At 45.9% G+C, this 288,358-nt stretch overlaps 1 protein-coding gene across 5 annotated transcripts; it reads right to left on the minus strand.

Moving 5' to 3' along the window:
• Nucleotides 1-30,883: 30,883 nt before the first annotated feature.
• CNTD1 (cyclin N-terminal domain containing 1) lies at nt 30,884-228,417 on the minus strand. 5 transcript variants are annotated; one of them, XM_078645354.1, is made up of 9 exons: nt 228,248-228,417; nt 173,148-173,203; nt 166,242-166,438; nt 154,876-154,951; nt 153,812-153,986; nt 138,992-139,154; nt 60,554-60,698; nt 31,610-31,706; nt 30,888-31,228 (listed from the first exon to the last, which is right to left on the minus strand). In XM_078645354.1, coding segments are annotated over exons 2-9 (966 nt in total). In that variant the 5' UTR covers nt 173,150-173,203; nt 228,248-228,417; the 3' UTR covers nt 30,888-31,117. The 5 variants fall into 5 exon arrangements, with proteins under 5 accessions (XP_078501484.1, XP_078501480.1, XP_078501479.1 ...); XM_078645353.1 differs by lacking the exons at nt 173,148-173,203; nt 228,248-228,417 and adding exons at nt 168,782-168,837; nt 168,937-169,477; XM_078645357.1 differs by lacking the exon at nt 173,148-173,203 and adding an exon at nt 226,114-226,383 and having other exon boundaries at nt 30,889-31,228.
• Between the last annotated feature and the right edge of the window lie 59,941 nt (nt 228,418-288,358).

Genomic DNA, 288,358 nt, shown 5'->3' on the forward strand with positions numbered 1-288,358 from the left:
AAGGGATGGATACTTGCTGGATGCTGAGATGGAAGAGATATGGCAAGTATCTCAAGCTACACTTTATACAGTAGTTAAATCTGCTACATTAAGGAAGAACCATTTTTTTACCCTTCATAGAATTTATTGGACCCCGAAAAGGTTGGGGAAAATAAGGGGAGACAGTGATTCCAAATGTAAGCAGTGTAGAAGAAATGGCGCATATGTTTGCTACTTGTCCAAAGCTAAAAGAATTTTGGCTTGCTGTGGGTACGAATATTTCCGATGCATTGGACATCGATGTGGGGGTAAGCACCGTCTTAATTATGTTCTGGATAAAGGTAGCAAGACTTGAAGGGCTCGTGGTTACACCTAAAACAAAGAAACTTAATGTTTTACTTAATCCTGATTGCGAGGTGGGACATTTGTGAATTATGGACTCAATCTTCGGCCCGTCCTGGCAGGCTTGGAGAAGTTCAGTGGCCTTTTTTGAAAAGATGATTAGGTGGGAAACCAAGGGAATTGTTGGTGGTGGTATTTGGGATTTGATTAACACCTTGGCAAACTTACCTGTCCAATGATTACATCTTCTCATAGTAGTGGGCATAGGAAGCAAGTATTACTAGAGGTAGCCCAGCAATCTATTGTTGCTTGAAGAAGAGAGCCCAATCCGCTAGACACATGGGTAGCTACAATCCGGAAAGTGCCCAATATTGTGATTGGAGATGGTAAGAGGACAAAAAAAAAGGAAATACCCCCAAAAATATAAAAAAATAAAAAACGTTTTGGGCCATCCCCTGTCAGGCACGTGGTCCACCCACACAAGGGAGGTACCCTTTTTATATGGTGACCTGGGGGAATGCTAAATGGTAGAAAATCTGTCAGCCCAGTGATCCCACAACTTTCCCATACAGAAATGTGAGGAAAATTTAATGTTTTTAGGAAAATGTGATGTTTTCAGGGGACTCAACAAATGAAAGAAATGTCTGGGGGTCAAAAAATGCTGCAATCCCACTGTGTAAGCATCAAGTTGGGTGTTCTGAGATGGACAGGAGTAAGACTACTATGTGAAAATATGTGTCATACTGCACTTAAATTCCTCGGTCTTGGAAAAAGTGCCCATCAGCTCCCGCCCGGTACCGCCCTACATCATTTGGGCTCTCCTTACCCAGGAGAAAGTACAGTCTGTCTATAAACGTAGTATTTGACAGACAAACAACTACAAGTAAATCAAGAGTTGTCTCTTGGGTTGGACCGGAAAGTGTTGTGTATCCGGGTAGCTGAATTACAGTGCCAAAAATAAATTTTGTGATAATAAAGTGCAAGTATTAAAATTAGGTAGTAATGATGAAGTATTCTCATCATATGGCTAAATTATAGATTTATGCCCATGTGCTAATTTCACTGTGTTTGTGTTTACTGTGGTGTATTGTTTCTCCTTTCTTTTTCTTTTTTCTTTTACTTATTAGTCACGGAGAGGACTGAGCAACACCGAAAAATATACAGGTGATATTTTTTCATTTCTGTGCAGTAGCCATTAACAACTAGGTCCTGAAGAAAGCAGTGACATATTTAGAGTCACATTTGCTGAAACATGTTGACCCTACTGACTTGCGGATATTATGTTAAATCTGCTTGTTTTCTTGAATTTTAATATTGGGAGTATTGAGGGAACCTAATAAAATAATTCTTCACATCCACTCAATTACTACCTAATTTTAATACTTGCACTTTATTATCACAAAATTTATTTTTGGCACTGTAATTCAGCTACCCGGATACACAACACTTTCCGGTCCAACCCAAGAGACAACTCTTGATTTACTTGTAGTTGTTTGTCTGTCAAATACAACGTTTATAGACAGACTGTACTTTCTCCTGGGTAAGGAGAGAACAAATGATGTAGGGCGGTACCGGGCGGGAGCTGATGGGCACTTTTTCCAAGACCGAGGAATTTAAGTGCAGTATGACACATATTTTCACATAGTAGTCTTACTCCTATCCATCTGAGAACACCCAACTTGATGCTTACACAGTGGGATTGCAGCATTTTTTGACCCCCAGACATTTCTTTCATTTGTTGAGTGTGAATAGGGCATGTGTCTGTTGGGTCGTTAATCTAGCTCTTGGACCCTCTCTCTAACTTTGTATTTTATATATGTTTTCAGGGGATTCTGGGAAAGAAAAGATTGAAGGATCTACACATGCCACACCTCCCAGGATTTCCCACCCCCGGTGTCTAGTTTTCAGAAATGTCCGGGTTTGGTAGGTTTCCTTACCAAACCCAGAGACTGGGACTAAAACGCAGTAGCCTCCTTTGCAAGATAGGGGGAACCTTGGTATTTGTTCCTTGGTGGGGGGGGGATAGATTGGGTGTAATAATCGCCATGTGTCCTCCGGGGGGGCGGGGGGAGGACAGAAAGATTGTGGCCATTTTTGCGGGGGGAGGGGGATATGCCCATTCTCACTCTCCTACACAAAGTAAACTAGTCCCTTCTGTCTAGTGGGCCCTGGGAGGGCAGAAAGACTGTGCCCATTTTGAGGGGGGATTGGTATGCCCCTTCAGAGCAATCCACAACCCTGCACAAGAAAAAAATGATTGCCCAGTGGGCTTTCTGCCTTCCTGGGGGGTGGGCCAGATCTGGGGATATTGCCGCGATATGCCCCCTGGGGGGCAGAAAGACTGTCCATTTTTATGGAAGGGTTGGGGCATTGACATGCCCCTTCAGGACAGTCACCACCCCTGCACAAGGAGAAAATTAGTGTCTGGTTGGTTTTCTGCCCTCCCCCCTGGAGGGCAGATCGAGGGTAATTACCCCCATCTGCCTGCCAGGGGGCAGATAGACTGTCCATTTTCAGGGGGGCAGCCCCCTCCCCTCTTTTATAAAAATAATAATCCCTGGTCTAGTTCTCTTTCAACCCACCCCCCCCCCCCCCAGAGGGCAGAGAGGCCGAATATGGCCATAGAATTCAGGGAGGAACAAAAGCCCTTGCCCAAGGGGCCGCTTCCCCCCTCCCTGGTGGGTGGATCTCTGCTTGGGGATCGCACTCCTCCAACGATCCCCATGCAGGGATCCACTAGGGAAGGGTTCCATTGGAAAGAGGGGATTCTCTGCACGTAGGAAGTGAAAGTGAAATGAGCCGATCGGCTCATTTCACACTTAATGTATTAACGTCATGGCGCCTGATCGTCATTACACTGAAGAAAATGCCTTAAAAGGTTGGGGAAGCTCTTCCCCAGCTCCCGAGGCTGAAAAAAATAAAAGGAAATCCCTCTGCTGTTTGCAGCAGAGGGATTAGGTTCTCATGGGCCGAGGGCGGAATAGGTTCGTTTTCGGCACAAGCGCACTGTGGCGCATAACGGAATCATTCCGTCATGCGCTTGGGAGGGGTTAATATCAAGTTCGATTTTTGATCATGCCACTACAGCAATTTGTACATTATCTGACATGTAACACTGTAGTCCAGGAGTCTCCAACCAGTCAAGTAGCTCTGAGACACCTTCAGAGTAGCACACAGCCTTGAATTATTTTTTAAAATAGTACAAGGTCATATTTGCCTTTAAAAGTTAAGGGAAGGCTTTGTTCACTTTAGATTATCATCATTAGGCTGCAGTTAGCAGGGGCTTATAATAAGCAGAGCAGACAAGCACCAGGAGCCCATCTGCCAGTCGGAGACCGGCTTGTAATCCAAATGGAAGGCTATTCTGCCTTCTGGATTACGATACACTGTTTCCGGCAGGGTTTCCATGCCGCCAGCCTTTCCAACAAGGAAACGCTGTCAAAGTGTGTTTGGGGGCCCCTAGCAGGACCCCTTCTGTTTATGGCCTCCGGTTGGGTGCAGAGGGTGCCCCATAGGTTCCCCCTTGTTGATCCCTGCACCTTGTGGCAGGCACCTTGAGGTGCCTGTCACTGGTGCAGGGATGAACACAGACTCCCATTCCTCTATAAGAGCTTGTGTTACAGCCGGTTTACGGCTGAAACACGAGCTACCATGGAGGAATGGGAATGCATCGTGATTAGGCGGTCGGCCCTGTTTCCGCGACGGTGGCCAGCCTGACATCAAAATAAGCCCCTTTGAGTTTACTCTGTGAAAACGTTCATCCACAGCTATGTGACTTTAATTAATTACCTCATGCCTCCATTGGGGGATGGAGAAGATTAAGTTGAGATACTTTTCTTTAGCTTTCTGGCAATCCTCAGCAATGACCCTAAGATTTGCAAAGCCGCCTGGGTGGCAGAAGTTTTGTGCATGCCACAGCTTTCTTGTGGAACCAAATGATGCCACTGCATTTAAGGTCCTAGTCAAACCTCATGAATTTGTAAAACATTTTAACACCTGGCTGACACTGTATGTATTTCCTCAGTCTTTCTCTCACTTCAGTGACAGAAATTTCGCTGGGGTATCAGACTGTTAGTTTGCCTCCACATGCCACCTTTGACTTGGCACTGGAAGTCTCTAGCAAGCATAAAACATCTGACAATCGCAGGCTTGTGCTGCTTCTGTGCACACTGCTCGGATGGATTTGAAACATTTTAAGAGCTGTTAGTTTTTTTAAATCTCAAAATCTTTTTTTTTTGTTTTTATGCATGGGAGATTAAGTGATGTACCCAGAATCACAGGATGTTGAGCCGATGCCAAGACTCAAACCTACCCAGAGTTGGCAGCTCTGCTCATAATCACATCTCCCAATGAGCCAAAGCCCTTTGGACAGTTTTACAGCTACCAACATAAGTGGTTTTATGTCTCATTTGAAGCCAATACAAATACCTGGTAAAGTCAATTAACCTCTTTTTAAGTCTTGCTTAGGCAGCGCTTGTGCTGTCTCTTAGAGACATATTGTATTCCAGATATTGGCATGAAGCTCCGCCCACTTTCTGCCCGTCTTTTTAATTTGCTCCTCTCCCTGTCCTTTGTAAATGGTGGCTTTTCATTGGTCAATAGGCTTAGTAGTCCCTCCTTAGTACCACCTTTTCTCTTCTTGTAACCTCCCATGAGGACAACCCCCTGTTATATGTGTTATTACTCACTACATTTAAACTACAGCCACTGCGCAGTATTTTCTTAAACAGCTGGAATAACGGCAGCTGCACCTTTCTTTTATTAGTTGCGATCGCGTGCCTTTTTTCTGTTTATTTACTTTGGTTACAATCGCGGCACCTGCGCTTTGCCGCTGACCGCGCGACACGCAGGGGAGCATGGGCGGGACAGCGCTCTAGTCCCACCCGACGGGCGAGCAGAGCCCTTAGCGCAGCACCCCTTCTTGAGACGTCCTCCTGACGCCAGCAGCCAATGGGGAGGGCTCACCTGGGAGATGGGGGCGTGCCTTAGGGTATAAAGCGGCGCAGCAACTATGCTCGGCCTCTCTTTCCCGCGCCGGGATTCCCTTAGGCTCTGCGCTGATGCTCAAGCGCTGTTATCGTCATCGGGCTGCGTTCGTCCAAAACCCCCCCCCTCCTCGAGTGTTGCATGTCCGGACCCGGTTACGGTCGACTGCGCCTGCCTGCCTCGCTGCACTGGGCTTGCGTCGGGTTTCTTCGACAGGTATGGTGAGTGCTGGCTTGTTTTGTGAGCCCGTCTGCGGGCTTTTTTCGTGTCGATGCAGCCTTGGTTGGGCACGTACCTCTAGCGAGGATCGGGAGGGGGTGGGGGGGGGGGGGAAACAAGAGTTTTTTCGACCTGAGCGGCGGGTGATGATGGGTCTAGGGACAGGATTATCGCAAAGGCAGTCATGAGCCGAGCTCCCGGTTCAAGGTATAATTGAGCTAAGCTATTGCACAGTGGGTTCTTTGTCCGTGCGACGCCCGGGTGTACGCCTTTCAGGCCGCGCGCCATGCTAAGGTCGCGTTTGTTTTTCTGGAGGGGTTGACTCGGCTTCCATGTTCTCACCTCTGGCTGGGGGTTATGAGACAAACAGCCGGTGCTGGGCGCATGGGTGGCTCTAATTGTCCAACTTGGTGTTAGTACTTATCCAAGTGGAGTAAGGTTGCCAGATTGTGGGGTCGGATTCCGGGGACACAGAGACGTTTACATGCATGCGGGGAAGACACGATGTAATCGATTTACCGCAGAGCGGCGAGGTAAAAGTTGTGAATTTTTAATGGTCATGTTTTGTGTTGCAGGCGGAGTCACAGGGCGATCTGGAAGCAGATGGACAGTAAGGGTACCTCTGCGGCAGAAGGATACAGTCTAGATACCTCTGCCTGGCACAGTAAGGGTGCCTGAGCCAAGAACCTGGAGCCGAAGGAGGTTCCAGGAAACAGCGTCGGCGCCACGTTAGTCCTTCGGGCGGTCGGGGGGCCTGAACCGACCGGGGGTGTGCCTCATCGCTCCGCCCTGACAGGGGGGGCGGGAGTATAACGAAATGGTAATTTACTGCACCGTCAGAACTGTCTCGCAGTGCAAGATGGCTCCTTAGGCATGCGGGTCAGCGAGGGGCTGCCGCATTGGATCGCCTGTAAGATGACCCACCTTAACAAGCTACCTGTGTTGTACGAAATAAACCTGCAGCACTGCTTTCCCACAAATATGTCTCATGAGTTTCCTTTGGTATATAAGTGTATAATGTGCAATGCGGAGCGAGCGCTGGCGGTGTGGGCACTATAGCTTTAAACATCTAAAGCTAAATCATGGTTGCCGATTACTTCAAAAGGAAAGAAATTAATGAAAAAAGATTAAGGTGAAAGATGGCTACGGGACACCCTCCACGCGCAGTAGTGAGGAAGTTAATTCTATCCCGCAGCCTCCCTGTGAGTCTCAAAGAGACCCTCGTCTTGGCCTGCCGTTCCCTCGTCCTCTCAGTCCATTTTTTTATATGGCCACTCCTTGCCCTGCTTGCAGGAGCACTCGGGACTCTTGCCTGGCTGTACCTGGCACAAAGGGATGGGCTGTGGAAATTGCATCAAGAGCTGCTGTCGTTGCGGAACAGTCTCCCCTGGGAGCTGGAGGTACTGAAGGAGCAGATGCTGTGAGAGCAATAGGACAAGGTATGATTTATCTGTCCCGTCAATGCATTTGATAATTATTGCCATGTTTGCCTTGCTTTTTTAACCCCTCTTTACTCAAGTATTACCTTGCTGTTCTGCACATGTTCCATCTATCCACAAACGTTCCTCCTCACGCCTTCATTTCCCTAAAAGGCATATGCACGTTGTTCCTTTTTCATGTCCTCCCTCTTCTAGACGTGTATGTATTATTAGCTGGTTCTTTTTTTTTTGTTTGCCAGCAACATTAAACAGGATGGAACTTGTAGGTCTGTGTTTTCAATTGTGACACCAAAAATGATAAGGCTAAGCTTGCACGCTGCTCGTGGCTAAGTTATTAGAACTGGCAGAAAGTCACTTTCATGGCAAGGGTCCAGTTGATAGTCCGGACTGTTTGAATTCAAGCACTAGCATATAGTCATATATGAGATACTAATTATACATGGCTATTGTGTGCTCTGTAAAGGAATATCTTCAGCTCTTTAACGAAATGGAGGAGCGATGGAGAATGCTGGAGGTGCAAAAGACTTCTGTTCAGATTTTGTGCTAAGGCCTAATTTGAGAAGAACGTCTTACTGTGATGTTCTAAAGGGACCTTTAATAGCCACATAAGGTACTGAACCCTTAATAAGATTATAAAAAAGATTGCAGCTTTGAATACTTTTCCATTTGTTTTTATGGGAAGTAAGATGCTAAATAAACAACAACGGTGCATTTTTACACACAAGCTAACATAAATTTCACTTCAAATAAAAACAAATGGAAATGTATGCTCAGCTGCAATATTTCTCTTTATAATTTCATTAACGTTGCAGTACCTTAAGTGGCTCATAAAGGTCCCTTTACAACTCCACATGGACACCTAGTAAGAGCCTGTAATATTTTATCCTATCCTTTCCTTTCTTTCTGGATTTTCTTTTGTTACTTATGCTACTGCTGGGATATTTTTTGACAAAAATAAATAAATAAAAAACAATTTCATTTGCAATGCCTATAGCTCAAACTTTCTCTAATGTGAGACCTATTCCATTGCAATTGCTTGTTATTACAGTCATTGTGTGCTACAAACAATACCACTTGGATTGATTTCAATATCATTGATAACAGTACAAAACTCAGCACTGCTACCTATGTTAACACTAAAGAATTGTAGCAGAAGGATGTTGTCTTTGTTTAAAACCAAATTGACACAGCTAATAGCTCTTGTATAGGCAAGACCTATTGGCTTTACCAGTGCCTGTTAATTTCCTGCAAACATATTAACGTCCACATATATACATCTACATCTATCCATGACAGCATTTTTACTTTTTATTATTTTAAAACTTTTCAATTTTAATGATTATTGTGAATGTTTGCAAAATAAAGGTCTGACCAGACCTATTGGCTTTCCCAGTGCTTGTTTAGATTGGTAGCGTATAGCTTGCATGACAGACTACAGACCACAGCATTAAGAATTAAAAATAACACTAACATGTAATACATCAGTAACGTACGTTTGTAGTTGTCCAACCTGCCAATACTTCCTTTAAAGATCTAAAAATGATTACAAGGTTGTGGCGAGCCAAGGGGGTTGATATTCTTTTGATTGTACCGGGGCCTTTTCTGCAGATCATTGGAAAATTCCTAAAAATGTTGACCTTCTGTCCTATATGTGCTTACCACACTGCATATCTTCAGCACAATCCTTCTCAATCCCTTTTTAGAAGCTCTCACTCTTCCATGCTGTGCTTTTTAATATTGCTCAAGTCGTACTTCTGGTACGTTTATATCGCTGTCACTGTCACCTATTTGTTTTTTTTTCACAACAAAATTTTTATTGATTGATCAGGTAAAAGCATATATGTGGCTCTCCACAATCAGGAGATTACCACCGAGTAGCATGACACGTTTCAGTATTATTGCAAAGCCCAATCAATGAAAAGAGTAAAACAAGAGCCCCCCTCCTCCACCCCCTGTCCTCAACCACCCAACTTCCCGTCTACCCACCCCTTATCCCTCCCTAGCCCTTTGCACGTGATCATATTAAGCCTTCAGTACTTGATCTTAGTGTGCCCGGTACGGCGCACCTCCCTAGGCCTGCGGGTCACTCTCCACCTGTAGTTCATCTTCCTGTTCTGCTGGAGGGTCCAGGAGCAACCCCCTATACTCCGCCCACCTTTTCCAGATTTTATAATGCTTACGGGGGCATCCTCTGGCCTCAAACACCGGGCGCTCCAGCCCCATAAAGTAGTCCAGTCCAGCCTTCCATGCACACAGTGGGGGGGCTCGCACTCCCTTCCATGCTCGTGCCAGGTCCCTTTTGGCAACAACCAGTCCCAGCAACAAGAGATGGTGCTTGTATATATTTCCCCCTACACCCTCCAATACATGGAGAATCCCTAAACGAGGGGTGTGGGGAAGATCCCACCCTAATACCTCTGACAAACAACTCCAGACACCACTCCAGAATCTGGTTAGGCCAGCACAAGACCACACAGTGTGCAACAGCGTACCCCTCTCAACTCCACAGCGCAGGCACTCCGGGGACGCAATCAGACCCGCCTTCCACAACCGCTCCCGGGTGTAATAGGCCCTGTGTAGATATTTGAATTGGATTAGCCTGAGTCGTATCGCAATGGCAGTCCCTCTTGGGGACTCCAGAGCCTCCCTCCAATCATCGTCGTCTAAGGGTCCAATGTCTTTCTCCCAGGCATCTTTGAGGGGAAGTAGGGAGGAGGAGCAGTGAGTGACTAGCGTTTGATAGATTCGGGACACCTTCTTATCACCGAGGTCTCTCATGAAGACTTTCGCCTCCACTGGGCTGAATTCCGGTAACGACTCCAAGTCAGCAATCCTAGGTGCTAGCGCATGTCGAAACTGTAAGTACCGAAAGAATTCGGTATTGGGCATATGGAACTCGGTCCTGAGCTCCTGGAATGATTTGAGGGTGACCCCGGACAGTACATGTCCTAGTGACGAGATCCCGATGGCATCCCACCCACCAAACCCCGTCAACGAGGCCAGCCCGGGGAGCCGTCCATTCTTCCACAACGGAGTCTCTGCTGTTAATCTGCCCCACCAGCCCATGCGACGCAGCGCCTGTCGCCAAATAACAAAGACCACTCGCGTGGCACATGGCAACTTTCTCCGTAGCTTGGCTGAGTATAGGATTGTGTGTAGCGTGTTGTCACCCATCAGTGAGCGCTCCAGGGCATAAGCTGGGTCTCCTCTGTCCCCATACCACCATTCGTTAAGTACAAGCAAGTGGGAGGCCTGATAATAAGACAATAGGTCCGACGTGGCCAGGCCACCACAATACGTGGACAGGAAGCAGGTCCGCAGCGCCACCCTGGCAGCACCTCCAGCCCACAGGAAACGGCCCAGGACAGAGTTAACCTGCCGGAACCACTGGGGAGCGATAAGGTGTGGGTGGTTCTACAGCTGGTATAAGAGGCGCGGAAGTGCGACCATTTTAAAGATCGCAGATCTACCGAAGATAGTAAGAGAAGTCCGGGACCACATTTTAACATCTGTCTGGACCCTCTCCCACACTGGTACCACGTTACGTTCCTACGCAATATCTGCGGATTCGGAGAGGAACACTCCCAGGTACTTTAATCCCCCGGCCGCTACCTGCAACTCTGATGCCCAGGAGTCCGCCACTACCCCGCCCCCCAACACCCATAAGGTGGACTTACGCGGGTTTAGACAAAGGCCCGATACCTCCCCGAAGGTACGCATAATCTCCAAGACTCGGGGGCCCGATCTGTTTAAATCTGTAAGGAAGAAGAGGACATCGTCTGCATATAGTGCAATTCTATCGGTGAGTTTACCGCCCCATTCAAATCCCCGCATCTGTGCGTCAATGCGCACCCAGGAGGCCAGGGGCTCCATAGCTAGTGCAAATAAATACGGGGAGAGCTGGCACCCCTGTCGGGTCCCCCGGCCGATTGAGAACCTCTCGGAGACCGCCCCGGAGACACGCACAGATGCCGTGACATCGGTATAGAGCAGTTTGATGTAGGAGATAAACACCAGCCCCAGGTTGAGGCGAGGCAGGAGCGCGAACAGGTATGTCCAGCTGACCGAATCAAAGGCTCTATCTATATCTGCTAGTAGTAGAGCCGCCCGCTCCCCCGTGGCCCCCACCGCATCAACCGCCGCCTGCGCCCGCCTGATGTTGTGCCGCGTCGCCCTATTTGGCATGAAACCGGCCTGGTCCGGATGGACCAGGCCAGTCACATACGGAAGAAGGCGGTTCGCCAAGGCCTTAGCCAGCAGCTTAGCCTCGATATTGAGCAAGGATATCGGGCGATAGGAGTCCTGTCTGTCTGGGGGTCTGCCAGGTTTTTGGAAGACCACAACTTCGGCGTGTCGCCAGTCAGCTGGTAGTCTGCCCTGTGATCGCGCCGCCTCCAGTGCACTCCGGTAATGGGACCCCAATTGGAGTTGGAATTTCTTATAAAATTCACTCGGGAAGCCGCTTGGCCCATGCGCCTTCCCTGTGTTGAGCTGTCCCGACGCTTCTCCCTGTTCTTCCGCTGTTAGGGGAAGGTCTAGCGCCATTCTGGTCTCATCTGGGACCGCCTTCGGAGGCAAGTCTCCAATAAATTTATCAATCGCATCCGCCGATAGACAATCCCGCGGAGCATATAGCTCCATATAATAGTGGGCGAAGCTCGCCGCCAGTTCAGCTGGGTCCATGATCGCCACGCCATCCCCATCGGTAAGACCCGGCAGCGTATGCGGTTGGATGGTATGTTGACATAACCTATGGAGCATGGTACAAGACTTATCCCCCCACTAATAGACTCTACTCCGCGTGGCCAGCCACGCTTGTCTTGCCTCATCAAGTAACACAGACGCATACGATTGCTGTGCCTGCAGGAGCAACCTCACCGCCACCTCATCTCCCCCTCCCCGGCACCGCTGTTCTAAAGTTTCCACCCGCGTGGCCGCCTCAGCGATGGCCTCTCTACGTTGTCGACGGGCCGCCGCACACCATGCGATGTCTATCCCTCTAATGGTGGGCTTCATGGCTTCCCAGACCACGACTGCATCTATATCTTCCACTAGATTCTCCTGCCAGTAATGTGCAATCGCACCCCGCAGGTGCTGGACGTAGTCGGCCCGCTGAAGGTGCCATGAGGACATCCTCCACCGGAACGGCTGACGTTTCTTATGCAGCTCAACCCTGACGGCCACCGGGGAGTGGTCAGACAACCCTCTAGGCAAGATCCCCGCCTCCCGCACTCTATTCAGGAACGCACTGGGCACAAAAACATAGTCCAGTCGCGAGAAGGAACCATGCACCGCTGAAACATATGTGTATTCTCGTACCTTGGGATGCATATGTCGCCACACATCCACCCAGCCCATTCCCTCCACCATCGCATCCAACCGTGTAGGGGCAGCAGCTGTCAACATCCCCTGCAATCTCAGGCGATCCATACACACATCCATCACCTCATTCCAATCGCCTCCCAGCACTGCCAAGGACTCCGGGATATCCGCCCACACCACAAACAGTTTCTCGGACAAGGACCACTGCAATGGAGGAGGGGCATAGCTACTCCCAAAAACCACTGGTTCAGTACCCACCATCCCCTTGATAAAAATGTATCGACCCTGTGGGTCCGTCCACTGTCTCTCATGGATATAGGCCAACCTGCGATGTACCAAAACAGCAACTCCTCTGGACCCCCTAGAAAACCCGGCATGATAGACTTGTTGGTAGCCAAATCTCTGCAGGCTAAGCACTTTCGTTCCCAACATGTGTGTTTCCTGCAACAATAATACATCCGCTGCCTCCCTCTTTCCCCATCGCAAAATCGCCCCCGTTTGATCTTGTCAAGCATCCCCCTGACATTCCAAGTTATCACACGCATGGACTCTCTGGGGAGCCCTTGGAGCGGCGCGTCAGCCAAAGTCAAATGGAACGATCCTGGCAGACCCCTGGCGCCACACCCAAGCACACAGCACCGTCATTGGCAAAGCATTAGAAATCACGTGCAATCCCCCCCGTCCACCCCCAAGCCCCCCAACAACAACAACCCCTCTACCCACCTTGTCCCAAACCAGACCCCTCCATTCCCACCCCCCCTTTGCCCCTTGCCCTCCACCCCTATACCTCACCGAACTCTGAAGTATCTGTCGCGGCATGGGCAACCCCGGGCCCAAAACAGAGCGCCCAAGGCCAACCATACTAATGGATCCCAACTACCCCTGCAAACAATAGAACCCCCCCCCCTCCCTAGACAACTCCCACTCACGTAGGAGGCAGGTAGCCCCTATATAGGAGCACCCCGAACCCCTCCCCACAACCCCACACAATGGTATAAAACAAACTAACCGTGGCAGTATACGCAGCAGTCAATCCTCAGTACAGTAGAACACAGCGGTACAGCTCCTCTCAGCCGGAGCTCATGGCATCCGTAGAAGGGCATATGTCCCCACAGTCTCTCAGCGGCCCTTTCCAGAATGATCAGAGTCAGTAGGCGCAGCAGGAGGAGACCCACTGCGAGAAGCAGATCGTTTACGAGATCTAGACCTCCTATTCCTTTTGGTTCGGGCAGTCTGGTCCCCCCGGTCTTGCGATGGGTCTATCGAGTGACCCGGGTTCAAACCAGGTTGAGCATGTGGACTGACTCTCACCGTCTCATCAGTCCATTTGAAAACGTCCTCCGGTGTATCAAAAAAGTGAGTTAGTGATTGAAAGACCACCCGTAGGCGGGCTGGGTAGAGCAAGGAGTATTGAATCTTCAGACCACGAAGTTTCGCCTTGGCGGCAATAAAGGAGTGCCGCTGTTGTTGTACAAGTCTGGTGTAGTCAGGGAAGATCATGATTTTCTGGTTTTCAAAGAGAAGGGAGTCTTTGGCCCTCGCTTCCCGCAATATAGTGTCTCTGTCGTGAAAGTTCAGGATTCTAGCAATCACCGGTCTGGGCCTCTCTCTCGCCGGCGGCTTCTGCGTCAGGGCCCTATGGGCGCGCTCGATCACGAAACAGCGGGACAGGACATCCGGGGGGAGCCAACTCTCCAACCACTGGGATAAGAACTGTTCCATATTGCCCTTCTCACACCCCTCCGGAAAACCCACAAAGCGAAGGTTGTTTCTGCGTGCCCGCCCTTCGGCATCCTCCACACGAAGCGCCAGGCCCCTTTGAATGTTTTCCATCGCCGCCATTTTCCGCTTCAGGGTCCCAACATTGTCCTCCACCAACGAGATCCTAGATTCGGCCTCTGTGATGCGTGCTACAGCGTTGCGCAGGTCTTGGCGCAATAGGGTCACGTCCGCCCCAACTGCCCCAATCTTGGCATCTAGCATGTCCCTGGACTGGGTTATTGCCGCCATGAGCGCCGCGTTGTCTGGTCCCGACCCCTGGCCACCGGACGCTCCGGGTCCCCCACTCGGTCCCGTAAACTTGTCGATGGGTCCCTGCTTGGCAGGCCCCCCCCCTCTGGTCATGGCTAGGCTCTCTCCGGGGCCCCTGCTCTCGGAACGGTCGCCGGTCTTCTCGGCAGGGTATCCCGCGTCTCCAGTAACGGCCAAGGGAATTTCAAAGGAAGGTCTTCCCAGCCTCCGACCCACACCTCTTGCAGACCGCCTCAGTCCGCCACCGGGGGGGGCACATGCAGGGTTCCTCAGGGCAAGCCTCTGCGCAATCAGGGTCGCTGCTCCCTATGGGCTGGGTGCTCACCTCGCCACTGCCGCCAGTGTCCACGTGCACTCCAGATTTCAGGCACCACCTCCGGGGAGATCTGGAGCAGGGGGGCCCCCACCGGCCAGGAGACCAGGCAAATTCGACAGCTCCCGGGCCGGAGAGCGAGCAGGATCACACCCCGGGGGGCCGCAGCACCGTCAGTCCCGCTGCTGCTCGGCCTAGGTCTCCCTCGCGCCTCACCTCTGGCAGCCGGGGATCGCCGAAATCGAGGCCCCCGCCTCTGGGTCTCAGCGCAGGCCGCAGTCCTCCTCCAGGGCCCCCGCAGTGCCTGCACTCACGCTGCTCTTGTGGGGCACGGCCACACCTTCTCTCTCCGCTCCGCAGCCGGTCCAGACCCCAGGGCGCGGGCCCCACCGCTGCCACTGCCAGCCGACTCCGAGAGCTCCCGGCCGGGGACCGCCAAAATTGAGGCCCCGGCTGTCCACGTTGTGAGTAGGCCCCGGAGTGCTGCCGCCGCTATGTCCGCCACCGAAGATCCGGGAGCCCTGATTCCCACACCGGAGGGCACCCCTCACCAGCCACTACCTCCGCCACAAGTGTGGGTTGGGATGCGAGTTCGGAGGCCAGGATAATAAGACGGATTTGTAGCGGGCTGGTGGGAGCTCTAGCAAGCCACGTCCACCATCTTCGCCCTCGAAGCCACGCCCCCACTGTCACCTATTTTGATATGTTTAGTGGTTCTATGTTTGGATGCTGGGAGTAACCTGTTACTGCTGTAACTCACGATAACAAGCAAGATGAAAAGCAAAAATAAAAGTGGGAAAGAGCAGAGAATTACTAGCGTGAGCAGTGTTAAGTTTCGCCAGCTCACCTCAACCAAGCCTTGAATATTATTGTCTGAAAGTTAGGTCCCAAGGTCTAGCTTTCTTTAATTCTGGGGCATTCCAAAGCCTTACCTAAATTTTAGATGTGTTTCATGGTTACTCAAAAATGAAATACTTCAAAAACAAACAAAAAAGCAGTTGCCTTTTAAAAAAAATGTTTTTATTATCATTATTAAGGGTCTTGCTTGGTGTTTGTCTGATGCAGGCGTCTGGGGAGGAAGCAGCTGATGTCCTGTATCCTGCAAACTCTTAATAAGGCCCTAAATCTTTCATTTTAAAGGCTTTTTTTTATTTGAACAAAAACACAAATTAATGAACGAGAGATTAACTTTGCCATAGGTACACTTTAATCAGGACTGACATTATGCACCAGTACTAGAAACGCATACTCCTAATTTTGGACAACAACGGAGAGAACTGCATGTTAGTGTCTTGTTTGCCTTACGCAGCGTATTCATTTTGAGTGTTACTGTGTTGATATAGATTTTGTAGGCAATTACTAACAATGACTTCTAGAGACTAACTTCAAACTTCCATTTGCATGCTGTTTCAGGATCGTACTGAATTCAACCATGATTTTCATTTCGTTATCTACATGAGACCTTGTTAAAAATGGAAGACCACATTTATTTTTGCATTTATCTATCTAGACAAAGTTTTGCTATTTTATACCGCTCTGTGGTACACGTTTCGAAGTCTCAGAAATTTTGATTGTTTTTGCCTTTGAAAGTTCATAATGGAATTTTTGGCTATGTTTTTTTAGAGTGCATTTGTAGTATTTTCACTCCTGCATATTACAACTTGCTGTGTCTGGCATTTTAGTTCCATGTTATCTATGCTTACATTAGGATTTTTTCAATCACAAATTACACCCTGTTTTCGGTTAGTTAGCAGTTATAGTACTTACCCGGTGTATTTCTCATACTCATTCAACAAACTGCCCAGTAAACTTCATAGGACCCCGAATGTAACAGCTTGGCCAAATTGAGGAGTTGGTGCTAAGGTGCTCATCACTATTATTTATGCCTTTTTATTTAATCTTTAAGCCTTTAAAATTTAATAATTAAAATTAAATATTACATTAACGTTTAATATTTAAGCCTTTGTTGGCTTCATGTCGAAGTTTAATGTTTAGAGTGCTCATATATATTGTGTTGTGTTATTCCCGACATAAATTCTAGAATGAGTTAAAAAAAAAATGCCCCCTTTATCAAACAAATCTTTTGAATCTGAAAATAGTCTAATTCTAGGTATTTACTTACATAATGAACCTGTAAAGAGATGTGGCTTTTCAGTCCAAGGCTCAGGTTTGTTGAACACTATTCCCTTCACTGTGCAATTTCAACCTGACTAGAGCACCTTTCGAGAATTAAATATGGTACAATCTGCCCTACTGTTCTTTTAGTGCTTGGTTTTCAACGTGGTATTCATGTTGAAATGAACTATACATTTCAGAATTATTTTCTGCCAAAGCCTATCCATCTGCTCCTACCTGTACTGTATTTCATCCGGTTCCCAGAATAATATGATGCCGTTAACAGTACATTTTGCACCACTGTGCTGACATTTTAAATTGTCCTTGACATTCAGGATGGAACTTCGACTTACAAAGGCCCCCGTAATGCATTAAAACCTTGTACATATACGGTAGGAGCTGGTAGGAGCTGGGTTATCTGAACAAATGTTCTATAAATGTATGAATCCCTAGTGTAGGTTTTATCATATTTGTATGTTTGGGGGCATGGTCTGAACCTTTTGGAGGATGTGTAACAATTGTGCTGAAAAGCCATAGTGTTGCCAAACTTCTGGAAAGGGGGTGAACAGTAGGAGAGAAAGAGAGAAAGAGTGAAGAATTTTATAATTCTGATAGACTTCTTCACCACAGATTCCTCACCTTTTGACTATTTTCCAGACATCCGACTGGATCCAGAAACTTTTCCATAATACCTCTGTGCACCGGAAGGTTGCACCATGTGGCTCTGCAAAGATGCTGTTCTGCTCCAGAAGTGACTTGCAGAGTCTATATAGGCGCCACTCCTGCGTGCTAAGCTCTATTACTTTCTTTCCACCCCCCCGATGCTGGTCTGGAGCTTTTCTCATCTCTCCGACTTTCTTCACAATTTTGCTTAGGGAAGTTATCTAGTGTGCAAGGGATGGCACCCCCTAAGACGACAGGTTTTAAACCTGGTAAGGACTGTCACAAGAAGATGTCTGTGTCAGATCGCCACCAGATTTACCTGTGATGTCTGGGGTAAAGCCACGACAGAAAGACCTGGGAAGACTCTGCAAAGTCCATCGGGGAACACAAGGCAAAACTCGGACGCCAAGCACAAAAAAACGCAGCGTCGGGCTGACTTCAACCAACATTGCGCCAGGATCCGATCTCTGCGCCCATTTCTGCACTCACATTACCACAAGGCAAACTTCTTTTTCATTCCCTTTTTGACTTTCATTCTCTTTTGGACTTCGATAATGACAATGACAAGGGAGATGCTTTCGCTCAGCCCTTTAACGAGGAAAATTAGTTTGAGGGCTTGAAGGGTGACTAGTGATCTAGATACCTCCCCACAGACAGTCCTTTTCTCCCCTCTCACACCAACCACTGAAGAATCTGCATCCTGCGCTATGGTTATACACCGAGCGGCGGAAGTCCTTGACCTCCAGCTCCCCACATGGAAGTTAAAAACGGAGGTCCTCCAACTGGTCCAGACTGCTTCTGACCCCCTCCTCTCTTTCAGTGAGGCCCTGATGGATACCCTCCTAAGGGCTTGGGGCCCAATCCTTGCACTGGCCCCCCAGACAATAGACAAATTACCAAGTGCCATCGCCCTGCTACAGGCAACCCAGCCATTTTGTCACAACACCCTTCTCCAGAAGGCCTCGTGCTGCAGGCCTCTACCATTCGGACCAACCACGAACAATTTTCCTACCACTCGCTGGGGAAGGCAGAGGTGGTCACAGCCCCCATGGCCAAGGTCAGCATGCCATTCAGTCCTCTGTCCCCAAATCCCCCCACAACCCTACTCCTCCCCTGACATGGAATTAAAGCAAGTGGAAACATTTGAGAAGCACTTCTCCTCAGCTAGTTTGATCTTTGCGATTAACCAACACCTGTTTGTTGCGATGCTACACTCATGCCCTCTTTGACTCGGTGGCACAAGTCCTCCCTGACCAGGTCTGCCCTTTCACAGGCGATTCAAGATAGTCGTGATGCAGGCAAATTTACAATTTGCTGTGGCTTCGACACCATCAACACCATAGAGTGAGCTATAGGCACCTGGTTTGCCATTTGTCACCATTTGTTGCTATGATCAACTGTGTTCTCAGGCGATCTCCATTCCTCTCTGATGTACATGCCTTTGATTAGACCCGCCTATTTGGGGGACAAGGCTGACTTTGCTCTTGAATGTTTCAAGGAGAGTAGGGCTATTTCTTCTCTCTAGGTCTGTCTGTCCAGCCTCGCCAGCTGCACCAATTCCATCGTTCCTTTCATGGCTTTGGCCGAGGCATTCCTTCCCCCCAGCTTGCCCCGCCACAGCAACGAACCCAGTTGTTTTGCGGGCGAGGCAAAGTGCCCACCGCCCTGTGGCCAAGGTCAGCGTGCCGTTCCGTCCTCTGCCCAAACCCCACCCCTGAAGCCCCAGTGAACAAAACCTTTTACTGTACTGTTGCAGGGCCACAGCCACCTGGAAAGGAGGCAGAATCCACTGATTCTATCTGAGTGGCTAGCAATCACACCAGACTGGTGGGTCCTGCAGATTGTCTGCAAAGGTTATGCCTTACCCTTCCTTTCACATCCCCTACATTGTTGCCCCCAGCGACTGACAGAGGGCCATCTCTCCATTTTGCGGCTGGAAGTGCAAGCACTTTTGGCCAAAGTGGCTGTCATAAGAGTGCCAGCGCCAGAAGTAGGACGTGTTTGTCTCTCTTGCTACGTACTGCTGCCCAAGAGGGATGGAGGTCTTTGGCCTATGCTAGATCTGCGCCCCTCAACGCCTTCCTCTGGAAGGAGAAATTGCTCGCCCAGGCCCATGTCTTGTCTGCTCTCGACCCTGGAGACTGGATGGTGGCTTAAGACTTGCAGGATGCCTATTTCCATCTTCCTGTCCTGCGGGTCTATCGGCGCTACCTGCGGTTCTTGGTAGGAGAAGAGCATTTTCATTTCTCTGCACTCCCCTTTGCTCTCACCAACACCCCTCGGGTGTTCATAAAAGTGGTGGTGGTGGCAGCACAACTTCAGAGATTAGGGGTGCTGGTCTTCCCCTACCTCCACGACTGGCTGTTGAAGATGAGCTTGCCTCAGGCAGTCATCAACCACCGCCAGTCTGGCAAACCTCCTATCATCTTTGGGGTTCACTGTAAAAGTGCCAAACTCACAGCTGACTCCTTCGTCGATGTTCCCCTTCATCTGAGCCATTCTAGACATGTTTCGGTTTTGTGCTTTTCCCCAGGAAAGAGAGCCCGGACATATAATCCTGATCTTTCAGCCTGGATCCCAGATTGCAGTGGGGGCGACTCTAATGTTGCCAAGCCTGATGGCCTCCTCCATCATGCTGGACCAGCATACCAGGTGGCAAATGCGGGCCCTGAATTGCGTTTTGAAGTCCCAGCGGACCCAATATCAAGGGGACCTCTCCAATCACGTTCAGATTTCAGAGGAGACTGCAAAAGATCTGCATTGGTGGCTACTGGACTGCGATTGGGTCATCCTTTCCTTAACCAGAGCTGGCTGGTGACCGTTGCATCACTTTTATGCTGGTGTGTTCACTTTAAAAGGAGTAGATCAGAGGCCTTTGGTCCCCGGCGGAATCCCGGCTACATATCAACCTTCTGGCGCTGAGGCTGATCTGCTTGGTGCTTAAAACCTTCAAGCCGTCCATAAGGGGGAGGCTGTTACATGTGCTCATGGACAACAATACCGCCATGTGGTACTGAAGCAAACAGGGTGGGGTGAGGTCATGGAACCTTTGCCAGGAGGTCTTGTTCCTATGGAGGTGGCTGGAACACCAAGGAGTCTTCCTGGTGGTAAACTACGTGGCAGGCTCTTTGAACTCTAGAGCGGAAAAACTCAGCCATCGGCACCTAGTGGATCACAAGTGGCAGTTGCTCCCGGAGGTGACGCAAGGTATCTTCCTTGAATGGGGAGATGTAGGAAGCTGGCTCTGTGTATATTATACCAAAGAAAGGTATAGTGTGCACAGAGTCCAGTGGATCTCCAAAGGTAGGCAGAGGCTAAAGTAGATAATACCTTACTCTCTATTTGTGGTAATGTGGGCTAGCAGTAAGGCTTTATCAGAGGTTAGTGTTAGATATTTATTGTACACACTCCGGCAAGAAATGATGTTACACACTAAAAGACTGAACTCAGACCAATTTGTTTGTATACAAATGTTAGATAGTTGCATTTTATTTTCTAGAACCAAGCCAGGCCTGGTACAAGTAAGTATAATAATACTTTACAAGAATAATACAGTTAAATACAATTTGAATGCAGTTGAACGCAATTGGATTTGTTACAGGTAAGTCTCTTGTTTATAAAACACTTGGAATTACTTTTCAGTTACTATTGAGATTACTTTGTACGTTACTTTTGAGATTACCTTTTAAGTTACTTTTTCTAGTCATTGTAATATGCCTAGATATCACACTGGGACATTTCTTAGATAAAAGGTAAGTAAATCAGTTTGTGTACATATGCAGTTTCTTAAGATTTCATACGAACCAATTCAACACTTAGAACAATTTTCACAAGAAAGCAGTCAGTGCAGTCCTATGGGAGAAAATCAAGTTATCGGTTTAACAGTAAGTACTTACGTTTGGGAGTTGGTTTTCTGGGGTTAGAACCAGGGTTCCCCAAGGGTCAAGGATGTACTCTCAAAGAACTCAGCGGCACTAGGGCGGCTGAGTGCAAAGTGCTGAGGTCCAATGTTATCCAATGGGAGATAGAGGGCCTCCAGTTGGTGGCTGCAAGGTTGTGAGAGAAAAGCACCTAGACTTAAGCTCAGGGCAAAGGGGGGTTCTAGTTAGCCCACAAAGTACACCCACAGCAGCACAGGGGCAGCCAGATGCAGGGTGCTGTTTTGGCGTTGGGTGCCCTGTAGTTTTCAATGGGAGTTGCTGGTTTTGGATTTTGGCTGCAGGCTTGGTCCAGGAAGTCTTCGGGGAGGAACCAACAGCTGGACAGGTAAGTTGGAGGGCTCGGGACGCAGGTGCACCTCAGGTAATCTCTCCAGGGCGCGGGACAGCTGGATTTCACCATACTGTGCCATTCACGGAGGGGGGGGGGTTCTCTGCAGAGGCTGCAGGCTACGTTGAAGAGACCTGGAGGGGTCAACCCACGGTGGACTCGGACTCTGGAGCACTGGGGACCTCGCTGGGACCGTTGGGCCACTCAGACTCCGGCCGTAGGTGTCTGGTGCAGTGGTGGTTCCAGGCATCGAGGTTCTTTGTCCTCAGCGGGCTCAGAGTCTTTCTTTGGTGATTCTGTTGATCAGAGCTGCTGTTCACAAGAGTGCCGGTGTTTGTTGAAGGCAGTCAATCCTGTCAGGATTTCTGGAGGTCGTTGGCTGCAGGACAAGGTAATGTTTGGTGCAAGATCTCTGGAAACTGCAGACGGGCTGGTAGGGCTGGTGCCAAGTCAGTTCTTCTCTGCATTCTCCTCTGCTGGGCGTCTTCTTTCGTTCTTCTTCCTAGGTTGCGGTAATCAGCCTTCTTGGTTCAGGGCTTCCCCCTAAATACTGTATTTAGGGGGCGTTTTAGGGCTCTTGAGGTCAGTAGCCAATGGGTTACTGACCTTAGGGTGACTACACCCTTGATGTACTCACCCCAGGTGGGGGAGTGGGCAAAATCCCTAATCCTGATTGGAGCGTGCCTGCCATCTGCAAAATGTCGGGCACTGAAGAGTGGCCGTCACCTTTTTCACCTCACCTGAGAGGTGGGGCTGGCAGAGGTGGGCACACTTTCTGGGCTGTTCTAATTTTTCCCACCTGCCTTCCCTCCGAAAAGGAGGGGAGACTGCTCCTGAAAGCAGGAGGCTGGGGGTCCCATTACAAAAGCAACAATGCCTTTGAAGCTCCCCTGCCATCGATGGCTCTCCCTGACCTGGGAGCTCTGAACACCTGCGCCCAGGAAAGGCTTTGTTTCTAGGCTCAGGGATCAAAGGCTCCCATCCGAGAGGTCCAGAAACATGTATTGTGGTGGTTGGCTGGTGTCTATCAGTCAGGGAACCTACCAGAGGCTGGTCTTTTTTCATGGGGAATCTCTAAGATGCCCTCTGAGTGCATGGTATATTAAATATCACACTGGCATCATTGTGGGTTTAATATGCTGAGAAGTTTGCTACCAAACTTCCCAGAATTCAGTAAGGCCATTATAGTGCTGTAGAGTTCGTAATGACAAATTCTCACCATATGCTCGTTATGGCTTTACCGCACTTATAATGTCTCATGCAACTGTACCCTCACCAGTGGTATAGTGCATCCAGCTAGAGGGCTGTCTTACGTATACCATAGGCAGTTGTTTGCAGGCATGGCACACAGGAATGTGTGCCATGTTGACTCTTCTCTTTTCTCTGCACCAAAACACCCAGCCTGCAATGGCAGTGTGTGTGTTAAGGTACAGGACCTCTAAGGTTGGCACAATATGTGCTGCAGCCCTTGGAGGCCTTCCCTGGTCACAGTGTCCTTGGTATCCATGGTACCTTTTAAAGGGGACTTACATGTGGCCAGAGAGTTGCCAATTGGGGGTACAAAGGTACAGTCTTGGGAAAGAACACAGGCCCTGGAACCTGATTGGCAGAGACCAAGGGCACATCAAATCAAACCGCAACAGAAATCTGGCAAAAAGTTTGTGTGTGGGTGGTTACTACAACAGAAACCCAGCTTCCTACAGGAGAACCTTGATTCCATTTGTTTGCCATGCCAAGAACACGCAATGTCAGCACTTCTGCATGTTAGGGTTTTAAAGGCATCTCTTGCGCAGAAATGTGTTCTGCCTCGAGTGGAACTCAGGACTCCTGTATGCCTTTCCAACGAACAACTCCTACCCTGAGTTCTCAGGAAGATCAGAACCAATAGGGACCAAGTAATTCTAGTGGCTCCGAACTGGACACGGAGAGTATAGTATCCAGAACCCGTGGTCTTGAGCATCTGCCGATTGATCAGGCTGCCCCTCCGGGAGGATCTGTTGTTGGAGCAGAACATCCGGATTCTCCACCCCAACCATCACATTCTCCACCTTCATTCATGAAGATTGAGTGGTACTAGCTGAATGCATTCGATCTCCCTCTTAAGGTAGTTGATGTCATATTGGCAGCCAGGCATCCCTCGACAGATGGTATGTGACTGTCCTTGGGACAAGTTGGTGCTTTGGTGTGGTGCATGCTAAATTGACAACCTTCAGGCCCAGTTGTCTGATGCGCTGTTTGTTCTATCTGTCGCTTGGCAAGGCCTTGCTCTGGGCATGGTTAAAGGTTATCTTACAGCCTTCCAGCGATTGTTTGATTAACCTTCTTTGTTTAAATCACTGGTTACAATGAGGTTTTTGAAAGGGTTGCAGAATCTGTTCCCCCTTCACCTTTTGTGTTGCCCCAATGGGATCTCAATCTTGTCCTCACATATTTGATATGGACTCCATTTGAGCTGCTCCACAGCTGTTACCTATGGCTACTCACTATCAAAACAGTATTCTTAGTTGCCATCACCTTCCTGTGGCTTGTGAGTGCACTTCAGGCTCTGTGTTGATCCACCGTCCACCACTTTCTTACCAGATAAGCTGGTACTGAGAACTAGGGCATCTTTTCTACTAAAAGTTGTGTCATTGTTCCATGACAATCAAACCATTACCCTGACAGCATTCTATGTTCAATCTCACGCCTCTAAAGAGCAGAAGAGACTCCATCGCTTGGATCCCAAAGGAGCCCTCAGTTTCTACATTGATCATAACAAACACCAACAGGTTGACTATCAGCTCTTTGTAGGTCTGGGCAGAGTGCAAAAAAGGCAATCGTACCATCTCACCCTGGATCATACTCTGCAATAAAATCTGCTCAGTATTTGGTAAATGCCATCCTCCAGAAGGACTGTATGTTCATTTTACCAGGGCCAAAGCTGCTACTACTGCGCTAGACATTTACCAGGCTGCTACGTGGGCGTCTCCATACATTCACAGCCAAGTAGGGAACATCCTTCTTTTTAAAACATTTTTTAGTTCATCTTTAGTAGTAAACTGATCACATTACATGACAAAATCCCATCTGATTGACATGGTATGAACAAGACAGTTATACTATGCTGCAACTTTTTGTAGCACAATTGTAACAGGTGACAGTTGTCACACAGACCGCATAGGTTTACAGCATTCCATGATCCCACTACACCCATGACACGCCGCAAGCACCGTGAGTGGTGTCGCAGACTAGAACATTGGTATCTGTAACTATTTTCTTTAGTTTGCTCGTCACCCTCTAGGCGATGCAATTGGGTGGGTGTCTTACACTGTCTCGTTACTGTAGTGAGGTAGCCTGTTTGGTGTTTTGTGCAGTGAACTGTGGTCATCTTAGTCCTGTCCCTTCCCCTCCTTTGTCCGCCGAATCATATATAGTTTGGGAGAGCTTGTATATAATTTCCGCCTCTTGGTCTGTCATTCGGAGATTTGTCTGTCCTGTCTTCTCTAAGGTGTCTTTCTTCCCCTAATGCCCATTCCATCTTATTTTCAGCCATGCCTTGTATGTGGGTGCTGTTGGTGGGATCCAGTGGACGGCTATACATCTCTTCCCCAGTACTAGTCCCTGGGCTGCAAATTAAAGGGGCATTTTGGGTCTACATGCCAGCAGTGGTCCCAGTGCATATTGCTTTGCTGTGGCAGTGATTGATATAAGGGTGATCCATCGTAACATAGCGACAATCACCTCCCAATATCTCTGCACCTGCTCTCGTTCCCAGAACATATGATTTGAAGGTTGCTGTCTGCGCTGCACTTTGGACAACTCAGAAGGGTGTTGAGGGTTGATTTTATGTAGCCTCTCTGGGGTTAGGTAAGTACGGAGTAAAACCTAAAAGTGGTTCAATTTAAATCTTGGGTTGCTAGTTATTGTTTGAACTAGTTTGCAGGCCAACCCCTATTCCTTATCTAGCAGGGAGCTCCCCTAGTCCTCCACCCACCATTGGTTCCTTCACCCTGTCCCCTTTAAGGGCTTTGTACAATCCAGATTACTTTTGACGTCTGTGTTTATCATTGATAAGAATCTGGATGAGCCAAGGCCATCGTATCTTGGTCCGGTTTTGATATCATTAAGACCAGGGCCTCCCTTATGGAGTCCAGTAGTTTACCCCTATGGGTTGATTCCTCAAAGGCCTCCTGGAGTTTGTCTTCGAGGTAAGCCTGAAAGCGTTGGTAAAACTCAAGGTTGAAACCATTCAATCATTCTGGTAAAGACTCTATCTAGTTGCAACAATCAGTGCGTTGGAGTGGCCTGTATATAGTTCTCGCATGTCCCTTCCAGAGCGCAACAGCGTCAGTGCAGAGCCACATGGCACCACCCTCAGGCACGCAGAGGTACTATGGAAAGTTTCCGGATCCAGTCTGACTCTTAAGCAATATTCAGAAGGTTAGGAATTGTCAGCTAGACAGAGTCTCTACCCGAAAGAGCGTTACTGAAGGTAAGTAATGTTGCCATGCCCCCTAAAATAATCTTTTTAACCACCAAATATATTTAGAACATCCTAACGGTGGTAACATGGTTAATTGTCCATCATTTTTTCAAAGCCTCAAAATGCATCTAACATCACTTGTCCTCCTGTTTTGTGGCGTTTTAAGCTCCGGGTGAATTTTCCCGATTCATGCCCTTATATAGGTACAATTCACATTGCCCTTATATAGGCATAGAAATCAAACCCTTATTTAGGCATAGCCCATGCTACCCAAATACAGGCATGGCTACTTCCACCCGTACCAAATGTCACAACTACTTCTTGGAAAACCAGCTTAAGCAGTCAGGGACTTCCCCTTGCTTGAATATTTATTTGTCCACGAACTCAGTTACTTTACCAATAACAACTATTCCCTAGGGGTTCTTTCCTGACGTTCATATGCCCGACTTTACATCAAACTATGCCATTCCTAAACACCTTCAAGGTATAAATATCGCTAGCAAGATACAGTGGTTCGGAGCAGTTCGAAGACCTACTTGCCCGACGCAGCTTGCTACAGCAAGTGCAGAAGGAAGCAGACTCTCCAGCTGACGCACTGATCAGAAAGCTGCCCTTCTCCTGCCGAGAATCCAGCTTCAGTGTTTTCGGCTCCCCTTGCCGGGTTTTGGGAAATCGAGTCCCGAGACAGAGATACCAGACCTCCTTCATTCTAACAAGGTATGGAGCTGATTAGAACCTAGAGAAACCTTTGGTAGATTCTTAGCAAAAACTAAACCTATGCTACTCAATACTTACTTCTTCCCTCGTACTAGACTTAGGATAGGTACATTGGGGTAGGCGTATTTTAGAAGCACCAGTTGAGTATTTTAGTCAATGTTATTTATGTATGTATTTTTATATGGCTTCGAAACCTTACAATGCTTTTACAATATTACTTTATATTACTGTTTACGCTGTACACATTCTACTTTGCAGTCTGCATAACGATTGTAGCAAGTCACCTCTCTTGCATGAGAAAGAAGACTGTTCAATAAACCCTTTTTATTGAAAACGCCTATCTCACTATGTCTCTGCAACTCTGTAGAAACGACGCATGCACGATTGACTGAGTGAAATACTTATCTATTGATTCCGCGACTCTGAGAGATATATTTTTATTCTTGGGAAACAAAGTTATCATGTTTATGCGGTTGTCAGAAACGAATCCCTTCTTGTGTATTCGCGAAAGTTTCTAGTGACCTCTGAGTTAGCTGGCACACACACAATTAAGTTTAGTATATTCGATAGAGACCTAGTTTACCTCAGTCCTACGTCAAATCTATATGATATATTATTCCCATGCGCAGAGCCTATTGGGAATATAGGAACTACACTCCACTCCCTAAGTGAGTAATGCATCATTGTAGAAAACAGACATCAGACAAGTGTACAGGAAGGAACAATTACTCATATCTCTATTGATCTGTCATACTGTCATTAAAGACATATACATAAGAATATCAAAACATACATACTTGATACCCAAATACTTCTAATTAGTTTCATCTTTTGAAATGCCTATATTTAAAAAAAATGTTAAACTATAATAATTGTTCTGATGGATAACCGCAGATTTCTCACCTTTTTGAATATCCCAGGTGCCAGACAGGATCCTGAAGACTTTCCAGCATAGCCCCACCGCACCAGTAGTCGGAGGTGTGTGGCTCTGTGTCAACGCCACTCTGCCCCATAAGTGACGACTGTAGCTTCAGATAGGTGCTATCCAAGCATGCTGACGTCAGTTACTGTCTTTCCATGCCTTCGTACATGGATTTGAATATAGCTTCTAACTTTTTCCTGTCAGTGAACAAACATTTTCTCAAAAAGTTTCTTTCCAGTGTGCCTCCTCCTAAACCTACAGGGATTAAGGCTTTTAGGGACTGTTGCAAACAAATAAATGTCTGCGACAAATTCCCATGATATGTGCCTCCTACAGCTGTTTTTCTTTTTGTCTACCTTAATGTAATGGTTTGGAAAAGGCACATATCCATTTTGACAAAAGAGTGATGCTATTCTAAATGTTGCAACATTGCCCTGAACCTGTTATGCGTTGTTAACATATAGAGTAGATCAAAATATCAACTAAGACAATGCAGAAAGCATCCAAAACCCCTTCTAGCTCATCAATAAAATACTGAACTTCTGCAGCATTCCAGAGTCCAAAAGACATGACCTGATATTCGAACAGTACAAACTTAGTACAAAAAACTATTTTCACTGATTTATTTTCTAGACGCTTAACTAGATGTTAAGTTCCTTTTAAATGCAACTTATTAAATATTTTAGCATTCCTGATCTAATATAATATGACCGATATCAAGAGGTAATAATCCTTCACAGTAATTCTGTTGAAAACTCTGTAATATTTACATGTTCTCAACTCTCCTTTCTTGGACATAAAGAATAATGGGGAGAAGGCTAGAAAATGTGAGGGTGTAATCAATCAGCCACATTTTCATCTAGCTATTGCGTGAGATATTCAGTTTTTGATTTTGTGAGGACATGTACGACTCGAAATTTGTGCACCTGCCTTTTAATCTATCTTGCAATCATAACTTCTGTGCAGCTGTAATACATTTGACCTTTTTGTCAAAAACATTGCTAAATTCCTGGTAACACGGGCTAAAGAAATAGCACATCCAACAGCTGGCAAAACACCCTTTTGCACAAGTACCTTTTTTGTGGAGGTTTATATAGTGCAAACTCAACCCGACGTTATTAGAGCGCCAGTTGCGTTACAGACTGACACATTCATTTTGTTAGGCATGGGGTGATTAAGTGATTTGCTCAGAATCACAGGATGTTGAGCATCCCTGCCGAGAATTGAACCTGGTTTCCTAGCTTCGAGGTTGACCGCTCTAGCGGTTTGGCCACACCCACGGATAATTTTCTCTTGTTGGAAATTAAATCATTCATCAATTCTGGCACTAGTCGGAATAAATTGATGTGTACTGGCAGCCCAATCAGTAGTACAATTATGTACGGTTAACTAGGGCAAAAATGGAATCACCTCAAGCAGTGTAACATCTATTAGATAAAAACTATTTTTCTGAGATGATTTCTAAAATAAGCCATAGCAATCATATGTGCATGAAACCTTACTAAGCCTTTTAGATTTGATAACTGGGTATCAAAAGAAACAGTATTTCACTTTGTATCAAACAATTTTTGCCTGTGGTCACTAAAAGCAGAAAAGTTGTAAAGCAAAGGGACATTTCTTTCTGCCAATGGAATACTCCAATTTGCCACATTCCCACTGGTTAGGAAAGAATACAAATGTCTTTCGTTCTTCCAACAATCCCGCTAGAGGAGCGAAGCGTGTAAGCGTGTAAGTGGAACAACCACTGGAATTCACCAGTTATAGCTAGCTCAAGTTACTTTAACTAATGCCAAAAGGCAACTATAACTTACTCCATTGCCATGCAGTGCTAATTAACCCACATATGACATAACTCATGACATAGTCTATGACATAATTGATAATATCAATGCAACCTTTGCAATCAAATTATTTATGAGAAGCGAGTCATAGTTACCTTAGTACATGAGTAATGGCACCTTGAGGTAACTATAACTAGTGATTTTTCTTTTTTTACACTGAAATCTTCACCCAACTATAACGTTACTTTAACCTTTGTTTTTTGAAGTATAGTGTGTGTGTATATATATATATATATATATATATATATATATATTTTTTTTTTTTTATATCTATATAATGATTTGGAGTTTTTGGAGAAGGGTAGCAGAGTGACCACAGATTTGAATGAATAAAGACCCTCTGTCTTAAGTTGGAAGTATAATAAAAGCCGTCTTGGAGTTACATAGCCCTAGAAAAGACTTTCCCATTGGCCCACATATCTTTCTGTGTCACTGAACTATTTGGTAGCTTGGTAGCTTTTGATATCCTTATAATTAACTAATGAACAGCACATTGTACTTTATCTCATATAATAAAATGTTTACAGAATTTTACGCATAGATGAAGATGCAAATAAATGTACATACAGGGAATCAAAATGGACCGCAAATACACTGCTGGCAGTTATTCCTGGATTCTGCCATGGTTCCAGTCCTCCTGGACCTGAGTTGTACATGACTGTTTTAGATTTTGGCCCCATTTAAAAAAATGCAAACATATATATTGTAAATCATTTGTTCGCGCTTTCCAAGGAGCACATCAGTCCTATACTTCGAGAAACAATTCCCGTAACTATGAATTGTGTATTATGGTAATGAAATGTAGGAACTATTTGACTTGGCTACGCCCTTATGGTGGCTTTGAGAGGGAATGCGTTTAGATGAACCTGCACTAAAGCCATTTTGCTGCCCAATCTCCATTTGTGCTGCGGTCAGTGTTTAGGATGTTTCCAAATGTGTGTCATGCCCAAATGGAACCTTATTTTGGTATGACTGCAGGTCAAACGTAGTAGAACATTTGTTTTTATTTATTTGTGTTTTATAGAGCGCGAACTTGCCCCGAAGGGTATCCGAGCACTTTACAGAATTCACAAATTGTAAACAAGAGAATTAGTGGCGGGGGTTGTTTATTCTGTTGCAGATATACTGGAACCAACCCTGCTGCCCCTGTGAACTGTTTTCAATGTTTTTCTATGTCCTTTTTAAAGCCCGCAAAATGCCCTTAAAAGTAATCCCAACATCCAGGTAGAAAGGTGAGCATCCACAATAATGTACATAATCGAGTACCCTCATCCTAAACAGAAAAATAAAATAGCATTGTCAAAGCAAAAACCTTTTAATAACAAATTGTGGGAAAAAACAGAAACCCTCCACAATCTGTGTTGGAGACATATTGAACCAACATATGAAAAATTACATAAAACTGCTTTGGAAAATCACTTTAGTAACTGGGGGGGGGGGGAGAACGTTTCAATTCAGAGTTCCGTCTTTGGTGTTCAGTTATGCTGCTGTATCCAGTCAGTGCTTCACTGGAGTAGTGGCTCCAATACTGTGCCTCAGTATTACAGCAGACAGTTCTCCAATGCTTTCATCGGCAATGCCTGTGATGCAGCTTAGCTGCTCCAAAACCTTTCAAAAGACGTGCAAAAAAACAGGAAAATGTCTGAGTTCTGTGGGCAAGTGTTTGATTGTTTTCCTATTCATTACCAGACTTACTGTATATATCTATATCTGTGCCTGTGTGTATATATATATATATATATATTTATATATATTATTCATTTAAGGGATTCTGTGAAAAAATATACTTTTAACATAGAAAATGTGCCATTTTGTGGTAACTGTGAGGAGGCTTCTGTTGCTTTTAGGAACCTGAGTTGTGTTAGAGGGTTTTCCTTGGAAGCTATTTTGGTATAATAGAAACAAAGAAGGGTGTAGATTTTGTGTTAGTTTGTTTCTAAACTAAGGCCAATTATCCTCTCTGATTTATGTGCTCAAAAAGTCTATTACCTGATTCCAACATTCATGGTTCAGTATGAAGGCACTAGCAGCAATGATTCCAACTGCCAAAAGCATGAAGTCTTCCTTAACAGATAAAAACTTTTCCCTATCAAACGAAAACACAAATTATGGTAAATGAGTCTACGATAAGGTATTATGTTCCTATTTGTTATTCCTTGGTTCTTTGGACTAAGCTAGTGTTTCTTCACCTTTTTACTTTTCTGGACTCCCCCCCCCCCTCCACCCCCCTCCCTGCCCCTCCTACTTAATCATTACTGGAATCCAGGGACCCCCATGAATTTATTGGAATCCGTTTACCTCCCTCCCACTGAGTCTTTAGTGGAAGCCTGGAACTGTGGCTTTACCAATTAGGATTATTTGAACCTCAAAACAATACTACCAATACAGAAACAAGCTTTCATTAAACAAATAAACAAATTATAGAATATTTAATTTAGTTCACAAACAAATAGAAAAAATGTAACTGTTAATTTTAATGGGTGGTTGGGCCTTTTCTAAATTCAACCGAGACCACCCATCATCCATTCTGTTTGATGCATTTGCACTGCTCCCACAAATTAATCTGAGGATGCCAACTTAATTTTCAGCCCCCACTTTCAAACCCCTTCATTTACATTTTTTAAATGTTATATTTTGCTTCTTTATATAAGTACACTTTACAAATCTGTTAATATAATGACATTTTCTAGGTAGTTATATACCCCTGAATAGGCATTGCGGACCACCAGGGGTCCTTAGACCGCAGTTAAGAACTGCTGAACTATACAACATGGTAGTTTAAAATGTAAAGAAATACCAATTACAAAGAAAACAGTTTAAAATTAGGGAATACTTTTTCTGAAGGTTTCTCGAATACCTTTTTTAAGTCAAGAATATCTACCACTAATTTTTGTATTATCGGACAATCACATTTTCTTCCTGAAAGGTCCATCCTAACCTGAAGTAACTTGAAACTGAGCAGTAGACAACCCTAGGCTCAGTCGACCATCCCCAGCTCCTGTTCTCCCTGTCTACCAAGATGGCATGCAACTCAACCTTGAAAATAAGTGATGTTGGGTATGTAGTCTGAAGTAAGGGGTACTATTGAAATAAGATTATTATTATTAAAAAATTATTATTATTATTAAAAAAGATTTGGTACCGCGCACATACACCAATTGGTTTCTTGGCGCTCGAGACCAGGTGGGAGGAGAACATTCAGGGACAGGGCCGCTAGCCGTGCGCCAGACGGAACAAGTAGGTTTTCAAGGAACTATGAGACTAAGAGACTATAACAATTATTTTGTCGAAACCACCCTTTAATACACAGTTATATTTCTTAGCATAATGACATTAATGGAGAAGGAGGAGAGGGCGATCAGATGCTACTTGTGGATCAGCAAGACTGAGCATCCACTCTTGAGATGATGAAAGGTCAAGATTCTACATGATTCAGAGGGAAGAAAAACTTCTGGTAAAAACACAGTGTTACTCTTGAGGAAGGTTCTTCAAAGAGGAGTCAGGAGCCACTCAGGAAGAGGAGAGTATCTGTATATACAGTTTAGGGCCTCACTTAGAGCATCAAGCACATAGCTGTAGTCAAGACTTCCTTGTTCCACCAACTATAACTATCTACAGGCTTCCACTCTACGCACACATCAACATTCTGTTACACCTTTGTTCACACTCCGCATTCCAGACACCAGCTCGGACATACATGGAATGAGGACACACAGGATACTACACCCCTTCATTTTTTACAGGCAACAAATTAAAGAGGACATAGAGTACTGGGACAGTCATTCACAATCATCAATTCCCCAATATGCCTAAGTGATAGATTTACTCAACTAAGAAACTGTTAAACTCTCCAACACCCAAACAGATACAGCAAATATTTCAATTTATTTTATTTATGATTACGGAACTCCGAAGAGGTCCACATAAAATAAAGATCACAAATATTCAAAATGTCTCAAGAATACAAAAGAAAAAAGCATACATAAAAATGAATTATCAGATATACAGAAATAATCAAAATCACTGGTATTGCAACCTAACACAAAGTCAAAAAGCAATTAAAGAAATTGTATAATTTAAAACAAAACATTTCATTCGGAGGATTATTCATGGCAAAGATAAAATCAGAAGCAGACAAGATGTTCAATTGCAGACAGATAGGCCTTAACCATTTACGCCTAAATGAAAGTAAAGCTGGGCAAACAAAAATTACATGCAGCAAGTCTTGATCTTTCATGTGACACAAGTCACATATAGCAGGTGAGCCATACCATCTGGATAAGAGCAGTTTTAAAGGAAGTAAATCCTGTCTTACTAGGAACATAAAACGCCTGACACCATGAGGAATGTTCCAAAGAACAAAAGGTTGTGCTTTCCTCACCAAACAGGAGTCAATGGCTAGCTTTATGCCCTTTTTCCTAGTACGAAGCTCTCTATCCAGTCTAAACCCTAGTTCCCAAGAAGTACATTTCAAACGGGTTTTTATCTGATATGGAGATAAAGAGAATAACTCAGCTTTATCTAGTTGTAATTGACTCACCGCATATCTAAAGTTTTTTATAAGCAGGGAATAGTCATTGAAATGTCCCAGCAACTCGTTTTTTATTAGATGTCGTAACGTGCCTGGGTCACTCGTTGCTAGGCTAAAGACCCAGCGCACAATCCCCGCTAGACCTTGTACCCAGCCACTACGTAAGCCGAATTCCTGTCTAAGAGCAGCAGTAGAACTAGCTGTATTGACAGATAAAAGGCTACGTAGAATTTTTCCTTCGGTAGAGTTTAAGAAACTCCAACGTTTTATGTCAATTAACTCTATACCATAGAGTAAAGAGGCTGGGATTTTAGTTCGATATACATCCAACAATATAGAAAAGTGCCTTCTGCCTGTGGCCTTGTATAAAGATATCAAACTTTTACCCTGAACAATAGCTTTCTGGATGTTATTAGCTATATGAGCTTTGTCACTTAGATTGTTCGTGATAATTTTGCCAAGAAAGGTATAGGTGTTCACTGTTTCCAATTTTTGGCCCCCCACTGTCCAACCAAAATTCACAAATTTAGGTCTCTTCCTACCGGACATGCACATCACTTTGCTTTTAGCAATATTTATAAGTAAATTATGTTTTTCTGCAAACTTATGTAAGGAATGCAAACGGTTATTCAGCCCATTAGGTGTTAGGTCGAGGATCAAAATGTCATCCGCGTACATCAAACACACAATAGGGGAACCCCCCAGGGTTGGGGCAATACCTGTACTTGCGGAGAGAACCTGGGGTAAGTCAACTATGTAGAGGGAAAATAGCAGAGGAGCCAGTAGGCAACCCTGCTTTAACCCATTCGCTGTGTGAATAATTTTGGAGAGACCCCTTTCCCCGCCCAGCAATATTCTGCACCAAGTGTCAGAATGCAGGGCGTGAATTAATCTAATGAGAAAGGGAGGCATCCCCAGATCAAATAACTTTCCCCACAGTAGTACTCTGTCGACTTTATCAAAAGCTGTGGAGAAGTCAATGAAGGCTCCATAAACATACCCTCCACGAACCTTAACATATTTCTCCACAATAACCTGGAGTGCAGTTAAATTATCTAAAGTGCCATGCTTTTGTCTAAAGCCAGTTTGTTCAAAAGGCAAGATTTTGGTCCTAGTTACCCAGTCGTTGATTAACTTAAGGAGACATTTTGCTAAAACCTTGCCGGTGGCATCTAGTAAGGCAATTTGGCGATAATTTTGAGGTAAAGCTCTGTCCCCTTTTTTAAATAACGGAACCAAAATGCTCCCTTTCCAAGATGGGGGAACAGAACCACTGAGGAAGCAGGACCTAAACACCGGGTGCAGAATTTTGCTCCATAATTTACTCTGCTGTTTTAGGACAGAAATGGGGACCTCATCTGGCCCCATTGCACCGGAAGAGCGCATACACTTAATGGCTAATTCGATGTCATTTTCGGACGGAATGTCAGAAGGAGCGAAAGACACAGAATTAAAAACGCTATTCCGTTGAGGGGCATTACAACTATATAAGTGCTCGATATAATGGACCCAGATCTGCTCATCTATAGCGATTGGCGTGGGACAAGATCTAGTGCCACAACCTTTGCCTATCAGTGACCAAAATAATTTGGCTTGACCCTTGTAAGAGGACTCCCGGAGTTTAATCCACAAGGTGTCCTCCTTATCTCTTTTCAATCTGTCCTTTAACCTTGATCTCCTTCTTTTTAACAAAGTTAATGAGTGGTGCCTCTCCTGATTGAAAGATAAATATTGACCCCTTATCAATTTATTTATTTCAATATTTAGTTTCCGAAGTGATTTGGGGAATATTATTGTTTTTTTGATCGAGAAGACTTTCCTTGATATTGAAGTTGCTAAATTTAAAAATTCTTCAAAATTTTGAAATTCCCTCCCATCCCATTGGGATAGGTTCTTAATGGTGGAAGTTAAAATATTCAACAAGCCATCACAAGCCCGGGAGTTCCAATAACATCTCCCAGAACTTGTACCAAAGTTCACTAAATCCGTGTCTAAGTGCCAGGGGTCAGACGGGGAAGGCCTAAGATCAGCTGTAATAATCAATACCTTATGGTCACTTTGATCAGTGTCAATGACCAAAACATCCTTTATCAGTGGAAAAAAGAAAAATCTACCACTGCATAATCAATAATTGAGTCTCTATTTTTCGATTTATGTGTAAAGGCAGCAGGGGTATCAGAGGGGAGTCTACCGTTAATTATTAGACAATCCACCTTAGAAATACCTTCCAAGAATATTTTACCTCTTTTATCGGTTTTAATATGCTTTGGGAACAAGGCTTGAGGAATTCCCAGGGATTCTTCCCTGAGTTTATTTCTAAACATATCAAGCCCACAATTAGAGATCTTACAATTGAAGTCCCCTAGTAACAATATATATGGGACGGGGGAGACATCCATGAATTTGGATAAGAAGGTGAAGAGCAACTTTAAACCCGTATTAAATCGAGCGCCAGGGGGAATGTAGATATTTGTTAAAATAAACAATTTATTAGGATTGTCTTTAAACAGATTTTTAATAGTTAGCACCTGAAACAGTTTATTAGGCTCTGAGTAATAAGAAAGAGTCCAATTAATTTTATTTGAAAGTAAGCAAGCTATTCCACCCTTCGCCTGCCCTCTCCTAGAGGGGGCAGCGCTGCAATCAAAAACCAAATAATCTTTTTCCAATAATAATTTACCATCCACCCAAGTTTCCTGCAGACAGATTATATCGGCTTCTAAGGAATACAAGGATGACACCTGGCTGTTCTTAAGACCAGCAATATTCCAAGAGATTATTTTCAAATCTATGTTAAAAACCTGGATGTGATTTAAGAGAAAGGGAAGATTTACTAGAAAGAATGCCAGGTAACCAACTCCATTTAAAATTGTCATCTGTCAGGACTTGTTTGGGAGGAGGAGGATTTTTGAATAGAACTTGACGTTCATTTTTTGATACCCATATTTTTAACTCCTCAGTTTTGGCTGAGGACCAGTCAGAAGAATTTGAATTAACACCATGAGTTATTTGGTGATTAGAAAATAATTTGTCACTCCGTTCTTTCATAAAGTGGGGAGAAACATCTATCCCTCTAATTTGCAATTCCTCTGCCCATTGCAAAATATGGTTCAGAACTAATTTAGAATGGAATTTGACCCTTGCAATTTTCCCTAAGGAGGAATTCAATAGAAGTACAGAATCCAAATCCGCAGTTTGAATTAATTTTAGGTTTTCAATCTCACGGAAACATTTGAGAAGGGCCGATCTGTTTAAGACGAGATCAGTATCAAAAAGAGGAATAAAATCAAGAAAGATAGTATCTACATTTTCTTTCTCCCGCGTAGGCACACAAGCAGGAGGTATAATTGAAGGTAAATCATGAAAAGAACTAGCTAAAGGGTTAAGAATACTCGATTGGACTTTTTCCAACAAAAGCGGTTCTGTGGGTTGAGGTTGGTTCAATGATCCCACAGTAGTAGTAGAGATAATCGGAAGGACCTCCGTAGGACAATCCATTATTACTGCAAGTTGATTAAACTGCCGATCATTCGGGCTAGAATTTTCTAACGAGGCCTCCAAGTTATTTTCAAAAACGAGCTTCCTCTGCCTTTTTTTAGAGAACCTTCGAATAGGTTTCCTTTTTAATAATCTATTCTTTTTATCTGTTTTAAGCTTTTTTTATTTGATATGCAAGATATCTTATAAGCACATTTACAATACAATCATTACAGTGTACAAAAAACATTGCTTTAAGAAGTCAGTATGAAAACTCATTTAAAAAAGATAAAAGGACATAAAAATGCCCATTAATAAATTAGCTAAAAAGAGAATTAAACCGCTACTGACAATCTCTTACAACGAATAAGCCAAAACTGTTTTAAAAATTTTGCTGTTCCACACACAATAGGGGGGGAAGTATCCGTAGTTAAAATACGCAAGGCTACTAGGTGGCTACGTGTGCCCATATTTTGGAAGAGAGGTTTCAACCAAAAGCTTCTAGGCCTTGCATAGTCCGGGCATTCAAATAGGACATGCGCAATAGACTCAACCCTATTTGGGCAACGTGCACAGTTAGGGGAAGAACGGGCCGCTGATGTCCAATTCGATACCACAGCACCTAGCGGGAGAGATCCAACTCTAAACTTAAAATAAAGAGCTCGGTCAAAGGGGAGGGTGATCAGGTCCAGGTAGGGTTCAAAGGCCACAATGTCTTTGATTTGTAGGAAAGAGACAGTGGACTTACAGTGGTTCGAGTTCGTAATTAGGCGCTCCGCCGTCCATTTCCAGAAAAGCGCCTTAACAACTTCTTTTGGAGGGGCTGAACGTGATGACCAACAGTCCCCAAGTCCAATCTTCTCCAGGAGCTTTTTAGTTTCTCTTAACCATCTGATCTTAGCCCATCCCCCCAGACTCATTATTTCCCCTATTCTTTTTATGCTTAATAATCACTGCTTTAACACCATTAATTGAAGAGTCGAGACAAACCTCTACATCATCATCATTTCTTTTATTTTTATGTGTATTAAATATTGGAAATGCAATAGGAGCTTCTAAGTTTTGCATATTCTTGGGGGCAGCCAAAGATACTATCTCTTCATCGAGGATAGCAATACAATTACCACCTGCTGGAGCTACATTATCATTATTAAGCACTACTGGGTTAGATACAAGCGTGTCTACCAATGAATCTTCGGAAATAGAAGATTGATACTTTTGAACTGGATCTAAAATCTCTATTTCATTAGTTGGCCTTTTCGCTTCACTCAGGTGGTTTAAACATTTTTCAGGATCAAGAGGGCACCCAGGAATGAGCTCACCTTGGTTACGTAGAAGCACTCTCAAAATATTATTTACAGTATCCAAAACACAATCAGACCCACCCACAAATTTTTCCAGTAGACATAAAATTGATGATAACAAAGACTCCAAAGAGAACAAGGATCTAGAAATTAAATTATCAACAGCAATCGGGGGGCTCACGGCAGAATGGTTTAAATTAGTGCCGGAGCTCGGAGTGAGGTTCAACTGGGCTAAAGAGAAATCTGATTTATTAGAGGGAGTACTGTTATGTGGATGAAGATTAAAAGTTAATGGGACTTCGTTAGGATTTGTTTTGGTCATAACATCGGAAAAAGTGGATTCCGCAGACTTTTTTGGGAGACTAAATCTATATCAGGTAAAGTGAAGTCCTCCATCGGAACAACCGGAATAGAAGAAGAGTCAAGAATGATCAATGATTGCTCTGATGTTAGTTGGGAGGGTTTAAGCAGTCTAAAATCGGCCGCTTTCAAGGTAACATTTGAAGTATTTAAAATAAAACAATCAGAGACTGCAGAAGAGACTTCCCTTTGCAACCCCCGGTCCAGAAGGGCCGGAGGCAAACCCTCCACTGCCTGGGAGAGGCGGTTTTCAGAGTGAACCAAGGCTGGAACCTCAGTGACATTAGTATTATCTTTAACAAGGGAAGGAACCGCCTCGGACACTTTAACCTTAGTGTCTAAGATGTCCAGCCCGACTATCTTTTCCTCTTTCCCATAAGCTGAATAGTTGACACTGCCCTTTCAGTTGCATGGAAGAATTGATTTTATTCCTCAGGGGATTAGATTTTGTTTTAGAACCTGACCTACCTACTATCACTCGACCAGAGCGGAGTTTTTTTGCCGTCATATTTGTTCTAGTTAATAAAAAGACGCACAATATATAATACAAAACAGAGCGAAACGCTCTATAGTAATATCAAACAATTTATAACATTAAAAAAATAGCAATAAATACAATACAACAGCAATAAACAAGAAATAAAATCAAAGGGACTGGGCCCAGCCCAGCCTCCTTCGGCCTTTGACGGCCGCAGACGGTCCCGCCCTTGTCCCGGGCTTCTCCCGGGACGCTCCCGCGCGCTCCCGCACTGCGGAGAGGTGTGCTAAGTTTGTAGAGGAGTGATGGAAGGGGGGCGTGGCGGACAGGGAGAGCGGACCAGGTGACTCGGGTCAGCTGCAAGGACTCCTGGGAGCTGGAGTCCTAGCACCGCCTCACTCGCAGCCCTGCTCCAGCCGACGCCCGCTGCAACAGATTTCCAAGTGATTACACTCAACACCCAAAGCGCCGCGTAGTGGGACCCGCGAAGCGGGTCCGGCAAGAGGTAGCGCTTTGCTGATGGAGGAGCGCTCAAGGTTCAAATAAGGCCAGATAGCAGCACCAGCGCCAAAGGTCCAAGTCCGGCAAGAAGCACACGGAAGCAGAGAATCCACCAAAGGGATAGAAGCTGGTGATTTTAAATGTCTCGAGGGGGGGCGTGGCGGACAGGGAGAGCGGACCAGGTGACTCGGGTCAGCTGCAAGGACTCCTGGGAGCTGGAGTCCTAGCACCGCCTCACTCGCAGCCCTGCTCCAGCCGACGCCCGCTGCAACAGATTTCCAAGTGATTACACTCAACACACAAAGCGCCGCGAAGCGGGTCCGGCAAGAGGTAGCGCTTTGCTGAGGGAGGAGCGCTCAAGGTTCAAATAAGGCCAGATAGCAGCACCAGCGCCAAAGGTCCAAGTCCGGCAAGAAGCACATGGAAGCAGATATAAATCTCTATAAATACGTGAAATGGACTGCTTAAAAAAAAAACATTGTGCAACAGTCCTAACCCACAAATCTTGCAACTTCTTCAGTTAGAAGGCTCGGCAACTCCAGGATTGCATAAACCGAATTATGCCAAACAGTGGTTATTCATTCATTGAGCTCCCTAAGTCAGCTGCACTCACTGACCCTAGCAGGTGATGCATTTGAGGGTGTGCGTCCCAAAACTACATCCACCTGGTCTTGTGAACTTCCTCCATTTCACAGCAGACCTCCTTGTCTCTCAGGAGTAATTTTAAAACTCCTCCAGTGCTTTCCTGCATTGCCTCTCAGGATCTTTAAACACCTTGCCAGTTTAAGTCTTGAGGAAGGTTCTTCAAAAATTAGTTGGGAATCATTCAGATGAGTTTATATTTTATTTATGCATATCAGGGACCCTTAGGTATAGTGTGCGATGCATACCTCTAGTCAGGGCCTCGTCCTCCCATCAACTGTAACTACAGTCTTTCTCTTACTCTTTTCCCTGTGCTCGGGCATACAGGGAATGGGGATAAACCGGATACTAAGCTTTTGCACAGAACCAGTGCCTTCTGTATGTCATACCTAGATCTGAAATCCATCCAAGCAAACGTCCTTATGAAATCTAAAATATCACATCTTTGTTTTTGGCCTGGATCACACAGATCAGACCTGTTGCACCCATTATCATCATTTAGTGTTTTTTTTATGTATTTGTTTGTTTGTGGGGAGTCCTGGTTTTCTGCCTCTATTCTCATCCTTATCACCCTTGACACCGCCATGCCACTTTCCTCTTACCCCTACTTTGTGTATCTGTTTGGGCAGAGATTTTCCAACCCTTTTGAACTGATACTTAGAACCTCTTGGCATCCTCCTTAAGAAGGCAGGGATCTACTATCATCAATACACAGTCAACACATGACACACAGCTGTATCTAAAGGTCTCCTCACAAAACGATATCACACATCTCATCACCACCCTAAACTCACCAACGGTTCCAGCTTTCTTCGTGGCCGGGCTTTGCTCCGCCGCAGCGCCGCAGCACCAGCAGCTAAGGGCCGGGCCTTGCTCCGCCTGCTCCTCGGCCGGGCCGGGCTTGGCTCCGCCGGGTCCCTCCCACCACCAGTGACGCCCTCAGCAGCGCCAGGAGGTGCATAAAGGCAGCGCCAGTGCAGAGTCCTGTGGGGTTGACTCACCAACGGTTCCAGCTTTCTTCGTGGCCGGGCTTTGCTCCGCCGCAGCACCAGCAGCTAAGGGCCAGGCCTTGCTCCGCCTGCTGCCGGGCCGGGCATGGCTCCGCCGGGTCCCTCCCACCACCAGTGACACCCTCAGCAGCGCCAGGAGGCGCATAAAGGCAGCGCCAGTCCCTCGTCCCGCGGGACGGGCACGCGCCGGGAGAAGCCCGGGACAAGGGCGGGGCCGTCTGTGGCCATCAGGGGCCAGAAGAGGCCGGGCCGGGCTACGGACTTTGGTTTTTCTTCCCTTGGACCCTGCCAAAACTGTGAGATTTATGACTTAAATAATGATCTTTAAGTTCTATGGACCCTGTGTGATGTGCATGAAATAGAAGTTACTGCTGGGTGACCCCACTTTGCTGTAACAGCATCTCTAATGTAATGTAATGTAAAATCACACTTATATAGCGCTGCTATCGCTCCAAGGAGCATCTTGGCGCTCAGCACCCAACCCTGCTGGAAAAGGTTGGTGGCCAGAAGGCGACTTCAACAGTTTGCTGCTTTACACTAATGCCCTGCAGGCCACATCTGAGAGTGAGAAGACCCAAGTCTTCAGAAGTTTCCTAAATTCACTCTCCTTGGTTATACACCGAAGTTGAGCTGGCAATTTGTTCCAGGCTCTTGCTCCTAGTACAAAAAGAGATTTCCCCCCTTTGGTAGCTAATCTAAATCTAGGAATTACCAGAAGGTTGTGATTGGCAGACCTTAAACAGCGTGTTGGTAAGTAGCGTTTAAAGCCATTAGACAGATATCGTGGTCCTTGAGACTGGAAGGCTCTGAAGGTGATAACAAGTACCTTAAATAGGACCCGCTTATAGATGGATAACCAATGTAAGATCTTGAGCGCAGTCGATGCAGATGATCTTCTCGGCCAGCGGAGTACCAGGCGAGCAGCGGCATGCTGGACTATATGCAGCCTATTAAGAACTGCTTTGTTGGTACCTGCATATAGGCTATTGCAGTAGTCCAGTCTAGATGTGATCAAAGCTACTGCCACTGTTTTCCTGGCTGCAAGAGGGAGAAGATCAAAGAACTTCTTCAGAGATTTAATAATCTGAAAACAGGAGCCAGCCACACCTACCGCTTGTTGCTTAAACGATAATTGGTCGTCAAATTTAATGCCCACATTTCGTGCAGAGGAGATGGTGCTAGGAGGAGCTTCGGCCCCTTCAGGCCACCACTGTTTAGGGGAGAAAAGATTTTGGGAACCAAAGGGTAGTATTTCTGTCTTCCCTGAGTTACACTTGAGGTGACCGTTCTTCATCCACTCAAATGTAGCCGTAAGACAGCTTTTCAGATTTTCCTCAGCGCCAGATAGCTCCCTATCCATCACCAGGATCAGCTGAGTATCGTCAGCATACGAGATGGTGTTAATCTGGTAAGAGGCGATTAGCTCAATCAGGGGTACCATATAAAGATTAAAAAGTACAGGGCTCAAACTTGAGCCCTGCGGGACTCCCGAGCTGATAACTTTTTCTTCAGATTTGAAGTCGCCTAATACTGTAATCTGACGTCTCTGGGTGAGGACATTTTTTAGCCATGCCATTACCACTCCTCCTATACCTGCTTTACCCAGACGGTCCACCAGAATAGAATGTGAGACCGTATCGAAGGCCGCCGATAGGTCGAGTAAAATCAAGACGGCCTTCTTCCCTTGGTCCAAAGCCATTCGTAGTGTCTCTGCCGTGAACAAAAGGGCAGCTTCAGTCGAGTGCTTGGGACGAAACCCCAATTGGTTGGAGTGCAGGATGTTATTCTCCTCCCAAAAACTCGTAAGTTGTTGATTAACAAATTTCTCCGTCAGCTTGAACACCGCGGGGAGTAGGGAAATGGGACGCAGGTTGGACAGAGTGGTTGGATCTGGTAAGGCTTTTTTCCGTAGTGGCCTGACAGCTGCACACTTCCAGTCAGCTGGAAGTTCCGCCGTGGCCAATGAGGAATTAATAATACTATTAATGGTCGGGTTTAACTACTCAACCAAGGTCCGCAAGACCATAGGTGGGCACGGGTCAAATGGGGAGCCAGATTTTATTGATAAGATGGCCTGATATGAGTCCTCCAAAGAGATGGGCATAAATGAATCCAGGTGTAAGGGGTTAGTGGCCTCAGAGCAAGTCCTCATGAATTCTAAATTTGTCGAAATAGGTGGACTAGAAGGGAAGTCCTTAACAATATCGGAAATTTTCTTATCAAAATAGGAAGCTAAGGCATTACAGAGCGGGAGAGGGGGGGATATTCTGAGAGAGTGCTGTAGGATTAGTGAAGCTGTTTACTATCTTAAAGATCTCTTTCTGTCCCTTGTCAGAGGAAGAAATGACCTCTAGATAGTATGTCTTTTTTGCCAGCTTAATTGCGGCATGATAGTTCCTTCGTGCAGATTTATAAATGTCACGAGCAGCCACCTCATAATTTCTACGCCACCTCCGCTCAAGTGCCCTCACTTCGCCTAACTCAATTTTTAAAGCTAGTGAAAACCATGGAGCACTCTTTCTGGTTTTAGTACAGCTTGAGTTGTTGTGTTTCTTCATTTTATCCAAGGACAAACCAAATGTTACCAGCCACTCACAGTATTGCTGATTGTCAAGTATGACCTGTTAGTGCAGGTTTACTAACTCTTAACTTCTCCAATAGATCAGGCCTTTTCAAGGCGTTTATCCAATCAGGTTTACTGCTGACAAAGCCAGCTTTCACACCTTTCGACGGGGCCTTCTGTATTACAAGGAGATCGAATGGAATCAGTTTATGGTCTGACCACGTTACGGTAAAGGGGGGTTTAATCACTAAGCAGTCAGAGTTGGAATAGATACAGTCCAGCACATGGCCTGCTATGTGGGTGGATTCCAATGTTAACAAGGTCAGGCCAAGTATATTGATAATATCCATAAAACTCATAGTACCTGGTTCGCTAGGGGAATCTAAATGTAGGCTAAGATCTCCCAGCACCGTGCAATGGGCAAACCTGAGTGCAAGCTCGCTCAGCACGTCTCCAAGGCTGTCCAGGAAGTCAGTGAATGGGCCAGGTGGGCGATAAATCAAGGCCCCCGAGAAAGAGAAGGCATCATGAATAGTAAGGCAAAATGCCATAGCCTCAGCTCCCTTAATATCTGGCAACTCATACGTAGTGCACTCCGATAAATGATTGCCAGACCGCCTCCCCGTTGTAGGGGTCTATCTAATCTCTGGATAGAGAAGGAATGTGGAAGAGCCACTGCTATATCCGGGTTGCTCCATGGGCGGAGCCAGCTTTCCGTGACAAGCAACCAATCTAGGTTCATTTCGATAATCAGGTCATGAATGTGCTGTGCATTTTTGCACATTGACCTTGCGTTAATAAGTCCGCCTCGTAATACAGTAGGATGGGTATCATCCTGAGAGCTCCTCAGGCGTAAACCTCATTTTGCAATGACGACAACAAACTGAGCCTTCCCACGTGCCTGGGAGTAGGGTATCATGGCAGGAAGGAGAGCACTTCTCGAAAGAGCCTAGCCAATCCCTGGATTTAACAGAACTAATTACCCGAGAGCCAGCGTACCTTGCCTCCACCGCAGCCTCGACGCTGACGAGCGCAGACGGGCAGGACTCTGGCTGGACTCTGGCGTGGCACCGGCGTGCCCGCTGCGCGTTACCGCTGCGCGTCATCGTGGCACGTTTAAATAGGAAATGGACAGCCTAACCAGGAGACTAGAAAGCTCACCAAAATGGCGTCGCTAATCTGTCCCTGCCTACCCTCAAGATGGCTGGAAGGAGTGAGGAGCAGCAACTAACCCGCTAAAGCAGCGGTGAGGATATCAATTATAGTGCAAGTCTGCGCTATATATAGTGGGGAAAAAGCGAAGGTGAACAACATTTATTAAAATACAATCCAACAATTATTTTAAAAAACGCGCGTGCTACCGCGATTTTAATGGCTGATAGCGCGTAGTGCAGAGATAGCGCGCCGTTACTAACTTAGTACCTTTGTCCTAAGCATCTGTGTTATTAACTTTTGAGGAGCCTGTATTATTGACCTAACCCCCTGACAATGTCTAAACTCAGATCGGCAAAAATACCGACTGAAACCAGGACAATGGACAACTATCTAGTAAAGGTGGTTAGCAAAATAAACAAAGAAAGGCGCCTCTCATTAAACCGTGATAGCCCATTGGTCTCACCAACAAGAATGCAATCCTCTTTAGCCTCCCCGGTAGCCTCTCCTGTCCCAGTGGGTGGATCTAATGTAGACGTGAATGGTAGTCCTAGTATTAATGATAGGACTTTGGAACAAAGGCAGGATGAGCGGGAAGAACTCCCTGAAATCATTTCATGTCTATCGCCGACACCCTCTTCAAGGCCTTCCCCCGCTCCCTCACCGTCTCCATCACCGGTGCGAAGAGTAGTGAGGGCATGCAGAAAGGCCCTGGTGAAAAGGGGGGGGGGAGGAAATCAAAAAAGATTGGGTCAACACCCTCCAGTTCTGGCAGTGTAAGCGAGACTACAATTGGCGTTGACTCAATTAACCTGCCTCCTGCCCATATTGAGTTCTTGGCAAATACTTTTGAAGCAAAACTTGAACTCATGATTAAACCTTTGGTTGCAAAATTAGACCAGGTCACACAAGAGGTATCTAGACTAGGGGCCATCTTGAACCTTCACCTAAACCTGACTAAAACAGACACGCGCCTTAAGGCTGGTAACAATGCTATAGGGGTTGCAGGTACTTCCAGTAATGGGGAGAATAGTGCTACTCATACTTCACAATTAGCCCAACCCCCTAAACCACCTTTGGCGCTATCCTCCAAGCCTCCCCAACCGGTAGTCTCAGCATTTCAACCTGCTCTAACGAACTCTGGTAACCAGAATAACACAGCTGGGGGAATAATGGGGGAGAAACATGCCCAAGAGAAGAGTTCCAGCCAATCTCCCACCAGAATGTGTTCCATATACTGTTGTACTAACTAACGTCCCTGAGGTGGATTCCCACCTTACTGACCCCAGGCTAGAAACACACGAGGCCTTAAGAAATAAAGCATTGGCATGGTTAAGTAGGAATTGCGGTTTTCCTCTCGCATTTTCCAACAATATAATTTCTACACGTAGAGTCAGTTGGATTGGAAATTCCAGGAAGATCAAATAGATTGCATTGAGGGACTGCCTTTCAGCATTAAAATATCCCCGTCCAGTTCGTGTTCTGGAGTATTGATCTACCGCCCCCCCGCACTCTAGCACTACACATCTGCCGGCTTTGGCGGATTACATCGTCCAGATCAGCAGACGGTATGCTAATTTTACTGCTTTAGGGGACTTCAATCTCCATGTAAAAGATGAATCTTGCCCCCACAGCAAACATTTTGTCTCTACGTTGGCGGCCTGCTGTTTAGTCCAAAAAGTGGAACTACCTAAGCATAAAGCTGGACATATATTGGACCTGATTTGCTCCAATTTGACAAATATCCAGATAGCACACCCTATACCAGTCATCTGGTCAGATCACTTCCTCATTCCCTTTGAGATTGACATTCTTTTTCCCGATAGGCCCACACTCATTCCCAAGGCCTCAGGGAGAAACTGGAGTCGTATCACCGTAGGGTCACTCCAGGATCATTTAAAAAACTCGCAACCTGTCCCGGCGTCTGACCTCGACAAGCGCGTTGACAACCTGGACGTTTGGATCAGTCAGGCCTTGGAAGCATTGGCCCCTCTGAAGCCTATTAAAACTTACAGGGCAGTACCATCAGCTCCCTGGTTTTCCGATGAGTTTCGTCAGAAAAAAGCCTCGTGTAAAATCCATGAACGTTCTTGGAGGCAGAAGTATTCTTTGGAAAGCAAAGCTACTTACAAGACGGCCCTCAAGGAATACCGCAGACTGATTGTGGAGCATAAAAGGGACTATTTGGCCTCCAGAATTAACAAAGCAAGCCATAACCCCAGGGAGATTTTTAGCATTGTTAGATCATTTACGGACCCTAACGCGCTGATCCGGAACCAGCCTGCTACTCAGTCTCTCTGTGACAAATTATCGGAATTCTTCGAGGAAAAAATTGAGAATATCTATACCTCCTTTCCCGTTTCTAGCTGGGTAGAACTGGAGGAGGAACCTATTACTCAGAAGTCACAGACCCCTGTCCTTTTAGAATTCGCAGATATATCTGAAGCTGACTCCATTGTAGAACTACTTAAATGCAAATCCGGATCACCAAACGACCCTTGGCCAGCAAAGCAATATAAGAAATTGGCAGCTCTTCTTAACCCCTACCTCAACCATATCTGGAATGACTCGTTGAGAACGGGCAGTTTTCCTGCCAAATGGAAGCATGCCTCCTTGGTTCCCATCCTAAAAAAGCCCAACTTGGACCCTGACAATCCAAGTAATTATAGGCCAATTTCTCTTCTGCCTGCTCCAGCTAAGATCCTTGAAAAATTGGCGCACTTCCAGCTCGCCAATTACATAGATTCCCATGGGCTTCTGCATGACTCTCAGCATGGCTTCCGGTCCGGCCACAGCACGGAGTCAGCCCTGATTGAAATAGCTGACTCGGTGAGATGGACTCTGGACCGGGGGTCGAGGGCGGTGTTAGTGCTGCTGGATCTTTCAGCAGCATTTGACACCGTCTCTCATAAGACTCCGCTGAGAAGGCTGGGGGATCTGGGCATAGGCGGCACCGTGCTGAAATGGCTCACTTCTTATTTATCTGATCGTACACAGCAGGTATCCACCCCTCCCTATACTTCCCCCGCTAGACCACTTAAATGGGGAGTTCCTCAGGGCTCATCCTTGAGCCCGCTCCTGTTTAATGTCTACTTCACCCCCTTGGCTGAAATGATTGCGCGGACTGGGATTAAGACTACTTCCTACGCTGATGACATTCAGCTACTCTTTACCTTTGATGAGCCTTCTGCCTCGGCATTTGACCCTTTGAAATCCTGTCTGAGGGATATCTCAAAATGGATGGATTCTAATTCCCTAAGACTTAATGCAGGAAAGACGGAGATCCTGTTTTTTAATTCACCGTCTCCTTTGAAATCCAGCCTGTGGTGGCCTGGAGATTTGAGCCAAGCCCCCACACCCAAAGACTCTGTCAGGAACTTGGGGGTTCGTTGCGATAACCACCTTACTTTTAATGCCCAGGTACAAGCAGTAGCTGCATCCTGCTTTGTTAAGATCAAAACAATAAACAGGCTCATTAATTATCTGCCTGCTGACTGTCGTAAGACTGTTGTCCAAGCATTGATAACCCCTCATCTTGACTATGCCAATGCATTATATCTGGGCATCATGGCAGGTTTATGTAATAAACTCCAGACTGTCCAAAATGCTGCTGCTCGTCTGGTGGAGAGAATCCCTCCCAGACAACATATTTCCCCACATCTCCGCAAACTACACTGGTTACCCATAGCTAAGAGATGTCTATTTAAGGCTGCTATGACAATGGCCTATAGAGCTCTGAAGGGCAAAGGACCAGCCCATTTGAAAAGCAGCCTACGGCCGTATCACAATGCCAGGACATTGCGCTCTAATTGCCAACTTCTTCTTGTCACCCCCAAATTTAAAAGAACCCGTTCAGGAGGGAAAACTTTTGAAGTCTGTGCTACTCAGTTCTGGAATAAGCTCCCGATTACCCTCCGTGCCTGTCAGACAGAATCTGCATTTCGTAAGTCTCTCAAGACCCATCTTTTCTGCTTATAACCCACCTTCCCTTCTTGCTGTGCCCCCTGTTTCCAGTTCTATTAGCGCCGGGACGCCCCGTCGGGGCAGCTGCGCGCTTTATAAAATACACAAATAAATAAATAAATAAGAACACTAGGGGGGACTGTATCATTGTAAACTTTAAGCATCCACAACACGTTGCTACAGTTTAACTGAGAGCAGCCTCCCTACCTATATCGGATAATATTGTTTGTGCACGGCCTCTTGGTTTTTTCTATAACCATCTTAGTAATTCCCAGCCCTCACAATCTGTTCAGTCTAATTTTACTGCCTCATCACACCGACGGGGCTTTGCCACTTGTTCACAAAACGTATATCAACCCCAAATTAGATCTGATCCATATAGCAACCGGATGACAAGACAGTACAATCATTTTGATCAAGTTTTACCTCTATCTAATCGTTATACGCCCCTATCTTCATTGGAGGAAAATGATTGACTGTCAAATGAACCTAGGAATAAAGTTCTGTCTGAATCACAAAGTTTTAAAATTGTAACCTGGAATATTGCGGGGATTAAGGCTAAGGCAGGAAATGACCTATGGATTAAGTTGTTAAAACTTTTTGACATTATAGCTCTACAAGAGACATGGGATCAGGGAAACAGTTTCTCTCTGGATGGCTTTAGCCACTTTTGCATCCCAGCCACTCGTAGTGTGGCAGGTAGAGCAAAGGGTGGTTTACTGTGTCTATTTAAACTTGACATAAAGGGCACACTGTCGCAGTGTATTTCAGGTAGTGAGAACTGTTTAATTATTGAATTGTCTACCCCGGATAAAACTAAGATTTTATTTATAAATTTTTATAATTCCAACGCAAATGAGTGCACCGGCTATAACTTGGATGTACTGGATACATTTTTGTCAGCATACAGTGTAAATGTAAATACTTTCGAAATAATTCTCCTTGGGGATTTTAACATCCACCCGTGCAACCTACCGTGTGCCAGTATGGAGGGAGATGGCCCTCCCTACTCTGCAGCTATTCACCTGGAACACACTAGACGGGGGGAGTATCTAGAAAATTTCCTGGCGAGATGGAACTTATATGAATCGGGTTGCGGGGATGGTGGGTGTAGGCTCCCTACATTCAAGGGAATAGATGATGGTACTATTATCGATTATATTTTTATGTCTTGTTTTTTGTTGTCTAAGGTTTTAATGTATAAAACGGAGGTTTCAGTCTTTAGCGACAATAACCCAGTGTTCATGGAAATAATAGCAAAAGATCTATTCTCCATGAAAACGGTGTCACATAGAGATGGAGTAAACCTGATAGTTAAAGATCAAGGACGTAGGATAAAATGGACAAATATAGTCCCTGAAACTTTTCTGCCTGAGGTTTTGGAAAATGTTGAGGAGGAGGTGGCCACATGCCTAGCAAACGGGGAGCAAGATAAAACAGTAGTGGTCCTTGCCTTTGATACCATCTGTAGAGAAATTAAGCAAAGTCTACTAGCTGGCCCTACTAAGAGGACATACTATGGTAAGAGATGGTTTAATAAAACATGCTCCAAGGCACATGGAGATCTACTTAGTGTCCTGAAGGCCACTCCAAAAGATCAAGCCCTAATAGTTAGTTTAAGATCTGCGTACAAAAAGGCTATTTTTGCAAGAAAAAAAAGAGCTGAAAGATGATGCTTGGGCCCAATTACTAGACCCAGATACCCTAAAAAAAAGTGGTTTATTCTGGAAAATTGTAAATCAACCATTATTCTCAAGTGAGGAGAATTCCCCACTTGAGGCCAATATTCCAGATGAGGGCTGGATAAATCATTTTAGCAAAATATATTCTGACCCTAGTAAAGATTCTCAAATGGAGGACCCCACTTTTTTCACCGAAGGCCAGATTGTAACCTTCGAGTTCGCAGAAGTGGAAAGAGCAATAGATCCGACCCAAAAAAATAAGGCTCCGGGACCCGATGGGGTTCCTGCAGATGTCTTTAAATGTGCCCCAAAATTTTGGTCAAAGGTCCTGTGTAATGTTTTCAATGTTTTAACCCATGATAACATACCACCCTCATGGAAAAAATCAATCATCATCCCGGTCTATAAGAAGGGAAACAGGCAGGACCCCTCCTGCTATAGACCCATTTCTCTAATTGACTCCTCAGTCAAAATACTGGGACGAGTCATTTTATCTAAATTGAATGAATGGGTGAATGATAGAGGGGTTTTATCAAATGTACAATACGGGTTTAGACCAAAGAGGAGCACATTAGATCAATGTCTCAACTTGCACCTACTTGTGGAAAAATATACCAAAGCCAAGAGGGTTCCATGTACCTAGGGTTCATGGACCTCTCGTCAGCTTTTGACCTTGTAAATCGGTCAAAGCTGTGGAAAATTTTACTTAATATGGGTCTTGATAGGGCTTTAGTTAACCTTTTGGCGGACCTACGTTCTGGGCTATCAGCTTCCGTCAGGGTTACTTCGCTGGGTCGTTGTTCTAGTCATTTTAATTCAGAAAGAGGGGTCCGGCAAGGGTGCATCCTGGCTCCGCTTCTATTTACGATCTATATAAACGCTTTGGAACCCGCATTAATGGAGGCCACTCCTGATATCCCGCGTGTAGGAGACCTTGGTATTCCAGTCCTCCTATACGCGGATGATGCTGTCCTCCTCTCGCGGACTGGGGTAGGATTACAACGTCTTTTGGACGCTTTTGAGAACTTTATGGGTTCCTTGGACCTAAAAATAAACGCAAAGAAGTCCCAGATTATGATATTGGGAAGGTGCTCAAGGAAGAAGTACGTTAAAACCTTCACCTGTGGAAAAGAGGAACTCTGTAGAGTCCCTATATTCCCCTACTTGGGGCTTACCTTCGACGACCGAGGAAACTGGGGACCGGAGTTAAAAAATAGAAATATTTCCATGGCAAGATCTTCTTCTGCTCTTCAGGGTTTTTCAAAGAAATTGGGGGCCAGGCCAATAGCAGTACTAACGAAAATTTACAAAGCAAATTGTCTTGCAGTGGCCACTTACGGTTGTTCAATTTGGGGTTATAGTCCCCCTGATTGTTTACAGATCACTGAAAACAAATTCTTGAGATCTGCCCTCTCTGTGCCACAGTCTACCCCCTCATATACAATCCATACTGAACTGGGGATAGGCTTTATTGCAGACATGATAAAAATGGCCCCGATTCTAGCATGGATGAAGACCTGGCTAAATCAGGAGATTCCCCTAAATCACTCCATCTTGAAGGATTGTTTAAATCTAGAAAAAACAAATAAAATTAAGTGGCTGACAAATATTAAAAATAGTTTTGTCAAGCTAGGTAGAGTAGAGTTATTTACCTCACCAGAGTCAATAACACCAAAGGACATTGCACAAATAAAGGGTGCAATGGGAGAAATGCTAAGCCTGGAGAGAGAGAACAATCGGAATTAAATAAACCTACTGTGAGGACTAACCTCATTATATCTTCCCATGAAGGACCTGAAAAGTATTTAAATATTGTGAATCAGCCTTTTCACAGGTTCCTCCTAACTAGATTTCGCTTTAACATGATCCATCTGAACCTAGGATATTTCCCCAACTGGAGTACCCCTGAAAATGCAATACCGTGTACCTGTGATAATTTTTCTACCCAGAACACAATGCACTTCTTGATGTTCTGTGGTCATTACACGGTATTAAGGTAGAAATTCCTGGTACCTATTTTAAGGGAGGCTGGATTTATTCAGGTTAAGCCAGCCCTTTTGTACTTGCAATTATTGCAAACACCTAGGATCATGTTTCATGTTGCCAGTTTTCTAGTAGGGGCTGTTAGGACTAGGAACAAGAATAGGGATGATAACTCCTAAATGCTAAAATGAAAAAGGATGAATTGGAGTTTAATGTTTGCATTATGAAATTATAATCAGGTTGTCTATATTGTATGATGTCTGCCTCCTTTTTATTATGACCCTATTATATGAACTTGTTTTTTAAAAGGATAATGTTTTTAAGATTTTGATATATAACAATGTTTTACTGTGTATAATTAACTCTGATTTTAACATGTATTTTTAATGTGTTGTAGTATATTTATATTTTGTATAGTACCATTGTCTTTTTGTGATATTGAATTATCGAAATAAAGTATTTTGACTGACTGACTGACACCCTAAACTCTGTTCACAACTGGATCACCTCTCATCACCTAAGCTAAACCCTTCTAAAAATGAAATTTTTCCTTATCTCCCTTTTGAAACCAACCCTTCCGTTGTAATCCTGGATGGACCCACACAGCATTCTTAACAGTAAACCCACCATTGTTGACAGTGCCAAATATCAAAAAGTCATCCTAGACAAATGGCTCAACCTACATTCTCAAATCAGCACCTAGGCCAAATATGCACGCTATTAACTGTGTTTTCTGTGGGGAATCCGCTGTTACATACCAGAGCAAGATCTAACATCTCGTGTTCATACACTGGGGCTCTCCTGAACAGACTATTTGGGAGAACCGGCCTCGACAACGCAGGCTGAGTTATGCATGCGGTTCTCTGCAAGCAGTACCACGCTTACCTTAACCACGCATATGTCTGAACTACCCATATGTGTGGTTAAGGCAGGGCGTGGTCTAAATGCTGGGATGGGCGGGCACAGGAAGAAGAAAGATCGGGAGAGGACGTGATCAGGTAAGTGAGGCTGAGGCTGGGTTTTGGAGGAGGTGGTCATTTTTAAGGGTTGGGGCTAGTTCGTAGGGCTCAGTGAGGGGTCCGGTAGTTTTCAGGGCTCGAGGGTTGGGGTTGTTTTTAGGAATCAGGGGGTGATCTGTAGTATTTACCAATCATTGTGATCTTTGCCACACATAACCCTTTACCAGTCATGCCTTTACCACTAATTTGCATGGTAAAGGCATCCTTGATAAAGGAATGCATCGTTCAGATTCATTAGTTGTGTGGACAGCATTGTAGAGGCATGCGTGACTTTTTCATACAACAGACTATTGTAACTCTCTCAACTGCGTCCCCCCCAACCTATCTCACTCCCCTAAAATTGACCCTACACTCAGCAGCAGGGTTCATCTACGGGCCCAAAAGAAATGACCATCTCACACCTATGCTGATCACTATCCAGTGGTTGCCAATTGAAACCAGAGGTATTTACAAGACTGCCTGCATGACCCACAAAGGTCTGCATGCATCCACTTCCCAGTCTTGGTGGACAAACTCAAGCAATCTGGCAGCTCAAGACCATCACAAAATACCAAAGCAATGCTGCTAGAATACCTGTTCTTTAAAAGGAATAAATTATGGCACCATCCTTCTGGAGTAGCGCAGAGAATATAGAACTCATTACCTCCTAATCAACGTACAGCCACCTCCCTGGTGACTTTCAGAATGGATCTGCAAACCCTTCTCCTCCAACGATACTTTAGCTAAGCCACTGCAATCAACTCTTGGCAGAGACATTGGTCACTACCTCAAGTTTTATACTGCTGTATATACCTCTTTTACATCCTTTATGGTATGATTAGGCTTTCCTGTTTTCAGTTTCTATTTTTGGTAAATTCTGGTGGTGTTTTTTCAGTGTTTTCCAGTGATTTCAATACCTCAAAAAAACTGTGCTTTTCAGTGGTTACTCGTTTTCGCGCCGTAAAAAACAACTGAAACAGTGTTTTACCGGTGTTTATGGAACGCTTTGCTTTTATTATTGCTTGTTTCTCAAAGACATTTAATGCAACCATCTATGCTACACCTAGTCAAGGAATCCCTCAACAGAGGCCCTACAGAAGGTGCTTAACTACCAATTCTAAGGGTAAAAGCATTGGTCTGATGCCTTCTGTGCTGCAGCACATTCCTCCCACAGACACGTATAAATAAATGACTGCCAGAAAGGTGCTTGTGAAGAGGTGGATGTGGTGGTCTGTCTTAGAGTGCGGCAATGCTGCGGGTATGAGAGTAGGTGGGGTAGTGTTGTGGTAGATTGGTGCAAGTGCTGGTTGGTATGAATGCCGCTGTCATTTCTGCGGTCAACAGTTTCCCTGCATACCCGGGCCAACAAGCTATCGGTCTGGAATCTGTATCTTTATTTTTAAAGCGACATCCTCAGCCTGCTATTCCCTCCCTCAGCCTCCGTTTCCTGAGCTCAGAAGCAGTTCAGGCCTGAGATAAGGATCGCGCAGACGGGTCAAGGTGTGAGCGGCTTGTGTTGGCGTTTCCGCTTTGCTTCACCACCCCAGACCCTGGCGCCACCTGCACATAAAATATCAAAGTGCTGTTGTTTGTAATGGGGGCACTTTGCAGCCAGCATTTGTCTTGTGATGGGACAGGATGTGGGTGTTTTTTTGTTTGTTTTTTTACAGAGTTTTATATAGCGCAAACTTGACCCAGAATCAGGTATCAGAGCGCCTTACATAGCACCAGTTGCATTACATTAGGACACATTCAATTTTTTTAGGCACAGGGAGATTAAGTAATTTACCCACAATCACAGGATGTTCAGCGTCATTGCCGAGACTCGAACCCGGTTTCCCAGATTCGAGGTCAACAGCTCTAGCCGTTAGGCCAACTCCTTTCCCTATATATAGACACACACACATATTTTCTGTACATACGTTTGTCACTGCATTGGCCCCTGAGTATGTAAGATAAGATAACAATTTTATTTGCATGATTACCTAAAACCATTGCAATAAAATAAATAACAGAAGTGTCTTGACATTTCATAAGTTAGGACTGAAAGTTGCAATTTGATTTTTGTACAAAGTAGTTATACTAGATTTGCACCCAGTATAAGGAAAACATGTTTTAATGAATGTGTTGTATTTAAAAAATATTAAAAAACGTAAATGGAAATTCAGTAATATAAAAGTTAATAGTTGACACTCCAATAAAATAAGAGCAAATGTTCTTCTCTAGACAACCGAGCTAATGTTTGCTGGTGAAAATGGAAAATAAATTCAGCCTTGTTCAGTGCAGGGGGCTCCAAAGAGATACAGATGCTCTGCAACAGATATTGATGCAAGGTACCGCATTAACAGATATAAGCACTGTGCCAACAGATAGAAAAGTGTAGCAGCATATGAAAGGTGCATCACCATTGTTGACCTACTCTAGAACCTTTTTAAAAAAAGACATAACCGCATATGTCAATTTCAAAGCTATTGACTGAATTGCAGGTAATATAAACGAGCTTCCTGGCCCTTAATCACTGAATACGTAGCACAAATATAAATCTTGGTTGGTGCACATGACCTCTTCCAATGCTGCATTTTTTGGGATTCCGTGAAGTTGTTTGCACACAACATGCTCTGCCAGAGAGGGATTCAGGGTGACCTGCATGTTATTCTATGCGCACTGTATCTGTAAGTAGGGTGTTCACTTTAACTTGCGATTATACGGTAACATTATTTTATTATCGTTCCCTTTCAGGGTATTGGTTATTATAATGGCACTATTTCCTGTCATACTGGGAGCTGGTAATTGAGCGGACAGTCAGTCCCGTCCCCCCACCCACCCCCGCTACGTCACTAGGTCGAGGCTTTAAACTAAACTATATGTGTGCAAGATTCTCTGGCTGGTTTAATTAGGCGCTACCGGCGCCCGACACAACCCACTGAACGCACAAAGGCCACAAATCAGTCCCCCCCGCCGCCCCCCCGTACGTATTCACACCCTCCTTTGTTGCCCCCATAACCTAAAGACCAAGGCCCAGCAGGGGATGACACTGCTACTTGCCAAGCAGGCCCCACGAAGCAGGGGGCCGAGGCAAGAATTCCCCAATGGCCAGAGCAACACCAGGGCCCCCAGCCTCAAATTACAGCAGGTCAGGAGCTAACCGTGACGCTGGCGCCTCATTAGAGTGCCCTGGCCTGGCGGGGATTAGGGAACACTGTAAGTTTCTTGGGCAGGTTTGCAGAGGCCCAAAAAAACGGCCCACAAGTGCCCCTGGAGCCCCGGCGCATCGGCCAATGCCCGAATGTCCACCTTCCCAATACAACCCTGGCCAAAACAACGTGTTGCAGTCTTGAGGCCTCCCGGTTCTGGCCTAGCGCAGTATGTGATGAGATTCAGTGACTAAACTGATTCCGGTGACCTGCATGGACACTGTGATCTGCAGGCCTGTTTGCTGGATTTTAATACTGTTGGGCCCGATTAGCATCGACATTGTCCACTGGCCGTGAGTGTGGTTGTGGATGCCAAACGGCCGTTGTTGTGATGCTGCCTGCTTGTCTGGACAAATGTTAGTGAATAACAAAGTCCGAAACTATGCTATGTGATCTCAGGTTTGTACTGGCTGGGAGCGACAATGTGATACCAACAGTACTGTTCCTAAATTGCGCCTGGCTGCAGTGCATAGTGAGTACTCGCATTGTGGATTGTTGTACTCAGCGTTGGCGTACATTCGCTTTAATGAGAAATAATGAAATAGAAGATGGGAGCCCATGCTATGAACTGACTAGCTTTCAACTGTCAACCCGCCGTGGACGCTAGTTACCGCCATTTTCAGCTGTGTGGGGCGCCCCGTCATACCTCAGATGCAGTGATTGCTCTCACACAGTAGCTCGGACACTAATTAGCGGTGGGCTATAATGCGTGGCCCTGGTAAAAGACAGCTACACAGTGGATTGTACTGTCTACAAGGCTGCAACACATGCTTATGCAGCAGCGTACATCTTACTGACTGTGCGTTACACTAAAAGGTGTATTCTGCGACCCAGACGACGATAATCCGACACATGGAATTACCGATGCCTAGCTCGGCTGCTGGGTTTGTACTGCTTTGGCGCCCTCAAGTGGCGAAAATGTGCAAATGGCCAAGTGGTGAATTAAATGTGAAAAATTCCGCATTACTCGGTTTAAACCGGGTCGGCAAATTTGCAGTCGGTAGGTTAATATCGGGGAGACTCGGTTTTAACCGAATTCCGGACAGCCTAGGTATGATATACCATGATGTAGTATTGAACATTGTAACTATTTATAGTAGTATTTGTTCATCTTAAACCATTGGTGACGTCTGTAACTTCCATGTAACTAAATATTTTTCTTGAAAAGAGATCACGTGCCTTTGGGTAATCTTTGTGTTTGGCTAATCTCTGTGTTATATAAATATGCATAAATAAATGAATTTAAGAAATGAATTTAAGAAATGAAACACCCCCTCTCATAATTTCCCGACCCTCCTTCCCAAGGGCCCTCTCTCTGCCACCTCTTTATAGCTCCCCCTCCTTGTCATCCCTTACTTTCCCTCTGTCATCCTTGTTTTAAGTGTGATTTTTACTACGTCTAAATTCCCTGTACATTCTTCCTTTGTCTTTTTCCATATAGCTTCTGCTACTCCTTACTGTCTGTTTGTCATATAAATAGAATGCCTTTGTTCTCTTGATTCATCTCTCTTTAAAATAATTAGCACATGTTATAGAGTTCGGCAGGTGGGTCACTTTGTTGCAAAGATGACTGATATCCCACCTGCCGTATTACAAGTGCATTATATCCAATGGCACTTGTAATTGAAGCCAGGGCCAGACTGGGAACAGAAACCAGCCCTGGTAAACTGCTCGGCCGCCCTCCCCCTGGTGGGCATGGTGGTTGCGGCCGAGCTGTTAACTACGGGCAGTTACTGCCAATTTTGTCACCGGTTTTGGCCGATTTTGTTACTAGGGGTGCCCAAAGCCGGCCCACACCCTGGCAGTCCACCGGGGAAATGCTCAGTGCCCGCTACGGCCAGTCCGGCCCTGATTCTAGCTTGGGTCTGTATGGAGCTTGTGCTTCTACAACTCGTGCTGCAGGCACCCTGAGGTGCCCGGTGTCTTGGTATTATAATCTGAATCGGCGTCAGTCCCTCTTTCCAAATGGAACAACCAGAATAACTCAGATAATGTTTTGACAACTATCTTATTCTCAGGCTGTAATTAACGTCCTTTATTCTAAGTTACCGGATTTTTACTACGTCTAAATTCCCTGTACATTCTTCCTTTGTCTTTTTCCATATAGCTTCTGCTACTCCTTACTGTCTGTTTGTCATATAAATAGAATGCCTTTGTTCTCTTGATTCATCTCTCTTTAAAATAATTAGCACATGTTATAGAGTTCCGCAGGTGGGTCACTTTGTTGCAAAGATGACTGATATCCCACCTGCCGTATTACAAGTGCATTATATCCAATGGCACTTGTAATTGAAGCCAGGGCCAGACTGGGAACAGAAACCAGCCCTGGTAAACTGCTCGGCCGCCCTCCCCCTGGTGGGGATGGTGGTTGCGGCCGAGCTGTTAACTACGGGCAGTTACTGCCAATTTTGTCACCGGTTTTGGCCGATTTTGTTACCAGGGGTGCCCAAAGCCGGCCCCCACCCTGGCAGTCCACCGGGGAAATGCTCAGTACCCGCTACGGCCAGTCCGGCCCTGATTCTAGCTTGGGTCTGTATGGAGCTTGTGCTTCTACAACTCGTGCTGCAGGCACCCTGAGGTGCCCGGTGTCTTGGTATTATAATCTGAATCGGCGCCAGCCCCTCGTCGCCACTGTGAAGTCCCTCTTTCCAAATGGAACCACCAGAATAACTCAGATAATGTTTTGACAACTATCTTATTCTCAGGCTGTAATTAACGTCCTTTATTCTAAGTTACCAGAATTCAACTCTCAGTTTAGAATAAACATTTCATGTCAGAAGCCTGGAACCTCGCGGTGCATCGAGTTAATGTATTATTGAAGTGCTACCACTATCATTAACACCATAACACATAATACAACAACTACATTTGCATTTAATTTTTGGTGAAACGACCAGTGGTGACTGGCTAGACAGCTTAAAGATTTTGGGGCCAGCGATTCTATTACAAAAGTGATACTTTTCACCGCCACCTGTTTCTGTAAGCATGACCCCTAGCTGCTTAAAAGTCCATTATCCAATAATAGCGTCACCCTCAATCCAGGAAGCCTGATGGGTGTCCCACATGTACATTTAAGAAGCCCCTGAGAGTCATACCTGTGAAGGTCGCTGGGAGAGTAATTATCCACAGACTGCCTCAATAGCGTCTCGTAGATGGAGCTTCTCAGCAGGTACACCAGATCGAGGATCTTCAGGCAGGTTTGATGCAACTCCTTCAGAGGCAGCACACATCCGTTGTGCCCTGCAATCCAGATGCCAGCTATTACTATCCACTGAATAATCATCAATTTTTAATATCCTTTAAAATCATTTTGAAATTAAACTAATCTGTATATTTTGCTGAATGTCAAAAGAAAACATTGGAAAATACAACTGAATCAGTAATTTCTAACCAGATCTGTCAGTTAGTACAGAAGGTTCAATCATTTTTGCTTAAACTGCCAATTTCTATTTTTAGGTTGAGCCTAACGCAGTGCGCAAGCGCTACTGTAGGAGATGACCTTTTGGAATCGGTCTGCACTTTTGAAACACTTGTGCTTGTGGCGGCATCCACCTTGCGGAAGCTAGCAGCGGCGCGCAGGGGCCATCTGTTTCCAATTAGCGTGGCTGCGGGCACTTGTTTACATTTGCCTGCTCGCAGTCGCTTTCACTTTCTTGCCGGCTGTTATTCCTTTCTTCTAATACAATCAATATAATGCAAACCATTTTCAGTTTGCATTTGACAAACTCCTGTTGCCTGGCAAGTACTTTTTCCCCTCATAAAAAACAACAAAAGGCCACAATTAAGCTCTTTGTACATGTATATTATGGTTCAAACGTGGTTCTTCGTGGCTGTGACTGCCCATGGAAAACGTATGGCCGCCAATGTCACTTTCAGGTCTTGAAATCACGGGAAAATACTAAAAAAAACCTCCAGAATGGACCAAAAATAGAAACTGTAAACAGGAAATCCTACACATTTTGTTTGTTAATCTCGTTAGTGTTCTTTATGACGTAGCAAAGCTAGTTATTCACGGTTGGCTGTGGAAACAGCATTGCTATGGTAACAGTGACACCTCTCCGTTCGGAAGCTCTGTATCGTCCTGCCTCACTAAACTGTCCCCACGAGTCCTGGATCTGAGCCCAGTGCTCACTAGCACCTATTATTGGCTTCCTGCGAGATGTACAAATAGATGCATTTGTTGGTCTGAACACAGTTCCCCCGGGTCATTCTGAGGCACTCAGAGTTGCCTCAGCCTCTGTTCCTTCCCTGTCCGTGCTGCTCTGCTGATCTTTACACACTGCACCCGTCTCGTGAACAGTCAAGTGACCTGCAGTGTGAAACAGCAGGTAATGTATTGTGCCAGCCGGAAGGGAACTACCGGGATCTGCAGCGACATTAGTACTGGGGAGACCAGAACGTGACAAGCAGTGCCACAAAGCTGCACATTCATTCTTCAATATTTGGCATCAGGGGGGACAATATATGTGTGAAGTTGGTACTCACCTGTGCCCTGGTGGCCTCACATCCCAAGTCAATGAGTGCTTTCTCACAACAGTCACAAACCATGACCCTCTAACACATATGATTCACATTCTCACATTTTTGTGTGAGGCTTCCCCACATCAATCGCAAACCATGACAATATAACACACAAGTATCACAGCTTCACTTGTGCATTAGCTTACTCACTTCAAGCACAAACCGTGACAATAAAACACATATATGAATCCCGTCACCTTGTGCATGTGATTACATCGCAAAGAGGGGGTCCTTGTTATGTGGCCTCCAAATAAAGATGAAATTATTAGGCAAGAGCTCAGTAATTATAGCACAAACATTCAGGTGCAAAATAAGACAAGCATTGGAATAGCCAATAGGTCTCGCTTTTGGGACCTTATACATATTTAATTATGCAGCACAATATCCTTGGTGCAACAACATCAACTGTTGCATGGCTAAACACTTATAAGGTCCCAAAGGCGAGACCTATTGGCTATGCCAATGCTTGTTTAAGTATGCCATTTTCTCAAGTCCAGAATTTTAAAGGCATTAAATGGGCTACCTGGCCAGAAGGCCAAGTAAAACAAGTATTGGTAAAATTACTAGGTCTCTCCTTTGTGACCTGCTGGCTTAAAAAAAGGTTTTTAGCCATGCTGTACCGAATCCCCGATGCTGTGCAGGCTAAATTAAACATCCAAAAACTTGTTATGAGGCTGCCCTTGTCCCTTTGAAGGCGCTCGCACATTGCATGTGTGTCTACAAAATCACATGGTTTCATTTGTTTTGTTTTGATTTACAGAACCAAGTCAGATCTTTAACTAAAACCAAAATGTGCAACAGAGTTTTTGCATTTCTTTAAAGCAGGAGGGGGGGTTGATAACAAGATGGGGCGAAGCAAAAAGGGTGGTTGAGGCAACAAGAAGAGGGCGGGGGGACATAAAAGCAACAAGGAGGATTGCGGGGTACACAGAAGCAACATGCTGGATGGTAAATGCAACTTGGAGAAGCATGCAGACGAGCACAACGGGGAAGAGGCGGGGAGAAGCACATAGAGTTGGTCTGCAGCATCAGGGGAAGATAAGTACATGAGGGGCATTGGCCAAAAATGCATGCACTCTTCGTGGTACTTAAAAAGAAAAAAGTAGTTCTCTAACATCAAGCGCTGACACAGCCATGGTAAAGAGGAAACGCTTTGTGGAATGGACAAACACAAGCAGGGATACGAATAAAAAGCAGGGAAATGAAAGTGAAAGCCAACCAATGGTAAGCAATGGACAGGCTACAAGCCTCTCTGTGTTCATGGGAAGCCTCAATGTGCCTCATCAAAGACAGCACATGCACTGTTTAGTAGGCCGAACCTAAAAACAGTAAATATAGATCACATCCATTGGCAGCTAGATTATTGTGAAATGGATTGCATCAACCTCATGGGTTTTTCTGTATGTGCTTTTGGTTTTGTCTGTAATTGAAAAAAAAATACATTACAATAAGTTATCTTTCCATTAGAAACTTCATTCATATTAATATAGAAGTACATTGTTTTTCATTTCACCTATCTGGGAATGACATGCACAGCAAACATAGCTAATAGACTTAATAATAGCTGGTTTGCATGCTCATTAAGTAATGCAGTTCCTCAAAACAATCTCCTGTGACTCGGATATCTATATATGTTGTGCAGATTTGTAGAGTGCACTATCAACAGGCAGGGTATACTGGTGCTGAGCAGGTGTGAGTCTAGGTACACCTAGTGGGACTGCTCGAAAAGTCAGGTCTTCAGTTTCTTGTGGAATTGAAGAAGTGAGGAGGAGGCTCATATGTGTAGCGGCAGGTCGTTCCAAGCTTTAGGAGCAATGTAGAAAAAGGCCTGACTACCGGATCGGATTTTCCATACGTGTGGGATTTGTGCAGGCAGGACTCTGGAAGGTTTGTGAAAGCAGATGCGACTCTTGAAGTATGCCATTCCACAAAGCTTTTCCTCTTTACCATGGCTGTGTCAGCGCTTGATGTTAGAGAACTACTTTTTTCTTTTTAAGTACCACGAAGAGTGCATGCATTTTTGGCCTATGCCCCTCATGTACTTCTCTTCCCCTGATGCTGCAGACTAACTCTATGTGCTTCTACCCGCCTCTTCCCCGTTGTGCTCGTCTGCATGCTTCTCCAAGTTGCATTTATCACCCAGTATGTAGTGCCTTGAAAGTGTGTGTGAGGAGTTTGAATTGTGCTAGTTTGTGACTTAAAGTGGTGTACTGTGATGCGAGTATAGCGCAGTATATATATTCACAGAAAATTCAACTGCCATTTAAATAGGCTATGAACCAAAAGAGCCAAACAGATTTAGTGGCATTGTGTAGGGAAAGCGGAGGGCCCAATGGTGCATTTTGGGCAGCATATTCATCGATATATAGCAAATCGTGGTGCGGTCTGGTAATTTTATTTATCTCAAGCACTTGTACGATAAAATGGCCTATTTGTGCAACTCAATAATTTTCAACGCTTATGAAGATGGTCTGTAATAAAGGCAAACCTAGAGAACTGTACTATGAGCCTTCCATTTCCAAACAGGTTGAAATAGATTCCGTCTCAACTTGCAGCAATGATTGGTCCATTTAAAAATGTGGAATAGGTCAGTTCGTCTCAGCTATCCTGGTTGGTGGGCTTTGCCTGTTTCCACTTCAGCGCACCTGATCCCAACTACTTGTCACCAGTTCTGTAAATTCAGTAAATTGATGTGACTTAGAGGAGGGGTTAGGGATTACTGAGGCAGACAATTGAGTTCTCTCTCTCGATGTTAAATCGTTTTCGGTGTCTGGTGCATAGAAGCTCCGGCAAAAATTAATGGCCTGGCCATTTACCTTTACCATTACCAAGCGGAACTTAGAAAACCGATTGATTTACATAATTATGGAGGTGTTAGGGCTAACACTCTTGACAGCCTCGCCCACAGATAGTCTGATCACAAACCCTCAAAAACAAAAAAAACAAGCATTGGCATAGCCAACAGGTCTTGCCTTTGGATCCTTATAAGTGTTTAGTTATCCAGCACAGTATCCATGGTGCAACAACATCAACTGTTGCATGTCTAAACACTTATAAGGTCCCAAAGGCGAGACCTATTGGCTATGCCAATGCTTGTTTGGATAGGTATTCAGGGGCTGGGAAAAGGGATCTGTTGATGGTGAAAGCCGATGTACGGGTGCTTCTTTCTTCAATGGAAAGCCAATTCAGGGGATGAGTATTGGAAAGATATAGTCTTATTTCTTGGTTCAAGATACCAATCTGACTGCGATACAGAGTGCTGCTTTGATGTGGGTGAGGTGGGTTTGGTGCTGGAGTTTCTTTTCCAGTGGCAGGCCATCCAATGTAATGCTTAATTTGTAAAACAATACAAATATTCAGTGCCAGGGCCGAGGGATTTCTTAGGAAGTTGCCACCGGCATCAGCTATTCTAATGCTTCCCTTTGCAGGCGCTACTGCTAGTCCGATTGTTTGGTCTCTTTCTCTGATATGTGGTGTGTAAGAGACTATCTCAAGGTCTACTGTCACCACCTTCCTTTATACCAGAGCCGACTACATTGACTGCAGAAATTTACCAATGCTTCGACCTTGCTACACCTACCCTACTTCTCCATCCATCCTAACACAAAAGCGTATCCTCATCCTACATTAAAGTTAGTTTAAATAGATTGTTTCATTAAATTATTTAATTAAGCCTAATGTAACCCTAATTGTAAACGTAGACCTCTTATAAAATGCAATTAATACCCTTAACAAAGCTCTCCTGCTAATCCTATTTTTTTTAGGTCTCGCCTGTCGATGCGCATGCGCATCGAGCTTGCGAGACTATGGGGGCTTAACCACTCTTTACCTAACTTGCAAGGAATCGTGGCGATTCCTTGCAGTGCCCGTGACTTTTAAGCTAAATGCGCATGCGCTTAAAAGCGCGTGCACATGCCCCCAGCCGCCTGCCTGCCCCTGCTGCTTTCACACCCTCTCGCCGTCTGTTCCCCCTGCTGCGTCATCAAAGGCTTTCACGGCCGGCCGGCCGTGCTTTCAGTTTCACTGCCGGCCGGCCGTGTAAAGTGCACTTCAAAGGCCGCTCTCCCCGCTCCGCCCCCTCCCCTGCCCGCCGTGTCGCATTTCTCCTCCTCCCTCCCCTTCTCTGCCTTCCCTCCGTCTTGTATTTTCTCTCTGCTCTTTCCTTTATTCTTTTTCTCTTTCCTTTCAGATTCCGTTTCTTTCCTTCCCTAGTTTGTTTCTTTTTTCCTGTTCCATTTTAAACCTATTTAACAATTCTTCCCTTACTCATCGTTTGTTCGATCCGTGTGACTTTGCCGACTTACACCTCCCCTCCCTACTTTCTGCCCTGGCCCCTCCCCCTCTCCTTGAGGTGAGCTCGGCATCACCCTCGCTCATAGCCTCGAATCCATCGCCCTGCTTCCAGTATGCACACCCCGAGCACGTCCTTCGAAACACATTTCCATTCTGTCCATTCCTATGCATCATTCATTTATCACGCAGACACCTCTCTGATCCGTTTCAAAGCCAAACTGCAACTTTCTTGCATTTCAGTTCTAAATGATTTTGTAACGCAGGGCTGCATACCTAAACTGAATCTGTAGTTCTACAGAATTATGTCGTGCACACTAATTATCTTATTTAGATGAACATTTCTTTTAATACATTCTTTTAACTGCCAAATGTCATGGGGATTTCACAGAAGAATACAACACAGTATGTTTTGCAGCATGTCCAAGTGCAAAGCAAAGATGCACTGTCGTCATGCCCCCCCTAATCCGAAACCCGCTCCGCCCCCTCCCCTGCCCGCCGTGTCGCATTTCTCCTCCCCCCTCCCCTTCTCTGCCTTCCCTCCGTCTTGTATTTTCCCTCTGCTCTTTCCTTTATTCTTTTTCTCTTTCCTTTCAGATTCCGTTTCTTTCCTTCCCTAGTTTGTTTCTTTTTTCCTGTTCCATTTTAAACCTATTTAACAATTCTTCCCTTACTCATCGTTTGTTCGATCCGTGTGACTTTGCCGACTTACACCTCCCCTCCCTACTTTCTGCCCTGGCCCCTCCCCCTCTCCTTGAGGTGAGCTCGGCATCACCCTCGCTCATAGCCTCGAATCCATCGCCCTGCTTCCAGTATGCACACCCCGAGCACGTCCTTCGAAACACATTTCCATTCTGTCCATTCCTATGCATCATTCATTTATCACGCAGACACCTCTCTGATCCGTTTCAAAGCCAAACTGCAACTTTCTTGCATTTCAGTTCTAAATGATTTTGTAACGCAGGGCTGCATACCTAAACTGAATCTGTAGTTCTACAGAATTATGTCGTGCACACTAATTATCTTATTTAGATGAACATTTCTTTCAATACATTCTTTTAACTGCCAAATGTCATGGGGATTTCACAGAAGAATACAACACAGTATGTTTTGCAGCATGTCCAAGTGCAAAGCAAAGATGCACTGTCGTCATGCCCCCCTAATCCGAAATTGCATTAATAACTTACTTTAGCACATTAAAAAAAAAAGGCACCACCACCGCATCCACCACCACATCCACCACACCCACATCCACCGCATCCACATCCACCACATCCACCACCACCACATCCACCACCACATCCAACACATCCACCACCACTTCCACCACCACCGCATGCACCACCACCACCGCATCCACCACCACCACATCCACCACCACCACCACATCCACCACCACCACCGCATCCACCACCACCACCGCATCCACCACCACCACATCCACCACCACCCCCACATCCACCACCTCATCCACCACCGCATCCACCACCACATCCACCACACCCACCATCACTTCCACCACCACATCCACCACCACTTTCACCACATCCACCACCACCACCACCACATCCACCACCACATCCACCACTACCACCACATCCACCCCCACATCCACCACCATCACCACCACATGCACCATCACCACCACCACATCCACCACCACATCCACCACCACCATATCCCCTAGATCCACCACCACCACATCTATATGTGTGTGTGTGTGTGTGTGTGTGTGTGTGTGTGTGTGTGTGTGTGTGTAGGTGCACATGCAATGTTCTTGAATTTTCGTCACAATAAAATACACTGAACATAATCTTCACAAAAGTTATTTACAAATGTTTAAGCTATTGCCATTATAAATTACAATACATTTTATTTCAGTATTTATTATTTACAAAATTAAAAGCCATTGTTATTTGTAATATCAATACATCTAAGTCACGTAAATACAACACACATTGCATTACAAATGATATAGGTGTCACATTTGCGAAAGTTAAAACTATTGACATTGTAACTGACAAAGCTATTAATTTTGCTATTTTCAAAACCAACGCCACTCAACCACGCAACGCCACTCACCCACGCAACGCTACTCACCCACGCAACGCCACTCACACACGCAACGCCACTCATCCACGCAACGCCACTCACACACGCAACGCCACTCATCCACGCAACGCCACTCATCCACGCAACGCCACTCATCCACGCAACGCCACTCATCCACGCAACGCCACTCATCCATTTGCAAAACGAAAAATGTAAAACTCTTCTATTGCGAGACCTATTGCATTTTCAATGCTTGTTATGTATACCCAGTTCAATACAAAATAATCTTACCCTACCCTAATGCCCACCCTGTTTCTAACAATTGATTAAAATCAATGTATTTAAATTTAACAATGAACCTTAATCTACCTATGATGAAAGCACAAGCCCTTTTCTTAAATTATTTGTTATTTAAATTAAACAAAACTTTTAAAAAAAAGAAAATTATTGAGCAGAGCATAACGCCTTAACCGCGGCGGTTTTTCCGCCGCGGTGCAGGCGTTCTAAAGGGTGGGGGGGGCTTCGTCGGCCGTTGGCCAACCACAGCACTGGGGAGGGAGTGCTCCCGTCGGCCAACGGGAGCACGGAGGGGGTTAAGGGCAATATATACATTGTAATTTCATGGATCATCAAGGATTAAAACCAATATCTTACAGTAAAAAATTCTTATACATTTTTCAAATGGAACCAATATGGTTAAATAACAACACCAAAACGCCAAAAAGGTTAAAAAAGGCAACAGGAGTCTGACTAGGTCTACAATATTTAAAAACCCTTATCTTACTGCTTGAATTTCTAAAGTGCTAGAGTGCTGAATACTAAAGTGCCACATGGTAGATTTACTGACATTGTTCAAAGGCCCTGACTTTTACTCATAATTATTATAGAGACCGAAATAATTAAACTCGAGTCTCTTATACCCTTGAATATTGAGCACTATTGAGAAGAAATATCCATATCAACCCGATCTAGGTAATGTAAACATTATATCAATAAAAAAGAACTGTAATATTAAAGTGCAGTTGTGCCTTTCCTTAAATATGTGTCAGAACAAAGTGCAAAGTGCTTAAGTACTCCCTAAGACTTTAATGCATATATCGCCCAAGAATTCTATTTCTATTGTAGTTTCACAGTTTTCATACAAGTTCCAATTAGTTTTTAATGTTTTTGTTGCGCCAACCCTCTTGGCATAAGCTTCTTCAAACCTCAAGGTACGTTGCATTTTATTTAGCCATTTAGAGTAGGAAGGAACATCTCAGTTTTGGAGAATAAGAGAGCGAGCAACTAACGAGCAAATCGCTGTGTATGTCTCTTCGGCTTTAGTCAAATCAGACCTTGTTTTTGTGATGCCGAATCAGGCTACCTCTGCCTGGTGGAAGCGTGCACTGCCGGCTGGAGATGTGTGTGCCTGGTGGAAGGTGCACTGAAGGCTGGTGGTGTGTGTGCCTGGTAAAAGCGTGCACAGATGGCTGGTGGTGTGTGTGCCTGGTGAAAGGGTGCACTGATGGCTGGTGGTGTGTGTGTGTTTGGTGAAAGCGTGGACTAAAGTCTGGTGGTGTGTGCCTGGTGAAAGCGTGCACTGACGGCTGATGGTGTTTGTGCCCGGTGAAAGTGTGCACTGACGGCTGGTGGTGTGTGGTTGCGTGTGTGGTGGTGAGTGTGTGGTGGTGAGTGTGTGGTGGTGTGTGTGTGGTGGTGAGAGTGTGGTCTTTTGTGTGTGGTCTTTTGTGCGTGTGTGTGTGGTGGACTTAGTTCGAGTTTTCGTATCCTGCACACACACACACACACTGCTCACCCTACACACTGCTCACCCTGCACACTCACACACTGTTCACCCTGCACACTCACACATTGTTCGCCCTGCACACTCACACACTGTTTACCCTGCACACTCACACACTGCTCACCCTACACACTCACACACTGCTCACCCTACACACTCACACACTGCTCACCGTACACACACACACACTGCTCACCCTGCACGCACACACTGCTCACCCTGCACACTCTCACACTGCTCACCCTACACACTCTCACACTGCTCACCCTACACGCTCACACAATGTTCACCCTGCACACTCACACACTGCTCATCACCCTACACACTCACACAATGTTCACCCTGCACGCTCACACACTACTCCCTGCATACTCACACACTGCTCACCCTGCATGCTCACCCTGCACGCTCACCATGCACGCTCACACACTGCTCACCCTGCACACTCACACACTGCTTACCGTACACACTCACACACTGCTCACCCTACGTAATGCGAAAAGACGTAGCTCTGCCCTTTGAGTTTATATGTGTAGAGAGAGGTCTGTGTGTGGTGGATAATTCTCCCATGCCGTTTGTAAAGTGCTCGGTGTGTGCTCCAGGCACCCGCGGTGTTCCTTTGCTTCCCCCACACACAGCCCCCCTCACGTCAGAGGTTTCCTCCTCCTGAGCTCAGGGCCCAGCAGTTGTGTATCCGCCCAGAGGGCCAGAGCCGTGGGAGCTGCTCGTTTCCTGGTTTTCAACAAGTGAGGGAGAGAGAGTCTGTGCTAAGAGCACGCGGTTCGCGCTGGGAAGCCCCCCAGTAAACACCGAGCCGGCAACCTGGAGGGACCTTGCAGACTTGAGGTAATGGATGCAATGTTATGGTATGATATATTTACTTCTTAAGCGCGCGTTTACGCGAGGGTGCCTTGGCGCTAGCTTGAACCGAGCTAGAACCACTAGTGCTCATCATGCGGTCATACAGAGGCGCTACCTTTAAGGTTGGACAGCCCTGAAATATCCTGATCACACACCTTGTGGTGTCTGGGGGGAGTGGGGATATCCCTATAGTACATCCCAGTCCAGAATGCTGAACACAAAGCTACACATAGATTTACAACTACATATGGCAACTCTTTGATAGATGTCATGTGCATGCACTTGAATTTGCTCATAATTTGTTGAAACAAAAGTAGCAATTTATAATAGGTCATTTTCACATAAAGCAATATATTGTGGAACAATTACGAACTTTCCTTATATTGGTCTGGGTGTCATTTTAAAACAAAGGCTGGGCATTTCGAGCCAAACTGCTTAGGTCTGTAACCACAAGGGGCCGTCGCGCGCAGTTTCTGGAAAGCTGTGGTTTGTGCCTAACACGCAGGGTGTGGCTCTGTGCAGTGTATACATCTGTGCTGTGCACCACGTGTACATCAGCTGAGGCGACCATTAGCTGCAGGTGCCTGCTGTGAGGGTCTGCACGCCACTGCAGCCACGCATTGCAGCAGCGCCTGTCCCCTCCCCCTTCACCACCACGCAGCGCTACAGGGAAATATATAAAGAAAGGACCCAGGGGGGGCGCAGGCGGGCTCAAGCCGCACAGAACTGCCAGACAGGCCACACACGAAACGAGGTAATTTCAGAGTTCTGTTCGCTTGCTCTCATGTATCTTTTCAAAAGTTTTGAAAGTTGATATTGCATTGTTAGGCCCCGGAGTATGAAAATGAGCTGAGCAGCCCACCCCTCATCTCACTTTTATAAATTGAGAGAATGCACCAGTCGCTGCCTTGGCCCCACGGACACTGACTGTGAGTGCGACGTAATTACTCAACAGTAATATCCGACTACGTGTTACGTTTTCATGCAGTTCAAATCGGTGTTTCACGCACACACTCAATTATGATCATCATTGCAAATTTATTTTCCATTTTATTATTATTATTGCTAACGAGATCAACAAAAAAAATATTTAAAAACTGCTGACAATCATAACATTAAATTTGGAAGCATAGACTGGTTCAGACTTCGACACACTGACAGCTGGTAATTGAAGACATATGCCCTTCTGCTGCGTGTGTCCACACGGAATATGCACTAGGCAGAGCAATGCTAACGCCTATGGCCTATTGTGTGCTGGCTTGTAAAAACACAGGCATGCGAGGCCCAATTGCCATGCAGCTGCCATAAATAACGAGCAAAAATCACGAGCTTTTCTGGAATTCGTAGGTTAGATTTTCGAAGCGCTCAGAAAAGGACTCTTAAGCCACGCCCACTTCGTGGGACATAGGCCGAGCCCTAAAAAGGACTGCAATCTGTAGGAGAAGTCTCGTACCGTCTTATATGAAGTCTTTTTTGGTAATTTGGATGTTTTTAAAAATTTCGGGCTTTACTAGTCTGACTCCTGAATCATTCTGTCAAAAAAGAAATTATCTAGTAAACCATTTGATTCCAGTAAGTGTGCTGTGAGATCCAAGATCGCTGCCTCATAATAAGTTCGTATTTTTAGTAATGCTAGACCACCCTTATTAGTTTCCAACTACGGTCTAGTTGCTTAACCCTGAAGTCTTCCTGTTCCTGTCAAATTCACTATTGACTCCATCACTTTAAAATAGTTGCCATTAATCTTCAAGGGTACATTTATAAGGAGGAATATTAGTAGGGGAAGAATAGTCATTTTTATGAGCGCTACACAACCTATTAAGGTTAGGGGTAGGAGAGACCGCTTGTCGAGCAGGGCTTTAATTTTATTCCGCATTGCTGAAAAATTCAAACTAAATAACTGTTCATAGTGATTGGAGACATAAATGCCCAGATATCGTATTGGTTCTGCTTTCAAAGCCTGGGATTTTAAATTGGAGGGTAAGAAATTACAATCAACATTCAATGTTAAAATCTCAGTTTTATTTTGATTTATTTTGTATCCCCCTATTAATTCGAATTGATTAAATTCTTTTAAAGCCTGATCTAGATTCAGCTTATTGGGACTCGGGTACAAAATTATATAATCTATGAAAAGTTTTAGTTTCGCCATCCCTTTTATTGGAGCTATAATTTCGGGATTTCCGCAGATTTTATTGGCCAGGAGCTCGATGAAAATGGTGAACATAATGGGTGACATCGGGCAACCTTGTCTGGTCCCACAATTTATATTAACTCTCCCTATTTGATTGCCATTTATCACCACCCGGGTACGCTGATAGATGTTCCTCAACATACTTGTGACTTGGGCAGGGATACAAAATTTCTTCAATCCAAAATAAAGTGCGTCCCAATTGACCAGGTCAAACGCCTTTTCAGCGTCCCCCATCATAATAATAGTTGGAACCTTATTAATGGTAGAATAGTCAAGGGCCTGAATTAAAAACCCAGTATTGGAAGACATGGCGCTCCCCGCAAAGAACCCGGACTGAACACTATGAATTAGTGCCTGAGCTACAGGGGTAAAAGGTTGAGCCCAGATTTTCATGAACATTTTAAAGTCAGCATTGAGGAGACTGATCGGTCTGTACGAATTGACATCCTTATGATTTTTTCCCTTCTTCACGACGCTGACGTTTATAGAGTCTTTAAAACCAGGGGGAGCACAGCCTCCTGATTTAATTGTGTTAAACAGCTTCACCAAGAAGGGAGCAAATTCCTTGGAAAAGGTTTAAAAATTCGATCGGTAGCCCATCCGCTCCACAAGCTTTTGCCTCTGCAATAGATTTCACCACATTTAAAACTTCTGTTTCTGATACATCAAGATGGATTTGGTCCACTTGCGGCTCTGACAAAGTGGAAAGATTTACCCCCTCAAAATATTTTTGAATTTGATCCATTCCATGTTCATATCTAGTGGCGTATAACTGTGAATAGTGTTCCATAAAGACTTGGGCTATAAAGTCTTTATCTGTTACAATGTCTCCCGTCTTGGGATCAATAATTTCATAATTCAGGGCTGCCTCCTGTTTCGTTTTTGTTGTCACAGCAAGCATTTTACCGATCATTTGACTATCCTCATACACTTGTTGTTAGTACGTTCTAGAACTATTTATTTCTTCAATTAGAAAAAAATCCTTCAATGCCTGCTTCGCCCTTTCAAGTAGACCTCCAGCATCCACCGTCCCCTGAGACGAGGCATTTCTCAGGCACATAGCATTATCTACCGCCTGCTGGAGTTTAGCAATCTAGTCTCGCAGTGCTTTAGACTGGGCGGCTGATAAAGCAATCTCCTGCCCACGTAAGGCTGCTTTAAACCCACCTTAGACAGAGAACATTTCTGCTGTGTTTTCATTTGTCTTCAAAAGTCTAATATCCAAACTTTTATATCGGCAACCCATTGGGGATCCTGCAAGAGTTGACGATCCATCTGCCACCTGGATCTTGTCCTTGTGCCCTCCTCAATCTCCAACTCGAGCTTTATGAAGGAGTGGTCAGAAAATGAGTTTGCCCCTATTTCAATACCCGAATATTTCAGAGATCGTGGTATAAAAAAAAAGTCGATTCGAGAGGCCGTATGAAGTTGGCGAGAGTAACATGTACATTTACAATCAGTTGGATTAGAGTGGTGCCAGGGGTCTAGCAGGAGATGTTCCTGTTTTAAAACTTCAAAGACTTTTTTGGTTTGGGGCTTTAACTCTTTCTTATTTTTATGGAGGTGTCTTTTTTTAGATCTTGGATGAAATTAAAGTCTCCACCCAAAATTATCTTACCCGAAGCCCCCCTTATTAGCTCACTGATGTTAAGTATAGCTGTGATATCATCTACAACTGGGCCATAATAATTTACAAAGTTTAGTATCATACCGCTTAGTTTGGCCTCAATCCAGATCCACCTTCCAGAGGGGTCTCTCCAGACTTGACCATATTCTCACGGAAGACCTCTACAAAAATAGATGACTACTCCTCTTTTCCACATCCCAGCCAAGGCAAAAAACAAGCATGGTAAAAAAGCTCTTGGGAGAAATAGCTTAGGGGAGATTGGGCCATATTATCGAGAATGGCGATACCATTATAAGGGGCTTGATAATATGCACTTGTGAATTCCCATAGAAGCCCAGATTTGATGTCCTTCACACCAGAACCTGGGGTTTTATAGGAATTCACAAGGGCATATTATAAAGCCCTTTATCGCCGCTTTAGCTGCAGTTTCCTGCCACTAGAGCGGCGATAATTTTAACGGCGTTCTTGATAATATGCCCCTTAGTTTTAAAGTGCATATCTTGGAGAAATAATACCTGGGGCGAAAAGGAGGCAAGCCATCTAATTAGTCCTCCATATTTTTGTTTGTTTAGTATCCAATTAACGTTAACTGAAAAAATACAGCATTTATTTATCATTTCTACAAAATTTCAAATAGTGAACAAACAATCCCACAAACCTGATGATCTTTCCCCCACTGCCCCTGCTACTGCTCTTTTTACTGCTACACCCTTTTTTAAATCCACCCCCTCCCTCCTCATCTCGCCCCTCTAGAAATGTGGAACACCACACCAACCACATCTCCACCCTCCACCGAACTTCTCTTTTGGGTGCCATGGACCTGCACCCTCGGTGACCCTCCTCCCCCTGGCAATCGTGAATTAGGATGCAATGAAATAAACATTATCCAGTCTATTAATGCACTTTGAAACTGAGATCTCCTTGAGAAGGCCCTAGGCATCTTCTTGATTAGAAAACATATGAACTATCCCCCTCACAAGTACACAAAGCTTGATTTGCTGAGCTGTAGACACCTGAGCACCTTGAGCTTTAAAGAGAAAGAGCAGTTTGACAAACTCTTTGCGCCTGCGAGCCGCAGCCGCTGACATGTCAGAAAATATTCGGCAATTCAAGGTTTCATTAATGGGGAATTGTCTTTGTTGTATGGCCTTTGCCAGAATCCTTTCCTTGATACGATAGTCAGCGAAGTTAACTAAGATAGTATGTGGACTATTAGAATTAGGTAGCGGATGAAATGGAATTCTGTGGGCCCTTGTAATCGTGAGATCCCCATTATACTCAGGCAATATCTTTTGCTTGATAAAGGATTCCACCCATTGCAACATCTGGGCACCCTCGCTCCTCTCCGGAACCCCAACTATTCGCAAATTTGAACGCCGCAAGTGGCTTTCAAGCTCTTTGAGTTTATTCTCTAAAATATTCTTATCCTTGGTGGCTTTGTTTACTTTCAAGAGCATGGAACTCATTTGGTCCTCAAGCTGGGAGAGCCTTGATTTGGCTTCCTGAATTTTTACAGGGAGGCAAGCCACTGCTTCTTCTATTTTGCCAAGGCGCTGATGGAGAGAAGCTATTTCATTTTCCGGAGACCTTTTCATCTCTCTTATTTCCTCAAATATCAGATTTAGCAATATCTTGATAGCCAGCTGTTTTGTAAATGCTGCATCAGATGAACCAGAACCAGCCATTGAGGCTTCTGAAGAGACTTCCAAAAACTTTGAAACTGTAGGTTGTTGATTCTTTGTCCCTTTCTGACCCCCGGGAACTGCCATCCGACAGCAAGAGCGTGATCAGTTGCAGTTCCTGGATCCCCGAAAGCAATTCTGTTACATCCATTAAGAGACTGAATCTGCACAAGCTGGGTGTGGATTAGAGGTGCAGCCCCTGACGAGGGAGATGTTGCCTGGGTCGTGGAACTGTGGTTTAATTCTAGTGCTGTGAAAGAGGATGTGAGAGCCGCCAGAGCTATTGCAAACTAAACTTAACATGACGCCAACCCTTTATCGTATTTGATTAAAAATAAATTACCTCAAAATAAATCAAATGCTGGTAATGTAACCTTGTTAAATGTAGTGCTACCACCACCATCAGCAGTAGTTGTTAACCCGTGCACATCCAGTGTTGTGGCACCACACCCATTTTTTTTAAAATATTTTTTTATTGCAGATGTACAAATCTCACACGTTTCAACACAAATCTGTTATGTCTGGCCGGTATAAGGTGCCGGACTCTGATCAATTCCGTACACTGCCATTAAGCCCACATCCCAGGGGTCGGGCGGCGTCAAGTGGGAGAATGACATAAGCAATAGCACCACCACAAGCCGTAAACAGTGTATTAAGATCTTCCATATCTGCTTTTCCTTATTGTTATTTACCTCTCCCCCTTTCTTTGCCCCCACCTCCCCCCTGGAAACGCTTAACCTATCCCCAACTACCCAACCCTCCCCCCGAACCTCACCACCTGCGCCTGTGAGCTTTTCTAGTCTGCATCTGCGACTGTAGTCAGGAGCAAATACGTGTCTACTCATGTGATGTGCCTGGTGTGCCTTGGGGAGTGTCAATGTCAGCATCAGGCCCTTCCTCCTCATCGTGCGCTGTGTAGTCGCGTAAAGCCTGCACTAATGTTTCCCACGCTGTCGCTGCGTCTAGTGCCTTGTCTTCTAGTCTCCGGCGTGCCATTTGGTATCGAAGCGTGCTTTCGCAAGCAGCCCATTTCAGTAGTTCTTTGAGCCAACTCTTGTACGTGGGACCTGATCTCGCCTTCCAAAATCTCGTGATTTCTCTTTTAGCCAGGAGAAGGCCCATATCAATAAACTTGCTTGTGATTTTATTTTTGGGAGTGTGTGGGAACCAATGTAACACACCGATAGCCATATCGAATTGTAGTTGCCTGTGTCACTGCATTCAGCGTGTCACCTACCCCCCCGCCAGTAGTCCCCCAGTGCAGGACAGTACCACAGCATATGATCCAGTTCCGCCCCCTCTGTGGTACATCTGGGACATGCTGCCTCTTCTACTCTGAAATACTTCTTGATTTTACCAGGCCCTATGAAGGATAAAGAAGTGTATCTGCTGAAAGCGTGCGTTCCTCGTACTCTTCTGCGCTCGCCGCACAATCTGCGCCCAGGCCGCTTCGGGGATCCCCTTATTCAGGTCCACCTCCCATTTGGCCTTCAGCTCCGTCAATGGTGGCAACTTCTCCCGGAGCATTCTGGAGTACAGACATGTGACTGCTTTATAAGTCCCTGCGGCCATCTTGGTGTATTGGCAGGCCATGGTCGTTGTGGGTTCTAATAACCCTTCTTTCCAGTGCGCTTGTATAGCTCTAGTGACCGCAGCATGTAGTAAGTATCCTCCTCTTGGGAGGTCAAACCTCTCTTGGAGCGTCTGGAATGGCAAGAGCGCCCCATCCTCATACAGATCGCCAAGAACCTGTAGCCCCGCGTCTTCCCAGGTCTGCAATTGTGACTAGTCCCCTACTTGAGGGAGCGCTGTTATCATCCCGAGAGGAATCTCTGGTGCGTAAGGATGTCGCACGCTCGCTCGACGTTGGGAGCGATTCCAGCAAAGCCGGAACGTCTTCTCCTCAAGCGACAAGTCACTAAGGGCTAGTCGCTGCTGTAGGGTTATATAGGCCAGAATATGCCGTGGAGTACCCCCTTCTCTCTCATTTTCCGGTCCTCGAAAGACTCTCGCCACCTCCTGCGTGAATACTTGCAACTGGGCCGCTAGGTAGTAAAGCTCGAAGTCTGGGACCGCTAAACCCCCTTCGTCTTTCGGTCGGGTAAGCGTTGATAATGCTACTCTGCTCCTAGCTGAACCCCAAATGAACGAGGCCAGTTGTGATTTCAATCGTCGGAAGGTGGAACTTGGTATCCACACAGGTAGTGTGCGGAAGTAATATAGAAGACGCGGTAGGGCTATCATTTTCAATAACGAAATTCAGCCCGTGACTGAGAGCGGGAGGGTGGCCCAAAAGGCCATGCTACCCTTCAGCGCTTGTATGCACCTGCCCACATTTCCCTCCAGCATATCTGTTGCCGTATGATATATGTATACTCCTAGGTATTTGAGGCAGGTGGGCTCCCAGTTAAGTGAGGGACGGATGGTAGGACACGCCTCCCCTCGTCGCACAGGGAATAAGCAGGTTTAGGACCAGTTAACTTTTAGTCCCGATAGTCTACCAAAGTGCATCAGTAATCTCTCCACCCCTTCTATCGCCACTTCCGCGTCTTCTAGGAATAGTAGCAGGTCATCCGCATACAAAGAAATAAATTTATGTCCCGCTCTGTTAATTAAACCGTTGTAATATTTCCCTGTCCGGGCCATCGCCGCAAGGGGTTCAATCGCTAACGCGAAGAAAAGGGGGGACAGAGAACACTCCTGTCTCGTTCCGCGCTCCACCGGATACTGACGGGAGATGAGCGGGCCCACCCGCACTCTTGCCACTGCTGACGTATAGAGCACTTTCGTCCGTTGGATATAGCCGTCTCCCAGCCCAAATCGTCCCATGATGCTATATAAATACTCCCACTCCAAGCTGTCAAACGCTTTCTCTATGTCTATGGATAGGATCATTGGATTAAGTGCCTCTGGGTGGGTGTCATCTAACAATCTGATAAGCCGTCTGATATTCACGGTCGTGTTGCGCGTAGGGATGAATCCGGATTGGTCCCTGTGGATTAGGTCGGTCATGTGCTGTAAGCGCCTGGTCGCCAGTATGTTACTCAATATTTTATAATCGGTAGTCAGCATGGATAATGGCCTATAGGAAGCCATACTGCGTCTCTCTCTCCCCGGCTTTAGCAAGGGGACCACTAATGCCTCTCGCATCGATTGGGGCAAATGGCCTGCCGTCCTAGCTTTTTTATAGACTTCCTGGAGACGTGGTGCCAGCAAGTCCACATATTTACCATAAAATTCTATGGGCAGTCCGTCCAAGCCCGGTGTTTTGTTGCGGGCCATTCGCTTAATAGCCCCCCTAATCTCCCCTAGGTCTATGTCCCTTCCGACATCATCCGCCTGGTCCTGGTCCAGTCGTGGGAGGATCAGCCCCTCTAAGAAAGCATCAATGTCGGAGTCATCACTCTCTACCGTGCTCTTATATAGCGTTTCATAATAGCAGTGGAACCGCTGCAGTATTTCAGTTTGAGTATATATTGTGCCGCCCCCTTCCTCCTCCAGCGCCAGGATGGGGGAGCTCCTTTTAGTGGGGTTAGCCAACCACGCCAGCAGCGTCCCAGCCCTATCTCCCTCCGCATGCGCCCGAAGTGTAAAAGCCCTGTAGTCAAAACTACGTAGTCGCTCCACCTCTACCGCCACTGCCTCTCTAGCCGTACTAACAGAATTCTGGAGTTCCGGGCGGCCTGGCCGTGCCACTTCTCCTTCTCTCAGTTTAACCTCCGCTTTGTCGAGCTCATTCAGCAAATCTCTCCGTATCCCTGCTCATTTCCCTATACAGTGCCCCCTGACAACCACTTTGAAGGCGTCCCATTCAGTCGCTCTAGATGTCGTTGTGCCAGCATTTGCTACAAAATATTGAGTTACCTCCTCTTCTAGTGCCGTGTGAAACAGAGGATCGTCTAAGGTCTCAGGTCGCAGCTTCCAGGTTGGAACGCAAGAGATCTTGGTCATCCAATCCATAGTAACTAGCATGGGGTTGTGATCCGATATCGTCCTGGCAAGGTACTCAGTACGCGCAATAGTCGGCATCACCGACGGGGAACAAAGCACCGTGTCGAGTCTGACATGCAAGCCGTGTAGGCTATAGAAATATGAATAATCCCTGAGATTGGGGTGTTGAGTCCTCCAAGCATCTACCAGTCCCCACCTCCCCTGCCAGTCTAGTCTGCCTTTGGTAAGGCGGTGCACTGGGGAGTCCCCTAGAGTTACGTCCGCCACTGAGTTGAAGTCTCCTCCCACTACTACAGGGCCCATCAAGTACTGCGCAAGCGCTCCCGAAAGCCTCGTCAGGAAGGATAACTGGTCAGTGTTTGGTGCATATATGCTACACAAGGCCACGTCTTTGCCCCTGAGCTTACCCTCAATGGCTATGTATCGGCCCTCAGGGTCTATCGTCTGCCTGGTCAATTGAAATGGAGTACCTGCTCTGATCCAGATCAATGTGCCTCTAGCAAATGCGGAGTATGTAGTGTGAAATAGTTGCCCCCTTCATCTGCGCTGCAAAGCTACACCCTCTTGTTTTGTCAGGTGTGTTTCCTAAAGGAATGCAATGTTCACTCCCCTTCGGACTAAATAGGCGTGAACCTTGTGCCTCCTCGCCATTGTATGTAGTCCCCTCACATTCCAGGTCATACATTTCAGAGTATTTGTATTAGCCATTACCCCGAAATAGCAGATGTGGTGCAAGCCAGTTGTACTCCCCTGCGCAAGTGGTGTAAACTCCCCAACATGTCTTCAGTGTCTCATATGTGCATTCTCTCAACAGAACAAAAACAAGTGGTTCCCAATAGAAATCGTCCCCAACATTCCCCTCCTCCCACCCCCCCAGAACAGGACCCAATACCAGTCTATTCGTTTCCATCGAAACTCGGGTATATAACCCAACTTCCTACCTAATCCACAGTCGACACTGCGGCAGCCTTAAGGGCTAGTGGAGTGCGGCTCCAAACCGGAAGGTAGCTACGCCAGCCCTCAGCCCCCGCACCCGGCTTCCCCCCATTATAGCAATGGTAAACCTCCGCATACTGCAACAGATAACCACATTATCTGGCCTAGGCTCCCCTCGTTACCAGCAGTGTCCGCCATAGTCCATACTCCCATCAGGCACTCAAGATGTCCTCTGACGTTTGTGGTGTTACCACGGGGCCTTTGGTGTTGTGCACTTCCGAATGGTCCGTGTCTGAGCCCGTGATGTGTCCCTCCGATTCTGTACCTCTCTTTGAGGGGGAAGCGTCAGTTCCAGAAAGCGCCACCACTACCTGCAGCGCCGATCTTCTCTCCTCATCCGTTTGGGGCATCGAGGGTTTCTGGGATCCCTGCCATCGTTTGCGGAGTCTCCGCGATTTCCGCACTAGCGGTGGCCGTCGCTCTTCTCCCTCACGGCATTTTGCTCCGTCTGTGCCCGCTTTGTATGTCTCCCACCACGCCCATGCGTCTGCTGACGTAGGGAAAAACAGCGTCTTGCCATCCACCACCACCCGCAATTTAGCCGGGAAGAGCAAGGAGTACTGTATGCCTTCAGTTCTAAGTTCTCGCTTAATGGACAAGAAGGAGGCTCGCAACCGCTGTGTCTCATAGGTGTAATCAGGGAACAGCGCCACCCTGCAGTTGTCAACTTGGAAGGGTCCCCCATCTCGGGCTCTCTGGAGCAGCAAGTCCCTGTCCTTGTAATGCAACAGTTTAGCAATTACCGGCCTAGGCGGTTGGCCTGGTATGGGAGGGTTAGCCGGGACACGGTGGGCGCGCTCAATCGTGAAGAAAGGGGAGAGGCCTTCCGGTGCCTCCGTTGTCTTGAACCAACTGTCCAGATAACTGATCATGTCCCCTCCTTCCGTTTTTTCGGGCAGACCCACTAGGCGAACGTTGTTGCGTCGGCTTCTGTTTTCGGCATCCTCAGCCCTACGTTCCAGCGAGTGTATCCGGTTGAGGGCGTCCGTCATCGTTACCTCCAGTTTTTTATGATTAGGGGCTAACTCCTGCAGGGTGTCTTCCGTAGTCTTGACCCTGTCTTTCAGTTTGTCGTGGTCAGCGCGTAGGAGCCCCAAGCCCGATGCCACCTGCGCGATATCCTGCTGCAAAGTGTCTCTCGTTTCCGCAATAGCTTCCAGAATGCGGTCTTGGAGTTGTTGCAGGTCTGAAGGCCCCGAAGCAGAGCCCTCTGGTGTTTCTGAGAGCGCTGCTCCTTCCAGCTTCCCCTTGTTTCTCACCATGATTACGTAGCGCCTGTTGGGTCGTTAAACTCCCCAAAACGAGGGGTTCCTGCCTGGCTGTTAGCGTGTGAAAGAGTTCTCAGCCGATATCTGTGGTGGGCCAGTGACTCTCGAAGTGCGGGTCGAAGAGCACCTTCCGTGCCAGGTAGAGCCTGGCGTGTGGGGTTTGCCAATTTTATTGCCCCTGTTGTCGCGTAGGTTTGAGACTTCCCTGCCGTGGCTCGTGTGTCCTCCTACCTCTACTGGCGGTATGCTGCACGGAGGTCCGCAGTGGGTCCACTCTAGCCGCGGTCAGGGGGCGAACGCCTTACTGGCACTTTGGGTGGGGTCCGTATAGCGTACTCATTCGGGGCAGACTTGAGTTCCTCTCACCTCTCTTGCGGCCAGTCCCCGCCTCCGGTGAACACCGTGTCCCAGCTCGTGGGCTATGGTCGTCCTCTGGGTCAGGGCCGCCCGCCCTCGCCACCACCGTTCTCCTAAGCCTCCAGCGCCTCCGAGCTGCAGCCTGTTGCTGTCCCCCAATCTGCGCGCTGTGCCAGTGTCAGTGCCTCGGTACAGCCCCTCTCAGCACTTAGGGGTTGCGCTCTGCTCAGAGGTCCGATTGACAGGGCTAGTCTTCTTCTCAGCACTTGTTGACAGATCTCAGCCAGTGTAGGGCGCTGGGCTGTGCTCGGGTTCGTCAGCAGCTGCAGCACTCCCTCCTGTGGGGCCAAGGAGTCCCCCCTCACTCAGAGCATTTCTGCCGCAGTCGCCTCCTGCACCGTAGTGCTCGTGTGTTCTCACTGCCAGTAGTGCAAAGGGTGCCGTCTCCAGAGCAGGGGCGATCTCCGGTTGCCCGACCTCCAACAGGGCGCTCAGTCTCCCCCTCAGGCCCCCATCGCCGTGGTCGCAGTTGCGGATCAGAGCTCCGACTCAGCCGCCATTTTGTGGTCCGGCGACCCCGTCCCCGATAGGGCAGGCCGATGGTGCGCCGAGTGTCCCACCAGGCGTATAGTGCCTCCAACTGTTCACCCGGTTACCGGTTCTGCTGTACCACAGGGATTAGTTCCCTCTATGGTGCTGCGCTCCGTCACGGTCTGGCCGCATCGGTCGTCACACCCGGGAATGGCCGTCCTGGCTAGCCCTCCTCGCTTCCCAGAAGTTGCAAATGCGCCGCTCGGTCCGGGTTTCCACTTGCAGGCGCTTTTTCTCGTTCACGAGGGGGCCGCTGCCAGTCCCACTGCTGGCGTCTTGTTTGGAAACGTAGTTGCTCTGGTTACCAAGCTTTTTTCAGTCTTATATGGGGGATTTGGTGCGGAGCTTCTAGCTCACGCCGCCATTCCCTCCGGTGTCCAAGCCACGCCCCGTGGCACCACACCCATGGTAGCTCCTCTGTCAGTCCTACTGCAGTGTACAGTGCTCCATTGATCCACAGCTAGATGTGGCAGCAACACTAACATGTGAATACATACATTAAATATCGTCTTCGAAACACTGTTCCATATTTATTTGGATATGGATTGATTCTTAGTTGGTCTGCCCCAGGTACATATCATCTCAATATTCATTTTTACTCACAAACTTGCATTTATAATGGTAGGCAAATTTAAATATACATAATTTAAAAGATAACATATGATTGCATCAACATATGATTGCATCAATTACTGCCTATAGGGAGAAACTTCAAAGCTCCTTATTGATTTGGGTGAGGTTATAAATATAAATCTAGAGTGTGTCTAATAAACTAAGACCATGGGCAGGCACAAATTGCTGGATGGTTTAGCTAAAGATATGTAGTAAGTACAACCAACAGGAGGCAAGCGTCAGGCGAGCATCAGGATGTGTCGAGGCCTAAGAACTAATTTCTGTGCGATTTATTCATTGCCCTTTGACATTGTCGCAGAGACATTTTTTAAATACACGAGGGTGGGTCTCTCACAAGAACCAATGATGCTGTGACACCAGTTGTTCTTTTTTTGCAAAATGGACTGCACTCTGACCACTGAAAAGTTAGATCAGGCACGAATCCAAGCAACACTGAGGAGTCCCTTTGCTATAAAATAAGTTCAGGTGCTGAACCCTAGCAAACACCAGCTTAAATTAAGCAAGAAGTCTGGAGACTGTATGACAGGCAGCACCTCTGATGGTCAAGGTGGGCCAGAGGTGTGTCGGCATTGCAACTGCCTCTTTCCCAGCCCAAACCACCTTTCACACTCACTAGCTTGTTTTTCAGTATTTCAAATTCCCAGTGGCTCACTATGTCCTAGGATTTTTTTAAGGAGATGATTTAAGAAAATATTTTCACCAGGCACTGAGATAGTGATTCGAGCTTGTGCTTCAGGTGCTCGGTTTGGTGAACCTTACTCAGAAGCTTGCTTGGCTAGGCGGTTGTACCTGGTTAAAATATGCTAGCCTGGTTTCTTTATGTACCTGTGAGTAGAGAAGAACGTGGACTGGTCACGCCAAATATTTCACACGTATGGAGTAAGGGGAGAATGACGGTCCCAGTACCCAATTACCCGAGGTGAATAAATAGCGTGCTCCTGCTTCAGACTTATGAACAGCTATAGTTCTGGTTTTGGCCACTGGGTGGTATTAGTATTCTACTTTCAGCGGCAGAACATTGGCTAGGATTAGTGGCCCTTACCTTTACAATGAGACACAATTATGCATTAACCATCCGTTTCCAATTAACGCGACCGTGAGACAGGCAAATGTAAACAAGCGCGGGCGCGATAATTGAAACAGATGGCACAGCTGCTCGCTCCCGCAAGGTTAATGTTAAACATGCACGAGTACTCATTGGAAACAGTGCAGTACAAGCACAAGTTTTGCAAAAAGAACAGACCAATACCAAGAGGTAATCTCCTAAGCAGTTCTTGCATGCTGCACTAGGCTGACCATAAAAATGACCAAATAGTGACATAATGTAATATTTCACAGTGTGCAAGAAACTATTTGGGCCTTGTTTCAGTATCTTCAAGAAGTGTCTAATTTTGTCTCATTTTGAAACACAGAGTCACCACAGAACTAGGTTATTGCAAAATATAATAAGCTTTCAGTTCTAATGGCAGACAAATGATCACGTTAGAACACCTCTCTACCCAGTAAAAAGTAATGTCCAATACAGCTGATCTGCAAAGGGATAACCCACATGCACACTATACCATCAGTTTTGGCTGCTTTCAGTATTCAAACAAAGTTAACAATAAAAGATATCTGGCACAAATCAGAAAAATAATTCAGAACTCATATGATTACTCCTGGAACCCTCACCTACACACCCACGTTTTGTAAGCCATAAACATTGTCAGGAGTATGTCTGAAAACTGTGCTAGCCACAGACATCCAGATGTACTACTAAAGGGAAAGATGGTATACATATGCACAGGTGAACACAGATGGGAGCAATATAAAATCGCCACCACTTGCAAGGAGAAAACTCCCTGTGCTTTGGTGCCATTTGTGTTTTTTTTGCTGAGAAAACAAACTTGGACTTTGCTGATCTGGCACTTTAAACACTGACCTGCTTAACAACTTTTTGAAGCTGTGACTGAACCACCACAAACAGTCTTCTATCAGGGTGGTGGAGGCCATGGCCTTTAACTCCTTGGTGGATCGCCCGACTATCTGCCATGGTCTAACTGATCCCTATAGTCTCCCAATTTCTGAGACCACCAAGTAAGTCTTTGGCCTCTTTTTACCGAGTTTCACTGAACTGATTCTCCTTTGTTTTGTTTATTTATTTATTTTATTTGAAGAGTTGTATTTAGCTGTAGCTTGACCCGGAGGTATCGGAGCGCTGTACATAGAAGTCGAGAAATAAAACAGTTGTACTTATTACATCGGTTAAACAGAGAACATATGTCACAAAAAAAAATCCCATAGAGCATAGAGGGAGGTGTGGAAGGTGGGTTGAGCAAGAAGCTGGAAAACAGTCCAAGTCAGGCCTACTGTAATGGAGAAGGTAATAAACCAGGGGACCCTCCAAAAGTCAAAGTCAACGAGCCCACAGCCTGGTTGTGGTCACGGATTCCAACAGCATCCAGGGAAGGATTCGCTGTCCGCGCCGGAGCACCTTGGCTGTAGAGAGGGCCAAAAGGCAGGGGAGAAAAGGAAGTCGCACAGTCACCCTCCTTGCTGTAAGGGTCTAGGTGTCCCAAAGGGAGGCGGTCGACGTGAAGCAAAAGATAGGCTGGCGACACCAAGACATAGACCGGCCGCATGCGGCGATCTTTGTAACCGGTCGATGCCGTCAAGATGAAGTACCCAGGTCTCTGTCCCATATACCTCCAGCACAAAATGGAGGAATTGCAGATCCAAAAAAATCCCAAACAGAAATCGTTAGGGAAACCAACCTCTGGGAGCTGGGCTGGATGGGGGAGGCAGTCACGCGGTTGGGAGGGAGGAAGACAGGAAATCTCCGCAGTCACTCGGTTGATCAAGGAAAGCACTCTGGACACAGGGGCAGCAGCGTCTCTTCCTTCACCCGCTGCTTCATGAGGAGAAAAGTGACTCAGGCGCCAAAGCAGCAGCCCCGGATGAGGGAGGCAGCCACGGGATCAGGAGGGTGGAAAACAGGAAATCTCCACATTCACTCAGATCATCGAGGAAAACGCGCGGGGACACGAGGGCAGCAGCGTCGCAGCATTCACTTGCTGCTTAGTCAGGGAAAAAGTGACTCGGGCGTCCAAGCAGCAGCCCCGGAAGGCATGGGAAGACTAAGTCGTAGTAGGATGCCGAGCAACCGTGGCCATGCCTAGAAGGTAGGTGACGGTCAGAGGGGTGATCCCCAGCCCATCTCCTCTCAGCTACTTAGGCAGCTCAACAGTGCATCGGCCATGTTGCTGGGCTCCACCAGCGGCAGTCTTTCCTGGCTAATCGGTAGGTGTTGTAGCCGGCCTCAATTCAATCGGGGGCTGGAAAATCGCAGGAATGCAGTCCACAGATCCCCGGGGGTGCAGGTGGTCCGAAGGGGGTTGTTCCCAGGGATTTATGCAAAAAGGCAATCCCTAGCCAGGGAGCTCCGGGCCTGAGCTTCTTACCCGTTGGCCATCTTGGAAGGACATTGGGGCATATTATCAAGGGGGTTTATCTCCGCTTTTTTGGCTTTAAAAGCCAAGAAAGCGGAGATAAAATTATCTCCCTATTACCTAGCTGTCGCTAACACCAGTTAGCGACAGCTAGTAGGAGATAGCGACCATCTTGGGCCCCACTTTGCATGTCAGTGATATTTATCACTAATGACATGCAAAGTGGGTGTGCCAAGATGTTAGCAACTGGAAACAGTCGCTAACATCGCTATCTCCTATTACCAACATTTGGAGATATTCGCGCTAAGCGCGAATATCTCCAAAAACTAACACCTGCCCTGAGCAGTTCTTAGCCATGTTAGCCAATGGGAGGTGGATAACATGGCTAAGAGCATTAGCTGGTAATGCATGAATATCGCTGACTTTTCAGCGATATTCATGCATTGCGGCCGTTTTTTATCGCATTTGCGATAAACCTTGATAATAGCAAGGTTTATCTGCGATAATTTCTGACGATGCCTAGCGTTAAAAAATTCATTGCTAAGCATCGTTAGCGATAAATATCGCTTAACGTTGGTAATATGCCCCTTTGTTCTTTCCTTGATCACAGTTTGCTGAACCTGCATCAGCTTGTACTGTGTTAGTTTCCAAATATTAAAGTCCTTTCCACCATAATGTTACCACAAACCTTCTGCCCCTTCTTCGAAGCACACAAATGTGAGTTACCCTACCTTGGGTTTACATCCATTCTGATGTGAACCCAAGTGTCCACACCAAATCTTATATTCACACAGCATTGTTTCACTTCTTGTCTCACTAGATGTTTAGTTTCCACCTTCGGCTTGCTATGCTTTTTTCCATACATCTTTGGATAAAACCTCCCCATTAAGAACGTACAAACCCATGAGCAGGGAATCCTTCCTCTAGAAAACAAAAAGGATGCTCTACGATCTGAGTGCAGGATGGTGCTAGAATGCTACAGTATTCTCCTTACTTCATCCTTCCTCTGCAACCTATCTGCAGCTACACTCTCAACACAGGTAAAAGGTTCTACTAGACAGTGTTGCTAATGGTGACAGGATGTTACCTTCAAGGAATTCCTCCATCAATTCCAATATTAACTGCAGACCATTATTCGTAACTATAATCCTCGATCAGCATTCACTGGCAAAAACCTCCCTTAAAAACTCCTTCACAGTCTTTAACGTGATCTCCTTGACAAATGTCCCTTTGAAAATTAATCCATCATGGCAAAAGCATAATTACCAGCTAATCTCACCCCTATGAATGGACCACATATATCAATGATCACTTTCTGCCAAGCACATTGAGGGAATTCCATTTGAACTATGGATGTCTACTGTGGAACTTGAGTCTTGTTACTAATTGTATGTTGGATTAAATTCTTCACAAATCTCTCAATTCAACGATCCATTCCTTGTCACCAAAAATCAAACCGTGCTCTCCTCTTTATGATAGACATGCCTTGTGCCCTTCAAGCAGCAGCACTAATAATCTATCCCTGAGACATTCTAGTATCATTAACTTAATTGACCTAAATAAAATACCAATAATCATAGACAATTCCCATCCATTGGCAAACTTTAAAAGCAGTCTTCATTCACTTCAAACTGAAAGAAAATTTCCACTAATCGTGCACATATTTATTCCGACATCGGGCACCAATGTTCTCCCCGTATGTTATAGAGATGTCCATGGGCTTTTGATCCATCCATATTACAAAGACTGTTCTCCAAAACAAATGTTCTAAAATTGCCCAAACTCCACTATCAGAGCGACAAAGTTTCTTCACAATCACTGTGTAAGGGCTCTCTGCACCCTTTAATCTCCCCAAGGCAAAGACTATAATTCTATCAACACACGCCTTCTCCTGCATGAACTTGGCTTCCCTATAACCAAGTTACTAGGATTGTTTTATCTCCGATTGAGTCAAGTATTTCTATAGAGATTCAACTCCTGTTTCAATTGTTTTTTTTTATGAAGCACCACTTATGAAATGCTCTCTCACACTTCTTTAACCAATATGTCTTACCCGTTCTTCTCCAGTATCTCCCTCATTTCTTTTGTGCTATCAGAGAAATGATGTACAAACCTGGTCCTGAGTCGTGAATCCTCAATAGCTCTTGCTAATCGTACTTTCAATTTTACACTGTCCACCCTGATCATGTGACCCAAATATTAACCATGTCTGACAGACAATCTGCACTTTTCGATCTCTGCAATTACCTTGCATCGACCATAAATGCTAACATGTTATTGATGTTGGAAAAGAGATGGTGATCAACCCATATGCGTTTATTCCGATCAAGCAATTCGATGTCCATTTCAACGTTGCCACTTTTTTCTTTAAAAAACTACAAGAATCTCCCAATCATAATGCTTCAGTTGGTTCTATATCCTTGCCACTTAGTCCCTCCTTATTAGGCAACTGCCAATTAGGTACTTATTGTAATACTTTTCTACCCCCAGTCTTTTGTTTAGTTAATCTACCCTGTGTCTAGGAATAAGTACTTCTTTCTTTCCGTGGCTTATTAGAATCCCACTTTAGCTTAATTCTATGGGGCTTTGTAAAAATACTGATAAGGGTACAGTGGACTCTATGCAGTTTCACTCTGTAAAGCAAATACAGTGAAAAACATATACAAAAACTACGCCTACCAAATTACACTATACACTATTAAACAAAGGTGAATATCTCACCACACAGAGAAGTAAAACAACAGTAATCATCTTAGTTTAGGGAACTTGTAACTAATAAGCCAGAATAAATAATTGAGTCATGATGGGTAATCAATATCGGGCTGCTTTGCGCATAGGATTAAATATGGCTGCCTTATATGAACATCGATAATAACAATGCCACGTGCGGAACCTGGGGTAAATATTTTATACCCGCAGTGGTTCTGCCACTAAATGGAATTGATACATCTTCTCACTGAGGTACGACTGCAATTAATGATTCAGTAAATCACAACACTTATTGTACAAACAAACAACTCAACTAAATTGAATAGTGTTGATTAATGTATTGAAAAAATATGTATTTTAAAGAATTAGTAATACATAACAGGACAGGTACACAAAGTACACAACTACCATAAGTAGTTTTTCGACAATGGTGACAAAAAAGTGAATATAGTGGCTATCTACATGTATCAATAATACAAAATATAGATAACAAATATAACACATAAAATGATTTATCCTCTTCGTTGTAAAGGTCTAGCTGCAGCCAGCTATTGAGGGCTGGTAGGATCTGCTCCACGGATGCTCTGTATCAAATGGAAGCCAAGGCCATGATAAATCGGTTCCTTCAACGAGGATATCCTCATAAAGTCTTTCAGGAAGCACACCTAAGGGTGTCCTCGAAGAATAGAGATGAATTATTATACAGCAAGAAGCTTAACAGAAAAAAAGAACTTGAATAATCATAGGGGCTTTGAGGACACTGTCACACGCTTCTTTTTGGAGTATAACAATGAACACCACCAAATTCAGTCTCTCCTAAACACATAACTGGCATGGGGTACATACAACATGATGAACATCTCAAGGACGACCTAGGCCCACAGTCCAACAATACATATCGCAAAGCCACGTCATTAGGTGATATTTTAACAAGATCTATGTTTTTTGAGAATTACAGAACAGAATGGCTCACCAGAAAGAGCTTAGGTTTTAGGAAAAGTAACGGCTGCAAGGCATGCAACTATGGCATCAATAAAACATAATTTGGTACTTTTGAAGGCAGCCAATGTTCCATCAAAGAGATAATTACAGGTTGCACGGACTCTGTAGTATACACGTTCTGGAATATGGCTGTCAGATGCGATATGTGGGGAGTACTGTAAACAAAGTAAAGAATTGCATTTTACAACATCTAAGCGCTATAGAACACCAATATAGTGGTTATCCCAAATTTTTGGGGAAGTACATCAAAGTAACTTGAGTAGTTTATGTTACAATAGCATCAAGCACAAATGAAGGCTCACCCACGCAAAGGGGACAGAGAACTGGAACTCCGTAGGTGATAATCTAAATTGATCACCCTGCTGGGAACTGAAAACCATGAAACAATGGGAGCAAACTTGGATGCCGAGTTACACGTACAGGTCTGAGGGCCCATACTCCATGGGACAGTACTAATGTACCTTTGTGAAATCATAGTCCATGATTATTACCATCCATTTATCTTGAGTGCTATATAGGATACTTGATGAACGTATAACAGAACTGCATGAACTATCGTGATGCTCTCTCTAGCAATATACATCACTGAGAAAATGTGAAGAGGAAAACTTTAGAACATTATGGTGGTTCAACTGAGATAATGTGGTAGTGCTGTTTTTTATGATGCGTAAAGCATGGGAGTAAATTGCGAGCAGGTGAAAACATATACATTGTTACGCGTTTAGGAAGGTGGGTGGGAGCTTATGAACATACAGCACTACACGCTACAAACAGATGCTTACAGGATAAGTAACATTCACTGACTGTAGCATGTGTTGCTGTAGATACATATGCTTAGCACAGACTAAAAAGCAGTACCTCTCCATCGCAGTGGTTAGCGTGAGGATGAGAAATAGGTCTGAAACAAAATGTTTAGGAATGTTTGGCCAAGCATTGCTTGCTATTTGGCTAGGACATCCACACAATAGTGTATAGTGAACATGTGTGGGATTGATCATGTAGCTGCTTCACAATTGTCAGCTAGTGAAATGTGATCTAGAAGCCCTAGATGCTGCCTTTCTTCATATAGAGTGAGCCCTGGGTTTTATGGGAAGAGATCTCTCACCCTTGTGTTAGCAGGTTTAAATGCACTTAACTATCCATCAGGCGATACCCATCTAGGATGTGGTTTTGCCCTTGTGTGGCTTTGCAAAGGTAATGAATAGCTGATTCATTTTAGGGGAAGGTTTGGTTTTGTCAATGAAATACTTGAGTGCATGTTTTACATCAAGGGTATGTAGCACTCTTCCCACCACTGAGTCCTGGTATGGGAAGCACACTGGAAGTTCTATGGTGTTTCTGAGGGGGAATGGAGAGACCACTTCAGGGAGAAACTTAGGATTTGTCCTAAAGACTGCTCTATCTTTGTGGAATTGTATGAAGGGCTCCTGAATCGTGTTAGTTTGTATGTCCCTTGATGTAAGGAGGTTATTTGTACAAGAATAGGGACCGCCCAAGAGACGTATTGTAGTTGATATGACTGCAGGGGCTCAATAGATGGACCTATGATACTTGTGAGCACAGTGTTAGGGTTCCATACAGGACCTGATGCAGTTATTGGAGGGATGACTCTTTAAGGCCTTCCACAAAAGATTTAATCACTGGTATAAACTAGAACTGATTTTTGCATGTGACACATATATGCAATGATGTCTTGGACAACCGGTCTGAGTGGCTCGATGTTGTTTTCAACACAGTAGTAAAGAAAACATTTCCACTTTGTAGCATAGCAGGCACAGGTAGTGGGTCAACGGGCTTCTCTCAGCATTTCCATTCATTCTTCTAGGAACCCTAGGTATCCAAATCTTAAGATCGCAGGTGCCATATCACTAGATTGAGCTGTTTGGAGTCTGGATGAAGGATGTGGCCCTGTTCCCATGTGAGAAGGTCCGGTCAGTTGACGAGCTTCTTGTGGGAGCTGATGGACTGCCAGGATTCTGCCATCCTGCCACTAGACTCTTCTTGATCTGCCCGGTTATATACAGACTTCTTGTCTTGTGCTCTGTGTTCCTGTTTATCTGCATATTTCTGCCTTGCCTTGTTTGAGTGGAAATCCTTCCTAGCCTTGTTCCCAGTATTTCCAGTCCTGTTCCTGACCCTGATTTCAGTCCTGCTTTTGCCTAAGGCCCATTTTCCGTTTTGGTGTTCCTTGTTCTGTTACCTGTTGTTCTGTCTTGTATTGTTATCCTGATTTTTATTGCTTCCAATGGTGCCAGTTATAGTCCAAGGCTTATGCCTTTGGCACAGAGAACCACCCAGTGCACCATCTCCACAGGAGCTGCTGGGTGTCTCCCAGAATTCTGTGAGATTAATCTGCTACTTGCTTTCGTATAAGATCTTTTCACCTCACCGAGAGATCATTTCCAAGGAGCAGACAAACTATCATGATCATTTATCAAAATGTAATTTATGATAGTTGGTCTATCGTTTCCCCACTTCCCCTTCCTGTTGTTTTTACTTGTGTTTTGCCTGCAGACTTTCAGTTCCCTATTCACTGCCTGTTCCAACCTGCTTCAATCCTACTTTCCATCCAGCCTTCAGACATTCTCTTGTTTGCATTCCCTTTAGAGATTACACACAAGCCACGTATCCAGCCTTGTCCCAGTCTCACCCAGCTAGTTCTTATGCCGATCACCCTGCTAGACCTCTGACATGGATATCAACACAACAGAGCGGAATATCAGGGCTATCTTGCCCAGGTTGGATCCACCAAAATGAGGGTTTGTGAGTTTGTCACATCTTCTGCTCCACTAGTGTAACAAGTGGGACAGGCAGAGAATTGTATGTATATATCTCTGACCAGTTCATCTGTATCTCATTGCCTAGGGACTGAGGTTGTGCGTACCTGGAGATGAAGAGTGAGTATTTTGAGTTTTTGGGGGCAGCAAATAGTTCTATGTCAGGGTGCCGAATCAGTGGATGTAATGTTGTAAAATCTATGGGTTTAGTTCCCACTTATGGTTTTGCTGATGCATCCTCCTTAAAAGACCAGCCAGATTCTTACCCAATCCCAGGTCTTCTGTCATCAAGTGAATGTGCTGATGAATGGCCTAATGCCTGATCGACTGGGATAGGTGTCAAAGAGGCAGCGAGTGTGTCCCTCCCTGCTTCTGAAGGTAGTTCATGATGGTCATCTTGTGTGTTCAAATGAGGACTACCTTTCCCTGAATGACCTATAGGAATGCCTTGAAAGCAAGGTGAAAATCTAGGAGCTCTAGGTAGTTGATGTTATGAATCTGTTGAGCAGGGGTCCACAGACCGTGAGCCATGTTGGGATTGAGGTGAGCTTTCCATCCAGCTAGTGTTGCATTCGCTGTAATGGTAGTCTGTGGAAAGTGGTCAAGAAAAGGCCTGCAGGTTGTTGTTTCACCAATGCAGAGAGCGAATGGTATTGGGCGTTAACAACATTAGATCTTCCATACGACTCACGGCTTGACTCTATTGTGATGCTAGGCATTGTTGCTGTGGAAGTATGTGCAACCTGGCATGGGGAACTAATGCAATACAAGATGCTATTATGCCTACTAGGCGCATTACTGTTTTGATAGCAAGGAGACATTTTGTAGAGGTGTAGGCTGACCAAAACCACCTGTTGAGAACTTGCTAGTGCTTTGAAACAGTTTGGTGTTTGATGCAGTGAACAGTATTAGCTCGGATGTTTGTGTCTGGGGCCAACCTTAGCCTGGAGGCACTGAAGCTCTAGTAGAAAGTCTCTTAGGGGCAGGGCTATGTTTTTGTTGCTCACTCTCTGTTCAGGGACTTTGGGTGGGTCTTAGGATTTCTAGGAGAATACGGCTTCAACACAAGGGGTCAGTTCAGATGCTTCTTCAGTGAAAGACTTTGACTGTTACAGCGCCTCACCATCAACGTCCTGTTTGCCAAAGATGTCGTGGTTTCAGTGTCCTGCAATTTTTTATCCCCCAACGGGCAACCTGCGTTCCTTTCGATAGCAAAGGATTTTCTTAGACTGGATCCTGAGCAAGACCTTGCACATAGACTTGTGCTCAGGGGAGTTGAAATGAAAGCATGTATCACTTAACACTTGACTTTTCATATGGACTACAAGATAATAAGGTACACTCCAGTATTGAGGCCAACTTGTATGTAGAATCTTGCTTATTTAGCTCATTCTTATAAATGCTCATATTATATTGTTTAAATAATCTATCTTCATTAACTAAATTCTGTGCATTTTCAAGAGAATGCTAAGAAGTCTGCAATGTAAATAGAGATTTACTTTATTCTTATTGATATTTTTAACTTTCTAATTTGTTTCATAATATTGAAAGTATTCGAAGTCCTTATTGAAATCAAATACATCTTTTCATGATTGTTTTCAAATTCTTATCCATTACTTTAAATGTTCCCAGGATATTTTCTGCATCTATTTCTCTTCAGCAGTAGTTCTATGTATCATAACCATAACAGTGCAATAAAGTCATGTTTCATTCTCTTCTGTTTTTAGAAAGCCACGTGGAGAAGTGTGGCTCAATGGTTAGAGCGGCAGACCCTGATGCAGAGGTCTAGCCCGGGACCAGGGTTCAATTCCCCGCTTCGGCGGGTCTTGGGCTCAAAAATTCCACGGACCTGATAATTCTCGCCTTGGTGCCTATTCCAATCATGGAGTCCCACTCTGCAACTCTGGGCAATAGCTTGCTTAATCTCCACAACGGCCCCCACAGGAGTGGACACCTCACAGGGAAAGCCAGGATGGGTTCCACAGCGGTATTCGTACAAGCGCCTTGAGACCCTTGCGGGTGAGTAGTGCGCTATACAAGTATCAATTTACAATTTACAATTTTACCTGCTCAGCTGGTAAAGTATCAAAAGTGATAAAGAAAACCTAGGCTATGGGAAATGGGAGTTGGGAGGGAGGAGAGATACGCTCCTGTACTGAATATCAGGACTGGATTTCACAAACCCCAGAGCCTTATATCACATGGAAGATCGGTCTCCACCTATAGATGAGAAGACATATGTCAGTGAAGCGGCCAATCCAAGAGGCAAGGAATAACATATACCCAGAGGATGTACAGATGGACTTGCCATGTGTTAGGGTATCAGCAGTGGTTCTTGTGGTGTGATTCTGTAGTCTCCACTGTACTGTTCTCCATCTTCTCTATATACCCTGTATCTGTGATCTCTTGCCGTAATCTTTATGGGGACCGCACACACATTCAGGGTTTCTTGCAAAGTGTTAATGTGTTGTTCCACTGCATCTAATGACATTTTCTTCCCAGCTTTGATAGTGTTTGCCTACTCCATAAGTAGTGATGTATGTCTATCTAGAGTCTACTCTATTTACCAGTGGTCCTGCTATTCCTTTAGCAAATGTGTTTTAAGAGTTGTTTGTTTGTGAACTTCAAACACCAGCTCTCCCAGATTCAGGAGACATGTTCTTGAAAGTACCGCTAGCAATTAATATTTGCATTTTATCATTTTCTCTGTATTAAAAATTATTAGCAATTCATCAAAATTATCACATACTTGACATGTTATCTGTTGAACAGTACTATTCACAAATAATATTCTGGAAAATAACAAGCTGGAAGTAAAGCATCCAATCCCTGAATTTACTAATTATCAGTTCCACATACAGATTTTAATGGTTTGGTCTACTACCATAATGCATAAACATTTTCGTCATAGTCGTGTAAAAAATCAAATAAATCTCTTTGTGCCTAAAAAACACACTAGTTTCAATTATAAAAATAATGTTTCAGCGTCATTTTTGAATTTGAATAGAGTCTTCAAGTAAGGGAACTTTGCTTCAAATTTGGGCTTTAAGCAACAAGGCACTTTTCCAAGTGCTGATGTACAATTCTTGTTGCATACCGGTCTACATACTGGTAACATAAGAACAATGGTCCTTAAATAGTTAGAATTAAGAAAGATAAATATAGACTAGAATCAGTGCTATATTGGGAGTGTCCAGCTGGACAATCAATTTAATGAAGTAATACATTCAAAAACATACTGTGAAAAGCACATCAATATAGTGGGGCACAATCCTGTATCCTAAACAAACCATGACATATACCAAACACAAAAGGACATTTCAGGCAAGACAAGGGGAGCTTGTTAAATGTAAATTATATCAAGCTTAGTTCAAACAGTCAGTGCACTTCTTTTAACACAATGGATTCATGTGCACGCTGTTTTACATGGGTCGACGACGTTTTTATCCTTTCAAACAGATAGTAGGATCATCATCAGGACAATGAATAGTACAAGCCTGAGTTATAGAAATTGCTTTGGATCTTGAGGAAACCTATTCCCGATTATAGGGGGCGGTCCGGGGTTTAGAAACCCAAATTTACGATCTTAATACCGGGAGTATTCGAATTGGTACAAGGAAAACAATTTGTAAGTCCTGTGGCGTGACAATGCACGATTAGCCGTGAGGTCCTAGGAAGATTCCTTTTGAGAAAATATGCCCTTGTGAATTCCCATAGAAGCCCAGGTTCTGGTGTAAACCTGGGCATCTGAAAGAGACACGTTAGTGATAAATTCCTTACCTTCGAATATCCCCAGGCGTCAGACTGGATCCGGAAAATGTTGCGTAGCAATACCCCTGCGCGCCGGCAGGCGTTGTCCGCGGCTCCGCGTCCGTCTTCGGCGTCGTTAGCGCCGGAATGACTTCGTCGAAGTACTTAGACGCCACCCTCGCGCGCTGACTTCAGTTCTTCTTTTTTCCGCGCCAGCTAGCACAGATCCGGAGAAGATCCCCTTAGTCTTTTTTGACTAAACTTTTTGATCTTTTTGATCATTTCTCTACTCGAGTATTCTACTCCGACGGTGCCGTAGGGATGCCCGGGGTGTAAACCCTGTTCCAAGTGCGACCGACTGATGTCGGTTACCGACCCCCATCGCCGGTGTTTCAAGTGTTTAGGCCTCGACCACGACGACTGCACCTGCTCCGACTGCTGGGCCCTGACGTCTAAAGCTAGGCGGGAGCGGTCCCGCAAGCGACTTGAGCTCCGGCAGTCGGTCCCGCGCCGCTCCAGGTCCGGGTCCCACAGGAGGTCGAGGGACCGGTCACAGGGTGGGAGCCCTCGCAGCTCCGGGAGTGGACGTCGGTCGTCAGGATCAAAGTCCTCAGGTAAGAGGCATGAGAGGTCGGAGAGACATCATCGTTCCTCCGACCCACCCCGACGCTCGCGCGATGCCGGGGGTTCGGGTGACACCACCCACGCGGCTCCGACGGAGTAGCGGACATCGCCGCCTGCCCCACACCTTCGGGTCCCTGGGCATGACGCGACGCCTGAGGAGATCGAGCGGTACCTCATGACCATGAAGTCCCTCACTCCTCAGCCGGGTTCCGTGGCGCCTCCGGCCCAACGGCCCCGGCTGGAGGGCCTAGCGGGTCGGGTGCTTCGGCTCCAACGCCGCCGGTTGCTTCGGCCCCGGCGCCGCCGGCAACTTCGGTCCCGGGGCCGCAGGCCCTCCCTGGATCCGCTTCCGGATCCAGGTCGTCGCTGGTCGACCTCACGACCTCACCGGCACCGGCCCTGCGGCTGTCGCCCCCGGCGCCTACTATGGAAGCCGTCCCCGATCCTACCCTCGGTCCGGTTCCGGCACATGAGCGGCGCCGCTAGGCGCCGCTCTCTACGTCGTTTGGAGATTTCTATTTCCATGAACCGGCCCCATCTGTTGACCCTGAACTACAGGAGATGGGTGACGAGGGTGATTGGGAGAGGTCTGTGGACCCTCTGGCACAGGAGTGCCAGTCTCAACAGGACTGGACATATGAGCTTGGGGAGGCCAGTGGACTTGACACTTCGCCAGACACTGGATTTGTCTCCCCTCCCACCATAGCTACGGAGGAGGGGGCTGCTTACAGTGTAGTGTTGACGCCGGCGGCCAAGGCCTTACACCTTTAGCTCCCCGTCGCGGCCGTGAGGACTAACCTCCTCACTGAGGTTCTTAAACCGCAGGCAAGCTCCACTGAGCCTCTGCTGCCGTTTAATGAGGCCTTGTGTGACGTTCTTGTGGGCACTTGGTCCAAGCCCGCCACCGGGCCGCCTGTGGATAGGAACGTGGCCAGACGCTTCTCCCCGGTCCCGGGCGACCATTGCTTTTTGTCCACCCATCCCACCCCCGAGAGCCTGGTCATCCAGGCCTCCACTTCCCAGACCGCATTCCCCGCGGCTCCGCCCGATCGGGAATCCAAGAGGTATGAACAATTTGGGAAGAAGGTGTTCTCGTCCCTGAGTTTGGGACTGCGTCAGTCAATACCGCATGCCTCTTGGGCCGCTACACCCACACCCTGTGGGACACGGTGGCGGACGTGCTGCCACAATGTCCGGAGAAGGCCCGGGCAAAACTCGCCCAAGCCCTTGCGGAGGGTCGAGATGCAGCGCGATATTCCATCCGGTGTGGGCTGGATACCACGGACTCACTGGGCAGGGCGATGGCAACGACGGTGGCGGTTCGACGCCACGCCTGGTTGAGGTCCGCCAACTTTTCAGCCGATGTCCAGGCCACTCTTCTGGACATGCCGTTCGATGGCCGTCGCCTCTTTGGCGACAAGGCAGACCATGCGGTTGAGCGTTTTAAGGACTCCAGGGCTACGGCCAAGTCCTTGGGCCTCTCTGCCCCACACCAGCAAACGGGTGCCTTTCGCTCCTTTCGTGGCCATGGAAGGAGCATCCCCACATGTGCTGCCAGCCACGCGCCGCAGAATGTTCAACAGCGCGGTGGCGGCCATGGAAACCACCGTAGCGGCGGTCGGGGACAACGGCGAGGCCAGTCCACACCTTCCCCCGCAGCACCTGCCTCAAAACCCTCCTAGTCCGTGCTTTCAGGCCCATGTGATGCCAGTGGGGGGCAGGGTTCACCATCACCTCTTCCACTGGCGCACTGTCACGTCGGACAGGTGGGTGCTGCAAATCGTCCGAAGGGGCTACTCCCTCCCCTTCGAGGCAACCCCTCCAGCCATGCCACTGCAATTCCACCGCGTGTCGGGGGATCACTTTGCAACTTCTGCAAGAGGAAGTCACGGCCCTCTTGGCCAAGGCCATCAAGCGCGTTCCTGGGCCGGAAGTAGGGTGTGGTTGTTACTCCCACTACTTTCTGGTACCCAAGAAGGGCAAAGGGGGCCTACGCTCTATCTTGGACCTACGGAACGTCAACGGCTTCCTCCGAAAGGAGAAGTTCAAGATGCTGACTCTGGCTCAGGTCTTAGCTGCCCTGGACCCCGGAGACTGGATGGTAGCGTTGGACTTGCAGGACGCTTATTTTCACATCCCCGTCCTGCAGGCCCACCGGCGTTACCTGCGGTTCACGGTAGGCCACGACCACTTTCAGTTTACCGTGCTCCCCTTCGGCCTTACCAGCGCCCCACGGGTGTTCACGAAAGTGATGGCGGTGATCGCAGCTCATCTGCGCAGGTTAGGGGTGTCAGTCTTCCCTTACCTCGATGACTGGTTGTTGAAGGCGGACAGTCGTCAGCCACCTCCAGACTACGGCCGATCTCCTGCACCTGCTGGGGTTCTCCATCAACGTGCCGAAGTTACACCTGTGTCCCTCTCAGAAGCTCCTCTTCATTGGAGCTGTTCTGGACTCGGCGCAGTTTCGGGTTTATCCTCCCGAACAGCGGGTTCGGGATATTCAGGCTCCGATTACGATCTTTCAGCCGTTATCCAGAGTCTCGGTCAGGTTGACGCTGCGGCTTCTAGGGCTGATGGCCTCCTGCATCCTTCTGGTGCATCACGCCCGGTGGCGGATGCGGGCTCTGCAGTGGGACCTGAAGTTTCAGTGGGCCCAGCATCAGGGCAACTTGTCCGACCATGTCTTGATCTCGGAGGGCACTGCAAGACAGTTGCAGTGGTGGTTCACGGACCGCGATTGGGTCAGTGGCAGATCCCTCTCCCTACCCCACCCGGAGCACGTGGTTGTGATGGTCGCGTCCCTCCTGGGCTGAGGGGGCCACATGGGAGAGGCGAAGATCAGAGGCCTCTGGTCTCCGGTGGAGTCCCAGCTCCACATCAACCTTCTGGAGCTGCGGGCGATCGACTTGCACTGAAGGCATTCCTCCCCTCTGTCCAGGGGAGTGTAGTGCAGGTGTTCACGGACAACACCACCGCCATGTGGTACTGCAACAAACAGGGCGGGGTGGGGTCGTGGACCCTATACCAGGAGGCTCTGCGCCTCTAGCAGTGGCTGGAACATCAGGGCGTGACCCTGGTGGTTCGACACCTGGCAGGTTCTCTAAACTCCAGGGCGGACGAACTCAGCCGTCGGTGCATGATGGATCACGAATGGCGTCTGAACTCGGACGTGGCGCAAGGTCTCTTTCAGCAGTGGGGAGAGCCTTGGTGTGGAGCTGGGTGGCGGGCGGACCGGAATAACAGGCGGGGAGGCCGGATATAGTGAGCTATGTCAAGTGTTTTATTTCAGCAGAAGGATAAAGTCACAATGAGGGAGGGATGCAGTGTAGAATCCAAGGGCTGGTGGGCTGATAGAAAAGGCGATGGACCAGGCTCGGCGAGGATGTTGGGGATCAGGATCTGCTTCTCCTTGTTCCGCCAGTAGTCTCCTCGGTGCGGTACTGGGGCTCCTTGGAGGCTTGAAAGAAAGGAGAGAAGCGTAGGGCTTTAATCAGAGTACTCCAGCAGTACACCCCACCACCTACACCGGGGAGTGAACAGGTACTGAGAAAGGCCAGTGAGGAGGGGACGGTAGGGGGGGGGAATGGAACAGGCAAGAAAGAGGCGGGAGGGATGAAGGCGGGATGGTGCAGGACAGTGCTCGGTCTTTGTACAGTGCGTGTGAGAAGTCCCTAAATATCCCTGTGCTCGTGCAGTCTACGGAATATATACAAGGGTATTTACAATTATGACTATATACAGGAGGGGACACGGAGAAAGGGTAACGGGTACTCACGTGCCCCGCCGCAACTCTCGTCCGAGTTGCGGCCGCTCTCCAGCTTCCTCCTGAGGACGCCACCAGTCCTCCGTCCAGACGTCCTCTTCCTCGTCCTCGCTTCGGTCTCGCAGTGATGCTCCGCTCTCTCTCTGGGGTCCGTCGCTGTCCGATGCCTCCTGCCACGAGTCGGTTGCTCCGAACGCCTCTCCTTCGTCCTCGGGGCTTTTTCTACCTTCCGGGTTCTGGTCTGGCCGTCCACTTCCGGGGTCGAGGTCGATCACTTCCGGGTCGCTAGGGGTCGACCCACCGTCACTTCCGGTGTTCCGGGCGAGGGTTTCCGATCCTTCGTGCTCCAGTGTCGGTACCTGCAGGGGACGAAAAAGAGAAGGTGTCCTGGGTGTCCGGGACGTTAAGTGACCGGGCGCGGGAGACGGGACCCCCGCGCTCGGACTTTGTTGCGCCGAGGTAGGTGCCGCTTCCGCTCCACATCCCCTTTCCCTAGCTGTCTTTCTTGTAGGGGAACTGGGAGGTGGGTATCGGGACAGATAATCCGCGTTGCCCTGTTGCAGTCCTTTCCTGTGTAATGTTTTGAACCGAAAGGGCTGTAGGGAGAGGAACCACCGGAGTACCCGGTCATTGTGGCCACTATTGCGGGCCATCCACTCCAGAGGGGCATGATCTGTGTAGAGTTCGAATTCCCGCCCCTCCAAATAGTACCGAAGGCTTTCCACTGCCCATTTGATGGCTAGGGCCTCTTTCTCTACCACAGCGTAGTTTACTTCCCGGGGAAACAGTTTCCTGCTGAGGTAGAGGATAGGCCGTTCGACCCCTGTGTTATCCCTCTGTGAGAGTACCGCCCCTAAGCCCTGATCAGAGGCGTCTGTTTGCAGTATGAATGTTCGTGTATAGTCTGGACTGACTAACACTGGTTCTGTTACCAGGGATTGTTTCAGACGCTCAAAGGCGTGGACCACCTGGGTTGGGGGATGTTGGAGTAGTCCTTCTGTGTTCGTGGTTTTCTTTAACAGGTCGGTTAGAGGGGCCGCTGTTTGGGAGAAACACGGGATAAACCTCCTATAGTACCCCAATAATCCAAGAAAGGCTCGGAGTTCCTTCCGGGTTCGGGGAAAAGGGATGGCCTGAATGGCCCTGATCTTATTGTCCTGAGGCCGGATGAGCCCTTCCCCTAACAGGTAGCCCAGGTATTTCACACTCTGGGCCGCTAAGGTGGTCTTGGAGGGGTTGATGGTAAAACCATTGTTCCCTAGTGAGGTGACAACGGCTCTTAGGTGGCGTAGATGCTGTTCCCAATTATCGCTATAAATAACGATATCGTCAAGGTAGGCCCCGGCGTACTTGGTATGTGGTTGTAGCACCAGGTTCATGGCCCTTTGAAAAGTAGCCGGGGCTCCGTGAAGTCCGAAGGGCATCACTTTAAACTGAAATAAGCCCTCAGGCGTGGAGAAGGCGGTCTTGGGTTTGTCGGCTGGTTTGAGGGGGATCTGCCAGTACCCCTTGCAGAGATCCAGGGTACTTATATACTTGGCCTTGCCTATGCGTTCCACCATTTCATCTACGCGGGGTAGGGGGTAGGTGTCGAAGGCCGATATCTTGTTCACTTCCCTAAAGTCTATACAAAATCTTGTGGATCCGTCTGGCTTGGGGACTAGAACAATCGGGGAGTTCCAGCTGCTATTGGAGGGTTCTATGATGCCCATTTTCAGCATTTGGTTCGTTTCCTCTTGAATGATGGCTCTACGTGCTTCGGGAATGCGGTAAGGCCTTTGCCTTACTATCTTTCCTGGTTCTGTGTGGATGGCATGTTCCACTACCGTGGAGTGTCCGGGTAGGGAGGAAAATACGGGTTGTACGGAGAACAAGGCCCGTCTGAGGTCCTGTTTGTTCTGTTCGGGAAGGTCAGGATCTATGCATGTTTCGAAGGGAGGGGGTGTTGCGCTAGACAGTACTGGACGGGGTCCCTCCCACTTCTTTAGGAGGTTCACGTGATAGATTTGGGTTATTCCTCTGGTGGGTTCGGTTTCTATTTCATATGTTACAGGGGTCACTGCTCTTAGCACTGGGAAGGGGCCTTGCCACTGCCCTAGCAGCTTATGGTCGGAAGAAGGAAGCAACAACAACACTAGATCCCCCGGGTTGAATGTCCGGGCCTTGGTTCCCTTATCATATTGGTGTTTCTGGGTGTTTTGGGCGGCCACCAGGTTCTGCCTCACGATGACCCTTATCTGTTCAAGGTGGGTCTTTAGATTGTCCACGTATTCAGGAAGGGGTCGAGTTCTGTCGGGTTCGGCTTCCCATGCTTCCCTAGCCATATCCAAGAGCGTCCGTGGGGCTCGGCCATACAACAATTCATAAGGAGAGTAACCAGTACTGCTTTGCGGCTTGCACCTGATGGCAAACAGCACCAGGGGAAGCATCTCCTCCCACCTTTTGCTTTCGAGGCCTAGGAGTTTCTTCAACGTCGTTTTGAGGGTGGCGTTGTAGCGCTCTACCAACCCATCGGTCTGGGGGTGGTAGGCCGAGGTCCTTATCTGCTTGATGCCTAGGTGGGAGCAGACCTGGCGCATAAGGGAGGATACGAAGGGTGTCCCCTGATCGGTGAGTATCTCGCGGGGGAAACCCACCCTCGAGAAGATGGATATGAGGGCCTTGGATATGGTTTGTGTTGTGGGATGGCGTAGGGGTATCGCTTCAGGGAAGCGGGTGGCATAATCCACCAACACAAGAGCATACCGACAACCGGTTCGGGAGGGCAACAACGGTCCGATAATGTCCATGCCTACTCTTGTGAAAGGGACATCAATAAGGGGGAGAGGCTGCAAAGGAACCCTGGGGGGACGGTAGCGGCTGTTTCGTTGGCATACTGGACATTCCCGGCAATACTGTTTGATCTGTCCGTGAACCCCGGGCCAATAAAACTTATCAAGGATCGTGCGTCCGGTTTTCTCATCGCTGAAATGACCACCCAGCAAGTGGCTATGGGCCAGGAACAGCACTTTATCGCGGAATAACCCGGGGATAACCAGCTGGGTTGGTTGTTGGGGTCCCCCTTTCCTGTAGAGGAGCCCGTTTTTTCGGAAGAAATAAGGACCTACATGTAGCGGGTCCTCAGCGTCCAGAGCATGGGCCCAGGCTTCCTGCAACACCGGGTCTTCCTGTTGTGTGGCGCGGAATTCCCGGTCGGTTTCCCAGGGATGGACGTCTATTTGAGCAGGAAAGGCCATCGCGAACTCTCTCTTTTCTTTTTTCTTCTGTCTTCGGGTCTTGGCAGGTCTGGTCACCGGATTCACAGGAGAAAGTTCATGGGAGAAAGGGGCCTCGGCCCACCATTTCCTCAGGGAATCGGTGGTGTCTTGGAGCAGACGAGGAAGACCGCTATAATCGCTGCCCAATATCGCTTGCTCAGGGAGATTGGGGATCAGGCCCACCGTTAGCAGACTGCCCGCGTCTGTGGGGTGTTGCACATGGACCTGGGTGGTTGGATAGTTCTTAGTGTCGCCATGTACACACGTGATAGCCACGTTGCCTGTCATTGGCCCGACAGGATGGGGCAACTCCTGGGGTCTTAGAACGCTTTGTCGGCATCCCGTGTCGGCCAGGGCCATCATTCCGTGTCCGTCTATCCGCACCGGGCACCGAAAAGGAGGAGGGGTGGTGTCCGCGGTGAGACAGGCATAGTTTCTTGCCAACCCTATGTCCATGGGTTCCTCCTTTTGGGGGCAGACGCGAGCAATATGCCCGAACCCACCACAGTGGTAACATTGAGGGCCCGGTGGGTGGGGTCGAGGCAGGATAGGGTATGGCATCAGGGGAGCGGGGTCAGGTTTCCTGACCACTTGAGGGGGTCGAGGGACCCGGGGATGGCTTCCTGGAGTTATGCGGGAAGGGTGTTCCTCCTTTGGTCGCTGGGTTTCCTGTGCTCGGCTGTAGGCGCTGGCAATTTCTACGGCACTGTCGAGCGTTAGGCGAGCATGCTGGCGCACCCACTTTTGGGTGGCAGGATGCAGGGAAGCCAAATACTGTTCCAAATATATTTTGGCCAGAATGTCCTCCTTGGTGGCCGTAGCAGGTTTCAACCACCGGTTGGCCAGATCCTGTATACGGAAGGACAAGGCCCTAGGCGTTTCTTGGGGCCCTTCCCTGGCTTGACGCAGCCTCACCCTATAGGTCTCGTCATCTATTCCTAGCCGTTCCAGGATGCAGGTCTTGATGTCGGCATAGGGGGTTTGTCCTTGGATGTTGGCTTGCTGGTAGGCAGCTTGCAGCTCACCCGTCAACAGGGGACCCAGGTAGTGGCCCCACCGATCAGCGGGCCAGGCCGCCGCCTGGGCTAGGCGCTCAAAGTTCGTGAAGAAGTAGTCGGGGTCCTCTCCGGGTACGTACTTCTGTAGAACGACTGAGGGTAGGGAGGCGGCTGGTCTTTGAAGCCCCATGACGGTAGTGAGCTTCTCGAGGGCCTGATCCTGTGCGCTTCCCTGTCCCTTCAGTACGTCATGTAATTGGCCCCGATCATCTTCGGCCGTCTTGAGGAACCTCTCCATCATTTTTCCCAATTCTTCCTGGCTTTGTGCCAGTTGCTTGACAGCGGCCTCCATGCCTCCGGGATATCCCACTTCTGACACCACTTGTGGAGCTGGGTGGCGGGCGGACCGGAATAACAGGCGGGGAGGCCGGATATAGTGAGCTATGTCAAGTGTTTTATTTCAGCAGAAGGATAAAGTCACAATGAGGGAGGGATGCAGTGTAGAATCCAAGGGCTGGTGGGCTGATAGAAAAGGCGATGGACCAGGCTCGGCGAGGATGTTGGGGATCAGGATCTGCTTCTCCTTGTTCCGCCAGTAGTCTCCTCGGTGCGGTACTGGGGCTCCTTGGAGGCTTGAAAGAAAGGAGAGAAGCGTAGGGCTTTAATCAGAGTACTCCAGCAGTACACCCCACCACCTACACCGGGGAGTGAACAGGTACTGAGAAAGGCCAGTGAGGAGGGGACGGTAGGGGGGGGAATGGAACAGGCAAGAAAGAGGCGGGAGGGATGAAGGCGGGATGGTGCAGGACAGTGCTCGGTCTTTGTACAGTGCGTGTGAGAAGTCCCTAAATATCCCTGTGCTCGTGCAGTCTACGGAATATATACAAGGGTATTTACAATTATGACTATATACAGGAGGGGACACGGAGAAAGGGTAACGGGTACTCACGTGCCCCGCCGCAACTCTCGTCCGAGTTGCGGCCGCTCTCCAGCTTCCTCCTGAGGACGCCACCAGTCCTCCGTCCAGACGTCCTCTTCCTCGTCCTCGCTTCGGTCTCGCAGTGATGCTCCGCTCTCTCTCTGGGGTCCGTCGCTGTCCGATGCCTCCTGCCACGAGTCGGTTGCTCCGAACGCCTCTCCTTCGTCCTCGGGGCTTTTTCTACCTTCCGGGTTCTGGTCTGGCCGTCCACTTCCGGGGTCGAGGTCGATCACTTCCGGGTCGCTAGGGGTCGACCCACCGTCACTTCCGGTGTTCCGGGCGAGGGTTTCCGATCCTTCGTGCTCCAGTGTCGGTACCTGCAGGGGACGAAAAAGAGAAGGTGTCCTGGGTGTCCGGGACGTTAAGTGACCGGGCGCGGGAGACGGGACCCCCGCGCTCGGACTTTGTTGCGCCGAGGTAGGTGCCGCTTCCGCTCCACACTTGGTTAGATCTATTCGCCACAGAAGAGAATGCGCGCAATGTCATCAGTTCTGCGCGTTGGAATTTCCAAAGCGGCACTCGCTCGTAGACGCTTTGCGCCGCGAGTGGAGTTGCGGTCTATTGTACGCCTTTCCGCCTATACCACTTCTGCCCAAAGTGCTGAAGAAGATCAGGCGCGACCGGGCGCAGGTTATCCTTGTGGCTCCGGACTGGACACGATGATACTGGTATCCCGAGCTACTCAGCATGTCTGTCCATCCCCCGATTCATCTGCCTCTTCGGGAGGACCTTCGGTCGCAGCAGCAGGGGACGGTCCTCCACCCGAACCTGCCCAGTCTCCATCTACAAGCTTGGAGATTGAGCGGCGACAGTTTTTTTTTAATCATATTATTATTAACTTTTCGTCAAACATCCTACAAACATTCAGCGTAAGAAGACCACCAACACAGTGGGTCCGTTTTTCAGGATGCAAATCAGCATTATTCTGTATCCCACGTCCCTATCCGACTCCCCCTCCCACCTCCCCCTCTACCCACACCCCCCCATGTCAGTGTGCCTTCTACTATTCCTCCTATGGATTGGCATAACCCCTCGTGCTGCAGCACCCAACACCTTCCGAGGACATACACAGCTACATCCTGCAGGAGTCCGGCAACCCCAAGTAGGCGTGCAAAGCGTTCCGTGTCCCCCTATCTGGTTCTTCGTTCCCTTCTGGCCAAAATGCGGAAACCAGCACGTGCGGTGAGGTTCTAGGTTCTAGTTGGCCCTATCTCCTGTGTGTTCCCCCGTGGCCCCACCCCGGTCTCTGGTGCCTGACTCGCAGGTGCATCCGCCCCATCCCCCTCATCAGCCTCTACAGTTAACCGAAGGTCCGCTACCAGCGCGCCCCACGGCCTGGCCGCATCCAGCGCTTTGTCATTAGAGGTGCGTCTGGCTAATTGTAGTCTAAGAGTCCCTTCGCTACTCGCCCATTGTTGGAAGGTCCCTCGCCACCTCAGAAAGCTCGGTCCCCCCCTGGACTTCCAGTGCATGGTGAGCTCTCTTTTGGCCATTATCTGTCCCATGTCGAAGAATTTGCTTGTGATTTTTGTGGCAGGTGTATGCGGAAACCAAAGTAAAAGGCAAGTCCCCATGCTTACTTCAATCTGATGCCCTGTTACCCCATTAAGACATGTCATAACATCGGTCCAGTATGCACCCAGCCCTGCGCAAGACCAAAACATATGACCAAATTCAGCTCCTTCCGCGTTACATCGAGGGCATATTGAGTGAACCCCCCCAAAGACCTGTTGGATTTTGACTGGCGTCAAATAAGCCCTGTACAGCGTAAAATATTGGACCAACTGAAACCGGATGTTGCGCGTGCCTTTCCAGGTCCTTCGCACGAGCTGTGGCCAGGTCGTCTCCGGTATCGACTGGCCGAGGTCCTCTTCCCAGCGCGCCTTCAACCTATCCAGGGGTGGGAGTCCCTCCAGTGCTAACCTCCTATATAAACAGGTGATAGCCTTGAAAGTGCCAGCGGCCATCGTGATATATTGGCAGCCTAATGACGTGGGGGGTTCCACCAGGCCCATCTTCCAATGTTTCTGGATTCCCGACACTACAGCAGTATGCAATAAAAAGTCCCACCTCGGCAGATCAAAGGCGCTCTGCAGCTCGTGAAATGGCAGCAAAACACCATCCTTATATAGGTCCCCTATCATGTGGACCCCACGCTCCTCCCAGCCGGCCAGTGCCGACCAATCCCCGCCATGCGGGATGGCAGTGCACATGCCCAGAGGAATCTCCGGGGCATACGGGGTGGTGATTCACGCCCGTTTCTGGCTACGCAGCCAGCATTGACAAATGGTGCGCTCCTCGAGAGTGAGCTGGTCCAACCGAAGCTTCTGCTGGAGCACTATAAAGGACAGGACATGGCGCTGAATAATTCTGCCCTGTGGACCGTCGGGACCTCTAAATTCCCGTGCCACTGCCTGCGTGAACCACTGCAGCTGCGCCGCCAGGTAGTACCACTCAAAGTCTGGTACCGCCAGTCCTCCTTCCTCCCGCGATCTGAGCAGGGTGTTCAGTGCCACACGTCTCCTGCCGGTGCCCCAGATGTACCCTATTACCATCGACCGCAAGATCCTGAAGAAGGAAGTCGGAATCCACACCGGTAGCGTGCGAAAGAAGTAAAGCAGCCGTGGGAGAACCACCATCTTTAACAACGCTATACGTCCGGCCACTGACAGCGGAAGGGTACGCCAAAACCCCATACTGCCTCTGATGCCCCTCAACGCTCTGCCTACGTTTCCTTCATAAAGGAGCGAGTGGGTATGATAAATATGGACACCAAGATACGGTAAGCACTCCGATTCCCAGCGCAGACCCTCTAGTGCCGTGGGTCGGGTGCAATTCGGAGCCAGTGGGAATAGACAAGTCTTGGGCCAGTTAACCTGCAGCACCAACAACTCACCGAACTCCCGGAGGAGGGCGCGTGCCCCTCGCACCGAGGTCTCCACGTCGGCCAGGTAGAGTAAGAGGTCATCAGCATGCATACAGGGAGATGTAATGCGGTTCGCCACGCAGCAGCACCCCCTCATAATGTCGTCCCTGCCGGGCTCGTGCCGCCAGGGGCTCGATCGCCAATGCAAAGAGGAGCGGAAACAAGGAGCAACCCTGTCGTGTGCCTCTCTCCACCGGATATGCCGCTGATACCGAACGGCCCTTGCGAACCCTGGCGGTAGCGGAATTATACAACAGCTGCGTCCACCGGACGAAATCATCCCCCAACCCGAACCTACGAAGCACGCAAAACAAATACGACCATTCCACACTATCGAATGCCTTTTCGATATCCACCGAAAGCACCTCCGCGCCCGACGGACCTTCCCCCTCGACTTCCATGACCCGTATTAGTCGCCGTATGCACGTCGAGGTGTTGCGCGTGGGAATGAAGCCCGACTGGTCCGGATGTACCAGCGTACGCATGTGAACTGACAGCCGCATGGCCAAGATCCTACTCAGCACCTTATAGTCCACAGTAAGCATTGAGAGCGGACGATAAGCCGTCCTTGCAGTAGGTAGCCCGCCCTTCTTTAATAGCGGCACTATAATCGCCTCTCTGGCTGAAGGTGGCAGCCTGCCCAGTTCCCAGGCCTCACCATATACCTGGTGTAATTGTGGCGCAAGGAGGTCAATGTACGAGGCATAAAATTCCACCGGCAAGCCATCCGCCCCGGCGTCTTTTTCCTGGCCATGTGTTTAATCGCTGCTCTAATCTCCCCTAGTGATATAACAGCACCCAACGCGTCACTCTGTTCCGATCCTAGCTGTGGTAACTGCGCCTCCTCTAAAAAGGGATCTAAGCCAGCCGGTGGCACCGTCAACCTGCTCTGGTAGAGTGTCGTGTAATAATCCAGAAATTGGTTGTTAATCTCTTTCTACTAGTGAACCAGGCCCCCGGTGGGCGTAGCCAAAGACAATATCGGGGTGCCCCTAGTGTGTGGGTTGGCCAGCCACGCCAGCAGCGTTCCCACCCTATCTCTCTCCGCATGCGCCCGCACCATGTACTCTTTGTAATCAAGACAGCGAAGCCTGTCAACGTGAGCGGCCACCCGTTCCCGTGCCGCTAGCACTTCCTCCTTACTACCCCCAGGAACGTGATTAGCTTTCTCCACCTGCCGCAGGCAGGTCTCCTCCCGTTCTCTGTCGCCTAACAATGTCCGACGCGCCCCCGCTGTGGATGAGAGGCACACACCCCGTATTACCACTTTGAAGGCATCCCACTCATGCGCTCTAGTAGTCGCCGACCCCGCGTTCTCCTGAAAGTAATGCTCGATGCCCTCCCTCACCTCCGCGCTAAACACTGGGTCCTCCCGCGCCAACGGGTTCAGTCTCCATATAGGAACCGCCTGCCGTTGTCTCGGCCAGAGGCCGTGAGCAAACAAGGGTTATGATGCGAGATAGTTCTCGCTAGGTATTCGCTGCAATGTGTGAGTTCCAGGGCCCCAGGCGTGCAAAGAACAGCGTCAAGGCGCACATGAAGGTCGTGGGGTGCGGAGTAAAACGAAAAATCCCTATCTGCGGGGTGGTGTTCCCGACAGGCATCTATAAGGCTCCATTCTTCCTGCCAGTTTCTCCGCGCCGTGGCCACCCTGCGCACTACCGATTGCGCCAGTGGAGGATGGGAGCGATCCGCCTCCACGTCCACCACCGAATTAAAGTCCCCCCCCATAAACCCAGTGCCCATCAATAGGGCCGCCAGCCGCCCGAGAGTGACGAAAAGAACGCGGCCTGTTCGGAATTCGGGACATAGACACTGCAGAGCGTAACATCCCGGCCATCTAGACGTCCTAACACAGCCACAAACCTCCCGTCTGAGTCTACCATCGTTGTCATGGGTTGAAAGGGGACCCCTGCGCGCACCCAGATCAAAGCCCCCCTAGCATAAGCGGAATAAGTGATATAGAAGAGTTGCCCCCTCCATCGGCGCTGTAGCGCCTGCCCTTCTGCTTGAGTGATGTGTGTTTCCTGTAAAAAAGCCACCTGGACCCCCCTGCGGACCAAATATGCATGTACCTTATATCGCTTCCTCATCGAGTTGAGTCCCCGCACAATCCAAGTAATACATTTTAATTCAAGTCTAGCCGCCATAGGCAGGTATACAGCTGGATCCGACCCCACACAACCTTAAAGACACACTGACAAGCCCCTGTAACTTGAAACAACCCCAACCGACACCCCAACCCACCCTCCCCCAGAACAGGCGTCAAACAGTTGTTACCCATCCAAACCCGACCCCCGTAAACGGGGAAACTCTGGTAACCACCAGAGACTCACAAGTTATGTGAGGTAGAGGGGGTGACCCTGCACCAGCCAAGCCGGACAGCAAGCGACCCATCACACCGTGACAAGCCGATCTCGTACATGTTAACCTCCTCACCCCAGCAGTGCCATACCCCATGCGCATCCCCAGTCTTCCAGGGCCCTCTTACTCCCCAGCAATCTCCCCTCTATACAGAAGAAAGCGCTCCTCCCAGTGTCCCAATAAACGGTCCCCCAGAGTGTCCCACTGGTCCAATGCCATAGACCGACCAGGCCCCCTTACTGTACTTCGCTCAGCATCCAGGAGAATCATTCGTCCACCAGGCCATCGGCCGTCTGCGGAGTGACCTGAGGTAGCTCCCCAGGTTCCTTCTCGGAGCCCCCATCAGAGCACCCAAATTCCGCCTCATCTGACCCCTGCCGGGAGCCCGAGTCCATCAATGGGGCCTCCGTCACCACTCCAGAAATAACCGACACCGCTTGCAGGGCAGCTTGCCGGAAACAGTAAGGAGTACTGCACTCCCTCGTCGAGAAGGGCCCTCTTAACTGCCAGGAAGGAGAAGCGAGTTCGTTGGACCTCCTGAGAGTAATCGGGGAAGAGAGAGACCGAGGCGTTGTCCACCTTATACGGGCCAGCCATCCTGGCTTGTCGTAAGATGATGTCCCGGTCTCTGAAATGCAGCAGGCGCGCAACCACCGGTCGGGGAGGGCGGCCCGGCGCCGGAGGCCTGGCCGGGACCCTGTGAGCTCTCTCCAGCGTGTAGAAGTGCGTTAGGCCCTCAGGGACCACCACATCCCGCAACCACTTTTCCAGGAAGGAGACCATGTTGCTCCCTTAAATTTTTCCGGCAATCCTACCACTCGGACGTTATTACGCCTATTGCGTCCTTCAGCATCCTCCGCCCTCCTTTCCAGTTGGCGTACTCTACGCAATAAGTCCTCCATCGTGGCATCTGTTGCCTTTTGGGCCGGCTCCAGCGTCTCCAACACCAACTCCGCAGTCTTGACCCGATCAGCGAGCTTGTCGTGATCCGCCCTCAGCAAGCCTAGGCCTGTCGACACCTGCGCAATGTCTTGTCTCAATGCGTCCCTCGTGTCCATTATGGGCCTGAGGATCTGGTCCATCTGCTGCTGTTGCAGCCCTGCACTCTGGCCCTCTGTTGAACTCTGTCCCTGAGCCTCTGGCAAGTCCTCAGCCTGGTCGGCCGGCGCCGTGCCCAGTCCCTTTCGCGACTTCCCCATGGTGCAGCCCTAGGTCTCGCCGACCGTGTTAAACGCAATGGGCCAACTCCTCAAGGCGCCCCAGGGTGGACTAAGGGTCGTGCTCCTCGCCGTTCCGTCCGGTCAATCTAACAGGGCTGAGTCCCGACCAGCCACCTGCGCAAGAAGGCCCAGGCACCAGTCCCCTCTCCAGGGCGACGCCGCAGACTCCACAGTCACTCACCGATCCGGTGGGAGCACCTCCTGCCAGCCTCAGCACCCTCTGACTAGAACCACCATGGGTGCACGAGATCCGCAGCGCCTCGCGGTGCACAGGGCAATTCAGCCGATCACCCCCGTGCCCGGTGGGGGTCCGTCGTAACCCCAGACCTTCCTTCTCTTCAGGCAGCAGGATACGGGGGCAACACGGTGTCCACAGGCCAGCCCCGCCACTAGGGTCTTCCAGGAGCCACCACTCGCCCGGAGCTGCTAACTTCAAGGATCAGGGTGCGTCTTCCATCGCCACCGCCAGTCCGCGGAAGGGGCGCCCCCGTCAGGGTCCATTACACCTTGTGGGCGCACCAGCCGCCAATACGGCAGCCCACCGGCTCAACCCCTCTCAGTGGGCAGCGTGCCTCGTAGCTCCTCGGGCGCTCCAGCTGTCCCTTCCAGACCGGGCCCCCCTCAAAGGCCACCGGCCGCGCCATGCCAACCAGGCCCCCAGGCAGCACCGCTCCACATGTATGGCGATATTGCGACAAGTCCACACTAGGGCACCGCCCCCCCACCCTCAGCGATCGCACCGCCGCTGTGAAGCAGGGGCGATGGGGCCGTGGCACAGATCACCGGGCCCCACCTTCAAATTGCCACCAATTTCTGCCCTCGCCTCCGCTAATGTCCGCGGGCGCTTCCTCCTCCGGGCGCCCGTTCTAGAATGAGGCGAGGTGTACTCCACACGTCAGCGCCGGCCTCCGCCCGTCCACGACAGCTCAATCGCCCCAGCGGCCCCATATCACTTGAGGCCGGGGATTAGTAGGCCTCTCCGGGCCGCAGGCAAGATGGCCGGTAACCGTGGGCGGAGTCCCGCTGTTCTCGGAGCTCGCCGCCACCGGGATCCTCTCCCCGCTCCCAATCGCCGCTCAGGCGTTCCACAGCTCCGGGGCACCACGCAGGGTTGACAGCGCCGCCGGGGGAGTCTTAATTGCAGGATTATCGCCGAGATCAGCCCAGAGCTCGGGGCTCAGGCGTCCATGCTCGGCAGCGCTCAAGCCACGCCCCTTGAGCGGCGACAGTTGAGGCCATTTGACTTGCCTCCCGAAGTCTGTAATGTCATTCTGGCAGCCAGGCGTCCCTCCACAAAGTCGGTATACGCCTGCAGGTGGAACAGATTTGTGGCATGGTGCATAGCAAAGGCTGTGGACCCACTCTCTGCACCCCTTTCTGAGGTTCTCCTCTTCCTTCTTTCTCTTGCCCAGCAGGACTCTGCTCTGGGCACTATCAAGGGGTATCTCTCCGCCCTTTCCGCCTTCTTAAGGCTACCTGATCAGCCTTCCTTGTTCAAGTCCCCAATTGTAAATAGGTTTTTGAAGGGCATCACACACATGTTTCTTCCTGTTCCTTTCGTGATGCCCCAGTGGGACTTGAATCTTGTACTTACTTACCTAATGTGTGCTCCCTTTGAGCCGCTCCATAACTGTCCTCTCCGTCTTCTTACTTTGAAGACTGCTTTCCTGGTTGCCATCACCTCTGCCAGGAGAGTGAGTGAGCTCCAGGCTCTTTCTTCTACACCTCCTTTCCTCTCTGTCCATCCGGACAAGGTTGTGTTGCGGACGAGACCCTCTTTCCTGCCCAAGGTTGTCACGGCCTTTCACATCGGGCAGTCCATTACCTTGCCCACCTTCTTTCCGCCTCCGCATCCCTCAAAAAAGGAAGAAAGGCTCCACCGTCTGGACCCAAAACGTGCGCTCTCTTACTATCTGGAACGCACACACCAGTTCCGGGTGGATGACCAACTCTTTGTTGGTTACGTGGGCGCTAAGAAGGGAAAGGCGGTGCACAAGCGGACCATCTCTCGGTGGATCATCTTGTGCATCCAGGCGTGTTACTCCTTGGCTAAGAAGCAGCCTCCTGTTGGACTGCAGGCTCATTCCACTCGGGCCACGGCAACCACCACTGCCCTGGGCTGAGGAGTGCCCTTGCAGGACATTTGCCAGGCAGCTACGTGGGCCTCGCTGCACACGTTTGCAAGACACTATTGCCTGGACAGCCAAGTCCGGAGGGATGGCTTTTTTGGCTGTTCCGTCCTCCAGGAGTTTCTGGTGTGATTATTGGTTCGCAGACCCACCACCGGGGTTGGTATTGCTGGGGTATCTATTCTAAGGTAAGGAATCTATCACTAACGTGTCTCTTTCAGATGCACAAGTTACTACTTGTGTAACGATATATCTGTAAGAGACATTAGTTAGTGATAGATTCCTTACCGACCCACCCATCCTCCCCGTTCTGCAAACCGATATGTAGGGTTAAGGTCATCCCCTTTCAGGGCCCTAGTTTCATGGCACCAGCGTTGGTTCTATCATGGATCTGCGTATCTGGCGTGGAAAAGCTGTGTATCAGAACTGACGTCAGCGCGCGAGGGCGGCGTCTAAGTACTCCGACGACGTCATTCCGGCGCTGCCGACGACGGATGCAGAGCCGTGGATGACGCCTGCCGGAGCGCAGGGGTATTGCTACGCAAAATTTACCGGATCCAGTCTGACGCCTGGGGATATTCTAAGGTAAGGAATCTATCACTAACTAATGTCTCTTACAGATATATCGTTACACAAGTAGTAACTTGTGCTTCTATGGGAATTCACAAGGGCATATTATCAAGCCCATTACCGTCACTTTAGCAGCAGTTTCCTGCCGCTAAAGCGGCAATAATTTTAACGCCGTTCTTGATAATATGGTATACAATGAATTGTTTCACAGTTTATTAACCCTGCATTTGAATCTAGGCAATAGACAGTGGAATACTTAGGAGTTTTTATCTAACAAACTGTGTAGTTGGTGCAGATGGAAATGATACACTAGCAATTAGGTTTAAAATGGCATGTTAGGCAGGTCGTTGCAAAACGGCCAACCAAAAAGACATGCGCAGTTTAAACTTAAAGTGCCCTGCCCATCACTGCTTTCTGCTGCTGCCTAACTGGCAGCAGCAGAAATCAGGAAGCCCCACTCCTTGTCCTGACGTGTATCTTGGGACGGGGTTTTGAAAAATAAAATGGTATTAAACTAACTTTATTAACCTTTTTTTTCTATCTCTGAGGGCAATTTTTTAGTTGGGTGAGGCTCCTCCGCCACAACGGATGAGCTGTCCCTGATGTGCACAAGTCCATTGCTGTCAATATGCATGTGTATTTATCACTTGGCTAGAATGAACCAACTTGGTTCAAGAGCTTTCCCCAAAGAAGTTTTTGAGAGTTCTTATAATTGTAGAACACTTTTTTTTACACATTTAACAATTTAATACAAATAGTTGGGTTTGTTTTGCCCTTAATAGCCACCGGTAACTCTCCTGTAGGAGTTGTTACATTGTAGACACCCCAGCATGTGCAGAGCTTGTTCCTTCATGAGAGGCTTTTATTAGGTCTAATCAATTAGGGATGTATCATTCTCGTATTGTAAGTATTCTAACAGTAAGGAGCCCACCTGGTCTCAGAAAGTTGTAGTACTTCTCCGAAAAGCCTGGTTGCTAGGTTTTTTCACGTGCGTTAATTGCACTGCCTAGTCTATATACAGGTCGATCTTAGTTTGCAACCAGATTAGTGGACTATTTTGCAAACCTGTATAAATATATGTCTTTACATCGAATGCGCTACAACGCATTACATTACAACGCGGTTGTTACACGACTCCATTGTTACAACATGAACCATTACATCGCAAGTCATTACAACTACTTGCTGTAGGGGCGCGCTGGACTTAGGAATAGTATAATTTACTATCTAAAGCCTTCTGCCCTAACAGCAAGTCGGTGTAATGACTTGCGATGTAATAGTTTGCTTTGTAACAACGCAGTCATTGTAATGACTGCGTTGAAATGGAATGCGTTGTAGAGCATTTGATGTAAACAATGCTCCCACCTGTATGGCAGCTTTCACAGTGTTATAAACAGTGCAATTGCCAACTCCTTCACTCTGGTGCCAGCTTGTGCTAGATCACCCCTAATGAAAGGTTTCATCGGAAGGCAGCTATCAAAGTCCAGAGCTGTTGAACTTTTATTGTCTTTCCTTATGAATCTTTAATTATTGGTCTCTCAATGTTTTAAGTCAACGTTGTATTCCTGCACACAACATGATGACCCAGGTATAATTAAAGAAGGATCTGATTTGTGAGATTTCTGCAAGGCTAAAAGGAGGACATGAAATTTTGGAATTTGCGCAGTGGAGTCACATATGGACTTAGCATATGTGTATTTACTTTAAAATTATGCTCAACTGCACAAGCAATACTGCGGTTTAGTGTCTGATGCAAGCAGTGCTTATTCATCAGTATTGAAAACTTCATGATACCTATGCAATTGTCTTGTAGACAAGACATTAGGTATTAACTGGCAATATTGTAGGAATTCTTGTATTTTCAATGTAGAATCATACTCAAATTGTATATCAGCGCTGGACTGACTCGCAGCTCATTGCACCCAACTGACATTCAATACATGTGAGCTTGGGATGCTTTAGTTGCAGTCTCTATGGACGGTACTGGTGTTACCACAATTAGTTTATTTCCTTGGGTTGTGGTTCGCTCTTTAATGATTGCAATTTGTACAGCAGTGAGTATCTGCTGAAGTACACAAGTGTTAGGATCCTGACACTCAGGTGTCTCCTCTTCCCTGCTGATAGTTTTGTCCATTTTCAAGTCCTGGGGAAGAACGGGCACCTTTGTTGAGTCCACCTTATCGCGACAATCCTGTGAAGAATAGGAATAACGCTCATCGGAGGCTTGAAATCTCTATATCCTCTCTGCTCTGCATCTTTATAATAAAATTATGGCTTTTTTATTAAATACACCCTAAAACTTCGCACTTTTTCCTCGGTATCATTGTGACTTTAGTTTACTTTCTCTTGGAAGATTTTTGTTTCCTGCCCTAATTGTTAATTGGGGTTTCTGTGGTGTTGCCCCTAGGGTATCTCTCCTCCTGCAGACATGCACTCGAGAATTTATTTTGGGTAGCTCCCCTTTTTTCTGATCTTGTGGAGCAGCAGCGTACCATATGGCTAATTGCCAAAAGACAGCATTGCTTTTAATATTATCAAGACCAATCTCATCAACAGATCTGTTATCTATAAGCCTCATTCCTAGATATACTGCAAGTGAATATCTTGTATCTGTTTCAATACTTCTGGCCATACCGTAATCAGTGTACATTTGATATCCTGCTATTCGTAAACACATATTCAATATTCAGTGTTTATCCTATGGAGTGGAACGATAAAGCACTGCTTCTAGGGTTTTCCTTGCTAACCAGAACTTTATTTAATATGCAGGGCTGTATTTTGGATCCTTTACTTTATAATTTGTATCTGGTAGATTTGAATGGTCATCTAAGTGCAGCTAAAACTTTCCCTCTTAAAACTGCAGACAGTAGTCAGAACATTTTGCAGTATGCTGATAACACCATTTTAATGGACCAAACTGCAATAGGTTTAACAAAGATATTTGATTAGACTGGCAGATTTTTTTAAAGTTGACTAGCTCAGTATTGATACATCAAAACCCGAGATTTTAGTATTTGGTAAAAGAAGGATTAAGTATGATGCATGGTTCATGAACGGGCAGAAAGTTGAAAGGGTTTCCAAAATCAAATATCTATGGGCATGACTTAACGATCGAGGTCATCATCCTTCTGCACAAATCAAAGCATTAACAAATACAGCAAATGCAAAAATATCTTGGGCCTTGATGAAATGAAATTAAATAAATTGAAAGGCATTTGTAGAGCGCAAGCATACTCCAAAGAGTGTCTCGGCTGAATTGTAAGGTTGCTTGCTAAACAGCGCTGATCGTCCTATCAGTCTTGTTGAAAGAGCCGGGTTTTGAGTTTTTTCTAGAAGACACATAGCTCAGAAATGGAACGCAGTTGCAGGGGGAGTTTGTTCCAGGCCATCGAGCCAAGGCAGGAAAAGGATCTGCCTCTGGTTCTGGCACGGGGTATTTTAGGAATTTTGGCTAGAAAGCCCTGAGTAGACCGTAAATTTATGGGATGGGCATAAGCACAAATCTCCCTCCTGAGGTACACTGCTCCTTTCTCTTGAAGAGCTTTATGCGCCAGGACCAGCATTTTAAAAAGAATCCCCTTTGTGATGGGGAGACAGTAGAGCGCTTGCAAATTCAGAGTGATATAGGTTCTTGGAGCAAGGTTGAGAATCATTCTAACTGCCACATTCTGCATCACTTGAAGTATACTAAGGAAATATTCAGGAAGACCCAAGTAAAATACATTTCCATAATCAAGTCTGGAAGTGATCAGAGCCTGGATTACCGTTTACTTGGATTCTACAGACCGGGGAGGTAAGAATTTTTTCAGGGAGCATAGCAGCCCAAAACAGGAACCAACCAGTACCTGAATTTGAAGTTGGAAAGTCAGGGCACCAGGCCGTTTGCGAATGGTATGACCTTCACCTGAGTGTCTCAGCTAACACAGACAAAGGTGGGAGATAGGCATTGAGTAAGGTAGCGCTGAGTGTCAAACCTTGAAGCACTCCTACTGCCAACTCATGAATTGGGGATGATGGGTTTTTCCACACTTTTTGGCTTCTGTTATTCAAAAAGGCAGTCAACCACCTCAAGGCCAGGCCTCCAATCCCAATGGATTGTAGACGAGCCAGCAGTCTCTCATGGATCTTTCTGCAATCTGTAAATGTATTGACAGCAAACAGATGTCCACCCTCACATATGGCTCTTCTGTTTACAAAAAAAACTCCTATCTTTTTGGTTTGACTTTGATCAATTCCAATGCTACAGATGTCTTTTCCAGTTACCATCATATACGGTTCAGGCTCAAATTTGGTTTGAGTTTTATCTGACTTGCCAAGATTATTTACTCTATGTGCAATTTCTTTCTTTTTGTGTCAAGCTGAAACCAGCTTAGTCAGGATATATCAAGCATCTCTTTGGGTCAACATACAAGATAAGGAATCCGAAATGCATAATTTTATCAAGCTGTGATTGACCGGCTTACTGTTAAAAATCTCATGCAAATTACTTTACCACTGAAACGGCTCACATAAATATATTTGAAACCAGCAAGGTTGTTATCAGCTCATGATGGCCTGCAAGCCATCCGCAATAAGGCTCGTGCAAAACTATCTGTGGACCTTTATCAGCCACTAAACCTGCCATCATATTTATCATGCCCATCCAAACTTTTTGTGAAAACATAGGGGCATATTAGCAAGAACCTCGTTAAAATTATCGCTGTTTTAACGCCGATAATGGGCTTGATAATATGCGTTATAGAATTCCAATAGAAGCCAAGGTTTAATGTGCAGGACATCTAACCTGGGCTTCTATTGGAATTCTGTAACGCATATTAGCAAGCCCATTATCGCCATTTAAGCGGCAGTTTCCTGCCGCTAAAACGGCGATAATTTTAACGAGGTTTTTGCTAATATGCCCCATAATTACTTCACAGACGACTTGGTTTGATTACGCTGAAAGCATACAAGTATGGACAACTAGCAGTTGATCAGGATGTCCTCTGCAGGGGGATGTCGATCCACGACAGAGACTCTTTCTCACATCATCTGTCTCTCTCTACTGCCTCAGGCGTTATTGGCTAGTAACAATTTTTAGACAATTGGCCATAAGATCCTGAAAAACCGCAGTAAATGAATGCTTAAAGGGAGGACTCGTGTCAATAATCTGCCAAATGTATAACATTTGTGAAGTCTGCTATAAGGATGATGAAAGCAGTGGTTGTAAAGAACAATTGCTTTTGATGTGGGATGTTTGCACTTCGCATTAGTCAGGTATAATTTAACTGAGTCTCAAAAGGCAGTGAATCTTTTGCTGTTTTGCACCGCTGCTCTTGTACCTTCATTAACTACTTATTTTCTTTTCTTTTTTTTAGTGAACCAAGATGAGATTGTGTCTATGCTAACATTGCTTTTCTGACATGTACGCCCCATTTTTGCTATTATCAGTGGATTAACAGCTGTAGTCGGTATCTCAATGGTGTAGTATGTTCTGTCTGAACTGTCTGTATATGCTTGTAGCCTCAGTGTGCATCTCTGTAGTTTCTGCCATAGGGAGCTGGTCTCGTTCTGTACGTGTTCAGCATGTAGCAAGCACTGCCCAAGTTTGTGAGTGGAACGAAGTGTACCCTTTTGTACTACATATGGCTGAAACCATGCTTAATGTAAGTCATATGCACCTCAATATACGAAAATGGATTATATTGGGATGGGGGTCAATCTTGATATCGTTAATAAAGCTGCTGCATCATCAGCCTCTAGTTTAATCCAGGGGTAAAATACCTCAGTAGTACATACAGGAACTGTTCCTACCACAAACAGTACTTCTCACACACTTAATTTAAACCCCCTTGCTGTCAAATTAGAGTAACGGTCGGGAATGTTTTCCGCACTTTTAACCACTTGTAGGCCAATGCTCACAAAGACTCAGTCATGGTATTAATGATACAGGCTAATCCTTTGTTTCTGTTAAGCGCATAACAAATGCCAGTAGCAGTAGAGGACACCTTTTCAATTTCTGAGGATCAAACAAATACCTCTGGATATCTCCGGTTGCTTTCTGTGTGTGTGTCACTTGTCTCAAGTCCACAGGCCCTCAAGGGCCTTTAAGGTTCACACATCTGATTGGCCACCATGTTGTGGTCCTCCCAATTTGGGAGGGTACACACTCAGCTAGATCTCCTAAGGTCCAAGAGGACAATGCATGTTGCACCAGCTTCAAGGCCAGGGAGAAATGAGAGGTGTCTCTCACTTTTCTCTACAAGTTAGGTTCATCCAAATTCAGGGGCAGATTTACAAGCCCCATGCGACACTTTTACGCCGCCATTGCGTCACTTTTGTGACGCAGCGGTGGCATAATCCATGCGCCACGTTGCAACTTATTTTCAACTTGATGCATCTAGGCAGATGTGCCACTTTGTAAAGCCCTGCGCCACATGAAACCTGTGTCAGGTTTCATGTGGGCGTTCTGTCGCAGGGTGGGCATTCCCTTGCAGGAAAACCCCGTAAAACTGACGCAGTGAAATCTACAAGATTTCACTGAGTCAGTTTTACGACGCCGCTACGTCAAATTCTTACGCCTGCTTGCAGCAGGCATAAGGAGTGACCCACCACGTTAAATATGGGCGACCCTTGTGCATTGCAGGAGTTGCGTCGCGCTTGCAACGCGACTCCAGCAATGCGCCGCCCGTACGCCACAAGATGCGTCACGTTTTTGCCCCTCCTTGCACCATGGTGCGCGGCATTGTAAGTGCGACGCATCCGTGGTGGCGCAAGGGGGGGATTGCGAGACGCATCTCTTCTGGCGCATCCCTGCTGATTTGCAGAGATGCGCCAGAAGTTGTAAATCTGCCCCTTAGAGTATAATGAGTCAAACAACCCTGCCAGAGAAGCTCTTACCTGCAGGTGTATTTATACATGAGCAACCATCACCTCAATTCCCGGAAACAGCAGACACGCACAGTTATTGGTATTTGACAGCAGTAGGGGCCAGATGTTCTAAGCTCTTATTTAGCATTTTTTACTGTAAAAATACTTTTTCAGATGTACTAATAACATTATAGGAGTCAGATAGGTTTTTCCCATTCCTGAAAGGATTGCAAATAGATAGCAAATTGTTATCTGGAAGGGGCGTGCTGTAAGCATCCTTTTCAAATTCCAAATTGATATGTTTTGCAACCGAAATATGGTCGCAAATATTAAAAAGTTGTAGAGGCCTCAAAGGAGGTGGTAACCAATCCACAAAAGAGAAAGAGGTCTGTTTGGGACCCTTCCCCTTTGTGACAAAAAAGGTTTGTTGGCCAATAGGCAGTGGTCTAAAGGGCCACTGACAACTCTCAAACAAACATTAAAAAATATAATTTTTAAACGCAGCACCGTTTCCTTTAAGGAAAACGGGCTGCATTTAAGGCTGCATTTAAAAAAAGGTTGCTTTATTACACCCCCAGCAGGCCACCATCCCTCTGATGGCCTCCAATCATAGTGAGTCGCAATTTGCAACATACCTCATTAATATTAATGAGGTACATCGGATTGCCATCCACTGTGGTTCGGAATTTCAAGAACTGACCTATTAGTGCATAGGTTGGGTTTTAAAATTCTTTACTGGTTGCAAAAAAACTTTGCAAATTTCAATATTTTGTGACTATATATACACATACATATATTTGTTGTTAGCCTACTCATGGTCATTGTATGTATTAGCTAAACTCTTAGTAATGTTTCTACCTAATTTATGTCAAGCTTTGTAACCAACCCCACATACCTCAGAAAACAGTAGGCCTGCAGTCGGATAATGGCACCCTGCCATGTCCCCTCTGGAAATTAGTCTTCATGTCTGTCCCTTCCAAATCCTAGAGTCTCATTATTCCCTTTTCTTTGATCATACTCTATGGAGAGGGCAGGGGCAACTCAAATACAGCGTCATATATCAGTGCGAACAAGGCCTCTGTTAGAGACATGCTCGAAAGGTGAGAAAATGTAATCAGTGTTGCTTCCTTCCAGGCTTGTTCTATGTGAACAAACACAACAAGATGATGGACGGAGTGCTGAAACCTTTCACCCACTCACACCCTGTCAAGAGATCTGGGTTTAATCCATCATTCTTTTGTTCCCTATTCCACCCCAGTTTGGGCCCAGCCGTAAGCAAATCAGTCTTGACCCTGCTCCTCATGGGATCAGTCCAGCCCGAACTGCCAGGCCGGGTTGTCCCTGGACAGGAAGCATGAGTCCTGGGACCGGTTTTGGGGTATCACCCCTCATCAGCCAGCCTAGCTTGAATCTAGTGGCATGGTGAGCACAGAACCCACGTCTGGGCATACCCGTCCAACTCGGGGAGGGCGGGAGTCTGATTCTTTGAGTTCAACCGGCGATAAAAGAACAGATACAGGGCTGTGCCCTGTAGGCAGGCGTTGTGGAGTCTGGCGGCTAGTGTGCGATGGGAGATGGTGTTGAAGGCTGCTGAAAGGTCTAGCAGGATGAGGGCTGCAGTGTGGCCTTGGTCTAGAAGAGTGTGGATGCCATCCATGGCGGCTAGGAGGGCGGTCTCGGTGCTATGGTTGCTAAGGATTCCGGATTGAGAAGTGTCGAGGGTTGAGTTGGATTCTATGAAGTTTGTAAGCTGGTTATTGACAATCTTCTCTGTGACATTGGTGGTGAAGGGGAGGAGAGAGATGGGTCTGTAGTTCTTGAGGTCCATCGGGTCTGTGAAAGGCTTCTTGAGGTGGTGTTTGACTGCTGTGCCTTTCCAGTTGTCGGGGAAAATGCCTGTTTCGAGGGTGCAGTTGATTGTGCATCATAGTACAGGGGCTATGGTGGAGACGGCACTGTGGAAGATGTGTGGCGGGCATGGGTCACTGGGACCTCCGAAGTGTCTACTCCTCATGGTCTTTGCGGTGTCTTCCGTGGTGACAGGGGTCCAGGCGGTGATGGTCAGCTGTGTGGCATTGATGGTTGGTGGTTGTGTCTGTGCCTTTGTTCTGTTCGTCGAAGTTGTCGCAGAGAGTCCTGATCTTGTGATGGAAGATGGAGCTGAGTTTGTTGCAGAGGTCCTGGGAGGGAGGGACGTCAGAGGTTTTGATGGGGGACTTGGTGAATTCTTGCCTGATGTTGAAGAGTTCCTTCGAATTGCAGGAGTTGGAGAGGATTCTGGTCCTTGATGAAGTGCCTCTTCGTGGATCTGATGAGATGGTGGTGCTCTGTCATGGCATTCCTGTAGGCGGTAAGTGCTTCTGATGGTTTGCTGTTCCTCCATGCTTTCTCGAGTCATTGGCACGTGCGCTTGGATTTTCGGAGGTCCGTGGTGAACCAGATAGTTTTCGTGATGCGTAGTCTGTCGGAGTTCTGGAGGGGGGGGGAGTGTGTTTCGGCAATCCATCTGTGAAGTTCATCGGCTGCAGATTTGGCGTCGCTTCTGGTGGGGGAGGAGTGTGGCTGAGGGCAGAGTTCAGGTGCTCTTCGGTGATCTTGTTCCAGTTTATTCTTAATTAGTTTTTGCTCTTATGGGGCAATGACACATGTTGCCTCACTGTAATGTTATGCACCATACAGCAGAAGAGTAGGATTCTATGGGCCTCATCTGGTACATGTGCCAAGGTACTAGCAGTGCAGTTGAATCATTGGCAATTACCTTCAAAAGCCCAATCACATAGTCATTTGTAATCTGCATCTTGTTGTTCGCAGTTGTAGGCCAAATTACGTGTAATTTCAGGTTTGTTTGTGGGCTTCATCAGTCAGAGACACAGTGGATACCCATAGTCTTGGGAAGAAAAGGTGAGGCCCTAAGGTTGCCGCATTTTGTATTGATATGCAATAGCACTGGTTAGTTGTGCCACATATGAGGTTTGTCATTTCAGTAATATTGTATGATTGTGCAATAGACACAATATTCCTTTGGGCATTGTGGACCTTCAGCATACCAATGTGCATTTATGGGGGCACATCTGTCCATACATGAGGCTGCACTCTGTTTCTGCTCTGACATAAATATGTGTATGTATATCAAACCTTCTTTCTTTAAGGGCAGTACATCGAAATATGTTCAGACTGTTAGGTACACATTTATCACTGCAACTGACCAATCACTGTCTCCTGAGAAGTCATATGATGCCAATACTTTAAATGTGGGCTAGAAACATGTTAAGGTTCTGTGATGCATAGCGTGGTCATTATCATATGTCAATGTGGTGTCAAGGTCTTTGATACTGGCAGCATAAACTTATACTACAGAAAATCTTGAAGTTCATTATTTTCCAATTGACTGTATGTTGGTATTGTCTGCTTAATTATGTGTTTTGGGTTATATTGATACGTTATACATTTCAGGTACACTGGCAACAGTTATCAGCCAGCGCCAGAGAAGGAATCTGGTGGTACTTGTCCAGGTGAGTGCAGTTTTAAAATGGGGGACTCCCATTTCTGCGTGGTGACAGTACCCCATATGTGTTAGTCAATGCTATGATATCAGCACTTTGCACCTTTTATTGCCACATCTCTTAACACTGCATGCATAGAATCTTGTAATTGTGGTAATTGGTATAACAACATAAAAACATACAGTGATAATGTTCAGCGCTACTCGTTAGAAGGGCTCAGAACGGAGATACACATTTACACCATTGAATTTTCGGAAGGATAAGGTGGGTGCTGTATTTTATGACATTATGATAAAATAATTGGACTTCATTAATTATTTACTTAGGTGTCATCCATCTCTCTCACATGATGACTATATGAAATTGGGTTATTGGTTGGGGAGGTCAGAAGCTCCTCTCAGGCAACTACAACAATCCTTACCAGGGTGAACTTCAAGTCACTAAACTAACCTGTGCTTAACCCTTTGGTAGCTTTACACAAAGCAGTCAGGCTTAACATAGAGGCAATGAATGTGTAAAGTAATAAAGTCAAAACACAACATAAGAAAAACCCTAAAGAATCTAGAAAAAGAGTACATTTCAATAAATACAATGATACCAAAATGACTAAACGCCAATCAGTAGAACCAGAGATATAAAATTTCAAAGTTTTAAGTAGATATAGTGCCTGAAAGCACAAAACGCCACTTTTGGTCATCTAAAGTAAAGTAAAGTCCACATTTGTAAAGCGCACAATCACCCGTAAGGGTCTCTAGGCGCTGGGGGCCGTCGGGAAGATTAAGCGAGCTATTGCCCAGAGTCACATGGTGCTGGGCTAACCTGCCGCCGGAGCCGGGGATCGAACCGTGGTCCCCAGATTCCAGCGTCGGTCGCCCTGGCCGCGGCGCCACACCTCTTCGCCATGTAGTCGTGCTAGACTGAGGTAAAGTCATAAGTTCAGACCAACTGCAATGGAGTGTGGAATGGACACAGGGACCAGGTTAGTATAGCTGAAAAACCCACCTTCCCACTGGCACTTAGCCATACCGAATGGTTTTGTGGTTGCCAACGTGGATAGAACAAGGGCAAAGGGTGGACGAATTGTGATAATCTACCAATCGCTCTACAAGCTTATGAGCTCTCCAGATTCTATAGCTGGTGCTGAAGCTATGTCGTTTATGTTTAAACTAAATAATTTAGAACTGTTTTCAGGCCTACTAATATACAGATCCCCTGGCCCCAGATCCCCTTCTCTATCTCGCTCCAGACATATTTGGAGTCCTGCTTAGATTCAGAATTTTTCACCATATTGGGGGACTTTAACTTTTACCTGGAAGATAATAACAACCCTGACACCTCCTGTCTACTTGACAAACTTGCGAGCTTTGACTTAAACCAAATCATCTGTGCACCTACTCATATAGCAGGACGCACACTTGATGGGATCTGCACTAATAATCCAAGAATAGAGGTCAACAAAGTCTGCACTATGCCCTGGTCAGACCACTTGGCGGTTCATTTTACAGTTGCTTCGGCAACGGCAGTCAATGGACGCAGAATTAGATCTTTCCTTGGCAAACATTGTGCACAGAAGTTAGTAAACAAAAGTGATCTTGTTTTTACACTTGAAGATAGGCCTGTGATTCCAAATTACGCAAATCAAGCTGCCTTGGAATTTAATAACTGGTTGAATACAGCCGCTAACATGGTAGCACCAGAAAGAATTTTACGATACCGACAAAAAAGGGCGTCGTCCCCCTGGTATTCGAAAGATCTCAAATTATTAAAAATTAAATGTAGAAAAAAAAGAGCGTGTTTGGAGATCTCATTATGATGTTGCACAAAAGAAAGCGTATTGTGCAGTGCTTGAAGACTATGAAAATGCAATTTTTCAGGCAAAAACGGCCTATTTTACTAATAAAATTCCACAGGCCAGGAATTCCCCACAAGAATTGTTTAACACAGTCTCTGCACTACTGAAATGCCCACGAGATGTAACCTTCATACCTGACCAAAAGTTCACAGATAAACTGGCGAGCTTCTTTCAATCAAAGGTGCAGTCTCTTTATAATGACCTTTTAGTGCAGCAAAGGAAACAGGGGGAAATGCCCTAGCGCAAATTGATCTCAGGGTCATGCACTGCAGCTTATCGCAAATCTCAATACTGTCAGAGGATAAAGTGGCAGATTTGCTGTTAAAAATCAAATCGGGATCTCCCTTGGACCCTTCCCCACCGCATGTACTACATCTGGCCCCAGAGGAGATAAGTCTATCCCTATCTCCGGTATTAAATCAAGCTTTGACTTCAGGAGTCTATCCCACAATGTGGAAAAAAGTTTGTATCCGTCCCCTTCTAAAAAACCCATGCTGGATCCGCAAAACGAGAAAAACTACCGCCCTATCTCATGTCTACCTCTGCCTGCCAAGGTTCTGGAGAAGGCCATGAACTCTGAGTTAACTTCCTACTTGGAGAGTAATTACATTCTCGACGATACTCAACGTGGCTTTAGTTCAAAGCACTCCACGGAGACAGCATTGATTATGGCAGCAGAGCAAGTACGTAGGGTAATGGATGAGGGAGGAAGGGCTATACTAGTCCTGCTTGATCTAACAGCAGCCTTTGACACCGTTAATCATGCGGTACTAACAAAGGCTACAGGACATTGGTATTAGTGGTACAGCTCTTGCCCTCCTCACTTCTTTCCTGGCGTCTAGGAAACAAATCATCTCTTGGGACGGATATCAATCGGAGGAAATTATGCTCCCTGGTGGAGTCCCTCAGGGTTCTGCCCTCTCCCCCACACTTTTCAATATTTATGTTGCCTCTCTGGCTAAATTAATAAAAGATCACGGCTTTTCGCTGGTGTCATATGCTGATGACACTCAGCTTATTGTGTCTGTAATTCATCCGGTGGAGGTTATGGCAGCTCAATTTTCTGAGTGTACATCTGCCCTGATGACATGGATGAACTCTAACTTTTTGAAGTTAAACACCAACAAAACTGAAGTTTTAGAGTTCGGCCAGAAAACTTCGATCTGGAATCAGCTATGGTGGCCAACCACTGCTGGTGATTGTCCCGTGCCAGTGAACAAAGTCAGGAACCTTGGCTTTCTGTTCGATAAAGATCTCACCTGGGCTGCTCAGAATAATCAATTGTCATCTGCCTGCTTTTTTATGTTAAGAGGTCTGAGAAAGATCCTTCCATTCATTCCCTTTTCCCTGAGGAAAACAGTTATAATTGCCACGATTCTATCTAGAATCGATTACGGGAATGCTCTCTATTTCGGAGCTGGTGCTGTGCAATTCTCTAAACTCCAATCAATTCAGAATGCGGCTGCCAGAGTGCTGCTCAAACTTTCTAAACACCACCCTACATCAAACAGCATAAAACAACTTTATTGGTTTCCTGTCCGACAACGCGTCGACTATAAGACGCTTTGTCTGGTACACAAAGCCTTGTTTGGTGGTGGTGCCAAGGATGTACAATCTATGTTTTCCCGTTACCTGCCAACGCGCTCCTTAAGGTCAGCTACTCAGGGTTTGGTCAAACTTCCCAAGATAAAAAGAGTAAGGTGTGGAGGAAAACGCTTTTCCTTCCTGGCATCTAAGCTTTGGAATTCAATCCCCGTACGTCTTAGAATGATATCTCACCGACTGGTTTTCAGGAAGGAAATTAAAACCTGGCTCTTTTCTCAGCATTAATTCAGTCAACGTCATGTTCAGTTTTATTTCATGTAGCGCCAAGACGCCTCGGCATTAGTGTGCTCTACAAATACCCTCAGTCAGTCTCAAAATCCAATGTGAAGATTTCCAGTGGAGGAGGCCGTGAAGAGCAGGTAGAGCATTGCAGATGGTCATCCATGTAGTACAAAGATCCAGTCCAGCTGTTGCTGGAGCTTTTCATTGGTGGTCACCGTGGGCTGTCACAGCATGAAGTGCAGATCTCGCATTGTCGGTCATAGCAGACGGCTGAGTCTTGAAGCTAAAGGGTACGTTCAGGGTCGCAAAGAGCCCAAAGCTTCAGGATTTAACCAACAGGGTACAAGCAGGTCAAGGTGCATGTCTACACAGGTCCAGTACAGCAGGTCAGCTGGGCAGTTGAAGGGAGGACTCTGGAGCTTGTTGTGTCTCAGTCACTCATACAGGAGGTCAGCCAACTGATCCTTGGAGACACTCAGGTAGCCTGGGATAAAGGCAGCAGATCTAGTCTGCCTTTCTAGAGAGCAAGGCAGTCCTCAAGCAGGGTAACCCTCTGTGCATCAAATTAGTCATCAAGCAGCAGGGCAATCCTTTGAGGGAAAGGCTGTCCTGTTACATTCACAGGCCCAGGAGTGGACTGACGGCAGGCTCAGGAGGTCCAATATTTATACCTGGTGCTAACCTTTGAATTGGAGGGAATCCCTATACTGCTCCCACGTCTGGTTTTGGAAAGTTCTTCTCTCTCCCTGTCAAGGATCCAATAGGTTTGGGGTAACAAAGGACAAGTGTCATGTTAATTTTTGTTTGGTGGAAGCAAGTCCTTTCAGGTGTACGTAGGGCAAGGCGCAGCTCCTCCTCCTGCCATCCTGTCCATATCTAGTCACCTATTGTGTCCCTGCCTGGGAAGAATATACAAACCCCTACACCAGAGCATTCGCAACCATGGGACCCAAGATATTGACCGAAGGAACAAATGGTTAGGACACGAAAATGTAAACTTTCTAAAAGTGGCATTTTAAGAATTGTGTCTTCAATTCTGACATTACCAATAAAGAGGACTTTAAATTACTATTTATTTGTTTCTAAACAGCATATCTCTATCTGTCATCAATCTAAGTATAGCACCTACTAAATGTAATAAGGTAAACTAGTGTTAGTCAACAGGAGAGATAGGGTTTGCATCAGTGAAAAACGACTTTAGGAGTTTTTCACTGCTCAGATATGTAAAACTTAAACCCACATGTCCGACTTTTTAAATACAATGCACTCTGCCCTATGTGCATTAGGGATAATTTATGGGTGACTTGTATGTATTAAAAAGGAAGGTTTAGGCCTGGCAAAAGGTTTACTTTGCCAGGCCGAAATGGCAGTTTATAACTGTGCTACAACCTGTATTGGCAGGCCTGAGACATGTTTTAAAAGGTTACTTTAGTGAGTGGCACAGTGAGTGCTGCAGTCACACCAGTGGCATTTAGTTTACAGGCCCTGAGTACCAGGGGCGTAACACAGGCCCACGCATCCCCCGCAGTGCGGGGGGGGGGGCTCACGCTCAAGGGGGCCCCCTCAGCACTGCACTTCGGCCTGAGAGCTCCTAATAGAGTCCGGAGGGGGCCCCTCCACGTACCTGGCAGGGGGGCCACCTCAATTATCGTTACGCCACTGCTGAGTACATGTAGTACCACCTACTAGGCACTTACAAATAAATAGAAATGTGCCGATTAGGTGTAAGCCATTTTTACCTTTGGTTGAAGGGGAAACAATCACTTTAGCACTGTTTAGCAGTGGTGAAGTGCTAGAGCCCTAAAGCCAATAAAATAAAATTCAGCCATCAGGAGGTGTGAAGGCAAAAGCTGTGGGTGAATACCACGCCAAAGCTGTCAGGTCTAATACTGACTATCACTTGCTACGCTGCTCTATGCATTGCAATGGATTCTAGTGGAAGTAAGTATATTTATGTAATTCTATACTATAGCCTTATAGCCCACCATAGAGGGCTATGCCGGCTATTAAAGGCCCTCTCCAGCGTTAAAGGGAGAGGGACTTTAATAGCCGGTATAGCCCAGCTACGAAGGGCTATAAGGCTATTAGAACATTCTGCCACTAGAGGGCAGACTGTTCTAACAAAAAAACCAAAGCCTTATGGGAGCGTGAAGCTCCCTGAGGCTCCCTGAAGCCTTTGTTCACAGCCAGAGCTGTGAACAAAGAAACATTGGAATGTTGGAGCTCCAGGCTTATACCAGCCATTATAAGCCCGGAGCACTCCATTGTTTTCAATGGAGCTCCCAACATTCCAATGTTCTAATATAGCCTTATAGCCCGCCGTAGCAGGCTATACCGGCTATTAAAGGCCAGCTGAATCGTTAAAGGCCCGAGCCGAAGGCGAGGGACTTTAACGAAACAGCGGGACTTTAATAGCCGTATAGCCCTGCTACGAAGGGCTATAAGGCTATTAGAACATTCTGCCACTAGAGGGCAGAATGTTCTAACAAATTAAACAAAGGGTTCTCGATATAAATCCCCTCGAACTTCGAGAAGCCTTTGTAGAACATTGAAATGTTGCTCTGCGGGCCTTTACCGGCCCGTAGAAGCAGGGAGCACACCATTGTCAGCAATGGAGCTCCCAACATTCCAATGTTCTAATACACGTTAATGTAAGAGTTTATCAATCGGGGATGTCTGGAAGTTCTGGATACAGATTTGTTAATAGTGGTAGCGCCAATTTGGGTTGTAGATTACACAAATTTCCGCAAGTGTGGGAGGATAGTGCCCTGAGTCCTATTGAGATACGTCCATATCTTCTTTTTGAACCTTGGTTGGCAGGTAATCTATGCACTGGGTGTTTCGGAGCTTGCTTGATGGAATATCATTTTTAGCCAGCTCCAACATGCACACCGGGCCCTTGTTTCACAAAACATTACGTGTGATGCTCAGCACGTTTTCTTTGATCTTGGCTTCCAATGAAATCTAGAGAAGAGTTTTTCAAGTAGATAGGATGTGGCATTTTATGGAGCTGTTCAGTTACGTAAATGCTGAATTTTCTCCATCGGCATTAAAGCACCATCTATGTCATCATGCCCAGAGATCTATTTCTGGCATTTGATGCAGAGATGAGTATTTTATACTGTACTGCTTACTAAAAATATCTGGCGAATAGCTTTCCTTCTGAGGGGGCAGGACTGATTTTCAGCTCCTCTAGATTTTTGGGGTGCAAATTGTTCAATGAGTTTACTGACATTGATCTATTGTGATTAATGTAGCTGCACTGAAAGGGTTATCAGTAACGTGTGAATATGGTACACCTAATGAGTCAGTAATCAGAGGCCAGATAGTGAGATGCACATGAATATAAAGAGAAACTTTTAGGCAAGAATGTTTCTTTGGATGAGGCTAATCCAATTGGCAATGAAGTGGAATGTACAGCAATGTGATAATAGAGTGCTCTTTTATAGCAAAAACGAATGAGATTGAGGAACTTGAGGTAATCAGTAGTGACCAAAAAGGAAGATGAAAATTGACAAAATAAAAGTGTAAAAGCATGTAATTATCATTTCAGAGTGATAAAAGGTTATGAGGGTGGGAGCAGGGGCGGCTGGTGACATTTGAAAGTGGTTGGGCGTAAACTAATTTGCATATTGCACCGCAGCGAGCGAGCCCGAACCACCTTGCATCCATACATACATCATTAATGCATCCACCCATCCTGCATCCATACATCATTCATTCATGCATCCAGCCATCCATCCATCAACCCATCCATCCTGCATCCATCATTCATTCATGCATCCACCCACCCATCCATCATCCATCCTGCATCCATCATTCATTCATGCATCCACCCATCCATCCATCCACCAATTCTGCATCCATCCTGCATCCATCATTCATGCATCCACCCATCCATCCATCCTGCATCCATCATTCATTCATGCATCCACCCATCCATCCACCCATCCATCCTGCATCCATCATTCATTCATGCATCCACCCACCCATCCATCATCCATCCTGCATCCATCATTCATTCATGCATCCACCCATCCATCAATTCTGCATCCATCATTCATGCATCCACCCACCCATCCACCCTGCATCCATCATTCATTCATCCACCCATCCATCATTCATCCTGCATCCATTCATGCATCCACCCATCCATCCACCCATCATCTATCCTGCAACCATCATTCATGTATTTTTATGACCATATAACTTGCACACAGCTTGTCAGTGTTCAATACCAGTCTCCAGCACCAATGATACATGATTAATATTAATTGTTTTTAAAACATGTATTTATTCGACACCAATTTCACACCTTAGTCGGAACATCATTTGTATTTGTTTTTTAAAATATCTATTTATTTAACACCAAAGTAAGTCATGTATACATTTTTATGGCTCGATAAGAGGCTCGAACCTGGTTTCCCAGCACCAAAGTCGGCCGCGCTAACCGTCAGACCACATCCTCTCCCCTTTGGTGTGGCCCTGAAGTTTTGATGGTACATATTCACACCAAAGTCATGTATACATTTTTACAACTTCACACCAAAATCGGAACATACATATTGAGCCCAAAGTCATGTATACATTTCTACAACTGAACTACACACCAAAATGGGAATCCCCGCTTTCTCCCATGCGAGCTCATTTTGTAATGCGCTGATAGTCACTAAAGAGGGCAGCGTCTGATGCTGCATGGACTTAGGAGGCTGTACTCTGCAGTGTGAGGTGGTGCCTGAGATGCTGAGGACTTAGCGAATTTATGTTTATGTTATGTTATGTTTATGCACCTCCCGTGACACACCTCACCGCGCTCTGCATTGGCAGACACGGCGAAGGAGCCACGGGCACGCTTTGTGACTGCTAAGAGGTCGCTTTATTGTCGAGGCAGAACAGTGCTAACTTTTGTGCTCCAAACTTGAGTCCTTACTTTTCCCGACCACTGTTCCATGAAATAGGCCCACACAAGAGGCAGGAGCACCATAGTGCACATTCATTATTTATGTGGCGGTGATGGGGTTCGGCGGGGCCGTATCCTAGCACTCTGAATTCTGATCATACCTGAGTTGAGTGTGAACGCCGGGTCTCCCTGACCGAGCGGTTCCTTCGGTACTTGTCGTATTCCTGGGTCCGGTCAGGTCAGAGGTCAAGTCTTCAATCAAACCCCATAACAGAGGCCGCAGTACGAGGGAGGGAGAGAGAGCTCTGCCGTCTGCTGTCTTGTTTTCGTCAGTCAGATTCCTTCAGACAGTGGTGAGTTTTTGGATACCGAGGCAGTAGCCTCATTACTCCACATTCATTTCGAATTTTTTAGTCGCTGTTTAGGTTGTCTTATTGATGTGTGACTCTTTGTCACAGTTGGGGTTGTATCACATGGTCAGCTCAGTGATGGGCCGCGGGTAGCGGTCAATATAGTTTGCAGAATTGTCAGCATGTTTCCTCAGAGAGTCTCGTCTTTGTCTATCAAGTACCTTCTGATAGTGTTGAGTTTTGGGTGCCTGCCGCGGCGATATGCCATCTGGCAGCGGAGAGCTCTGCCCCCCCAGACAGGGGGTTATGTACCAATGGCTATGTATTGACCAGCCAATCCTGACGTGTATGCAGCGCCAGGATTGGCTGGGGGGGCACCATGACTCCTCGCCCAGTGTGTAACCCCGGGGGCTGCGGCCCGCCCCCTGGTCCCTCTCTAAGGGGGAATTCACAGGAAAACGATCTGCGCATGCGCGGGCATGTTGTGCCCAAAAATACACTTGCGCAGCTGCAGCAGGCCCATCCTCCCCTAACCCCCCCCCCCCACCTGGGCACTCCGGGAAAGTCGGGTGTCTCCCGGTTTCGCGGCTGGCAGATAGCGCGATTTTTAAAAATATTTGTATTTGGCTTTTAGTGACGACGCGCTACGCCCCAATGGACGCACCGCGCCTGCGTGGGAGTCCTGTATCTACTGAATCTAGTGCATCCCATGTACGAAATTGTATTTGGTGAAACTGAGAAAAAAGGGGGCAGTATACTGATGTGCACAAATTTAGACCAATTCCTCATCTTACGAGAGAAACTCTCATCAGAGTATTAGACAAACTGTTATCAGATGATATTATAGAACCTATTCAGGCCTGGGAATGATTGTCCCCTGTGGACGTAGCCTAAAAACCAGCAGAAAAGAGTGTGTGTGTGTGTGTTTGTGAATCTTTGTGTAATCAATAGGTTTATGTGGATTGACTAACAACCTTTACTGGACATATCCGAAATTAAAGATTTTTACAAATGTCTGCTGCATACCATCAGATTAATCTACATGAGGATTCCAAGCGTAAATCATTTTGGCGATACCGCTATCACTGGCCACCTCAGTGGCAGTAGTATCCAGACAGTCATGCAAAGAATCTTTGAGAGGATGAATAATGTATAGTGTTCCCAAGATATCCTTGTAAAGGGCAAGACAAAACAGGAACAGGATTAGATGCTCAGGAAAGTCATGGAGAGAATAAAAGTTTCAGAAATTACAAAAGAAGACAAAGTACCAACTTAAAGTTAAGCCAGTTACCTAGGGCATATGATCTTAGAAGCAGGGATCAAACCCAATTTAAGTGTAAGCGAAGCAGTAAGAAAAGCACCCTGGGCCAAGATCTAAGAACAGCTGAATGGCTGACTATCGTTCGACGTATGCCAAAAAAGTAAGCGAATGAGAGGCTTAATGTGAATGCTGCATTTAGAATAGGAAAGTGAATGTGACAAAGCATTTAAGAAAATATAACCATGGCTACTATGTTATGACAAAGTAAGGTTGATGGTAGGACAAGTATAACTGATGCTTCCAATATTGGAATAGACTCAAGAAAGCATAGTTGGATTTGCATGGAGAGCACTGAAGGGAGCAGGTTTATTGTATTCGGTGAGTGTGCAATAAGCATTTAGCTGTTGTTGGAAGATCAAATATTTCAGATATTTTGAACGGTGATTGCCTTTCTCCATCAATGGAGATCACAGACCTCTATAATAAAGGTGGTTAGTGTTTGGAATCCCACTTACACAATCAGCTAATACATGTTTAGACGATTTAGATAAACAAGAGTACAATTAACATTCATAACACTTGTTACATCATGTTATTGTTATACCTTATATTTTTCTTAAGGCCATGTTCATTATAAACAAGAAATGATTCTTTACACCTTGTCTGATATATATTTAATCATGTAGGAAAGTGTTTTTTCAATACCTAATTCGGACGAAAGCACTTTAACAAGGCATGAGAAATTAAATGATCTCTTCAATATCGGAGTTCAGCACTCTACTGATGAAAGATGAACGATGAACTTCCACAAAGTGTTGAGAGATGCATAGAGTTTCATAAACAGCATTTGTTGTAACTTTTGTCCTACCTGAGCTAGACACTGTGTTTAGAATGCTGTAGACTGGGTAGTAAATGATGGCTTATGGTAAAAATGCAGCAAATCCAAATGTATTAGCAATTTACTGTGGCTACAGATTGCAAAATGCAAGTGATCCAGCAGTCGATTAACATATTAAACTAAAGGTTTCCTAGTTCCTTCCCTGCCTTGTTGTTAGACGTGCTTGTAGTAGAATGGAGCACTCTGGTGTGTCTCACATATCCACGTAGTAAAAGAACTGGCTAGCTAATCCATCAAACATCGAGATGTTTCCCTCTTTGCTTCACTAACTGGCCATTTTGATTATGCTTTGTTCCTGAATTACGGGTGGAATGGTTCTCCTCCCAACCATACAAACAGACCAACCGGCTTTTCAGCATACGTAGTCCACAGGTTGATTCATTTTTCCACGGACCACTGAAAAATCAGTGGTGCTATCTATGCTGTAAATTTGTTTCCATGCTTCACTCTTACATGTTTGTACTTGAGAAAATGTGATATGATTGTATGCAATATAGGCAGTTTCATTATATACAACTGTATACAATTACAATGTATACATTTATAAATAAAAGGTATACAATACAATTGCATTGTATTCAATGCATATTAGCTTTGTACATGTTATTCACAAGACCATTTTACAAGCCTTATGACTAATAAAATAGTTGACTGCTGTAAATTCGAATGACATACATTTTCACTAAGCTATTTAAATATAATTAGCATAAGCTGCACCCATGATCGTCATTGGACATATCCTTTTCAAATGCAACGTCGGAATTGTTCTACAGATTGAAGTCAAAAATACTTACCGAGAACCTCCAATAACATTCCCACAAAGCTAAATGGAGTGCAAACATTAATTTGAAACTTTAAAGTCTTTAGAACAGTAAGTTCTGATTGAAGTATTTCTTCTTTCTTGAAGGAGAAGCCAAGTGATTGGATAAACTTAAGGGCTGTTTTATTGTTGACCATCTGGATGAAAAGAGATCATTAGTGTCATTCAATTATAGACATATCTACTAAACCTTTCTTGCACAATGTGCTTGTAATTAAAACAAAAACATTTTTTTTATCTATAGCTTTGTTTTGTAAAACTTGTACTGCATCAAATTACTATTCAACTGGAAATCTTAGAAATTCTAAATTTTTAAGCAATTGTGAGCTGACACTGACAGATATTTCGAGACTCTTTAATAGTGAGTGAGGCATGAATAGTAAACCCGTTAATTTATTTCTTAGAGACTAACTGTAATAAAGATATGTAGATGTTGCAGGTAGACACAAATTGGGCAATTTGGGACACATGTACAACTGTTTTTAGGGGTCACAAACTGGAAATCGGGCCGTTTGCGATCGCTGAATAGGTCTGTGGCATGTACAAACCCTATTTTGCCAGTCAGTAACCTCTAACCGACTCACAAAATAGGGTTTGTGACTTTTTGCGTCGCTTCCTAATAGCTATTCGTAGTGCCATGTACGAATGTTTTGCGACCGAAATGCAGTCTCAAATCATTCGCATTTTACCGGCAATGGAAAGTTGGTGGTAAACCAGTCGCAAATAGGAAAGGGTCCCCAAGGGACCCCTTCCACTTTGCGAATGTTGGTGCAAATATTTTAATAGTGAGTGAGGCATGAATAGTAAACCCGTTAATTTATTTCTTAGAGACTAACTGTAATAAAGATATGTAGATGTTGCAGGTAGACACAAATTGGGCAATTTGGGACACATGTACAACTGTTTTTAGGGGTCACAAACTGGAAATCGGGCCGTTTGCGATCGCTGAATAGGTCTGTGGCATGTACAAACCCTATTTTGCCAGTCAGTAACCTCTAACCGACTCACAAAATAGGGTTTGTGACTTTTTGCGTCGCTTCCTAATAGCTATTCGTAGTGCCATGTACTAATGTTTTGCGACCGAAATGCAGTCTCAAATCATTCGCATTTTACCGGCAATGGAAAGTTGGTGGTAAACCAGTCGCAAATAGGAAAGGGTCCCCAAGGGACCCCTTCCACTTTGCGAATGTTGGTGCAAATATTTTTTAAGAGCAGGCAGTGGTCCCACAGACCACTGCCTGTTCTTGAAAAACGAAACGGAAACGTTTTTTTTTTTTTTTAAACACATCTCATTTTCCTTTAAGGGAAACGGGCTGCATTAAAAAAAACTGCTTTATTGAAAAAGCAGTCACAGACATGGTGGTCTGACCTCAGCAGGCCACCATCCCTGTGAGTGCCAGCCATTCCCAATGGGTCAAAAATTGCAACCTGCCACATGAACATTAATGAGGCAGGTCCCTTGCGATCTATTTGGGCATCGCAAACATTGTCTCAACGCGAGTCTGAAAAAAATCACAATTTGTGACTCGCAAAATGGAATGAATGGTCAAACATCTTCCCCATTGATAATTAGTTTTCTTTTTTATCTTAGGAAGAAACTTTCGAAAAATGTCTTAGGACGACTCTAGAAAGTGAACACATTGACATGTTTGACAAATGTTTGCTTCAAGAAAGCAGTCAATACTTAACATGAAGAACAGTTTGTGTTCTTTATTTTAATTACCTTAGCCTTACTTAAACAGGAGACACGAACCATTGGAGTTTACTTCCTAATATTGTAGATCTACACAGTCAGCCCCCATCCTAAGTAAAATAAATAAAACAATTAACTTGCCACATTTGATATCTGTAATATCACACTGTAGCCCCAGCGCAGACGTGTATTGATTGTAGCAAACTGATAATGTCCAAATTACCTCTGTTATATGGTATGTGTGTCCTATCATCCCATTCCTAATTGTAAGGACTCTCCGCCACCTGTTTCTTGAGCTGATCTTGAACAGTCTAAATCTGATGAATTGTGCATCCACTCATTGTCGGTCTGGGATTTTGATAGCACACCTATCAAAATAGAGCTATTGCTAACAATAATCATAAAGGGGACTTTATGTCCTCACCTTTTAACCAATGGCTTTCTTCAACCAATCTCCTTCAACCATTGGATCGAGACCCTGTCAATTAAGTCTTGGCTCAGCCTAGTGAACTATTAATCTCTCAACTAATATAATTGCCTGTTTGGGTGTATCTGTCAGCCTCCATCCAGCACTTGCATTGAACTGCATGAGGGACTCCATTACAATTAGATAATTTGCATTAGTAGATGCCTCTCTGTCCGCTCCTTCTAGATCCCTATTTAGTATCTCGCTCCAATGTGATATTAGTGCATACATTGGTACATTCAATCAATCAGCATTTGTATAGTGCAGCACTTTCAGCCCTAGGTGTATCTGGGTGCTGTGGATGTGACGTCTCCTGTCGACAAGCCAAGTCAGACGAGCAGAAAGAGGAACAAGCATTTACAATGCAATGGTCTCGGCATTATTAAAGGTAGAGCTATTGGCATTGTTCATGACATTTTTTTTAAAATCATAAATAAATGGTATTGTCATTTACATTGCCAATAGCTTAATCGTTAAATAAATGGCATTGTCATTTACAATGCCAATAGCTTAATAGCTCTCAAATGCATGACCTATTGCATTTACACCCACACAGAGCCACCCACACAAAGCCACCCACACACATACAGAGCCACCCACACACACAGAGAGCCCCACACACACCCACACAGAGCCACACACACAGAGAGCCCCCCACACACACACAGAGCCCCCCAAACACACACACAGAGTCCCCCACACACACAGAGCCCCACACACACACACAGAGCCCCACACACAGAGCCCCACACACAGAGCCCCACACACACCCAGAGCCACACACACACCCAGAGCCACACACACACCCAGAGCCACACACACACCCAGAGCCACACATACACCCAGAGCCGCACACACACACAAACCCAGAGCCGCACACACACACACACCCAGAGCCGCACACACACACCCAGAGCTGCACACACAAACACACACCCAGAGCCGCACACACACACACACCCAGAGCCGCACACACACACACACCCAGAGCCGCACACACACACACACCCAGAGCCGCACACACACCCACACCCAAAGCCACACACACACACACCCACACCCAAAGCCACACACACACACACCCAAAGCCACACACACACCCACACCCAGTGAAAGAGTTGGAAATTGGGTGAGGGATACAGGGGAACCTTCAGCCAAGATATCAAGGTTGGCTATTTTGAGAGGAACCCCATCATCCAGGGAAAGTCGTTGAGCTTCTAAAGAAGTATGGATATCCGTGATTTTATTATAGAAAAAATCCGAGATGTTATTACAAAGATCTTGCGAACTCACCACTGGATCTGGAAGTTGGAGGGAGCATAACGAATCAGCAATTTTGAAAAGTTCTCTAGATGAAATTAGAGAACTTGTAAGGTTGGAGAAATACTCCTGCTTTTCCGTAATCACTCTCTGTTTGTAATACCGCAAAGCGGACTTGTGTTCCTCCCGGTCCTTCATATCCCAAGATTTCCTCCAGATTCTCTCCTTACTCCTACAACTCCGTCTCAAAAGTCTCAGATGTTCAGAGAACCAGGGAGCAGTGGGTTTCTGCCTCGCCACATAGCGAAGAGAGGTAGGAGCAAGTTTCTCAACTGCAGTGGAGATGTAATCAGCAAGTTCTTGAGCTGCTTCACTCGCCTTCTTTAAGGAGAAAGGCTCTATGGCCCGAACATAGGGGGCGAGAGCTTCATCAGTAATATTTTTATAGTTTCTCCTAAGAACAAAAGTGGTGGCGGCCTGATTAGCCGTGGCTGAGGCAGGGAGGACAAAATCTAACGGCACTGCAAGATGGTCTGACCAGACCAGCGGCAAAGGGGGGCCAGCAGATAATCTTGGGTCACTGGAAAATACCCCGTCCAGAATATGTCCTGCCTTATGTGTAGGGCAGTTAACCAACTGAACGAGGTCACAAGCTTCCAGCGACTCAACGTGGCACATTTAACGTGCCCATTCCTGGTGATTGGGTGGCAGCATGTTTCCGTCAGTTTTACCACCACCCAATTGCAGATGCTACCCAGTGGTGCAACGCGGGGCGAGTGCTGTAGTGAGTATGTGCGCCCGGCGGGCCCGGTGGTGACTGACAACCCATGGGGCACACACGGACAGACACTAGGCGCTGGAATAGCAGGGAGCCTCAGAGCATGGCCCGATGGACGTGCTGGTAGAGCCTCTGGAATGGCAGGGAGGCTTAAGGGCAGGAATGGGAGTGGAGCTAGAAGTGCAGAATTGCAGGAGCGCTGCCGACCAGCATTCAAGTACATTCTTAGACTGTGGGGCGGGGAGGAGCCGATAGTCAGGATTAAGGTAAGTTATTTGAACTGTATGTGGCTCTCAGCACTGTACAGTAAGTGATGCTGCGGGGCAGGACTGAGGTACATCGGTAGAGCAGCGGTGCTGCAGGCCAGGAATGAAGTTCCCAGACAGGGAGGCCCTGCAGTCACAGCAATGGGATATCAGTGCAGGCTGCGGGTGAGGGCTGAGTTGGGCCAGGAACACTGGACGTGGCTCCCGGGCCGGGAAAAGGAAGGACGGCTGAGTTACATTAGTCGAGCAGTGGTGGGCCTCAGTACCGGGGAAGCAAGAGGTGCCCAGCAGAGGGGTCGTGAATGTTGAGGAGCAACAGTGGGTCCTGCCCGGACAGTGAAGAGTATGTGCTCAAGATCAGACTGGTGGTGCATCCGCGGGTGGGGTGGGGGGGGGAGGGAGGTCTATGTCACGCACTGGAAGACACAAACCCCGCAGTCATACCTGGAATCCATGCCTCTTCAGGGGCGGGCGAGGGTGTTGTGAGGCCCTTCCTCGGCCGCCGGCTTCTTCCTACCTGCGGGTCCAGAGCCTCCGGAATGGCAGGGAGGCTTACACGTGCCTTGCCCCTTCTCCGCCATCTTGGTGAAAGAAGGTAGAAGGCAACGCAGGCTCGGATTGGCTGAAACGTTACTGTCTCCCATTGGCTGTTGCTGTGCTTCATCTAATGTGCTGATTTGTAAAAACCTGCGGCGGGTCGGGGACAATCGGTATTTGCCCGGCGGTATTGCCTCTGTGACCCTCTAGTTATTTAATCAAATGAAGAGGCAGGCGCTGGAGACTGGAAAGCAGGAAACAAGGTTTTTATTCTCTCCGGAGGAGAACACAACGAAACGGACAGAAGGTATCGTTCTGAGGTGCTCTAACTGCATCCCTGAGGCCTGGCCTCTTATACACAAGTTTATGACTTTATTGTACATTACACATTCATGTTAAAGCTTTGATGTATGAAAAAGACATTCCCGGAACTCCCTTTGAGCCCGTTCCCACACACATTTACAGTCGAAGTCCCCACCCTAGTCACAACAGGTGATGAGTATCGCGCAGCTGGATATTCCGCCGATTCACGGAATGTGGGGGTTTGATCGGATCTCATGGAGTGGGGGCTTTGATCAACCCGGGGATCCTTTGATGGGGGAAGCTTTCTATTGTACGGGGAGGGGCAAGGGATGGTATCGGCAGAGCTGGGTGTCGGCCTGGGAACGGGGAAGACAAAACGGGCACACGGGGAAAAGGGGGTTTGCATCTAAGGGCCGGAGATCATGAAAGGGAAGCAGGGAGGTGTCGCGCTGGGAACAGGATGAGGGCCTGGGGCAGAGCAGCGCCGAAGAGGGGTTTATGACTCAAGGCAGGTGCAAGCAGGGGGTGGTCAGCGTGCAGGCTTAGTGAAGGCGAAAGGCTATGTCAGGGGCCAGCGGCATGCAAAAGGGTTCGTTCTGATCGGGGTATCTAACAAAATGGCGGGCGCGCACGACAAAAGTGTGGCATCAGGGGAAGAGGCAAGATGGCGCAGATAATGTTCACCAAAACGTACTAATTTTCAACAGTCCTCCCTTTAACATATTCAAGACATCTTGCTGGCTCATTTTCTACTCGGTTCTATTGTGGTGGTCATGAGAAAGAAAACGGTAGGAACCCTAGATGAAAAGAGTGTAAACAATACATTTTAACATTTCTAGTTTTTAGGAGGTGAGCCTATTTGATAAACTTTGATCAATTTGTTTAGCAGGAAAGTCATAGGAATGCAATACAAAAACGATTCTGTAGCGAGAGCAGCAAGCATATTTCATACTGGCAGGTTATTACATATATATCAGGTTCGGATTGGAGCATGATCAATACAAGGGCGGCTGGGAGAGAAATGAGGTCTAGCAGAAACGGCGATTGGGGATGTCAAATGTTCTTTGCTGCCTTTCGTTGGCGCTGTTGAGCACCGGCGGTGGAGCTACGAGTCCAGCTCGGTTCTAAGTTCTGCGTTGCAGGGCACGACCCTTTCCTCGCGTTCCTGGTCGGAAAGGTCCCTTTCGCCCTGTGTCCTTTGAGGTGATTGTCAGAAAGTTCAGATGGAAGAAGAGCGTTCAAAACAGTCCATAGGGTAGGTCAGAGGAAAAGGGGGATGGAGCAAGGCCAAATTAGGAACAAACTAGGGGAACGAGAGACTTCCAATAGGCGAGCGTGTGACCGAATTCAGAGAGCGGGGACTTGTCGACAGACACTGGACATCGAGCAGGGGCATCAGGTCGACCCTTTCTTCTCATGTTGTCGAAAACAGTGCCTCGTCCTGCAGCTCTTTTCTGTCGTGGTCTCGCCTTGGCTAATGTCGCAGGTGTTCCTTAGTCTGCAGTCAGGCCTCGTGCTCCCACATCCGGTCCTTCTCTCCTCCAACAGCAGTACCCTTAAACAAGTTTGAAAAGACAGTCTTTAGAGAATTTGCAGATGAAGATAATCAAAAAGTCTATTTCTCTCCCAGCTCCAGGCAAAGAATGAAAATGCCCGTTATATTGGTGTTCACAACTGGCATATGAATGACCGGAGACGGGCTTGTTGGATTTACTATGACTTTCCTTTACAATTATTTACTACGCAGGTATTTTGCCGGGAGACGAACATGGCTAAACATTTCCTTTCTATTGATGCATCCTGCTTTTCAACTACTACGGGGTTCATTTTGATGATTTCTTTACCTTGGACTAGTCTGTTAACCTTGTAAAACATCATTCTGGATCCTACGTAACCTTTTACAGCCCGATTACTTAATTAGGAAGGACAGGGGTTTTATGGGAAACAACCAGGGACATAGGAAACTTGTGGTAAGGGCATAAATCGACCCATCTCTCACAACCGGAAATGAGGGGTAGTTTCATAATTCCAGTTTTTGGGCGGCTGATACAGGGGAGGCAACAGGGGTGATCATTTTTCCGGTTTTGGGTATTGCGACATTTCGGGGAGGGAAGGGTCGCGTATTCTGAGGTCCTTGTTTTATACCATAGGAGCCGTTGACCTGTAGTTCCCTTATTTCGGGCCAGATTAGGGAACCTCTGTCGCCTTACCTGTCCTTTCCCTTACGGCCCAACCTCGGTTCATTGGCTTCTAGCGGAAAAGGAGAGGTAATGACGCGGTCTCAGGGTGATTGTATTAAAGACAAGTTTTTGTGCAAATACTGACGGTATTTGAAGCCAATTAGGTGGTGTGCTAGGGGTGGCAGTCTGCCAATTTCGGGGCTAATCACTCGGAAGAGTGGGAGTAAAAAATAGAGAGAGAGAGAGAGAGAGAGAGAGAGAGAGAGAGAGAGAGAGAGAGAGAGAGAGAGAGAGAGAGAGAGAGAGAGAGAGAGAGAGAGAGAGAGAGAGAGAGAGAGAGAGAGAGAGAGAGAGAGAGAGAGAGAGAGAGAGAGAGAGAGAGAGAGAGAGAGAGAGAGAGAGAGAGAGAGAGAGAGAGAGAGAGAGAGAGAGAGAGAGAGAGAGAGAGAGAGAGAGAGAGAGAGAGAGAGAGAGAGAGAGAGTGAGTAATGGCAGGCTAAATAGTACACGTGCAACAGAGAGGGTGGCAGTGTATTCAAGAAAGGCTATTTAGTGCATTACGCAGTAAAGGGCATTCACGGGTCTGCGTTAGGATCTTGTAATCATGCAGTTTGAGCATTAGACAGGGTAGAGGGGACGTGCTTCGAGAAAAAGGAAAGAAGAAAGGAGGTACCATGTTGTCGCACTTCTCGCATTCTCGGTCCTTCGACCAGTTGGGTCGACGCCTCAGTCACACACACACATTCCCTCACAGTTTCGCATCATACGTGACATGGGTTCATTCGTCCAGTCTGGTTTAAGGGTGATCACTTTTTATCAGGTTGTGCTAATTTTTCGGGTTTGTTCGATACGTGAGTAGTTTGCAGGCGTGCTTAGACACCACCTTGCGGCGCTAGTCCGCTTCGTGTATTAGACATGGCAAGGCTTCGGATCTTCGCCACACCTCGGCTGTAATTTCTGATGTAACCTGCAGAGGGAGGAAAAAAGGGGGTGGGGGAGACAGCGTTCGCGCACATTCAAATACATGGATTCATAAGTCCTTTACTTACCTCTTACTCGTCTTTCCTCCTCGGGGCAGGGTCCCCGGGGATATGGTTTCTGGAGTCGGGGGGGGGGTAGTGTGTCCATATAGGTCGTGGGCGGGGAAACGTAAAAAAAAAGGAAACCAGAGGTGCTTAGTGCGAGGTATCTAGTCAAAGGATGTATCTCACTATCGGGATCCTTAAACCTCTTTCAACGCTGTGGCGTTCTAAGGTTCTTCGGTTCTTGGGTCAGCTCCGTTCCCTGGTACTTTGGAACGTTGTACTTTATAACATTTACATTATTTCATTTCACCCTCCCTTTACATTCCTTCATTTACACCGTTCGTTTTACCCATCCTTGGAAGTCAAGGTCTTCCCCTACGCGAGAGTTCATGGGTCAGTCGCGTACTTTGAAGGCGGAGTGTCGTGTTGTCGATCCGATCCGTCCTCCAGGGCTGGGCAACCATCTTCTTTTAACCTTAAAGAGAGAGCAGAGTAGGGTGCACAGAAAAGAACTTTCCCACCGATCCCACATTTTTAAAATAAAGCATGCAATACCCGTCCATAGTTTCAAAAACTTTATTTTGCAAAATCATTTCAGCATGTGGATTATGAGGGTGCGGTCGTATTTGGCCGGTCGTGGCAATGGCTAAAAAATATAATACATTTGTACATTTGTAATCAACATTTGTAACGGGGATCCTTTCATACTGTTCGTCGAGTGAGTTCTCCTTGTCTTTTCTAGCCAAGTGTACAAAGGATCATATAAAATCTCAGAACATCAAGTTTATATCAGTGCGAAGGAACACCACGAGGTGTTCGTAAGTTCCGATTGATACCGGCGCCATTTTGGGCGGGGCCGGCTCAGTCCGGAAGCACCAACAGGGGGAAATGTTTCCCATTACTGGCAGTTTGGACCAGAGTCCTTTTCGGCAGTTCTAGAATTCATGCTAACAGAAGGAGTGGCAATGTCATGTTTGTTTCGTTGGCGATCAAGGCAGCCGTCCCTTACCGGAAGCCTGCAAAGGCCGAAGGTTCCGCCGGGGACCTTTGTAGGATCTTCAAGGCTGTGGAGATGCTGTCGGAGATGGGGGCTCGTGCTCCAGGGGGCAAATGTTCGAGTTATGTTGCTGGTCAAAGTTACTCTAGTGGCCGGGGCCCGCCTTCCAGCGGACCCAGACGCCATTTTGAGGCCCTACAGGGGCCACTCTCGTCGAGTTTGCAAGAGTGGGAGAGATCCTTCGGAGTGAAAGGAAGAGGTCTCTGTTTTGTGAAAGCGGGACGTTCGGCTGGGGTGCAGCTGTGATGCCCCCACCTGGGGGGCGAGGGAGACTGGTTCGCATCGTCTCCTTCTCCCGGTGCACTCCAGGCCGCTCCTTTTCATCGCCCCGCATGAAGGTTTCTCCACATCCGGTGTTCCCCAAGACCTGTGCTCGGTGCTGTGGGAGTATGGCCACCATTGCACGTTCGGTGCTGCGCAAGTACTGGGGTGCCACCATGGTGTGTTCGGTGCTGTGGAAGTATTGGCACCATCGCCTGACTGGGGGTGTTCGGCGTCGGGCCGGGGGCTGGGAAACCTCCTATCGGTGGAGGTGGGAGAGGCTCGTCCGCGTCGCCTCTCCCTCCCAGCCCAACTTGGACAAATTGTTGTGGAGGTACGTGCAGGACATCCCGCCGTCCAGGGCTGCTGCGGCTGTGACGGAAGAGAAAAGGAAGAGGTGCCTCGTTCTTCTCTGGACATGTGGCGGGACTGCTTAAGTCTATCCAGGCCCGTTGCGGCTGGCCGAGGAGACATGTGGCGGAACTACCTACAACTGCCCAGGCTGCTGGCTCCTGCCTCCCCTCCGGCTCCCCCATACGTTAAGATCTCCTGACCAAGAGTTGGCGGCCGGGCCCGCCTTATATGGGTTGCCGTTGGTTGGGCGTAGCCGTAACCCTGCCCTACTTTGGAAGGTTCCAGAATGGGGGGGGGGGGCGAATGTTCTGTTTGACTTTCATTTTCTACAGTTTACCGTTATTATTCCTTGTTTGTTGTGTTAAATTAAAAGTTCAAGTTCATTAATGGTCTACGGATTTTGTTTTACCATTTCTTTCTTTTCAGGTTGCTTTTATGCTAAGTTTCTGCTAACAGAGGTTGAGTAACACGGAAACACGTGTAGAGGGATGACGCAGATTCGTACATTACATACACACAAACTCAGACGGGGGACAGTACAAGTACGACATACAAAGACCCAAGACGAATATAAAACAGTTATTGGTCATAATTATCTCTTTCCGTCTGTGAATTTGAAACGAGGCTGGGTTCCCGTCTTGACGTTGCCCGACCTAGGAGAACTTGAGCATGCCGCTGAAATTGTCCTGGCGAAATCTGTGCCATCGGGCATAATCAAACGTGGTGGTTCTGTCTGGTCTGTCTATGTAAGTCGGGTTCTTCTTTGTCTCGCGCTTTTTCTCGTACTGCCGGTCTGTCGTTCTTGTCGGCCCTTTGCCTTTACTCACGCTCAGTAGAGTCGGGCATTGGGCTTTCCAGTGTCCGACATACCTACAAAAAGCGCATTGGTTTTGCCCTAAGTCTGGTCGTCTTTTGCATAGTGTCGGGGGATAAGTTGTGGGTAGCGGTGTCCTGGGGTTGTCCTGTCGGTATATTTCTCTACTTGGTTTGTCCTCGTCTTTTCTCTGTCGTTGCATAGCCTCTCTGCGCCACATACCGAGACTGTCGAGCATAATTGGCGTTGTCTTATTATTTCGAAGGGCTATTTCTAACGTTTCTATTTTATCAAGGTCAAAGGATCCTGCCAGTGGCCACTGTTTGTCTTGACTATCTTCGGTATACCTGTGCCACAATTTATTATAGGCTATGGTGACTAATCCATAGTTTATGAACATGTCCTTATTAGGGGTGCCTTCTAGTGGAGCTATATGGTCCACCTCTAATACACGGTCCGGGCTAAACAGGCTATTAATCAGTGGGGAGAAGACAGACATGACGGCTCGTAACGAGGGACTAAAAAGTCAGCACTGCCTATCTTATCACTAGGTGCAAAGACCGGACAGAATATTTCTATTCTACGTTGTTTGCAGGCAGTGAATACCTCATGGATCAAAATAACAAAAGACCGATAAATAACAATGGGGAGAATGAGTAGGTCCGCAAAGATCTGCGTTACCTACCCTTTTCACTATCTGCAAAAAGGGTGGTCTCTTCCCTGTTTGCAGACAGGGAATCTCCAGGAAACAATAGTTTGCGAACAACAGTTCAGTTTCAAGTGATTATTGAGTGGGGGAGAAAAAATAAGCACGGCTGTTGCCCTACCTATCCTCCACTGCTTGCAAAGAGAGAGCCCGTTGTTTCTCCGTTTGTAGACAGTGAATCTCCAAAAAAAGAGCAATACTAGTATTTTTTAAACAATCAAGCAATCAAGCAATTATTTCGCAACTTGTCGTGATTACACGACCTTACCCGGACCATACGGACAGTTTCTTGTCTTCCGAATCCAGCGCCCGATCGTCCTCTTTTTCTCGTATTTCTCACGGCACTCCTGATGGTCCCCAGTCAGGACCGTAGATCACTCGAGAGAGGTCTGTTCGGAACTAGTGAAGTTCGGATGATCGGCTGCCGATGCACACTCAGGCGAAAAAAACTGCAGGGTGCTGCTATGGGCTGCTCCGCTCAATACGGAAAGTTATGCCCTTACTCCCACTAGACTCTAGGAAATTGCTGGTACAGGGCCTTGTTTTGTCAAGACTTGATTATAACAACGCCCTTTTCTTGGCTGCACCAGAATACACCCTGAACGTGCTCCAGAGGGCACAGAATGCAGCTGCAAGACTGCTGACGAATACATCTAGAAGAACGTCAGCGAAACCAGCCTTGAAAGCGCTCCATTGGCTGCCCATTAGAGCGAGAGTGAAATTCAAAGCGCTCTGTACAGTGTTCAGAGTCCTCCAAGGCACAGGCCCTCCGATCCTCAGAGATCTGATCCGCCCTTACAAATCATCACGAACGCTCCGCTCTGGCGAGGAAAACCTGGTAGCCATCCCGAGAGCAAAAAGAGCAAGGACCGGAGGTCGCCGCTTTTCAATAAATGCGGGTCAGCTATGGAACTCCCTCCCAACATCAATGAGGAAAGAACCTAGCTTGACCAGATTCCGAAAATCCCTGAAAACGTTCCTTTTCCCCCAGAATGACTAACATCTCTGTATGCGGTTCAGAGGCGGTCTGTCTGTGTGTACATGTAGCGCTGGGACGCTCAAGGGCAGCCATGCGCTTTAGAAATTCTTTTTCATTTCATTTCATTTCATTTCATTTCATTTCAGACGAGGGTCTATTGGGCAAGAGCTCTCCCGATCGTTGCAGTCGTTCACTCTGTCGTCGGGACCTCTCCCACTGGATCCACGAGTCGCTGATGGGCCCCACGCTTGGGACGCCAATTGTAAAAACCTGCGGCGGGTCGGGGACAATCGGTATTTGCCCGGCGGTATTGCCTCTGTGACCCTCTAGTTATTTAATCAAATGAAGAGGCAGGCGCTGGAGACTGGAAAGCAGGAAACAAGGTTTTTATTCTCTCCGGAGGAGAACACAACGAAACGGACAGAAGGTATCGTTCTGAGGTGCTCTAACTGCATCCCTGAGGCCTGGCCTCTTATACACAAGTTTATGACTTTATTGTACATTACACATTCATGTTAAAGCTTTGATGTATGAAAAAGACATTCCCGGAACTCCCTTTGAGCCCGTTCCCACACACATTTACAGTCGAAGTCCCCACCCTAGTCACAACAGGTGATGAGTATCGCGCAGCTGGATATTCCGCCGATTCACGGAATGTGGGGGTTTGATCGGATCTCATGGAGTGGGGGCTTTGATCAACCCGGGGATCCTTTGATGGGGGAAGCTTTCTATTGTACGGGGAGGGGCAAGGGATGGTATCGGCAGAGCTGGGTGTCGGCCTGGGAACGGGGAAGACAAAACGGGCACACGGGGAAAAGGGGGTTTGCATCTAAGGGCCGGAGATCATGAAAGGGAAGCAGGGAGGTGTCGCGCTGGGAACAGGATGAGGGCCTGGGGCAGAGCAGCGCCGAAGAGGGGTTTATGACTCAAGGCAGGTGCAAGCAGGGGGTGGTCAGCGTGCAGGCTTAGTGAAGGCGAAAGGCTATGTCAGGGGCCAGCGGCATGCAAAAGGGTTCGTTCTGATCGGGGTATCTAACAAAATGGCGGGCGCGCACGACAAAAGTGTGGCATCAGGGGAAGAGGCAAGATGGCGCAGATAATGTTCACCAAAACGTACTAATTTTCAACAGATTGATTTCTGTTTCTGTCCTGTTTCGGCTTTGGAGGATCGTAAATAACTTCGGAGTTAGAGTCAGACAGAGGGGATAGAGAAATTCAAAAAGTGAACGTGAAATGGACGAGGAAAGAAAAGACGTCGGAGGCAGTGAAAGTAATGGAAACAAGATGATTCTTGAAATCATGCACAAAGAAGCCAAAGACACGAAAACGGCTGAGGGAGGGTGTGGGGGGCGGGACTTAAAAAAAGAGACAGAAACGCCCACGGATCGCATCCGGAAAATAGTAATTGACACACCTCTCTTCCAATGGCTAGCCTCCATTTACGAAGCTAGCCAATGGAAGAGAGAGGCGGAATAAAGCACACTGTTGAAGTCATTAAATCTCGGGCTCCGCCCACACTGCTTACGCAGTGTGACGCTAGGCCCGAGACCTAAAAATGAAGATAGGAAACGAGCAGGAAGAGGGCAAATAAAGGTCACAAACGAGCAGAAAGAGGAAAACATAACGGGCAGAAAAATACAAAATAAAGGTCAGAAACGAACAGACAGTGGCAAAAATAAAGAGCAGAAGTGGGCAGAAAAATGATCAGAAAGAAGGCAGAAAAAGAGCAGAGGGGGCACAAACCTAAGGCAGCCGAGGGTAGTGGACTGCAGGCAAGCTGGACAGGAGAACTGTCGCAGGGATAGCTGGCACGAAGATATGCCCACTAATGCATATTAAATTTATAGCAGATTAAACGTATGCCTTTTATTTTGTCAAAGCTTGCTTTATTTCCACACGAGTTTGCTCAAAAGGGCATATATCAAATGCCTTTTCTGGACATATATTCAGGGTTTTTTCCAATCATATAGATTGGCCTGCAAGTAATTACATCAATAAAATAAATTGTTGCTTCTTTAAGAAACTTGCTACTCGGGAGAGTTAGACAACTTTTTATGTTGGTCCTGTCTTAAAATAGATAAACTGTTAATCATCATTAAATTAGAATGTCCTTACATTGCAGTGGAATGTCAGCTTGCTTGCAATTTGAACACAGGACACAAGACGAAGAACAAACGTCTCGCAGAGGTGGGATTTAATACTGTCCCATCTTTCTTTTCCGGCTTGTTGACTGTCCTTTCTTGATTCTGCAGAATTCTTATACTCCTCTTCCGTGTGTTTAATCATAAACCTGAAGAAACAAATCTGACTTCTAATAGCAAAAATGAGCAAGATGTGTATGGTTGATTGTTCAGCTTTTGTGCTTGGAAGTAAACATAAACATAATGCAAGAGATAGGCTTGTCCCAGGGTCATCAACAAAGATGTGGCATGCCGCCTCCTAACAGGAAGTTATGACTCCTATCAAGAAGTATCACCGTAATTTAAAATCAAAGCTTGCAGCTCCATGCATCAAAGGAATTTCCGTAATGATTTATCTAAACAGCTTGGCCCACAGATTACCCTTAAATAGCTGTCCTAGTGAATGGGGACAAACAAATAAAAATGTAACTATTATAATAGTAAAATAGCAATAAAATGCCTCAAGGAGTCAACATTAAAACATATTTATATACATACTGTGAAGAGATGCAGGCTACTTCAATTTCATACTAGGCTAATATATTTAAATAGATAATAACTGACATGGCAAACATTTTTATAACAAAACTGACTCTTCCCTGGTGAAATCTGTTGTATTGACGCTAAAGTATTTGTCCCTTAAACACCTCAGTGGGATTTCGAAAACACAATGTATAAAGGGTTTGTTGAATGTAAGAGACTAAAAGATATGTTTACAACTGAAATATGGCAGACTTTTGTTCTAAATGTATGGTAAAGCAAGTTTCAGAGAGGGTTATGATTGAATCTCAGAATAACCAGGTTTTGTCTTTACAACACGGTATGGTTGCATTACACAGAGGATTTTATAGACATCTGCTACTTCACTACTAAATAAATTGGGAATGTTCGAACAAGTGGAAGAAGAATTTAAATGTCCTTGAATCTTATTACCACTGTACTTATCTACAACATATGAAAAGTATAGGAAGTTCTGCAAAATGTGATTTTCTGTACTACCTGTCCAGTAATTCCACAGCCTGGTATCTTGCAGAGTTATCTATACCCCATAATTCTGCCAGAAGAAAGACAAATTCTGCAAAAGAGCAAAGCAAGCATTGTTATCAGTAGTGAAACCGACCAGCTTTTATATTGTTATAGATCATTTTAAATATATATTTTTATAAGCACTTTTTAAAATGACGGTCACACTTTCATAAAATCTAAATTGTATTGTATTTGCAAAGGTAAGCTTTCAAAAATGGTAAATAGCCTTGCATTTCATGATGATAATGGCATCTATGGCCATGTAAATCATATCATGCATATGTCCTCGAGGAACTAACCTGATTACAAATATCTGCTCTGATAAACATGAATTCCCAAACTGCTGAAAAGTGTAATGAGACTCGCTGTCATCTATGCACTTTTTTCCCCTTGAGGTGAGAAATTCAGGAAGAGCAATTCTAAATGTATGAATAACTTTACATTGCTAGACACAATTCAAGAGAGTTTCCTACCAGGAATGTAATTTTGAAACAGCTAGTGGAGGTTGAGGCTAATTGCCAGCCATACAGGCCAATCAAAAATGCTCTTCTTTATCCTTAGCTGTGGCAGACCAAGCCTCCAGTTCTACTTCAACAGAGGAGGGAAGCAAGGCAGAGGGGGCGCTGCTCTTCAGGGGCCCTCAGGTAGTAAAACCCGTAAGTGTTCCACCTCTCTTCTCTTTCTACTGTCCTACTTTAAAGGTTGCAGTGGACACATTAATCAATTGGCGAGGGTATCAAACAACATCATTATAAATAATGCCCATCTTTTTACTTATAATCTGCAATAAGTCAGTATATGACTTGTTTCCAAAACACAATAATCCTTATTATCAATATCACACAGGAGCTGCATACAAGCAGTTTACATAAGAGCAAAACTGTTCATATAAAAAAGGTTCACACTGTAAAAACAAGGACCGTATCTTAATGCAAATAGTTCTTCAGAATTCTTTAGGATGGTTTTTGGAGAGTCATGTCAATGTTAAAATGTATGATGATCCTCCATATGATGTCTCAGGATTAGTACAAGGATTCGATCTACCCTGTTGCTGCAGACGATTTGTGGCTGTGTGGATGACTTTGGTCCACATTCATGATCAGACCAGAAATCTAAGGGTATTTGAGGCTTCTGGATAGCTAGAGGCTACTGAAAAGTGTTGAGTATATTTCTAAGTTTTACTTTTAAGATTAATGGCACTGAGAATTCTATTGGGAACAGACAGTGGTGGAAACTATGCCAGGTGATTGGAGGCCTCACAGAATATCCCGCCCCGATCCAACATAACGTAATCATGCAAACTGATGGCAAATGTTATCTTTAAGTGTCATCTAGCGACACTGGGCACCCTGTGCAAACACCCACAATAGATTTTTCTTGCATCAACATTTGATATCTCTGTGTGCACACTTAGGGAAAGCCTCTTGTGCAGAATGCTTCTCGTAAGATGATGTGAGGACACTGAACGGCAAGAAAGGGATGACCAATTGACACAACCGTGGGCTGATACTTACTGGGAGTACCAACAGCAAAGCACAGTTGGAAAGGGAAATGATGTTTTGGGGACATGCCATCTGTCGGCTAATATTCCATCCAGATGACTGGACAAACACATGAAGGAAAGTAAGTCCAGTGCATTAATGGAATGACCCTTGGGAGGTCATAGGCAGCAAGAAAGGGCAGGGAATTATTGCTGATACAATCAAGGATATGGACAAAACACTACAACATTAACAAGCAATCAGAGAAATAATCAAAGGACTATAGGTCTGACTGCTGATTGCAACAACTGCATAAATCCTGTGCCAAACCTGCAAAATATACATTATAGACATAAATACAGTAATATTGCAACATAAGAGAAATAAATAATTCAATTTGGAGAATAATGCCGTCATACTACCAGATTTATTGTGCAAGTAGGAAAACTCACTGAATGTGAAGAGTTGCTGGAAATTATTGGAAACTATTGGGTGGCACTAAAGTGTCAAGATTTCAGCAAAGAAGAAGGTTTTACTGATAATTGCTTTGGGCAAAAAAGGCCAGTGTATATTTACGTTTCCAGGTCGAGCCTGGGCAGCGCATGCGCTGGTCTGCGAGGCATGCTGTATTCAGGTGTGGACTTGCTTCTGATTTATTAATAGGCTTGTCAGTTCCGCCTTAATAACGCCTTGTCTGCATTTGTAGCCTCCCATGAGGACTGGACTTATTACTCGTGTTGTTACACAGTCTGGTGTAGCTACAGTCTGTGAGCACTATTTTCTTTTATTTCTTTAATCTAGCTGCTATTGCAGGTATGACAGGCTCTCCCTAACCCACCCTGTTTTCATGAAAGCACGGTGCCCAATCATGGACGCTGTGCTTTATCTTTCAAAAATACTCCCTGCACAGAGTGGCACTTCTGCACATGCTATGCTGTTTAAGAAATGCTTTTAATTTTAAAAGCACCCCATACCGCGCTTTTACTTTAATGGCAGCTGCACCTTTCTGTAGACAACCCGGGTCTGAAAGAAAGGGGCATGGCTGACATTAAAATGAAAGCGCACCATGGAGTGCTTTTACAAAAATAACATTTGTTTGTCAACTTTACAAACAAATGTTTTTTTGGGGTTAAAGCACCCCATACCGTGCCTTTACTTTAATGGCTGGCCCACACCTTTCTTTACACGAGCTGTGTCTAAAGAAAGTGGGTGGCCGCCACTAAAGTCTAAGCACGGCATGGGGCACTTTTACAAGAAAAACATTTGTTTGGCAACTTGTACAAATGCTTTTTTTTGTAAAAGCACCCCATGCCACGCTTTCACTTTAATGGCGGCCACGTGCCTTTCTTTAGAAGCGGGCCGTCTAGAGAAAGGGGAGTGGCCGCCATTAAAGTGAAAGAGCACCATAGGGAGCTTTTACTAACAACAATTTGGAGTGCAATAGGTCTCAAATTTGCAAGAGTTTAAGCTGTTAGCATTGTAAATGACAATGCCTTTTATTTATGTTTTAAAAACCAAAACATAAATAAAAGGTATGGTCATTTACAATGCCAATAGCTCAAACTCCCGTAAATGCAAGACCAATTGCATTGCAAATGCTTGTTACCAGTTGCAGTAGGGTAGAACAATTTACCCTTAACTGACGTGTATAAAGAGAACCAAAATAACATTTCAGATAAGATTTGCAAAGGATGTGAAAATTGCCATAACTCATCACAACCAAACATTCAACCACAAGAACCAAATGAATTTGTGTATATATTTGTAAAGAGGGAGAGGACATTTTCAGTGAAATGTGAGTTTCGATCGATGACTGGAGAACTGGTATGGGATCAGCTAATAGTGCAATGTGCCAGTAAAAAGATGCAAGCAAGATTGTGGGCAGCTAAGAATGGTCTTAAAGCTATAGCCTGCATAGGTGAGGAGTCACACTATTGCAAGAGGGAAATGAAAAAAAACAATGGATGGGGGTGGGATTTTGGCAGAAAAGAAAAACACAATCAATGGGGAACGGGAGAAAGACTACTGAACAAAAAGAGTACAATAGTGGGGTAGTAGTAGTAAACAAAATATTGCAAATGCAAGAGTGATTTTCATCGCTCAGAATGTAGGAACTTTTTTGCCATTGATAACGAATTGTGGTAAGAAAAGTCACTTTGAGAGGATGTGCAGAATTGAAGGAGATAAAGGTAAAGTAGATGCTGTGTCAGTCGAAGAAGATAAGATAGATAGTGTTGAGAGTCAGTGACTCAAATGAGGCAGTAGGTAGAATGAGGGGACCAAAGACTTGGTTTCAAGAAAATGGGAACAAATTGCATTGATGTTGGATATGGGCTCAATGTACACAATTCTGCGGCTCCAGTTCTGGTTTGTACTGCTGGAGACGGTGCAAGAGAAAAGTGTGAGTGTGGTACACCAAGAGCATTTAGGAGAAACTTTGATGAAGTCAAACATTTTTGTGGTCGAGGATTGATGATCAAGTTAGCAGTTGGATTGAAATGAACAGTGAATGTAATGTAGTCAAAACAAGTTTAAGGGTTGGAGGTAGTAACTATGTTTATGTTTATTGGATTTGTAAAGCGCATAGCTGCCTTCGCGCTTCCCAGTGCTGAAAGAGTTGACAGGGGTTGCGTAGAGGATTACGGGAAGAGGCATGTTTTGAGCTTCTTTCTGAATGCCAGTTCATCAGTTATCATGCACGTTTCCCTAGGCAAGGAGTTCCACAGTCCCAGGACCAGATACGAGAAGGGTCTACCTCCCCATCTGGCTCTCTTTATCATGTTCTGTTTCATGAGTAGATCTGAGGAGGATCTAAGATGCCTACCTGGGACGTATGGTGTGACAAGTTTTTTAATTGAAGTTGGGCCTTTATCACTCATGGCTCTATGAGCGATGCATAGTGATTTGAGCTCTATTCTGGACTTTATTGGGAGCCAGTTTAGTGTCTTCAGGGCTGCCTTAGCTGACTGCTGTCTAGGGATGCGGAGTAGAATCCTAGCTGCTGCGTTTTGTGCCACCTGTAGTCTGTTTATGACGTATTTGGGTGCGCCCAGATTCAGGGAGTTGCCGTAGTCTAGCCGTGATAGAACTAGGGCCTGTACCACTGTCCTCCGGGGGGTTTCAGGCATGAGCGGTAGGATCTTCTGAAGCACCTCCAGGAACAAAATAGCTGCTGAACTTCCCTGGTCTAGGATTCCCATCAGTTCCTCTGTTGCCACCATCAGAGCTGAGACTGTGCTATGTTGGGGTCGAAAGCCCATGTGCGTGTTGTGCAGTATCTGATTATCCTCTATGTATTGGGACAGAGCCTGATTAACATGTTTTTCTGCTATTTTGCCTAGTAGTGGCAGGAGTGAAATGGGTTGGTAGTTCCCTAGTTCTGCTGGGTCTAGCTGGGGCTTTTTTAGCAGTGGCTGGATAATAGACTGTTTCCAAGATTGGGGGAAAGTCCCTTGTGTCAGGGAGAGTGAAATGAGTGCTGTGATAGTTGAAATGGTTTGTTTACCTCCTTGTCTCAAAATGTCTGGCGGCATCGGGTCTAGGGGGGAGTCGGATTTAATCTTTGTCAAGATGGAGGTCATAGCTACCTCACTTAGGTTTGTGAAGTTGTCTAATCTCATCCCTATTTTACATTCCACGCCATCTATGTTGCTTGGTTGAATGGGACCCTGATATGGGCAATTATCTCCTAGCATGGAGTTGTAAATGATTTCAACTTTGTTCTTAAAGAAGTTTGCCACCCTATTACATCTCTCCTTGGAAGAGATGGGAATGTTTGTTTCCTGCTCAGGGGAAGTGAGTGATCGCACTATCTTAAAGAGTTCTCTGGACGAGTTACATGCTGAGTTAATTCTTCCTTCGAAGAAATTGGCTTCGACTTGGATCTATAACTATAAGTGTATTGCAGATACTGGGAAGATGTTATTGGTCGGCTGGGAGGAAAGCGTGCGATCAAACATTTTGCAGTGGTAGTCATGTGCATTTGAAGAGGCTGGAGTAATTTTCATTACAGAGATAACAATGGTAAGTACAACAGGAGCACTGAAAGATATCTATTTGAAGGAAGCTATTCTGACTCATTTGATACAGATAGTGGCAAACAATTGAGATCAAGCCAGTCCATGTATAAGTTGTTTTTTCAAAATTCTGGGAATTTTAGGAGGTAAAAAAAGATTCAGGGAATCAAAGGAAGGTTGCAGATTATCAAAGAGATAGAAGATGCAGTGTTGTCAAAAGCATGTGAGTAATTTTAGTGTAATTATGATGATGAGGATATGAAGAGTGTGGGTTAAGTTCTAGTGTAAGTAGAAAAGGTGGAGAAGTTGAAGTTGTGGTGGATAAAAGTGGAGTGGTCACAGGTGATTTGAGAGGGAATGTAATGGAAACCATGAGTAGGATACCTGGATGGCTGCTGCACTGTGTGTGGTAGTGAGCACCTGGTGCCCAGCTGGAAAGGACTGCTTGTCATTTCTGTCCATTTATTTTAACATGGATTTTTCTCTTCTTTTTTATTTCCTATTGTTAATTTATGCTGGTATGCCTGAAGACATTATTATCATCATTACTAATAAAGAGAGTTATATAGTGCTCAGCTACCCACTCTGGGTGTCCCGGCGCTTAAACGGCAGGTCGGGTCTATCCAAGTCTTGCTAGCTCAAAACAACCAGGTCTTCAGCTATATTTGAATGGTCGTAAGCAAGGGACAGCTTCCCAAAGGTTCTAGGAGGGAGTTCCACAGCTGGTGGCCCGGATACGCAAAAGACCTGCATCCCATATGTGTGCATTTAACTCTGGGGATAAGGCAGAGGGAAAGTTTGCCTGAGCGTGCCGGTTGATGAGATCTAGCAAATTCATGAAGATATTTTGGACCAACCCCAAGTCTTGCGCTGTGCACATAGAACAAGGTTTTAAAGTGAATCCACTTCTCTACCCTAAATCAATGGAGCTCACGGAGGAGACGATAGGCCGAGGCCTTTTTCAGGAGTCTTCAGAGCTTCCTTGCTGACGATCTCTGGACGACTTGTAACCGTATGATGGAGGCTTTATCAGCCCCCAGATAAAAAACATGTTCCCATAATACAGTCATGACATAATGAGTGCCTGAATAACCATCCTTTGAGCTGGGAATGGGAGTAGCCAGATGATTTTCTGCAGTCATTTCAGGGCGGCGAAACAGGTGACGCCACCTGGGGCTTCATTGACAACTTGTCGTCTGGCAGGAAGCCAAGGTTCTTGATCTTGGGGGTGGATCAAGAAAAGGGACCAGGTTTTCAAGCTCAATTTAGGGGACCTCAAAGTGATGGGATCTTTCTCAGCACCAGTACTTCGGTCTTGTCTCTGTTAAGTTTAAGGAATAGTTGTTCATCCATGCCACGACCAAGCCTAAGCAGGAGCTCAAGGCCACAGAGTTGTGGTTCTGAGCATATGCCAGGGAAAACATGATTTGCATGTCATCAGCATATTAAAATATGGTGAGGCCACAACTTTCCACCAAGTCAACCAATGGGCACACAGTTGTTAAATAATGCTGGATTTAGGGGTGATCCTGTGGGATCCTGAATAAAGGGCATGCCGTTTGGAGGATGCACTGGCTGAGATCACCTAAAAAGAATGATCCTTTATGAGTTGAGTTGAGTTGAGTAGGGATTTGTAGAGCGCATAGCTACCCTCGGGCATCCCAGCGCTAACACGACCCAGAATTCCAGAGGGGAGGGGGGGCGGTAAGGGAGACAGGGTTTTAAGGGAAGAGCCAGGTTTTTAATTGTTTACGGAATGATAGGAGGTTGTGTTCTCTCCTCATGGCTACTGGCAGGGTATTCCATAGTTTTGGTGCGTTGTAGGCAAACAAGCGGCCGCCGGATCTTGACATTTTTATCCGTGGAATGCTGGCAAGGGCAAGTGAGTCAGATCTTAGGTTTTTGGTGGACTGGTGGGGTCTCATCAGGGACCTGAGGATAGGGGGGCCTTTGTCGTGCATTATCTTGTGGGAGATGCACAGCGCTTTGAAGGTAATTCGCTCCTTCACTGGGAGCCAATGCAGGCTTTTGAGAGCTGGTTTCGCCGAGGATCTTGCTTTGGCTCCTGTTAGGGTTCTAGCTGCCGCGTTCTGAGCCACCTGAAGTTTGTGGATGACAGATGCCGGGGCTCCCAGGTACAAGACGTTACCATAGTCTAACCTGGAGTTGACCAGCCCCTGCATCAGTAGCTTCCTGGACTGGAAGGGGATCAGGTGTAGGATCTTTCGGGACATGCGGATGAGGCCAAAGCAGGTCCCTGAGGTTTTTCTGGCCTGGGTTTTAAAATTAAGGTCCTGGTCGAGCCATATGCCTAGACTTTTGACCTCGGTTTTTGGGGTTGGGCGAGTTCCCATACAGGGTGGCCAGGAGAGGTTTGTTGGGAGTTTGTTTGGATTACCTAGGAGAAGGATCTCCGATTTGTCTCCATTTAGTTTAAGTCGAGAGTCACACATCCATTGGGAGACTCTTTCTAAACACCTGGAGAGATTTTCAAGGTTGGTGTTTGATTGGTTGATTGAAACCACCAGCTGTGCATCGTCAGCGTACATTACTGTTTTGACGCCGAAGGGGGTGATAATGTCCTCAAGGGGGGACATATAAACGTTAAAAAGTGTGGGGCTCAGGGAGGAGCCCTGAGGAACCCCACACTGCATGGGCTGGGCCTTGGATGTGGAAGTGCCGTCTGACACCTGAAATGATCTTTCCTCCAGAAAGGATTTGATCCAGGCAAGGGCGGAGTCGGTAACTCCCACTAGACTTAACCGGTGGACTAGGATAGCGTGGTCCACCGTGTCGAAGGCGGCGCTCAGGTCGAGGAGGATCACTGCCACTGATCCTCCTGCGTCTATGATGCCTCTCGCCTCTTCGACCACTGCCAGTAGGGCAGTGTCGGTACCTTGCCCCGGTCTGAAACCGGTCTGAGAGTCACGTAGTAGGTGATTCGTCTCCAGAAAATTTGAAAGTTGCTGGTTTGCTATTCGTTCGGCCACTTTGCTGATCCCGGGGAGGAGCGAGATGGGTCTGAAGTTGGAGGGGTCCATGGGGTCTAGGTGAGGTTTTTTCAGGAGAGCTTTGACGGTAGCTTTCTTCCAGTTGGCTGGAACGGTGCCCTCTTTAAAGGAGGCATTGATGAGGTTGGTGATGGGTGGGGCTACGGTGGGGGCTACCAGTTTTAGCTTATTGATGGGAGCTGGGTCAGATGGAGAGCCACTTTTCACGGTTTGCAGGGTGGCTAAGAAAGTCTCCGTAGTGATCTGGGTAAAGGCTCGTAGGTGTTGAGCCTCTGGATGGGGGGGTGGTGAAGTAGCAGAGGGAGGGGAAGTGGGGATCGGGAGTGAGGTCAGGATTTTCTCGATTTTCGCATAGAAAAATTCTGCCATCTGGTTGCATCTAACGCCCTCTGGGTCCGGAGGGGGTAGGGGGTCTTGGATTTTTGTGAGGAGACGTACAATGCGATATGTCTCTTTCGCAGAGTTTACTGCTGCTGCAATCTTTCCTTCAAAGAAGGTGGCCTGAGTTATTTTTATAGAATTCTTGTAGGTCTTGATGGCGGCTCTGTACTCGTGTTTAGATTCCGTCGACCAAGTTTTTCTCCATAAGCGCTCAAGTTTTTTGCATATCTTTTTTTGGTTTCATAGTTCCTGAGTGAACCATGGTGATTTAGCCGTTTTCTTGATGCTGGGCAGGTATTTGAGTGGCAGGGTTGTTTCTAGGGATTGGTAGATCCACTCCTGTAGTTGGGCGTCTGCTTTGGAAGGATCTTGGTCGAGTACAGGTATAGAGGATGATAAGGCTTGGGCCCAGGAGTTTATGTCCAGTTTATTCCATGGGCGGGATGGTGGTTGGGGTGGAGATCTGTCAGGGACCTTTGTCGATAGGTGTAATTTAAAAGGGACCAAGAAGTGGTCTGACCAGGGGAGGGGGATGGGAGATTGAGTTGTTAGTCTCGGGAGGTTGGAGAATACGGGATCCAACAGATGTCCTTTGATGTGAGTGGGTAGGTTGTTTAGTAATTCGAGACTAAGGGAGCCCAGGTCTGCTTTGAGGTCCGCAGCTGGCTTGATGGAGGAGTCATCGAAGTGAAGATTTAAATCTCCCAGGAGCGTAAAATTCGGGGATAGGCAAGCGAGGGAGGAAATAGTCTCAGTAAGGGACTCATTAAAGCGTCGTACCGGGCCCGGTGGGCGGTACACTAGCAACCCTGAAAGGGTGGTCGAGGGCGGCAGGTGGACGGAAAAGAGAACATTTTCGCAGTCTAAAATAGGGCTTTCTTTGAATTGGCAGGAGAGGTAATCTCGATATAAGACCGCTATTCCTCCACCGATACCTACGGGTCTGTTGTGGAATTTTATGAGGTATTCCGGTGGGAGAGATTGAATAATATCTGGTTCTGAGTCGGCTGTGAGCCAGGTTTCTGTCAGGAAGAGGACTTCTATGTCCGAGTCCTTTAGGAGTAGATTAATTTTGATTTGGTGCTTTGGAAGGGATCTGCAGTTTAGCAGGGCCATGTTAAGGCAAATAGGTTTTAAAGGGGACTGGGGACATAACCTGTAAGGGCAGTTTAGGCAGCGGGAGTGTCCTTCTACTGGGGAGATCGAGCCGTTGCATAGAGGAGCTGGAAGGCTTCTAAATCTATGCAGGGTGTCGCTGGAATATTTGATGACGGTTTGAGTGGGTGAAGCAGGGGTTCTGGGCGCGGTCTGGCGCGGACGGGCGCAGACGGGCTTGCCTTAGGCGCTCCCGCTGCGCTCGTCCGCTGCGCGTCCTAGGAATACACATGTTTTATGGGAGTTTAGGTTGTTTCAACTGGGGGCGTGGCCTCCGCAAGTGGGCGTGGCCTAAAGTCCTCGCTGATGGCGGCAAGGTTTGATTTCCAGGCCGTGAACAGCGCTAATATCCGCTGTGCGGGTCTGTTTACATACAGAGGCTTTTGTGGTCTAGTGCCCAAGGGGGGAAAGCATGCAAGATAAAACAGGTAAATTTTAGCAAGTGTTTTAAAAATGTGGCAGTTTCCCTCCCGGCTTCCGCCTCAGGAGTAGTTGAGATCGTATATGTGAAAGCGCTTGTATTCAGCGCTTCTTTATATCGTCGGCTGGGGGCGTGGCCTCCACAAGTGGGCGTGGCCTAAAGTCCTCGCTGATGGCGGCAAGGTTTGATTTCCAGCCCGTGAACAGCGCTAATATCCGCTGTGCGGGTCTGTTTACATACAGAGGCTTTTGTGGTCTAGTGCCCAAGGGGGGAAAGCGTGCAAGATAAAACAGGTAAATTTTAGCAAGTGTTTTAAAAATGTGGCAGTTTCCCTTCCGGCTTCCGCCTCAGGAGTAGTTGAGATCGTTTATGAAGGATGTCATCCAGGAAAGGACTGTCTCCTGGAGACCTAGATTAGCCAGCCTCTCTAAGAGAGTGACATTAGACACAGTGTCGAAGGCCGCACTGAGATCAAGAGTGTAAGGGCACTCTGGAAGGATGTATTGTTAGGATTTATTTATGTGCTCTCAGAGTTCGGGATTCCACAGAGGTCAGTTGGTGGCAAGTGAGGATTCCTATTTAGGTGGTAGATGGCAACATAATATTAGTAACCAGCCAAAGAAATCAGACAGGTGCCATATTGAGTGTCACAATACTAAGGTGTTAACTTAAGTCAGATGCCTCAGGAGGTACTACACAAAGCATTTTTATCAATAATATACATTTTAATGGTTCAAGTACTGTTTAATTTATTCAGTATAAAAAGTATTAGAGAGAACATTTAGAAAATCCTTATTTATACCTGACAAATCTCTAAAGGACTTCCTAATAACTTTTAAATAAGCAGCACACCTCCTCCCTCCAGCCTCCTTACCTACAACCTTCGGTTCCTTGAAGATGCCTGCATGCTCTGACAAGCCTTTGATGTAACGGTCATTTTGTTTCGCTAAATCTAATAGAACATCTTCTAACATATCTGTCGATACAGCACCAAAAACTGTGCCAGGAGATTCAGGAATGGGCTGTGCTCCTTTGTTTTTAACACCGACTTTCTTCATTTTAGGACAAACCCTAAGAAATTAAATGAAATACAAAATTCACCATCAAACATACTATTGACTTCACAGATGTTTTTCATAGGCAAAGGTATAATCCCAGAAGACAGAATTCTGAATGATCACTCAGGATTCTAAAATCCTTGAGACCCATGAACACCATACTTTCATGCAACCAACACGGTGCTAAAGGACACACAAATGTAAACGTGCCATTGACCGCCAATATTAAACACAGCCATTGTGCTACCTAGACCCTATTAGCTTTGTCGATCTGACGTTTGAGCTTTCCAAAACAGACACCTATGGAATAGCACCAAACACACTAAGACCACCTTAACTGTTATAGCACAGCGCAAAAATTAACACAATACCAATTGTATATCAATACCCTTTAGATGCACCAACAACACAGTGCATGCACCCAACACAGTGCCCGAGGTCATGTAGATGTGTTGGCCTTCAAAGTAATAAACACATTCAACAGAACACATTGGAAACACAGAGGCATGGTTCACACATATAGTAGTGTGTCTCTCTTTAGATCAAACTATAAATTGAAAAGAACATACTAGCCACACCACATAACACTCTCATGCAACAGATATGCCACAAAAATGTATGTGATGTAAAGTGAATTTGTAGAGTGCTGCTTTTCACCCGTGAGGGTACCCAGGTGCTGAGTAGGTGAGTTTAGGGGTCTGGTGTGGCTGGGCCTGAATACAGGCCATCTCGATGGTCCAGCAAGAAGACTAATTGAATAAACAGGGCTTCAGCTTCTTGCGGAACTCAAGAAGTGAGGCGGAGGCCCTGATGTGTTGGGGGATGTAGGGGAATGATCAACCTCATGTTCTTCTTCTGTCGATGCGGGGTGTGTGTGTAAGTGAGAGTGATACTGAGCGTAGTTGTTTGGTGGAAGTGAAGCTGGTTGGTAATTGAGGTATGTAAGTCCCATGTTGTGACATTCCACACAGCCAATATAACATAATCAACTTGTTCACTTAAAGCACTAGGCACCATACGGAAGACAACTTATCACACCAATGCCAACACTTAAGAAACAGGCTAGGCCCACCAATATCACACTATCATACATGCATCCAACACAGTGCCAGAGAGTAACAGGCCACTCGCCATCAGCAAAAAACTATTTAACACCATGTCCCATACTCATAGTACCAGCACAATGCACCATTAAACTTCCCTTTGCTTCAGAGTACAAGTACAGTGCTGTGAATCATACAGGTTGTGAGATGTTGATCTTCTCAGCAAGAGAAAACAGCATTGATCTACCAAGGCTACACTCCAATGTATCCAATAGAGATTAAGGGCCATACAGATGGCAACTCGTTGCTCTCAAACAATGTTCACCAGCCAGAGCATGAATCAAGCTCTGCCAGTGCCTATGCACAGGATTACTACCAGCTCTACGCCGTGAGTGCTTCAACAGAATAAAACTCAGGCCTACTATACACCCCAAAGACAAGCATGCAGCATTTTTATCATAGCCAAGGACCATATGTTAAACACAATCAAAACGTGCATCCACAACCCATAAATATCATCACCTATCTTCCAATAGATCAGAGCTCAGTAGACACATCCGAGGGACAATCATGTAGCAAACGCATAAGGGCCGTGCAGATAGTAATATGTCTCTAATCACAAAAAATAGATGCAATGGAACACTTGGGCCCACTAATACTAGACATGCACCTAACACCGAGCTAAAGGTTTTTAATAACTTGAGTAAACACAAACCGATCCATGTAACTACACCCAATGCAAATAATGCACCAACATACTCTAGGTGCACCGATTTGACCTTCACATGCTACCAGGCATGCAGACGGCATCATGGTGCACCTTAAAGCACATTGCAAATGTAAGAGAACAGGCCAGATTCCCCACAAACACTGAGCAACTGACTATACCTCCCTCACCTAGGGAACTCTATTCACTCCTCCTGAATGACAGAGGATTCCACACTGTTCATGCAATTCGTATTGCCATTTATTTATCAATGTTCATATTATTTTGAGAAAGTTCATCAGACTATGATGTCTGTCATATAATCATCTTTAGTTCATCACTCAGAACATCATTATCATTCATGACATTGTCGTTTTAAGGCATCATAATAGTGTATAACATCCAATGCATTTCGGGCTGCTTAATAAAGCCCTTCATCAGGGAATCATGCTGTAAAAATAAAAATGTGAAGTACAATAAAAATAATGGTAATAAAGTATTTCCACGATATGCATTGTAGCGTGTGTTATTAATACATTTCAATCACATTTCCCCACAATAGCAAGTAACACCTACGCTGTTTGTAATGACTTAATCGTGAACTTACATGCCTGTCCTTGTCCTTTCCAAGTGTTTTGGTGTTTGGTATGAGTCGGTGCGACTCTGAAAAATAATAGTAAAAAAACGGGTTGTTGCGCATTAATTTAAATAAAGGACATCCTTTTCTATACACGGAGTGTGGCTGCTATGTCAGAAACTGACCTGTTTTCTGTCTGAAGATCAACTCGCCATGAACGCGGCTTCCTTGGTAAACGCGCGTTTTAGTTTGAAAGTGTGTAGCCGTCCCGGTACTCAAACCAAGTGGCGGTCATGTGATCTATTACCACAGTAGAAAGACTGTTAATCATATGCCTAATCGAAATCTTCTGCTGGTGTCAATTCTGATAAGTTGTGTGTATATGTAACAGCCTTAAATGAGTAAAGTGATGTAAACGTAAACAAAAATGTTTGCAATAAATTAATTACGTAAAAAGTCACTGCCAATAGCAGTTTCGAACATAAAAGCTGGGGCAATCCGCCTCATCTCAACTAACGCTGAGTGTGGTGTGCTGATGGTCAGTAGTGTTTGAGCTTGGGTAAAAAAACGTATACAGTGTAAGGAAGGCTATTAATGAAATGATTAGTTTAAACGTCAAAAACAAAGTATATACAGCAAATCACAGGGGTTGCCAATCTGTGGCACTGGAGCAAATTTTCAAATTATGATTTACAGGTAACATGAAAACTCAATTCTCTCGTTGAGTCCAAAAGGTTTCTGAGTACAAAGTCTGTAAATCCATGAGTTTTCTTTTTGAAGTAGATATTTCGTGTTGTCTCGACCTTCAATTTTGATGATGATTTCTAGAATCAGGAATTTAAGTTGCGCAATGCTATGTTTTGCTTCCATGAAATGAGTCGCGACAGTAGATTTCACATTTTTCAAACGTATGTTTGATTTATGTTCAGTGATTCTTGTTTTGATCCGGCGCTCCGTTTTGCCGATGTATAATTTGCCGCACGGGCATTTGAGTGCGTAAATAACATTTGTTGAATCACAGGTAGCATTTGCCTTAAGTTTGATTTCTTGACCTTTCATTGGGTGATTTATTTTGTTCCCTCTTATGATATTATTACAATGGCCACAGTTGTGGCATGGTTTAGTCCCATGGTAGATTTCTGTTGTAAGAGTTCGTGGTTGGAGCATTTCACCAATGTTTTTTGTTCTTGTGAACGCAAAGAGAGGAGGATCTTTGAAACAGTTGTTGAAATCTGGTTCCATAGTGAGTATAGGCCAGTGTTTCAATATTATCTTTTTGAATTTCTGACTAGATGTTGAGTATTTTGATATGGCCACAATTCTAGTTTGCTCTCTTGAATAACTGGGTTGTAATAATGTACTTCTGTCTTTTTGTGCCAACTTTAGTTTTGATTCCTCTAGGATGTGCTCAGGGTACCCTCTTTGCTTAAATTTATTTTCCATCTCCAAAATTCTTTTCTGCAAGGTGGTAGGTTCAGATACGATTCTTTTGATTCTTGCCATCTGGGAAAAAGGTAGAAATCTTTTGAGATTTTGTTCGTGAAAGCTACAGTAGTGGAGCATGTTATTGCGATCTGTGTTTTTGACATGTAAGTCCGTTTCCAATCCTTCAGGTGTGCGGTTTATTGTGACGTCTAGGAAAGTGATGGTACTGTCCGACATTTCCCAAGTTAACTGAATTCTTTCATCAATTCGATTGAATTCCGTTAGTGCTTCATGTAATTGTTCCTTTGAACTTGTCCAGATAATAAAAATATCATCAATATAGCGGATGAAAAGATTGAGGTTATCGCTCCATTCTTGTTTGGATAAGATATGCTTTTCTTCATAAGACTTCATGAAAAGGTTCGCATAGACCGGCGCTGCGGAATTGCCCATGGCAGTGCCCACTAGTTGTAGATACCAGCTGTCCTTGTGTCTAAAATAACTTTGATAAAGTGAGAAGAGCATTAGCTCCATTAGAAAGGTTTGAAAGTTAGCATCCAAGTCAGTGTTTAGGAGAGCCTCCTCTATAGCTTCTATTCCCATTGAGTGTGGTATGCTCGTATATAGTGATTTTACGTCAGCTGTGCACAGTACTATTTGTTGTTCTGGTTCAAATTTGATTGTGCTAAGTTTGATAATGAATTCCGTCGTATCCTTGATGTATGTTGACATCTTTCTCACTGATGGCTGGAGGTATTTATCCAGCAGCTGACCGACCGGCTCATGTAAACTTTGTCTTGTTGATACAATTGGTCTTAGTGGTGGGTCCATTAAGTTTTTGTGGATTTTGGGCACCATGTTCAAGGTTGGGCTTTTGGGGTTTTCTTTTAGTAGAAATTTTTTTGTTCTTGAATTTATTACACCCATTTCATGTGCTTTATCTACAATAGTTTTAAGGTTCTTCATGAACTCCATAGTTGGATTTTGCTGGAGTCTCATATAAGTATTCGTGTCATTCACGTGTTCTAGTACCTTCAGATCATATTTGTCTCGGTCCATTATTACAATTGCACCTCCCTTATCAGCTTTTGTGCAGATGATTTTTTCATTGTTTGCTAGTTTTTTAAGGATGTCCATATCTTTTTGTGTCATATTTCTCTGTATGTGTCGACCATGTTTGATTTTGGTTAGATCCTGTTTAACCATTTTTTCGAATATATCAATAGATTTATGACTGGTTGGTGCTTGGTAGGAACTACTTGGGCGTAATCCTTGTAGTTGGTCTATGTCTTGTGAAGTAGATTGAGGTAATGTGTTGTCAAAGAAATGTCTCAAACGTAGTTTGCGTGTGAGTTTGAAAAAACTGACTTCCAACTCCAAATCATCTGTAGTGTGGGTAGGAACGTAAGAAGTACCCTTCTGTAATAGTTGTTCTTCATGCTTATTTAAGGGATATTTGCTTATATTGATTACTAAGTTGTTTTCAGGGTTTTGCTCCTTGTCACTGGTGCTTCCTTTTCCTTCTCCTTTTCTTGTTCCTTTGGTCTGTCCCCTCCTGGGTCGCCTCTTTGTGATTGGCCCTGTTCTAAAAAATGGCTCTGTTGGGTTTGTATGGGGACCGTCGGTTGAATGCTTTGATTTGCCTCTGCATGAATTGTTGGTTGTTGTTTGCTAGTTGTGGGCTGTTCTGAGGTTCTGTTTGATGGTGGTTGTTTCCTCCTTTGTGTCATATCTCCTTCCGAAGATGACGTATCCGTATGAGATGTGTATGGTTTGTTAGATCTTTTTCTCGAGTAAATTTCTGCCCAGGTGTATACCTCCCCTAGACGATAGTCAAGTGTGTCTCTTTTGTACTTCCGAATTTTTCTTTCATTTATGTCTTTAGTGTGTTTTTCCATTTGTGAACTTATATCTTCCAATATTTTGGATAGTTCCTCCTCAGACATTAAGCTAGATAGTTCATTTTGTGTTTCAGCTATCTCTTTAGTGAGCTCCTCCAATATCTCTGATAGTTCCTCTATTATCAGGAGAATAAGATCAAGCGAACATTTATTTAAGATCTCATACCATCGGTCTTGAAACTTCTTCGAGTTCTTGCAAAGAGAAGGTTTCAGGGCAATCCTTAGGCCCCGGGGTATGCGTTGGTTTTTATGATATTTTACTAATGTACTCGCATGCATTTGTTGGTTTATCTTCCTTTTGAACAGGTATATGAGTTGTCGTACATTTTGCTCCTTAGTGCGTGTGTTGGACTCCTGTGTGAGTTCTTCCCTGATTAAACCATAGATTCTATCTGCTTCCTCTGGTTTGAATGCAAAAGTTGAGGCCCTTGCCTCCGTGCTCCTCGATATTTCCTCATAGTTACTCATTCTGACGCGTGCTATCCGTCCAGGTGAGGTTTATAAGTTCATAAACAAAAAATTGAGGGTGGATGCACAGCTATTTAATCCAAATTAATCTTTTTTAGGTTCTCCGTTGGGTGGCGTTACTACCTCATAAAACGCCCATTAGTATGAGTCAGAAATGTGATGCCAGTGGGTCACTGGGACCATCCCCTAGGGAACTCTATTCACTCCTCCTGAATGACAGAGGATTCCACACTGTTCATGCAATTCGTATTGCCATTTATTTATCAATGTTCATATTATTTTGAGAAAGTTCATCAGACTATGATGTCTGTCATATAATCATCTTTAGTTCATCACTCAGAACATCATTATCATTCATGACATTGTCGTTTTAAGGCATCATAATAGTGTATAACATCCAATGCATTTCGGGCTGCTTAATAAAGCCCTTCATCAGGGAATCATGCTGTAAAAATAAAAATGTGAAGTACAATAAAAATAATGGTAATAAAGTATTTCCACGATATGCATTGTAGCGTGTGTTATTAATACATTTCAATCACATTTCCCCACAATAGCAAGTAACACCTACGCTGTTTGTAATGACTTAATCGTGAACTTACATGCCTGTCCTTGTCCTTTCCAAGTGTTTTGGTGTTTGGTATGAGTCGGTGCGACTCTGAAAAATAATAGTAAAAAAACAGGTTGTTGCGCCACACTGGCATCACATTTCTGACTCATACTAATGGGCGTTTTATGAGGTAGTAACGCCACCCAACGGAGAACCTAAAAAAGATTAATTTGGATTAAATAGCTGTGCATCCACCCTCAATTTTTTTTTTTTTTTTTTTTTGTTTATACCTCCCTCACAACACCAAGGCCCATACAGATGCTGTGTTCTTAAGATCGACTAATACAACAGACTCCATCAACATCATAGTCATGCAACCAACACAACACCAACGGTGAAACAGATGTCACTTTCAAACAGCATTAAACTAAGCCAGAGCTCTAAGCAAGTCAAGCATGTGAATACAATTCTACTAAAATGGTGGCAGAAACTTCTGCACCTAGTAAGGTAGCACAAAATCAAACTCCATCAAAGGGCGACCGGATGGCTTCATAGAATGTGGTGGATCCAATGCTTGGAGAAACTCTGGTCAATTTTTTCAATTTCAATCTTTACTATGTTTTGGAACTCCATAGAGGTCCACATAAAGAAAACACAAAATACAAACTCCAATCATTATAAAAAAAAAGAAAAAAAAAAGAAAAACAAATTATAACAATTACTGCAATACAAAGTAGCTCATAGATACATACGCCATCCTTCAGTAAATATCTAAAAAACATTTAAAAAAATTAAAAATATTAAAACAAAATCTCTCATTTGGGGGGTTATATAAAGCAAACATAAAAGAGTTAACATTTAAGATACCCATTTGCAAACAGATTTGCCTTAACCATTTACAACGATATGGACGCAACACTGGGCATATAAAGAATACATGCATTCGATCTTGAGTGGACAGTTGACAAAGATTACAAATTGCAGGGACTCCGTACCATTTAAACAAAAGATTTTTTAGAGGTAACAAGTCCTGCCTCAAGAGTAACCAGAATCTCCGAACCCCGTGGGGCAAATTCCAAGTAACGTAAGGTTGCACAAATTTTCTTGCAAATGAGTCTGTAAGGGGATTAACACCTTTCCTAGCAAGGATTGCGGCACTGTCTAGTCTATAGCTATGGTCCCAGGAGGCCTCTTTCAAGACAGACTTTAACTGGGATGCGGATAAGGAAAAGAGAGTACTCTCTTCCACTGCAGAAGCGATACAGCCTTTCTAAAGTTATTAACAATTAGGAAATGTTCTCTTAAACTTCCCAATAATTCTGCCTTTAAGAGGAATCTCATAGTCCCCTCTTCTCCTCTGGCTATGCTTGCGACCCAACGTACTACAGCTGCCAGGCCCTGCACCCAACTGCTGCGTAGGCCAAACTCAAGTCTGCAAGCGGCCACTGAGCAGGCAGAACTAATGGAAATTACGCTTCTTAACAGTTTTCCCTCAACCGTGTTTAAAAAATCCCAATGCTTTATATCGATTAATTCAAATCCATACAAAAGGGTAGAGGAAACTTTTGCCCTGAAGACCTCCAAAAAATATGAAAAATGCCTTCTTCCCATTGCCGAGTATAATGCACTTAAGCTTCTCCCTTGGGATAAAGCTTTCCGAGCGTTGTTATCGGTATGGGGTTTATCACTTAAAGTGTCTGAGATTAATTTTCCTAGGAAAACCTAGCTCTTTACCACCTCAAGTTTATCACCTCCCACAGACCAGATAAAGTTCGCAAACTTATGTTTTTTCCGGCCTGAGATGCACATAATTTTACTCTTAGATGCATTAATTTTTAAGTAATGAGTTTCTGCATACTGATGTAGGGCATGGAGGCGTTTAGCGAGACCTTTAGGCATAAGATCCATTATTAAAATATCATCCGCATATAACCGACATGAGATGTGCTTTCCGCCCAAGACTGGAGCTATACCATCACAAGAGGAAAGAGAGGCAGGTAAATCTGCAATATATAATAAAAAAAGCAGTGGGGCAAGGAGACAACCTTGCTTAAGGCCATTAACTGAAGGGATAATCTTAGATAGTCCCCTATCACCTCCTTGCAAAACCTGACACCAAGTGTCTGTATGTAGTGCCTGGATCATATCTAACAATTGAGGTGGCATTCCCAGAGCGGATAGCTTTCTCCACAGCAGCGGGCGATCAACCTTATCGAATGCTGTGGAGAAGTCTATAAAGGCCACGTACACTCTTCCGCCACGTACCCTTATGTATTTATCAGTAATAATCTGAAGGGCGGAAAGATTATCCAGGGTTCCATGCCCTTTACGAAAGCCTACTTGTTCTAGTGGTAAAATTTGTTTTAGAACCACCCAATCGTTAATTAGGGACAATAGGCATTTAGAGAAAACCTTCCCAATTGCGTCTAAGAGGGCTATTTGACGATAGTTATTAGGTAGGTTTCTATCGCCCTTTTTAAACATGGGGACCAAAATGCTCCCCTTCCAAGAGGATGGGATAGATTTTTTAATGTAACAGATCCTGAATATAGGGAATAAAATTTTACTCCAGGATACTGGATCTTGTTTCAGGACTGATATCGGGAGTTCATCCGGGCCCATAGCACCTGATGGACGCATATCCCTAATGGCCGATTCTATGGATAATTCTGAAGGGGATTCAATTGTGGAATTAGGTTCTTCCCCAATTCCCCTGAGTTCCACTTGCAGGTCATTCTTGGCATACAAACTTAGAATATAGTTGCCCCAGGTTTGTTCTGAAATAGGAATTGGAAGGGGACGCACTCTTGAGCCACAACCCTCCCCAATAAGAGTCCAAAACTGTCTAGAGTTCCCTTGGACAGCGGCTTCCCGCAAACCAATCCATAACTAATCCTCTTTTTCTTTTTTCATTTTTTTCTTTATCCTACTTCTCCTTCTTTTAAGGAGAGATATTTTCTGAGATCTTTCTGCTGCTCCACATATATATTGTTCACTCACCAATTTGTTTATTTCCTTATTAAGGGAGACAACTGCTTTAGGGGGGGTATTTTTTTTCCTAATTAAATTGGATTTTTTTACAGCAGAGATAATCTCCTTCATAAAGGCCTTGAAAGAGGACAGTTCCGACCCCTGCCAATTATTTAGGTTGGATAGAGTTTTTTCAAGGGTAGGCTCCAAACCCTTCATAGCTTTAAAATCCCAGAAACATCTTCCAGATTTTTGAAAAGTGACCACGTCACTGTTAATCGACCAAGGGTCAGAATTAGGGGGATCCACTAGAAGAGTTAACATAATAACATTTTGATCACTGAGGGTTGTTTCTACAACAACCAAATCCCTTAAAAGAGAAAAAATACAGTGATCAACAATTATATAGTCCAGAATTGATTTACTGTTGGGGGAACTATGTGTATAGTTTGCGGGGACATCGGACGGAAGCCTACCATTGGCTATAAGCCCCTCCGTAATGTACAATTCCTCCAACAGTAATTTACCCCGTTTATTTGTTTTTATATTAACTGGAAAAAGGGCTTGGGGGATCAACAGAGCCTCCTCTTTTGCTTTATTTCTGAAAAGCTCCAAACTGTAATTGGAAACTTTGCAGTTTAAATCACCAACTAACAAAAAAATGGAGGAAGGAACTGTCTCCTTAATTTGAGTAATAAAAGTGAAAACTTGTTTCAATACAGTATTAAAATGGTCGTCTGGCGGTATATAGGTGTTTATTATCACAAAGGGGTGTCTTTCTCCCATATTATCTAGATTGGAAAGAGTCACTACCTGGAAAAGCTTACTGGAGTCTACATAGTGGGAAAAACTCCACTTTATTCTATTGGTTAATAGGCACGCAATTCCCCCTTTTGCATGTCCCCTACTAGAAGGGGTTGCTGCCACCTCCAACACAAAGTAATCTCTCCCTACATTCAATTTATCAATACACCATGTTTCCTGGATGCAAATTACACTGGCATTCAAGGAAGAGAGATACAATAGTTTTTCAGGGTTATTGTTAATGCCGGCGGCATTCCAGGAAATAACAGTGAAGGAGCTGCTAAAGGTGAGAAAACAGTTTTGGGGTGTCTGTCACCTTGGACGACAAGGCACCAGGTAACCAGTTCCATTGCTGTTCATTCTCAGTTATGCCCCTGTTTATTGTTATTGGAGCGAGGATAACATGTGAAACTAGCTTTTTCGTTTTTAAGACACAAATCTTTAAGTCTTCGAAGGGCTGAGAAGAACTGGCTTGACCCAGGCCCCTATGATAGCCGTTCTCATAGTGGTTATTAACACATGTAGCTGTAAAGGGCACCACATCAATCCCCTGACTCTGAAAAGTTTCTGCTTTATTTAGAATAAGATTCGCTATCATATTGGAATAGAACCTTACCCTAATAAAGGACATAGACCCTGTTCCTAGTATTGTTACTAGATCAATATCATTCGTTTTGATTAGTTTCAGGCCCTCTATATCCTTACAACATTTCAACAGAAAAGATCTATTCAATACCAAATCGAGGTCAAATAGAGGAACAAAATCCAAAATCAGTGAATCTGTATGGGTTTCCATCATCTTAAAAGAGAAGTTTTGGCCAGAGACTACCCCTTCTGCCAGTGTATGGAAAGGAGGGGCAGTAGGGTTAAGAATGGTTGATACCACAGGAACAGGATTTCTTATTTCCACTGCAGGAAAATGGACCATGGGCCTTTCTTTTTCTACACCCAGTTCTCTCGAAATTGGGTTAGAACAACTGGTAATAATTTCATCAGTATTAACAAGAGGCACCACAGTTTCGGATGACAAAATAATTGAATCATGCCTCGAAATTCCATTATCGATATCAACCTTAGCAGGGGAGGAATTATAACAGGCTTGGGAGTCCTCATATAATATTTGTCTCTGCCTCCTCTTTTTGAATCTACGGAGAGGCTTCCTCTTTTTTCCTTTACACTTTTTTTGTTTTCCCACTTTCTCCTCTAGCTCCATCCCCTTAAAGTCTGGATCAAAAATGGGATATAGTACCTTTTCGACATTGGCATCAGACAATACAGCACTATTTTCCTCTACAACAATACCTGGTTCAAAGTCACTTATACAATTATGAGCAGACGTTTTGAAAACAGAGCATAATTCCTTCATCACAGGAGCAACTGGTATATTCTCAGTTGACAAACAGGGTGCATTAGCTGGTATTTTTTCAGGAAGTGTTATGATACAGGGATCTAAACCGCAGCTCTTTTCTGAGTTTTTTGATAATAAAGCCTTTAAAATTTGAGTAACAGATTCCAATACACAATCTGAACTACCCACAAATTTACTCAGTAACTTTAGAATTGAAGATAACAAATGTTCCAAAGAGATCAGAAATTCTGATATAGGTTTCTCTGATGATTTTGAACTAGGATCATTAATAACCTCAATCCCTGTTATATTGAGCATTGGACTGTTTGACATATTAGTCTGAAGAGATAAATCTTGAGAATTGAGGGAGGGAGTACTACTATAAAGATGTAAACCAGAGGGGGTAGCGCCAATTGGGGTCTTTATAACGTCTAAGAGTTTCCTAGGATCATCTACCAAATAACGTTCACACAACTCTAAGTCAATATCCAAAGGCTGTAAATCCTCGTTAGTAACCTCCCTCAACTTGGAGTGATTTAATGAGTCATTGGGCGTAACATGTTCAGGTGTTAATGGGACCTTGTTTTTTTTTAGAGTTATCAAGATTAGAAGCTGAACACTTGTCATTCTCAGAGAATATAGGAGGAGAAGATAAAACACCCGGACTGGAGTATAAGCTTAAATTAAAATTTCCAGATTCCGTTTCCTTCTGTACTTGATTGGGCAATGGGTTATGCAAGGCAATTGAACCGGCGCCCTTATTAGAAACAGACTTTTCCGGGGGCACCTTATCCACCGTTTTCTCCCATAACTGAAATATCTGATTTTGGCCCTTCAATTGAATAGTTGAGACATTCTCGTTTCGGAGGGGGTTGGATCTAGGCTTAGCCGACGATCTTCCCCCCAACAGTCTCCCAGATCTGAGCTTTTTTGCGGTCATATTGCAAGCTATGTCAATAATGAAGGGTAAAACTATATATAGTGCCAGTAATCAGATTCAAATATGCTCAATACTTAATATCAAAATAAAAGGCGAAGCAGATGAGCGCATCTGTTGAGACACAAATATTGCAGCAATTGCCAAGGTCTATAAAGGTTGAATGGATACCAGATTAAAATGAAAGTTAATAATGGAATGTTAATAAGTGGGCCCAGCCCAGCCTACTTCTGCCACTGAGGGCCACAGAGGGCCCGCCCTTTGCCCGCGCGCTCCCGCGCAGCGGTATCCTTAATCAGTTAAGTAGAGCTAGGGCAGCGGGCGTAACCGGCAGGGAGAGCAGCCTCAGGTGTGGCGAGCAAGGACTCCTGGGAAGTTGAGTCCCTGCTATACTCCTCGCAGCCCTGCCGGTACCTGGAACTCAGTTGATATTAGTCCCACAAGCCTCACAGCCACACAGTTCCAATGCGCGCAGCGGGACCCGCGAAGCGGGTCCGGCAAGTCGTAGGGCAAATCCTGGACACAAACAGCAGCAGTCAATGACGGCAAGACGCTCTTTAACTGACTGATAGGAGGACGCCTGAGGCTCGCTTTCACTTAAGTAGCTTGTGTGGCTTCCAGCTACTTCATTCACTTTTCCTTCGATTGCCGTGCGTTGGCACGCATGTTCGAATGCTTGAAGGCTTACACTTTGCTGTTTTATCTGTACACTGTGTTAAAGCGATGTCTGATTTCAAAGACTGTCCGTCACAATGGTTTAGCAGTTAGCCATTGCTGTCGTGCAATCAACGGCCGGAAGTTAGCGTTTTTTCTATACTCTGGTCTGAGAAGGGGTCGAAGAGACGGGCTCGGAAGGAAGATTTGTTCATTCCTCTCCTACTCTTATGCCAGTAGTTCATCCCCCATTTCAAGCCCTGGTCTTTTGGTCCCTAAAACACTAGCTCTAATCATGATTGTTGTTTGCTCCCTTTGCTGAATTTTTTTATAATTGCAATAAACATATTCGAACCACAAAGGGCGAACGGGCCAACATACACAACAAACACCGCAAAGAAAGGTGGAACAGTGAGGCACCTCAGGCCGAAGAGGCCACCATCAATTAGGATAGTAAAGCTCCCTCAACAACGGAACAATACCCACCTATCAGAATTGTTTGCTCCAATATTGGCACAGATCCTATGGAATTTAACAGAAACGTAACCCCTTTCCACTCATACAAATCCAGCACTGAAAACTGCAGATGTCATTCTTAGGTTAATCCAGCATCAACAAACATATACATGAATTACTTGGTCAGGTTCCTAACTCCACTTAAAAGACCTCCTTTACCAAGAGGAGGCTCACATCTAATCACATATCAAAAGGACCATTCAACATTTTTAACAGGGGAAACCTTCTCAAACTGGTAAATAGCATGACGGCTTCCAAGAATAAGACAGTGAAGTTCTTCTGTCTATCTCGTTTGAGTGCCCCCGCGTTAACACACAAAATGAAGCTACTTTAATCACTTTAAATTGAACTGAGATGGTCTCCTAATTTCTTAGTAATAATCCTTTATTCGAAAGCTGGGGCTTAATATTTCTGCTGTCATTGGACGATTGTCGTCAGGCAATAACGGGGCCGACCTCAAGAATAAAGGGAACAAAAGGTCCAGATAGAACCTGGGGGTCACCCCATGGACAGATAACTGTTAGACGTACAGAAGGAAAAAGCTGAAGCTGTATATTTCCCAGATAACAAATGGGCTGGCTAGCAAATACCCTGGCTTCTCACCACTGACAACTGTCAATCTCAAATACCTTTGTTTGAGGCATCTTCTCCCAGGCTTGTTCTCCCAACAATTTACATAGGTGGCATCTCTAAATTGCTTGGCAACCCATAAATACTGAGCATATTTAAGACAAATGATATTGTAAGCATTCAAGAGACTTACTGAGTTTCCAATGAATGGTTTCCAGAAATGTGTAACGCCAACCACAATGGCACAAACAAAGACCGCACTCCTGGTGATATATAATGTTTTGTTCCAAATGACATTAAGTTTTATGTTTCTCCAATTGACTTGCTGAGTTCCAACTGCTGTTCAATTTGGCTTTTATGACAGCTTAAGACTTTCTTTATTTCTTCCTATACAACACTTATATTATTGATTGTTAGACCTGACAGCCTCAGGGTGGTCTTCACCCCAACTTTCTGCATTCCTCCTCCACTTTTCTGACCTTGTTTCTGCTGGTATTAGGACTCTGCGCACTTTATCACTGCTAACTAGTGCTAACGTGCTTGTGCTCTCTCCACTAAACCCAAGTGACATATTTAATTTACTTATACGTCTTTTGTAAACATGTACCCAGGGCCTGTAAACTGCTAGTGAGCTTGGAGGCTAGATTTGCCACCCACTTAAGTATCCCCTCTAAACCATGTCTCAGGTCTACAATTGCAGAGCCAGTGTGTGCAGTTTACACTGTCATTTCAACCTGGCAACATATACCTTTTGCCAGGCCCAAACCTTCCCTTTTATCATATTTGTCCTCCCTCAGGTAGGCCCTGGACAACCCAGAGGGCAGGGTGCAATGTGTTTAAAAGGCAGGAGATGTACTTTTAAGTTTTATATGTCCTGGTAGTAAAAAACGCTCAAAGTCATTTTTCACTACTGCAAGTCTTATCTCAACCATTGGATAACATTGGGATTACCTTATTAGATTTTATAAGTGTAATTTTCATTTGGGAAGAGGTAAACCCTTCAAGTCTTGTTACTCTGGAATCATAATTTATAATCCAAATTTATGGTGATGCCGTATTTCAAATTGCAATTCTGAAAATGCAACTTTTACAAAGGTGGAATTTTCTTGCTTTAGCCATTTGGGGGCTGTAGCTTATCTCTGATCACATGGCTGGGTGTAGTTGGCAGTTGGGCTTTGTGTATTCCTCCTAGGCAGCCACACACAATGGGAGCTTAGGTATGTCTCAATAGGCCATCTCTGGCCGGATGGGAGGGAGGTGCTGGGCACAGCCTCATTAATACCTGAATAGACTGTGTCCTGTCCACACACAAAAAGCTGCATACCCCTCTGTAGTAAGTCTGGAGCCAAAGCAGGAAGGGAGGACATCTGTGCACCTCAAAGGCAGGCCTTTGCAGTCTCCCCACTTCAAAGGCACCTCTAGTTATAAGTACTGGCCAACACAAAGACAGTACATTTCTGGACCTGGGGATACTCGGTCACGAAGAAGGACAGCTATGATGCTGAAGGACTGCCACTCTGCTGGACTCCTGCTTTGCTGTGCTGACCTGCTGCTCTCCTGCCTGGGTGAGAAGGATTAGACCTTCATCACTTGACCCTAAAACCCAAAGCGGCTCCAAGACCTAGCTGGCTGACCTCCTGATATGAAGCCTCCGGTACATAACAGGCTTTCAACCCCTGCACCTGGACTCTGCCATCTGCGAGTCAACCATGCTAAGTGGTGCCAGTCCTGAACCCATGGAAGTGGGCTTTAGGAGCGTGCCAGTGGAACCAAAGCATCTTCCCTGCTGAGCGACACAACCCTGAGGAGAACCGAAGCATCGCCACAGCTGCGTGGATTGGACCAATCAATCAATCATGAGATTTGTAGAGCGCGATACTCACCCGCTAGGGTCTCAAGGTGCTGGGGGAGGGGGAGTCGCTACTGCTCGAACAGCCAGGTCTTTAGTTGTTTCCTGAAGGAGAGATGGTCCTGGGTCAGCCGTAGGTGGGTGGGGAGGGAGTTCCATGTCTTGGCCGCCAGGTATGAGAAGGATCTTCCTCCGGCGGTGAATCTTTGAATACGTGGGACGGTGGCGAGGGCGAGGCTGGCGGAACGGAGCTGGCGAGTGGGTGTGTAGAATGCGAGGCGGCTGTTGAGGTACCTGGGACCCATGTCGTGGAGAGCCTTGTGTGCGTGGGTGAGGAGTCTGAACGTGATCCTCTTGTTGACGGGGAGCCAGTGTAGGTCTTTCAGATGGGCAGAGATGTGGCTGCGACGGGGGATGTCCAGGATGAGTCGTGCAGAAGCGTTCTGTATGCGCTGGAGTCTTTTCTGGAGTTTGGCTGTGGTTCCCGCGTAGAGGGTGTTTCCGTAGTCCAGTCGGCTGGTGACGAGGGCCTGGGTGACTGTCTTCCTGGTTTCGGTGGGGATCCACCGGAAGATCTTACGGAGCATGCGCAGGGTGTTGAAGCAGGACGACGAGACGGCGTTGACTTGCTTGGACATCGTGAGGGAGGAGTCCAGGATGAAGCCCAGGTTGTGGGCATGGTCCGTTGGCTTGTGGGCGGTGCCCAGGGCAGGGGGCCACCAGGAGTCATCCCAGGCAGAGGGAGAAGGACCCAGGATGAGGACTTCGGTCTTGTCTGAGTTCAGTTTCAGACGGCTGAGCTTCATCCATTCCGCGACGTCTTTCATTCCTTCCTGGAGGCTGGCTCTGGCGGCGGTGGGAGTCGCAGAGGTCTTGCGAGGGTGTGATGTCGTTGTTGCAGGCGCTGGGGTTGGATAGCTCTTTAACGATGCTGAAGAGTTCCTTGCAGTTGTGGGTGTTGTTGTCCAGTCGTTCTATGAATGTTGTCCTTTTGGTGGTGCGGACCAGCTGGTGGTGTATGCGGGTGGCATTCTTGAGGGCTGTCATGTTTTCTGTAGTCTGGTCGTGTCGCCAGGCTTTCTCGAGGGTGAGGCAGTTTTTCTTGGAGGTTTTGAGTTCGTTGGTGAACCACGAGGCTTTCTTGCTGCCGGGTCTGCTGGGAGGGTTCTTCAGTGGTGCGAGGTCATCGGCGCAGTTGGTGAGCCACTGTGTGAAGTTGCGGGCTGCCTCGTTGGGGTCCGTTGTGTTGGCGGGAGGGTTCTGGCTGAGGGAGGTGGTGAGCTAGACCTGACGCACTAGACTCGCTTTGCTTCCACCTCCCACATCTTGGGACCAGTGCATCGCCTTTGGAACCGCCAATGCACTGCGCTTTTCCTGCTGCAAGTTCCTTGCATACCTTGTCGATGACAGCCTCGACAGCAACTCTGACACTCTGTATCGCAGCCTCACTGTGCATCGAAACCGTTGCATTGCCTTGGCTGCATCTCTCATACTCAACACTGGACTTCGCATCCCATGGCCCGTCAACAGGATCCTTGAAGTTGATGCATCAGGATCTCACACCGCAGCCTTGCCGCATCTCGGAACTGAAGCATCGCCCCTGTTGCGCAACGCATCTTTGATGCCCCGCAACCAGGATTTAAAGAACTTTGTTCAGCGGGCCTAACTGGGCTCCTGTAGCCGGCCTGCACTCTATCGCAGTTGGCCTGAACTTGTGACTTTGTCCTGGTCCGATGCAACCAGATATCCCTCAATAGAGCTCTGTACTTTTTGGCACTATTTTTCAGTCTACAATTTAAAAATCAATGTCTTTAGTTCTACTAATTGGATCTTTGTGGTTTTAGTCTTGTTTTATTTATTAAAGTGAACTCTATTTTGCCACACCTGATTTGGGATCTTTTTGTATGGTGTTTTCGCAGTTTTATTGTTTGAAGTGTTGCACAAATACTTTACACATTACCTTTAAATTTAGCCTGACTGCTCTTTGTCAAGCTACCAGGAGGTGAGCACAGGTTAATTTAGGGTTTGCCTGCTCTTACACTGACTCAGATTGTGGTTGCTGTTGACCAGGGCTTATACCCCAGTCAACCAACAACCCAATTTCTAACATTAATATCACCAGGCCCAGCTCTCATGCTACTGCACCACTCTTCTTCCTCCCCCTTTTTCTGAGTGCTTTCTCCTCCTTTTTCCTCGTTTTTACTGCTTTCTCCTAACTTTAGTGCTTTCTGCTGCTTTTGCCATGTTTCTGAGTACTTTCTCCTGCATTTGCCTAGTATTTAACTGCTTTCTCCGTTAAGCAGCTCCAGCGCCTTAAGACCTTCATGGGTGATTTGCTGCGTTTTATAAATCCTGATTGAATGATTGATTGATTGATTGATTGATTGAATAAGAAAAAAAGAAGTAATCTCTGCACTCAAGGCCCTAATGAGTACAGTCAAAGCTAACAATAAGGCTGTTTCCATGATAGTTTCAGGAGATTTTAACATAAGCTTGTGCTGGGGTGATGCTGATGACAGCTTAGCAGCTCCAGACAACAAGTGCTCTGCTATTCCTTGCCAGCACCGTCCCCTCCCCCCCCCCCCAATATTGAGACAGAACTGACAAAAACACATTAAATACATTACATACCTTGGAACTCAGTGGGAGATTCCCCAGTGACATTTCTTTGAGCTTCTCTAATGTTTTGACCAAAAGGCCAGCAGTCCAAGGCCCTACGTTAATATCAGTTGAGGCATTTCATCATGACCATTTTCCGCAACGCATTTCTATCAGTCATGCTCACTCCTGCAATATGTCAATTCAGTGGATTTCTAAACCTTACAAAATATCTAAAATTGGGGATGTTAAATGGAAACTTCCTATAAAGGAGATTTTCTACACCTGAAGAAAAAGGAATCATTTGTACCTACTACTGCACATGCATTGCTAACTCTTTGGGCTTCAATGATTTGTGGGTTAGAATTGCACTTAGGTAAAATGGTGCCTTTACAGAGCTATCCTTCTCTCTAGCTGTTGCTAACCAAACTGGCACATAACCATATGAATATGATAATATGGCACTGGAAATGGAAGTCATAAGTAAAAAACACAAGTTTAAGAAATCAGTGTAGAAAGCAAAAACTGAAGCAAATGATAAGAGGTGGTTGGATAAACATTAGCAGACAGAGATACAAGTTTACCAGGCAGACAGAAAGGGAAGATGGGCTTGGGTAAATGGCTCAATTTATGGTTTACGTCTCACATTAGATACGATCTATGTCCCTGTAGAAGACCACCCTGAACCACTTGTTGAGCTGTTCCAGTCTATTATACTTTTCACAGCTGCAAGGATTTTAATGTATTCCAGCATCCACGCCTATATTGATCCACCATGAAACAGACAAAATAAAGGGAGAATGGCTAAGATATTGTCACAACATCAGAAATGTTTTAATTTAGTTGATCCCTGGAGAAGTAAATGTCCTAATCAGCGTGAATATACAAGTCTAATGGCTAGATTTAAGTCTGCAGCTAGGCCACATTTTTTAGTATCTGCTGATCTAGCTCACAAGCAATACGTGCATCATCCATCCGAATAGAGATTAGTATGGGACACATTTATGGCAACCATTAGGGGTATAATAACGTTTAAATACATTGCAAAGAGGAGAAAGTCTTAGCAGGAAATAAAACATGGAAGTTCAATTAACGGAATGATCAAGGGCCTGATTGATTGTGAATTCCACCGGTGTTTGGGTGTGTAAAGTCAATCGCAACAATAGGCAGGGATGCCCAATGTCTCCTATTTTATATGCTTATTTTATTGCGCCTCTAGTAATTGCCATTAGAAAAGATGTCCAAACTAAGGCTTCTATTGATGAAATGACCAAGATCAAATTGTATGCGAATTATAAGCTTTTTTTAAGACCTGAGGCAGATGTGCAACGAAGAATCTTTGATATATTTTTTGATGTTTAAATGATAGGAAGGTACAAGATCAATAAATAAAAAAAGAGAAAGTATTAGGTAATTGCACTTTAGACACCTCAACCCAAACCTACGTCAATTCTTTAATGCAAACTCGAAGCGATACTTGGAATTACACAATTGCTATTGTGGAGGATCTATACAAGCTGATCTATAGTCTTTTAATGTATGGGATTAAATCCCTGTTGATGAAATGGAACCCCCTCCTACTTTCAGTTATATGTAGAGTAACACTAATTTGAAGGCCAGTTATACCGATATTTAATTTTCTCTTTTCTGCACTTTATCACATCTGCTTTTATATGGACCAATAAATCACCCCGGCTGACATTGAACATACTATATAAACCAAAAGAGGAAAGGAGTTTGGCATTGCCAGACGTAAAGCTGTAATATTTTGCGAACATTGCACATTTATCCTCCCATTTTTATGAAGTCTATTCATCACACAATATATTAGATAATGATTTTATGCCCAGTTGATGGTAGAGTAAAATATTTTGGATTTTATGTGTCTGACCATATCACTGAAGAAACTTAGATATGCAACTTTGTTTTGGGGCTTTTAAACACAGAGATCAATTTTCCATTTCGTATTCTAATTTATGTTTTAATGCTTCTACTCGGCTAGAAGATAATATGCTATCAAAACTGCCACTCTTGAAAAGGAATATGGTGCAAAGATGGAGAATAAATGGTTATTCTAGCCTGACAGATTTCTTTAACCAGGATATTTGGAAAACATGGGTTAATATTGATCCTCAGATAAATGTTTTAAAGCCTCTGAACTCTGGTTCTGTAAACGAATATGCCAGTTTCTAAAGAACATCGATCCAAAAGACGTTAGTAGGAGTGCAGAGCTGGTTGAAGATCATAAAGAGACCACTACAACGAGATCAGTTTGATATTGTAAAACTAGGTTAGATGCAGCAAAAGAGATTGATACATTTTCAAGAACGGCTCAGAAATGGTGTACAACCGAGAAACTATTTCACAGGAAATTTTAAATAAAATACATGGTTATAATTTCTCAGTTTTCAAAGCTGCTAATTTCCAGAGAATCGTTGCTATACAGAACACCAGCATTTACTCATAAAATGATGCAGCAAATTCCACCCAGCTGTTTTTAGATGTTCATCCTACTTAGAGAGCAATTGGACTCACACCATATGCTATGTCAGAAACTACAGGGATATTGGGACAAAATGTCCCAATATTGCCAGTCAATATTGGGTTTCACCTTTCGTGAGAACCCCCAATTAATAGTATTGGGATATTTGTCTTGTGCATCATTGAGCCCAAAACAATCTTAAAAGTTGTAAGTAATAACTATAACACTGGTAGCACAATCGTTAATCTTGCAGAACTGGAGAATATATAATGTGCCTTTGTTTAAACAATGGAAAGCTAAAATGTTGAAGGTAAAATAATGTAGGAGGTTTATGCATTAAGGTCTGGGTCAACAAACAAGCTTGATGATCTTTGGGACAATTTATAAGGCTATGAATTGATCTGAATTGATAGCGGGAGGATTATAGACTCGTGTATGCAGGATAGTACGTCATGGCTCTGGATACAAAAGTTATTTATTTTTATTTCTGTGCCTGAATTGATAAATTCTCCATTGTATTCATGAATTAAATTACCAACATGTCTAAAAACATTTTAAAGTATAAGTTTAATAAACTGGATAACACCTGGAAATGATACTTAATTTCAGCTATTTCAACTCTGCAGTTTAGGACTATTTGGCATTTGTCATTTTTCCTAATAATGAAACAAGCCAAATTAATTTATTTCGCCAAAAATCAGTGTGCGTGGGAAATTAACAGAAATGTTCGTCTGACTGTTAACTACTGTACTTTTAATCAGTTGCAGATATGCTTTAGTTTGCTTAACCGATTGAACAAAATTGCAAATTAGCTTGCCCTCGTTCTCAGCTTTTTCCATTATTAGAGTTCAGAGCTGATTGGAGAGAAGTTGGGGTGAATTAATTTGGTGCATTTGCACCAAAGGTATTGAATCGTTTTCCTACATTTTATGCACCTATCTTGAATTACATCATCTTCATAGAACCCTTCCTAAACTACAGCTTAACATTTTGAGCATTAGGAGCAGCTAAGAAGCCATGTTAATATAATTGCATAGTGGTGACCCACACCAATACAGCTTGTTTTATCACAGTTATCGCTAAGGTCGAATCACTAATTTAAAAATATTGTTTAATTTAAGATTTTTTCAATTGCATTTATTGTTCTTTAAATGAGTCAGTGTTTTATCTGTATTTTTTTTTCTAAATATTTGCAATATTTTAAATTAATCGTGCAATAAGTTGTTTGAAGTGAATCAAAGGACAAAGGTTTCTAATGCTCAACAAAGGCCAAAGAGAGGGGAATTGTCATCTCATTCACTGACACAGAAGAAAGTGAAGTACCTTCAACAGTCTGGGCATGCTCAGGTTCCTTCTAGGGCATCTTTGGAATGTGGTTCTTCTGAACCCAGACTGAATCGACACACATTTCACCTGCTCCGCCAGCCAGCAGAGCTGAAACATGGAAAGCAACCCCATCTTCAGTGTGAAACTTACAGGAGAAAACGATGGGATTCAGAAGTATTCGAGGAGGACACAACAAAGAAGGGATGTTTTAATACACCCGACTCTCCTCCCTTGAAAAGGCAGGCATGGGCTTCCTTCGAAAGTATTGGGGCCTTCCAAGACGAGTCTGAACGAGATGACCAGCATTGTAACAATACATACAGGGGTCAGATCTCTTGCAGTGCGCTCTTTCGGACTGGGACAAAGGGCCTATTGTTACTCCATTTTATCCAAAGAATATCAGAATGAACTTGTTGGATGTTACATAAGACTTTTTTGGTGGAGAACGAAGTCAAGCCTTTCAAACATTCTTTTGAAAGTTTTCACAAAAGCAAAAAATCTGCTAAACATAACCATCCCAGGTGAATGGGGCTGCAGATAAGGAACACAGTAAAAAGCCCACTAGTTTCTGTAAATTCCTGAGAAATAAAAAATGGGACAAAACAATAAATCAAGTAGGGAAGAACGCAATAACAATTAATGACTGCTAAGTTGCAGCACACCTTCCCCTTAATTCAATAGCCACTTATACTAAAGAAACGGGAAGTAATATCAAAGGAAATACTGAAGTGATTTGGGATTGGGAAGCAGATATAGGACTCCACTGGAACCCCCATCTTGGATTGGGAATGACTAGTTCAACTCCACAACTTCCTGGAGGATAAAAAATGTGCTAGCATTTGCGCCATGAATTTTCAATTCTATTAAGGACACGGAGGCGAAGATTATGTTTTCTTTTTCTTTACTGTAAATAAACAGCAGCCAATAGGAACATTTTTAACATATTGACAAAAGTACATTCCCAGAATGCTTATCGTAACCACAATAACAACCATAGAGACTAGCCCTATATATTACTCTTCACACCGGAACACTTCTTATTTCTTTGCCCAGCGAGCAGAGTCCAAATTGAACACTAATAAGTCCAAACAAGATCAAGAAACGGATCCAAATCACACTAGATTGCTGAAAAAAAATGGAACTGTGGATCTTGAACATGAAGGCCGTAGACAACGACTTCCCAGAGGCCAACCACGATGGCCTATTCGCCTTTCTGGTCGGCGCCTGAAACAAAAAATTGTATTCGTAATAACTGACATAGGCCTGTAATCCAGGAGGGGTAAACATAACAATTATGAATCATAATATACACTTTGGGCGGGATAATCTTTGCCTCCGTGTCCTTAATTGAATTGAAAATTCTTGGTGCGAATGCTAGCAAATGTTGTATTCTATTACAGAACCGGAGGCTTCACATTATGCTAGTTTAATGCTTATCCAATACAACAGAAGTAACATTGCCCACAGGTTTATAGTAAAATTGTTTGAAAGTAGAACTGGAAGACCAATAAGCAGCTTTCATGATATCCTGTATACTGGTACCCAGCATAAATGATTTGGAGGCCATAGCACCTCTGACTGAATGCGCTCCAAATAACTCAGTGTCAATACCCGCTTCTGACATTGCATATCTAAGCCACCTGGCAATAGTAGCAGAAGTAACGGGTTTGAAAGGTTTCCGCAAAGCAATTATTAACCTTGAACAATCGGATGGTCCAAGAGACCGTGTACAATCTTCATACACCTTGAGACATTTTACCACACAAAGTTTTTCATTCAAAGGAAAAGCATTGTAATCAATCGATTTGGAAAAAGACTTGTTGCGAGAAGTAATTACAAATGACACTCCTTCAGGGGAAAAAATTCTACCCTCTAAGTCCAGCACTCTAACATCAGAAACCCTGCGGCATGCAGATAAACACGGCAACATGGCTAACTTAGCTGACAATTGTTTTCCGGACAGTAATTCATTATTAGGCCAGATGTCAAACAAATTCAACACTTTAGAAACATCCCATACTTAGCCTTAGGAGGGTTTGCTATACGTATTCCTTTTAGAAGTTTACACACTACCGCATGCATACCCACGGGTCTGCCATCCAGATGTTCATGGTCTGCGGAAATGGCTGAATGGAAATTGTTTACTGTTCTATAGGATAAACAATCAGTGGCATTCTGGGAGAGAAAATTCACAATTTGAGAGATATCTGCTTCCACGGGATCCAGGTGTTTCTCCAAGCACCAACCCAGCCAAGCCTTCCATGCGGAACCATATTTCTTCCTGGTTGAAGGGGCCCAGGCTTGTTGGATAAAACTGGAAGCCTGCTCCGAAATTCCTGGCAACCACCATTGTTGCCGGAAAGCCTCCAGGCCATCAGGGATAGCTGCCCCGCCAGGACTAGCGGATGGAGCTCTCCCTGAGGGCCCTGCAGCATCAATGGAAAACACAGGCGATGAATTGGAAAGTCGCATGCCAACTCCAGCAGGACTGGAACCCATGGCTGAGACTTCCAAATTAGGATGACCAACACAATCTCCGCCTCCTGCGAGATACTTGATTCGCTACTCTGGGTATCAAGATAAACGGAGGAAATGCATAATGGAGCCTCTGAGACCAGTCCTGTGTGAACGCTTCTGTCGCTATCGCCAGGGGTCTGACCTCCAGCTGAAGAAGGACTCCAGCTGATGATTCAGTCTGGAGGCAAAAATATCAATGTGGAACGGACCTCCCCAGGGACTAAAATTGGTGAAACCGGGACTGCCAGTCTGTGACTGCATTGTCTCGACCTGGAAGGTATTCCGCAATCACTGTGATTTGATGTGCTAAGCAGGAATGCCAGAAATCCCTGGTGATCTCCACCAACATCGGGGAACTGGTTCCCCCCCAACTTGTTTATTTATCGCACAGCGGAAATATTGTCCATTCTCAATAAAATACAACATGATACCTTCCTGGGAGAGAGTGTACGAATCACAAATGACCTCACCAGGAGTTCCAGACAATTGATGTGCAATTCCAACTCCTGGAGAGACCATCTGCCCCCGTGGTCACTGCCCCGCAGTGGGCTCCCCAACCCGACCTGCTGGCATCGGACTCTATGAATAGCTTCGGGCGAGATCCGAAGGTTGCCCGACCATTCCAAGCATCCATGTGGGTTAACCACCATTGAATCTCTGCCCGGACTTCGTCCGCCAGGGGAACCTGATCCGAATAAGAGAGGCCCTTCTGGAGGTGTCTGATCTTGAGATGCTGAAGGGCTCAATAATGAAAGGGTCCCGGAAAAAGGAGGAGGAGGCTAACAGGCCCACCAAACGTGCGATTGCTCGTAAGGACATCAACTGTGTATTTAGAGTCCTCCTCAATTCTCTCTTCAAATCCCTCAGCTTCTGTTTGGGCAACTGAAGCTGGGCTTTCTGGGTATTGATTAAAAACCCCAAGAACTCCAACGACTATGTTAGAAGTAGGATCGACTTCGCTATGTTTATGACAAACCCCAGATTCTCAAAAAATATCATTGTTATTTGTAGATGGAGAGCCGCCAGGTGTGCAAAGGGAGCCATGATCAGAATGTTGTCGAGGTAAACTATTAAGCGTATACCCTGCTCCCGGAGATGTGATATCACTGGCTTCAATAACTTGGTGAAACACCAAGTAGCCGAGGAAAGAGCCAAAGGCAGGACCATGTATTACAGGTGCCTGTCGCACCATTGAAATTGCAGGAACCTGCGATGGGGAGGGAAAATGGGAACCATCAGATATGCGTCCTTGAGTTCGAGACGGACCAACTAATCCGCTTGCCTCAGAATGTCCGCTAGAAGATGGATCCCTTCCATCTTGAAGTGACAGTAGAGTACAAAGTAATTTAAATCCTTCATGTTCAGCACCAGCCTGTAACCGCCGCCCCTCTTTTGGACTAGAAAGACTTTGCTGCAGAAACCCGCAGGCTCCCTTCCTTGCAATAGGCAACCATGTGTTTCTCCAGCAAGTCGTCCATTTTGTGATCTATAAAAAACTCGTCTTGTTGGGAAAAATACAGAGGGGTAGGTGGAACCCCTTGCCGGGGAGTCTGAAAGAAATCTACGTGAAAACCTTGCACTATCTGAAGGACCCAGACGTCCGGAGTAATAACCTGCCAGTTGTCAAGGAAGTGGCAAATCCAACCTCCCAGAGGATATAGAGACAGAGACAGTGGACTTACCTGCTGTAATCTGAGGTTGAGCCTTCCCTCTGTGACCACCTCGATGGAAGTGGCGGTGGCTAAAACTTCTTGTGGGATAAAACCTGCCGCCTCTGGTGGGGTCCTGATAATCTCCTCGACCGCGACCGTAAACTCCTCTGGAAGGGCCTTGCTGGTATTGGCGGCCTAGTGAGTGGCCCCTGCCTCGCCCTGCTCGTCCAAAAAGGCCCACGTGGAACACCCACTTGATGTTTGCTTGGGCCTTGTCTAAGGAGGTGAAAATCCCCAAGTATTTGGAGACGTCCTTTACAAATCGCTCTCCGAATAGCAAGCCATCCGCCAAGGCACCCAGTTCTGCTGATGCTAGCTCCATTAAATTAGTGTCCATGCTCATTAGGAGGGACTTTCTGCGTTCCGACGAAATGGCGCAATTTGCGTTGCCCAAGAAGCAGATAGGGCGCTGCGTCCACCCAGCAAGAATATCCGCATTGATTGGATCACCAGACTCTTTGGCTAGTAGACCCAGTTCCAGGATTTTCGACAAGGGGCCGATGGTGTCTAACAATTTATACTGGCACCCTCGCCAGGCCCGATCGATGCCTTTCTTGGGGTCCTTCTGAAATTTCTTCAGGAAGGCCAAAGTAAAGTAAAGTAAAGTCCACATTTGTAAAGCGCACAATCACCCGTAAGGGTCTCTAGGCGCTGGGGGGCCGTCGGGAAGATTAAGCGAGCTATTGCCCAGAGTCACATGGTGCTGGGCTAACCTGCCGCCGGAGCCGGGGATCGAACCGTGGTCCCCAGATTCCAGCGTCAGTCGCCCTGGCCGCGGCGCCACACCTCTCCCACATAGTGGGATCAATATCTAGCGTCTCCGTGACTTTGTAAGGTACAGCTGGGCAAGGGCATTCCGACCGCAGCCGGTTTCTGACCTCCCTATCAAAACTGCGCCACAGATTTTGGTGAATATAGTCCGCCACCTCAGGAGGAGAGGCCCAATCGGATGACCTTGGGTGCATTATATCTTGCGAGTTGAAATCGAATGGATTTGTGGCCTGCTAAACGGGAGGGGATTGTGGGCGGATTGAGGTCTTCTTAGCCTTCTTTTTCTTAGGAGACACAGTGTGTCCAGTGGAGTCAGTGTCCATACCAGTGTCGGTGTCCGTAACCACCTTGGATGATGAAGGGAGCAGAGTTGAAGATCCTGAGTACGGATGATCCCTGGCAGAAGGCGGTGGTAATTTAGTAAGGGCTTGCGCATGAGGCCAACTGGGCGCTGTAGCGGAAGCAGGTTTTCCCCCTGCAGAAGACGTGGTAGGATTTGCAGTATCCTGCTGAAGCATACCGTGGCGTTTTACGAAATTCTCCAATTGCGGCGTAATAGGTTTTAATACGCCGCTAGCGCCTTATTAGCGGTTTTAGGAACGACTAACTCCACCACCTTGTTGACAAAATCTTGCACCGATGCATCAAGGGCATTTACGAGGTTGTCTTCTAGGAGGGGCCCATGCCCCTCCTCATAGTACCCATACTCGTCCTCCTCGAAGTAGGTCCAGTCCTCCATGGGCAAACGCACAGCGGAAGACACTAGTGTTAAATATATATGATCCCAAAGGAATCGGTCAAGGGGGAGCAACCCTAGTGAAAAACACTGTGAAGTAAAATAATGCTCCTCAGCAAAGCTGTAATCCAATTATACCAGCCTAGGGGGCGTCAAGATCCAATTTTCAATATAGATAAGCCTGCACACGTCTTTGGGCCAGTCTACTTCTACAGCCCAGGTGAGGCATCAGGAAGGGTGCCGAAGACAAGTCTCAGCTCCGAACCGCGCTTTGAATAACGAGCGTGGAGCGAGGAGGACCGAGTTTGGGCGTCGCGTAGCTCAAAGGAGCCCAAAACTAGCCCAATTGGGCTACGTGACGTAAGGCTGAACAACAACGCACGCCCGTACCAGGTAAGGCGCTGCGGACTGCTGCAAAGAGACGCAGTAAGGATTTGGAAAGGGCAAAGGCAATCGGACGGAGGGGAACACGCTAGGCCGTCAACCTTTACTAAAGAAACCAACAGCCGACCCCACTGATCTAAACAACTACCGTCCTAATACCAACATTCCCACTCTCGCCAAACTGTTGGAAAAATGCGTGCAACTTCAATTGACAAAGCACATAGAACAGTTTGATCTCCTCAACCCTCATCAATCAGGCTTCAGAGCAGGGCACAGTACCGAAACTGCTATGACTCACATAATTGACGACACCCTCCAAATTTTAGATCAAAATGATACCTGCCTCCTCATCCTTCTTGATCTCTCTTCAGCATTCGACACTGTGAAACATGAGAACTTACTCGAACTCCTAAACACAAGAATGGGTCTTTCTGGGACTGTTCTTCAATGGTTCACCTCCTTTCTACACAACAGGTCTCAGGAATTCAAGAGCAACCTGTATCGTTAGGTGTCCCTCAAGGATCCTGCCTATCCCCTACTTTGTTCAACCTAGTTATGGAACCTCTCACCGCATTGCTACAAGCAACCAATGTACACTTTCACATGTACGCCGATGACACCCAACTATATCTCAAACTACAATCACCCAAAGACATTATGCGTCTGAACTCAACGATCAGACGCACACAATCCTGGCTGGCCGATAACCACCTCAAACTCAATGCTATGAAAACTGAGTTCCTTCTGATCTCACCTCCCGCGAAAATCTCTACCACTCAAACCTGGCTTAAACACCTAACTGCACTCAATGTCCAACCGACCATAGTGGATTCAGCAAAATCTTTAGGCAGAACACTTGACGCCAATCTCAACATGCAGCAGCATATAAGCAAGGCAACTAAGGGCGCGAACTTCCAAATAAATACCTTGAGGAAACTTAAACCCTTCCTCCCAGCCGAAGACTTCCAAACTGCAGTACAAGCACTAATCATCCCTCGCATTGACTACGGCAGCATCGCCCTCTGCGGTCTCCCCCTAACCACAACTGCACCCCTAAGAGCTTCACTTAACGCGGCAGCGAGACTCATCACCGGATCAAAAAAACACTCACATATCTCCCCTGACTTTAAATCCCTTAATTGGCTGCCTTTTGAAGCCAGAATACATCTGAAAATTGCCTGCTTGACGCACAAGGCTATACACCTGAACTCACCCGGCTACCTCACTCAGAAGCTGACAATTTCCGGTGGCTCCAGAACCACCAGAAGTACAAACAATCTTCTGCTGAAGCCTCGAAGATTCCGGAAGGAAAGAACTTACAAACGCTTCTTCTCAGGAATGGCGCCCAGGATCTGGAACTCATTCCCTCCTGAAACCAGGCTCATCCCCTCCACTTTTCTTTTTAAGAAGGAAGTTAAAGCTATCCTCATGGCTAAATACACTTGAACTACTACTTTTGATCTTCTAAGACTGTGCGTCGATCTGTACTACTTGTTTGATCCCTTGCACATTTGTTTTACTTGTATTATCGACCCTACCCGATTGCTCATGCTCCCTCCTATTTGTACTACTTGCATTGACAACCTACCGTCCTAACTATGCTCCCTCATGTACCCACCCTACCCCTTACCCCCTTGCCTATGTAAAGCGCTCTGTTATCTGCAAAGATCTTGTTCGCGCTATATAAAACTTTCAAAATAAAAAAAATAAAAACCTCCACCTTCCGAGCGCCCGCTAAGCGCAGCTGCGGCGCGCTGTCAAGAAGCAAGTTCCTTTAAACCACTCAAATTTGTAGAAGCAACACACGATAAAGATAAAGATAGACTGCTTCATACATAATACAATAATGAATTAATAAACCTCCAAATATTGCTAATTGAATAACAATAGCAAGAGTTATGGCAAGATAAATTCCGAGCACTTAACTCTATGCGAGCAGCAAAGAAAGAGGAAGTGTTCCCGTGTGAAGAGTAATATTTAGGGCTAGTCTCTATGGTTGTTATTGTGGTTACGATAAGCATTCTGGGAATGTTCTTTTTTCAATATGTTAAAAAATGTCCTATTGGCTGCTGTTTATTTACAGTAAAGAAAGAGAAAGCATAATCCGAAGCCCCCGGTCCTGTAAATGAATTGTAGGACACTGCAGAGCCCAGAAAACAGGAAGAGATATCACATGTAGTACAGGAGCCATCTTAGATATGAAAGTCACAGAAATCCACTGCACCCACCATCTTCGATTGTGAAGGATGATATAGTCCAGCTCCTACTTTTTCTAGAGAATTATGGGACAGAGAAGACAACAAGTAGTATTCCACAAGGGAAGTAGATTTCTTACTGAAATAAATAAGCTTTGACAAACACCTTTAACTTCTAAGAAGCTCCTCTGCTTTTACTGGAAACACGTTGTGTGGATCTGTCAACCTGAAATGCTACTAAGCAGTTTTGGCATTCTCGAGGCCTAATGCTACTACTAGATGGTCCCTTGTCAGCAACATACAAATCATGTCAGTGGGCTTCAGACATGAGTCATTTGCACTAGAAAACATTATGGGGGTGATTAGGATGGCGGGCGGACTTTACGTCCGCCCGCCACCCTAGCAGAAACGGGACCGCCCACCAGTCATGCGGCGGTCCCGCCACCCAAATCATGATGCGACCGCCACCTCGGCAGTTCTCAACATTGCGGCGAGTGCTGCTGGCTGCAGCACCCGCCGCAATGTTGAAATGCCATGTTGTGCATTGCCATGAACAACGTGGCAGGCACCGTGCGGTGCCTGTCACCTTGTGCAGGGCAATGTAGAAGTGCAGCCCCCCATAACCCCCTGGGGGTCCGCAACGGGCCCCCAAAGTGAATCCCTGGCAGTCTTTCCATGGGGGCATCGCCGCCATGCAAAGGCCTTGATTTCCACACATCCTAATATGGATTGCGGTGCCTGCTAGGCACCGCCACCATATCATGGCCCAAGTCCGCCCGGCCGGCAATCGGAATGAATGCTGACCGGCGGAAAAGTGGCAGACGCACTTTGTGTCTGCCGTAATAGCCCCTGCCATTAGGGGTCAATCGGGTTGCGATGGCGGGTGGATCGCCACCGCCGGCCCGGTGGTGGCTATCCACCCGCCATCCTGATCAACCCCAAAGTGTTGACTAGAATGATGACATGAGGAGTAAGACTGCACTAGAGATGGTGGCAGGGACATTTATTATGTGACTGTCACAAATTCAAATAAATACCTGAGCTTCGAGCTCCACTGCAGGGGAATCATGGACTGCTGTGGAATATTTCACTCCTTGTCGCTCTGAGACTCCTACCCAATGCTAAACTTGACTATAGGAGGTCCCAGGGAAAAGAGGATTTGGAAGAAATGCAGCTGGTAGTTGTTCACTGAGGCACTAAACAATGGTTGGTGTGAGAACTGGGGTCACCAATTCCACGGGGTAGCTTGGCGAGAGCGGGAAGGCACCCGAAAGCTTAGGTGTAAAGTGATAGTACAGCACACACTCCCACTGAGACAGGAAACACACACAATAACTGACACCACACCAGCTGGTCTGTTAAAATCAATATACTTTTATCTAGATCAAAATCAGGGCTGGCAAATCATTCAGGGTAAACAATCAATTCAGCATTAACTCAATAGCACATTTCATCATAAAAGCATAGGTCAGTAATTCATTGTTGTCGAACTCAGCTAACATTTCATTAGGCAGAAGTAAAACCATTTGTGTAAAGAAACAGGCAACATTTCATTATAGAGGCCAAGATATCAGTAAAACCATTCTTTGGGAACCTAGGCAACATTTCATCATAAAAGCGTAGGGAAATAATTCATCCAAGAGGAATTCATTGAACAGTTCATTAGGCAGGCCTCAATATCACTTGGGACCTCAGCAGGATCAGTGAAGCAGGGTCTCATAGCAATTATCCTAAGACCCTCTGTGGCCTAGCATCACATTCACCTAAGCAAGATCACTGAAAAGGTATGGCACATCAATAATATCCACTCCCCTCCTGCTTAAGGGCAGTCTAGAAGTAACAGTCCCCTAGTCAGGGGTTAACTCTATTCCAAAGCAGTCACCAAACGCTTAATTCGGGCTCTTGCCCAGTCCAGAAAACTTCATTAGTACAACTGGGGCCAACGGGCCCAATTGCAGTTTCCCAAGGGAGGGGCGGTCACGGGGCTTCCTTTCTGCTCACGGGAGGCCCCGCTACCACTTCCCGTCTTCCGCCCTCCGCTCTCCTCCCCAAGGGTTTACCTTGCCACCAATGTAAGAACTGGGGTCACCAATTCTACTGCGGTAGCTGTTCGCGAGCGGAAAGGCACCCGAAAGCTAGGTGTAAAGTAGAAGTGCAGCACACACTCACACTGAGACAGGGAAGCACTCGCAATAAAATGACACCACACCAGCTAGTCGTTTAAAACAAGATTCTTTTATCTCGCTTTGTCATTGCAGGTGAGTAATTCATGGTCAACAACATTCCCTCAAAGATCAGTCAACATTTCATTGTATAGGCATATGCATTAACATTCGTCCTAAGCAGATTCAAGATAACCACTTTCCATAAGGCACTTCCATATAAAACATTTTCTCTTGGCAATTTGGAACATCTCATAAAGCTACTGGCATTATAAACCAACTCTGGTAACAGGGGGGTCCTTTAAATAAACGACATAGGTGGTCTGGCCTCGTCTCCCCACAATTTCGTACGGTCCGGTCCTGGAGGGCACTAAGCCCCCCGGGCTCCATGACCCACAACTTCTGTCCAGCGTCCAACTCCACCGTCCGAGCGTTGCAGTCATACCACTCCTTCATGACGGCTTGACTAGCCTCCAGATTGTCCGCGGCTTCCTTCCACAGCTTGTCCATCTGGCTGCGAAATGCCAGCATGTAGCTGATTACATCACGGGGAAGCTTCTTCGAAGTCTTCTCCCACCCCTCCTTCACAAGGCTGAGAGGCCCCCTAACGGGGTGGCCATAAAGCCGCTCAAAGGGGCTGAACCCGACTCCATTCTGCGGCACCTCGCGGTATGAAAACAGCAGGCAAGGGAGGAGGACGTCCCACTTCCGCCTCAAGTCCTCTGGCAGGCTCCGGATCATCCCCTTCAGGGTCTTGTTGAAGCGCTCTACGAGCCCGTTAGTCTGGGGGTGATAAGGAGTGGAGAACCGGTAGGTCACTCCGCACTCCTTCCACATGGCCTGCATGTAGGCCGACATGAAATTCGTGCCCCTATCTGACACCACGACCTTGGGGAATCTCACTCGGGTAAAAATCCACATCAGGGCCCGCGCCACCACAGGTGCAGTGATGGTCCTCAGAGGAAAAGCTTCTGGGTACCGGGTGGCGTGGTCCACCAACACCAAAATGTACCGGTGTCCCGAAGAAGTCAGAGGGTCCATCGGCCCAACAATGTCAATACCGACCTGATCAAAAGGGATCCCGACAACCAGGAGCGGTTCCAAAGTCCCAGTCTTGCCACTCGCCTGGCAAGTCTTACAGGCCTTGCAATAGGTGTCAGAGGCAACTCGCATCCTGGGCCAATAGAAATGTGGGACCAACCGTGCAAAAGTTTTGTCCTGACCCAGGTGTCCAGCTAGTGGTATTTTGTGCGCTAACTCTAGCAAGAAGGCCCGGTAGCATTGGGGGACCACTAAGCCCCTTGAGGACCCATGCACCGGAGCCTTAGGCTCACTGTAGAGGAGGCCATCCTCCCAGTACATATTGTAATTACCGGTCTCTTGGTTGGTCGCTTGGGCTTCGGCCTGCCGCCGCATGCCTTCAAGCGTGGGGCAGTCTCTTTGTGCCCAACAGAATTCCTCCCGAGTAGGCCCTCCTTCCACCCGCCACTCAGCAGAGGTCGGCAAGTCCCCCAACGGAACAACATCCGCGGCTCCGGGGTTACCTCCGCTTGCTCCCCATCCATCTTACGGGGCGTGTCCTCCACAACGTCTTCTTCCTGACCAGCATTGGGTTGGACCGTTGTCTCAGGCTCCAACCTGGGATGAGTTCCTTGGCGGGTAGCCATGGACCTTGTGACCACGCAAGTCCATCCTGGTAACCCCAGCATTTCTGTGTGGGCTTGAAACTCCACTTCCTTCCAGGCGGTATACTCCAGATTGTTTCCGAGCAGACACTCAACTGGCAAGGCAGGGCTTACAGCAACTCTCAACGGGCCCTTGACGCCTCCCCACTCAAAGGGAACGTGAGCCACAGGATAGTGACTCAGACTGCCGTCAGCCAACACGGCCGGATGGAATACGTGCGGGATCACTTGCTCCGGGGACACCAGCCGCCTCAACACCGTGGTCATGCTGGCACCCATGTCCCTCAGAGCCTCCACCTCCTGTCCATTAACCTGCACCCTCTGCCGGTATTTGGCAGTGTTCAATGGCAATGGCGTCACTGGGACCATCTCTCTATCCCCGAGTGAGACCAGGGTCAGGCCTGTCCACTCTCCCTCCTTATCTGGGGGCAACTCCTCCCCCAGCGCTACACTAGCCACCCCGGGGCTCTTACCTCCTGTGGGGGCCGGGGATCGCTTACGACACTTGGGATTCCCCTTGTAGTGTCCAACCTCCCCACACTCGTAGCACCGGACAGTTCTTGGCTGCTGACTCTTGTCAGGGTAAGTGGGCTTCTGGGATCCCGATTGGGGTGGGGAACCTACCCCTTTCCCAGGCTGTCTATTTTGTGGGCCTCGAGAGAACTCCTTCCTTTTATCTCCCCCCTCTCTCTTCTGGGGAAAACCATGTCCACTTTTCGGGCCATCTCCCTGCGGTCCCTTGTGGGACACCCGAGTGCTAACCCAGGTATCCGCCTCCTCCGCAAGTTCACGATGGTTGGTCAGTTGCGGTTCACCAGATGTTGGCGCAGCTCCGGACAACATTTATCCAGAAGTTGCTCTCTTAAAAACAAATTGTACAGCCCTTCATAATCGCTCACTTCGCTGCCACGCACCCAACCATCTAAAGCCTTCCGGGCATAGGCAAAGAAATCCACCCAGTTTTGTGTATGCAGCTTATGGCTGTTGTGGAACCTCTGGCGATACTTCTCGGGGGTGAGGCCAAACTTCCTAAGTATAGCCTCCTTCATGACAGGGTAGTTAACTTGGTCCGCCCGCTTTCGCTAACGTCAGCAGTGTGTCCCTTACCACGGGAGGTATGTATCGATACAGGCCACCCACCCAGTAACTCTCGGGCTCCCCATGGGCTACCAAGGACACCTCATACGCCTCCAACCACTTGTCAATATCATCCCCCACACTGAAACTCGCTATCACCTCCTTCGGTAGATAGCACTTAGGCTCTCGTGGAACCTCTGGTACGCTGCCACCCTTTGTATTACCTTGCGCACCTATCTGCATTGCTCTCAGCTCCAATTCTTTTAAGCTAAGCTCGTGTGCAAGCTTCTTCTCCTCCATGGCTAACCTCTTTTCCTCTCTCTCTCCTTCTCCATTCTAGCAAGCTCCAAGGTCAATCGCCTCACCTCCCTCCTGTCCTCTTATTCCTCTGGTATTGCACTCCTCACTGACACTCCTGACTGCCTGCCCGGGAACGTCTTCCTGGCAACACCTTTTCACTCATATCAATATTCAGTAGGTCTAGCTCTTCTGGTGTGCCCGCCTCCACTGGCGTGCCCTGCCTCTCCTGTCCCCCATCCCATCTCCCCTCCGGGTGGGCCATTACCCATGCCCTCAAGGCTTTACGGAGCTCCTCTCCCTTGGCAGAAGTCCCTCAGCTGCGCCAGCGTATACACTTCAAGGTTGGCCAGCTCAAACTCCATGTTGACAGGTGGGGACCCAGACAATTTAAAGGAGAGACACTAGGATGTAGGCAACAGTAATAGGTCAAAACATGACTCTGAGCACTCACTTTAGACAGTGGAGGTCAATTTGGTAAGTTTGCATCCACAACAGGTGCCCAATTGCGGCGAACACTGACTCACTGGAGGGTACAGTACAGCCACAGGTCCTTATCCCACCGCTGCCACCAATGTAAGAACTGGGGTCACCAATTCCACGGGGTAGCTTGGCGCGAGCGGGAAGGCACCCGAAAGCTTAGGTGTAAAGTGACAGTACAGCACACACTCCCACTGAGACAGGAAACACACACAATAACTGACACCACACCAGCTGGTCTGTTAAAATCAATATACTTTTATCTAGATCACAATGAGGGCTGGCAAATCATTCAGGGTAAAGAATTAATCAATTCAGCATTAACTCAATAGCACATTTCATCATATAAGCATAGGTCAGTAATTCATTCTTGTCAAACTCAGCTACCATTTCATTAGGCAGAAGTAAAACCATTTGTGTAAAGAAACAGGAAACATTTCATTACAGAGGCCTAGATATCAGTAAAACCATTCTTTGGGAACTTAGGCAACATTTCATCATAAAAGCGTAGGGAAATAATTCATCCAAGAGGAATTAATTCAACAGTTCATTAGGCAGGCCTCAATATCACTTAGGACCTCAGCAGGATCAGTGAAGCAGGGTCTCATAGCAATTATCATAAGACCCTCTGTGGCCTAACATCACATTCGCCTAAGCAAGATCACTGAAACGGTATGGCACATCAATATTATCCACTCCGCTCATGCTTAAGGGCAGTCTAGAAGTAACAGTCCCCTAGTCAGGGGCTAACTGTATTCCAAAGCAGTCATCAAACGCTTAATTCGGGCTCTTGCCCAGTCAAGAAAACTTCATTAGTACAACTGGGGCCAACGGGGCCCAATTGCAGTTTCCCAAGGGGAGGAGCGGTCACAGGGCTTCCTTTCTGCTCACCGGAGGCCCCGCTACCACTTCCCGTCTTCCGCCCTCCTCCTCAAGGGGTTACCTTGCTCTTCGGCTGTATGGCTCCTCCGAGGCCCTCTTCTGGGGCTGTGGCAGGTCAGGGGGCTCGCGTACTCCTCCGAGCCCCCTCCGGCGGTGGTGGATGCTGGTGACGGGCCTTCCGTAGCTCTCGCGGCCCGAGAACCAATCAGGAGGCTTCGTGGGAGGGGCTCGCCCACAGCGGCCAATGACCAAGCAGCTCCGGGGGGTGCGTCAGCCCGGGCCAGTGGCTGAGCGGCGTTTGGCAGGGGAATGGCCGGTGACGCGGCCGACGCCCCATCACGTAATGGGGGGTCGGCCTCGCTGGGCCTAGCGCGACCTACCACGGCGCCAAGGTCGCGGCGGCGATGGCAGGGCCCTGAGCCCCTCAAAGGCCCCGGGGACAGCAGCGGCACTCCTCTCACGTGGTGCCGGGCCGCGGCGGTGACTGACAACAGCGCGGGGAGAGTAGAGACGCTCCCGGGCACAGCGCTTCACAGCGGGCACACAGAGTCGACCTGGGCGACGTCGGTGAGTTACACAGTGTGCTTCACAGGCACAACAGCGCTTTGGGGCGACGACAGCGGTAGAGCTCAGCGCTAGGGGGGGAAGCACAGCGCAGGTGTACCGAAAGACAGTTTTGGCAATAGCGCTTGTAACACCGCGCTCGGAGGGCCACAGCAGGAGAGCACTTTGGGGAATAGCAGTTCCGGCAGGGCTCCAGCGCTAAGAAGTGAGAGCGATTAGCGGGCAGTTCAGTTCAGGTAGTTTGGACAGTGTAGGATCACAACTGCGGCAGGACAGCACAGGGGGACACAGGCTGAACAGGGGGGCGCGTGAATGGTACCGCGCTAGTACCTGGTTGATCCCCAGCAGTCCTTCTTGCTGATAGGTGTTCTTCTTGGCGCTTGATGGCTCCTGCACCCTTCGTAGCCAGTTTCTTGGGGATTGAGTTGGTGGCTTAAGGTCAGGCTGGTTCCTCTAGCTCACTGCAGGTGGGTCCCTGGGTTCCCCCCATGCTGGGCCAGATCAGTGGGTTTGGTAGAGTCCCTTACAAAGCTTAGAAGGCAGTGCCTAGGCCCAGTCACTTACAGTGGTATAGGTTCCTCCCCTAAGCCCTACCGCCTAAGACTCCTGCGTAAGTTCCCCCAGGTCAGTGATGCCCCAAATGACTAAACGGTTTCCCTCCTTTCCTTAAATAATCCCAGGTCAGGTGACCACTCTCTAAGGCGGCAAAAGAAGACCCCTCCCCTATTCCGGAAGGTTCCAGGAGCTTCCCCAGTTTTACTATGGGCAGAAAAGGCGGGCTGGTGTTGCAACAGTATCTTAAGGTCCCAGCCAGCTCCTGGCTACTAGGGTGCTACTAAAAAGAACACTCCGCAGTAGCAGGGGCCTGTGGCAGCCATGTTGGTAGGAGAGAGCACCTGCACCTTAGCACTGATTAGCAGTGGCAAGGTGCCCAGAGACCGAGGTCCAACAAAAATAAGGTGGTGGAAAAAACAAGGCAAGGGTGAAAAAAATAGGGAAAGACCACCCTAGGCTGACAGATCTAACAGTTGGTTACCTAAGAAAAGAGAAATACACTGAATTTGAATTGAATTTGAATTTAAAATTATTTATAAAGCGCACTTTCACCAGCGGTTTCATGGCGCTAACAGACAAACCTCAAGGGTTGGGGAAAGGGGGGGATAAATGAAAGAGAACAGGAATAACGAGTGATCTAACTAAAGGCTTTGGTGAATAGATAGGTTTTGAGCTTTTTTAGGAATTGGGGGTAGAGAGGAATGGACCTAAGCTCTAAAGGCAAGGAATTCCATAAAGTTGGTGCGAGGGTGGAAAACTTTGAGCCTCCCCATTTCTTCCTTCGAAAGCGGGGAACTGTCAAAAGGGCTTGCGAGGCTGAGCGTAGTGCCCTAGTGGGAACGTAGGGAACTATCTCTGAAGTAATGAAGGCCGGAGCTGTGCCCAGTCGTGCTTGGCAGATGATGGACGCAAGCTTAAACTGGACACGTTCACGAACAGGGAGCCAGTGAAGGGATTTGAGAAGGGGTGTTACATGATGAAATTTAGGGAGGTTGAGTACCAGCCGTGCCGCCTGGTTCTGTATCAGCTGCAGACGCCTTAAGCTATATGCAGGTAAACCAGCATATAGGGCGTTGCCATAATCCAGGCGGGAGATGACCATTGCCAAGATGATAGATTTCAGGGCATCAACAGAAAAAAGCGGGATACTTTGCGTATGGTGCGAAGTGACAGAAAGGAAGAAGACACCACGGCGCTAACCTGAGAGTGAAGGGTGAGGTCAGAGTTAAGTTTGATGCCTAATGTTTTGACTGAGGTAGAGGGGACAGGGGGGGGACCAAGGGAAGGGGGCCAAAAAAGTGAGGACCAGGGACTGGATGAACCACCCGTCAACACCAGCTCGGTCTTGTCCGGATTAAGTTTCAAATGATTGTGATTCATCCAGTCCCGGATAAAAATCATAATAGACTGAAAGTTTAGGATAGAAGCAGAAGAAGGGGAAAGATTGAACACAAGTTGGAGGTCATCCGCATAGTTATATACGTCAACCTCCATTTCCTGTAGTGCAAAAATCAAAGGAGAAATGTAAAGATTAAACAAAAGGGGTGAAAGGGAGGAACCTTGGGGAACCCCGCACTGAACTTTCTGAAGGTCCGCAGAGAAATCACCCAGGCGGACAGCCTGGGTGCGGTCCCTCAGGAAGGAGGATAACCATACCAGGGCGGTCCCTCCGATGCCCGCCGCCCTGACACGGGAAAGCAAGATGGTGTGGTCAACCGTGTCAAAGGCGGCTGAGAGGTCGAGGAGGATCAAAGCCTGGGTCCGGTTGGTATCCATACCCTCCCTGAGAGTGTCGAGGACCGACAGTACAACAGACTCAGTAGAGTGTGCGGGGCGGAAACCAGCCTGTCGGGGGGCTAGGATTCCATGCTCCTCCACAAAAGTGCTCAGAACCCTGGTGACATGGCGTTCGAGCACTTTGGCCAGAAATGGGAGGAGAGAGATGGGGCGATAATTGGAAGGGACCGAGGGGTCTGTGCGGGTTTCTTCAGGATGGGGACAATGACTGCTGTCTTCAAGGAGCTGGGAACAACCCCCTGAGTAAGAGAGCTATTGATGAAGTGGAGAGCTGGGGCTGGACACGAAGTGAAAATATGGCGGAGGATGTGCGCAGGACAGGTGTCTAGTGGGGAGCCAGATTTAACAAGAGGAATTATTGAGAGCAGGGATTCCTTGGTCAGGGGAGAAAGGGCATTGAGTTGTCCCTTGGGGGGGGGGGCACTGAGGGGCAACAAAAGAGGGGGAAGGAGGGGGGATATTGGCTTTGATGATGGCAATCTTCTCTATGAAAAAGATATTTAAGGAGTGGCAGAGGTCTTGGGAGGGAGTGGGTTTTAGAGATGTCCTGTCAGAGAAAGCCAGATTGTGGACAATCGAGAAGATTTCCCTAGATTGGTTCTCCGCTGCCAGGATCTTAGAAGAGAAATCAGTTTTGGCAGCCAAGATAGCCTTCTTGTATTGGGCCAGAGTATTGGTAAACTCAGATCTAATAGAGGGGCAGTAGTTCCTCCTCCAGGCACGCTCGGCTCGGCGTACCACTAGTTTGGAGGCTTTAAGATCTTCATTAAACCACAAGTTGGCGTCCTTCTCCCGTTTTGAAGTTACCCTCTTCAAAGGGGCAACGGAGTCACAGTTTGAGGATAGCCAGTGTTCAATGGCAGAGGCCTGGGAATGGGAGGATAGACCATATAGAGTGGGGTAGGAAGAAATTAAAGAAGTGGATAGTTTCTCAAGGTCCACTCGGCTCCATGATCGGACCCACACATTTTTGAGGAGTCGGGCCCGGTAGTGGAGTTGATGGGAAGGGAAAAAGAGATTAGGTGATGGTCAGACCAAGTGCAAGGTGAAATAGTTAGGGATTTTACCGGACAATCTAAAGACCAAATCTGATCTAAAATATGCCCTTTAACATGGGTGGGGGAATGGACATGGGATACAAAATTGAGGGATTGGAGAGTATCTGAGAACTCTCTAGAGGACAAACACTCTGCAGGGTCTGTAGGCCAAAAATTGAAGTCGCCCAATAATAAGATAGAGGAGTTATTAACCGTAAGGGTGGCCAATACCTCCTGAAACTCGGAAAGAAATAATAAGGGTGATTGAGGGGGGCGGTAAGTGAGAAAACAAGTAAGAGGGGGAGTGGTAGATGTGGTACGGATGGCTAGATACTCTGTAGTGGCAATACCTGGCAGGGATAGTGATTGAAAAGGAAGGTCAGCTCGTGCAATGACCGCTACACCACCTCTTGTCCTACCAGCAGGACGGTCAGCACGTAGGGCGTAGTATGGGGCGGGAAGAGTGGCAAGTAAAACGGGGAGGGAGTCGTCACCAAACCAAGTTTCTGTTAGGAAGAGAAGGTCCGGTGCGTGGAGATCCAATAGCACCGATAGTTCATGTGAGTGGGCCACTGCTGACCGGGTGTCTGATTTCTTCAGATATCAGAGTGGATGTGAATTTACCTTTTTTTCAGGGAAGTCTGGTTTCTATGTCCAACAAAAAACAAAATACAGTTCAGTGACTTGCCAGGCATTCAAAAATAAACTTACATGAATTTAAACTTGTCCGATGCTGCAGTCGCTTTTAAACAAATGAGCACCACATATTTAACTAACCTTGAAAGCAAAGGATATCTTCCTGAATTGAGGTTTCCATCCAAAAAGAAAACAAAGCTTTCAAAGTTAATTTTCCATTCCACATTAATAGCTCCTAAATAATTCTGTATGAAATCTTCAAACTCAACAGTTGTTCTAAATCAGAGAACTAGATCATTTTGGAACCGTTGTGTTCACGTTCACCAGAGCCTTTAACTTAACACGTTACTGCATCAACAAAGACTAAACCACAGTTTTATAGAAAACTTCAATGTGGCGCTTGAACTTGTGCACTAGTTCGGTGCTGCAATTCCTTTTGATTCCATTGCGACTACTTCTCCTAAGGCAATCCCTAAATTGGTATTTGAGAATTAGATTATAGCTGGAAAGTTTCATTTAGAAAATTATCTTAACTACAACAAATGAGTATTAGTATACTTTCCCAACACATAACTTCTTAAACAGCTCATTCATAATCTTCATTTAAAACAGTGACTCTCATTCAGCACAAGACACACATGGTTGTTTGTTCAGATTTGTGGAAATTACTTCCTCTGCTGCAAGACAAGGTACGCATCATGTCTGACAAGTTCTTCATGAAAGCAAATATACAAATTCATATGCCCTTAGGCACCAGGCACTGCTGTATTCTTTTGCAGCGGCGACCCCTCTACTAGGGTCGAGGAGCGTCGCCCCCCCTGCTGCCAACGCCGCAAAGGTGAAAAATAAAATAGTAATAAAATGAATTTATCCATTTTACTTTTCCCTTTCCCCAGCCGAGCAGTGTTTGTGGAGGGGCCAACTGCTGCTGACTGGGAGCAGGGCAGTGGTGCTCAGAACACCATTTTAACATGCGTGTGCCATTTTGCCTGGCTGTCTTGCGACGACCAACCTGACATGCTCACTTTAAACCTTTCCACAGGTGGGGAGCAGGCATGGGCCCCCAATGCCTGTAGAAGCGTTGAGACAGCCCGCTCTAGCCAATCCTGGTGGTGCTCTCATGCTGCTTAGCAGCATGAGAGCAGCTTCTTGATTGGTGTGGAGAATTGCTGCAGACCAGCTCCAAATTCTGCAGCAAGATATGGTGAGATTTGCGCAGGGAGCACTTGCAGAGATGCGATTAGTGCAGTGGGGTGTATGACGTTACAACGCATACTTTTACAACGCATACCTTTACAACGAAATTTTTACAACGCAAATACTATTACAACGCATGTATTTACAACGCATGTTTTTACAACGCAGGTACCTTTACAACGCATACCATTACAACGTAAGTATTGGTAAGTATATATTAATTTTTTAATTGTAAATTAATTGAAATTAATATAATTTAATGTAATGTAATTTAATTTAATTAATTTAATTTAGATTTAATTTTACTTTATTTTTACCCTGTACCCCAAAAACCCAAAACTGACCCTTTACCCAAAAACCCAAAACTGACCCTGAACCCTAAAAATACCCCTTTACCCAAAAACACAAAACTGACCCTGAACCCTAAAAATACCCCTTTACCCAAAAACCTAAAACTGACCCTGAACCCTAAAAATACCCCTTTACCCAAAAACCTAAAACTGACCCTGAACCCTAAAAATACCCCTTTACCCAAAAACCTAAAACTGACCCTGAACCCTAAAAATACCCCTTTACCCAAAAACCCAAAACTGACCCTGAACCCTAAAAATACCCCTTAACCCAAAACTGACCCTGAACCCTAAAAATACCCCTTTACCCAAAAACCTAAAACTGACCCTGAACCCTAAAAATACCCCTTTACCCAAAAACCCAAAACTGACCCTGAGCCCTAAAAATACCCCCTTACCCAAAAACCTAAAACTGACCCTGAACCCTAAAAATACCCCTTTACCCAAAAACCTAAAACTGACCCTGAACCCTAAAAATACCCCTTTACCCAAAAACCCAAAACTGACCCTGAACCCTAAAAATACCCCTTAAAAAAACCCAAACATATAACATTTTAAATATAATTATATACTTACCAATACTTACGTTGTAATGGTATGCGTTGTAAAGGTACCTACGTTGTAAAAACATGCGTTGTAAATACATGCGTTGTAATAGTTTTTGCGTTGTAAAAGTTTTGTTGTAATGGTAGTGCGTTGTAAAAGTTGCGTTATAAAGGTTGTATACCAGTGCAGTGGCATTCTCTCACCTTCAATCAAATCTTTCTGATAATCCTCGTTGTTGTAGATGCATATTGGAAAGCCGGACTGTAAATCCACTGGTTGGCTGTATTCATGCTATGTACCAAGGACGGACCAAGAATGCACACTGGTGTCCTGTAACTTTGATGACAGAGGGACCCGTGACATCGCGGAAAAATACCTGAATGGGCACCCTTACGCCATGCAGAGATCAAAGTCGACACCGCAGCTTCGTCCAAAATACTGTTCACCGAGTGAACCCTAAATAACCCAGTGCACATTAAAATACAAGGTCAGAGGAAAATATGTTCAAGCCCTGATCCTTTACCAGACAAACAAACCCGAGCCCGGCCTAGTTACTTCTGAGTAAGGGAAAGGACCAGCACGCAGTGTGATGAAATGTGCTTGTTCGGCTTGTAGGACAAACACTGGACAAACCTGAACATTAAAAACACACTTTCTTGTAGTCTCTGCTGTGACATTGCCACGTGCTGCTTCCAACTGTATTCAAAGCTTTGTATTTGATTAAAGTGTGATATGTCATCTTGCTCCATATCTTAGCATTTAAAATGGCATGCAGATTACATCGAATGCGTGACTCACGCAGTCCCGGTAGGCCTGATAAGAGTGCAATCTCGGATTCTGCATGGAGTTGCCCACTTGTGCCAAGGGGGTATGGGGTGAAGAAGGTGGGGTGAAGGGGGGCGGAGGTTGGGGTTCCCGTTGTTCCTTTGGGGCATTCTCTATTGTCGATTAACTTAAACATTCTAGGGGGTTACAGTTAAAACAATTGTATACAATGATAACCTTTTTCCAAAGAATCGAATTGGCAGCAATCACATCTAGGAACTGGGCAATCTGCGGGCTCTAGATGAACAATTTATTAATAATATTACGAGGGAGAAGCCACCTGCAGGACGCATTGACTGAACTGGAATGTGAAACGGATCATCATGTCTTGTCTTTGGGACTGAACCGCCAATACCAGGACCGCCATGATCCCAAGACAGAATAAACAAGCATTTGAAATGCAGTAGGTCTTGCATTTGTCTGAGTTAGAGCTCTTAACTTTGCAAATGACAATGGGCCAGATGTAGGTAAATTCAATCTAGCGAGTCCTTAATAGCGATTTTTACTGAATCGCTATTAAGGACTCGCTAAATTGAATGTAGGTAGGAATCGCTAAAATATTAGCCATTCCTTAAAATTCCTTATTAACGGATCGCAAATTGAGATTTGTTAATAAGGAATACCTACCCATTCATTCCTACGGGCTAGGAGGCCCATAGGAATGAATGGGAAGATATTCACTATTTGCGATTCGGTTTTAAAGAATCGCAAATAGCGGGAGCTATTTCAAGGGTGCCAGGGTGACAAAAGGACACCCCGTTCCACCCAAGAAATGTGCATGTGTGCAAATGTGGCGCACATACATGCCCTAAGGGCATGAATGTGTGCCACATGGCACTTTGAAAAAAGGGCTTTTTACAGGAAATTGCTAATTACCACCAACTTGAAGTTGGTGGCAATTAGCGGTTCCTAAAGCCTAAAGTGCACTTTTCTTTTGTGCTACCAACATTGCATTTAAGGAATTGCAATTATATATTCCTTAAATGCAAGAGCTAAATAAGGAATCGCAAATTTTGCGATTCCTTATTGTGCTAGTAGGTTTAAACTCACCTACATTGCTCTCAGCCAAATACCGTCCGGTAACGCAGAAATTCTGCAAATTTCTGCGTTACCACTCGGTATTTAGCCACCTACATCTGAACCTATGTCTTTTAGCTATGTGTTTTGGTTTGGAGTGCAGTGGATGTATAAACAGAAACACAGCTGCAGCACTGCCTAGAGGACTTAGAATGAGGAATTATCACTGGGACGAGAGAAGAGCTGCAGCACTGTCTAGACAACTTAGAATGAGGAATTACTGATGAAACCAGAGAAGCAGCTAGAAGCACTGTCTAGAGGACTTAGAATGAGAAATTACCAACGGACCAGAGAAGCAGCTAGGAGCACTGCCTAGAGGACTTAGTATGAGGAATTACTGATAGGACCAAAGATGCAGCACTGCCTAGAGGACTTAGAATGAGGAAATAACGATGGGAACAGAGAAGCAGGTAAGCAGCACTGTCTAGAGGGATAAGAATGAGAAATTACCAACGGGACCAGAGGAGCAGCTAACAACACTGCCTACAGGACTAAGAACGTGACCCAAGACACAGCTGCAGCACTGACTAGAGGATTTAGAATGGGGGAGTTACTGACAGGACCAGAGAAAAAGCTAGCAGCACTGTCTAGAGGACTAAGAATGAGGAATTACCAACTGGACCAGAGCAGCAGCTAGCAGCACTGCCTAGAGGACAATGCATGAGGAATTACTACTGGGAAAAGAGACACAGCTGCAGCACTGACTAGTGGACTTAAAATGTAGGAATGTTTGACAGGACCAGAGCAGCAGCTAGTAGCACTGCCTGGAAGACTTAGGAGGAGGAATTCCAGACGGGACCATTCAAAAGTGTGGAATTTAGAAAGGCAACCGAAAAAACCAATGACAAGCGATGGGCCGGCTTGAAGTCCATGTACTGAATACACCATGCCTCGCAGAGCACTGCATGCATGCTGCTAGGCTCGAACTAAAAAGGGGGGAAAATGGGCAGTACAAATAGGCATTCCTATTATACTTCCCATGCAGGCAAGTTGACTGTCTAATTCTGAGTGCATTAACTGAGATATGGTACGAGAACTCACAAAAATATATAACTTTCATAGATTTCCAGGGCCACTCCATGGGCGTTTTGCGAATACAGTGAAATAAGGGACTCTACGCCAAAAGTTACGGGAAAATTAAAGGAAATAGATTTCTGAATTTTTTTAATGAGGTCTGTAGAGCGGGCCTTAAAAAAGAAAAAAACACATTAGGCCACGAAAAATGTATCAGTAATTAGGTTTTTTATAATCCATGCATTGTATTTTCTTTTTTTTTTGTGGAACACTATACACGGCCAATGCCTTGCAGAGTCGATCATCTTGCAGGGATCCATTCTGTCGTAATTTTCCCCTGAATCACAGAACATTGCAAAATAAGATGGGCTCTGACCATTCCTTCAAACGCTCCCTTCGGATGAGCCTTTTCATAGAAATTATGCATAGAGCACACCATTTAAGAAGTCAAATAACGTGCAACATCAGAGAGCCTTGGAAAGGCAGCGGGGTCAGAGTTTCCAAGACCCGGTTTGAGAAGCTCGTCCAGTCCATGTTTATATTTTGCATTCTGGGACTTGCAGTCCTTATTGTATAATAAGACAAACAGGAACACCGATCTCAGGATACAACAAAAACCCTGGACTGGACGATCTACTCACGCATGATTCCGGGAAACTTCAGAGCTCTTGAAACATCAATCTTTAATACAGGTTTTTTTCTGCATAGGGACAGGTTTTACCAGTTTGTACCATGCCTACATGATCCTTCACACAGGAAGCCTGCTGCAAAGGTCGTCACAGGCAAAGTCAAGGTGCCAGGAGAGAGAGAAACGCCGGTTCCAAAGCACTGCAGGTTTTGGCTGCAAGTCTCAGCTCTCTCGGATCTCTCGGATCTCTGCTGGCAATGCTCCATACAGGTACACTGACCTGGAACACAGAGCTCTCACTTTTCAAGGTCTATGCTTGAAGTTCCAGTTTTCCTTTTTTCTTTTTTGCATTCTACGACTTGACGTTCTGACTGTATACTGTGACGAATGGGACTACTTATTACAGAATGCAAAGGAAAAACTTGAAAATGATGATCTACTCATGAACAGACCTGTGGAACTCGAGAGCTCTGAGAATATATATATATATATTTAAACTAGACATGAACCAGAGCATATTTAAATGAGCCAGGGCAGAGAGCCAGAACAGGAAATTATTATGAAATGGCTCTTTTCTTTCAATTATTTTGGGTCCCATATTTTGCAGGTTCCAAGTGCTCAAATTGAAGACCACTTAAGTCCATGTTTCAATATATTGAGCATTGAGGCTCTCAAAAAGACCATGTACACTGCAAGGTCAAATGAAGTCTAGTCTGAGCAACATTTCAATAGGATGCCTCAGTGAAGACCAGATGGGCCGCAAACATATCATACTGCCAGATTATCACAAACAATCTATTTATGTATAGTGTATTTCGATGGACATCATTAACAAGCCAGAAAATATGACACACATGCTCTCCCCTGGACCGAGGTTGGTATAAGAGTGGTTTTATGGCCAGCACTATTTGTAGTGTCTCAGTTCATCAAACAATAACTACAATAAACATGTTTCATATGTTTAACACCTGTTTTATATGACTTGTGCATGCTAAGTCAAGGCTCAAACACTTTATAACAGAATCAGAGTGGCAAAAAAACCTATGTCCCTCCACAATCAAAAATCAATGAGGCTTCAGTACACACACAAATGTAAAGTAAACACCACGCAGTCAGTGTATTTCCTGACTCCTTTGGGCATAACTTCCCCTGGTTTGGTCTTCAGTTTTACCCCAGTGTTTCTCAGCTCAGTCTGGGAAAAATAGGTCAGACTAGGTTATGTAGGGCTCTACATAGCTGGGTGCCATGGGAGATGCTTGAAATTGTTGGGTTTTAGCAAGCAGATACTCATTTTTTTGGGGACATGTAGTTTCTTGTTTTAATGTTGCAAATAAGTACTTCAAATCCTCGGCCAGCAAAGTGCTGTTGGTTAAAAAAGAGCAACTTAAGAAAACACATGCGACATTGGGTTACTCAGCAGGTATGGAGTTTTAATTATATGCCTCTGACCTTTGTACGAAGAGACGCCGGCTGCTTCGCCACACCAGGAAAGTGGACACTGGTGGCTACAGTGTTCGGCATTACTTCAGACCAGCATCCTGCGTGTTTGGATAGAGCAGGGTCATATAATCGGCTGCCTGCAAAGTGAGCATGGGATGCAAAGAGCACGTGATGTAAACAGATTCCTACCTCTAGCATACTTGCTGCAGTATCCGAGGTACTTTCAAGTCACTCTTCGTTATTGTCAGAAGATTATGTATTTACAACGCCAATGGAACAATGGAAAAAAAACAGCACTCGGAGAGAGGGTGCTGAAGGCTGCAGGTCCCAGGAGGAGGAAGCAGTGGCTGCAGCTCCTGGGGGCATGATCACAGGAAACAATAAAAACAAGAGAGGACTCAGGAATCTCCTGCAGTCTCCTCTGCAATCTATGAGTGCTCTATGCTGCCCAGGCAGGAGTGAGCTCTCGAGTCAAAGACAAAAAGAATAGTGCCGCAAAGGTACATACAATTAAAAAAAAAAAAAAAAAAAAAGGAAGAACACATGTGATAGAGAGTCTGCTGGGAGGGTCAGAAATAGCAAAAGGTGGGAGAAAGTAACCATATTTACCAATCAGACGCAAGCAGCCATTTACAAAGGGCATTTACAGGAGCCAATAAAAAAACATGGGAGGTACTGTATGCCCATGTTCAAGGCAGCATGTCTTGAAGAGACAGTGCATGCAGTGCATGTGCTGCCTAGGCGAGACCTACAAAAGAATTGGAAGCTAGAAGCAGGAGGTTGTTGAAAGGACCACATTTCTGTCCTTTTACATATTAATTATGACCATCCCAACAATACAGCCACAGCAAGCATAGCAATAAAATCACTCCCCAACTACGAGCAGCAACACGAGTATGATTTATTTAAGGAGCTTGGTCTTTATGTGGAAATGTACCTCCGTGAGGGAACACTGGTGCAGGGTCACCCTCTCGTCCATGGGTCCGAAGACTAACAAAAGAGAGATCAGCACTGGAGTGAAGTGCAACAAACCAAGTTTATTAAACACTCATGAGCGGGACCGCGTCCGAACAACACCCTAAAGTGTTGTGGGAGGAATTACCTTGAATATAAAAACCATCATCCTTATATACTGTTGTTGCAGTGTAATTGCATGGGAAGGAAAACTGAAAGAAACAAGTTTAAGCATGGAAATACCTGTAGGCACACAAGGGCAGATGGGTGACCAGGTGGTCAGCAGATTAGGAGGGGGAGTAAGAATATTTATAGCGGCAATAAGCAATCATTTGATAACATCTGAGACCAGGTGCACCAGCAGCTGTGGCCCCCAGCACGTACACCAGATTGAGCATGTCAGAGAGGTCAGCTTTAAAGTTGAGGACACAAGCTGGGTGAAAAGGCGAGCAGCAGAGAATAAAATGAATACGACAGAAACGAAATGGAGGCGACAGTAGAAATGGCTGCCGCTTATGCTAACAAAGAATTTACACTTTTCCACAGACAACCCTTTAGCATAAGCTAAGACAGTTTTTGTCCATTCTAAGATATCCTCAATATCTAGTGCCATGAGTCCATATATTTCTCCTTCCACTGCCAAACGGGGCATTTACGTTTTTGACATTCTCTATAGGCGAAATGCAGGCAGTACAGGCAGAAGAACAGAGAGAACAGAGCATTGGTCCAAAATGAATACACAAACAGCAAGAGAAGATAATAGCTATTAATATGAACAGAACTGATAATACTTTCAAACCCCAAACTGAAAGTAAGTCCCAAAACCACCCAGTCCAAGTCCATGTTCCTGGGTCTTGATGTATTTCGGTGACTATCTTGTGTAGTTTGGAGATAGCCGCATAGACAGATGGTGAATTGTCCAGCACGAAAACACAGCAGCTGGATCCGATGACACGGCACGCTCCACCTCGGTCAGCTAGAACAACATCTAAAACAAGTCTATTCTGTAAAGCGACCATGCGGATTGATGCTTGTTCTTCTGTCGAGTTTCCTGAGGCCGCAGTTGTCTGGTTAATCACTGCCTTGATTGTACGGGTGAGGCGGCGCACCAGCTTGCTGTTTTGTACTTGGCCAATGAAGAAGAGAAATCCTTTATTTAAGTCTGTATATTGCTCCCATGTGGTCTCTGTCTGATCGACTACAGAGACATCGATGGCACGTTTTCCCCTACTACCAACGTGGTGATTGAACAATTGCAAATCTTGGTGGCATGTTGGGGGAGCTAGAAACACAGGTGGTAGAAGAAAAGCGATGTAATAGGTACTAGACCAGCCTGAAGGTAAGAAGTCGTATGCTTTAGCTCCACAAACAAAATAAGTATGACATGATGCGAAGAAGCTGCTTCGGCCCCTCCTGGGCATGTGCAACGCTGTAGTACAGTTACTGTGACCCATTAGCACATTGCCTGTACTCTGTACACAGAGGAGGCCAGTAGTCAGAACAACAGAGATAACAGGTGGCCCATTTCCTTTAGCCGATCTAGAGTTTGAAATACTTATATTTTGTGCTTCATTTTCTCTACTATATTCTTCCATCTCCAAGACGGTCGCCTTAGCTTGTGGGTCCCCATTTTCGTTGGGATAGCATACTTTATTCAGTTTGGTGTTGAGGTCACCCACATCCCATGTTTCTGAGAGGTTAAATTTATAGGTAGCATATTGTAGCTCAACCAAGCTTGGCATGAGCCATTGTGAGAAAATGGCAGTGGTGGGCAACAGGATTCCACTTATGTTCTGGTGAGGAGGAATCTTGCCACAAACCCAACAGTTAGTAGCATTGCTTAGTGTCAGATTACCAAACACTCTTACCTGAAAGGTGCTTGGCTGAGTTTCGCAGAGACGTTAGGAGCCAACTTCAAAGACCCCTATCAAGTAACCTACGATTTGGTAATTCTCCTAGGCTAAGTAATAGGACTCAGGGAGGAGGGCCGGATGCTAGGCGCTGGTGATGTCCTATTGTCGACCTGCGAGGCAACAAGGTATATCTTAGATCTAGGTTCTATGATTCTAGTCTTTAGCGTAAGCAACAAAGTCCTAACCCTCGAGGTAAAAGAGGAACTTTTCCTACCTGCGATCTTTTGGAGTTATGAGTAATGTCCACCAGTCTTGTGATGGTGTAGTGGTGTATGTTCAGGGCGTAGGTAGTAACGTGGTAAAGTCAGAGTCGTCTTGTTGTGGCGTCTTTTGCTGAAGAATTTGTGATTCTTCTAGACAGGAAAAAATACCCAGAATAAGTTACTTTATTCCTTGCCCTAACCTTAGATCTGACTCCTCTCTTTATTGCACAACAGGTTCACTTACTTATGAATAATTGCGGACTCTCCTATGTGTACACCATCACATTGTTCTGAAAAGAGAAGATATATATACAACAAACTTGCAAACAAAATCATAAGAACTCACTGGTTCCTAATTAGTATTATTGTCCATTTGTTTCCTTTCTTTCCAGTTTCTTCACAAAGACAAAATATTCAAAAAATTGTTCTTTTAAGTGTCGCTCAAAGAATGTTCTCCAGTTCTAAACTTTCTTGTGGAGTGAGCCTGAAAGAATATTCCACTTAGCTTTTGTTTTCTTTTTGTCCACTGAGCGTCGCGGAAGAGCTCAGCTGCGGTCGGTAGTAGGAGTTTCTGCAGGGCAGTGACATGGGGAGGGGGAGGGGCAGGGTGGGGGGTAGTAATGTACTGATTATGGAGTTTAACAGGTAAGTAAACATATAAATAAATAAAACTAATTTCGTTGCGCGCACTGCGTCGCATTTGGTGATGCAGTGCACGCAACGAAATTCATTTTATTTATTTATATGTTTAATTACCTGTTAAAATCCGAAATCCATACATTACTTCCCTCCACCCTGCCCCTCACCACGTCACTGCCCTGCAGAAACTCCTACTACCGACCGCGGCTGGAAGAGCTGCTTGCTGCCCCTGGTAACTTGCAAGAACCAAGACGACGTCGTCAGCAATCCTCGCCGAGAAGCAGGTAAACAAGAGTTGTCTCCGTGACAACTACCGGAAGGCCAAGCGCCTTCCAGCAGCCGGGTGTGGCATTTTATACCCATGGTGTGAAAAAATATACACCATAGATAATACATGCGGGAGAAACAATGTAAGAAGCACAAAACCAAGATGGAAAAAACAAACTTGCATTTATTGCTAGTTGTACACATTCATATGATAAATACATATTGTTTGCCACTGTTTTCATATAAGTTTTGTGCAATTGTGTTATGAATACATTATCTGTATACGATTGATTGTTTAGATGAATTTTTGGTTTTCATGTTTTTGCATCAAATGTTTTTTAATATGAATGTGTACAACTAGCAATAAATGCAAGTTTGTTTTTTCCATCTTGGTTTTGTGCTTCTTACATTGTTTCTCCCGCATGTATTATCTATGGTGTATATTTTTTCACACTGTTATTTCCCTGTATGACGAATCCATTTCCTAACAGGGGGTCCTTGTTGTTTGCATTTTATACCCATGCCACACCCAAGATGGCCGCTACGTCGTGAGCGTCGTGACGTGTGGCTCCTCTCCCGTTCCTTGTACGGAAACACGCTCTTTCTGGAGCGCTAGAAGCAGCGCGAGTTCAGTTCTATGTTTGCTTGCTTTTTTGTCAATACTTCCTTGATGGTAGCGAGTACTTCCCTGATGGTAACGATAACGAACCTTCAAAAAGCATAGCACTGAAATCTTTGAGAGTAATAAATAAACAAGCATTGGCTCAATACATAAACAAGCATTGGAATATTCTATACATTGCATACTAACAAGCCCCAAATACCACATACAGTATAAACACTATAATCAAACATATATTACATCAAATCCTGCATTCACCCACATATTACCTTGGAGTGCTGGTTAGCACGGGACAGGGGAGGGTTTCAATCAGGAATGGTATTTCTTTTGAGAGGCATTGCACACACATGTCTCTCAAATGGAAATAGTCTCATGCTGGGATAGTGTCATGTCGGGACACGAATCATGACACTTAGCTGGTGAGTCTGATGCAACATTTGTAGAAATGAATTGTTCTCAGATTTTACCGGTACCCCTGTTCATGCTGCAGCAAATCAAAATAATGGTGTTCCTTTGTAGTAGGTGATGTAGCAGTAATGTTGAGCCAGGAAGCCCCAGGCATTACCTCCTCTACAACCCACATTACAGTAGCGATAAGAGCAGCAATTAAAGTAAAATCAATGCAAAGTGTACAGCTATTACACATTGTCGCAGCAATCGCCTTCTTCTCCCTAGGGAGGATCATCTTTCGGCAAACGACAAGAAAGTTAGCGTCCTAAGAGTCCTGAGTGAACGTTGGTTTCTTCACTGACATTGAGATAAGTAGCCACTGATAGGCAGACCCCCCCTTTGTGGTCAGACTTTTTTTTATTTTTTTTATTTGAGATTTCAAATTACAATACAAACAACAGGAACCTGGGTTCCAACCAAAAACAAAAAAACCAGCCAGCACATCAGCACAGTTATACAAGGAGCATCATAGTACATAACAGAGAAATGACACGTCTTCAATAACATATCAAATTGGTAGCATGCACATCTGAGATAGCAACAAGTACATACATAGCACAACAGTCTTTAGTGTAATCTGACACAGAATTCAATTACATTAACAATGTTGACAATGACCGAACATTGGGGGGCAGCTAAGCCCATCGTATCAAAACCACGCATGTGGTAAATATTGCAAACACATGCCACTTTGACCCAGTAGCTACAGGTAACATAGCATTAGGCAGTCGCGCCAGAGCTGGGAAGCGGGGAGTCTTTGTAGTCAGACTTACCCACTCAGGCCAATAGCTATTTTCTTAGGATAAGTTAAGGCACTAAGACGATTCTGCACTAGTTCTCTATGCACTATCTGTGTTCCATGTGAAGTGAGAAAACCATGTTCTTTCCACAGGCGGCCACAATTGTGCGCTACCCGGAACGCATACTATCAGTGTAGACACTGACAATCAGGTCTGTACTAAGCTCACATGATCTGGTTAGAGCGATCAGTTCAGCTGCTTGAGCTGATTTCTATGGGATACGAGCTGTCTCAACTATTGTCTGGAGTGTCGTAATAGCATAGGCAGCAGATGTAGTGCCATCGGGCAATTTCAAACATGACCTGTCAACCCATAACTCCCCGTCTGTAATGGAGAAGGGAGTGTCTTGCAGGTCAACTCGGCCTTTTGTTTGTTCTTCAGTGAGAAATATGCAATCATGTGAGTCTTGTGACTGAGGCCGAGTAGATGGAACTGGCACTAGTGGGGCGGGATTTAGTGTCAAACATCTTTTTAGCGTGATATGGGGAGCCAAAAGTGTCAATTCATATCCTGTCAAGAGAGCACTAGTGAAATGCTGCGTCTTTAGTTTAGCAACGCATCAACTGAATGGGGCACTAACACAAGCAATTTGTGTGATAGAACTATTCCTTCACTCTGGCTTATGGATACAGCCGTTGCTGCCACAGCTCGGAAACATGCATGCAGTGCGTGAGCGACTATGTCGAGGAAAGCTGAAAAATATACTCACGGACGTTGTTTATCACTGTGCATCTGTGCTAAGACAGAAAGGACACAACCTTCTCTTTCATGTGCATAAAGTGTGAAAGATTTAGTGTACTCTGGGGTACCTAATACTGGTGCAGAGCAAAGGGTTTGACGTAACTGTTGGAAGGTACTCTGGCACTCAGCAGTCCATGGGAGGGGCATTGGGGTGTCTTTGGTCAAAAGGGCTAACAAAGGTTTGATAATATGTGAAAAACAGGGGAACCGCCGCCTACCAAAGGAAGTAAGGCCAATCAATGCACGGATATCTTTTTGAGTACAGGGTACTGTCGTGTCTAGAATGGTACGAATGCGATCTGGTATGAGCGCACGTCCCTCCTTAGACAGGAGGTGACCTAAATAGGTAATCTGCTGTCTACAGTATTGTAATTTCTTTCTAGAGACTTTGTGATTATGTGATGCAAGAAATGATAATAGTAACAATGTACCTTCTTCACATAGTTCCGGAGTATCTGCAGCAAGAAAAATGTCATCCACATACTGAATTAGAACCACCCCTTTTAGTACAGGAAAGGAATCAAGGTGTCTCTTTAATGCTTGACTATAAATACTAGGACTTTCTGTATAGCCCTGTGGAGCTCTACAGAACCTGAATGATCTGTTTTCAGTGTGAATCCAAATAGATAACGGCTGTCCGGGTGAATAGGTATTGAGAAGAACGCATTTTTCAAATCAATCACGGAGAATGTGGTGGCAGTGGGAGGGACCATAGTGAGGAGGGTTGTTATGTCAGAAACGTCCCGATTTTTGGGCATCACTATTTTATTGACCTCACGCAAATCAGTATTGAACCGGTAAATCTTAGTATCAGTGTCCTTTTTCAAAATAGGAAGGATAGGGCTATTGCAGGTAGGGCTATTGCTATTGCAGGAACCTCTTCCACTAAACCTAGTTTAATCAAATCCTGAATAATACCTGCTAATGCTTCCTCGCCCTCTTGAGATATCTTATATTGGGGTAAAAGAGGCAACGAGGCACCCTCCCTCACTTGAATCTGTACAGGTGGAATAACCATTTAACCTACATCAGTGTCTGATCTAGCCCACAAAGTGCAAGGTAGGGACACCAGAGCAACGTCCTCATTGATAAGGCAAGATCTATAAACTATTGGATAGTTGTCATTAAGGATAACATGTACACCTTCTGGGGAACAGCGTATCATAGCACGAAAATATTTTAGCATATGGATATTTTAGCATATTGTAGACATCTACAATGTTATCTGGAGTGCTAGGGGAGAGCAAGAATTGACATGTTGCAGTGAATCTATCTTGTCCGAATTCAAGTGGCTGTGATAGTGGGCTAGGTGTAGGTGTTCCATCGAACCCTATTGATATTATCAATGTCCCAGACAGGGGAGCCCTTGGAACCAGTCTTTTAGACAGGGCACTATGGGTAGCCCCTGTATCCACCAGAAATCGATCAGTAGATCCCAAGACATTCGCGTCAACATAGGGAACCATTTGATCTACTGGCACCTCAACACATCCCACACCCCATCCTGGGCATCCCTAGGCATAATCGGAATCTGTAGGCGTATCAGCAGAATAATCAGTCATTTGGTACTGGTGTCTCTTTGTCAAAGGTATTAGGGTAGCTTGAGCCTTGTTCGACTGCCTCAAACCGGGGGCGAGCACTTGCACTTCCCCTGCTGCCTAAGTTCCCTGGGCGCCCTCTCATACTTCCCCTTCCTCGCTGGTATTGCTGGCCTTGCAAAAGGGGGCACTCAGAACGCCAGTGCCTAGTCTCTTTACAATAGGCACACTGATCAGGAGACAAATTTGCCTGAAGGAGAGGGAGTGCTCCGGGTGTATGCATTGTTCCTCCGCCTCCTCCACTTCTCCTAAATGGTGGACCATACACATGAGCTATCATAACCTTTGTTTTAAAATTTTTAACCTTTTTATCTTCCTTTCCCTTTGCTTCCTGATTCTGTCGCTCATAATATTATGCCATTGTCAGAAGGGAAACTGGGGAGGGCGTGGTCCAAGAACTTTCACTGACCTGAGGCGACTAGATATTTCAAGGAACATATTAGCAACAAATGTGTCAACAAACAGGAGATTGCTGGTCTCGTCAGCCAACGACTGGCCACTAAAATCATGAAATGTCTCCTCAAACCTTGAAGTCAGAAACTGACTCATCCTTTTTCTGTTTACAGGACACTAACGTAGTCCAATCTATTTTCTTAGGGGGTATCAGAGTCTTCAATTTAGTCTAAATAGCTTTAGGAAGATCTAATATCTCCTGTTGGGGCTTCTGGGCAGGTTCCCTGCCTGCATCTATTTCTTCTCATTTTTCCCAGGTGTCACCAAATGCCACAGCCTCATTAATTTTATGTATTGTTCTCCACATATCAGGGGCAAAATAAGCCCAAAGAACATATCTATATCCACTAAAGTGCAAGAGCTGATAGCTCCCTCTACCTCCTCATAGAAGGTGGGGTGGTTTTTCCAGTGGTCAGGAAAGGCAGTCTTAAAGGCCATAACATCTACTCTACTCCAAGGAGTGGATACCCAAATATATATAAAACATCCCTTTGCATCATCGGAAGTCTTATCATCATTAGTTCCCGCACCCTTCTGGGGAACATACAGGGGTGCAGCTTCACGCATTGGTCTCATATCAACTTTACTACCACTAGGATTGTCCTCGTTCACTGGAACATCTGTTTTCTCTGTCTGAGACTTTTCTGTTTCTGCGGCTTTACTCTTCCTAGCTAATTATTTTTCCTTTTGCAGTGTTAATGTCTCATCCCATAGTTTAACTGCTCGTCTAATTGTATCAGGTATGTTTTTGAAAGGTTAAGTCCCATCTCCTAAATGCTTATAATCTTCATTCAAGTACTTTGGGCCTGGTTTGTCAGAGATATGTTGCCAATTATATAATACATCCCAACAGAACTTTTCTAAAAAATATAACTGTTTTGTGTCTTCCCAAGCCTGAATTGTAGTTGTGAGGATCGTCGCTGTAGTAGCCCGACGAGATTCCTCTCTAGCACTGCCCTTCAATTTATCCTTGCTAGACAGAGTAGAGCGAGTCTGTCGCACGGATCGCTGGTCTTTGTCCATATCTTTTGAGGGGAAGAGCTCCTCATCAGAAGCACCAGGGGCACTCGGAACGGGGGATTTATACAGGGCGGGGGTCGCTCTAGTATAATAAAATCATCATGATGCGTATCAAGTATTGGATAGACAGGACGTCTAATATGGTACTGGCCATTTACCTGCAATCGGCGTTCTCTATCTTTCTTTTCTATTCCTTCCTGCATTTCCTTATCTCTTAATTCAACACAATGCTGATATATTGTCTTCCGCTGTTCTTTCTTCGCTATAGCTTCCGCTTTCTTCACTCTCTCTTGCACTTCCTTATCCCACATACGCAAACAATCAAACATATCCTGCCTACTCTTTCTTTGGAACAGACACTGTTCCACATACTGAACATTCTTGAAATCAAACGGCCCATTTACTGGCCACTGTAGGTCAGGTTCTTTCTTTGTGTATTTGTTCCACAATGAGCCATACATTATGGGATGAATACCATAATTTATATACATATCTCTATTCAGCGTCCCTTCTGGAGGAGCCGGCTGACTTTGTTCCAAAACATTTCCTGGACTGCAACAGCAGCACCACTTACGAAGTTTACTAAGAGCAGGCATGTTTTAACAAATATATGTAAGATATTACTATCCAAACAAGCTTCAGAAGGATAAAAATCCCCACAATACCTTCCTTCAATCTTTGCAAAGAATGAATACCAAAACCAAACCAAACAATCAAGAGTGCCGCATCAGCGACCTTACCAAACAGAAACCTTCAACTTCCACCTGCTGATCTCTGGTTGACTTAATGGTCACTGTAAATTCGCCAAAGAAGCCCCAGTCAAGACCGGTCACCACCCAGAGGGTCAAGTCAGGAAAACCGGAAAGTTCATATTGGCTGCAAAGACAAAGGTCTTCTCATGCAGTGCGCGTCCTCAGTGATAATTTCGATCTTCCGTCAAGACCTCTCCTTCAGACGGCGCGTCTCTGATGGGGCCCCACGTGCTGGGCGCCAATTGTGGAAATGTGACCCTGTGAGGGAACATTGGTGCAGTGTCATCCTCTCGTCCACGGGTCCGAAAACTAACAAAATAGAGATCGGCACTGGAGTGAAGTGAAACAAACCAAGTTTATTAAACACTAATGAGTGGGACCACGTCCGAACAACACCCTAAGGTGTTGTAGGAGGACGTACCTTGAATACAAAAACCATCATCCTTATATACTGTTGTTGCAGTGTAATCTCATGGGAAGGAAAACAAGAAGAAACAAGTTTAAGCGCGGAAATAGCTGTAGGCAAACAAGGGCAGATGGGTGACCAGGTGGTCAGCAGATGAGGAGAGGGAGTATGAATCTTTATGGCAGCAATAAGCAATCATTTGATCAAATCTGAGACCAGGTGCACTGGCAGCTGCAGCCCCCCAGCACGTACACCAGATTGAGCATGTCAGAGAGGTCAGCTTAAAGTTGAGGACACAGGATGGGTGAAAAGGCGAGCAGCAGAGAATCAAATGAATACGTCAGAAACTAAATGACGCAACATTAGAAATGGCTGTTGCTTATGCTAACATAGAATTTACACTTTTCCACATTTAGGCATGCGATGTCTCCCCTTCATGGTCACAGACAGCCAGGAGCACAGGGTGCACCACAGTCAACAGATGAATGTGGAGAGGGAATTCAAAGCAAGCCTGAATTACTCTCAAAGTCCTGGGGGATACTGAACTACCAGCGAAGGCTCTTTTGATATTATGTATTATTTTATGACTTAAACCATCAAGGCTGTAGCGACTGGCCTTTCTTCAACTAAAACACAGTTATCAACATGCACACGAATAAGCCCCCACGGGTTAAAGCACGAGGACCAGAGGAGGTATGCCCCTGGCTGCAGTGGGTAAGCATTTTTTTTTTTTTATTTCCTACTTTGTAACATGCACATAATATAGCAGTGTGCGCTAGTCCTTTATGTATCATATTGTGTGGGGATTCGATGTATAATACAGATGTATTCTTAGATATAAAGCCTAAGTTACCTAATCTGGTGCTGAGGAACAGGGACGGACTAACCGTACGTTTCCCTGGTTGCCGGAGGTGTGGGAGCCAGTTTTGTACTAGTGGGGGACCGGTTTTGTTACTGGGGGCTGGTTTTGCAGCAGTGCTGCAATATCAGCCCCCTGCAACATAAGAGGGAGTGGTGCATCTCAATAGCACCCCTCCGCCCTTCTCCCCGCACCCGGGGCCGGTCCGAGCAGCAATCTGCCAGGGTTGGTTGCTGTTCCCAGTTCGGCCCAGCTGGGGAACCAGGTTACGAGCCTTGACATCGGCTTAGCACCCTGTGATTATGGGCAAATCACTTAATCTCCCTGTGCCTACCAAAAATGATTTTATCCTTGTGTAACGTAACTGGTGCTCATGTAAAATGCGCCAATACTTTTGGGTCGAGTTCGCACTATATAAATCTGCCACAAAAAAAAAAGAGAGAGAGAGGGGTCTTCATTTTGCAGTCCTTCTGTTTCAAAGCACTGTAATTAACAGGTCATTGGCAAAAAGAACGGGTGCGTAGTTCTACTGTTTCAAACACCTTGCCCCCACCTCATCTCACTCTGGGTATTACTGGTCAGTGGTTGCCGCACCAAATATTTAGGGTACCAGCCGCCACTGTACAACCCTGGAAATGATACACAAATAGCTGAAAACGTGCCAGCTATGCAAGTATGAACCTGAAAAATTTGGCAGGGCCGATGGGCCTTCACATTACACTAATTTTGCACTGAAACACATGAAACCTTGCCTTCTTCTATATTCAGTCGACCCTCTACATTTACTGAAATTTGCTTGGTCTGATTGTGAAAAATACTGCCTGTCCGTGATATATATATTACAGACGCCTGCTCACCCAATTGAGGACTGAAGCTGTCTAATCGCTGCTCTCTCTTGCCGGGTACAATTTCTAAACCGACCTGAGGTGGCGCTCTATCTGCTTACGCCCGCTCTCTGGTTGTTGTGCGGTGACGCTTGGTATCTCTATGGTAAAGAGGTGCGTAACCGGGTCAGGGTTCACGGACATTCGGAAAGATGGAGCAAAAGCCGGGTGAAGGGGAGAAGACAGCCAAGTTCGCGCAGAGGATAGATCCCAAGCACGACCATCTTGAGCCCGAGCAGAGAGCATCGATGAGGAGAGCGGAGCTGTTGCACTGGCAGAGGAATGTGCATAAGCTTCGGGGGAGAAACGTGGCTACCGGGCTGGGCATTGGGGCCATAGTTCTGGGCATCTGTATCCTTCACTGAACCTATGCGTGAGAAACCTGAGACAGCGGGAACAACAGTGTAACTGCAGTGCAAGTGCTTCTGTGTGTGAGGCGCGAGGGGAAGCAATTGCGCAACAGGGGTGTTCACTAGCGATCCACTTCACGTGGGATATACAAGCAGCAAGAGTTGGCTTTTGACTCAGCACTTTGTACAGTGGTACTTTTCAGTTTCACATTTCACGTTATAAGTGTAAACGATAGCTGCCATTTTTTTCAGAATCCCTATATTTGACATTTCCATGTCTTCAGTGTGCTTATGCGTGACACTTCTCTGCGACACTCTGGGTGACACTTTATTATATCCACGTAATGAGATATACAGAATTGCGGGTGTTCCGGGTGCTTTACGGTGTCTGTAATGTGGGAGAACCTCTTATGCTCCTGCTGGGAGACATGCGACTTTCTTCTGGCACTCTATTAGAAGGCGTTGGCTTCTGCTCTCTGGTACCTACATCATGGCATGACAAGGCATAAAGTGATCTGTGACAAGTGGCTCTCTTCGACCTAATACAGCCTCTGTCGTTGTTAAAGTGTGATACGTTAAGGCATTAGTGGCTTTTTAAGAAACATCCCATTGAATTCTGGGATTTTCGGTTTTGCTTCTTTATCAAGGTTTTCCATACAAAGCCGGAGCAGAAATTGTTACATGCCAGTAATATTATTTTATCATGGGCTCTAGGATGGGGAGTTCTGACTTATTTTATTATAATGTTATGTCAAGTGTTGGGCAGAAAGTTTAACAAAGCTCATTATGGAGCAGAACAGCTACTAACTGTTTTGATTCTTTTGGAGGATTGAGGGGTACTACAACTAAACAAATGATTGTATTGTGGAGAACTGGGAGATTGTAGATTGTTGGCTTGTTATCAAATTAAGCAGCTGGAGTACAGCCTCGAAAAGGTGGCATATTTTTGAGACTTTTATAAATGGGGTTTCTACACAAAGCAAAGTATCTTGTAATCCAGTGTCTGAATACTTAATCTGCAAACTTTCAGAAAGTTTGCCGCACATTACTGTCGGTCTGTGATCTGCAGGCCTTGAATACCAGGACCGATAGTGACTATAAATCCCATTAATAGTGGCGGGCTAGGGCTGTCAATGTTGGCAGATCCCATGGAGCGCGTTTTTCACGCCCCAGCTGCTGTCTAATGTAATGCTTATAGCTGCTGACCGGGACGAGGACACTTACCTCTAAATTACATTGTCCTGAGGCTCATTTTCCCCGAGTCTAGTGTCTGTCATGAAAGCTCTCCCTGAAGACCGAATCACTGTTTAAGAGGACAGTTCACTCCGGTGCTTAGACCTCTCCCGCATATCTCCTTTCGTGGGTTTGTATCAGCACAGGAGGCAGATCCTCCTGGAAAGCTATAAAGTGCATGAACACGTGGGTACATCCTCATGTTCACCCAATCAGCGCAGCAGTAATCTCCAAGGGGACTGTCGTAATAATCATTCTGACTAATCAGCGGGGTGAGGAGCACCATGTGTTTGGCAGCAAGGAAGTCGGCTTCCAAGGGTCCTAGGAAGAAGGCTGAATAGTACCACATGTAACGCTGTAGAGTACTGATTTGGGCAGTGAAGTGGTTTAAACACGCAAGGTAGTGTACAATTGAATTTGCTGCTGCCTCCAATTGCGTGATAATCTCGGTTCCTCGCAGTAATGCGGGAAACCCCAGCAAACTGCTTTATTCTAAACCAAGATACTTGAAAATGCTGTTGAATTTAAGTATCTCAGCATGTAAAGCCCTGTTGGCTAAAATGCAGGACTAGCTGATGGTGTTGGACATGGCATGGGAACTCTTGGCAGAGTGTGAGTGTTTAGCCCTTGGCAAGAAGATTGATATTGGATTGAAGGACAGGTTCCGGCTCTGGCTCTGTAGAGGAAGGAGAAACTGCTTGGCAGTGCAGATGAGGGAAGAAGTGTTCTGCTGCATGTAATTAAGGAGCTTATGTTAGAAGGGATACCTTGGCATTAATGCGAGTCTGCTCCGTCATCCTGGGCATTCTGTGGTTCAGGGGATACTTCTTCTTGTAGGCATGTGCTGTTTGTATAAAGCGAACCAAGCCAAATGCAGTGGAGCACTTTACAAAGTCTCATTCTCGGTTCATTAAGAGAGAGTAATGACCAGTGTCTTACACAGAGCAGTCTGCCTTGGTATAGTGTAACTGAATGTATATACCACTTTACTGCTGAAGAGTCGCGAAGTACATTGTCAGACTGCTAGCATGACGCACAGTGGGGGTTTGTTTGGTTGAAAGATTGTTGAACTCAAGGGTGCCCTGTGTGGAAAAAAATGTTGGTATGCTGCGGGAGCCGCTTAAACAGTTGAACTCAATTCCGAGCCTTCTAGGAACCTGATCACGACGAATCTTTGAATTCTGAGATAAAATATGCCGATGACATCTCTTGATAGTGTTAAAAAAAACAGTTAAGGACCTTGACTGTGGAGTCTAAAATAGAGCAGTGGGTGGTGAGACCAAGAATACCACCGTTATCAGTAGTAGGTTTATGCAGTCTTCGCAAATGCATTGGAATAACAACACAAGAATTGCCTGTTCGACCCACCAGCATGCAGTGATGGTGCTACCTAGGACAAATTGCAGACATTGCAGTAAAACCCAAAGAGAACCGCATGAACCTCAGTAAAAGGTGTCTGGTGGTAGACACAAACCACTGCTGTAGATAAGATTGGGGAAACCTGTGCCTGGAATGCATTTGGATTAATTAGAAAGGGAGGGCACGCAAGGAGCAATGGGTTGCTGCAATAGCTTTAGGCTGGCCCTTTCCTCTCGGATGTGTTTTTTCCATAAATATATGATTTGGTCAGAGAAGGTTAATGGGACTGAGACATTTAGTTTCTGTGAACGGCTCAGCCCTGTCATCGCCAGTAAGCATAGAACCGCTGGGAGTCACCCACTTGCTGGTTTCCATGAACTGTATATATTAAGTCTTCTAATTGATCAAGACCACCGGTGAATTATTTGCAAGGAGGTCGGAAGAGAACTATTGGCTGCATGATATTGCACTGTGCAATAAACAAGACATGGTCACGGAACAAACATGCCGTGGCCAGCCTGTATGTATGCCTTTGAAGTTGTATAGCGTTGAGTCTGCCTGTGCTCCTGTTCTGGCATTGAGAGGTCCCAGCCATGTTCCTTAAAGACTACCCCCTGCTTAGCTTCCCCAGTGGTGCAGTTCAGTGGACTTCTAGGCTTCTGGCATGCACGGTGAAGTTTTATAAACATACTTCTACCATTCTCCTCCCTTAAAAGCGTTGCATTACCCCGGCCTCCCACAATTTTGACCTGATAGCACACATGGTATGTGCACTTCAACTGTGTCCATTCCTATGTTGCTAGGCATATTAGCGCTTGCTTTTTATTGGGTGTACCACAATATACACTCTGCCCATCCTCTTTGTCGGATCTTGCCACATTCATTTCAGAGGTTGATGCCTCCTTGTGTTCTTAGATTTGTGCTTATGGGTTTGTCTGTTGTGCGTTTGGCCTATTACACATATTATCTTTTCTGATGTTTCTTCTTTCAATGTTGGTGTGTTTGAAACAGTGCCCCATTTGAGCCAGTTTCTTCGTATGTTAACAGCAACACTTCCCACAGTCCCCCACATGGTGGCGCTGTTGGACTAGTTTTGAAGTTAGTGCTTCAGCAGAATGTTTAAAAATGAAATGTACATTAAAATGAATAATACTAGAATGCCCTTGCCAGTCTAATAGCTTTGGGTGGCTTGGAATTGCTAGTCTTATAGGAGTGTGATGTTTACTAGTTGTGTTAGTACTGACATCTGCTATCTCTCTCGTGCGCAGTAGGTGGTGCAAGTTGCAGTGGTGTCCTGAGAAATACATTGGCACTTTTTTTTTTTTTACACATTAAGAACTGGTTACAAAAGTACGCCCATGTAGGGCACTGGCCATTTCTGCTCGGCAAACCCTACTTGATACATTTTCATGTGAGCCTGAATGCGGAGATGGAAGTGACGGAGCATGTCGAATACTGTTCGCTAACCCCACTCTTTTCTTTGAGTACATGGCTTGTGCGAATGCATGGAAATTGAGATCTCATGTGGAAAGAGGCTCTTGCCAGGGTGCTAAAGGCAAGCCTTGTCATTCTCAACAGCAGCGAGGCATGGCTTGAGCAGCTCATGCTGAGCTCCTCCTGTTACTGAGCTCCTGGTGTGGCTGCTGCGGCAAATTTCCACAGACATCAGCAGTCCTAGATTGCTCATGTTTGGAACACAGAAAGGATGTTGGATCTGACACACACGCAGAATACATAGCTGTGACGTTTTGACTCCTGAATGTCTGGCAGTATCGGCAAACTACCCATCTCTGGCTATGACACAAAGCCCACGATATTACAAGGAGGGCTATCTTGTATCATGCAGATGATGCTCTCAATATGTCAAGGGCCGCCATAATCCCTTCAAAAGAGGAGGGTTGCTCCGAATGCCAATCTGGATGCGACACCCTTTCTACAGTGCATTTGTTCTTCATGCAGACTAACAATGCAGGCCCTGCAGTACTTGGTCATTGACCATGTAGCTTTAGTAACACATGGTGATTGGCCATGAATTCCAGGCTTAGCTCCGTCACTCAACGCTCTGTGTATCCGTATAAGGCCCGTTAACGCAGCACCGTGATGGATAAGAGCACCTATGCCTCCAAGGATGCATGCATATGCGTGATTTAGTTTGGCTGCTAAAGTCATTCACAAGGTTAGGATCGGTGCTGTACCATTTCCTGTGTTATTTCGTGAAGTGCAGGAAACGGTGCTCGCGATAGAAGTTACTCTGATTGACATTTGTTGTGCTTCTCTTGGGCTTCCTACCACGGATTTCTAGTCACCCCTGTCTGTCTAGTTGGACTGATTGCTGCAGTCACCAAGAGCCCACCCGGTATCCTAACAGCATTGGCAATACCAGTTGGTGTGGTTGATAATTGACAGTGCCCCTTCAGTTTCATGTGAGTTTAGATAGCATCTCCTCATTCAAGCACTCTGTCACTCATCCTTGCACTCACTGATCCACAATAAAAGTCTTAGCAAACTCAACAGACCTAAGCATTATAAACTATAACAATGAAAATAGGAAGATAATGTTGCATTAATGTGGCGGGCATGTGCTTATCCATACTAATATTATAAAGAGAGAGCCCAAACCTTTGAGGCAGGTAATCTCAGTAACCACAGCACCAATCAAAACACCCAATACAGCGTTGGAAAGGGCAGTTGCAGCAGAAGGACATAGGCTATGCAGACGACCACCATATACATTTAAAAGGTAAAAGAACCGTGCCAGCAAAGTAGTCCCTTGTGGGCGTGTCTGCGTTGTGCTGTGGGCTGGGGGCGTGACTAACGCTGGGGGCGTGTGGTACGGCCATCATATCGTGGGCTGTGGGCATGTGCTGGGGCGTGACAAACGCTGGGGGCGTGTCCGCCCTTCATGCCATGTGAGTCGTACATGCACGCGCCAATTACGTTGCTGCGCAGCATCAAGGGGCACGCTGGGGGCGTGAGAAACGCTGGGGGCGTGTGTCCGACCTTCATGTCATGTGAACGCAATTGCGCCGCATCAAGGGGCACGCAGGGGGCTTGAGAAACACTGGGGACGTGTGCTACGTTTCGCCCTTCATGCCATGTGGGTCGTACATTAATCAGAAGATCGTCTGCTGTGGGCGTGTGCTGGTGGCGTGACAAACGCGTTCAGCTGGAGGCGTGGTAAGTAACGTTACTGCAGCCTCTCCTGCGCGCTGTTACTGAACTCTCTCATTCAACTAAATTACACGCACCTGCTACCATCAACCAGGGCTCTAGCCGGGCTCAGGCGGCGGATCAGTACACTAATTACACGCGCCTGATAAGATCAACCAGGGCTGCCGCTGGGCCTCAAGCGGGGGAACACGCGTCTGCTAACATCAAACAGGCCTGCATCTGGGCCTCAAGCGGGGGAACACGCAAATGAGCGTGTCTGTGGGGACAATTACTGCAGCCTCTCCTACTCGCTGTCACTCAACTCTCTCATTAAACTGATTTACCCGCGACTGATAACTCTCTCATTCAACGACATTACACGCGACTGCTAACATCAACCAGGGCTGTAGTCGGACTCAGGCGGCGGATCACTACACCAATTACACGCGCCTGCTAACATCAACCAGGGCTGCAGCTGGGCCTTCTCCGTCCTGATTCTAATGAAACAAAAATTGTTGTCTACCGCAAGATTTTAAAATAAATTGCCCTTGCCAAATACACACATTACAAACATTCTATTTCATACCCGAACAACGTCGGGACGGGCTGCTAGTAGAATAAATAAAAAACTGAGCATGGAAGGGAGCGACCAGCTTGGAGATGCATTCTGTGTAGTAATTAATCGCTGTGGTATTCACCGATGGCTGGCATTCTGCATCTAGATATGACAGTCATCTTGGAACGGTAAACCAGTAATCTGCTATGGACAATGCCCTTGAAGGTAATCGCCTGGTTTTAAATCAGTGGTCACTGTGGATACTGTGCACTGCAGATGAAAGGAGCAGTAATGAGTAGCCTTTTCTAGGGAACTGTCTGGCACTCCAAAAAAAGAAGGAAGGAAAAAAAGGGGACTATAGAAAGAGAAATTGCAAAACTAAATTGACTGGCACAGTAGCTCTGGCACTGCAGGGCACTCCCTTTTAGATGGATGTGTACATTTTTACAAAATGCCATCACTCAGAGGGCAATAGAATCAGTTGCTGAAGTAGATTGACCCACTACCCCATATTATGTGATGTCATGAGCTGGAACAGAACGTCAGTGACACTCAAACAGACCACTGGTTGAAGAGGTCTGACCAAAAGTCTCTGTATAGATAGGTCTATGTGTTCTTCTTTTTTTTTTTTTTTTTTTTTTTTTTTTTACCGAAGCCTAGCAGACAGCTAAAGCTGTCCAGCTGGATCTAAAAGTACTTTAAAACACACACTGCTAAATGCTATGTATAAAATTACAAACATGTATGAAATTACAGTTGGCTAAACAATATGAAATCTCTCCTATGAGCTAGCACAGATTCTCTGATGCAAATTGTCTACCCCAGGGATTATTGGAGGGGGTTAATAAACACCAAAACCCTGGCATACTACATTCGTCTGTCAGATTCCATGTAACACAATTCCTGACTACAGATTTCAACACAGTGTTGTAACAGTCAACCCTAAAATGCCAATTGGCTTTAATGTTTGATTTTTCACTATAAATAAGTCAGTACTACTGTCTTTGTCATAGGTTTTGGTAATAAACAGAGCAGACCTAAGGCATCTGATATAACGTTTCCCAACACTGGCCTACCATATTGCACATTGGATTGGCTTTCTCACAAAACAGCCATTTGTATAAAGCCATAAACTTACAAATATGTATGCACCCTTTTAAGTAGCTAAAATGAGGATTTTCACAGTGCAAATCTTGTATCTAAGGAATTGTCAGAGATAATGCCAAATAATTGCCTACTTCTGTAATCTGTTGGACTCCTAATAAAATACCTGAGTACAGGCTTTACCACAGTGTGATAGCGAAGCACCCTGACAAGCGTATTGCCCCTTATACTTTTCACAGTAAAGTCAGTCATACGTTAAGCCGTTGCCATATCTTTTCATTTTTTTTTGTTTAAATATCTTTTATTAGTTGTTTTGTTAAGTTACGTTCAATTCGTACACATACATGAAATAGGTACATAATTTTGGCATAGCATCATCAGTGCACATCTTACCAATCGTAGAGACACAATGTTGGTTACAGGTAAAAGACGGTAGAATAAAAGTAAAGCAATGTACATATCGTGACTAGGCCATAAGCTCTTATTGTGTACTGAACCGATGTTAAATCGCAAATCAACAACAGCAGTTTGCTGAAAACGCCAAACGATTTCCAACCTTATACCAATGGAATGAGTAGGTAGGGGTATCGGCTATATAATTCCTGTGGTATCGTGCATTAGTAGTTGTGGCATACATGTAGTAGGTATTCAAATCTTTTGCTGGAAACTGGAAACTATGAACAACAACTTGGGATCGGGGGGTTGTAAGACTAGGTGAAGGTGAACTAGGAATGTGTGGTTCAATCAGGGCAGTCAGGAACAGGCGTGAGTAGTGCCATGGCCGCCGAGAGGGCCGATGGATGCGAAACGCAGTGGGCTTAACAAGGAAATGGGGGGGGGGGAGACAGGAAGGCTGATCACGGGGTCTGGTCTGGAGCGTGCAGGGGTGCGAGACTGGTACGTAGCCAGGGGTGGGAGGGGGGGGAGAGGGTTGAGAGGGAGTGGAGGAGGGGGAGGGGGGGAAGGTTGAGGGAAGTAGTGGGAGAAAAGGTAGGGGTGTCTGGGTAAGTTGACTGCTGCACACCCAAATCTAGATAATGCCTTTCTGTAGGCACACTTGGTGATAAGCGGCCAGGGTGTTGTCCCAGTCTTGCATTGTCATATCTTTTCATGATAACAGACCAGAACCTTGGCATTGTATAGTTATCATAACCAATTTAGGCCTACTCTGCGAACCATACTCATTCCAGTAAGACATAATGTGTAATACAGGCATGCTTTTTGAGTTCATGCACACAAGCTCTGCCCAATCAAATGCTATACGTAAGGGAATCCACATGTAGGAAGAGCCTAAGCACCTCTTCAGTAATGCCAGACCTAAAAGACAAAAAGAGCAGTTGATGGACGGAATGCTGAACAATGTCAAAATTCCCTCTCAGAACAGAGATCTGGGCCTAAATCCATGTTTGTTTTGCCCATCATGCCATTCCAGTTTAGACCTAGCCATACATAAATCAGTCTTGACCCTGCTACCCATGGCAACAGTCCAACCCAAACTGCCAGGCTAGGTCTTCCTTGGACAGGAGTATCACCCCTCATCAGCCAAAATTGTTTATTTACTGAAGAATATAAACCAGTTTATAAAGAACACGCTTCGTCTACGAGTGAGATACCGTAGAGTATGGATATGACAGCCGATATTGTTTGGTTTGAATTAAAATGTATCTTAAACTATTATTGACCGCTTCAAAAATGCTACTCACTACTAATGATGTAAACAGTTTAGCTGGCCTATATATTATGTAGATTTATGTAAATAAATCTTTTAATAAAACTCATTTGATTTATGTCAACGTCTGCAAGATTAAATAAAGGGGATGCAGTGGAAATCAATGATAGCCATTTATGGAGGACTACATACATGTAGTAGGTATTCAAATCTTTTGCTGGAAACTGGAAACTATGAACAACAACTTGGGATCGGGGGGTTGTAAGACTAGGTGAAGGTGAACTAGGAATGTGTGGTTCAATCAGGGCAGTCAGGAACAGGCGTGAGTAGTGCCATGGCTGCCGAGAGGGCCGATGGATGCGAAACGCAGTGGGCTTAACAAGGAAATGGGGGGGGGGGGGGGGGGGGGGAGACAGGAAGGCTGATCACGGGGTCTGGTCTGGAGCGTGCAGGGGTGCGAGACTGGTACGTAGCCAGGGGTGGGAGGGGAGGGAAGACCTAGCCTGGCAGTTTGGGTTGGACTGTTGCCATGGGTAGCAGGGTCAAGACTGATTTATGTATGGCTAGGTCTAAACTGGAATGGCATGATGGGCAAAACAAACATGGATTTAGGCCCAGATCTCTGTTCTGAGAGGGAATTTTGACATTGTTCAGCATTCCGTCCATCAACTGCTCTTTTTGTCTTTTAGGTCTGGCATTACTGAAGAGGTGCTTAGGCTCTTCCTACATGTGGATTCCCTTACGTATAGCATTTGATTGGGCAGAGCTTGTGTGCATGAACTCAAAAAGCATGCCTGTATTACACATTATGTCTTACTGGAATGAGTATGGTTCGCAGAGTAGGCCTAAATTGGTTATGATAACTATACAATGCCAAGGTTCTGGTCTGTTATCATGAAAAGATATGACAATGCAAGACTGGGACAACACCCTGGCCGCTTATCACCAAGTGTGCCTACAGAAAGGCATTATCTAGATTTGGGTGTGCAGCAGTCAACTTACCCAGACACCCCTACCTTTTCTCCCACTACTTCCCTCAACCTTCCCCCCCTCCCCCTCCTCCACGCCGCGCGGTGGTGAGCTGTGACCCTTGACCCTGCTCGCAGGGCCCGTCGCTCCACACACCGCATTGCTCCCCGTGGGTGACCAGGACTCCTGCCCTTCACCGCTGCTGCACCCGTATTTCTGAGTATTGTTGTTGACTGCACCCAGTGTTTTACTTGGATTGTGCCCTGTTTATTGCCTGTTGCCAGTATGTTTTGTGTTTCTCCATGACTGGTTTTCCCGCTTCTGTGCCCCCCGCTCCCCGCTTCCCGCCGCTGCTCACTTGCGGCCCGCCCCTTTTTCTTCTGTGCCACGCTCCCTCTGTCGCCCATTGGCCACCCCGCTCCCGCCTCCTCCTCCCTCCGACTTCACCATTTATGGAGGACGCAACGCGGAAGCGCAGCGGATGCGCCAAAGGCAAACCAGTCTGCGCCCGTCCGCGCCTGGACCGCACCCAGCGCCAGAACCCCTGGCCCCCGCCGACACCAGGACACCCGACTAAGATACGACACCGCCGCCCTCATCGCACTCAACACCGGACGACCAACCGCCTGCAACCAAGCCACCCCTAAGCGCACCCACGGACCCTTCACTTGTCTAGTCTGCAAATTCACTTGCCTTCAACCCCGCACCCCGCCCGCCAAACCAAACACCAACAACAACCACCTTCAGTGCATCCTCCTCAACACCCGCTCCGTTAACAAGCACGCCATCGAACTCTGGGACCTCCTCGACACATCAGCACCAGACGTCGCCTTCCTCACGGAAACCTGGATGAACGCCTCCTCCGCCCCGACATCGCCATAGCCATCCCAGACAAGCTACAAAATCACCCGGAAGGACCGCACCAACAAAACGGGAGGAGTCGTCGCCATCATCTACAGAAACACCATCAACGTCATGATCAACGCCGAAGACATCGTCCCCACGGCCGAACACCTACACTTCCAAATCCACACCGACCCCCAGACCACCCTCCGAGGAACGCTCATCTACAGAACCCCAGGCCCGCGCACACAATTCAGCGAAACCATCGCAGACTTCATCAGCCCGCACGCCCTAGCCTCACCAGAATACATCCTCCTAGGAGACCTGAACTTTCACCTGGAGAAAAACAACGACAACGCAACCTCCACCCTGCTCGACAACCTCGCCAACCCCTGACTCAAGCAACTGGTGGACACCCCCACCCACCTCGCCGGCCACACGCTCGCCGACTTCTTCTCAGCCAGTAACCACGTCGCCTTCAACCACTCCACCGGACTACACTGGACCGACCACAGCTGCGTACACTTCACCTTCAAGAAGACTACATCTCACCACCTCGCGCATCGGATCCCCCGCAGATGCTGGAGCAAAATCACCACAGACCAGCTAACCACATCGCTGAGCCAGAACCCACCAGCTGACACCAATCTACCCAACACCAACAACGCAGCCCACAATCTCGCTCAGTGGATCACCAACTGCGCCAAAGACCTCGCTCCACTGAAGAACCCCCAAGACAAGACTGGCAACAGAAAACCCCCATGGTTTACAGACGCCCTCAAGGCCGCAAAGAAATCTTGCCGAACACCTGGCGCCACCAACGGACAACAGAAAACATGACAACCCTCAAACGCCACCCGCGAATACCACCAGCAGATCCGGGCCACCAAGAGGACATCGTTCAAAGAGCGACTGGACAACAACACCCACAACAGCAAGGAGCTCTTCAGCATCATCAAAGAGCTCTCCAACGCCAGCAACAACGACATCACCCCGTCACAAGACCTCTGCAACGCCCTCGCCACGTTCTTCTACCGCAAGATCGCAGATATACACAACAGCTTTGGACCCCAATCTCCACCTCCGGACACCAAACCAGCGACCCCCCCCACCACCACCCTCAGCGTATGGACCCCCATCAGCAGTGAAGACACCATCCGTGTCATGAACTCCATCCACTCCGGCTCTCCCTCCGACCCATGCCCCCATCACATCTTCAACAAAGCCGACACCATCATGGCACCCCACCTTCAGAACGTCATAAACCGCTCCTTCGCGTCAGCCACCTTGCCTGAGAGCTGGAAACACGCAGAAATCCACGCCCTTCTGAAGGAACCCACAGCGGACCCCAAAGACCTCAAAAACTTCTGCCCCATCTCTCTTCTCCCCTTCCCGGCTAAAGTCATCGAGAAGACCGTCAACAAACAGCTGACCGCATTCCTCGAGGCAAACAACTCGCTCGACCCTTCCCAGTCTGGATTCCGAGCCAACCACAGCACCGAGACCGCCCTCATCGCAGCCACAGACGACCTCAGGACCCTGATGGACAACGGAGAAACAGCTCCTCTCATCCTCCTAGACCTCTCAGCAGCCTTCGACACAGTCTGCCACCGCACCCTAATAGACCGCCTCGACAACACTGGAATCCAAGGAAAGGCCCATGAATGGATCACCTCATTCCTCTCCGGCAGAACCCAGAGAGTCCGCCTTCCCCCTCCCCCCCCCCTTCCGCTCCGAGGCCACCGAGATCATCTGCGGCGTACCCCAAGGATCCTCACTCAGCCCAACACTCTTCAATATCCATATTAACCCCCTTGCCGCCATCGCACGCAAACACAACCTCAACATCATCTCCTACGCCGACGACACCCAACTGATACTCTCCCTCACCAAAGACCCAGCCATCGCCAAAACCAACCTTCAAGAAGGTATGAAAGAGGTAGCGGACTGGATGAAGCACAGCGTCTGAAGCTCAACTCGGACAAGACGGAGGTCCTCATCCTCGGACAATCCCCATCAGCCTGGGACGACTCCTGGTGGCCCACGGCGCTGGGCACCGCACCGACACCCACGCACCACGCTCGCAACCTAGGATTCATCCTGGACTCCTCCCTCACGATGACCAAGCAAGTCAACGCTGTTTCATCCTCATGCTTCAACACCCTGCGCATGCTCCGGAAGATCTTCCGATGGATCCCCACAGAAATCAGAAGAACAGTCACCCAGGCCCTCGTCACCAGCCGACTGGACTACGGGAACGCCCTCTACGCAGGAACCACGGCCAAACTTCAGAATCGTCTCCAGCGCAAACAGAACGTCTCCGCACGACTCATCCTCAACATCCCTCGCCACAGCCACATATCCGCCCACCATAGAGACCTCCACTGACTCCCCATCGACAAAAGGATCACGTTCAGGCTGCTCACCCACGCACACAAGGTGCTCCACAACACGGGCCCCGAATACCTCAACAGCCGCCTCTCGTTCTACACCCCCGCCAGCTCCGCTCCACCAGCCTCGCCCTCACCAACGTCCCACAGATTCGCAGAACCACCACCAGAGGAAGATCATTCTCCTACCCGGCAGCGAAGACTTGGAACTCTCTCCCCAAACACCTACGACTGACCCAGGACCATCTCACCTTCAGGAAACACCTCAAGACCTGGCTCTTCAAGCAGTAGCGGCGCCCCCCCCCCCCCCCCCCCCCCCGCCCCCCCCCCCCTCCCAGCGCCTTGAGACCCTCAGGGTGAGTAGCGCGCTTTATAAATGTCGTGATTGATAGCATATAGAAATCCTAAAATGTTCACTCTGCCAAGACTTTGGAAAGTTCATATATTTGTAAAATGTACATGCTCCGCTCATAAAGTTCGTGCTAATGCCGGTGGTAAATACCCACAACTTTGGTAAACAAATGAACTGAGTCTCAGTGAGGTGAAGGGATTTGTGCAAGACTGTGTTGTTCAGTGCAGATCAGCCTGGAAGTTTCCTCTTTTCTCTTCACTGGGCTACTTGGGCACTGGCCGGCAAATATATTCTAGGTGTATTTACAGTCATGTTGTTAACTCTGAGTGAGCATCTAAAACAAGTATTGCATAGACAGTCTTGGAATATACATCAACCTGACCTAGTTGTATGGTATAGTCGGTTTTGCATTATCAAAACGATTGCAAACCTACTTTCTTTTGAAGTGTGGATTAGCGCAGTGGTAGGTATCTATACTAAAGGTAGTGTCTCAGTTGAATGACTGGGCAATCTTATAAACCTTTGCTTTGCAGAGGCACCCAGACTGGATAAGCAGCTTACAAGCGGCCAGCATATTATGAATGTAGATGTGGTATTCAACTTTCTCCTACCTGCCTAGTGATCTGTGCGTATGATGCATGTGTTTTCTCTTTAGTGGTTACTTGTCATTTATTATATATTAAGCTGCCCCTACATATGGTTTGTGGCGTATTGAGAAATGCGTTCTTCTCCAGTTCATCAAGTGGATGTTCCTTCATGCTGAACCTAGTTTGTGAAGAAATGTTGCACTATTATTACGTTACCAATCACAAGTGATTCCTTAACTATGTAATCTAGATGGGTACACCTTCTATTCTGTTTCACAAGAGAAATTCCTAGATGAACTTGAAGAGGAAGCCAAGATTGCCCGCGCCAGATACCCAAAAACATCCGCAAACTGAGCATAACGCAGAACTGCTGTGGAGAGGATTCCCCAGGCTACACTGGGCTTTACTGAGGACTTGTTACTGTTGCAGCTCTTTTGCATCGCTTGTCCATGTTGCTGCCTGCTTTGGGAAATAAGTTGATGCTCTTGAAAGCATTTCCAGAAAACGTCCAGAAATTGTTAAACTCCCAGTTTTGTTTTTCTTACATTGCTGTTCAGTGGCTGCTGTAATCATTTTCGAACATTCAGCGGGGGAAGGACGTTATCTAACATTTAATCAATTTTTAAGTTAATTCCGACCCCCATGATGTAATTCATGAGGGTCGTCTATCATGGAGGCAAAAGTCCATGTGTTGAATGTTGATGACCATAATTCAGTGTCTTCACTGTTGTGTACATTAAATTGCTACAGCGATTCATGAAGTAGACAAATTATTATTTTTTAAATAAATGTGGAAGGAAAATGGACTGCTGTGTGTATTGACCTGCCCTCTATGTTCTCAACTTTAGCAATGGTAATCCAGGCTGCTTTCAGTCTTGAGGGATTTTCTTTGCAGAAGCACATTTATTGGAATGTTCTCATGTTAATGTTAATTGTGCCCACGTTATGCAATTTTGTGTTTTGCCGAGCGAGCAGAGTGTTGATTTAATTAGCGATGGTATTTAGGAACTGGAGGAAATGGGGAATGTATGTAGGTTTTTTTTTTTGTTTTGAGATGGGAGTTTATGGGTATGGTCTCACTAAAGTAAAAGCGGTATGGTGGGATGGGTGGGAAATGTGTACAGGAATTGCAGTGGATAGCTTCTTCTTCTTGATGGGAATGCGGAATAGTTTTAAGTCGTTGTGTGGCTTTGCTGATCAAAACAATGGCAATCCCTACCCATTAACATCTCTTCAACATTGCTGTTCATGCTTATCTGTCCATTCATTATGATGACGACTGAGCTTTGCTTCATTAACCCCTTTACTGCGACGGCTATTCCGCCGCAGTGCTAAGGGGGCGGTGCGGCCGCATGCTGGTGACGGAACCGCTCCGTCGTCGGTTGAGCTATGCTGGTGACGGAGCGGTTCCGTCATGGCCCGCCCCGCTCAATAGAACCCTCAGCGCAGGCGCGGAATTCGCGCCGCGCATGAGCGTTCTATCGAGCGGGGCGGGCCATGACGGAACCGCTCCGTCATCAGCACAGCTCAACAGACGCTGGTGACGGAGCGGTTCCGTCATCAGCGCCGAAGGGGTTAACACATTCGGTATGAGGGTCACTACTAACGCTATATGGTACAATAAGCATGCATTGCAGCTGCTCATATAGTGGGGTGTATTACCCTCTTCTAGCAAATACCACCACAGTTATGTGTATTTGTGAAGCGCACATTTACCCACAAGGGTATTTTGGCAGTGAACAGGTGTGTGCCTAGCCCGGCCTATTGTAGAGTGTTTATTGAAAAGCCAGCTTTTCAGCTACTTGTGGAAGTCGAGAAGAGATGATGGAGGATCTGATGTGGAGTGTGAGGGTGTTCACACTTTAGAAGCAGTGTAAGAGAACACACTTTCCTGATCTTGTTCCGTTATAGTAACTTGAAAGACCTTTGTGTCCATTACGCTGTATGTACAGAGCCTGCTTATGGGGTGTAAATGAGAAAACGCATGCATCTTTAATTTTTAAGGCAAACACTTATGTTTATTTTTCGAAAAACGAATTTACATCTGTTGACGTGCCACGTATGCCTATCTATTAGAGCAGCTAATGTGAGCGGCAACAGTTCGCTGCACTAAACTGTGTATATGAAATCAATATTTTTATCCCATTCTAAGAGAATTTACCTTGACCACTCTGATGTATTAACAGTAAGAACATCTCATTCGGAAATCATTATATAGACATGTACCCATCGATTGTGTAGCCCGGCACCCAGCCAGGCACTGCATAAAGCCTTGATATAACTTTTTGTTGTGTGCTCATATTTGTAAACCTATGTATGCCCTGTTCTGCTTTGTAACAATCGCCATCTTGTTGATGGAACTCAAGTACAAATGCTTCACTATGCTCCCAGTTCCATGTTGGGTGTTCGTAACATACCAGATAGATAAATCGTCCCAGCCTGGTCCCATCACACACTTCCTAGAGAGTGTCAGTTTAGAGAGTCATGATACCATTAAGAGGTTTTCTTCTCCTCAAGGAGACGAATTTCCTTCAGATATCTCCCCAGAGTGCATGAAATCTTGAGCCAATGGAACTCACAAGTGAACCCCTTCTGCACATTTTTAAGATTCACTTTATTTGTAAGGCGTCCTCTTAGCAGCATGTCTGCTTGACAGCACAGCACAGAGACCCCTGCCAGGCAGTCAGAGATATCGATGAGATCCTTAAAGATACATTTTTGCGAGACCAGTCCTTTTCCTAATGATTTAGCCCTGATTTTATTTTCATTCATAATTCTTTTATTTCTTTTTCTGAAAATTTGGACTACAAAATGCCACCCATCCTACTCTCCGACATTAGTAGGTCTACGATGTGGTCACATCATAGGCCTCTTCGTTCAGTAGAAGGGGATGGTGTTTCATTCCTCCCTCCCATTGCTGAACCTGAGCGCTTTTTACCTAACCTACTGGGAGTTACATTGGAAGAAGGTAGGAGGATATGTATTACCGTTCGGAGTCAGTGGTTCAAAATGGATTGAGGTTACGTTTTGTCAGACAAAAGAACATCTGTAGTGTGGATCCAGTAACAATTCTCTAGGTGCCAACTTGAGCACAGTTGGGTTAATTTTTCTAATTGGACTCCTATTCGTCTCCTTTTGTGTAGACCACTTTAGATTATTTCCTGCAACTTTCACGCACTTAGCTGATTCAGTGATCCTAGATGAATACTTTACGCATTTGTCTCTTCATCTGTTGTTTCATTTGTTAATGGGCTTGGAGACCATTTTCTGTTAAGAACAAAGAAGCATTAAGGCACTTTTTCGCTGGTGTCTTTTACAAACACCCATTGTAGACCCTGCTCCCTAGTGCAATCAGTTTATTATTTGCTGAGACAAACCATTTGCACCCATATCATCATATACCTTTTAGCATGGAAAGTAAATGGAAAGCAATTGCTTCTGCAGGGAGGATTGGAGAGCTTCAGGCCCTCTCCGCAAAGGATCCCATCTTCGTTTAAAGTAGAGGAAGGATTTTACAGGATTTGATATTTTATCTTTTCTGTTGTACTCTAGATAAATAAACCCCAAACGATGGGGTGATTCTGCAAACTAGGCACCTGAACCATGCATGCCAGCTAAAAGAACCCTGAGGCAGACTTAAATTTCATATTAACAAATGTATGAGCTGTAGAGGTAAATTATGACAGACTGAGGTGAGGAACACATTTATTGAACTGTCTAGTAAAAATCCCTGTTGCAGAAAACTGATCCTCCACTCACTGCCGCCCAACTCCCAATGTTCTACAACAACATTCTACAGGAGTGCGCAGAGACTGTGCATGGACTGCCTCACGAGAAAGGGGACAGGACAGGATGTCAAGGAAGAATTCACAATCCAAACCGCGTTATGAACCAGCATATTACACCTCATCCCTTCTTTTGAAAAGGTTAGCCCAATAGACAGTCTCGGAATCTGGTTTGTAATCCCACATTACAAGAATTATGACCATTCATTTTGCAAGCTTTACGACCATGTGTATTTTGCCAAAAAGCTCCCACGGGGCTCAAGTCTACAGAAGTTTTGACATCCATATTATTACTCGCAGCGGGAAGACTTTGATTGCCAGATGAGCCAGAATCACAAGCAGCAAAATTTGCACTCACTTCTCTTCAACACTCAATCAATTTGATGTTATGATTGCCCTGGGGGATGTGAATACAGCACAGAAGCCATTCCATCTCTGGCCATTCTCCAATAACACAACATAACCATTTTTCTTCACATATAAAGGTTGGCTAAATGCATTACTACTATGCTTTGTCAGCGAACGTTTGATTCTGACCAATTTGCCCACAGTATTCTTATTGTTGATCACAGCTCTCCATTTCACACAATGCAATTTCATACTATTGTGCTTCACATTGACATTCATATACAACATCTCACTTGTTTCACTCACATGGTTTAGTCCAGATGGGATGGAGGTTGGTGATGGCTACCCTGCCCTGTACGAGTTCAAAGTGAGCTTCACTAGTTAGCCTAATGGGGTGAGTGCGGTACAACCACAGGCAAGTTCTTGATGCATTGGTCACCACAAGCCTCTATTAAAGGCCAGTTGCATGGCTTCCTTGATCACCCAATTGGCATGTTCAACATGCTCAATATTCTGTGGGTGGTACAATGGCCTTACTAATTGGCAGACCATTGGAAGTTCAAGAGGTGGCAACGTAAGCAGATACAATCTGTTTTGGAAAGATCCAGTTCCCATAAAAATTAATCTTCAGGGTTTGAATCTTTTATTGATTTTAGGCAAGAGTTTACATTAGCCGCCACCTACACCCACTGGCCAGTGGGGAGCAATACCGAACTAAACGTTATAGAAAGATAAAGCGATGTAGAATAAGTAGTGCAGAAAGAGTAAGAATTAAGGTGTCTGGGTGTGCTCTTTGTCTCGGAGGAGCAGAGGGTCCTCTGTCGGAGGTGGTTATTCTACTTTGGGTGGTCTTCGGGGAGTGGGTGTGCATTAGGGAGCCGAAGCCCATGGAGGAATCGTGGACACGTAAACTCCAAGAACTCTGTGGAAAGGAAGGCAATGGTGTAGCCCCATATTTGATCGAATCTGGGTAAAGTGTGGGATAGGCGATTTGTGATCTTCTCCATGCACACTAACTCCCAGATCTTGTGTAGCCAATCCAGTTTAGTTGGGGCCTCCTCTGTTCTCCATCGCGACAGTGGTGTTGCTTAGCAGCGCCCAGCACTAGAGTGATTGCCCTTCCCCGAACGGACTTGAGGGTGTAAGTGAAAGGGTTAGGCAGACCAAGTAGGGTGTAGCTGGGAAATCTGGGGATTTCTGTTTAAAGTATGATATCAATATGTTGTAGAATTCTATCCCAGTAGGCCTGAATTTTTGGGCATTGCCAGAGGATGTGTGTGTGTGTAAGGGTGCCAGGTTGCCCGCAGTTGCGCCAACACTGGTCATTCCCACCAGGTTCCCATCATGCCGTTCTGACCAGGATATAGTCCCAGTAATTCGCTATTTTTAAAAACGTTTCTTTTCCTGCTATGCTACAGGAGGAGACCCTCGCTCCATGGATGATATCCTGCCATTCTTTGAGGGAGAGTTCGCACTCCTACTCTGATTCCCATCTAGGCTGTGCAGGGGATTTACCATTGTTCTTTGGTTTGTTCAGGAATGCGTATATGTCTGATAGCAGGCGTTTGTCTGAGGTGCGGGTTATGAACCATAATTCAAATTTAGTGAGGGGGCGGCTAGCGTGGGGTTGTACATGTGTTTTAGTCACTCAATGACGTAGTGCGAAGTATTGCCATTAAGCCTCTTTAGGGATTCTGAAGCCTGACATTTGTTGAGTAAAGTTCATAATCCCATTTTCATTGAAGAGGTCACCAATTCTTTTGCAGTAGCCTCTTGCCACTTAAGATAGCTATTCCCCTCCACCTCTGGGGGGGGAAGTCTGGGTTACCGATGAAGGTGTCCGGGGCGACACCGAGGTGGAGAGGCCACAGGGTACCTGTACTCTGTCCCAAGCCGCCAGGGTACTTTCCAAATGTGCATGCCAGCGATTGCGCAGGCTATAAAGCACCAATGTTTCTCCAACTCCGATTTGTACCATTTTGTCATATAACGCAGATGCGCTGCCTAAAAGTATTTCTCCAAGTGTGGAACCCCGAGGCCACTGTCTGCTTGTCTCAGATATGTCTGGCATTGGGCCATACGACCTCTTCTCCCCCCCCCCCCCTTTGAAACCTTCATTAAGGTGTTGTATTTGGGCTAACAAACGGGGCGAAGAGCACAATGGAAGTGTCTGCATCATATATCTTATGCGATGCAGTAGAGCCATTTTAATCAATCAATCATAGTACTTGTAGAGCTCGCTACATACCCGTGAGGGTCTCCAAGGTGCTGAGGGGAGGGGGGTGCTGCTACTGCTCGAAGAGCCAGGTCTTGAGTCTTCTGAAGGTGAGTAGATCTTGAGTCTGCCGTGTGTGGGTAGGGAGGGTGTTCCAGGTTTTGGGGACGAGGTAGGAGAAAGATCTGCCGCCGGAGGTCATTCGTTGGATGCGGGGGACAGCGGCGAGGTCGAGCCTGGCAGAGTGGAGCTGGCGGGTTGGGGTGTAGAAGCTGAGTCTGCTGTTCAGGTAGGCTGGTCCGGCGTTGTGGAGTGCTTCGTGTGCGTGGGTAAGGAGCTTGAAGGTGATCCTCTTGTCGACGGGGAGCCAGTGTAGGTCTCTCAGGTGGGGGGTGATGTGGCTGCGGCGGGGGACGTTGACGATCAGTCGGGCGGAGGCTTTTTGGATGCGTTGTGGTCGACATAGGTGTTTGGCTGGGATTCCTGCGTAGAGTAAATTGCCGTAGTCCAGTCTGCTGCTGACGAGGGCCTGTGTCTTATGCGAGGGGGGGCCATGTAGATGTTGAACAGTGTCGGGCTGAGGGATGAGCTCTGGGGGACGCCGCAGATGATTTCGGTGGCTTCGGATCGGAAGGGTGGGAGGCAGACGCTCTGGGTTTTGCCAGAGAGGAAGGACGTGGTCCAGTCAAGGGCCTTCTCTTGGATTCCGGCTTCTAAGAGGCGTGTCTTTAGAGTGCGATGGCAGACCGTGTCAAAGGCGGCCGACAGGTCCAGGAGGATGAAGGCTGATGTTTCGCCATTGTCTAGTTTTCGCCGGATGTCTGTGGCGGCGATGAGGGCTGTCTCGGTGCTGTGGTTTCGTCTGAATCCGGACTGGGAAGGGTCCAAGATGTTGTCTTCCAGGTGGTGGGCCAACTGTCTGTTGACGATTTTCTCGATGACCTTTGCAGGGAATGAGAGCAGGGAGATGGGCCGGAAGTTCTTGGGGTCTGCCTTGGGCTTCTTGAGGAGGGCGTTTATTTCGGCGTGTTTCCAGCTATCTGGGAATGTCGCTGTTTCGAAGGAGAGGTTGATGACCTTCCGTAGTTGGGGTGCGATGGCTGCGTCTGCTTTGTTAAATACATGGTGTGGGCACGGGTCTGACGGAGATCCTGAGTGGATGGAGTTCATGACCTTGCGTGTCTCGTCGTCGTTGGACCAGGAGGTCAGGCGGATGGCGCTGTTCACAGGGAAGGTGGAGTCCATGAACCATGACGTTGTATGCTTTTTCCATTTAAGAAGCTCCAAAGGGGTCCCCGCCAAAAGCAACGTGTAGTTTGTCTGAACTTTATTTTCAATTGTGGGGGAAATCTGCAGTCCCAGATACTGGATGCCCTTATGGGCCCATGCGAACGGGAAGTGTCTTCTGGATGTTAACCTTGAAGCCCGAGACCCTGTCAAATGCTTCAATTTCTTGTATGGGGGGGGGGGAGCTGGAGAACACAATGGCTCTGTGAGGAAGACCACCACATCGTCTGCATATAGGGAAATTTTGTGTTCTCGGTCTCACATCCTAATCCTGGTGACCTATAGAGCGCGAAGAGTAAGGGTGAGAGGGGACACCCTTGGCGAGTGCCTCTTGCAAGTGCTACAGGCCGCAATACTTTACCGTTCACCCTGATGCAACTCTCTGGGCCATTGTATATGCAATTTACCCAGCGTAAGTAAATCTTGCCCACACCAAATCTCCGGAGGACTTGTAAGTATGGCCAGTGTACCCGCTCAAAGGCCTTCTCGGCACCGACAGACAGGAGCACGGTGGGCTGCTGGAGGCGTTGGGTTTTATCTAGGAGGTGGCACAAGCGCCCGGAGCCGTCGCTGCAGTTGCGTTCTTGTATAAAACGGGACTGGTCTGGGTCTACCAGGCCCTGCACATGAGGGGCGAGGCGGGCACCCAGTATACTAGTGAAGATCATTAGATCCACATTCATTAAGTATATTTGGCGTTAGGAAGTGCATTCTAATGGGTCCTTACCAGGTTTAGGTATCACTATGACTTCGGCCATAGACATTGTAGGTGTTAAGGCTCCCGTTTTTCTAAAAGCGTTGAAGAGGCACATGAGAAGCGGGACGAGATCAAAAGAATAGACCTTACAGAAGTCTGTTAGAAAACCATCTTCACCTTTCCCTGAGGCTAGCCCTTGAATAGCCTGTAAAACCTCCTCTGGGCTGATAACTGTGTCAAGTCGGTCCAAGTCTAGAGGGGGAAGAGATGCCACCGATGCGTGGTGAACATGTATCTCTGCTTAAGCTCCCAGCCGTGTAAAGCTCTGTGTAGAATGCTTCGAATTCTGCCGCTATGTCGGTATCAGTCAGGAGGATCTCTCTTTGGGAGTTCTTTATCCCAGCTATGTGATGTGGGTTTGTTTGGGATCTCAGGAGGTTTGCTAAGCGCTTCCCAGCTTTGTTCCCCCTCATAAAAGCGAACCTTAGTGCGCAGGAGAGCATATTCCACTATGTTGCAATCCAGGGCGCTCAGTTGCTTACTGATGGCGTAAAATTGTCACCTTGTCTGAACCACGACCGTGCAGCGGTGGATCCCCTCTAACTCCCAGACCTGTATCTCTAGTTGTTCCCGTTTGTCTCTCCTGTCCTTGTTTGAACCCGCCGTAATGGCCAGGAATCGTCCTCTAATGACGGCCTTCAGTGCGTCCCACACCAGGGGCACCGGAACCGAACCGTCGTCATTGGTTGCCAGATAAGAATGTATTGCTGCCCGTATCTTGGTAACATTGGGTTCGTATGCGAGTAGGTTATGGTTTAGGCGCCATGATCTCCGGCATGGGGCTCCCCCAGGCAGGTGCAGCAACAAGGATATCGGCGAGTGGTCTGAAAGGGCGGCCGTCCCCATTGTAACGTCCTCTGTGTATCTCTTGACCCATGTTTATGTACAGAATAAATCAATGTGCGCGTACGTGTGGTGTGCCGCAGAGAAGAACATGTATTTCCGCGCGGTGGCACAGTGATGTCTCCAAGCGTCTGTCAGGCCAACCTCCCCAGCCTCTAAAGCATGTGGTCCGATAGTGACCCTGAGTGTCCTGCCCGCAGCCCTGACCTATCTATCTGTGAATCTGGCACTATGTTAAAGTCACCCCCTCCAAAATTAGGTCCGCATCCGGTGATTCGGAGATTGGTGTTCAGTGTGTCTCGAAGTGTGTCTTCTTGGTGTTCATTCGGGCTATAGACGGATGCTGTTGTGTATGTGTGGGCTCCTAGTGATAGTCCCAGGGCCAACATTCTGTTGCGGGGATTCTGCTCATACACAGAACTGTGCACAGAGACTCAGGACCTGAGTGAATTGTGGTGTACCAAAAACTCACCTAAGTAACTAGAACCCCAAACCGACTAGCATCAGTGTCTCATTAGATCTCCATCCTATAGCGAAGCTACCAATGATTAGACAACCCAGAACATGTGACTTAGGTTACTCTCAGGAATGCTGGGAATCAAGAACACTCTTTTGTATGTTATTCTAATATCAGTCCACAACGTGAGTAAATAGAGACACGTAAAAGTTTCAAATGTTTATTTTAACGTCGTGCTCTAAGATGCAGTTTTTTTGCTAACATAAGCAGGCATATATTTTAAAAATAATACGATCAGCATTGTTACAATTCCATAAAACACAAAGGGAGAAATCATATTATAATGATAGTGGAAACAGGTCCTATAGTGCCTTGTATACCACCCTCCCCTGCTATGAAATAGGTTTTATAATAATAACAGGTCTCTTAGGTTTGAGTGGGGAACCCCATACCTCCAAGATCAGCAGGAGTGAATCGCATCAGGATCAGCAAAGTTCTCTCTCTCTCGGAAAGGATTTTTTGCAAGTGCCCTAATCATGCATACAGTGCAATATTAAAGGCGCTAGAATTTCAGTTAGCTGCAGCTGTGAGCATATTATGTCTAGAGCGTTGGCCGATTAGCCCGAATAACAGCTTACATTGTTATGGTAACCTTGGAGGCTTCTGCACACAGTGTACAGACTGAGTTCGCGATGCAAGTCGAGGGATGTTGAAAACAAGCCTTTCTCTTGTGAAGAAATTCAAGCAGTCTAACTTAAAACGACAGTTACATGCAGTGTCATGTGCAAAAGCTGCAAAATGGTGTTTAAACGTCTAAGCTTATGCTAACGTGGCAATGCGTGCACGCAGGGCCCTGCCTTCACTACACCCTCCCCTGATCGGAACACGTGCAAGAACGGAGGCAATTTAAGAACACAGAGTTCAAGTTCGAGTGAGACAGAACCAAGCTCAAAATTTGCCAAAACGTATAATTGGGAGTAATAAGTTCGATATAGGTAGAAAAAACCTGCAAGGTGGAGTATACTACCCAACCTTAAAAAGGAAAAAACAGTAAAAAATTGTCTGAGCGCAAGACGTGGTGGAGATGGACAAATGCCAAATCAATCCATCAATGTATATGCACAGTACGTTGCAACTGCCTCCAAGAGGAAGTCATTGTTATCAGAAAACATCTCAGCCATCCAATTCAATAACGTGAAGGGACATACATGGGACAGCCAGAGCCTCTAGCACCATCAGAGGACAACTCGGGTGTTCTACGAGATAACTGCGTGCCAGAAAGTCATGGGCTGCAGCCCATAGCCATGTGCCGCCGCACAGTCCATTGTTCCGATACCAGAACAGTCAAACTCATGAGCAACTATGGGACTCATCAGTAGATCATAATCCGTGTTAGGAGACACCGTATTGTAGAGACACAAATCCAGAGCCCATTCAAAACTGCAATCCAGGCAATGGAAAACAGGTTGCACGCATGTAAAGTAGGAAAACCGGAAGGACACTCCATAGGCTACAGAGGTAGTATTCAAACATCCAGTTACGAAGCTGAAGCAGCCAGGACAGGTTGTCTTGTGACACAGACTGCGCAGCCATTTTTGAGCAAGCAAATTAACAGCAGTACACCGGCAGCCAAGGCGAGAATTAATGGTAAACCGGCTAGAAAAAATAGAATGAAAAAATGCCGGTATCACACCAAATATAGTTTGGAATAAAGAAACAAGGCCAGAGCTTACTACTTTAAAAAAATGAGCCAAGCCTGTGGTCGACTAGGCATTGAATATAGTGTGAATCAAAGCGCCGAAATGCAGTTGGGGATCAGTAGTTAAAAGCGCATGCACCTCAGTGCGAGTGTTTCCCATGTGAAGGACAAATGTTTCACGGGATGAGGTAAGGGCAACTTCTTTCTGTGACAATAGAGCCCTTATTCGACTCATCTTGTTGAACTCTGCTTTCAAGGTCGGAATGGAAGGCCAGATGGATAAATTGAGCTTCCCATGCGGAGGCGGGAAAAGCACATTCTTACAGCAGACAACACGTTGGGAGACGGTCACAATGTACGGAATCCCTGCCAACATACCGCAGCAATCTTCATTGTTTCAAAGTTAATAGCTACCGTTAGCTAGCAATGTGAATGTTGGTGTTATAGCTGAGACTGGATTACCCTTTAAAATGCATGCTAAATTCGGTGCTAGCGTGTTACACGAGCCGTGCAATTGGATGTCCTTGCAAACCAGTGAGTGATCAGGTGTAGAAGTGCACTCTACTCTCTTTAAATAAACATCTTTACCCTCCCTCTGGCACCTATAGGTAAATGGTAGAGACCAAACTTCATGGAGATAGGTGCTACCCAATGGTTCATATCTACCTATGGCACAATGTTTCATGCATGAACTGAATTTAAACCGGGGGAAAGGCAGCGTTATTAACCCATGAATGAGCCATACAGCTGAATTTCTTTTGGCAACAGGAAAAGATAAAGGTTCCAACTTTTCAATATGCAAAAGGGAATATGCAGCATCCTTCATAGACATAAATTGCTGTTTTTCAGTCAAATTAAGCGGTAAAAATCAGGAGGATGTGTTCATGTAGTCCCATGGAACTTTACCAGCTGTTAAAGTCTGCAAAGTCCAAGCAAACTGCATAATGGAACATAATGGATTTTGACCATGGTACAAAACAGGCACTTCATCCTGAACAAAATCAACAACAGATGAAACAATATTATCTAATTTATACATTCAGAAAGAAAGAGTATTAATGCTATTATAAACGTCTGCAAGCACTTTTGCTAAATTGGCTTGATCAATAGCCCTTAATCGGCTTCGATTTGAGACCGTTTCCAGACTTTGTTCTAAACAGCATATACCCATCTTTTTGACCTGCCTCCAACAGGGCCTTTAATAAAGTCATTCAAATCAACATCGTCAGACAATTTGGACAAATTAAGTTTTAACTGACGCTAGCGTGGAATGTTTAAGCCAGTTCTGACATAACTTGCCTACTAAATAGGTAGTAACAGAATGGACGGTTTCAAAATGGAGATCCACTTTAACCTGTGTGTAGCCAGGGGCCAGACCCAGAAAATGATGTTGGCATGAATCTGATGTTTTATGCCATAATAACCAACCTTCAGGATCCAAATTAGAAATATTAAAGGAGGAATTTAGTAATGGGGACTGCAACTCATTAATGGACCTATCGGTGTGATTGTTCCATGCAGGATAGTCCCCCCCCCCCCAAATCGGGAATAGAAGGAGCATTTAATTTTTTAGATGTAGCCAATCCAAAGCAAGTAGTGAAATAGTCGAATTCAGAAACAACATACGGTTCGGGTAGAGACATGCACGATGCAAAGCTTCAGTGCCCTGTACTTGCCAACTTTTAGAACCCCAAAAAGATTTAAGATCAATAGCATCTTTCCACAGCTCATAGCCCCCTATAGCTAATTGATCAATAAACTACTTCGAATACAATAATTTAGGGTGGGTTAGTCTCACCATGGAAGAGGGCTTAGCAGTCATCTTAAAATAAAATGTGTCCGGGTTAGATTGATTAAAATCAGTAAAATAAGTAAACTTTTTCAAAAGATTTTTCGAGCTGCCTTCAAGTGGTGCTGGACAATGTTCCCATTGTGTATAATTAACCACATTTCTAAATGTGTTTGCTTTATGCAGAAAATGATTGCCATAATGTTGGTAGCAGAATAAGTCTGCATAATTAGCAGAATCTAAGTACAAATCTTCAGCATCAAAAGCAGCATAATATTTCAAATCAGAAAAAAGAGCCTCTACGGCTTGGACATCCCAATCGTCCGAGCGTATGTTTTGTTTTACAACATCCCCCCATTGAAACAGGAAGTACATTGGGGACATTTATAACCTCTGTAGGGCATTGTATTTGAAATTTGACAGCATCCCAAACAATCCTATCTTACACAGGCCAAGCTGTGATGTTAAGAAAAGTCTGGTCCCTTTTCATTCTGTGAGATGAGAGTGGGGTGCCAAAGTTCCATCAATTAACCAAATTATAGCTCTTTCTTTAACATAATGTCCATCAACCAAACAGAAAAATACAACTACAAATCCAACTGACATGAATAAAGAAAATTGAAGCACCAGCCAAATGTAAGTCCAAGGGGGTATCAAAAAATGTATTTTAAACCAAACCGCAAAAATAGAAACTTTTGATGGGGACTTAGATGTTGTAGAGTCAGTGTCAAATGAAAAACGTGACTGCATCTGTGAGTACACCAGGCAACGACACATCTGTGGGGTAAGTATACTCCGTATCATCAAGGGGATCACCAGCCTTTCTGCTGCCATACAAAGGACGTTACGTCGGTTGGAGAATAACTGAATTTAACTTAGCTGGGTGCATTTAACGGAGGTGTTCCCATCTTCCGAATGCGTGGAGATATATTTTGACACCAAGTATATTTCTTCTGGAGAGTTTTCCTCCCTATGACGAGTTTGCCTGGGTCTTGAGCCCTGTGGAATTGCTTCTATCATGCTTCTGTATAGAGGCTTGTCATCTTGCCTTGCATGTCCCCTGGATATTTGCCAGCTTGCTGTGGGCCTGTTTCCGAGAAGTAGCAGGTATTTACCATATGAATATCTTCAGACGTGGAAGAGCTCTGATTGTTTAAACATCTTGGAACCTGAGAATTATATGATGACATGATGATATTGGATGTCACTTCTAAATTAAAGCCCCCCCCCCCGTTTTATCTTCACCGACGGACTGAAAGTATTCAATTGAAAAAAGAATTTACAATACGTCTATCAAGAATTTGTGTTTACTAAGAACTGTACTAATTGCGCCCTGACGAAGGAACTGTGGACACGGGTCCTTTTCCGAAACGCGCGACGGTGCCTTTTTTCCTTTTGTTGTTTAGTCAATTGTATAATTTTATGTATTTTTCTTGTTTTATGTTTGTCTTATGGTATGAGAGCTGAGTTGTGCTTGATAGTGTAGAGCGAATGCTTGGATGTGTGTTATGATTGACATATTTTGCTTTTTTTCTTCTTTGGGGTTTTGTAAATAATTCTGTATATACATTTAATGTATTGTATATTATGATGATGTTCTCTTTTGTTATGAATTTTTTGGACATGCAATGAATAAACAAAAAAAATGTATTCTAAATAATTTTTTGTATTGGGACAATGTTGAAATAGATTTTGCATTATGGATATATTACCTAGATATTGAATTGATACCTAGGAGAGGTCTGTTCTTGTTCTAATGTTTTTCCCTGCCTCCCTCTCCTGGAATCTATGTACACAGGGACCCGCTTCTGTTTTTTTTTTTTTTGGATGCATCTGTGAGTGCACCAGGCACCGACACATCTGTGGGGTAAGTATACTCAGTATCATCAAGGGGATCACCAGCCAGTGGATTCAATAAAGGACTAGTAACTGCAGGCATCTCCATGGCAACGTCAGGTCTGTTGGTACCTGCCGGAGCCAAAACAGAATTTCTCAGCATTGCTAGACAGGAGACCGCTGGAGTCATACTAAGAAGAATCGGCCACTCGCTGTAATTTGACATTGTCAATAGACATGTACCTGTTTTACTTGCGACCAGGAAGTGGAGGTAAAATGACTGTTCTTGTACCCTGCACGCCAAGCACAGGAACTGGTGCCCAATAGTAAAGGCCGAAATCCTTCTTGTTCTCCACCTTCTCACGGACCAGGTCACCGACTCGGGGTAGCCAGCCAACTACCGGAATCTGAGGAGTAGCATCACTCCTGGAGGCCAAATGTTCCTTTGTAAGACTATACAAAAGGGGATGATGGACGGAGCGTTTGAACAAATCAAACACTCACCCCCAGTCAACTGATCTGGGTTTAATCCATCACCAATCTTTAGTTCACTCAGCCACCCCAGTTCAGACATGGCTATATGCAAATCAGTCTGACCCTGTGCCCCATGGGAACAGTCCAGCCCGAACTGCCAAGCCATGTCTTCCCTGGACCGGAAACACGCATCCTGGGACCGGTTTCGGATTCATAATCCTCATCAGCCAGGCTATCTTGAATCCAGTGGCCAAGTGAACAAGGGACTCACGTCTGAGCATACCCTGCCACACTTGGGGCGAACAAAGCGATACAAAAGGGGATGATGTCCCTTGCTCACTTTGCCACTGGATTCAAGCAAGCCGGGCTGAAGACGGCTGGAATACCAGAAACCGGTCCTCTGAAACTTGTTTCCGGTCCAGGGAAGGCATGGCTTGGCAGTTCGGGCTGGACTGTTCCCGTGAGGCACAGGGTTAGACTGATTTGCATATAGCGATGTCTGAACTGGCGTGGCAGAGTGGGCTAAAGAACGGTGATGGATCAAACCCAGATCTTTTGACTGGGTGTGAGTGTTTGATTGGTACTGATGCTCCGTCCATCACCACCCCCTTTTGTACCCCTTTGCAAGACTGTCAAGTCTTTTGTAGGTTCTGTAATACAGCAGAATGATCATGTATGTCAAAGGGTGCGGGAGACGCCGCCATGTCTAGACCCTCAAGGTCCGGAACAAACATTTTGATGCCAAAGAGCATTTCGTATGGGGTCCGCCCACCCAGAGACCTTCTAGGGAGATTATTAAGTGCACGTTGAACGCTATATAGATGGGCCAGCCATTTCTTGCCAGTACCTAAAACCCTAGCTGTCAAGGATTGCTTTAAGTCACGGTTCATTTGCTCCACAACACTATTGCCCTCAGGCCTGTATGAAGATGAAAATTTGACCCGGACCACCAATGAACCCATGGCATCCTTGTACACCTTAGAGGCGAACGCTGGACCCTGGTCTGAGTGAAGGGTGCCACATGCAACAATTACCACAAAGACACGCAAATCTCTGATGACAGTTCAGGCATCAGCACTTCATTGCGGCCAGAGCCAAATAAAGCGCCGTGCAGGAATCCACTGCAACTAAGATGTATTTGTACGCAGTATCTGAGGAGAAAGGATGGCAGTGATCTAAATAAACACACCCAAGTGGTTTATTAGATATGTACAACTGTGTCTGGGGCGGGCGCGCAGCAGTTGAAGGCTTGATCTGCTGGCAAATGTCACAATGAAGGACATAATCACACGTTTGTTTGTACAATCTGTGCCACCAGTAATGCTGCTGTAAGATAGAGACAGTCGCTGAAACGAGCTGAGGCCATACTCTAGTGAGCGGCTGTTATCAAGGAAAGTCTGCGGTCCACGTTGGGAATCAATCGGTCAACAACGTTGTTAATTCTCGCACAGGGAACTTTATCAGGACTTAAATGATACGAGTATTTAGAAGGAAAACCTCTAGGGTAATTACCTCCCTTCTCTGTCGCAGCAATGGCCTGCCAAGATGTCATTATCAATCTCACTGTTGGAACGTGTAACTGCTGCCACTACATATGTCACTACTGCTGTCTTTGCCGCTTCATCAGCAAGATAGTTGCCAACCGCATGTATTCCTACGCGCTGGTGACCAAGAGTATGAATTACAAACACGAGAGGCAGACGTTCTTTAAGTTCTGCGACTCTAACCCATAACATTTTGTGTTTGATCGTGCTATCTTTGGAATCTCAATATTCATTCTGAGTCCAAAAGAATACATTTTCATTGTAAGACTGAACACAGTAGTAAGAGTCACTTATGATAAGAGTATCACACAAGGATCAGAGTACTCCAGTGCGAGCACCAGAGCATGTCGTTCTGCCAACTGGGCGGTACAGTCCCCTAATGTCAGAGTATGCAAGACATCGGACTTGAACTCTCCATTCACCATAGTACCCACAACTATTGCGCAGGCTGCTGAATAAGCATGCATTGAAGCCGTCGCCGGCTGCGCCGAACCGTCAGTGTAAATAATGCAATGGAAATTCTCCAGCGGGCGCAAGGTCAGAGGAGCCGGATGAACAAATTCATACTGCAAATACTCCTGAGTTTGCAAAGAGGAATCAAAAATAAACGTGACATCCGGAGACGTCAAGGATGTGGCCCATTGTATCCATAGAGGATGCAAAGCTTTTGAATTTGGTACACTGACTTTCGTTACTGCCTCAAGGGCAGCATACGGTGTAACAACCAACATGCTTTTCCCATGTGACAGCGCTCTCTCTTTCAGAATCGCCATCTGCACTGCAGTCAAAACTTTCTCGACCTAGGAAAAACGCATTTCAGCCTATGTTACAGGTATGACTTGTAAGCAATTGGGACTGTCGCACAGTTCATATTACCAGGTTTTTGTGGTTGTCATGAGTCAGTAAGTATTTAGATTCTAGAAGATCAGACTGCAAAGAATGCAGTATAGCTGAATGTTCTGGCACCCAGCAAGATTTGGTAAAAGTAGGTTGTATCAAGGCATAAAGTGGCTTGATACGCTGGACATAATCTGGAATGTAAGTACGCCCGAAGTTTAAAAAACCCAGTAAAGATTGTAGTTTTTTCAGAGCTGTAGGAGCGCGCAACTGTGCGCATTTCTCCAGAAAGTGAGGTGCTAAACCTCTACCTTCATTGTTGAGCTCATAGCCCAGGAACAACACTGTGTACTCCGCAATGTGCGACTTTGCAAAGTTACATTTGTAACCGAAGTCCGCGAACATACAAATGATGCGGTCAACGCGACACAGATGCAGCCATAGTTCGTCGTCTGTGAGATAAATATCATCAACATACAAGCATGCATTATGGTCGAGTCTCTCTAAAAGAGAGACTATCCGAGCGGCGAAGACGCCTGGGCTATTCTTGTAGCGACTTTGCAAAGTTACATTTGTAACCGAAGTCCGCGAACATACAAATGATGCGGTCAACGCGACACAGATGCAGCCATAGTTCGTCGTCTGTGAGATAAATATCATCAACATACAAGCATGCATTATGGTCGAGTCTCTCTAAAAGAGAGACTATCCGAGCGGCGAAGACGCCTGGGCTATTCTTGTAGCCCATGGCTAATCTTTTAAACTGTTTCTGTCTGCCGCCAGAAGTAAAAGCTGTCCATTGACTACTAATAGAGGACAGTTTGTGGCTAAAAAAGCCATTGGATATGTCAAGTGTGGTCTTCTCACGAGACTATCCACTAGGGCAGAACTGTGAGTATTCTGTACCGTGCATGTCCGACAAAGAGAGTTCAAATGGCGGTAATCTAATACCAGGCGGTACGACTTGGTCACAGTAAAAAGGTGATTAATCATAGGTGACACATGTTTCAATTACACCTTGATATTCCAATTGTTTAAGGATTTCCGCAACTGGAGCTTTCGCTTCATGCCGCATGGGATATTGGGGCTGTGGCTGTGGCATTGACCCCAATGGAATCTCATGTCCGGGGGAGAGTTTGTCCCATCCACATTGTGTACGGTACAAAGCCGGTGCAAGCACCTTAGCCCACTCATCTGCAAAATTCTGTGCCTGCTCCTCCAACACTGTGTGAGCGAAACTGGGACGATTACCTCCCCTCTCGGAGTGGCCAAAACGAAAGGTGGGGGCCAGTCTGCCTTCGCCAACAAAATATCATATGTAGAGGTCAGATTTTCCCCAAAAATCCCTTTTATTGTACGTTTTATGTCACCTTTAATCAAAATGACTATGTCAAATAGTCTGTCAGGGGGAGCCACTCTAGTGTCAGCTGTCTCAACAGTAATGAACGTGTCAGTTGCTGTCTCCTTCAGATACGGACGCAGTGCTTGCCGCACTACTGTAACCTCTGTTGCGCTGTCGAGCAGCGTTAGCGTCCATGTCAGGTTCCGAAGCTGTGTTCTCACTATCCGTGGCATACCTTGCGGTCAAAGCATCAACCTTCTTTTTCTGAAACTGGGGTTTCTGACGTTGAAAGTAGTCCTGCTTGCCTTTACCTTCTGTCTTGCGGTGCTGCTCACAACCTTGTTGGGCACCCCGACCCTTGCCGCGGTCTCCTCCACCAGTATGCAAGACCGATGTTTCCTGCAAAGAACGAGCCGAACGTTGATCAGGAACCTGAAATCAATCAGGTGACTTAATATTTGCGCGGTCGCGCAAATCATACCTGCGCTCAGTAGACTCAAGTAGCGGCGAAGCTGGTCGCAACCCCTGTTCCTTCGGTTTCTTCCCCTGTTTTTAGACTTCCAATTTTGTTCAGGAAAGTTTGGACGGTCGTCTTTAGTTGACTTAGCCGTCTGAGTTTGCGGTTGAGCTGCTACTTTAGCAAAAGGCTTAACACCCAAACTATTGTGGCCAATGGTCTTATAAGCCTGCGCAATGATTTTCGGTAACTGTGGGGGTTTATCGGCACGTAGGACATCACGTAAAGCATTAGACACCTGGAAGTTCACCGCATCTCCCCTGACATTAGCAAGGATGAGGTCGGAAACTACGTCAAACACTCCGAGTCTCATTGCCAATTCAACAGCCGCCTCCGAACCGTGTTGATCTTGGACACATTTAATCAAGGAGGGTAGGACAGCCATGGACGGTGTGCCGAAGCACTTTGCTTAGACTGCCACAAATATTTTACCCCAGGTCTCACAATCTGTTACCTCTGGTACTAAGTCTTTCTGCAAACTAATGGTCAGACTCATGTGTTTCTCTACAGGAGTTGTGTTAGGAAATACCGCCTCCAGTTGGTCAAATTTCTCGGCAAGCCAAAATGGTATGTCATCCTTATCATGGGGGCGCTTGCCCATAACCGAATTTACCATGACGGGACTAATCATCATCCCACCCCAGTCCAACTGGATGCGCCACAGCACCAGGTGCCCCACCAGAATGTTGCGAGAAACGTATTGCACTAAAGCCCGATGCACTCTGATGATGGAGGCATAGAGTATACGTAACTCAGCTATAGTGACTGTCAGGTAACGTGGATGCGGTGTAAACCTGGCCAAAACCGGCCAAGTGGCCCCAGGAATAGACAAAGGACCTATCCGAACCACTGTTACCTAGTGGGGAAGGGTGCCATTAAACCAAACTTGATGCTGCCAAGCAGAAATCAGAATCTCTTGTGTCCTATATGGGGCATACTCATTAGGCACGGCAGTGGGAGTGTAAACATGAAACGTACCACTATCCGCATTTACTGCAGGAAAGTTAACCCAAGAGTAGAAAAGCTCAAACGGGTAAGAAGCTTCAGCACTCGCCACAAAAAGCACTGCCATGCCTTCCAAGGGGACGGCAAACGTCTGCAAATGATTGCAGACGGCCACCCTACTATGCTGTGTGATGTCAACATCTCCCACGAGGACACAGGAGAAAAAATACAATGTAAAGGAAATGTAGCACAAAAGGGTTGTAATCCAAATAAGAACCTTTTTAAAATATCAAATTTGAATAAACCTATACTGTAACCATATAGGTAGGTCAATCCGTCACCACAGTCAACCGGAAACAGTAGTGAGGGTGTCGTGGGCTGTTATAAGCACTACTCGAGAGTCTCAAATATAAGACCACTACGTTATGTGTGCCATGTTGCGGAGATTCTGTCCATACACAGAACTGTGCACAGAGACCCAGGACCTCAGTGAATTGTGGTGTACCAAAAAACTCACCTCAGTACCTAGAACCCCTAACCGACTAGCATCAGTGTCTCATTAGCTCTCCATCCTATCGCAAAGCTACCAATGATTAGACAACCCAGAACATGCATACTCTCAGGAATGGTGGGAATCAAGAACACTCTTTCGTTTGTTATTCTCATACCAGTCCACAACGTGAGTAAATAACGACATGGAAAAGTTTAAAATGTTTATTTTAACGACATGCTCTAAGATGCAGTATTTTTGCTAACATAAGCAAGCATATGATTACAAATAATATGATCAGCATTGTTACAATTCCAAAAAAGACAAAGGGAGAAATCATATTATAATGATAGTGGAAACAGGTCCTATAGTGCCTTGTATACCACCCTCTGCTGCCAGGAACTAGGTTTTATAATAATAACAGAAGGGCTCTTAGGCTTGAATGGGGAACCCCATACCTCCAAAATCAGCAGGAGTGAATCACATCAGGATCAGCAAAGCTCTCACTCTCTCGGAAAGGATTTTCTCCAAGTGCCCTAATTATGCATGCAGTGCAATATTAAAGGCGCTAGAATTTCAGTTAGTTGCAGCTGTGTGCATGTGGTGTCTAGAGCGTGGGCCGATTAGCCTGAATAACAGCTTACATTGTTATGGTTACCTTGGAGGCTTCTGCACACAGTGTACAGACTGAGTTCGCGATGCAAGTCGAGGGATGTTGAAAACAAGCCTTTCTCTTGTGAAGAAATTCAAGCAGTCTAACTTAAAACGACAGTTACATGCAGTGTCATGTGCAAAAGCTGCAAAATGGTGTTTAAACGTCTAAGCTTATGCTAACGTGGCAATGCGTGCACGCAGGGCCCTGCCTTCACTACACCCTCCCCTGATCGGAACACGTGCAAGAACGGAGGCAATTTAAGAACACAGAGTTCAAGTTCGAGTGAGACAGAACCAAGCTCAAAATTTGCCAAAACGTATAATTGGGAGTAATAAGTTCGATATAGGTAGAAAAAACCTGCAAGGTGGAGTATACTACCCAACCTTAAAAAGGAAAAAACAGTAAAAAATTGTCTGAGCGCAAGACGTGGTGGAGATGGACAAATGCCAAATCAATCCATCAATGTATATGCACAGTACGTTGCAACTGCCTCCAAGAGGAAGTCATTGTTATCAGAAAACATCTCAGCCATCCAATTCAATAACGTGAAGGGACATACATGGGACAGCCAGAGCCTCTAGCACCATCAGAGGACAACTCGGGTGTTCTACGAGATAACTGCGTGCCAGAAAGTCATGGGCTGCAGCCCATAGCCATGTGCCGCCGCACAGTCCATTGTTCCGATACCAGAACAGTCAAACTCATGAGCAACTATGGGACTCATCAGTAGATCATAATCCGTGTTAGGAGACACCGTATTGTAGAGACACAAATCCAGAGCCCATTCAAAACTGCAATCCAGGCAATGGAAAACAGGTTGCACGCATGTAAAGTAGGAAAACCGGAAGGACACTCCATAGGCTACAGAGGTAGTATTCAAACATCCAGTTACGAAGCTGAAGCAGCCAGGACAGGTTGTCTTGTGACACAGACTGCGCAGCCATTTTTGAGCAAGCAAATTAACAGCAGTACACCGGCAGCCAAGGCGAGAATTAATGGTAAACCGGCTAGAAAAAATAGAATGAAAAAATGCCGGTATCACACCAAATATAGTTTGGAATAAAGAAACAAGGCCAGAGCTTACTACTTTAAAAAAATTAGCCAAGCCTGTGGTCGACTAGGCATTGAATATAGTGTGAATCAAAGCGCCGAAATGCAGTTGGGGATCAGTAGTTAAAAGCGCATGCACCTCAGTGCGAGTGTTTCCCATGTGAAGGACAAATGTTTCACGGGATGAGGTAAGGGCAACTTCTTTCTGTGACAATAGAGCCCTTATTCGACTCATCTTGTTGAACTCTGCTTTCAAGGTCGGAATGGAAGGCCAGATGGATAAATTGAGCTTCCCATGCGGAGGCGGGAAAAGCACATTCTTACAGCAGACAACACGTTGGGAGACGGTCACAATGTACGGAATCCCTGCCAACATACCGCAGCAATCTTCATTGTTTCAAAGTTAATAGCTACCGTTAGCTAGCAATGTGAATGTTGGTGTTATAGCTGAGACTGGATTACCCTTTAAAATGCATGCTAAATTCGGTGCTAGCGTGTTACACGAGCCGTGCAATTGGATGTCCTTGCAAACCAGTGAGTGATCAGGTGTAGAAGTGCACTCTACTCTCTTTAAATAAACATCTTTACCCTCCCTCTGGCACCTATAGGTAAATGGTAGAGACCAAACTTCATGGAGATAGGTGCTACCCAATGGTTCATATCTACCTATGGCACAATGTTTCATGCATGAACTGAATTTAAACCGGGGGAAAGGCAGCGTTATTAACCCATGAATGAGCCATACAGCTGAATTTCTTTTGGCAACAGGAAAAGATAAAGGTTCCAACTTTTCAATATGCAAAAGGGAATATGCAGCATCCTTCATAGACATAAATTGCTGTTTTTCAGTCAAATTAAGCGGTAAAAATCAGGAGGATGTGTTCATGTAGTCCCATGGAACTTTACCAGCTGTTAAAGTCTGCAAAGTCCAAGCAAACTGCATAATGGAACATAATGGATTTTGACCATGGTACAAAACAGGCACTTCATCCTGAACAAAATCAACAACAGATGAAACAATATTATCTAATTTATACATTCAGAAAGAAAGAGTATTAATGCTATTATAAACGTCTGCAAGCACTTTTGCTAAATTGGCTTGATCAATAGCCCTTAATCGGCTTCGATTTGAGACCGTTTCCAGACTTTGTTCTAAACAGCATATACCCATCTTTTTGACCTGCCTCCAACAGGGCCTTTAATAAAGTCATTCAAATCAACATCGTCAGACAATTTGGACAAATTAAGTTTTAACTGACGCTAGCGTGGAATGTTTAAGCCAGTTCTGACATAACTTGCCTACTAAATAGGTAGTAACAGAATGGACGGTTTCAAAATGGAGATCCACTTTAACCTGTGTGTAGCCAGGGGCCAGACCCAGAAAATGATGTTGGCATGAATCTGATGTTTTATGCCATAATAACCAACCTTCAGGATCCAAATTAGAAATATTAAAGGAGGAATTTAGTAATGGGGACTGCAACTCATTAATGGACCTATCGGTGTGATTGTTCCATGCAGGGTAGTCCCCCCCCCCCAAATCGGGAATAGAAGGAGCATTTAATTTTTTAGATGTAGCCAATCCAAAGCAAGTAGTGAAATAGTCGAATTCAGAAACAACATACGGTTCGGGTAGAGACATGCACGATGCAAAGCTTCAGTGCCCTGTACTTGCCAACTTTTAGAACCCCAAAAAGATTTAAGATCAATAGCATCTTTCCACAGCTCATAGCCCCCTATAGCTAATTGATCAATAAACTACTTCGAATACAATAATTTAGGGTGGGTTAGTCTCACCATGGAAGAGGGCTTAGCAGTCATCTTAAAATAAAATGTGTCCGGGTTAGATTGATTAAAATCAGTAAAATAAGTAAACTTTTTCAAAAGATTTTTCGAGCTGCCTTCAAGTGGTGCTGGACAATGTTCCCATTGTGTATAATTAACCACATTTCTAAATGTGTTTGCTTTATGCAGAAAATGATTGCCATAATGTTGGTAGCAGAATAAGTCTGCATAATTAGCAGAATCTAAGTACAAATCTTCAGCATCAAAAGCAGCATAATATTTCAAATCAGAAAAAAGAGCCTCTACGGCTTGGACATCCCAATCGTCCGAGCGTATGTTTTGTTTTACAACATCCCCCCATTGAAACAGGAAGTACATTGGGGACATTTATAACCTCTGTAGGGCATTGTATTTGAAATTTGACAGCATCCCAAACAATCCTATCTTACACAGGCCAAGCTGTGATGTTAAGAAAAGTCTGGTCCCTTTTCATTCTGTGAGATGAGAGTGGGGTGCCAAAGTTCCATCAATTAACCAAATTATAGCTCTTTCTTTAACATAATGTCCATCAACCAAACAGAAAAATACAACTACAAATCCAACTGACATGAATAAAGAAAATTGAAGCACCAGCCAAATGTAAGTCCAAGGGGGTATCAAAAAATGTATTTTAAACCAAACCGCAAAAATAGAAACTTTTGATGGGGACTTAGATGTTGTAGAGTCAGTGTCAAATGAAAAACGTGACTGCATCTGTGAGTACACCAGGCAACGACACATCTGTGGGGTAAGTATACTCCGTATCATCAAGGGGATCACCAGCCTTTCTGCTGCCATACAAAGGACGTTACGTCGGTTGGAGAATAACTGAATTTAACTTAGCTGGGTGCATTTAACGGAGGTGTTCCCATCTTCCGAATGCGTGGAGATATATTTTGACACCAAGTATATTTCTTCTGGAGAGTTTTCCTCCCTATGACGAGTTTGCCTGGGTCTTGAGCCCTGTGGAATTGCTTCTATCATGCTTCTGTATAGAGGCTTGTCATCTTGCCTTGCATGTCCCCTGGATATTTGCCAGCTTGCTGTGGGCCTGTTTCCGAGAAGTAGCAGGTATTTACCATATGAATATCTTCAGACGTGGAAGAGCTCTGATTGTTTAAACATCTTGGAACCTGAGAATTATATGATGACATGATGATATTGGATGTCACTTCTAAATTAAAGCCCCCCCCCCCGTTTTATCTTCACCGACGGACTGAAAGTATTCAATTGAAAAAAGAATTTACAATACGTCTATCAAGAATTTGTGTTTACTAAGAACTGTACTAATTGCGCCCTGACGAAGGAACTGTGGACACGGGTCCTTTTCCGAAACGCGCGACGGTGCCTTTTTTCCTTTTGTTGTTTAGTCAATTGTATAATTTTATGTATTTTTCTTGTTTTATGTTTGTCTTATGGTATGAGAGCTGAGTTGTGCTTGATAGTGTAGAGCGAATGCTTGGATGTGTGTTATGATTGACATATTTTGCTTTTTTTCTTCTTTGGGGTTTTGTAAATAATTCTGTATATACATTTAATGTATTGTATATTATGATGATGTTCTCTTTTGTTATGAATTTTTTGGACATGCAATGAATAAACAAAAAAAATGTATTCTAAATAATTTTTTGTATTGGGACAATGTTGAAATAGATTTTGCATTATGGATATATTACCTAGATATTGAATTGATACCTAGGAGAGGTCTGTTCTTGTTCTAATGTTTTTCCCTGCCTCCCTCTCCTGGAATCTATGTACACAGGGACCCGCTTCTGTTTTTTTTTTTTTTGGATGCATCTGTGAGTGCACCAGGCACCGACACATCTGTGGGGTAAGTATACTCAGTATCATCAAGGGGATCACCAGCCAGTGGATTCAATAAAGGACTAGTAACTGCAGGCATCTCCATGGCAACGTCAGGTCTGTTGGTACCTGCCGGAGCCAAAACAGAATTTCTCAGCATTGCTAGACAGGAGACCGCTGGAGTCATACTAAGAAGAATCGGCCACTCGCTGTAATTTGACATTGTCAATAGACATGTACCTGTTTTACTTGCGACCAGGAAGTGGAGGTAAAATGACTGTTCTTGTACCCTGCACGCCAAGCACAGGAACTGGTGCCCAATAGTAAAGGCCGAAATCCTTCTTGTTCTCCACCTTCTCACGGACCAGGTCACCGACTCGGGGTAGCCAGCCAACTACCGGAATCTGAGGAGTAGCATCACTCCTGGAGGCCAAATGTTCCTTTGTAAGACTATACAAAAGGGGATGATGGACGGAGCGTTTGAACAAATCAAACACTCACCCCCAGTCAACTGATCTGGGTTTAATCCATCACCAATCTTTAGTTCACTCAGCCACCCCAGTTCAGACATGGCTATATGCAAATCAGTCTGACCCTGTGCCCCATGGGAACAGTCCAGCCCGAACTGCCAAGCCATGTCTTCCCTGGACCGGAAACACGCATCCTGGGACCGGTTTCGGATTCATAATCCTCATCAGCCAGGCTATCTTGAATCCAGTGGCCAAGTGAACAAGGGACTCACGTCTGAGCATACCCTGCCACACTTGGGGCGAACAAAGCGATACAAAAGGGGATGATGTCCCTTGCTCACTTTGCCACTGGATTCAAGCAAGCCGGGCTGAAGACGGCTGGAATACCAGAAACCGGTCCTCTGAAACTTGTTTCCGGTCCAGGGAAGGCATGGCTTGGCAGTTCGGGCTGGACTGTTCCCGTGAGGCACAGGGTTAGACTGATTTGCATATAGCGATGTCTGAACTGGCGTGGCAGAGTGGGCTAAAGAACGGTGATGGATCAAACCCAGATCTTTTGACTGGGTGTGAGTGTTTGATTGGTACTGATGCTCCGTCCATCACCACCCCCTTTTGTACCCCTTTGCAAGACTGTCAAGTCTTTTGTAGGTTCTGTAATACAGCAGAATGATCATGTATGTCAAAGGGTGCGGGAGACGCCGCCATGTCTAGACCCTCAAGGTCCGGAACAAACATTTTGATGCCAAAGAGCATTTCGTATGGGGTCCGCCCACCCAGAGACCTTCTAGGGAGATTATTAAGTGCACGTTGAACGCTATATAGATGGGCCAGCCATTTCTTGCCAGTACCTAAAACCCTAGCTGTCAAGGATTGCTTTAAGTCACGGTTCATTTGCTCCACAACACTATTGCCCTCAGGCCTGTATGAAGATGAAAATTTGACCCGGACCACCAATGAACCCATGGCATCCTTGTACACCTTAGAGGCGAACGCTGGACCCTGGTCTGAGTGAAGGGTGCCACATGCAACAATTACCACAAAGACACGCAAATCTCTGATGACAGTTCAGGCATCAGCACTTCATTGCGGCCAGAGCCAAATAAAGCGCCGTGCAGGAATCCACTGCAACTAAGATGTATTTGTACGCAGTATCTGAGGAGAAAGGATGGCAGTGATCTAAATAAACACACCCAAGTGGTTTATTAGATATGTACAACTGTGTCTGGGGCGGGCGCGCAGCAGTTGAAGGCTTGATCTGCTGGCAAATGTCACAATGAAGGACATAATCACACGTTTGTTTGTACAATCTGTGCCACCAGTAATGCTGCTGTAAGATAGAGACAGTCGCTGAAACGAGCTGAGGCCATACTCTAGTGAGCGGCTGTTATCAAGGAAAGTCTGCGGTCCACGTTGGGAATCAATCGGTCAACAACGTTGTTAATTCTCGCACAGGGAACTTTATCAGGACTTAAATGATACGAGTATTTAGAAGGAAAACCTCTAGGGTAATTACCTCCCTTCTCTGTCGCAGCAATGGCCTGCCAAGATGTCATTATCAATCTCACTGTTGGAACGTGTAACTGCTGCCACTACATATGTCACTACTGCTGTCTTTGCCGCTTCATCAGCAAGATAGTTGCCAACCGCATGTATTCCTACGCGCTGGTGACCAAGAGTATGAATTACAAACACGAGAGGCAGACGTTCTTTAAGTTCTGCGACTCTAACCCATAACATTTTGTGTTTGATCGTGCTATCTTTGGAATCTCAATATTCATTCTGAGTCCAAAAGAATACATTTTCATTGTAAGACTGAACACAGTAGTAAGAGTCACTTATGATAAGAGTATCACACAAGGATCAGAGTACTCCAGTGCGAGCACCAGAGCATGTCGTTCTGCCAACTGGGCGGTACAGTCCCCTAATGTCAGAGTATGCAAGACATCGGACTTGAACTCTCCATTCACCATAGTACCCACAACTATTGCGCAGGCTGCTGAATAAGCATGCATTGAAGCCGTCGCCGGCTGCGCCGAACCGTCAGTGTAAATAATGCAATGGAAATTCTCCAGCGGGCGCAAGGTCAGAGGAGCCGGATGAACAAATTCATACTGCAAATACTCCTGAGTTTGCAAAGAGGAATCAAAAATAAACGTGACATCCGGAGACGTCAAGGATGTGGCCCATTGTATCCATAGAGGATGCAAAGCTTTTGAATTTGGTACACTGACTTTCGTTACTGCCTCAAGGGCAGCATACGGTGTAACAACCAACATGCTTTTCCCATGTGACAGCGCTCTCTCTTTCAGAATCGCCATCTGCACTGCAGTCAAAACTTTCTCGACCTAGGAAAAACGCATTTCAGCCTATGTTACAGGTATGACTTGTAAGCAATTGGGACTGTCGCACAGTTCATATTACCAGGTTTTTGTGGTTGTCATGAGTCAGTAAGTATTTAGATTCTAGAAGATCAGACTGCAAAGAATGCAGTATAGCTGAATGTTCTGGCACCCAGCAAGATTTGGTAAAAGTAGGTTGTATCAAGGCATAAAGTGGCTTGATACGCTGGACATAATCTGGAATGTAAGTACGCCCGAAGTTTAAAAAACCCAGTAAAGATTGTAGTTTTTTCAGAGCTGTAGGAGCGCGCAACTGTGCGCATTTCTCCAGAAAGTGAGGTGCTAAACCTCTACCTTCATTGTTGAGCTCATAGCCCAGGAACAACACTGTGTACTCCGCAATGTGCGACTTTGCAAAGTTACATTTGTAACCGAAGTCCGCGAACATACAAATGATGCGGTCAACGCGACACAGATGCAGCCATAGTTCGTCGTCTGTGAGATAAATATCATCAACATACAAGCATGCATTATGGTCGAGTCTCTCTAAAAGAGAGACTATCCGAGCGGCGAAGACGCCTGGGCTATTCTTGTAGCGACTTTGCAAAGTTACATTTGTAACCGAAGTCCGCGAACATACAAATGATGCGGTCAACGCGACACAGATGCAGCCATAGTTCGTCGTCTGTGAGATAAATATCATCAACATACAAGCATGCATTATGGTCGAGTCTCTCTAAAAGAGAGACTATCCGAGCGGCGAAGACGCCTGGGCTATTCTTGTAGCCCATGGCTAATCTTTTAAACTGTTTCTGTCTGCCGCCAGAAGTAAAAGCTGTCCATTGACTACTAATAGAGGACAGTTTGTGGCTAAAAAAGCCATTGGATATGTCAAGTGTGGTCTTCTCACGAGACTATCCACTAGGGCAGAACTGTGAGTATTCTGTACCGTGCATGTCCGACAAAGAGAGTTCAAATGGCGGTAATCTAATACCAGGCGGTACGACTTGGTCACAGTAAAAAGGTGATTAATCATAGGTGACACATGTTTCAATTACACCTTGATATTCCAATTGTTTAAGGATTTCCGCAACTGGAGCTTTCGCTTCATGCCGCATGGGATATTGGGGCTGTGGCTGTGGCATTGACCCCAATGGAATCTCATGTCCGGGGGAGAGTTTGTCCCATCCACATTGTGTACGGTACAAAGCCGGTGCAAGCACCTTAGCCCACTCATCTGCAAAATTCTGTGCCTGCTCCTCCAACACTGTGTGAGCGAAACTGGGACGATTACCTCCCCTCTCGGAGTGGCCAAAACGAAAGGTGGGGGCCAGTCTGCCTTCGCCAACAAAATATCATATGTAGAGGTCAGATTTTCCCCAAAAATCCCTTTTATTGTACGTTTTATGTCACCTTTAATCAAAATGACTATGTCAAATAGTCTGTCAGGGGGAGCCACTCTAGTGTCAGCTGTCTCAACAGTAATGAACGTGTCAGTTGCTGTCTCCTTCAGATACGGACGCAGTGCTTGCCGCACTACTGTAACCTCTGTTGCGCTGTCGAGCAGCGTTAGCGTCCATGTCAGGTTCCGAAGCTGTGTTCTCACTATCCGTGGCATACCTTGCGGTCAAAGCATCAACCTTCTTTTTCTGAAACTGGGGTTTCTGACGTTGAAAGTAGTCCTGCTTGCCTTTACCTTCTGTCTTGCGGTGCTGCTCACAACCTTGTTGGGCACCCCGACCCTTGCCGCGGTCTCCTCCACCAGTATGCAAGACCGATGTTTCCTGCAAAGAACGAGCCGAACGTTGATCAGGAACCTGAAATCAATCAGGTGACTTAATATTTGCGCGGTCGCGCAAATCATACCTGCGCTCAGTAGACTCAAGTAGCGGCGAAGCTGGTCGCAACCCCTGTTCCTTCGGTTTCTTCCCCTGTTTTTAGACTTCCAATTTTGTTCAGGAAAGTTTGGACGGTCGTCTTTAGTTGACTTAGCCGTCTGAGTTTGCGGTTGAGCTGCTACTTTAGCAAAAGGCTTAACACCCAAACTATTGTGGCCAATGGTCTTATAAGCCTGCGCAATGATTTTCGGTAACTGTGGGGGTTTATCGGCACGTAGGACATCACGTAAAGCATTAGACACCTGGAAGTTCACCGCATCTCCCCTGACATTAGCAAGGATGAGGTCGGAAACTACGTCAAACACTCCGAGTCTCATTGCCAATTCAACAGCCGCCTCCGAACCGTGTTGATCTTGGACACATTTAATCAAGGAGGGTAGGACAGCCATGGACGGTGTGCCGAAGCACTTTGCTTAGACTGCCACAAATATTTTACCCCAGGTCTCACAATCTGTTACCTCTGGTACTAAGTCTTTCTGCAAACTAATGGTCAGACTCATGTGTTTCTCTACAGGAGTTGTGTTAGGAAATACCGCCTCCAGTTGGTCAAATTTCTCGGCAAGCCAAAATGGTATGTCATCCTTATCATGGGGGCGCTTGCCCATAACCGAATTTACCATGACGGGACTAATCATCATCCCACCCCAGTCCAACTGGATGCGCCACAGCACCAGGTGCCCCACCAGAATGTTGCGAGAAACGTATTGCACTAAAGCCCGATGCACTCTGATGATGGAGGCATAGAGTATACGTAACTCAGCTATAGTGACTGTCAGGTAACGTGGATGCGGTGTAAACCTGGCCAAAACCGGCCAAGTGGCCCCAGGAATAGACAAAGGACCTATCCGAACCACTGTTACCTAGTGGGGAAGGGTGCCATTAAACCAAACTTGATGCTGCCAAGCAGAAATCAGAATCTCTTGTGTCCTATATGGGGCATACTCATTAGGCACGGCAGTGGGAGTGTAAACATGAAACGTACCACTATCCGCATTTACTGCAGGAAAGTTAACCCAAGAGTAGAAAAGCTCAAACGGGTAAGAAGCTTCAGCACTCGCCACAAAAAGCACTGCCATGCCTTCCAAGGGGACGGCAAACGTCTGCAAATGATTGCAGACGGCCACCCTACTATGCTGTGTGATGTCAACATCTCCCACGAGGACACAGGAGAAAAAATACAATGTAAAGGAAATGTAGCACAAAAGGGTTGTAATCCAAATAAGAACCTTTTTAAAATATCAAATTTGAATAAACCTATACTGTAACCATATAGGTAGGTCAATCCGTCACCACAGTCAACCGGAAACAGTAGTGAGGGTGTCGTGGGCTGTTATAAGCACTACTCGAGAGTCTCAAATATAAGACCACTACGTTATGTGTGCCATGTTGCGGAGATTCTGTCCATACACAGAACTGTGCACAGAGACCCAGGACCTCAGTGAATTGTGGTGTACCAAAAAACTCACCTCAGTACCTAGAACCCCTAACCGACTAGCATCAGTGTCTCATTAGCTCTCCATCCTATCGCAAAGCTACCAATGATTAGACAACCCAGAACATGCATACTCTCAGGAATGGTGGGAATCAAGAACACTCTTTCGTTTGTTATTCTCATACCAGTCCACAACGTGAGTAAATAACGACATGGAAAAGTTTAAAATGTTTATTTTAACGACATGCTCTAAGATGCAGTATTTTTGCTAACATAAGCAAGCATATGATTACAAATAATATGATCAGCATTGTTACAATTCCAAAAAAGACAAAGGGAGAAATCATATTATAATGATAGTGGAAACAGGTCCTATAGTGCCTTGTATACCACCCTCTGCTGCCAGGAACTAGGTTTTATAATAATAACAGAAGGGCTCTTAGGCTTGAATGGGGAACCCCATACCTCCAAAATCAGCAGGAGTGAATCACATCAGGATCAGCAAAGCTCTCACTCTCTCGGAAAGGATTTTCTCCAAGTGCCCTAATTATGCATGCAGTGCAATATTAAAGGCGCTAGAATTTCAGTTAGTTGCAGCTGTGTGCATGTGGTGTCTAGAGCGTGGGCCGATTAGCCTGAATAACAGCTTACATTGTTATGGTTACCTTGGAGGCTTCTGCACACAGTGTACAGACTGAGGTCACGATGTAAGTCTAGGGATGTTGAAAACAAGCCTTTCTCATGTGAAGCAATTCAAGCAGTCTAACTTACAACAACAGTTACATGCAGTGTCGTGTGCAAAAGCTGCAAAATGGCGTTTAAATGTCTATGCTAATATAACAATGTGTGCACGCAGGGCCCTGCCTTCACTACAATTCTACCTGGTTTTTCTGTGTGTACCCCCGCACTATTCTGGAAAGTGTGTAGCCAAGAAGATGGCTACACCTGCCATTATCTTTGCCATTGAGGAGAAATATTGTCTGTCAAACCATTTGGAATGGGTGGCGTTTCCAATTGGCATGCTGCAAGTGGGTCTCCTGTAATAAGCAGATATCGCATTTGGTATCTCTGAGCAGCACAAAGAGTGCACGCCGTTTAATACGCGTGTTAAGACCCCGGACATTAAAGATCTAAATCAAGGCTTTAAGAGTTTATATGTAGGGGTTACGGGGTGCAGAAAGGTGCTCGCGAGGGCTCCTGTGGAGTATGTAATTATGACCTCCCATCCAACTCTGACCCAGAGCCCAATATGTTATTGTGGTATAGCCACTTAGGTGCCTTTTCCCGTCCATCCCAACCCTTGCCCGAGAGGGAGCTGTAATGACCCTAGTGTCAGATCCCATCCTGTGCCCAGGTGTGTATGTTTTACCCAGCTTAGCAGCCAGTAGGTGTGAGCCCCAAACCGCCTAGAAAGGGGATATCTTCCCACTCGTCTCAACTCATATCTGCATATCAACTTCCCCTGTGTTCCAGGGCACCCCCAGACCACCCGGCCAGTATCCCTCCCCATCCCCAGTAAGGTTGGTCTTAGACACTCATAGTAGGAGAAAGGGGAGAAAGAAGAATAAGAAAAAGAAAGGGCAGAAAGAATAAAAGAAACAAAAATTCGCAGTAGTCTGGTGTGAGTCACACCGTCGTGCAAGGGTCCATGTGGTCGGTAGTCGGTCATCTCATCTAGGGAAGTGGATCCGCTCACCAAGAGCAAAGTTATTCTTCCCGGGACGTTTCTGTCTGCTGATACGTTCGTGGCTTGAGGGCGGCTGCCTGTGCGTGATCAGACATTCAGGGAGTCTCCAGCCGCATCTTGATTCTGTAGCTTGCGAAGTAGAGCTTCCCTCTCCTTCTGGCTCTCTATCACCGAGTGTTTGGTGGAATTTGCTCTTCTACCTCCACGTCTCCTGCCCGGCTTCGTCCCCCCACGGGATGCTACATCTTCATTCTGTTACCCGGAGGCACCCTCCTCTTCCAAATAGAGTCCCATAACCTCCTGTGCTTCTTATAGGTAGCAGATCGCATGTCCCAACGGTAAATGATTCTTTTGTCCCGCAGGAACTTTGTGGCCGGTTTCAGGGCTTTTCGCCTTTGCAGGATAAGTGGCGATAAACAGACCCTTAAAGCCAATAGTCGCTTTGTCCTAGTCGTGCTCATTATAATATCTTTCTGCTGGTAGGAGTAGAGGCAGGTAAGAATGTCTTCTTGTTGCCCAGGGTTGGTGGCTGCCTTCCCAGCGGGATGTGTGCGGTCTAGAATGATTTCCTTGTCTCCAAGCACAGGTGCTGCCTGTCAAAAGAAGCAGATCACCCACACCTCCAGTTTCCCGCATCCGCCTATAGAGGAACGCCTTTGATGTGGATGTTAGACCGGCGGGAGAGTTTTCAAGGTCTTCTAGGCGGAGGTAGAGTTCTTTGTCGCGGTCTCTGAGCTCCAGCAGTTCTCTGGTCTGTTCGGTGAGCTCTTCTTCTGTGCAGTCCCTGCTTGGGTCCTTGGACCTGGGTCCCTTCCTTTGTCCGGAGCAGGTCGTGTGAGGTGGGAGGAACGTAGACCCGCAACTTCAGGTCAGGCTCTTCTCTGTGAGTCCCTCATGTGTTAGCCGGGGGCGGGGATACAGGCCTCTCTTGATGTAGTGCCTGGTCGCTTTCAAAATTGCTGCAAGTGTTAAGCAGCCTGCCGCTAGCTCTCAAACCCCCACCCCCTCTGGCGGTCCAGGGTTGTCGTGGCTTGACACCCCGCCTCTCTGTAAAACCCCAGAGGAAAGGGTCAGAAATCAGCCCCAGGTCCACTCTTCAGGTATGACTGTCTGTGCGGCCTTGGTAGTTGGGCTCAGTTTGTGCTCCTGTTGGGTGCCTAGCTCACATGAGGTGCACCAGGGCACCCTCTGTCTCGCTCTGGTTGCTTGGGTTGCGGCCTACTTGCTCATCCCCCAGTCAAGCCCAGGCGCAGCCAACCCGGTCGCTCTCACCTGCTGCTGGTCGCTCACGGGCTGCGTCCACTACCACGCCGTCCGGTGTCCAATGGAGGCACCTCTGGCGTCTGCCATGTAGGTCTTTAATTCCCTGCATGGGGTATGCGGCTCACTGTTGCTCCGTTAGGGCGCAATTCTGTTTATAGACCGCACGCCCTGCGTCTCTCACAGCCGGCGCACGGTCCGCCCGCTCCTTGTCCTGTCGACAACGCGGCAAACTCTCGGTGTCCAGAGGAACCTTAGTCACTGCCGAGTAACTTACGCAGTGTTCTGCCGAACCCTCAGCAGTCCCTGGCTCGCTTCCAAGCTGAGGCTCCGCGACCACGAAGCCTGGCTGTTCCATCGCTCACTGGCACCACGGCAGGGACGACTCACTTCATTAAAGATCTTGGGTCGCAGAGATCAGGGAGTCTCACACAGCTGCTGCCGCTTATTCTGCAGCGCAAAGACCCCTTTTCAGCCTGATGTGAGGTACAAGGATGGCTTTTGGATGCTGTTGGTCGTCCTTAGTATCCGGAGCTCCGGAGCAATGCTGTTACTCTGCTAAAGTAGTCTATTATGACTATAGATTAGTGAATGGAGATGGATAACTTTTTCATAGGCCCAAGCAAATCTACATCTTTCTTCTGCTGTAGTTCACTGGATAGGTCTATGGGCCCTATGGGTGTTTGGGTCCATAGGTCTGTGGGAGTGAGTGGGTTAGATCTAATCTTGTACATTTTGTTGGATTCCGTACATATTTGGCACTTAAGAACATACATATCTCAAGTCTTTTTCTTCCTTCCCCTGGTGCCAAAGATATAAGGTGGGGGTCTAAGCTCAACACGTACACTCACCGGTTGTATGACAGAACCACACATGCGATTACATCTCATGCCCTTTACAATGACCGCACCTTTATCATGCATGCCTTTACCATGCATGCTTTTACAACAAACTTCATTGTGAAGTCATGATTGGTAAGGGCATATATGTGGTAAAGATCTCACCCCTAAAACCCAGACCTGTAAACCACTCCACCCGGCCTTAAAAACTACCCCGACCACCCACCGTTAGCCCTAAAACCTGGCCCTCAGCCCTAAAAACTACCTGACCCAAGCCTTCCTGCCCGAGTCCTAAAACTTTCCCCTACAAATTGCCCCTTCCCCCACCCCCTGAGCGCTGAAACCCGACTTCAAGCCCTAAAAACGACCCCAACCCCAGCCCCCCAACTGAGTTTTAAAACTGGATCCCGGCCCTAAAAACTACTATGACCCCTGAGCCCTAAACCAGGGCCCCAGCCCTACTTACCAAGCTGTGCCCCGATTGTTCTTTTCCCGATCTTTCCTGTTCCTCCTCCACACCATCTACCCGCCCATTCGCTCCAAATCTAGAGCGCTGACTGCTTTACAACTCCTATGCTTGGTAAAGGTATATGCATAGTAAACGCAAGCATTGTAACAGAATGAGTGGTTCCGCCTGCGTTGTAAATGCCATTTCCCACACTCTGCACATCTTGCCTAACAATTACATCATTTTGTAGGGATTGGTGGAGATTTCTCTCAAAACACTTATTTGGCCACTCCTTCACAATATATTCAATATCATGGCATACTGAAAATCCCAATGAATATCATACATCCACTGTCTAACGTTCACAACATGCTTTGGCTCACTATCAAATATGCAACAGCAACAACCTTACCTTCTTCATCCTACTCGTGTTGTTCGACCTAATACAGAATGTTCTGACTTGGTCCAAGACAGGAGACCCAAATAATAAGCATATATCTAAAATAATATTGTGGCACAAAAACAAACGTGCTCTGTTTAACATGTGCAAGGCAAAGCAGCCTACAATGGGCAGTTAGGCTAAAAGAAGGGAGAACTAAAGGGACCCTAAAGGGAACTCATGAAAATAGGTCTTAAGGAACCAGTTGCTTGGAAAATCAACTCAATAAAGCAACGCAGGGCATTAACAATATTCTAATAATCCTCAAATAGTATCCTGAATTTGCCCAAACCCCTCCCCTCCCCTCCCCTCCTCAAGACAACCCCCTTGAATGACCAAGATCCAGCCTCTCAGCTGGCGCACTACTACTCTTGACAGTCAAGCACACAGGCCTAGAAGATTGACTCCTGGGATGTCTCTGAGAGAAGTAAGTCTCAGCCAAAACCTATAACCTGATTTCAACCCAAAAAAAAGACCTACAAGATACAGGTGATTACTGGAATCGGGAGAGACATCGACCCTCAAAAAATCACCAGGCCACCAAATCAAGATCCCCTTGGCCCCCTCTCAGAAAGCTAACAGCAACATTAACTGTATGCTCATAAACTGCAGATCATCAATTTAACATGCAACAGATCTGGCTGAAGCCCTCCTGAACCATGTCATTGAAATCGCGTTCATCAAAGAAACATTGCTAAATGACTCATCCTATCCGATCCTTCACCTAGTAGACCCTCCTGGCTTCTCCATCATCAAAAAAGACAGAGAATCGCCCCGGAGGTGGCATAGCCATTATCCACAAGAACAACATCCTTATGGCAGAAATCGACTCCTTTATCTACCTAACATTTGAACATAGCACATACATAACAATGAAAAAACAAAACAACGAAATGCCACCCCCTTTATCATGCTCCAGGCAACATGTACACATTTGGAGAACACCTATCGAAACTGTTAATGCACTGCCCACTTTTCAACAACAACGTATTCCTAGATGCCTTCAATCTACATTGGAATGATGAGGAAGACACAAGTTATCTAATCCTTCAATGATCTCCTACTCAGTAACAATGTTATACAACACTGCAAAAGTCAAATGCATACCAGAGGCACAACACTGGATGCCATTTTAACCACAAAAAAAGCGGTATAGATAACATCCTTCCAGCTGACTGGTTGGAGCACCACATCATTCTGTTCCATATCAAACAAAGCGATGTACTCCCCTATTCGCATTCAGACCATACAATGGTCATGCAACGTAAGTCAGATTCCCCTGGATGATCTGGAAGATTGAATGATGTCTCTACTCCGCCCCTCCCCCAAAGACAACCTGCAACAAACTATCTTATATCCCACTGTAACTCAACAATGTCATCCATCCTATACCAACCAGCGCTCTGGAAACTTAAAATATTAGAGACACTCCCTCGAGAGCTTGGTTCAACAAAGACCTCAATGCAGACAGAAGACGATCAAGAGTGGCAGAAAGACTCTGGGGAACAAAACCCTCCTCAACCCACCTTCTACAGCTCAGAATGGAGTGCAGAAAATATAAAAATCACATCATAAAAAAAGCTGCATTCTTCTGCAGAACACTAGATAATGCAAAAAACGCTCAGAAGAACTTTCCAGTATCATTAAACAGCAAACTTCAAAACCAGCACAACTAAATCCCCATGTCTCCTAAGAACTCTGACAAATTCCCGAAATTCTTCAATAATAAAATCACAAAGATCAAACTCTTTTTAGACCACCACACTTGGCCATCCACTGGAAATCCTTCAGAATGGAGGGAAGCAGCTCAACTTCTTTCTTGCAGAACTCACAATAGGTAGCCACTCACCCTGAGCCCTCTGGATGCAATATATACCTAGGATCCCCTCAACTCACAGGAGCTTCAGGATGTACAACTTGCTCACTGAGGAGGACATCTCAAAGATGATTGTAAATTCCAAGCCAGCCTTCCATCTAGAAGATCCTCCTCCGGCCTCCCTGGCGAAGAGCCTCTTCTACCCCCTAGCACCTCTCTGGACTAAGATAATAAACAGCTCCCTTCGCAATGGGCTGATGCCTGACTGCCTCAAACTAGGACAGGACTCTCCTTTGCTAAAGACACTAGCTGCTGACCCACCCAACAACATCAACAATTCCAGGCCCATCTCCAACCTTCCTTTCCTGTTTAAAAAACTTGAGAAATGTGTTCTCCCCTAACTGAACCAAAACATTAACCCGACAATCTTCTTGACTCACTCCAATCTGGTTTTAGAAAAGGATGCAGCAAAGAAACATTCCTGCTGAACATAATAGATGACCTACACCATTTGCTACCTAGTCCTCCTCCTAGGCCTATCAACGGCCTTCAACACGGTCAATCACAAGATTCTTCTAGATTCCCTCCAAAAGTGGATTGGAAAACACGGCCTGGTCTTGAAATGGTTTACCTCATACCTTCATAATCACTCCCAACAAATACAAATTAGAACTGGTTGGAGGCGGTCCTTTTTCAAGTGTACCTTCTCAGGCTGCTATTCAGACACAGTATTTCAGTAAAGTGTTGCTTGTTACAGAAGGTAGCAGTGGGGTTGTATTCTAACTGCAGCACTCACAGCATGGCACAATGAAGTGTGACATTTGTGCACATGACTGTTATCAGCCTCTCTTAAGCAGTAATCAGGAACAGAACAAAGGGTAGGCCTGACCTAGCAGCTTCCTCTCCTTGTACAACAGTAACTCTAGTCGCACCCTCCACTCCTACCATCTACCAAATGGCAATGCTCAGAAAGAACTAATCGGCAGCCCCTTGCTAACAAAGTCTTCATAGGATTTCTAAAGGGAGCCCTGTCTCCACCCTCTTCACTTAAGAGCCTGGGTCTCCATGCTCCAGCCACAGGAATGCAGGCAAAACACTTCCACTCTGTGATGCTTATTTCTTTCTCCATCTTGTGCCAAGGCAACCATGGATCCCACTGATTTCAGTACTCTGACTCATGCACACAATCCTACTACTACCTACTACACATGTTACACGCATTCTTCACATTAATTTGACATACAGACAGGACGTCAGTGCAAGGTTCTGGGTTTTCACATACAAGTGGAACCTTATGTGACAGAGGCCAGTAGGCCAAACTATCAGTGACTGATAAAAAGGTCTGGTCAGCTATATGAGATCACAAAACACAGTATGCTGCCACCACCGCCTTATGTGTTAAACCCAAGATGGGGATAGTAGTCCTCTCTTCACTCGGAGTGTATGCTGTGTGTACCCCTTCAGGTCATGGGACAGTCCCTGGACCTCTCACTATTTGAGAGAGGCATAATCCTCTGTGCACAAACTAGATTTACATAATGACAGGGCTAAAAATAAAAGTGAGGGTACCAGATACACACTTAGTTGGGCACTGAATTTAATATGTCAACAAAACTTGATAGAGTGGAGTACACCAATGTTTTCTTCATGCTGTCATACGTATGTTATCTTGCAATTGTATATTATCTTGCAATTAACACAAATATACTTATTTAAAAAGCCAGGTCTTTAAAGAGCTAGTAAAAGAGGATTGCTAGGTTTCAGCCCTCAACGAAAGAAGAGAAGAGAACTCCACAAGGATGCAGCACACACAGAAAACCTGTGGCCTCCTGCTTTAAATTTAATGTATCAAGATACTGAAAGAAGGTGGGCAGAACCAGAATGTACCTTGCAAGAAGGCAGATGTCAACTGATGGACTGTGCAACGAAAGAAGGAGCAACTCCAAGAAATGCCTTAAAGGCAATACAAAGAGTTTGAACTGAATTCTGTATTTCGCTGGCCGCTAGTAGAGGTCTTTTAACAAGGGAATTCCATGAGCTCTTTTAGAGGACTTGTATTTGGTTGGGCTGCCATATTTTGATCAGGAATGACGAGACAGCGAGTCAACTTCATCCAGTTTTGCTCCAATCAGTGCCGCCTAAGAAGTTAAAAAGGCACAATATGTCTCGGCAGGAAAATGCATTTGGAAACTACGGAAGAAATGTGGGGTTTCAAAGTTAAGCTGCTATAGATTACTACTCTGGTCCTTTTGCTGCTTTTATATGAGCAAAGCACCTACGTCAGGAGGCAAATGTAGGCCTTTTCAAAGGTCAAGTTTGCTGTTAATACCCACTGCCTCGGTTTCCTCTGTGTTCAGTTTCAGATGATTATCACCCATCCAATTCCGAATGTTGTGCATCACATGTTCAAATCCAAGTTAAGACGAAAGATGATCATACAAGGGGATTAACATCCCTGAGGCATTGGTGTACAAGTGCAATTCCCAGCCTTTAGCTGTAAGTTCCTTGACCAAAGGTTGGATATAGAGGTTAAAAATATGTGGAGTTTGGAACCAACACTGTAGGACTTAAAAATAAGATTATGGGGCCATATGTACGAAAGGATTTAGCATTTCTTAACGAACCGAATCGCAATGTTGGTCCATTAAGAAATTTGCCTTTCCATATGTGCAATGGCAGACAAGGAATCGCAAAATGTGATTTCTACCCTCCAGAAATCCCATTTTACAATTCCCTCAATAGGAAAATGCAATTTTTGATCAGATTAATATGGAATTGCTTGTATGGGATGGGGAATGTATTGTGCTGGGCGATTTCAATTGTATTATGAATTATAATTTAGACACTACTAGGAAAAACTCCTTTCAGAGAATGAGGAAAACTAGAGCTGCAATTCTGGATCTAGCAGCTATTCATTTCCTTAAAGATGCTTGGAGATTTCTATATTCTAAATTGGCCGCTATACATATTACTCTGCAGCACATAAGCTATGCTCACGTATAGATATGGTTTGGGTCTCAGACTTTATCCTTGGTAATTGTTCGATGGCTATATATCCAAGGGTAACCTTGGACCACAACCCGATCTCTTTAACTTTTGAGGCTACAACTGAAGAGTCTTCTCCTCGCCATTTTTTAATTTCCAAGATATTTGCTCACTGATCTTGGGTTTGTGAATCAACTTAAAGAACACATAAAAGAATTCATTGACATAAATATACATTCTAGTCAACCTTTGATAGTTTGGGATGCTTGTAAAGCAAGCATACGTGGATTCACACAGCAATATATCTGGCGACAAGATAAAGAACGCCGATATTTAAATGAGAAAAGGCTTGGAGAAATTCGTGATATTGAACTTCAAATGTCAGAAGCTCTTTTTAGCGGGGTACCGAACTTGGATGTATTAAGCTTTAAACTAATCGAACTTAAAGCTGCATTAAAAGATTTTCTTAGGGCTAAGAGTATCAGCAAATTAAAGAAATACCAACTTGAGCAATATGAAAATGGTGATAAGATTGGTAAACTTCTGGCCTACAAAGTGGCTGAAGATCGATCCCAGAATACGGTTAAAGAAATTAAAGGGGATAACAATCAACTATTTTGTGACTCTAAATCAATCTTACAACAATTTGCATCATTTTTATCAAGCTTTATATACACCAGAAACTGCAGTCTCGGAAGACAATATTAAAAACTATATAGAGTTAAACATGGTTAAAGCGCTAGAGCCAGAACAATCTGCACAACTAGCGGTAGACATTACAGCAATAGAAACTATGGATGCTATCAACTCCCTAGCAATGGGCAAAGCTGTAGGGGAGGATTCTATTCCTTTGGAATTATATAAATGCTGTACTGAGGAATTGATACCATTATTAACTGATGTGATCCGTGCTATAGGTAATGGGCAACAAGCATCCAAATCCTGGAATCTAACCCAAATTATTTTCTTTTAAAAAAAGGGTAAAATACCTCAAGAAAGAGGATCATACAGACCAATCTCGCTTATCAACAGCGATGCCAACATTTTTGCCAAGATATTGGCTACTAGGCTCGCGACAGTCATGTCTCACCTCGTTTCTTCTCAGCAACACGGATTTATTCCAAAACGAGACACTACAGCGCATATCAATATGGCCATTTCTGCTTTTGATGCTGCACGGACTCAGTCCGCCCCACTCGGTATGATTTTATTAGATGCAGAAAAGGCATTTGACCGAGTGGGGTGGGGTGGGGCTTTTTATGGGCGGCTTTACAAGCATTTGGCATTAAAGGCCAGCTTTTGAGATGGATTCAATCGCTTTATGATAACCCTATGGGCAAGGTATCTTATATGGGAAAATGCTCTTCTATGTTCCCAATTAAGAGGGGGACAAGACAGGGGTGTCCTTTATCACCCCTGCTTTTTGCTTTAGGTATGGAACCTTTCTTAATCGCACTTCAACTTCAGGCTTTAATTAGTCCCTTTTTTAATGGCTCAAATAAACTTGATATCACTGTGTATGCAGATGACGTTGCAGTTTTCTCCTCGGATGTGCCTCAAGCCCTGAAGGGTATTATAATAGAAGCAGGTATATATGGCTCAGTCTCTGGCTATAAACTTAACACCACTAAAACTCAAATTGTTATGAATTATCATTCGCCGGCCACCATCCCAGGAATTTGTTGTGTTGCAACTTATTTGGGCGTTAAAATTTCTTCGGATATTGATTTAATTGTAGCATTAAATTATGAATCATTACTAAAAGAGACTGCTATGCAATCTAAGAAATGGCATAAATTGCCGCTTAGTATTATTGGCCGAATAAATCTAATTAAGATGAAAATTTTGCCTAAATATTTATATCTATTTCGAGCAATCCCCTTACGGGTAAATAATTCTTATTTTCTTAGATTAGGGGGAAATATTAGTAGCTTTATTTGGGGATATAAAAAGGCCCGGCGGGCTGTCTCCTCACTTAAACTTCCTTTCAGTCAAGGCGGATTGGCTCTCCCGGATTTTAAGCTCTATTATTGGTCGGCTTTCTTGACTCGTTTTCGCAGTCTAACGGTCTCTGATAAGTGTTTGTACTTTCATAAATTCTTACTTGGACAGGATGCTAATATGTTCCTTTACAGGCTAAACGACCCTAACTACTTTAAAAGGGTTAAATTTAAGACGGTACGAGATACCGTTAATATCTGGCGTTCCATCATGGCTAAGTGTAATGTTTCTCATCTACATTATAAAACACCTTTGTGGGGTAATCCAGGTTTTCCTTTAATTTTTCATGATTCAGCTTGCAGATTATTTTTAGATTCCGGTATTAGATTCTTGGGAGATTTATATGATCACCAGGGATTTATGGCTTTTGAAAAAATGAAGCAATGTTATTATTTACCTGAATTGGCTAGGTTTAAATGTTATCAGATTAAAGACTATTTAGTGAAGAAATTAGAGTTTACCATGGTATTAGATATTGAGGTATGGGATTGTATCTATAGAGAAGCAGATAAAGACATGATTAGCATAGGATATAAGACTTTTTCTGGCTTTAATACTAGTGACATTACAAAATTAACTGAGAAATGGAATAGAAAATTGGCTTTGATTGTACCATCTGATCTAATTACTCTATCTCTTAAAAGCTTAAATATATCAGTTCAATCTTCTAGTCTTAAATTGCAAATGTTTAAAACTGTATGTCAACTATACCATACCCCCGAGAGAATTCTTAAATGGGCAATGAATAATAATTAAAGTGAGCGTACGAAATGCCCTAAATGTGATCTAAGTGGTGCTGATATTGTTCACATGTTTTTTTCGTGCCCTCATCTCAATGAATATTGGGATGGAATAACTAAGGTGGTTTCCGATAGACTTGCTTATCCTATTTTATTTTCATCAATTGATGTGTTGGTGGGTATAGGCGGGGTTATTAGTGTATTCAATGATTTGTTGAATATTTTAGTTACTTGTGTAAGACTTATTATTGCTACAGCTTGGATTCAAAAAAATCCACCAACAGTTATGGAATGGTGGAGCCTGGTTAAGGAAACATACAATATGGAGTCTGCCCTTGCTGCTTCAAGGGGCCTCCAGGCTAAACGAAAAATAGACAGAATCTGGGGTTTATTTATGCTTCAATAACAGTATACTTTCATTTCTCAATTTTTCTTTTTTTATTGTATGACCTCTCTATTGTCTTTGATTTATGGAATGTATAATGTTAATTTACTGCTCTTACTGAAATCTTTGTAGACTAATTTTGTTTATTATGGCTTTTCTTCTTTGCTGTGTCCACTTGATGCAAATAAAAATTAAAAAAAAGGAAAATGCAAATAGGGATTTCCTATTTGCTATTTCCTAAACACTTGTACAAAGCATTTCCTAAATGTAAAATGGGCAGTTAGGA

Source organism: Lissotriton helveticus, chromosome 5_1, assembly GCF_964261635.1.
Source record: "Lissotriton helveticus chromosome 5_1, aLisHel1.1, whole genome shotgun sequence".
NCBI lineage: Eukaryota > Metazoa > Chordata > Amphibia > Caudata > Salamandridae > Lissotriton > Lissotriton helveticus.

What these genes read in the sequence shown, in the direction of transcription:
- CNTD1 (XM_078645354.1), bottom strand. An exon ending in CAAGGAACCGAAGGTTGTAG is followed by an intron (nt 154,952 to 166,241) that starts GTAAGGAGGCTG and finishes GCTCTTTTGCAG; the next exon opens with AATTTGTCTTTCTTCTGGCA. An exon ending in TCTCCCAGCGACCTTCACAG is followed by an intron (nt 31,707 to 60,553) that starts GTATGACTCTCA and finishes TTCGTTTGATAG; the next exon opens with GGAAAAGTTTTTATCTGTTA.